Source organism: Lygodium microphyllum, chromosome 17 (assembly GCF_053477565.2).
Source record: "Lygodium microphyllum isolate KBCC chromosome 17, Lygodium_microphyllum_v1.1.10, whole genome shotgun sequence".
NCBI classification, from domain to species: Eukaryota; Viridiplantae; Streptophyta; class Polypodiopsida; order Schizaeales; family Lygodiaceae; genus Lygodium; species Lygodium microphyllum.
The window spans coordinates 25,730,870-25,949,658 of NC_141151.1; the positions used below are offsets into that span (position 1 = coordinate 25,730,870).

Genomic DNA, 218,789 nt, shown 5'->3' on the forward strand with positions numbered 1-218,789 from the left:
TCAAATTTAATCATTGGATGGAAGGATCAAACATGAGAGATACTCACTCAAATGGTCATGATGCATCATATAACATAGCTACACAATTTCCCTTTTGTAGTAACAAGGGCCCTTTGGCACATCATGGCTATGATTGCATAAATATGTGTGATTACTTGAGGGCCCTTTGGCACATCATGGCTATGATTGCATATACATGCGTGTGATTACTTATGAATGACCCTATGCCTAACACTACATGATGTAAGCCATCCTTTTACATTACAAAATTGTAGTTGCAACATCATGATTGTGCTCCTAGAAACATTGTTGTTAGTACATAAAGAATTCATTTGTCTTTATTTTGGCACGGTTCCATATCAATTCATCCAATGTGTATAGTTTTTATGCTTGATACATATAAATTATCATTTTGTTTTGTATGAAGCCTTGGACTTGTGTGTTGCATAGACATTTGATTCTTAATGAAAGAGCTTTTAAGGAGGCTATTGATGCGCTCTTATAAAATCTTGGCATAGGCCATTTCGTGAGTGAAGGAGCTTTTCAGGAGGTTATTGATGCACCCTTAAAAAAGCTAGGCATAGGGGAGAAAAAGTAAAACAAATAGGCAAAATTCATGGAACATCCATGGAATTCTACATAATTATCATTAAAAATGATGAACTCTGCTAGAATAGTTTAAATTGGCAACACCAACTTCTTGATGCACAAATTCATGCTAAGGTGCCATTAGCTATGAAAAGGAAACCAACTACGAAAGCTATCCAAGTTACTAAAACATCATGAGCCAAAAGTAACTTCACACTTGTTCAAACTCCTTTACGATGACTTGTCGCTTGGCCTTTTCAACCTTCTCTATTATGACTTTGCAAACTCAATAAATTGTTAATTTTCCCTAAAACTAACTTACTTCTTAGGCTTTTAGAACTTCTTTATGATGAATGTGCTACCTCAATAAATTGCCCATTTTGCAGCTCCACCAGGTCATGCCTTGAGTTGTCCTAGTCTTGAGTTGTCCTAGTGTAAGTTTACATGTGATTCATACTTTGTTTTCTTGGCAATTTTTTATTGCTCTAATACTCCTACTTTATCTTCCATACTTCTAAACTCCAAAGTCGCTTGACTCTTTTATTTCTTGATGATTTTTCATGGTATTGAAAGGTGAAGCAAGAGTGGAAGTACAAGCATAAGTAAGAGCTATGGAGGTTCAAGTAAGAGAGGGTAAGACAGTATGGGAACTCTAACAATCACAATGTGTGACCTGCCTTTTCGTATTCTATTGTCATACAAAAGAAGAGAGAATAAAGTGACGGTGATAGACACTTGCTAGCTACAATGTATAGGTGTGTGAGTAGTAAGTACAAGTAAATGTAGGTGGCCATGCACAGACGGGGCCTTGAACCCCCAACAACCTCCCACTTAAAGAGGAATGTGTCCAAGTATGGAGAATATAAGAAAAAAGTGACAGTAAAATGTATTTATGTAAGTACAATAGGATGCGGAATACACACTATCTCATCCTACACCCATTATCTTCCTAAAGAAGGCATAGCATTTCACTGGAAAACTATTCATGAAAAGTTTTGCAAGATACTCGTGAGTCAAATGTTCACAAGCTCAATATGCTTGTTTTCAATGATCTCTCCAATGAAGTGACAATAGACCTCAATATGCTTAGTCTTCGCATGAAAGACCAGATTATGCACCGACAGAATGGCACTTATAGAGTCCGAATGCAATGTAGTAGGCATAATCATGTTAAAAGTATAGCATCAGAACCCCATGTAAGCAAGGATGCATGAGGAAAGCTAAATCATGAATAGACTAGAGGCAAAGGGAAACCCTAATACTAGCTTACTTAGCGGCTATATAAACATGGCCCAAGGTCACTCTTAGTAGATGAGAGAGTGTACCAGTTGTACTTTGAGCAACTTAATAAGCAATATATTTTTCTTGTACTTAAGCTCTCTTCTCCCTCTTGTGCATGCTCTTCCATGCTGCAACTTTGATATTCCAACATGGTATTAGAGTCATTTCTGATCCATTAAGCTTTCCCTAATCCTATCTCAATTTAGTGTACACAAGAAAGTTTCATTCTTTAACCTTATCCTCTTAACCTCCATAGATAAATTTGGACCTGTAGTCAATGGAGGATTTGGTGAGGGCAAAGGAGGGCATATTAGTTTCCAGTTTCTTTTAGGGATTCTCCCTCACCTACTCATTATCCTAATTGTCAACATTGCGCACGTAGAAGGGTAGCATTGGTATTTTTTCCAAAACATCGTAGTTTTTAACAACACCACATCTCGTTAGTTCATGCATCCTATAAAAGATGCGATCCCAATAGCCACCATGGAGCATTTGTAGCCCTCCAAGTGGGCTATCCCCATTGAAAGGGGTTTTACAAAATTCTCTCTCTACTGCTCACACTAGCTAAAACCCTAATTGTTTGTTTGGCTAGTAACATAGCCAAAAATCTTCCAGCTCTCTTCTTTCAACCTTAATCATCTTGGTTGATACTAATCGTGATTCTAATCATTGATTAACCTTGTCTGAAGTTCGTTGAAGATCCGGAAGTCTCATCTCAAGACTTCACACACTTGGTGGACATCATTAAGTCCATCAAAAAATCAATATTTCACATCTCAAGTGAGACATAAACAGTGAGATGAGTGCTTGTAAGAACTAATGCTACATTTCTTAGTCATTTCTTGTTAATGTTAAGTAGAAATCTAAACGTTAAATCTAAGATACGAATGCCATTTAGCATTTTAGCATTGTCATTAAGTGCTTATTTCACTAAGTGAAATTGTAAGGCTATGTGTAAAATTATAAACACACAGACCATGTCACTGCTCCTCTCCAAATGTTATCTTGCTTATTTTTTAATCAAATTTTAAATCAATTTCAACATATTACTTATTTTATTTACACATAATTTCATTTTCTTCAACTCTTATTGCTCACTATGTAAACGATTAGACAATGCCATTGCCTTGTGCAATCGGTAAGATCTTCCTATCATGGCCTATGTTGATGCAAAACCTCAAGCACCCGCAAGTTTGATTAGAGAGATTTCCATCCATGGCAGGTATTGGTAAAATATAAAATGATGGAGAGGAGTTACTAGTCCTTCATTAAAGGAACCAAGGCCATTAACCCATACAACCCCATAGATATAGAAGATGATAAAAGAACCCAAGCTATAATAATGTTGGACGTGGTTGAATCCTTAATCCACCACATTGACCAACTTGCAACTGCAAAGGAGAAGTGGGTGCAAGAGGAAAGAACTCCAAAATCTTCCTCAAACTAGACATCTTCAGCTTGGAATACAAGCAAGGAGAGGACTTGGGAAAGTTCATTTTCCACATTAAGGGGCCAACGGCCCAACTAGCTTCAGTTCAAGCTCAAGTTGTTACTGAAGAAGATGCCATTGCAATACCTTTAAAGGTTGTAAGTAAAGTCATTCTGACTCTTATAACTACTTTAACAAATGTACCAAATCCTACACTTGAAGGTATCTTTCAGTCTTGTTTGGATGAGGAGAAAAGAAACCAAAAGGAGGGCAGCACTAGTTCTTCATCTACCTCAACAACTTGTGATCAACTCTTAATTCATACCATTTTCACTAAATGTTTCTTTTGCAATAAAAAGGGACATATTATAAGCAATTACTAGAAAAAATATCCCAAAAAGATAAAGTGCAACAAATGTAAGCAAACAAGGCATATCACCAGTAAATGTCCTAACCCCATTGAAGCATCCAAATAATTGAAGGTCAACTATGTCTCCAAAGCACCTAATGACCGCCTTTTCTAGTATCCTTTATGTCATCTTTTCATAAGCATCCTTGTAGCTAACTTTATAAAGGCATCCCACTGATTGATTGAGGGGGGAAAATATTTCCTTGCTATGTAATCCAATGCCACCTTGCCATTTAGGGAGAGTGTTAGAAGTATAGCATGAGAACCCTATGTAAGCAAGGGTACATGAGGCAAGGTGAGGTGTGAATAAACTAGAGGATAGGGAAAACCCTAACCCTAGCTCACTCTGAGGCTATATAAACATGGCCAAAGGTCACTCTGAGTAGATAAGAGAGTGTACCAGTTGTATTTTGAGCAACTTAATAAGCAAGATCTTTTTCTTATACTTGAGCTATCTTCTCCCTCTTGTGCACACTCTTCCATGTTGCACTTTTGATCTTCCAACAAGTTGTACCAAGGTCAGCAACCAAATGGCCTAACCATAGGACCTCAATGCAAACCTTTTTGGTTGTTGCAATGTACTTGGCCTTGATAGGAAACAAGGTCATGCATTTCTACACCCTAGATATCTAGAAAATAGCATGTCTAGCAAAGTAAAGATGTAGCCAAAGGTGGACTTCCTATTGTTTGCATATCTTGCATAATTAGAGTATGTGTAGCCCATGACTCCATTATCTTGGTCACCATCACAAATGCATATATCCAATGCCCTCAAAGCCACAACTCCCATTGCAAATGCTATAACAGGTTGAGTGGCTATTATAACATACATCAAGCTATCCACTGCCGCAAATATAAATGGGATCTTAGCCATCTCAGCCTTCTCATCATCTGATTGGTGATAATCTATCTGATTGACCTTCACATGAGAAGGTAATGGGTAGCCAATAGACGTAGCACCCATCCAGCATATGGAATCACCCATGCACTTTATGAATCCACTCCTTCAATGATACAAGTAAAGAAGTCCTTTAGAGCAATTACACATAATGCATATACCAAGTATGTATACGAGGCATACTCCATGTCCATCTCAAAGCTCTTCTTGAGTTGAGTCTTAAAAGCATCCAACTTATCATGAGCACTCCCAAAAATCAACATATCACCAACATATAACACCCAAATGATAATGCTACCATTGCGGGTCTTCTTTATGTAAAGACGCGAATCCATATCATTATGGAAGCAAGAGCAGTGCATGGGAATCTATTAATCAAATGAACAACCATAGTAATAACTACCTCAACCCAAAAGTATTGTGGTAATTGTGAATGACTAAGCATACTTCAAACTCTTTCTTGAATAGTCCTATTCATGCGCTCTACAACACCATTTTGGATGGGGTGTATGGATCAGTCAACTCATGCTTAATATTTCTCAAATGCCTTAGAGACATATTCACCCCCATTGTCAAAATCATAGTTATTTTGGCCTATACACAAACTAGTTTTCAAGCATAGCAAGAAAGCACTGAAATGCAGCTAACACCTTTGACTTCTATTGGATAGGCCTAGATGTTATGCATCATCAATGAACATCACAAAGTGCTTAGCACCATCTAATTATTGACACAGCATAGGACCACAAACATTTGAATGCACAAGAGCCAATGGCTCATCCATGCACATAGGATCTTTTATGCGAGTTAGAAGTCCACTTGCCATATGAATAATGATAAGAAGATCAAAATATGAGTAGTCAAGAGGTAGAAAATATTGTAAACGAGTAAGTACAACATATGCCCAAGATGGCGATGCCAAAGAGATACATAAGGAAGACTAATCAAGACCAAAACATGATCAACAATCTAGATACAAGCAAAGGGTATAGACTGCCAAGCTTTGCACCTCTAGCAAAAACAAGACCACCACGAGTAATCTTCCATGCAAAATCACCAAAAGAAACATGGTACCTATTATCATCCAATTATCCAGTGAAGATAAGCCTTTTAGTCAAAGCGAGAATGTGACTTACATCACAAAGCACAAATGGAGCACCAATACCAAACTGCAATCTCACATCACCTATGTAAATAATATCCAATGCAATGTCATCTCCAGTCTAATCAAACCAATGATAGTATGGTACATATAAAACCAATGATGATGTAGGGTAACATGAAATAAAGCTCCTAAATCAAGAAGCCAACACTAAGAGTAAGAAGATAAAGCATTGGTCAATTGAGTAGTATAAAGTGATGAAGTAGAAAGTATATATTCATTTGAGTTATATTCGAAACTATTTATCTCTTTTATCTTAATATTAGACTTAGGAACAATGCTATGATCATCAGAACATTTGGTATTATGTTGCACCTTTCCTTTTCCTTTTTCGTGCTTATCATTATACACCTTAAGGCAATGCAACCTTATGTGACCCTATTGCCCACAATAATGACAAGTAAGAGAGAACTTATGACAATAGGACTTACTATGTAATTGCCCACAAAACTTAGACTTGCCCCTATCAAGTTGTGACCATCTACCATGATTATTAGTTCCATTATCACCTTGTTTGGCTCTCACAGTAAGTGCATGAGAAGTATGGACTATGTCAATATTTTTCCTATTTACTTCCTCTCTAAGAAAAAGCATCCTCTACATCCTTGAGCTAAAAGCCACCTTTAGGAGGGTTTGCACTCATAGCAGTGTAAAATGTATCCCAAGACTTAAGTAGTGTAACAAGAAAAAAAAGAAACTTGACATTCTCCTCAAACTTAAGACCTTGCAAAGTAAGCAGACTAAAAACGTAATGACGCTCATATAAGTGGGAAGACAAACAACTTCTCTATGTTGAAGATAACAATGTCATTGGAAGCATTTGAAGCACCTACTATTATGTCTACCAAACAAAGAGAATACATGCTACTATAAGAATAGCAAATTGGCCTCAAAATAAAGCCAAAAAGCATACAATAGGAGGAAATCTGAGCCAACACACTAATATCCACAAACAGGAAGCACTAGAGTACTAAAGACAAGTGTCTGCTCTCAAAAGAACTACTCAAAATTAATTGTCAGCAACATGGTTGTCCATAACATTGTAGTAAATAAACATGTAACTATAGACTAATATGTAAAAGAATAAGCTCCCATTGCTAGGGGATCCAGGATGTACAATGTGACTAGTAGTGTAAAGACAGAGCATAAACCACCAAGTACCAAAAATACTGTCAAAACATCTAAGGTGCCATGTACATAGACGTATACCATAATGTATACCAAGCATGTATCCACCACTGACAACCCACTAACAAGAAGTGGTATAAGGTGTCTATATCAAAGGAAAATCAGCCCACAGTCATAAACCTTTGCAATAGTAGTATATACATAAACTAATAAAGTATGAGAGATTCTCCCACTTGCGGAGTCCACCTATAAGAAATCATCTATAGAACGTGCATTCAAAGCTATATACTTGATTTTCATGAAAAATGTAAGTGTTGTGTAAAAGAACAAAATATGCAAATTAAAATACTTCAAAAAAGTCTAGATTCTAAAATGAATCAAAGACCAAAAAGGAAAGGGCTCAAAACAAGTTATGAAAGGAGAAGCCAAAGTTGAGCCCTCAAGGGGCTCCAAAAAAACTCAAATATATGAAGTGTAGCTTGCAAAGTAGACAACTCGACTGAGCCCCTCCACCAATTGTAAAAACTCAAAGGAAACCTTATTTTATTTTATCCCATAGATGAGGAACTATTCTCATCACATGCTCATCATATGAGAGTGTTTTAGTTCATTCCACTTCTTGAGAGGTTACTATAGACTATATTTCACCATATGAATGACTATTTTAGATTATTCCACATCATGAGAGACCATTTTCATCCTTATTCCCTTCATGATAGGTCATTCTTCTTCATTAGAAGTCATAGATCTCTTAGGAAAAGCCATATATCATTTACATTGATTGATTATATTCTATCCATTAGGTTTCAAAAAGATAGCATAAGTACAATGTAACTAATTAAGGAAAGGAAGGCAATTGACATCCCCTATGCTTGATAAGTTCTATCTTATCATACAAAAGTGACAATGGTTATATGATACTTGATATATCTAGGGTGAGAACCAAGTAGTGGAAAGCTTAGGATGTCTTATCGAAATCACTCTTGAGAGCTTAGAGGGGGATAAGAGCTAATAAATCAGTCCTATACCCTAGAAGAGAGTATAGATTATGCATATGCCAAACATGGTTAGTTGGATAGAAGACCTATTCTAGGTAGCAATGGGAATAAGAGCATTGGTTCAATTGGTGATCCAATTTATATTTTAAAATTAGGAGAAGTAGGTTGGATTGATGATCGAATTGGGATCTGAGTTATTGTATACTTTTGCTTACTAGGGGGGATGCATTTGCAAAGGAACCTTGTCATAATGACATTTAAAGTTGAAGTATTTTTTTATGTCATATAACCTAGTCGCATAAATTATCTACAAAACTAAGATTTTTGGGTTAATGTGTGAGAAATGGGTGAATAATGATCTAACAGTTTCATTATAAGGATAGGTGGGTTGGATTAGGTGTAGAAATTTCCTGTTTTCAAGTTATGAATCTTAGATAAGGAGACAAAAATAAATTGATAGAATTATAGGTGTGGAAAAATCCATCTTAGAGGACCATGTTAATGGTTGTTACATATTCAATGGGGAAAAGATCTCTTGCATCCTTGAATTAAGGATGATATTTGTCTTATCATGAGTGTAAACCACATTCTCAAAGGGCAAGCTAAAGGTATACAAAGTGCAATGTGCCAGAAGTCATCTCCAAGAACACTAGGGTTTTAATCTTCATTAGAATTAATTTTTGGAACGATTTATTTTTCAAGAGGATATCATGTTGAAACTATATTGCTTTGAGATTTGGACTCACTCCATGCAAATTGTAATATGTTTTTGAGCTAAGAGAAGGTCCAATTAAACATAAGATCTATGCATATATTAAAAGGGACCGATCATCAGGAGCCCAAGAAAGTGACAAGGTACCCAAGTTATAGGGGAAATCTTAAACTCAAACCCTATGTATAAAAGTTAAAAAGTGAATAAAAAGGAGCTCATTCTCGTGTGTGGCTATCCAATTATTGCATCTTGAGAGAGAGAGAGAGAGAGAGAGAGAGAGAGAGAGAGAGAGAGAGTGTGTGTGTGTGTGTGTGTGTGTGTGTGTGTGTGTGCGCGCGTGTGTGGGACCATCAAGAGGATCTCTTCTCCACCTCTCATGCCTTCCTCTTCTTCTTCTTCTTCTCTCCTTCTCCTCTTTCATATGGATTAGTGGATCAAATTGAGAGGCATCACTTGGATTGTGGAGCCATTTCCAAACCCATCTAGCGACCATTCAAAAGGTAAGCATGTGATCTTGCAATGTCTCAAATTCTAATCCTGCTTTTTATGTTTTGGAATAGATAGATGACTGCATGGTTGGAGTAGGAATGTAAGGAAACTAGGTGTGAGATATCATAGCCAACACTATTAAAGCTCTTGATGCAATAAGAGTTTCATCCAAGTCTTGATGTTGAGAAAAAAGCCTAACAATGAGTTCACATAGCTCTTGCAACCACCATCATGGATGACACTCGTAAGCTATGGTATGAGCAATTGGGAAAAAACTCCTCTCTAATTGGTGCCTAACATCCATGTAGAAATGACTACTCAAATTGTGGGAGAATCTTTATATTTTATGTTGCTCATCAACAACTACTATAATAAAAGGATATGGGTGTATTTTCTTCATAATAAAACTGAAATTTCCAATAACTTTAAAGAGTATACAAAGTTGTGGAGGAGAAAGCAATAAGAATCTAAAGAACTTTTGCAATGGTCAAGGAGACGAATTTACTTGTAATGAGTTGGTTGTCTACTTAAAGGAGAATGGTATAAAGTATCAACTCATAAGAACTTATACACATCACTAAAATGATATCATGGGACAAATTTGCATTTCATGGTGATAGTGTGGTATATACTAAAAAAGAAAAAATATTCGAATATATTTTGGGCTAAAGCAATCAAATCAAGTAATGCATATCCTCAATTAGACCTGCACTAAGGTGTAGAAAGTTAAAAACTTGCAAGGCCTGCTCTAGAAGAAACCCTAATTGCTTGAAGAATCCTCAAGCATATATCCACATGACCAAATTTCTAGTTTAAACAATATAAACATGCAAAAATAAAATTGTGACCTCTGGGGGTACACAATGTGTAAACCCTTACTATCACGTCCTTTCATAACGTAATTTAATATACACTTATCCATAGATTTTCCATGAATAAAACACCCTTTTTCAATTAAATCGATGACTATCCCCATTAAATGTACCAATTTATGTATAAAACTACTTTTAAGAGTCTCTTGTGTTCTTACAAGCTTCAACAAGTGTTATTGCATGTTTTTGCTCTAACCACTTTCTTCATATGTTTGTAATAGATTTGATTAGGGTTTTTAAGCCTTGCCTCTTATCAGTTTCAAGCCTTACCTCAATTCGACCTTATTGCCTAGATAGGTTGATCCTTTTAAGCCTCGCCTCTTATTAGACATTGAAGTCAAACACCATATCAATGTTTGGTCCATGACTATTCTAGAATTGCTTGAATGCCTTCTTAGGTCTTTCCTCTTGTTCTTTTGGTGTTGAGGTCTATCAGTACCAAAGCATCCAATTCCTTACTTGGAGCTTTCATTTTTTAGGAAGGGGATTTTAGGAGTCAATGAATCTAGTAGCGTGGACCATAAACTATTGTAATATTCCCAAAGGTTTACAACTTTCAAAAAATGACATCCAGGGGCCCAAAGTTTATTGAAATAGCTCAAATAACTTTCACAAAATATCCAAAGTTTATTGAAGTAGTGGAAACTCCTGTAACAACAGCATTAATGCTTTGTGATTGTTTGGCATATCATCAATGGTCTTCTAACAACATGGTTGGGTTGATCCCTAGGTACTCTAGTGATACAACATAATTCTAACAGTATTTCTCCAAGTAATCACAAGCTTAGTGTTTGCTAACCGATGTGTAAGTATGTGACAAATTCTTTACAATGTTGTCACCTACCACTACTACAATGCCATTGTGTTCCCTCCACATTTTTAGGATTGATAGTCCTTGTGGGAAAAAAATGACTTATTTTGGATGATGAAGAAATTACCGCTTTAATCTAAGTAATCACTCATATCAGCTTGTGTAGGCTAAAATTCTGCACTTTGGAATGCATGATTGTGTATCTGATGCTTACCGTAGGAAATAATGTGTACCATTTAATATAAGCTAATACCATAATGAGTTGTCAGTTTACTAGCCTTGAATAGACCCAACATAACTTGGTGTCTAGGAAAAATCTAATGTTGCATTCTCATCGATAATACTAGTGTTTATTAACTTGTATGATAGTCCAATTGTGGGGTGACAATAAAGGATATGATGCTAGGATAAGGAATGGCTTCCCCCTATTCTTAACATATTGATATGGTACACAAATGAAAGCTTCCCCCTAAATCATGGGAGGCTATGATAAGGAATGGCTTCCCCCTAATCTTAGCATTTTGATATGGTACACAATTGAAAGCTTTGGAATCTCTATCTAGTTTTATCTATGTATAATTGGTTTTAGCATTGGAATCAACTACTTCTAATAAGCATGCTTTGCTAACTATAGATCATGAATAAGATTCGTTTGTATTTTAAACAACTAAGTAAGATCTATAAATTGATAATACAAACTCATACAAGTATGCATTTAATATGTTGGTTCACATGTGAAGATGCGTATGATGTCATGCTTAGTTATCCTAGTATTTTTTTGCATCACATTTTATATTGCTATATATATTTACTTTAATAGACTGATGAATTTCCTAGTACATTCAATCCTATGAACTTGAATTGTTATCTACTATGTCATCAAATACTTGGCAAAATAATCTCTTCTTGGATATCTAATTGGTGCTTAATAGCCCCTCAATTCTAAATGAGTATTAATGTTTTGTAGCTCCCTCTATAATGGCTCTGAATAGTCTCATAATACAAGTTTTTTATGACTTGTAATACTAAAGTTTTGGAATCTGTGACTATTTATATTCTAGATGGATGTACCACCTTGATAGTTAGAATTTCAATACACCACCCTAGAAAATCTTAGCATCGTATATCTATTAGTTTCCCAAACTAAACCAAGCTATACCTATCATCAAGTGCTCTATGCAATGTGGCAAGCTATGCCTATCAGTTTTGGCCAAGATACAAACTTTCAACGAGATGTAGTGAGGCTACAATTACCAATCTAAACTTTGGGTGAAATGAAAACTTTTGGCATAAGTAGTATCCAAATAGGCCTAAAATAGCCTATGCCCACACGGGATACCTTAGGGGCTTGCTACAATCATAGTGACTAGAATACTCTACTACAACTAATTCATTACTAAAACGCTTTCAACCCTAGAGTTGTTTGATTTAGGTTTTGATGAAAGTAATGATATATATTATGTGGGAAATCTAATAATTTGGTTGTTGATTACTATCCTTGTCAGTTGACATATGAAAGACCCTGACAAGAATCTTTTTTTCTTCATGTGCAAGTTGTTGGAGCTTCTTTTCTTGCAATGCCTCCACACAAGAGGTATGATGACTACTAATATTTCACTCTTTCCTTGAAATTTACGAATCGTTTTCAAAGTCACATATGTATGTTGTCCCCATACGCAGGAGGGGCTAGTGAGTAGAGAAAGAGTGGGAGGCCCACTATTGGTACAATAGTCAAAGATGTGGATCAAAAAATTTCTATGGAGGACCTAGTTGATCTCAAGTAAAAGCAAGTTGACTTGGAGCATTGCTAGTTGTCATAAGTGTTCGCTTGTACCCTTGTGTCATCTTCTTCCATATGCCAAGGTCTCAAGCTTAGGGATGATCTATTAGGATTGAAATTTGCATTTGAGAAAGAAGGGGTACCTTCTAGAGAAGGGAGTTTTTATTATCTCTGTTTGTACCCATGCTAGTGAGGAGACACTAGTGACTTTGAGATTATGGGGGGTGGGATCCAAATCAAAGAGAAGTGAACATAGAGTTTGAAGAAGAGCTTCTGAGGCTTTTGCACCTAATGTTCAGTCATAAATTCTGTATATGGGAGGGGAATCATTGCCCTATTGCATGGAGAGGCCATCTTTGAGAGATTTCTTTTGTGATGAGAGAAACATGTGAGTGTGCTATCTAAATTATTAATCCTCAAAGTTAGTGAGATCACCCTCCTTTCATGCTTCTAGTGATTGAATTTGTAAGTGCTTTGTACTTATTAAAAGACATATATTTGATTGAGTAAACTCTATATTATTGATAACATTGCATTGTATATTCATTATGTAGCCTTAATACCATTCAATTGAGAGACCATATCGTAAATACATACATTATATGCACAACTAGCGCAAATGACTACCCAAAAGAGTTCTCCTAAGATGTAGCATTGATTGGAAGGATAAGAAAGAAGAACACCAAAGGTGCTGAGCCATGGCTTCATTTGACAAAGAAATACTTGGCAAGATTGGTTTATAATGTGAGTTTTTTCGCTCTACATCTTAGCATTGTGTTAGGTGTGTCTTGTAGTGAAGGCATATTCTTATTTGGTTCCCTGGGTGCAAATGAGCAGTCATCTCTAGAAAAAGCTTGACCCTTTGTGTTCTACTATGATGCCTATTGAATTTCAAAAATCTAAAGCAAAAGAGATGAAGGAACTGACCCAAAAGTATAATGATAAAATTGCAAAGGTGAGAAGATCCATCCACTTTCTTTAATGAAATATTCTTGATTTCAAGCTTGCATGTGTAATGTTTTGGTGTTCCTTTCATGTTTCTTATAACATTTTACTAGTTTCTCACTAAAGATCTTGAGCATTGATTCGAGACTTGGAGATGGCTGGTCGAGAAAAGCTCTATCATTGAAATGGAATGTTGAGAAGCTATTCACCATTGGAGAAGATGAATCTAATAGATATATGTCCTCAAGTATCTATGGAAACCAATATCATTTGGTTGTAATTGTTGGAGGTAAACAAAGCAAGAAGACAATGCATGGAGTGGAGACCATGAATTTTGCAAGTATTGTGTTGAATACTTGAGGTTGCTTGAAGCCTTCTCTTCCATGTTCTATTGAAATGATTGTCCTTTTTATGCAAAATTTTAGCTATAAAGGAAGGCTGTGATGGAGGAAGTGATTATCAAGGATATTCAAATCCTTGAAGACTTTATTGAGCATGCTCAAAATAGGAAATGGAGAATTTCTCTTGGTGGATAGAAATGAGCAAACGAGAATCTTTGGGGGCATGGGAGAGAGGGAGGGGGGGAGAGAGGCTTGTAGGCTCAATTATGACAAGATGATACTAGAGTGCATGATCAGGAGTGACATTGAGCAGTGGAGGTAATAGTTGTTGCATTGCATTGGATTATTTATTAGTATTTCCTTTGAGTATCAATACTAACATTTGGAAATCCATGCTGATAGTCCTTATGGTGTTATGGTGCATCATATTTCAAGGAATATCAAGATGTAGATCATGCTCTAGTATTGCATCATTCACCTTATGGCTATGTGGAGCTAGTAAGTGCTAGGGTAGAGGTGAGCCGTGCTTTCAAAGCATATGATATTGACAATCTCTAATACGTAGTAATGGATTATTATTTGTCTTATTTCTATGCAATGTTATAATTTCATGCTATTTTGTTCAGAGGTGTAGATGTGAGTCCCCCTTCTATTTGGATGCTAATCATCCTCTGTTTGAGGCAGTTTGACTCAAACCCTGAGACACTATTGTATACCACCACTTGTCTCTTAATGCAAAACACCGAATAGTAGTAGAGATGATTTGAGGGGGGCCATGTAAAGAAGCCACACTTTTGTCTCATGCTACTTAGAGCTTATTCTTTGTGCATTTCATTGGATGATGATGAGACATTAATCTCATCTCATTTTTAACCTCTTCTTCATCAAAAGAAGAGCCAAATTGAGGAGTTACGACTACCAGCAGAAGCAAGTAGGTGGTGATGCAATAGATGTTTTGGTGGGCATCTCTCCATACAATGACTAGTGAGCATCTAGCCTGTTTTACCTTATTTTGTAAACCCTTGGCATTCATAAATTATCATGGTCTGGGATCTTTTTTTAATTTGGTATTTGTACTCGTTTTACCTTATTTTTGTGTTGGTATCATTTTAGAGTTATGGTGCTCAAGTAATTGAATCTAAGTATAACTCTTTGGTATCACCCAAGTCTCATTCACATGGTGATGGAACATCATTTGGCCTTTTTGTATAGTGTTAGGGTCTATTTGAAAGTTGTGAGTCAAAGTTGTTATGAATTAGAATTTTTTAATTGTAGACTATTTGGTTAACATTATATTAGTGTGATGTGAATACCCTTCTTTTGCACTTGTCTATAGTGTTTTGCAAGATTATGAGAAGGCTATAGTGAGGAACATGGCTCATGATCCATGTTGCAACCAAATAATAAAGGAGCTTCATCACAAAATATGCATTTTTTGGGATGATAAAAGCATTGAAAGCAACGATAATATTTTAGGGTTGTGCTATGGATCCCCTTAAGATGAGAGGAGGAAAAAGAGAACTTATGATGTATTTTTGTAAAATTATCATCCTTGACTTTTTCTCCTTTGTAACCTTGTGCATAAAATCATCTTCTTGGGTGCGTTGTACCTCCTTTTTATGTAAGAAGAGACACACAACTCAAAACTCACTATTTCTCTTTTGTGTCACATAAGTCCCATTTAGATAACAATGGAACATTCTTTGGGCTTTCTATCTGCTTGTTGCATATCTTTGAAAGTGCTAGTAGAAGTACTTTTTATTTGCCTTTTATATATCTTTGAAAATTGTGGGATAACTTTGGAACACTCTTTGGACTTTCTATTACTTGTTGAAAGTTGTGACTATAGAAGTACTTTGGCCTTTGCAAGAGTTTTTTGTGTTGTGGAGTTGTAATAGGGTGGGAACACTCTTTGGATTTTCTTCTACTCTTTGAAAGTCATGATGTCACTCATTCTTTTTCTTGCTCATTTCAACTTGCTCATTGTTTGGGATGCCTCAGTAATTCTGAGCTTGAAATGTTTCCCTAATCTTTCACAAATAGGGCAAACATGCACTTAGAAAATAAAGTAAAATCTTCTATGATTTATATGACCAAAGTTGAGGAATTTGAGTCTTCTACTCTTAGTGCCTCACAAAAACATTTCTTGGATGCATATAAACATTTCTTTGCAAATGATAATGTGTCCCAATTACAATCTTTTAAAGGAGACCTAGATCATAAAATAGAATTATTCCTTAGAGTTTTTCCTCCTCATAAGTCATAGCCCACTTCACCAAAAAGAAATCCAGAGATAAGCCACTAAACTTTTGGACAAAGGCTTGATTTGACCCTATTCTTCACACTTTGGATCACCCATACTCTTAGTTGAAAAGAAAAATAAAACTTATCGTATAGACTATAGGGCTCTTAATAGAGTCACAATCAAAAATAGATATACATGTCACAAATGGTTATGAAGAAGGGAATGATGTATGAGGTAGTGTATTTGCATGCAATTAGAGCCATGAAGGCATTACAATCTTTTGATGATGATGATGCTCTAGATTTTGGTCATATATGGAGAAAATTCCAAATACAAACACCATTGCTTTTTATCGTTACAGTTATAACTCACATGGATTTTATAACTCACATACCCACTACATCTACAAATAATGATGTGATTAGGACCATTGTTGATAGATTTAGCAAACCATTGTTGATAGATTGAAAACCATGTCAAAAGACATTATTCACACCTTAGGCTACTAAATTGTTCGTACACACCATCTTTCCTAATTACGTTTTCCCAAGGTTATTCTTTCTAACTAAGATTATTGTTTTTGCAAACATGTCAAAATTGGACTTTACATCTGCTTTTCAACTTGAGAGCAATGGACAAAGTGAAGCAACCAATAGTACCATCCTTGATTTACTAAGGACTTACATTACTAACCATTTTGCAATTTGGAATCACCACCTACCTATCCTACAAATTTCTTACAACAATACACCTCATTCAACTAGTGCTTGCACCTTTTAAAGTCATCTATGGTAAGAAATTACCTACTCCTATGTCGACTATATCTACTTGTTTGTTGATTCTTTAGCGTATAACTTGCAATTTTGGCATAAAGCCATTGATAAGATTAGGCAATCTTAACTAAGGTATACTGCTTAAGAAAGTAAAAGTAAAAATCTATCTCGTTCAAAGAAAATGATTTAGTTTGGATTCAAATTGAGAAAGGAAAATGATTGATGATCTACCATTGATTAACGAGAACCCTAGTGTTTTAATCCCTAAGATCATTATTGACCATCATCAAATGACTCCTCATATTGGTCCCATGAGTACAATCACTACTTGGGCAAATAAAAAAAGTGAAATCACTCTATGGAAGAATCTCAGGGGATTTAGAAAACATCCTTCTCCAAGTTCTCATGGTGTAATCTTTGCATACCACACAAAACCATATTAAAGTCTATATCAAGCATCGATTCACCACATGAGGTAATGTTTGTGATCCACTTTAATAATTATCATGTTATTCATTGCATGAGGCGTCACTCTTATTCATTATTATTGTCATTTATTTATTATGGCTTATTTCTTTATTACTTCTTGATTGACTAGCGTGGATGCATCCCATGAGGCAGCACTAGGCTGTGGTTGATCACCCATGATCTTTATTTATTTTGTCAACTGAGGAAATTTGCTTTTCTATGTTGGGGGAAAAGGCACCTATGCCTATGCTACTCATGTATTCAAAACACTTCACTACACTTAGAGTGCCTACATACATGTACACTACTACAGGTGGTGAGTGCCCATCATTGTCATGTCATTATTTATTCTTTCAGTGACTAATAAATAAGGGAAAGCTAGTCACACGTTATGATTGTTGAAGTTTCCACATCTTGAGTCTCTTTCTCTTTCTCTCTTACTCCATCCTCTATAGATTGCACCTCTCTTGATTTTGATTGCTTGTACTTCCACTTGGGCTTCTCCCTTCAACTAGTATTAAAGTTCAAATCAAGGAGCTTCATCCAATCCAAATTCAAATACATATAGCACCTAATTCAAGACAACCATAGCTCAAGATTCCAAGATAATTATGTTTCTCTTCATGCCAATGAGTGCCTCATCATTGGTAGAATGCTTAGGAAATGTATTGAGATGTTTTGTGGCTTGTATTGAGCTCATTTAGCTCAGATTTTAGAGGTTATTTCACTACTGTAATAAAGAGGGAAGCAATTTGTTTATCAAGGAAACTCTATGTTGATTGCTACATGATGTTATTCAGGTACTCATTGGGATGTATTGATGCTTAGCATTGAGCTGCATGCTTGGATATGCTCTTGAGAGCTTTTGAGTTTTGCTTTTGATATTGGTAGGAGTCATCTTGGCTGTGGTTATATGCTTTGGTTGCTACAGTGATTGTTACATACAAGCTTAAAGATTTCATTGGGTTTAATGCCCCTGGCTTATGTTCATGTATATTGGATATTCAAATGGCATATTCATGATCTATTGACCTTGTCTTGCTCAGTTGGCATTTGATTTTATTCCAATGGGAGTCACTTGACACCTAGATATTTGCACTGAGCTTTAGATTCATGTAGTTGAGCTGAGCTTCTTTCATTGTTGAGAGTATGGGACTCATTGAGCTATGTACATGCTCTCTTAATACTTATTTGCTCTTCAGTGGGTTGATTTGATTACATGTCTTGGACGTCAACACTTATCTCTGCCAACATGATGTCAATGATGTATACATGCTTCCTGGCTATGTATTGAGATTCCTTACCCTTACGGTTGTGCATTTGGTAGTTCTCTTTTCTTAGTCTTGAAACCTACTACATGCATGATGTCTATGCCCATTGGATGTAACTCTCCCTAGCACATTGAGGTTGTGACAGATCTTAGTACTAGTCGTATGCATCTTCACAACTAGCTACTCTTACATATCTTGTTTGTTGCAAGATATACCCTAGTAGTGTGAGCTTGGATTTTCCTGAGCGATTTCCCATAGTTGATCTTAGATTCATTATTGCATTTATTACAAAAGTGTTGTAATTGCATGTTTATGTATTCTTTATAAGAGCAAATGCTTTGATTTGATAGTTCATTACTATGGTAGTTAGTAGACAGCCCTATAGTTTGCTATTTTCTTTCATTTAGATATTCTGTTGGCTATGATTTAGGGCTAATTTGCACAGCATCCTATTTTATTGTAATGTGCTTTCATTTATTGGAGCCCCAAGAGGAACACCAAGGAAAAGGGAATTCTCTTGCAAGAAAATCTATCTTGTAACATCAACAAGCTTTTATTTCATTCTTTTGACAACCAAAACAAAGAAAACAACAATTCTTCACGCAGCATCATAGTAGATATCTCCCACGGATTTGATAGAATCGACCATAATCTTCAACATCTTAAAAGAATCCTTCAATATAACAAAGAACACAAAAGAATACACCATTTTTGAATGAAAATCAATCACATAGTATTCATCTTCAATGTCTTCATAGTTCTCTCTCTCAATCTCTCATATACAGTTACACTGTTTTGATAAAATTGACTCTCTCTCTCTCTCTCTCTCTCTCTCTCTCTCTCTCTCTCTCTCTCTCTCTCTCTCTCTCTCTCTCTCTCTCAATAGTACATCATCTCCTCACTACAACACTCTCATAATAACTCTCAATAATCCTTCTTAGGTCATGGATGCACCTCCCAAGAGGTATGTTTGATATGAAGAGTCACCAGAGCCACTACAGTGTCTCTTCACAGCTCACTATTGTCTCACTGTCACTTCAGTCTTCTCTTCAGTCTTCAGCAGCTACTTCTTCCATTTGTTTTAGCTCTTTTGAACTTAGATTCATCCTTTCCAAAAGGTAGAAAACTTTCCCAAAGTCACACATACATTTTACAGAACACTTACCGAAGTTCTACAGAACAGTTATAGTACAGTACCAGAGCAGCTACAGTACAGTTACAGTACAGAGGCAGAGCAGAGACAGAGGCTCTACAGAAGGTCTACAGAGGATTACAGAAGGTCATCAGAACCTCATAACTCAAACTCAAACCATTCCATACTATCAAAAACTATTCAATAGGCTTCCAGAAGATCTCAATCTTCATCAATCATCAATCCATGCTTCATACAGAAGAAAATCAGAACAAAACAGAAGCTATACTGAAGGTATATAGAACCTATCAAAACATCATAGAGCTTCATATCTCCACTGAAAATCATCATGAACTTCCAAAACATAATCAATATCATCCAAAACACTCTCAAGCACTTCCATTAACAACCATACATCATTGTAAATCCATCAAAAATCAATCATTCAATCCTCAAAAACAACAAAAAAACAGTCAAAAATTTAGTCTTTTTTCACTTCAACATATCCCCACAGTTAGAAAGGAAGCATCCTTGCAACTTAAGAAAAAGAAGAATATATGTTCACTAAAGAGCTCAATTTTGATATTCTGTCGGATCTTAAATAATCTCTTCAAAACACGACCCCAACTTATCACCTGTATCTGATAGAAAAAACTACTAAAGGAAAACTTCGCTATTCATTAACTCATCTGATTAATCATTTAAAAGTCATAACAATTTGTAAAGGATATGAGAGGTTCTCTTCAGCTTTCCACCATAGGCTTTCCATCCACCATCACCATCAATAGTTTGAAAAGAGCTCTCGAACAAATTATTCTCAATCAGCATGAACTCATCACATACAATTATCACAACACACACAAACACTAACACAACCATCTGAATGACATCTCCAAAAAGAGATATATATATCATTAAGAATCATCCAAAATACATTGCAAAGGCATCAATGAAGATGATCCCTTTTGAAGGCTTGGTGGTTTCGAAAACGATCCATGGAGAAGGATTCGTCTATAAATGTCTTTGGAGGATTTTGAAAGAACTGCATGCATCACATCCTTTCTAGCAAAACAAGGTATCTACTAGATAGACATAGGGCATGAAAATATAGGATATCCAACTGGTGGGATTCAATGTTCACATTAACATTCATACAAAGTTTTGGAATGGCCTTTTGATCGTTATGGGAATGCCTATGCATGTGTGCTAGATACCAAGCAAAATGAGCTATGGATCTCACTGAAGGATCTAGAGATTGTGAATATTGGTGAGCAAAATGTAGGTAGTTCTAGTATGCTTGACTCTGGCAGTTGTCCAATCTCCTAGAATTATTGGCCAGTTTATCTGAGGTCCCGTAAGAGAATCAATCGAGCTCCATCCTCTTCTTCTGGGAATCTACTGATCAAACCCTTCATATTCACTAACCAACTGAGGGGGTTGAGAAATAGAAGTGGTAGAAGATGAAAGTGAAATAAGTAACAGAGGATGAAGAGATGGGTAGGCAAAATCATAAAAGGAGGAATAAGATAAAGAAGGAGTGGCTGAAAATTTAAGGGAATCAGTTAGGAAAGTGTTAATTGATAAATAGGAAAAGTAGAAGGTATATGGATAGATGGTGAAGGGCGTGGTGGAGAAGGGGAAAATACTCTATCTTTGATAAAAGAACGATAGGTAAATATGGGAATTTGGGGAAAAGATTGAGGTTGGAAAAGAAGGGGTAAGATTGCTGTTGAATTGGTTTGATAAAGGGAAAGATAGGTATCATAACGATGAGCCATTTGTTGGTAGTACAGTAGGCTAGGAACAGAGGGACCTAAGACATCTCTGGTAGGCATAAAAAAAGGTTGAATCAAATGGATGGTTTTTGGAAAGGTAAGCTAAGAGATCCACCCTCAGTCGGTTAGTGCTCTGTACATAGGTAGAAGCTGTGTTCTGACGTTGATTCAAGACCACAGAATCAATCATTGAGTGCCAGAAATTGTCAGGGCAAGTAGCCACTTTTGAGGAGTAACACTGGAACATGTCATCTATCTACAACTCCAAATAGTTGACATACAAAATAGCTTTCAAAACCACGTCCCCCGCATACCAGGCCATATCTACTTCATCTGGAATCAACAGATCACCTCGTAGATACATGTAAGACATGGTATCCGTTGTCACAGAATCTTCAAACACCATACGCATCACTTTTGTCAGCAACTCAGGAAACCAAGCCCCACTCCAACCATCCTCTGGAAGAGAAAGATCCATCATTGAAAGCTTCATGTAAAATGCAAACTTTTACAATTGATAATGGACAAAGAAAGAATGGTCCGAAGGAACATACTCCTGGAAATGCTCAAATATTGACCATAACAAATCTATCCTGGACTGCAATCTTTCCACTTTATCTTGGAACAATGGACACAAGGTGGCCTGTCTCTAGAGAAGTGTCAAGTCCTGCTTAGAGATAGAAGGAATCAGAGGAACATTCGGGCTTGGAGGAACAGATTGTGACTGCGTCAGCTGGTCTTGCAACTGCTTGATTTGGGAAGCTTGTGTTTCCACTGTGTCATGAGCAGTCTGTAAGGCTGAGAGTTTTGCATCTAAAAGAGTCTGAAACTCTTGAGCTTCTTTGGACATCCTCTCCTTCTCCTCTGAGACTTTAGTGACCTCTAACTGAGCTTCTCTAAATCTTCAAAGAAAATATCTCTTCTCTTTGAGTCTATATCATTTGGGTTTGTTGCTCCATCTGCTTAAACAGATCTACAAGTGTGTCTTTAGTAGAGGCTAACTCTGAGGTTGCCTTATGCAATTGGTCTTTGGACTGCATCAATTCTTCATAAAAGGAAGCATGCAACTGTTGAGCATAGGCTGTCACTGAAAGTTCAATCGAACTCTGGATGTCTTTACAGAGGAATGGAATGGCATCTTCTGACACTAAACTGTTCAGTGAAGGGACTAATATGTCCAAGGAACCCTCTCTATGTGCTCTGAATAAATTGTTACATGTGAGGTAAGCAAGGAGGTCACTACTAGATATAGCAGGAATTGTGACTGAAGGAAGAACTGAAGGAGTTTTATCTGCCACACGCTTCAAGCGCTTTCGTTGAATGACCAGTGGAGGAGAAGAATCAAGATCCTCTATATCAATAGGTTCTGACTCTTCTGAAGGTGGTCGAGGAGGTATTGGATCAGATGGAGGAGGTGGGAGCACACCCTTCTTTAAGTCGGAGTATGTCAAGAAAGCATACAAGTAGGATCCATAGGTGACATTTGTGACATTTCCTCTGGTTACTTTGACAAAATGTTGGTCTATCTTTGTAATCATGTAAGTACTCCAATCAATAGCCACTCCTTTTAATACCATCCTGAAAGCTGTAAAGAGCTCTAGACAAGTAATGAGATGGTGTTTTAGTAGGTATAAACCTGTCTTGGAGGAACTAGCAGACCAACTTCCACAGAGGATTAGTGATCATGAAAAAAGATACTCCTGAAGTGTTGATCACTTTCTTGACATCTAGAATTTCCTTGGTCTGCTTCTGTAACAGCTTGAAAATCTCATCGTTGAAGAATAATTGTCTAGCTGTAACAAAGGGCTCCTTTGTAGAGAAGAGACAAAGCCTTCCCTAACCCTCGGGGTGTCAATATCATGGAAGCACCATGAACTAGGCCAGACTTCTTGCTGTATGATGTAAGGAACTCATCACACATGGATTGATCAACTTGAATCAGTGGAAATGAAGCAGCCACGAAAGTTGCAAGTCCTGCTTTCGCTATAGGTTCAAAAGCCAGTAGAGAAGAATAATCCCTACTGACCAACGGGACATACTGGATAGGAGGAGGAGCGTGAGGCGCCATTCAGATGGAAAACACACACACCACAACACAGACAATCACAAAGAATGCTTGCAAAACAACCGAAGGGCTATCAAAAAGAAATCAATCAAAAAGAATGATACACACATAGACATAATTAACCAATTTACCACCTCAAACAATACACGTCCTAGAAAAAATTTGGCATGACCTCTACACATATGCAACCGAAAACTTCATGCAATGCAACAAACAGGCACCCAAATCCCCGTATCAGGCAAGAAAGAAAGGAAAAACTACAAACCACACCCATAATCGTAACACATAAACAAACCATGATAACATAAAAATGTAAATCAAGACCGGACCATAACCTTAACCGTCAATGTCATCTAAGAGGACTTTACGCGCCCATCCCACGAAGTGTGTTTATTAAAAAAAGATTTAAAAAAAGTACCGTGAGGGTACATTATTTTAATGAAGGGTTCATTTTAAGAAATTATTAACAATGGGTGACATTTTATTAGGTTATAAGCCTTAATAAGAAAACGGCGGTTCCTTCTTAAAATTTTAATTACAATTTATTAGGGTGAAACGGTGCTTTATCGAAACCCGGACTACAATTCCCAAGCTAGGTCTCTAAATGCGAATTCATTAATTAAAAATTAATAATGATGTGGAGCACTTTCTTACCAACGCGTGCTTTTTTTGTGACGGCTGGTTCATTTTTATTAAAAATTAAGATGCCTCTCAAGCGCACGTAGCGCGTGCAAAGTGAACGGCTGGTTGATTTTTATTATTAGAAACTGTGTGTTTAGCACGAATGTGAGTGAAAAAGGTGGGTGAATATAATTCATTTTAGCAATTAATTGTGGTTAAGAGGGAATGAAAATAAATAAAGCTCACAAAATAAATACCTGGTAGGGGTGTGTATGCAATGGACTGAAGGTGCACTGAGCAGTCCCCCAAAAGTAATGAATCCAGTCAAACAAAAATAAACACCACTGACTAGAAAAAATAAAGCACCTTAGTGTTTTCGTTTTATTTGGATTTGATTTTTTTTAATTTAAATGTTATTTGTTAATGGTTTTTTTTTCATTTCATTTTTCAATTGTATTTTAGGTGTGTTTGTTTTGTGTATATTGTTTGGTTTGGTTTATTTGTTTTATTATTTTATTTTTTTCTCGTTATTGTGTGTTTTTTAAATAATAATTAAATCAAAATATATAACACATGAATATGTTATGAAGTGTAAGAGTGAATTTTCAACCATTTAGCAAGTCTCAACAATGTATGTTAATTCATCCATGAATTTCAGCTGATTTTTAGGATTTAAAATGAATTTTTATGAAGTAAAATATTAAAATTAGGGTTTTTCTGGCTTCAAATAATATTTTTACCAATTATAAAAACATTTTTAATTGAGAAATTGGTGGAAAAAGAGGCAAGGGGATTTGTGGAATTTTTTTTATTTTTATTAATTTTTAATTAATTTTACTCACTTTTCACGTAATTTTAAAGGAATTTTTAAATTTTAAATTTTCTATAAAAAATTTTATTTCCACTTTAAAAATATTTCCAAATAATTTCAGCAATATTGGTAAATTTTTGGACATTTTTATGTAATTTTTTTTCGATTTTAAATGAATTTTTAAAATTTTTAATCTGTTTTCTATTTATTTTTATGTATTTTTATATATTTTGCGGGTTGGAAAATAAAAGGTGGTACTCGGGCTGCATGTGAACAGTGAAGGATGACTGCATGTGAACAGCGAACTGCAATACACCACCGCACGGACAAGTCGGAAGCGCGTCCTCGCGCGTGAACACCCACCATCACACCCATACTCAGCAGGAAAACAACGGAAGAGAAAAGGCGGGAATGGGGGCTATCTGAGTAGATTAGGTGAATTAGGTTACCTTAGTCTGAGAAAGTTGATTAAGTTAATTTAGTTGAGTAAATCAATTAAGTTAGGTAGGTTAGTCAGGTTAAGTTAGGTTAGTCTAGTTAACTAGGTGAAGTCTGGTTAGTCAAGTTAAGTCTAACCATGGTTATGTGGACTAACTGAGGGTCAGTTAATCTAACTAGGGTTAGGGGTCAATTAACTAGGGTTAGTTGAGGGTGGGTTAATTGAACTAACTAGGGTTAGTTGAGTTAGGTTAATTAAACTAACTAGGGTTAGTTTAATTAGTAACTAGGGTGAGGTTAGTGACTAACTAGTATTAGGTTAATTATTAACTAGTGTTAGGTTAGTTGCTAACTAATGTTAGGTTAGTCTTTAACTAATGTTAGGTTAGACACTAACCAGAAGTGTGGTTGGAGGAGGAGGAGGAGGAAGAAGAAGCAGGTGGTGGTGGGGGAGGAGGAGGAGGAGGAGGGAGAAGCAGGTGGTGGTGGTGGAGGAGGAGGAGGAGGAAGGAGAAACAAGTGGTGGTTGGGGAGGAGGAGGAGGACAACAAGGCGGTGGAGGCGGCGTCGAGGCAAAGCAGCAACGGCCAGAGTGGGGGCGGCATTGATCAGAGTGGGGGCGGCGTCGATCAGAGTGGCAACAATCAGAGGCGGCAGCAACGATTGGGTGGGGGAGAGAAAAAGGAGGAGAAGGATGGAAGAGAAGGAGGAGGAGAGGAGAAGAAGGAGGAAGGAGGGGACGCGGCTCGCAACAACAAACAGTTAGGTTTTTTTTTTCTCTCGCTTCTTGTTTGTTTCTTTTTCTTTTTCTTTTTTCCTTTGTTTTGGTTTTTGTCTCTTTGTTGTTTTTCTTTCTTACTTTGTTTTCTTTCTATTCTTTTGTGTTATATATATATATATATATATATATATATATATATATATAGGATTTAAGTATTATTAGGATTATGTATTAGGTTGTGTTTTCTTTTTTTCTTTCTTCTTCTTCTTTTTCGAGGTGGGTTTTTTTTTCCCCTTTGCTGTGTTTGTTTGTTTAATGGAAAATGGAGGGGCCAGAAACACACCCCTGGCCCGTGCGCAAGCATGAGCAGGGGCAAAAAAATTTGCAGTGACAGGGTCAAACGGGCAGGGACGGTGATGCGCAAGCCACGAACACCACGGGGCATCCCGAGGATTGTAAAACCAGAAACAGATGCGTTCACGCGCAATACAAGAAACGCGATCACACGAGAAAAATGAAGAACAATTAATAAAATCCAAACCGTTTGTTGAATCGAAAAACCGTAAGAAGGAAAAATGTGCCGGGAGACAAGGGAAAAAGGATGGAAACATGCAACACCGGGTCTGGGGCAAAATCAGGGTGTTCACATGGGAAAAACGCAAAAAATAAACCCGAAGAAACTCAAAAATTTTAATATCAGAAAATTCGCGCATCGGAACAAAGTGCAGAAAGAAGGAAAACTGTACAGAACAATGTGTCCTACAACTCTATCATGATAAACACAGTTTCGATGGAGATAGGACGTGTTCACATGGGAAAAACCCTGAAAATGGGCCTGAAAATGGACTCGAAAATTAACACGGGAAGAACCGTGCTCCAGAATAGAGGATAGTAAAAAGGAACAATGTCCAAAAGAAAGAGATTCACAGGGTTGGCTCATCAAAACTTGGTTTGGGGAAAATTAGGAGGGGTTCACATGAAAAAAACACAAAAATCACACCCGAAAACACTCGAAAAAATAAATAACTAAAAATTCGATAGTCGAAAGAGGGAGGAGGAAAAAGGAAAAAGTGGGGGAAAGTCTCAAGACACGGTTGTCAAGTCAAACTGGAATTCCAATGCAAATAGGGCAAGTTCACATGGAAAAATGTAAAAAATAGGCACGAAAAGGTCCCGAAAACCCACAAAAATTAATAACGGATGAACCGTGCATCGAAATGACACGGAGTAAAAAGGAAAAAATGTGAAGGGGAAGGGTTAGGATAGGGTTGGCATATCAGACCAGGGTTTTGAAGCAATAAAGATGTGTTCACATGGAAAACCATCCCATTTACGAGAATTGCTTCAAAAAGTAATAACTTGAGAACCGTCTGTCGAAACAGGGATCAGTAAAAATGAAAAATAGGCAGTTCAAAGGGACAAATAGGGATATAAGGTTGGATTGGAATTCTGGTATGTAGGGTACGTTCGTATGAAAGAAGCGCAAAACCAAGAATAAGGGCAAACAGTCAAGGAACAACCCCGGGGACAGGGTGAAACAGAACTGAAGAATAGGGAAGGGACCCCATCAGGGTAAAATGAAGTCATGGCATGGATGCATGATCAGATAGGGTTTATGCATGGGGGTATGCAACATAAACGCGCCGGGAAGCATCCCCACACTTAAAACCTTAGTAGGAAGGGTAAATCTAACATCAAGAACCTAATACCTCACCTCACATCAACCACGAACGTCCCCACACTTAAGACATAACCGTCACTAAAAAACAGAAGGTGTAGGGTTAGAAAAACTTGGCCCATATTGCCGAGGAGGAATGTCAACTATCAAGGTTGCGTCTTGTGTCATTGTTGGCTACAAGAGGTAACAAGGTGTCTTCACAGCACACGTCCTTCATCCTTCGTGGCAAGAACCATGCGACAGCACCCAGGGAGGTAGCTGGTTGAAGGAATCACAGAAAATTCGTCGATGGCGAGGAATATTGCACTCAACTCACGAGCACTCAAATGGAATGAAAGAGCAGTCACTCGCCCCATGACTAACATCACTCGAAGAAAATAATGATGAAAACCCAAAGCTCACACCCGGTTTAGGAATCGACAAGGGGATGGTGCAAAGAGAGTATGCCAGGGTGCACAATTGATGGTGCATTAGTGCATCCCGCCCATCTGGCATAGGTGCAAGGAGAAATGCCAGGGAGCCTTGCAATGCAGTGTATAGAACAGAATGACGTGTCTTGTGCCGATGGCAAAAACCCATCCCTTGGATGCATAGGGAAACGAAAACGTATCTGACTCCAATTGTCGCAACGTTCCTCAATCCTCACCTCTCAATAATTGATTGAAGAAACATCAGTCACACTCAACCCACCCTCTATGTCATGCTCTGTTGATAGATACAAAGGGCAGCCCTTTCCTGAAACCCATTGATGTAATCCTCACAATCACTTGTGCAGAGGTTGTATGCCTTGTGCGCAAGTGATGGTGCAACTGTGCATCCCACCCTATGCCGGCATATAGTGCAAGAAGAAAGGCCAGGGAGCCTTATGGTGCAGTGCACAAGAACAGATCATGCATTTTGCATTGAGAGGCCCATCCCGTGCGTGCAACACTCCGTTCACACATCTCACCTCTCATTTGATTTCAAGGGAAAGACTGGTCACTCACCCCACCCTCTGTCTCACGCTCTGATAGATACAGAGAGCAGCCCATACTCACGTCCCCATCCTGTTCGGATGAAAGCTCGCATCACTCAAGGGGTTAGTGATGAAGATCATGTCAGTTGTTGTTGTCATAAGGATCTTGAGAAGAAGGCATACACAGGGAGGCAGCCTACAAATCTCATACGTCAATGATTTGTAAGAAGAGTCGTCTATTAAGAAGGGCAGACGAACTGATATTGTAGAGACAGCGTACCAAGGGAGGTGGCTTCAATTTACTTTCTGAAGAGGTTTTGCTGGTAATGAGTCAGCTATCCTGAACTGTGGGGTGTTACCACCTTCTCCACAGTCAGCTTCCCGCCCAAGGGTGTTTCTACCTTTTCTTGGAACGAGGCATGCTATGACAAGCAATTTCTTCATTTTCTCCCATAACAGTTTGTTTGTTTTGTTTTGTTTTGTTTTTCTTTTCTTTTTCTTTTTCTTTTTCTTTCATTAAAACAGAGAATGCTAGAAATACCATGTGTCAAGACCAACCTCGCCACCGTTGTTGGATCAAACGAGAAGAGAACAAGGTTGGGTTGAGAGGTATCTGTGAGGGGCCAACAGAACGAGACCACCTTATGAGGAGAATCATAAGGGCTATCAGAAGCATGACAAGGACACTGCGACGCCCAAAAGGGAAAGGGTAGATTGATTGTGATTGTCAAGATCCCCAGGGAGGGAAGTACATCTTCAGGCGATAACCATTGATGAGGAAAGGATCATCAAAGGCATCAACGGTCTGCACCTAAATAGAGCCGTTAGGATTGACAATAAGTACCTTGTACGGGCCTATCCACCATTGTTGAAGCTTGCCAGGAGACTTGTTAAATCTCAAATCATAGGGTAGAACAAGATCCCCTTCTTTGAACTCCTTGTGCTTGATGAAACTGTCATGATAGGCCTTGTGTCGCGCTTGAGTAGTTTCCATGTACTGTAGGGCCATCCACCGTATCTCATCCAAGCATTCCAAGTGCAGCAGATGGCGTTGTAGTGACTCATTATCTCCCAAGCGTTCTTTAAATGCCACTCGCAAAGAGGGCAATTCTAGTTCAACAGGAAAGATGGCTTCTATCCCATACACTAGCTGGAAAGGGGTTTGCCCTGTAGCTGCCTTATGGGAGGTTCTGTATGGGAGCCTTTGTAAGTCGATCGTCCCAGTCACGACGATGTGCAGCAATCGTTCTTGTCAGGATCGAGCAAAGGATGAAATTGGTGACTTCAACTTGGCCATTGGCTCTGGGATAATAAGGAGTGGACTTGAGATGGCGGATCTTATACAACAAGGAGATGGCGGATCTTATACAGCTCAGTCAGCTCCTCCATGATTTTGTTAAGGAAATGAGTACCTCTGTCACTTACCAGCTCGAAGGAACTGCCAAAACGAGTGATAATATTCTCGTACATGAACAGGGCTACGCTGTTACCATCATCCTAGTTCAGAGCTTTAGCTTCACACCACTTTGTGACATAATCCGTACATACTAAGATGTATCTGTTCTACTTCCATCTGGTGGGTGGATCAATGGGACCCACAAAATCAATCCCCCATTTCTCGAACGGCTTTAGGGAAAGAATGGGTTGCAATGGCATGGCACTTGTTTTGGTGGGTTTCCCCATTCACTGACAAGCATCACATCTCTTACAGTAATCATATGCATCCTTGTGGAGGGTCGGCCACCAGTATCCTGCTAACAGAGCCTTCCTGGCTGTCGCTTCTCTTGCGAAGTGTCCACCACATGGTTCTTCATGGCATGCTTTCAAAACTGTGCCAATTTCATCCCCTGTAACACATCTTCGCAGTACTTCATCTTTGCCTTTTTTGTACAGTGCACTGCCTAACAAAGTGTAGGGGGTTGATTCTAACATAAGCTTCTTCTTCTCATGGCTTGAGATGCCAAGAGGATACTGTTGAGTTGCCACGAGATTGGCTATGTCTGCATACAAGGGAATAACTATTTCAACTAGAAACAAAGAAGCATCAGGAAGGTCTGGATCATCCTATTCCACTTCTTCTATTTGAGGAATCCGTGATAGATGATCGGCTAGGACATGGGAATGGCCAGACTTAGTGACTACTTCAAAGTCGAACTCTTGGAATATGAGTAACCATCTCATCACTTGTCCTTTAACATCTGCTTTGTTCATCAGGAAGAACATGGCTTCATGATCCACATAGAACTTGAAATGTGTTAACAATAGATAGTGTCAAAACTTCTCTAGTGCAAACACCATTGCCAAGCATTCAAGCTCTGTCATAGTGTAGTTCCGTTCTCTACTATCAGTGACCTTTCGGCTTGCATAATAAATTAGTTGATCTAATTTAGAGGGGCCCTTTTGACATAGGACAGCACCTAGCCCCGATGCATCTATGTGCGCATGGAACTCCTTCGTCCAGTCAGGAGGCTGTAAGATATGTGCTTGGATAAGGCACTGTTTGAGGGCATTAAAGGCTTCTTCACAATCATCAGTCCAAAGGAAAGGCAACCATCATTACTCGTTGGAAGGTGGCAGGAGCATTATAGAGCCTAAATGGCATCACTCTATACGCATAGGTCTCCCATTCTGTGGTGAAGGTTGTTTTAGATTGGTCATCTTCTGCGATTTGGACTTGGTTATATCCACTGAATCCATCCAAGAGGGAATAGAGCTCATGGCATGCCACTGTGTCCAACAGTTGGTCTATAAAAGGGATAGGAAAATGATCATTCTTTGTCTTTGAATTGAGCTTTCGAAAGTCGACACATTTTCGAAGTTTCCCGTTCTTCTTGGGTACTACCACAATGGGCGAAACCCATTCACTGTTAGCCACGGGATAAATGAACTCTGCTTCAAGAAGTTTCAATAATTCAGTCTTCACCAGAGCAGAATAATTAGGATTCATATGCCTTTGTCTTTGCCTTACAGGTTTGGCATCATGCTCTAGGTCAATATGATATTGACATACTATGGAATCAATCCCCTTTAGGTCTTTATATGACCAAGCAAACATGTCTAAGATCTCCTTGAGTAGGTCTCGCAGGACCACTAGTTCTCCTTCTGGAAGATTGAGGCCCACTTTCAAGTGACGTTCAATACTGTCAGTATCCAAGAACGTTACTTGTCTTTCACCTTCCACTTCACGAATAAATATCCCACGGATTGCTTTTGGATAGAGGTTTGACTCTTTTAAGAGAGTAGTATCCTCGTCTGATGTTCCACTAGAACTAGTGTCCTTCTGAACAGATGACTCATTCGTCTGTTGAGGTTGCTGGAAGGGTATCAAAGCTTTTTTTGCTTCTGTGTGAGTGCTATTTTCTTCTGGACTTAGGTATTCATCTTCAGAGGATGCGTCCAGGAATGTCACATAGCACGAACCTTCTAGAGGCTGTGGCTCTGAGGGCTTTGGCTTCTGTTGATAGGGGGCATTATCATCATCTTTTCTCTGGACTAAACAGTTAGGGCAACATGAGCCACTGGTGAACTTAATTTTTATGCTTTTAATCCATTGCTTATACAAATTCTGCATTCTTTTTGTGGTCCATTGGCCAACCCAAATGGAACCATAGTCATTCCATCCAACACCGTGAGATCTTTGGCCTCTGAGGTCTCTGTAGGGACATCAACAAGATCATCCTCTATCAGAGGGAACTCTTCATCTGCACTTTCATAATCTGCTTCGTTTTCTTCCTCATCATTTTCACCCTCTTCCTATGGAGGCTTTGTAGGAGAAGAACAGATCTTCTGCCTCTGCATTTGCTTTTGCTTCTGTCACAGCTTCTGACTCTACTTCTGCCTCTAGCTTTGAATCTGTTATTATCTCTGTGACTGTCTCTGTATCCGCTCTGTCTCTGTACTGCCTCTGCTCTGTAACTGTATTGTCTCTGCGACTTTCATGTAACAGGAAGAATAGTACATCCATGCTTCTATTTCACTGTCAGAGGTGATTTCAAAAGTTAATTCTAGTTTAGGCAGGAGGTATTCACCCATGGACAAGGATTTTACTTCCCTTGACAGTTGGCTTACAGTGCCCATTGTTAGGGACTGTGCCTCTGTTTTCTTAGGAAAGATCTACTGAACAGCCTCTTCATCTCCTAATGTACCATCTGTTACCTCGTTTGAGGAGTCAGTTATGACTTTGATGGATGTGGATCCATTGCCTTTTTGCAATCCATACAGTTTTAACACCGCTTTGATGACAGTTGGCTTACAGTGCCCACTGTTAGGGACTATGCCTCTATTTTCTTAGGAAAGATCTGCTGAACAGCCTCTTCATCTCCTAATGTACCATCTGTTACCTTGTTTAAGGAGTCAGTTATGACTTCAATGGATGTGGATCCATTGCCTTTTTGCAATCCATACAGCTTTAACACCGCTTTGTTGGGTCATCTGCCTAGGGTTAGGGTTCCTTTGAACCAATCCGTCCTGGCTCTTGCTTCAAAAAGCCAGGGTCTTCCCAACAGTAGAGGGTATGAGGTCCCATAAGAATTTGGTTTGACCACCAGATATGTCAGCCAATAATCTCTTCCTGTAAGGGTTGTTTTTACATATGGGAGGATGCCCAATGGTTTAATTCTGCTTTGGTCCGCCAATCTAATAAGCCACTGTGTAGATTAAGTTCCTTGCAACCCTAAGTCCTTCATTGTCACATCCGTCATTATGTTTACTGATGAACCTCCATCAATCAATGCATATGAAATAAAACATCCTTCTATCCACACACTAATCTCTGGGGTTCCAGGATCTAGGAAGGCATTAGCCACATCCACTTCCTTTACAGGCTCCGGGGCCTTATTAGTCTTGGTCGCTATTGAAGGAGCGATCCTTAGTCCATGTCTTCTTGTCAAGATGCTTTTGAATTTCTTTCGGCAGCTGGGAGACAACATCAGTAACTGTCGAAATATTAAGTTTGATTTAAAAGTGTCTAGGTCTTTGACCAAGTCATAATCTTTGATAGAATCCACAGGCTTCTCTAGCTTGCTAGGGAATGGAGCTACACATTTTCATCTTTCCTTTTTCTTCTAATTATTGTAGCATCGGCACTTCCTCTATTTCTAGAAGTGCTTCTGTATCATCTAACTCTTGGGCCTTTGATCCTGTCTCTGGGTCTGTCTCTGCAACTCTTTGTGGTACTACAGTGCTCTGTACTGCACTATTCTGTTCTGTACTGCTCTATCCCTCTGTTGGTAGGTTAAACTTCACAGTCTTGGCAGGAGAGTTATTTTCGTTTTGAACCACTGGTTCCTTCTTCTTGGTGCGCGTAACAACAGCAACTTCCAACTCTACCAAATTGGAGACATGCTCTTGTACCTTTTGCTAGCTATCAGTGGCATTGGCCTTTACAGGGGCTGGACTTGGACAGTCCTTTGCAATGTGGCCTTCTCCTTTGCATCGGCTGCATAAGGGCTTGTAATCTACAGATCGTCTAGGATTTGGACAATTCGGGGAGATATGACCCTTTTCTCCACACCTATAACATTCCACCTCTGATCTCTGACCACCGCCAGACTGTCGGCCTTTGTAACTTTGAGAGGGAAACCTCCTTGGATCAAAATTAGGACCAAATTCCCTAAGCTTTGGTCCAATATCTTGTGTTATCATTTTGGATTCCAACAAGTTGAATCTTGCATTTTCATCCTTCTGTCTTCATTCATGCATCTCTTTCAGATAGCAAATTCCTCTGTATGGTTCTTCCGCAAACAGTAGGAATAGAAGGCCCCACGAATGGTTGATTTTCGGGTACATTCAGTGGCTAAATGTCCCGCTTGATGACACTTTTCACACCATGTATTAGAGCGCATCACATCTCTTCCAACTCCCACACAGGTGGATATATTGGCGGTATTCACCTTCAGCGTCTGTAGCTGCTCTGTAATCACATCCAAAAGCTCTTTCTTGATACTTGCAACTAAGTTGGATAAGTAATCCTTCAGATTTTCACCTCCTAAAGTGATTGTAGTAGGATTTTGGGCTTCTATAATTACTGTATACACTGGTTGGGTCGATCCAAAAGGTCCTCTGTTCTGGCTCTGATTCAGAGCTCCTGCTGAGACTTAGGGTTGTTAATTCCAATTGGTAGGATTCCACTGTTGTTGAGTCGCTATTGGAGGAACTATTTGAGGCCACTGTTGCTGTGGTTGAACCATCACTTGAGGCACTGTCATCTGCAGCAACCATAGTGGATTAGGTGCATTATACTGCGGCATTATTTGCATCTGGGGATAGGGGTAGGGAACTGTTCCTAGGACTGCATTTGGTGGGTATACCATTCTTGGCATGGGAGGAGGTAAGACTCCTCTTCCTGGAGTCATTGACAGCCTTGCTTCAACTTCATCATATAATCTTGCACTTTCCACTGCAGCTTGCAGATTGACTAGTCTTCTCAATTCCACGAACTTGAGAACTTCTGGTTGTAGGCCCTTGAGAAACACTCCTTTCTGGATTCCTTCGTCCAAATGATAGTTAGTTCATCTCTTCAGGGTGGATTCCATTCGTGAGACATAAGCTTCTACTCTTTCTCCAGAGGACTAACTTAGGTTCATGAACACCTCTCGCATCCGCACTTCAAAACCTTCACGTCTGAATTTAGTGAGGAAGGCCAACTTCAGGTCATCCCATGTGCCAAAAGTTCCTGCTGATTGTCTCTCATACCACTGAAACGCCGCACCCTTGAAAGTGGCAAGGAATATTGCTAACCAATGCTCAGGGGTTCTGGCATTGTTAGCCACACATGCTACCATAAATTCTGCTACATGAAGATCAGGGTCTTCATTATACTCTCCCTTAAAAACTAGCAATGGGACTACGTTTGTTGGCATGTCATCAATATTTCCAAGGCGAATCTGACTAGGAAGGGGACCTTGAGTCGCCATGGGGACTTCTGTAAAGAGTGCTTTTAGGGTGTCAAAGGAGGCTTCTGCTGTAAGCTCATTCTCAGCTTTGATTTTTGCCTTCTCTCTTCTCACATAGCTCTGGACTCATTCTAACGCTTGCCTCTTTATTGCGTCATTCATCAGGGGGTTGGCTCCAACCAGTTGGTCTGTACTCAACAGGATAGTATCAGAGAGGGCTTCAATCTCTGAGGGATTCTCTGGCTAACATCTCTTCTACTTCTCTCTTTTCAACATCTTTGAATTCGGCTTTCAAACCACTACAGAGGGGAAGATATTCCGTTCTGAAAGTATCAAAACTCATTCTTCTTAGGATCATTGTTGTGTCATTATAGTAATGCCAGCTTTTGAGGGTTTCAATAGTGTATGTTGTGAAAAACACTCTGTCTACCAACTTCCAGTGGGTTGCAAACAGAAGATTGTCAGTGCACCAAGCATCCCACGTATCTTGCCGTTGAGCATCCCGGAACAAATTCCAACTCTTTTCCTTCTTGTTTTTGTAAACCTCCACAAACCACGACTCCTGAAGCTTCTTCATGATCTCCCACTCGATGATGTCTAGAAACTTCTCAATGAATGAAAAATCTTCCATGGATGGTCATTCTCTTTGTTGCTGCTCTTCAGTTTGTTCCCAACAGTTTGCCACCAAGATGCAAGTCTCTGCTACTTCAACAGAAAGAGAAAACAATCCACCACATAGAGCATGCATCATGATGGTGATGTGTTTCCGCCATTGTGGGATGAACTTCTTGTGGAAAGTGGCTTTGATGATAAGAATTTCCAACTCTTCAATGGAAGAAGAAACTTTGCAAACTTCCATTGAATTCTCCTCTTCTTGACAATGCCATTTCCTTCATTTTCAGCCTCTTCTAATGCTTATTGATGGTAAGTTTTCTTGACTACGAACCAAAAACATGGAGCCCCAAGAGGAACACCAAGGAAAAGGAAATTATCTTGCAAGAATATCTATCTTGTAACATCAATAAGATTTTATTTCATTCTTTTGACAACCAAAACAAAGAAAACAACAATTCTTCACGCATCATCATAGTAGATATCTCCTACGAATTTGATAGAATCAACCATAATCTTCAACATCTTCATAGAATCCTTCAATATAACAAAGAACACAAAATAATACACCATTTTTTAATGGAAATCAATCACATAGTATTCATCTTCAATGTCTTCATAGTTCTCTCTCTCAATCTCTCATATACAGTTACACTGTTTTGATAGAATTGACTATCTTTGACTCTCTCTCTCTCTCTCTCTCTCTCTCTCTCTCTCTCTCTCTCTCTCTCTCTCTCTCTCTCTCTCTCTATCAATATTACATCATCTCCTCACTACAACACTCTCATAATAACTCTCAATAATCCTTCTTAGGTCATGGATACACCTCCCAAGAGGTATGTCTGATATGAAGAGTCACCAGAGCCACTACAGTGTCTCTTCACAGCTCACTACTGTCACTGTCACTTCAGTCTTCTCTTCAGTCTTCAGCAGTTGCTTCTTCCATTTGTTTTAGCTCTTCTGAACTTAGATTCATCCTTTCCAAAAGTTAGAAAACTTTCCCAAAGTCACACATACATTTTACAGAACACTTACAGAAGTTCTACAGAACAATTATAGTACAATACCAAAGCAACTACAGTACAGTTACAGTATACAAAGACAGAGGCTCTATAGAAGGTCTACAGAGGGTTATAGAAGGTCATCAGAACCTCATAACTCATACTCAAACCATTCCATACTATCAAAAACTATTCAATAGACTTCCAAAAGATCTCAATCTTCATCAATTGTCAATCCATGCTTCATACAGAAGAAAATCAGAACAAAACATAAGCTCTACAGAAGGTATACATAACCTATCAGAACATCATAGAGCTTCATATCTCCACTGAGAATCATCATGAACTTCCAAAACATAATCAATATCATCCAAAACACTCTCAAACACTTCCATTAACAACCATACATCATTCTAAATCCATCAAAAATCAATTATTCAATCCTCAAAAACAACAAAAATCAATAAAAATTTCAGTCTTTTTTCACTCTCAACATTTATTGACATGATGGCTAGTGGATCAAATGATAGTACCATTAATATTGACAAGTTGGATGGCATTAATTACTACTACTAGAAGGCACATATATGGCAAGTTTTTGTGCTGCACAAATTGGTGATTAACCTATTGAGACATGGGGGTGTAAAGCCTGAAGCCTTTAATGAGAAGAATCACGCTAAATCGGATGACTTATGTGAATCTACAATCATTTTGTCACACGCTAAGCAGGTATTCTACAATGTTGTCTATGAAGAGTAGAATGCATTGAAGTTATGGGAGAATATCCATAATGTCTATGATAAGTAGAGCCCTACCTCTCAGATGATATATTGGATGAAGCAACTCATGGACCTTCTTATGAAGGAGAAGACTTCCATATCTGCCTAGATAAATGAGTTTTATTCTATTTTCAACCACTTGTCTTCGTAGGGGATTGACTTTAACAAGAATCTTCCACCATCGATCTTATTGGTTACATTGCTTGAATCATAGGACACATTCCATACTACTATGTGTGCAAATATGCCTATTGATGGGCTGAAATTTCACAATGTAGAGGGTGCATTATTGAATGAAGAAGTTAATAAAAAGAATGTTGATGCTTCCCATAGCTCTCATGCTTTGACGATCAGAGGTAATAAGGATGATAAGAGCAATAATGATCGCCCTAGAAGAGACTCTCAAAAGACTCATTCTCAGTCATGTGGATAATCTCATAGTAAGTCCCAATAAGTCGAATGTCAAGATTGAATATCTTAATGTAGTGCGGAGTGATTCAGATGATGATTACATACTTGCAGCTTCCTCTCTTGATATTTCACAGTTGATTGATGCCTCGTCTACCTTATGCTCAATGTTGGCTAATTGATTCAGGGGCTTCATTTCATGCTATTGCTCATTGAGAGTGGTTCCACTCCTATTGCAATATGCCATGGTTTGTTAGATTGGGTAATGACTTGGCATTGGATATTGTTTGTATTGGAGATGTATAGCCCTTGGGGGCACATGTCATTATAGGGAGGAGTGAAATGCTTGCCTGTTTGTAGTATCTTCTCCCCCTTAACTATAAATGTTTGAACTCTTGCACTCATTTGCTTTATGGCTAGTAGATTCACAATTCACATAAGAAGTCTAGCATTATGCACATGGGTGAGCCTTTGGCTCTTGTTGATTTTGATGTTTGTGGACCTATGCCCTATTAGTAGGTGGTGCAAAGTATTTCATTACTTTCTTTGATGATTACTTACATAAAGTCTGGGTACACCCCAAAAAGTAGAAATCAGATGTATTGGCTATGTTTCAGTGTTGGCTTACTCATTTGGGCATACCCCAAAAAGCAGAAATCAGATGTATTGGCTATATTTTAGTATTAGCTTACTCTTATTGAGAACCAACATGGGTATAGGTTGAAATACCTATGACCTAAAAATGGGGGTGAGTATGTTTTAAAAGCCTTTGAGCAGTTTTGTGATGAGAAGGGCATTAAGCGTCAGTTGAGCACCCCATATGCCCCACCCCAGAATGGTATGGGTAATCACATAAACAAGACGATTCATGAGAGAGTCTATAGTATACTTAGCCAAGAAATCTTAGCATAGCAATTTTGGGTTGAGGTCATTACCACTACCATACATTTGATTAATAGATTCCCATGCACTACTATTGGCTATTAGATTGTAGAGGAGGTATGGTTTGGAAACCTCCATCATATACTCATTTGTGTGTCTTTGGTTGTGAGGTTTTTGTCATGTTCCCAAGGACAAGTGCAATAAGTTGGATTCTAAATCAATGAAATATATCTTCCTTGGCTATAGAGATGAAGGATAGATGGGCTATCACCTATGGGATCCATAGGCTCAAAAGTTCATCCATAGTAGTAGTGACCATGATGTTGTTTTCCATGAGGAGAAAATGCATAAATAGCCTAAGTAGTTAAGGTACGTAGGGCGATATTTAAGGACGAGCCTTCGGCCCGCGTACAACTAGCTAGATGGTTTGTAGAGCTTATGCTCCAATGGCCCATGACTATGATGTTAGACATGACATTTAGACCCCAAAGCTTGCTTTGGGATGTTCTACTAGAAATAGACATCCGCTTGACTGGTTTGAGTGCTCCATGGACTATGTTATGGTGGTATATGTTGGTGAGCCTCGCATATAGATGATAGTCAATCTTGGAAAAGGTCCATGCAGTCAAAGCATGATTCATTGTAGAAAAATCATATTTGGAATTTGGTTTCTTTGCCTTGCCATACAAGTGGATGTACGAGTTGAAGAGTGCCCCTGGATGCCCCAAACCAACATATAAGACTAGATTAGTTGCTAAGGGTTTTAAGAAGGAGTATGGTGTTGACTTTGATGAGGTCTTATTACCTATAGTTAAGATGATTACCCTACGCTTGGTATTGGCTTTGGTTGCTTAGTTAGATCTGAATCTTTATTAGATGGATGTAAAGACAACTTTCTTACATGGAGACTTGCATGATGAGATCTATATGCATCAACTTAAGGGCTTTGAGAAAAAAGGCCATTGAGAAAGAGCCTTGATGGCCTTAAGTAGGCACTTAGGGAATGGTACCATAAGTCTAATATTTTCATGCATTCACATAGATATACCCATAGTGATATGGATCTGTGTTTATACACAAAGAAGGCCAATGATGATAGCCTTATGATTTTGATACTCTATGTGGATGATATAATGATATATTGATTGTTGGAAGTGCTCATGATGAGCTAGACGCATTAAAAAGTCAACTCAAGAGAAGAGCTTTGAGATGAAGGATTGTGTCTGTCGCCTTAAAGGGTTTGTTGCATAAGGCTCTTGCTTGAGAAGACACTGGCCTTTGAGAAAAGTGAAAACAAATGTGAGCCTTTGCACTTAATTAAGATTATATTAGTATATTCTCCTAAAGAAAATAAAACCAACTCCATTTTAAAATGTTACATTATGTAGCTAGCTACTAGTTTAGCCTTTGGGATTACATTTTCATGTATAGTCAAATCACACACACACACACACACACACACACAATCTTATTATAAGTCTTCAAATCTATGGGTAAGCCCAATAGATCTCAAATCCCTTAGTGAGAAAAATAGATTGGATAGATTTTCATGTATGAAAACAACCCCTTTGACATGGCTTTGAGATTTGGATATGCATCACATGCAATCACTCTAAGGGGCTCCCTTACTTGTCATAGAAGGAGTATATCTAGAAGGTCCTTGAGTAGTTTTATATGTAGGATATTAAGTCTATTGGTTGGCCTTTAACTTCTCATGTGAAGGTTAGTTAGGCCGATTTGTGGTCCGTAGTCTGTCGATGATTGGTTATACTTTCATGCATTCACATAGATATATGCATAGTAATATGGATCTATTTTTATACATGAATAAGGCATATGATGGCAACCTTATGATTTTGGAGCTCTATGTGGATGACATGTTGATTATTGGGAGCGCTCATGATGAGTTGGATACCTTGAAAAGTTAATTGAGGAAGAGCTTTGAGATAAAGGACATGGGACATGCCTCACATATTCTTGAGATGTACATCACGTGCGATCGCTCTATGGGGATCCTTAACTTATCGCAAAAGGAGTATATCCAAAAGGTCCTTAAGCGGTTTCATATGCAAGATGTTAAGTATATTGGTTATTATTTAGCTTCTCATGTGAAGGTTGCTTGGGCCGATTGTTTCTAGTCTGGTGAACAAAAGGCTGAGATGGCCAAGATCCCTTATGCATCCACAATGGGTAATTTGATACGTGCCATAATAACCACTCATCCTAACACAACATTTGCAATGGGAGTTATGGCACCCTATATAGCCACACTTGGCAGGTGGTATTAGGATGTCATGAAGGGTATCATGAGGTACGTTAAAGGCATTGCAAATATATGCCTACACTTATAGTATCCACATACCCATACGTTATAGGTGGCCAGTGCCCATCATTGTCACTTGATTCTTTATTCTTTTAGTGACTAATGAATAAGGGAAGACTAGTCACACATTGTGACTGTTGGAGCTTCCACATCTCGACTCTCTCTTTCTCTTGCTTTCTTGCTTCATTCTTTGTAGCTTGCACCTCTGTTGCTTCCACTTGCTCATACTTCCACCTAGGCTTATCCCTTCATTCTATCCCTAGGCAATGCTATGACTATTGATTTAGTTTATCAAATAATTGATTTGATTATTATAATTTTATGTGGATTCTTATTTTTTATCATTATTCATTATTCATATGAAAACATGTAACACTTGTTGCATCATACTAGGTGGATATTTGGGGACTTAATATGTTTTGTGTTTTTGGTGGGTAGATGATTGGGTTGGATTAGAGGAAATTGTGATAATATTGGACTACATGGAGCACAACTAATTATTTTGGCATTCTTTGGGGTGCATTATTTATACACTTTGTGTGCAAGACCTTTTGATTTATTGTATATCTCTAGTCCTAAGGTTGGGCATGATTATTTTAGTTGGAAATATGATGTTTATAATTTTACATATTATAGATATTTTAGGAAAAGAGGAGTTGTTTATGAAGTGAAGTGAGGATAAACTATGAATGTAAATATCCTAGTTTGGGTAGAAGATATTGACAACCATTGACATGCTATTATTTAGAGCATATGTTACCTACTAACTACTCACATTCTCTCTATAGCCTGGAAGGGGTCTAAGGTTAAGAATGCCCTCAACAACATTGCCAACAATGTGCAAAAGGCCATTCCTATGCAACGAGCTGATCCAACAAGTGGCAACTATAGTATCACCATGAACTCTTGATGTTTGATGGTGGTTTGTGTCATACATCACATGCACCTCAAATTTCATGGCATGACCATTGTCACATGTACTCCTAACCCTATTGTTGGTGAGAAAGTTTGTGTTGCCAAGTATTGTACTACATAATTGAGATAGAAAATCTATTAGTACGATACTCTTCTTTCTTGTGAAATCATCTTGATCTTTACACTCAGTAATCATTCATAAGCCTTCTTGGTCATTTCATAAGCCTACTTGGCCATGATTTGTGCAAAAGATTAGAGCATTTGTTTACAACTCATTGTAATCTTTTCAATCTAAGTATATTTTGGAGACATCAACATTGGTTGTGTATATTGCATAGTCTCTTTCATTTGAAGAGTTTGAGTTTTATCAAACATAAACCACATACAATCATGTCCTTTATCTCAAAGAAAGCATGAGCAAGCAACTTAAAAGCTAATAATTGCTCTAAATTTAATCAAACATAAACCATGTATGATCATGCCATCTATCTCAAAGCAAGCATGAGGAGTGCCTTAATTATCACTCAATGCATGTTTTAATGGGCATGAATTACCAAAAGCACATTCTTGTTGATTCCATAAGGAGGTTTAAGTAAGTGTGTGTGTGTGTGTGTGTGTGTGTGTGTGTGTGTGTGTGCGTGCGCGTGCGAGTGCGAGTGCGCGTGTGTGTGTATATATATATATATATATATATATATATATATATATATATATATAAGAGAGAGAGAGAGAGAGAGAGAGAGAGAGAGAGAGAGAGAGAGAGAGAGAGAGAGAGAGAGAGAGAGAGAGAGAGAGAGAGGATAAGATATTGTAATCCCCTTGTAGGAGAAAGGATGCTTTAGCAAATGGAATACCTTGAGTCTCGAAATGCTTGACCCCACACACACACACACACACACACACACACACACACACACACACACACACACAGATAGAGAGAGGATAAGATATTGCAATCCCCTGATAGGAGAAAGGATGCTTTAGTAAATGAAATACCTTTAGTCTCGAGATGCTTGACTATAACCATGGTGTGATGGGAAGTTGAAAACTGAATTGTCTTAAAGTTCCTTGAAATTTTTCTAATTTCACTACATATAACACCCATCACATAGAGGAAAACATACATGTTGAGTGTGTTTGGGTTCAACTCCCTACCTTCCTTTTGCAAGTGTGAACTATGCAAATGCAAATCCCTATTGGTGTATTTGCACACAATGTGTTCTAAAATACAAATATTTATATGTTGGAAGGCTATTGAGAATGTCAAGAAGAAGGAGTGTTTATTGAATTGTTAGTACTTTAAGCTTGGAATTTTATAGTTTTAATTTTGAAAGGTTTAGTGTGGTTGGAGAGCTCAAGGGCCACTCACAAATATGTAAGCATATTATGTGGGTTCAAAAAAAGGGATTTTAAAATTACCATTTTACACATTATATACATATTTATAACATCAAACTAGATCCAATATTTATGCTTTAGATTATGGTAAGAGAGATTTTAAATGAAATTTTATTTTAGAAGCCAAAGGAGGTAAATATCACAATTTAGATATTCTATTTTTTATACTTCTAAATCTAAAATGGTATGAATACAAGAGCTTGATTTGGTGAGTTGGGCTCATAAGCATCTTGACTTAGGGCACATGAGCCTATGACCAAACATATTTGCATGGGTTAAACTATATATATTAGTAAAATATTTACAATATTGAAGGGATGTCATAAGATAGTCCACATTCCATATTCACACCACATAAAGGGGTTTGTATGCAATCTTGAAGATCGAGTCGTCTTTTTAAGGGCTTTGAACATACATAGTAAATAAGCTGCACAATACAAAATTGGTGAGTGTATATGCTTTTTACGATGCGATACATACATACATATAGACATGTGTGCTTATGTGGGTCCAACATAGTGTACTATACTTATTCCAATAAGCAATTAAACAAATGTGTGAATAAAGTTAGCAGGGGGTTGTGTGTGTGCATGTTTTTGAGAGAGAGAGAGAGAGAGAGAGAGAGAGAGAGAGAGAGAGAGAGAGAGAGAGAGAGAGAGAGAGAGAGAGAGAGAGAGAGAGAGAGAGAGAGAGAGAGAGAGAGAGAGAGAGAGAGAGAGAGAGGTATACATCATTGCCATACAGGTACCTTAACTTAAAAGCTACTTGTAAACATGTGCCTCTTTGAGTTTAACACCTTCAAAAAGACTAAGATATCTTCTTACAATTCCAAACAATGTTGTCCCATGACATTTTCTTCTCTTGCCTCATTATTACTCTATTTCTATTTGCCCAAATTTACCTAAAAACAATAGCTCTAGCTATGTTCCAAACCCTAAGCATCTCTTCATCAAGTCTGCCATTATCTCCAAAAAGATCCATTTGCATGGACAAGATGTTGTTGAGGCTTGCACGATGTTGGAACCAATCTTTCAAACTTTTCCAAACCAATCGAGCATCCTTGCAATGCCACATCAAGTGGGTTATTGACTCTTTATGAATATCACACATGTTGCATAGAGTGCCAACCCTTCAAAACTTGTTGATTCTTTTGTGGATAACTTCCTTTCTACCATTTTCCATTGTAGTAACTTCAGTCGCCCACTTGACATAGTAGACCACATTCTTAATAGCCTTCCCTTCCAAGTATTGATTGATGTTTGAGGGTACATATCCTTCTAGGTTAGTGCCACCTTGCTCTAAGGGCTTATTAAAGTCTTTCTTGTTTTTCATTTTGACAATAGGCTTACCTTTATAGTCGACCAGACAATGCCATATGCTTTTGGGGCTAACTTTGGAGGCCACATCCTATTCTTTGCTTTCTTGTGCAGCACTTCCTCCACAAATTTTTTCTCTTCTTCCCTTGATATGCGTTTGGCTACAAATTGATTTGACCTCAACACTCCTCTTCCATTCTTATGTATATCTAACCATCTCATTATTCCTTTATCCACTAGTTTAGTTGAGAATCTCCACTTGTGTGTGTGTGTGTGTGGGGGGGTGCCTTGTCTTCTTATGAAAAGGTACAAGACCATATGCATTGTAGTAAGCTCACATCACCTTTTCTATCTTCATCTTGTCTCCATTATATCTCCCTTATTGCACTGCTCTAGCCTTCTACTAGTTTCTTTATTGTCTCATCACCCTTGTTCTTTAGCTTAGCTGTTGCATCAACTATTTTATCTTCCCAATTTGTTTGTGACCACTTGCCTTCTAGGTGATCGATGACATGTGAATACCCATGGTTCACTACAATCTAGCTTGGGCAGGAGTTTGAAAACAAGACTTTTGGCGTCCTCAACTCCTTTCTCTAATCTAAGTCCACCACTTTTCTCAATAGTTGGTCACCACCTCCCAAGCAATAGCATGCAACATCTCTACATTCCCATGCTTATAGGGAAAGAAAGGTCTTCATGTGAGTCCATTTTCTCCCATGGAACCTTAAAAGAAGGGGTCATAGCCGCAACAAACATTGTTGTAGGTGAAAGAATCTAATCCAGAATAACTAGCCTTCCTGCGAAATTGGTTGAAAGCTGAGCAAATCTTGCCATTTTTGCCTCCATTTTATTGAATAGCAATTTGTCATTCTTGGCAATCAAGGATAATTGCTTGCTTGGAACCTTGAATAGATTGGAAGTAGGTATTTACTTAGAAGCCTTGAGTATGTGTTGAGATATTTGCAATCACACCTACTTCAGTCCCTTTGTGAGAAGCAGTGAGGGCTCAGGACCAGAATCCCATATGCACAATAGGAGAAAGTACCACCACTCAATTCCTATAAAGCATTATACTTGCACTCTTTTTCTAATGCAATGATGGTACTCTTTTCTTTCCAGTAAAGTGTCATGTCATTGTCAATACACAAGATTGTGTTTATGAGTCCAAGTCCCAATCTTGGAACCTAATTCACTTGTGTAACAATTTGTCCTAGTCATGGTCAATGTCTACATGAGTTCCTTTTTCCTCTTTCAACCTCCATAGCTTGCATTTTGGATTTATCACATGCTCTTAATCCTAACGATGCTTACTAGGTGAACTTTCCTTTAAGCTTTTTAAAGCTTTTGTAATTTACAAACTTAAAAAACCTAAAAGTTTCCAAACGTTGAAGCTTTTCTTCAATTTTGGGTGCACACTTATATTTTTATTCATTAACCCAAAAAAATAACAAAAAAGATAATTACAAAACGTCACATAGCTGCACCTGCAATGACCCGGGCTAGTGAAAATAACATATTGCACAGAATAGATAGATACATTCTCAGCATTATTAAAAGCGACTACGGTGGAAACGGCAACCATCCATCACAGGCCCGACATTGTGAGGAAAGCCCGCCATCATAGCGAGCTGGCTGGCAAGGTAGGACGAACCAGACCATAGACCGTGAATGGGCGTAGGCTGGATGATCCAGCAGCAATGGTGGATTCTCTCTCCGACTCAAGCTCACGGCTGGACTCGATGCCTTCAAGCGCCTTTCATCCCTGCCACCCTACGACTTCCGCCGCCAGCTCCTCCCTTTTGTTCGTTCTCTCCTGCCTCCCGGCTCTTAGGGTTCCAGCCCCTCCATGTGCAGCCTCATGTACGTTCCCAGCTCCAAGCGCAAACCGAGCAGCAGCGGCAGACAGAGGCCTTCCAGAGCCCTGGTGTCGCATTGGCTCATCCTCCCTCCCCTCCGTTAAGTGGTGCTGTGAAAGAAGCGTCCCTGAGCACCGAGCAACTGCATGCCGTGCAGACTGCGGACTCGTGTGTTCGTGTGGTTGCGGGGCCAGGCTCTGGTAAGACGCGCGTCCTGACTCAACGTGTCGTGCACCTCATCTCTCATCAAGGCGTTTTGCCCTCGAACATCTTGGTAGGATTCTTCAGTTTCATGCAACCACTTTCTTGCATTGTTGGCATTTGGTAAATTTTAAACCAAAAAGCATTGATTATCTTTTTAGTATGCATTCTTCTCTATCCAAGAAATGATTATCAGTGTTGGTGTCTCTTGTGTGCTGTCATCATGTGTTGTGGCTAACATAGCCTACTTGAGTGGTGGACTCTGCGGCAATAGAGCTAAATTCTAAAGTTTCGTTTTGATTGTCCATGTCATTACTGGCTAACATCAGTAAGTACAAGTCAAGTTGTGCTGTTAATGTGACAGTTGCTTTGGTGAGGGTTTCAATCACTTTCTGGCCATTGCAAGCATACATGGAGAGGAACTTAAACTTCAATGGGAAGGGGCTGCTGCAAAAACCCTTGCAAGATCACCTTGTTGGAGGCTTCAAGGAACAAGCTGATGCATTGTGTTTTGAAGATGGATGTTTATCAAGTTGGCTAAATCAATATTTGGGAACTTGCGATTCAGTCAGTATCTACGTAGTCATAGGCACCATCAAGCATAGGTGCCATCAAGAATATACAAGGCAACTCTAAGCCCCCAAGCCCAATGTTGTTTGTGAGAGTTGAGCATTGCCATCCATAGTTGCTAGGAGTGTTAGAAAGAGGGAAATGGAATTTGTTTCAAAGTCACAAAATGGAGTTTCGGCCTTGGTGCAAAATGGCAAAACAGGAACCCGAAAAACATAAATATGAAATGTAGAGAAATATTTATAAATATCAATATATGAAAGAGAAAGAGCGAGAGAGAGAGGAGCGGGGGGGAGGGGGCGAGGAGAAGAAAGAAAGAAAGAAATATTGATGTCTACTGAAGGCCAAATTAGCTTGTCAGACATATCCATGTATAAGAGAGTATCCTCATGGTATCAAGATAGTGAAAACTGAAAAATCCTATCTAATGTGCAATGAGTGCATGCATCATCGTCCAAGTGAGCCATCAACACATACAAGTATGTCCATCTAGGGACATGATATTGTATGCGTGTGAGGCACAACAATGCCATGCAAATTTAACTCCATCTAATGAGGATTAGGGAGCGGGGGGACTCTTGGAATAGGGCCTTGAGTATATCTTGGATACAAGAGCTAGTGTGGTAGGCCAGGTACATCTTATGCAGTTATTGAATTTGGGTGATCTCTTTTTGGTGCGAGTAGGGCTGTCTCCTGCTAAAGTTGCTAGGTCGTCGTGCAACTCTCATCTCCTATGCCCTTTGTAGGGACACACCTCTTGGTCTCATGATCATTGTGTTTGTATGTCCCCAAAAACCAGTGCTACCCCCTGATAAACTTTGTCATGGTTGTCTATTGTATTGTCCCGTGTACCTAATACTAGTAGGGATGCTTTGATTCTTTGGATCTTGTGTATAGCGACCCAAATATCTCTGATTTGGTGTGCTTATCATTGATTGTATGCATAGAAATATGAAATAGGGAACGTGAACGGGGACGCCAAACCTAGGGAACGAGAATGGTATTTAAAAAATTAATATTTCACTCATAATCCATGTGGACTTTGGAGTGTTCAAACTAAGGTATATAATCCACAAGGACAAATCATTTTAAGTTTTAACTTTAAGATATCATGCATCATTCTAAAACTATTCATTAGAAATTGAATTGCAACTTACAAGGCTCATGAGGTAAGCTATTCAATTATAAATAATAAAATGCATAATACATAGATCATAAATGATAAAACAATGAACAATGAACTAAACTTTAAAGTCTAAGCTGAAAGAACATACCTATGGTCCCATTGCCGAAAAACTTAAAAGATTATAAATATGAAGTCTAATCTTTGAAAGAACATGCTTATTGCCCCAAAAAAGACTACAAATATAAAGTCTAAATCTCTAGATTGAAGCAAAGTGCAACATGCAAAAATAGCCCAAAGGGCAATTGCAAGACTCAAGTATAAATATAATATCGGCATGGCACAACTGTCAACAGCCCAAGTGTCACACTGTCATCAATGATCATAATATCATATACAATGTATATGTGTCATGTATCATGAGACTCATGATAAGTAAACAAAATCAAAGATCATTATCATGATCTTAGGCTGCTCTAGCTACTCTTGAAGTGCAAGCCTCATCATCATGTGTACCATGAATTGTTGCAACTCCCTCAACATTAGCATGTGTCTCCTCTTCCTGTTGCATCTCCCACTTTGTGAATGGATCAGACTTTGTTGTCATAGTGTTACATAACATCCTCAAATTAGCACTAACGAATATTAGATCATTTACCCTCTCCACACCAAGACAGTTCCTCTTCTTTGAAGCAATGTGAGCGTATGTACTCCACAATTGCTCCAAACAAGAGGAGCTAACCAACTGACTCAAAATACGGATGGCTAGTTGGTGCAACTTTGGACCATCCGAACCATAGTCCTCCCACCACAAAGCTGCCCCAATCTTACAACGATCCTCTTGTGCATCCCCACAACCAAAAGAACCTCGAAAGGTCCTATAACATGAAAGTTGATCTCTATTTTTTCGTTTAGTACCATGATTAGGCAGTAGACAAGACAATATAAGTTTCCATGCATCCATAACCTCAGTGTCATTCTCCTGACCCTTGCCCTGGACTCAAGATCCATAACAAATGCAGTTGTATGCATGGATGAGCTATAGGAGTTCCACTTGGTTACAACTAAATGGCGTATCTCCTCATACGCCTCATCATTTGGTGCCAACTCCTGCAATTTTTCATTTAGCCTATCCATAGCCTCATATACCTTGCCAATGCAAGGTTGCATAGTATCCATAACCCTCAATAAATGTACAATAGGTGATACCATAGCATCTATCCGCTTTACATCATCCCAAAAAGTGGAGTTATTTGCTTTCTCCAAGCACAAGATACCTGTAGGAGTATCTGCCAATGTTGATGAGGTAAACTCATCACTAAGAAATAACTGCCTCAAGGCACCACTGCATTCTCTTAATCTGCCTAGCATCAAGAAGTTAAAGGCAATGTTGGTATCAGAGTATTTTAAAAGTGTCTTCTTCGACCACAAAGAGAAGTGATGGCGGAGAAACTGGTGATTCAAAACAAAGCTAACCATTCGAGCTCCTTGTTCTATGACAGGTGTAATCCATGATAGGTTACCAATATCCTTTAGTAGGTTGTTTAAGCAATAAGCCATACAATATGAAATTGTGATATGCGGATAATATCCTTGGATAATAGCACTTGCTACCCTATTTGCGGGCTCTCCATCTGCAACAAATCCCACAACATGCTCTAGGTCAATAAGCTCAATACCTGTAACCCACTCTGCTGCAAGTACATTTGTTGACTTTCCTATCCCCGATGCATTATGTGAAGATATGAAATACATTTTCCCACGAGAATAAGCAACCATACCATGAATGGAATGCTTTCGTGTATCACTCCAACCATCAGCAATCAAGGAAACTCCATTTTTAACCCACATGCTCTTTCTAGTCATTGTTGCTTGCTTAACAAGGCGCTTTTCCTTGTTGAGCAAAGTGGTGTGTAAGATTTGTGATGATGGAGGTACATATGAAGGGCCATACTCACCAATCTTCTTGCACATCAATTTAAAATACTCTGACCTGGTTGCACGAAATTGAATGTGGTCATGATAAAAAAAGCGTGCCATTGATGTATCGACCTCTTCCTTCTTCTTGGGATCCCGACTAGCATCAAGTGTGCTCTGTCTATGTGCAACACATGGTGGTGTTGATGCCATGGCCGATGCAATGTCTGCAGTAGGTGTGGAGGTAGCACTTCTTGATACTGACCTTGCTCTAGATACATCTGATGGGGATGGTGTCACAAAAGTTGCAGGGTCAAGTGCAACACGTCGTGGTCTAGATGCAAGATAAGCTTGTTGATCTACTACATGGTCACAAAGCTCCCTTTACTTTTCCAAGGTTACATTCGGACAAAGCTATACCGTTGAATTTGGCTCATGTAGGAGATGAGCTTGGACCTGATTATGCATAAAACGGAATAAGTGGTGATTGGTATTCCATATTCTAATATTTAAGTAACTTTGAAAATTTAAAATCAATAAAAATTCGAAATACAAATGCTCGGCTCAATGGATTGCCTTGTTTGCGTCGCTAGTTCGCTTGTATGGGCAAAGCTTGCAAGTCCATGGTTGATATCCTCCACCACTCAATGGGCAGTCAGCATTTACTTCTTGCCACCATGACCAATCGTCGGACTGCCACGTGGCAGTCCGACTGCCTGCGGCCCAGTCGGCTGCATTTAATGCAGCCGACTTATTCCAGGCTGCGCCCTATTTTCTGGCGCCCCAGTTCATGGCAGTTTTCGATTATTTATAGTCGACGTTTCTAGCAGTCTGGTCACTCTTCTCTGTCGCAGATTACAGACCGGTGTCGTGCAGATTTCTGTCTCTGTTCACAGATTTCAGACAGCAGACAGTGCAGACTGCAGCAGACTTCAAGGTGGACAGCAGGTCGCATCGTCGAGGTGGAGACACGCAGTCCAGCGCACTGCGCCCGTGTATATCTTTGTATTCAGCATTCTATATACAGCAGATCTTCATCGTCCACTGTCTCTTTCTCTCCCTTCTCTCTCTCTCAGTCCTACGCTTCCGCACCGCTGCACTCTGACATGGTATCAGAGCAGTATTTGAGGGCTGACTGAGCGCAGAATCAACCTGAAGAGGAGTTTCCATCGCGACACAAATTTGCGTTTTTTGCGTTTAAGGGCAAACAGGAGGGCTGCGCCTTGGAACAAGGCTGAAACGAGTGTGGGCGCACAGGAAAGGAGTACAGGTGGTGGATTTGCTGCTGTTTACTGCTGTCTGACGCGGAGGAAGTTTGAGTTTTCAACCTAAAAGTGCACGTTTTGCTTTTTCATCGCCTCCGGCGGGTGAAGAAGCTTCGGGACGCGGAAGAGCCTTAGCAGGCTGAGTTTACCCAGTCAGAGGGGGCTGCTTTTGCGTTTGAGAAGGCATTGCAGATGAAGATGTCTACAGAGATGGATCTGGAGTTCCAGGCGATTATGAACCGGAAGGTGCCTGTCTTACCGGCTCTTCCTACAGATCAGAAGCTCGACGGCGACAACTACCGCATTTGGCGCGTTATGATGTTGGCCATCCTTGAGTCCTATGATTTGGCGGAGTTGGTACAGGAGGATATTGACCGGCCTTCGGTAAGAGATGAGTCCAAACTCTCTTCCGATGCTCGTACGGAGTTGGCCAGGGCCCAGTCTCATTGGGACAAACTGAATGCCAGGATTCGATCTTTTCTCTTTCTATCATGCACTACAGCCGTGATCGCTCACATCGAGCACTTGACAGTGGCTTGTGAGATATGGCTGGAGCTTGATCAAATGTACAATCGGATGACCCTGATGAAGAGGGTTTCTTTGGAGGTACAGATGCGGACCTTGTCCGTAAATAAGTCTTCTTCGCTAAGGGAACACATTAACAAGCTAAGGCAGCTACAGATGCAGGTTCAGAATGCGGGGAAGCCGATTTCCTCCGAAGACATGGCGATCACACTATTGTCCCAGTTGCCACCACGATTCGGTACATTTTACTCTGCCCTTATTGCTTCGGGGCGAGAGTCTACTCTTCGCTGGGAAGAGTTGGTTCCTATGGTCTTGGACCAAGAGGAACAGTTAAAGGGATGGAATGCTTCCAAGACGGAGGCGTTGACAGGTCAAGCCTCTCAGAAGAAGGGGAAGGACCAAAAGAAGAAGAAGGGGGATAACAAGCCCAAGAAGGACAAGGAGAAGGACAAGGACAAAGACTCCACATGTCACATTTGTGGAAAGACTGGCCATTGGAAGAAGGATTGCCCTGACAAAGACACGAAGGACACCAAGAAGAAGGATACCAAGGATTCTGGAGCGATGGCTGCACCCTCATCAGCTGCATTTCTACATTTAGTTGTCATTGAGGACGCTTCACCGAATGCTTCTGATGCTGCGATGACGGCTCCCCAAGCTCGAGAGTGGATTGTTGATAGTGGTGCCTCACGGCACATGACTCCTTCATCAGATGGTGTTGCCCAGCTGCAACCTTCGCGTGGGTAGGTGCTCATTGGGGACAGCTCTTCAGTTTCTATTGCAGGTCGAGGTAAGATGCAGCTTATTCCGGATGGACGAGGTGGCACCCATACCTCAGAGGTTTTGCATGTACCAAGATTAGGGTACCATCTCCTTTCAGTTCATAAGATTTGCTCCCTTGGTCTTTTGGTGGAGTTTGACAGTTCTACTGTGCGAGTCCTTGATCGTGAATCGAGGAAGGTTCTATCATCTGGATATGAGGAGAACGGCATTTACAAACTGAAGTCTTCCACTGCCCTCTCTACTCTTCTTCTTACCTCACAGTCATAGTCTGAGTTATGGCATGCTCAGTTTGGTCACCTGAACTATGACTATCTTCGGAGGGCGTCACGTGGACAGCTTGTTCGAGGGTTGCCGGATATAGTGGTGAGCCAGCAGCCATGTGTCTCCTGCATACGGGTGAAGCAGCATAGAGATGCCATTCCCCACACCGCTTCGCGGCGGTCTACTTCACCGATGGAGCTAGTATCTACGGATCTATGTGGCCCTATGAGGAATGAGTCCCTGCGTGGGAGCTTGTACTTCATGTTGATCGTGGATGACTACAGCAGGATGACATGGGCCTACTTTTTGGCACTAAAGTCAGAAGCTTTCTCGCACTTCAAGGATTGGCTTCTCTTTGAGGAGAACCGATCAAGCCGGAAGTTGAAGACCTTGCGATCCGACAAGGGTGGTGAATTTGTGTCTAATGAATTTGCTCGGTTTTGTGCAGATAGAGGAATTCACCAGGAGTTTGCCAATACCAATACTCCTCAAGAAAATGGTATTCTAGAACGGAAGAACTGCAGTGTGATCGAGATGGCGCGCACCATGATGGAGCACCGACAGACCCCTCAGGTTCTGTGGGCCGAGGCTGTGGCTACTGCAGTCCACATTCTTAATCGATCCCCTACTTCGGCCGTGGAAGGGATGACTCCATTTGAGGCTTATTTTGGGACGAAGCCAGATGTTTTTTACTTTCGAGTCTTTGGGTGTGATGCCTATGTTTACATTCCCAAGGCTCACCGTGATAAATTTGAAGCGGCTTCCCGAAAACAGGTATTTGTTGGCTACAGCTCCCAGTCCCAAGGCTACCGACTGTATGATCCTGTCAAGCGGGATGTGTACCCTAGCTGTGATGTGCGGTTTGTGGAGATTCCGGCTTCTTCAACGGGTGAGGAGCACCCCGTTCTTGGAGATCCAGGGGAGAGTTGGGCTCCTTCTACAGTTCCACTGGAGCCCGTGCCTTTTGATTATGATTCTGTTTCTGACACAGAGTCTACTGTTCCACCGGACACCTCTGAGGAGTTACCATCGGTGGATATTCAAGAGTCTTCTGCTGATGGAGAACGACGAGGGGAGGTTCGGCCTCCTCCTCGCTGGGCCCGTGACACACTCCGTGATTCAGGGATCGAAGGGGTTCCTGAGGAGTGGGGATCGTAGGATGGTCCGCGGCGGTCACGGAGGCACTAGGCGCATTCTTCGGAGCTTGTTTGCTCCAATTATTGTTTGATGTCCCGTGTTATGCAGGATCGAGAGCCCATCTCTGTGAAGGAGGCTTTACAGTCCGCCCCATGGAAGAAAGCTATGGAAGCTGAGTTGGAGGCTATTGAGAGGAATGGCACTTGGTCACTTGTGCCACGCCCCCCCGAAGAAGAAGGTGATTGGGGTCAAGTGGGTCTTCAAGACCAAATATCTCAGTGATGGTACTTTGGATAAGCACAAGGCTCGCCTTGTTGCTAAGGGTTTTGCTCAGCGCCCAGGGATTGACTGTCATGACACCTTTGCCCCCACAGCTCGTATGGCAACCATTAGAGCTGTTCTTGCTTTGGCTGGCCATAGGAGATGGCCTGTTTATCAGCTGGATGTGAAGTCGGCCTTCCTGAATGGTGATTTGAAGGAGGAGATCTACGTTGAGCAGCCTCCTGGCTTTGGTTCTTCAGATGGGAAAGTCTACAGGTTGAAGAAGGCCCTGTATGGCCTCAAGCAGGCCCCGCGAGCTTGGAACGAGAAGATTGATTCGTTCCTCCAGTCTCAGTTGGGATATCGGCGGTCCAAGACCGATCCGCAGCTGTATGTTCACACTTCGGCGGATGGTTGTGTGCTGTTTGTATTATATGTTGATGATTTGATTGTCACAGGTGATGATGCACAGCAGGTCCAGGAGACAAAGTCAGCTTTACATCGGACGTTCGAGATGACGGATTTGGGGCTACTCCATTTCTTTTTAGGCCATGAGATTTATCAGTCTCAGAGGGGGATTTTTCTCTCCCAACAGAGATATGTACAGGAGCTCTTGGTGTCTTTTGAGATGGACGATTGTCGGGCCCTCTCTACTCCTATGGATCCGAACTGGAAGGCCACTTCCCATTCAGCTTCTCCTTTGGCGGATGCGTCCCGCTATCGACAGTTGATAGGGTCCTTGATTTGGCTTCTCAACACCAGGGTTGATCTATGTTTTGCTGTTGGGCTCTTGGCAGGGTTCATGAGTGAACCTAAGACGGTGCATTGGCAGGCTGCTCAGAGGATACTTCGGTATATGAGGGGGACGTCTGATTTAGGGATTCATTACCCCGCAGGGATAGATGGGTCAGATCTTGTACTTGCAGGTTGGAGCGACTCGGATTGGGCCGGTGACGTGGACCACAGGCGGTCTACAACAGGTTACTGCTTTACTTTGGGTGCAGGTGTTATTTCATGGAGTAGCAAGAAGCAGCCCACGGTAGCCCTTTCGTCTACTGAGGCGGAGTATCGGGCCGCGTCTTCCACCACATGCGAGGTTGTGTGGCTTCGGAGATTGTTGGAGGAGCTTGGGTGCCCCCAGACTCGTCCTACATTGCTGCGATGTGACAATGAGAGTTGCATTGCCTTGGCAAGGAACCCTGTTTTTCATGCCCGGACGAAGCACATTGAGATTCAGTACCACTTCATCCGAGAAAAGCTTCTGGATGAGACCATCACTGTGGAGTATTGCAAGACGGAGGACAATCTTGCGGATTTGTTTACGAAGGCGCTTCCTCAGGCTCTACTTCGGCAACATTCCAGATTCCTCAAGCTTCTGCCCTGTCCAGGCTCTGAGAGGGGGTGTTAGAGATCATAGCTTGCTTTGGAGGGCAGCTGCACAGAAATGCCGACTTATTCCAGGCTGCGCCCTATTTTCTGGCGCCCCAGTTCATGGCAGTTTTCGACTATTTATAGTCGACGTTTCCAGCAGTCTGGTCACTCTTCTCTGTCGCAGGTTACAGACCGGTGCCGTGCAGATTTCTGTCTCTGTTCACAGATTTCAGACAGTAGACAGTGCAGACTGCAGCAGACTTCGAGGTGGACAGCAGGTCGCATCGTCGAGGTGGAGACACGCAGTCCAGCGCACTGCGCCCGTGTATATCTTTGTATTCAGCATTCTATATACAGCAGATCTTCATCGTCCACTGTCTCTTTCTCTCCCTTCTCTCTCTGCGTTCTCTCTCTCTCAGTCCTACGCTTCCGCACCGCTGCACTCTGACAGGTGATTCCGCGTGCTGGGGGACCGTTCTGGCCGTTTCCTGTCACTATGATTGTATGGTTTGTTGTCCTTGGATGGTTTGTTGTCCTTGGAACAATGTATGATATCTCTTTCTCTTGTTTTGGCATATTCACATTTGCATAAGAAATGCTCTTCTGTCTCTATCTCCTCATGGTATAGTTTGCATATCTTGTCCTCCTCAGGGACTCAATGCTTGTGAGGCTCTACCTATCTCTATCTCTAGTTGGTGTGATGAAACTCTGAGTTGGCCAATGGCAACTTGCATGGCCAGTGGCATGTAGCAATCCATGTACAAGGGTTTGATGATGAATCCATCCTCGGTGAGGTTGTGGTGCATTTACCGGGAGCTGCTAATAGGTGGTACTCTCCGAATCTTGATCGATAAGAGGGACCGGTTCATTAGTGTATGCCAAAAGGTAGCGAAATAGATTCGAAAGACCATCAAGTCGAGCTTCACAAGCAAGAAAGAGCTGAACGGGCTCGACAACGGGCTGAAATTATTAGGAGATATTCTCCGCAAAGAAGTGGTTTGATATTCTTACAAGGGAGGTGTCTTAGTAACCCTAGCCCCACGCATAGTCCGTTAGGAGGAGGAGAAAGTTCTAGCACTTCCCTCTTCTAGTTAGTCAGCCCAATTCGAATGGAGTAATAGTCCTCATCGTTCAAACTCTTTTAGCGAATTCCGTTATCATTATGGTGCAACCCATTGCAATCTCAACAGGAATGCCGGACTTACCAACCTTGGGATTTTCTCTACCCATTTTTAATGGATTAAATCTTTGTAGTCCTGCATCTTTGTGGGAAGAGGGGTTAGGGGTGCAACCTAGGTCATGCATTATGTCTTTGACATAGGTCCTACCTAATGATCATGTTCCTCTTTGTCCATGGAAGCTAGACAAGAGGTGAATCGAGGTCATACTGGGAAGGAGGGAGGCTTGTCATATCGATATCATATCTAGCAAGTAGTTGCTCCACTTGGGAGTACCATGACTCTCACACCCCTCATGGGCCATCTATCGGGAAGTTGCTTGTGCTCTCCATGATAACTTGTTAGGCATCATGCTTTTGCACTCTCGAGTGATGATCTGTAAAAGAGCCTCTACCTCCATGGGTGGCACAAACTTTGCTCTAAGAATCTCATGTGGCATTAAGGGTTTGCTATGTATCATCCATGACAAAATAATTAGGGGCGTCTTTATTTGTGCCTATATTGATGTGGCTAGGCCCGGGGCCCAAACTGTTGGTAGGGTTGGCTAGTTATTTTTTCCAGTGTAGTGTATTTTTTGTTTAGTGGATTTGGATTGTGTTCATACCAGTTGGATATGGCGACCAACATTCCCTATAGGCAACATTTTTATCATCATCTTATCACTGTTTATGCTGGTCGGGCAGCATTTAGTGCACTGTCTCAGCCAATTTCAGAATTTCTTGGCTATTTGTAGCCATTCCACAATGGCTGGTCATCATTCACTCGTTATCTTTTGCAAGTTTTAGCACATTGCAACATAGGTTTCTTCTTTGTCTCTTTGTTGCTTTTCATCATCAGCCCGATGTAGTGCGTTGCATGCATCCTTTGGTCGGGAGAACACGGTGAGACTGTAGAATGCTGATGGTCAAATGGTCGCAGATCCCTAGTTCATTCTTCATATGTGTATGCAATCTTTCTTCAATCATCTTAGTTCAAGGCAGACACCTTCTGATCGGATTGGTTATTCTCTTTTGGTATTTTATCCTTTGGCTAGGTATTAGCTTTCTCTTGATATTCATGTTGCTTTGGATGCTGATAGTAGTGAGGACGAGGTTAAATTGTTGCTGCAATGGATTTCTCAAAAGTTGGAAGCTAAGTTTCTTTATTGGAAATCTCAAGTGTGGCCTTTCCATGTGTGCCTCAAATTGGCATAGACTATAATGTTGCCTATGCTTACCTATTACTTACCTCTTTTGCCTTGGGTCAGGAGTAGTTTGAATGCCATCACCCAAAATATCCATTTTATGGTATGGAAAAAGGATTCCCAATGTGTTGGTATTTCTTGGATTTCATGGAGCCATGTTTGTACTAAAAAAAGCATGGGTGGTGGGGTTGTTTTGGATGTTGAGACTCACATTGTTGCTATCCTTTGGCCATTGTTGAAAGCCATGTGTGATTGTCAACGTCCTTGGGTTTGTGTTATCCATTTTTTTCTTGAAGATCAAGCAGTAGTGCATGGGAACACTAAAACTCAAGGTTCATGGTGGCACTTGCTTAACGGTGACTCCTAGTGCTCAATTCCTTCTTGTGTTTTCTTGACCCATTTGGTATGCCCATGGAAGGTTGTCCTTTAGAAAGTGAATTAACCAACAAAGGATAGATTGTATGCTAATTCCTTGCAGATTAAGTTGCTTGCTGTGTCTCAAGTGCTCTCTTGGGAAGGAAAACAAGGTAATTGGTCCAAGCTCAATCGGATGGCACATGTAGGCTTGGTTTCTATTGCTGATGCAACTTTGTCAGCTTGTAGTGTGCTGTTGATTTTTTGTGTAGTCAATTGGGTTTTTGGACTCCTCACAGGTACCATGATTTGTGGGATATGGTGTCAATGGAATTGCAGGATCGGGAAGCTGTCCCTACTATTGATTCAGGGAATCCTTTGCAATATTGGAGACTTGCAGATTAGTTGCATGTGGAGGGTATTTTTGTTAGCCCAATTTACGATGGCTTGATTAGAGATCCTCATTGGTTGGAGACCAAGGCTAATGCAATTTGGGGGCTTCATAAAAGTTAGGCCCGGTGGAAATTGAGTGTTATATATGAAGGGTGGATCAATAAGGCTCCATTCAAATGCAAAGTCTTCATTTGGAGAATACTGATTAGTGGTTGGTCCCTTGCCTTGGCCCTATTCAAGTGTCATATTTCTGATGGCAACAATTTCCTTTTTCGCAGTACCAGTGTGGAATTTGTTAGCATGCCTATGTTAGTCTTGTCAATCTGTCATCTCTTGGTTGTGAGCTCTTGTGAGTGTTTGATGGAGACATGGGAGCTCTGGCAGTTTAGGTGCATTTTCTTTATTTGTCAGCTTTCTTTGTGCATTCCTAGGCCAGTTTTTGCTTTCCACAATCTACCTACAACTATCGGACATTGTCATTGTTATCTAGGATTGTTCGAGGGTCTTCCCTTTTTTTTTTCTGGCATTTTTATTTAGTGTCCATTATTTATGGCCTATTCAGAATCAGGTTGGCTAGTTTTTTGGTGCTTTTGCTATTTATAGTTGTACTTCTTGTTGAGCTAAAACATAGTTTACAGCTGATTAGCATTTTTAAACAGCCCCAAAACAGGCTTAATTAATGAAAAACACAAATTTGGTGCGTGGTTCAAGAGAGTTTCAATGGTCCCCCCAAACCCTAATTTTTGGGGGCACCCTCCAACATCGATAAATAGATAGGCTGCCCACCATTCAGACTGATCCTTTTGTGCAGGTTTCTCATTCTACTATGCATATTTCAGCCATTAACCACCTACCATCTATTGTCCAGCCATCACTGACTGCAGCCCATTACTTATCCAGCCCTAGGTGGCTTGTTTTCAGCCATCACCTTGTTATTTGGAAGTCTCCATCTGCTATGTCATTATAGCACTTGATTAGCTTGTGTTTTTAGCATCTAATGCCAAGCGACAGGCTGTTGCCATCTCTCCCACCAGGTGACTGCTGCAGTACCTGCGTTTTTGCTGTCCAGTAGGTCGTCTACATCAGCAAAAACCTCTCTTGTTGTTGCCTTAATTCCCTAACACTCCGGTGATCAGCGTTTGGTTTTTCTCTCACTTTGACACTCCGACTAGTGTTCACAATACTTAGGATCCGTCTCCAGTGAACGTCACTTTTTGATTCTGCATTGCTTTGCCCTTGGGCATTCTATACACTCTTACATTCATTTACATCATTCATTCACTTTAGAGTTTCTTCTCTTTGTGTTTGAGTTTTGAGTTTTTGCGTTTAGGGTTTGAGTTTTGCTCGTCTCTCTTGTTGTTGCTTTAGTTCCTTGATACTTTGCTGATCAGCATTTAGTGTTTCCTGCACTTTGACACTCCTATTGGTGGTCACAACACTTGGAATTTGGCTTCGGTGGATGCTACTTTTCGATACTGCATTGCTTTGCCCTTAGGCATTCTGTACACTCCTACGTTCATTTACAACATTCATTCACTTTAGAGTTTATTTTCTTTGTGTTTGAGTTTTGAGTTTTGCATTTAGGGTTTGAGTTTTGCTCGTCTCTATTTGAGTCTTTGTATTTCAATCTTGGTCGTACATGTTGTGTTTCCTCAGTGCAAACCCTAGCATATCTTCACATGGTATTAGAGTTGGTGCTCTTCTAAAGAGTATCTTGCGGTAATTGTGGAGGCTAGTCTTTGTATGAGACTCACATGCGACTCAATGTCTCAGGCACCTTTTTCTTCAAATCCTATGACGCCCTAACAGGCTTCTCAAAATTTGGAGACTTTGAGAAGGCATTATGGTCTCAGGAGAAGGTAGATACACCTTCACCTTTGCCATTTTTTTTTTTCCGTGTTGATCATATTATAGATAAAGAGTTTGAGAATTACTTGCGCATCACGTATAGTTCGGCTTACACTCCTCCAACGAGTGCTACTACTTCGTCTAGACTGATTGGAGAGACTAGCCATCTCTTTGATCTTGGAGGGATCACGACATTCGGCATGTCTGGTGATCCATCTTCTTTATCACAATCAGGCCTTATCTCAGGTTCGTATAACCCTTTTGAGTCATATAAGCCAAAACCCTTGTTTCTTCTTTTGTTGTGTAGGATCCAGATGATTTTCAATATGTTAACTTTAATAGAGGAGGCTCTCGAAGCAGACACCATTCATCAGGTATGTCTCTACCATTTGTTTCATTTGAGCAAGTAAACCACACTTCTCAACTCTCTCCCATCCCACCAGTATCTTCTCCATATTTTGATCTACTCATATCTTCATTCCAAAATCTTGGATTACATTCCCCTTGCGCTTGAAGCACACTAGGGGTTGGATCTTCCATCTCCTCTCCTAACACCTTCTCATTCTCTCACCATCTATCTACCTGTTTGGGCAGTGCCCAATGTTTTAGTCTTTAGTTCTTAGTGTAAACACAACAAATGTTATAAGTTGTGTCACCACTCTTAAGAGTTAAGAGTTAGTTAACTCTAGTTGAGCTAGAGCTAGGTCTATCTTAGACCTTGCTTGTACCCTTCATCCTCATTCTTTTAGTTCAGCAAGTACACTCTACTTTTTTGCTTCAGCACACTCTTATTGTCTCTCTTTTTTGTCCTCCATAGTCAGCTATCATTTTCCAATAGTTGGTATTAGAGCAAGGTTCTACGTGTGGATTCAATTCAGCCGTTGTCATTCGGTGCCACCCCCCAAAGGTCCTCTTGCTGTTAGCCAACTCCCTGCCCGAGGAAGAGAAGGATGAACTGTTGCTGTTTTCAGCCTGGACGCAGCCCTACGCGCAGTCCTGTACGCAGCCCACATGCAGCCCAGCAGCTACTGTTTTGGAGGAGCTGTTGCTGTTTTCAACTCTGCCCTTGATTTTCTCACCTTTGTCCACCATATTCTCAGCCCTACCTGCGATTTTTTGCAAACCCTAAAATATGCAAAAACCCTAATTTTTCAGATTTGGGTTTTTTTTTGAAATTTCTGTACATATTGGTCATCTCTTTCCAAATCTCAGCTTGTGCTGTCTAAAATTTGGGGCTTTTGTCAATTTTTGCTCCCAGAGTTCAAATTGACAACCAATTAGAAGAAATTTCATAATTTCTTTGACATTCCTACCAAAAATTTTGAGGCTTTTGTCAAATTTGCAGTCCCATGTGCGAATCTTCATTGGAAATACTAACATTGCACAATTTCATTGATATTTGTGCAAGAAATTTGGGGGTTGGGGCTTTTTGTCCTAGAGGTTTCGGCATGCATCACAAGGCATATTCTAGTTGTTGTTCGCTGTTGGCACGTATCCTGAGGTGACATTAGTGCAAAAATTCAAGCTGTAAGGTACAAATTTTTTCAATTTCTTTGAAATTTTAGGAAGAAATTTGGGCCTTTAATCCGATATACATTCCAAGGTAGCAAACAAGCGGTACGACATCGTTTAATTGCTGTTACAGTCAAATTGAGCAGAGAATTTTAGGAAAATTTAGTAAGTTTTGGTAAGAATCGGCATTGAGTTGCTGTAACTTGTAGTTTGAGGAGTACAATCTATACTTCAGCAAATAAGTATTTGGCTGTAGATTTTTGTCCATTATTGACGACATGGCACATTAGGACTAATGATCAGAGCAACATCCTTGGTGTCCTCACTTAGGAGGACAAACTTAATGGATCAAACTACCTGTTGTGGAGTTTTATGGTCTCCAACCTTCTTATAGTAAAGGACTTGTGGGACTATGTTACAGGTGACTTGCAATGACCAGGTGGTCTTGCACCTCAAATATCTTAGCGTAATGCTAGAGGATAGGCTGCTGGTTTTGTTGCCCCTCCTTCCCCTCTTACTGAGGATTAGAGGAGATGGGACTTAAAAGATGCACATGCACTTTCCTTGATTGTCTTGTCAGTGGAAAAGATCGAGCATTCCACACATTTGGTCTTTTAAGACCTCAAAATTAGCATGGGATGTACTTGAGCATATGTTTGCAGCACATAACGAGGCCAGAATATCTTATCTTCGTAGAGAGTTGGCCAATGTGAACATGGATGAGGGTGATAGTATGACAAATCACCTTACTCACATACAGGATGGATTTGTGCGAGCAGCTGCTCAATGTGGATGGAATCATTTAGGATGCTGAATTGGTAAACATCACATTGAACTCTCTCTAGAGTCGTATCTTGGTTTCCGTATCTCTTTGATGTTGTCTTCGAGGGGGTGGAGGGGCAGCAGCCCCTTACATTTGTGGAGTTGAAAGGCTTCTTGTTGCAAGAGGAACAGACTTGAAAGAATATTACATTGTGTTTAGGAGATGTGGCTTTGCTTTCCAAGTTCAAAGGCAAAGGAAAAGTCAAGCAAAATGTAAAAATTCAGCAAAAGGGTGATGCTGGACAGCCATCAAATAAGGTTGTCCAAGACATAGAAAAGTCTAAAAATAAGGGAAAATGTCATTATTGTAAGAAGGCAGGTCACTATATTGATGAATGCTGTAAGAGATTAGCCAAAGAGAAGAAAAAGGATTCCGGTTTGGTTGTCTAAGAGACGTCAGCCAACAAATCTATTGATGGTGATACTTTAGTCAACTTTGTGGAGGAGGACTATGCATTCCGACTTGTAGTTATGATTCTTCAATGGTTGACTCAGCATTGAATGCTGCTGAAATGCAGCAAACATGGTATTTTGATAGTGGAGCTTTAAAGCACATCACTTGTAGGAAGTGTGTATTTTTCTCTTTGCATTCAGCCCCTACTGGGAAGTGTGTTACATGTGCGAACAACAGCAGTTATGATGTTTGTGGCATTGGGATAGTCACTATTATTGCTGCAGATGGTTTTGACTTCATGCTTCTAGATGTCTTGTTTGTACCTGGCATTACAAAGAATTTGTTGTCTATCTTTGCTTTTAGCAAGCATGGCTTTTAGGTCATCTTTGAGGATGACAAATGCATTGTCAGAATCAGGGAGGTGGATTATTCACTCAGGCTTCTAGGACCCTCTATAAGGGTTTGTTTTTGTTGAATACCTATGATGCACAATCTCATGATGCTCTCGCAATCACTACTCTATCGCCCGCTGTGCAGGATGCTGAGCTATGGCATGCTCGCTATGGACATATGAGTTTTGGGAGTTTGATGACCCTTCAAAGGTGTCATATGGTAGATGCATTGCGTCCAATGGAGACTCCACCTCCTCATGTATGCGAGGGATGTATTTTGGGCAAGCTGCACAAATTTGCCTTCAAAAAGGATAGTGTAGTGTGTGCTGTCCGGATATTGCAGCTTATTCACTTTTATGTTTGTGGTTTCATGAGGACATGTGGACTTGGAGGTTATCTTAACTTTGTTACATTAATGATTGCTCTCAATATATATGGGTGTATGGGCTGAAAGCAAAATCTGATGTGTTTATGCATTTTAAACATCTTGTTGCTAAGCTTGAGGCTGAAATTGGCTTGAAAGTGAAGGCACTTGGCATGGATAGAGGGGGGGAGTACATGTCTTGTGCTTTTGAGACATATTTACTTGATCATGGCATTACACATCAAGCCACTGTTAGAATGACTCTTTAGTAGAATGGTGTTGAACGGAATAACCGCACTCTTATGGAAATGACTCGTTGTATGCTCAAAAGCAAGGGGCTACCTCATAAATTTTTGTTAGAAGGCCTTCATTGTGCAAATCATGTGTTGAATCGTGTATCCACTAAGGCACTAAAGACGATCACCCCGTTTGAAGCTTGGCATGGCAAGAAACCCAAGGTTGACTACTTTCAGGTGTTTGGTTGGATAGCCTATGCACATTTTCCGAAAGAGCTTCGTGGGAAGCTTGATGATAAGCCTGTAAAATGCATATTTATTGGCTACAGTTTGGAAAGCAAGGGCTATTGCTGGTATGATCTACGCACAAAGAAAGTTTTTGTTAGTAGGGATGTCATATTTGTTGAAAATGCTGCATTTTCACATGATCAGTTTCCAATGCTAGCCATCCATGACATTGGTGATGTCTTTAAGGGTCTCTTGCCACTTTCTTTGGAGTCTGTGCCTGCTATAAATGGCAAAACAGACATAATACAAGCTGCTGCTGCACCATATGTGCTTGAATAGAAGGATATTGATGATGGTTTGCAGTGGAAGATGCAGTACAAACAGTCTCGAGATGGCTGTTACAAACTCTCCAGGAGAGTAAAATGGATGCTTCTTTAGCTCAATGCACTAGAAGGGCTGCTAAATCCTAAACCGGTTGTGAGGGGAGCCCATTTGGCTGATTTTACGGAAATAGATGGTTGTGATGAGCATGTATTTATGAGCTCACTATTGAATGATGATGAGCCTACTTCCTTGGATGAAGCTCAACAAAATGTACATTGGATGTAGGCCATGCAGGATGAGTTAGATTCTATTGCCACTAACTCTACATGGGATCTTGTGGATTTACCACTTGGCAAGAAGGCCATTGGCACAAAATGGGTTTCTAAACTCAAACGCAAGGCTAATGGTGCCATTGACAAGTACAAAGCATGGCTGGTAGCAAAAGGCTATGCACAGAAGAAGGGCATAGACTATGAAGATGTGAGAGTGCGCAACGGAAGAAGAACATGAACACAGAGGAGAGGAGAGAGAAAGCAGGGAATGAAGGAAGAAAGTCTGCACTGACTGAGATGAATGCTGAATACACTGAAATGGACAGAGCAGTCCCTGCACGCAGCCCGGAGCGTCAGTGAGGGCACCAGAACAGACTGAAGGCAATGGCAGCACCAATGCCGGAGTGGGAGATGACGGAGACAGTGCTGAACCTGCAGAATACAATGCTGGGAATGACTGGTGGGCTGCTATATATAGCCCCAGGCCAGAAATCTGGCCGACCTGCTAAATCTGGCCGACCTGGCCAGATTTGGCCGACCTGCCAGATCTGGCCGACTTTGGCCAGATCTGGCCGACCTGCCCAGAAAACTGGGCCGACTGCACAAAAACAGCCCAGTATGGGCTGTGTGACTCCCGAAGGCTGAAGACTGACAAAAATAGCAACTAATAGACTGACAGAGCTCCTCTGTCTCCTGTCAGACTCTGACAGGAGCTCACAACCAGGAGATGACAGACTGAGAATGATAAAAGAGCAGGCTAACAGAAGAGACTTTTGCTCCTATATCCCGTATGAGTACGGTGAGATGTGTAATTGCAATGGCTGCAAATTATGGTAGGAAGGTACATCAGTTGGACATTAAGATAACATTCTTGAATGGGGTTTTGTATGAGGATGTTTATGTATCACAACCTCCAGGGTTTGTGGTTAAGGGAAAAGAGCACATGGTATGCAAGCTAAACAAAGCTCTTTATGGTCTCAAATAGGCTTCTCGTGCATGGTACTTAGAATGAAAGACTAATGAGGAGAAAGAAGACGAGCAGAAGAGAGAGAAACAATGGAGAGAGAAAGAGGAGAGAGGGGGGACTTGGCTGATTATCATTCTCTATGTAGATGACATGCTTGCTTACTGGACCTTCAGAAACAAAAATTGCAGATTTCAAGGCTGAATTAAAATATGCATTTGCTATGTGAGATATGGGCTGTCTACACTATTATTTGGGGATTCAATTCACCCAAAATCAACATGGTATCATCATGTCATAGTGAAAGTATGTGGATAAGTTGTTATATAGGTTTAATATGCAAGATTGCAAACCTATGTGCATTCCTATGGAGCCATGCTTAAAGTTGTCTATGCATGATGGTGAAGAGATATTTGATGTTGCAACTTACAACCGGGCTGTGCTTTGCAACACACACCTTGACATTTAGTATATGCAGTATCTCAGATGAGCAGGCATATGCATAGCCCATGAACTATACATTGGCAAGCTGTTAAGTGGATCTTTAGATACTTGCAAGGTACTCTGTCACATGTATTATTATTTCCTATTGGGAGGGAGGGGGAGACTTGCAATTATAGGCTTAGAGTGCTTCAGATTGGGTTGGTGGTGCAGACACTAGGCAGTCTACTAGTGGACATTGTTTCTTTCTCGACTGTTTATGCATTTCATGGCTAAGTAAGAAACAGCCTAGAGTGGCTACCTCGTCGTGTAAGGCTGAGTATAGGGCAGCCTTCATAGCAACAATGGAATGTGTATGGTTGCCCACATTATTGGTTGATCTATATTTACCATTGGAGGGTCCTCCACCCATTCTTTTTGACAGTTAAGAGTGCTATTGCAATGGCATGAAATCCTATGTTTCATACTCGCACGAAACCTATTCAGGTGCATTACCATTATGTTAGAGAGAGATGCTATGTAGGCATAGTGACAGGAAATGGCTGGAATGGTCCCCCGGCACGCGGAATCACCGTCCCTTGCACAAAGCCGTTGTGGGACGCATTGCGAATTGGTGGAACGTTTCCTGTCCCGTTTTAGACAGGGAATGCAGCCCTGTTTGAAATGGGACAGGGAACGCCACGTGGCACCCACTTATCTTCAGCCAGCCGCTACTCCTGCCTGATCGTCTTCGACTGCGCGTTTTGCTCGCCTCTTGCATGTTGCTCCCGCTGGAGATCGTCTACCTATTTCTGCCCTCGTGACCAGTTCGCACAGAGAGAGATGCTATGTAGGCATAGTGACAGGAAACGGCCGGAATGGTCCCCCGGCACGCGGAATCACCGTCCCCTGCACAAAGCCATTGTGGGACGCATTGCGAATTGGTGGAACGTTTTCTGTCCCGTTTCAGACAGGAAACACAGCCCTGTTTGAAACGGGACATGGAACGCCACGTGGCACCCACTTATCTTCAGCCGGCCGTTGCTCCCACCCGATCGTCTGCGACTGCGCGTTTTGCTCGCCTCTTGCATGTTGCTCCCGCCGGAGATTGTCTACCTATTCCTTCCCCCGTGACCAGTTTGCACAACGCCTCTCGTTCCCTGTTGCCCTGTGCCAGGCCCAGCCGCTAGTTCCCCCCGTCTCCTCCCGCCTCCAACATCTCTTTTTTCTTCTTTCTTTTTTTCCTTATTTTCCTTCTCCCTTCTCTTCTTCCTTCTTCCTTCTTCCTTCTCTTCACTTCTCCCTTCTCTTCCTTCTTCCTTAGACCTTCTCCCTTCTCTTCCTTCTCCTCTTCTCTTGAGTTTTCCTTCTTCTCCAAGTTTCAAGTTCTCCATTCTTCTCCTCTTCTCTTCTTCTTCTCCCTTCTCTCATTTTCCCTTCTCTCTCGACTCTTGAGTGAGTCTTGACTCTTGAGCCTTCTCTCTTCTCCCTTCTCTAGAGACTCGAGTTCTCACTTCTCTTGAGCCATTTTTATTTCAATTTTCAGCTTGAAAAGGCTTCATCTTCCCGCCCCGCTCGTCGGGCTGGTGGTCGAGGAAGAAGGTTTGATGATTGGTCATGGTGGGAAGAAGTAAATGCTGACCGCCCATTGAGTGGTGGAGAATCTCGACCATGGATTTGCAAGCTTTGCCCATACAAGTGAACTAGTGGAGCAAACAAGGTAATCCATTGAGCCGAGCATTTGTATTTCTAATTTTTATTGATTTTAAATTTTCAAAGTTACTTAAATATTAGAGTATGAAATACCAATCGCCACTTGTTCCATTTTATGCATAATCAGGTCTGAGCTCATCTCCTACATGAGCCATATTTAGAGTTACAGTTTTATCCGAATGTGACCTTGTAGAAGCAAAGGGAGCTTCGTGAGCGTGTAGCAGGTCAACAAGCTTATCTTGCATCCAGACCACGACGTGTTGTAGTTGACCCTGCAACTTTTGTGACACCATCCCCATCAGATGTATCTAGAGCAAGGTCAGTATCAAGAAGTGCTACCTCCACACCTACTGCAGGCATTGCATCGGCCATGGGATCAACAGCACCACATGTTGCACGTAGACAGAGCACACTTGATGCTAGTTGGGATCCCAAGAAAAGGAAGAGGTGGATACATCAGTGACATGCTTTTTTTAGCATGACCACATTCAATTTCGTGTAGCCAGGTCAGAGTATTTTAAATTGATGTGCAAGAAGATTGGTGAGTATGGCCCTTCGTATGTAACTCCATCATCAGAAACCTTACGTACCACTTTACTCGAGAAGGAAAAGCGCCTTGTTGAGCAAGCAACAATGACTAGAAAGAGCATGTGGGCTAAAAACGGAGTTTCCTTGATTGCTGATGGTTGGAGTGATACAAGAAGCGATCCATTCATGGTATGGTTGCTTATTCTCGTAGGGAAATGTATTTCATATCTTGACATGATGCATCGGGGATAGGAAAGTTAGCAGATGTACTTGTAGCAGAGTGGGTTATAGGTATTGAGCTTATTGGCCTAGAGCATGTTGTGGGATTTGTTGCAGATAGAGAGCCCGCAAATAGGGCAGCAGGTGCTATTATCTAGGGATATTATCTGCATATCACAGTTTCATATTGTATGTCTTATTGCTTGAACAACCTACTAAAGGATATTGGTAATCTGTCATGGATTGGACCTGTCATAGAACAAGGAGCTCAAATGGTTAGCTTTGTTTTGAATCATTGGTTTCTTCGCCATCACTTCTCTTTGCTGTCAAAGAATACATTTTTAAAATACTCTGATACCGGATTTGCCTTTAACTTCTTGATGCTAGGGAGACTAAGAGAATGCAGTGGTGCCTTGAGGCAGTTATTTCTTAGTGATGAGTTTACCTCATCAACATTGGTAGATACTCCTACAGGTATCTTATGCTTGGAGAAAGCAAATAACTCCACTTTTTGGAATGATGTAAAGCGAATAGATACTATGGTATCACCTATTGTACATTTATTGAGGGTTATGGATGCTATGCAACCTTGCATTGGCAAGGTATATGAGGCTTTGGATAGGTTGAATGAAAAGTTGCAGGAGTTGGTACCAAATGATGAGGCGTATGAGAAGATACTCCATTTAGTTGTGACGAGGTGGAATTCCTATAGCTTACTGATGCATACAGTTGTATTTGTTGTGGATCCTGAGTTCTAGGGCAAGGGTTAGGAAAATGACACTTAGGTTATGGATGCATGGAGACTTATATTGTCTCGTCTAGTGCCTAATCATGGCACTAGACGAAAGATTAGAGATTAGCTTTCATGTTATAGGACCTTTCGGGGTTCTTTTTGTTGTGGGGATGCACAGGAGGATCACTGTAAGATTGGGGTAACTTTGTGGTGGGAGGACTATGATTCGTATGGTCGTGAGTGGCTGCAACTAGCCATCCTTATTTTAAGTTAGTCAGTTAGCTCCTCTTTTTTGGAGCAATTGTGGAGTACATACGCTCACATTGCTTCAAAGAAGAGGAACCGTCTTGGTGTGGAGAGGGCAAAGGATCTAGTATTCGTTAGTGCTAATTTGAGGATGTTATGTAACAGTATGACAACAAAGCCTGATCCATTCACAGAGTGGGAGATGCAGCAAGAAGAGGAGACACATGCTCATGTTGAGGGAGATGCAACAATTCATGGTACACATGATGATGAGACTGACAGTTCAGGAGTAGCTAGAGCAGCCTCAGATTATGACGATGATCTTTGATTTTGTTTACTTATCATGAGTCTCATGATACATGACACATATATATTGTATATGATGCCTCAGATTATGACGATGATCTTTGATTTTGTTTACTTATCATGAGTCTCATGATACATGACACATATATATTGTATATGATATTATGATCATTGATGACAGTGTGACACTTGGGCTGTTGACAGTCGTGCCATGCCGATATTATATTTGTCCTTAAGTCTTGCAGTCTTGCAGTTGCCCTTTGGGCTATTTTCGCATGCTGCATTTTGCTTCAGTCTAGAGATTAGACTTTATATTTGTAGTCTTTTTTGGGGCAATGAGCATGTTCTTTCAAAAATTAGACTTCATATTTGTAATCTTTTAAGTTTTTCGGCAATGGGGCCATAGGCATGTTCTTTCAGCTTAGACTTTAAAGTTTAGTTCATTGTTCATTGTTTTATCATTTATGGCATATGTATTTATGCATTTTATTATTTATAATTGAATAGCTTACCTCATGAGCCTTGTAAGTTGCAATTCAATTTTTAATGAGTAGTTTTAGAATAATGCATGATATCTTAAAGTTAAAACTTAAAACGATTTGTCCTTGTGGATTATATACCTTAGTTTGAACACTCCAAAGTCCACATGGATTATGAGTGAAATATTAATTTTTTAAAATGAATTTTAATAATTTAAATGCAGTTTCCATTCCCTGGGTTTGGCGTCCCCATCATCGTCCCCGTCCCGGTTTCCCGTTCCCGTTCCCTGTTTCATGTTTCTATGTATGTAGGAGAGATTAGCTTGATGTATGTTTCTATACATGAAAATGTTGTAGATATTTTCACCAAGGCATCACCTTGTGAGAAGTTTGAGGCTTTTCGCAAGTCCTTAAACTTGCTATCCTTTGGTGATGGATCATTCCTGTACTTTATCACATTTGTAGTTCAGTGGGGTGTTAGATTTTGCCAATTCTATGGGCAATGCCCAATGTTTTAGTCTTTAGTTTTTTTTTAGATCTTAGTGTGAACACAACTAAAGCTAAAAGTTGTGTCACCACTCTTAGAGTTAGAGTTAGAGTCAGTTAACTCTAGTTGAGTTAGAGCTAGGTCTATCTTACACCTATCTTGTATCTTTCATTCTCTTTCTTTCTGTTTTGCAAGTACACTCTACTCTTTTGCTTCAGTACACTCTTATTGTCTCTTTTTTCTCTTCTCCATAGTTGGCTGTCATTTTCCAACACTACCCTCCATTCACTCCACCTCTTGGTGTATCATTAAGGGAAATGCCACCCTTCAACATTGTACCTTTCACATACCCCCACTTTACCACACCCATCCACTCTAGTACAGTTGTGATGGGAATCCCCCTCACTACCCTAGACACTCACAAACCCTCCACACAACCTTTTAGAAGCAGGGATATCCATCCTTTGCTTATTGATTGTTGTCACACATCCCTTGGGTCACTTCTACGCAGGGATTTCCATCCTTTGCTCCTTGTGTTCTTATCCCTCTACCTCGGGCTCCACAGGCGGTTAGCATGCCCATACCCAATTCTCACATGCTCACATTTGCATCCGCTGTGCACACTTCTCGTATGCATGGTGGGCACTCTGGGATTACTTCCCAAGTGTACTCCACTCCATCTCCCTATCCTCCTTATCCTCCCTACCCCCATTACACACCTTCTTCATCTCTTAGCACTACCACTTTTGTTTGAATGGCCAAGAATGTCTTCATAGATAAGACTTGTTTTAACAGGTTGAATTTCACCACTTGGTTGAACTTCATGTAACAAGTGCTCGAATCTCAGGGACTTTGGGACCTTGTCGTTGGTACCGATGCCGGACCCTTGATTAACTCACCTTGATCACATCTGTCAATAGAGAACCCGCAATGCCACAACCAATGTTGAGTTAATGCAAGGGTTGCTTCTTGAGTTCCACTCTCAATTACAATGCAGCTCAACATCGCGATAGATGTATCAATCTCGATTTTGAGCGTGAGGAGTTTTTCATGAAGGGGACGATTTGAAATTCAAGTTGACTGAATATTGACAATTACTCACCGAATTTGCTACTACTGGCTTCCTAAAGTCAGATGATGATTAGTAGGTCATGTTCTTCTTGAACAGATTGCTCGACAAATACTTCCATTTTATCCAGCATATTATCTCACTACCTAGATTATCGACCTTCTATAAATTTGAGTGCTAAAGTGCTAGCTAACTACCTCCATAGATATCTCCTTGCCATTGTGCACCCTAATCAGCATGTCTTTAAGGGCATAAACATTTTGCATACTGTGCTAAATGTGCAGATGGGAATCGACTATGCTAAGCACTCTAACTAGGAGGTGGTATTAGTGTAGTTGGATTTGGAGAAAGCTTTTGATTATTTGGATTGGTCCTTTCTTGTAGAACTAATGCATACTATGGGTTTCGGGCTGCGTATGTCCCAATTGATCTATACCATTAGTGCTGATGCTTCTTTCTAGATTATGTTAAATGGTGGTGTTACTGACCCCTTCCCCATTATACACTCAGTTCGATAGGGCTGTCCATTGAGCCCTTTGTTTTTTGCCTTGGCAATGCATCCGATACTCATCATATTATCCCATATAGTGAGCATTGGGCAGTTGACAGGTTTATCTCTTCCTTTTGGACAGCATTTTGTTGCATAGTTGCTAGTAGACGACACGTGTCCTTCATGATCTTGCATGTAGAGAAGGACAATCTTTTTGCTAGTAGACGACACGTGTTCCAATTTTGTTGCATAGTTGCTAGTAGACGACACGTGTCCCCATTGATCTATACCATTAGTGCTGATGCTTCTTCCAAAATTATGTTAAATGGTGGTGTTAGAGACCCCTTCCCCATTATACGCTCAGTTCGATAGGGCTGTCCATTGAGCCCTTTGTTTTTTGCCTTGGCAATGCATCCGATACTCATCACATCATCCCATATAGTGAGCATTGGGCAGTTGACAGGTTTATCTCTTCCTTTTGGACAACATTTTGTTGCATAGTTGCTAGTAGACGACACGTGTCCTTCATGATCTTGCATGTAGGTAAATTCCTTTTAGTTGGAATTGTTTGGGGTGTCATGGCTGCTCTCTTGGGGTAGGAAACAAGAGGACATGCCCAAGTTCAATTGTATGGCACGTCTCGGTTTGTCTTCTATTGTGGATGCCACTTTGATGTGTTGTGGGGGGATTGATGTCTTTCCGTATAGTGAGGAGACTTTTCCGAATTCCTCGTGAATACCATGACTTATAGGGCCGGATTGAAAGGTTGATGGAGCCTATGCAGTCTTTTCTTGCACTTGACTTGGATTGCCCTCGGCAAGATTGGGATCTAGCTAGTCGTCTTTGTCTTTAAAAGGCTTTAGCGAACTAGGTGTATCATCTCTTGATTAAGGATAGGCATTGGCTGGTTACTAAAGCCAATTTGATTTGGTCCAAGGCTTGGTGAAAAATGACAGTGATAGAAGGATGGTTCAAATGCAAGGTCTTTTTTTGGAGAGTGATCTCGGTGGGCTTTCCCTTGCTTCGGCCCTTTCTAAGTGCCGAATCTCAAATGGCAAGTGCTTTTTTTGTACAACCAGCGTGGAATCTTTGCATCAGAGATTTATTTCCTGCCCTTTGGCTAGGAAAATTTGGGCTCTTCTGATAGATATTTGGCAAGCGATTGTTGGTCTATTGTTGTGCCCTTTTGATTGGGTTTTTGGGAGGGCCAAATATCCCACCCTGGTGCAAATGCAAGGTCTTTCTTTGGAGAGTAATCTTGATGGGATTCCCCTTGCTTTGGTCCTTTCTAAGTGCCAAATCTCAAGTGGCATGTACAACCAGTGTGGAATCTTTGCATCGGAGATTTATTTCCTGCCCTTTGAGTAGGAAAATTTGGGCTCTTCTGACAGATATTGGGCAAGCGGTTATTGGTCTATTGCTGTGCCCTTTGATTGGGTTTTTAGTAGGGCCAAATATCCCACCCTGGTGTAGCCACATATGAAGGTCTTGTTTCATTTCTTCAGATTTTGGAGCTATTGGTATAATTGGATCACTTGGAAAGCTTTGGTCTTTGACTTTGCCGCAGGTGTCCAAGGACAAGATCTTGTGCAACATACTGATCTTCTCCCTAGGGAGGATTTAGCTCCTTGGCATACACCAATCTTTGCTGCTTCTTTGCCGTGATTTTTGTACTCTTTTAGTTATTTGATCTTTTGTAAAGCAAGTTTATGCACGATGGCCTAGAGCCATCTTGCATCTTGTAGTCATGTAATCTTGCACTTTTTTCATAATTATTACAATTACCTTTTATGAAAAAAAAAGAGATTTGTGTGTGTATGGTTGTACTTATGTGTGCAGAATACAACTAGTACTTTATAAGGATAGGTGGACTTAACTAACATTTTATAAAATAAAACATCACACTATTTAAAGTGTATTAATTTTGAAAATTAATTTAACAATTATTTATGGCTACGAAAAATTATTTGATTGGCCAACAAGTAAACTGGCTAGGCAAATTTATCACCCAAGTGATCTTGAGCACTCATTAGCCTAGAACTGGCATTGATTAATTAATCAATGCCAATTTCCTAGTTTTACCACTAACAGTAATGGCTAATGAAATGTTCTAGGCCAAGTTTTGACATCGCATCCTCCTTGAACCTGTCAAGCATAACTTATTACAACTTTTGCCAATGTCACCCACTAATTATCGTGGTGACTTAGGTTTCATTGTTATTCAATTCACTTGCATTCCACATGTATACCTCTCATGTCCATAACTGAATAATGCCAAAGATAAGGATTAGAAATACACATCATCGGGACATACCTCCCCCTTGAATTCCTTGCAAACAATAGTCCTTGATTGCGATGCTAGGTAACAAAAGCAAACTAATATTGAATTGGAAAAAGCATAGGCATCATAGTCAAAGAACATTGGTTGTTGTAGTTCTAGTACACTAATGCCCATTCCAGCTCTCGTAACTTTTTTGCAACGGAAATGCTCATGCTCATGCTAAAAAAAACTAATTACAACGGAATGCTCATGCTCGACAGACTAGCTGGAGCTGGTGCAAGGTCATAAATACATCATGTGTACAAGCCACTCAAGGCGGTCTGGGGGGGATGGGGGCAAGAAGCCATGGGGGGGGGGGGGGGTTTGTGTATTGCCATCTGGGGCTGCCTACTTGCATCATGAAGAACAGGTCTTGGCCGTCCGAGGTGCGCATGAAGTGAAAATGGAGCTCTTGACGAGCTTGAGACTTACCTTGCACTTGGTCCCAGCGGCTGCGGAGGGAGTGGATGATGGAGGTTTAGAACTCTACCAAAGTCACCTGTACTGAAAGGCTCTCCCCGCCAAAAACCTCCTGGCAGCGCGCCTTCCATATGTGCCATCCAATAGGACTCCCTACAATCTCCCATACCTTAGAGCAGCGGTTTGTTGTGGACTCGAGTACTTGGCAGATGGGTAGAGCCTCCAAGCCGACCATTACCCAGCCTCAATGATGAAGATCGTGTCCTGCATCCTGGCCTTATACAAAAGGTGACGGCCTTGGCTGATTGCTTGCTAGCAGAAAGCTCCCCACGAGATACATCCAAGGTTGGGTGCTAGATGGCGGAGAATGCGGCATGCTCCTCTCCACACGAGTTGTGCCGCCTCACACGACCGAAGGCAGTGCTTTGGAGTTTCTAGAAATGATTGTGTGCAGCGTTTACACCCTCCATCCTTCTGCATTTGGGCTAGCCAATTTCCCATCGTCGCTAGGCCTTTATGTGCCAAAAGCCATAAGAAATACAATACCCTCCTCGGCCTCTAGCTGTCCCATAGGCGGCACCAAAAAGTTCGACGGAAGGCATTCGTGATGCTATGCTCCGCCCAATATCTGCTATGCAAAGGCGCCCATTCCATGTCCTCGTGCATCTGTACATGTTTGCCAATCCTAGTTGTGTATTTCAAGAACCTCGGTGGCTTCTTGGCGACCGCAGTGGCTGGCCATAGCCACTCTCTAGGGTCCCACTCCAGCTCATCAAGTGGCTTGCTCTCCCATTTCCAGAGGCGCCACTCCCGTAACTCCTCCCAGAACACATAAGGGTCCAGACGCCAGGTCTTCCCTTGAAGGCCAACCAAACGAATCCTCCTCCACGGAAGGACAACGATCTCCTCATCTTGCTGCCCTCTGTCAAGGACTAGATGCGCCCCCTTCTGGACGGTGAAGAAAGTCCTGTATGGGGTGCTGCCCACTCTACCTGCCACCTGTAGGGGGATACCTGTTGGTGAAAATCTAGCGGCCCATACCTCGCAGGCTCTACCGGCTCTGGTATCGGGGGGTTAAGCCACTCCTGAGGTATCGTTGTGTCAATCTCCCTTCTCCTCGGCTCAACTCCTCTTTGACAACGTGATGCTTGTAATCTATATTCCATCCTGATCTCTGACCTAGGGGTTCCAGATCATCGCCTAGCGGTCTATCTCCTCTTGGTAACTTGGGGGCTCTGAATTAGGGCCTTACGGGGGCCATGCCACACACGAAGTAGGTTGCGGAGGAAAGAGGATCTGGGGGGTGTGATTTGGGCCGTCATGAAGATCCATATCAAGGACGGCCTCCAGTCACCACCAAGCCTCGATCTACACTCGTGGAGATCCTCTTGCAGTAGGAGCTTCCAGGTCTGCCCTCCTAGTGTGAGACCGCAGACTACTAGCTTGCCCAAAAGGGCCAGGCTCTGATACTCTAGGTCTATGATCCTAAGCCCTCCCTTTGATCGATGCCGGATGATGGTCCCCCATGCCACCTTGGCTCGAGTGTCCTTAGAACCGTCTGACTGGGCCCAGAGACAATTCCGCACTACCAGCAGGGCTGGAGTTTGCTTATGGGACATTGAAATATATTTTGTGCATTAGAGTTTTGGAGCTATTCAATGAGCTGATAAAGGTTTAATGTGTAATGCCTCTTTTTCAGCTTGACAAGGACATGCAGAGGGAACAAAAGTACACATTTTACAATGCTGAAGTTTGGGTCTTAAAAGCAAGTACTATCAAGCTGATAGAAGACACTAGAGGCTTGAGGGTCGAGCCTCAAGAGCCAAGCCTAAGACATTAGTGACTATTCTACTCATCATCTTCATCATTCTTGGAAGCAAAGTCTTCCTCTCCTTCCTCCTCTTTTTGTTCCTCCTCATCCATGTCATGTTCATGAAAGGAATCTCTACCAAAAACATCACTTGTGTTTGCTCCCATGTGTTGACATTGAGGCTACAATGTTCACTTCCTCTTCTTGGACCAGCATGTGCAAACGTTTGGGTTAGAAATGACACTTTAATTTGGTCATTTATAAAAATTTTATCCTCTAAAAATGCCAAGTGTGAAACCCACATATTATACTCCAAATTTGCAAAAGTTTGTGTTCCTCAAAATGAGAAATGGGCTTAATGATTTAATTAAAACAAATTCTAATCTTGGTACCCCTAGTTTTCAGCATGGTGACCAATGCACCAACAGTGAAGGATTTGGCATTGGGGCAATGTAGTGGACAAATGTATAGGCTATGCGGTACAAGGTTAGGGCAAAAGGAACAAGGTGCAATGTGAAACTTTCATGAATTGAAAGTTTGCACTTTAGGTTTGATGATCATTTGAAAGCTTTGCCAAGTATGTAGCTTACTTAAGTTATTAAGTAGGTTGCGAGCTTAAGTTTGGCCGAGTGAGCATGAAGACAATAGTGGTGAGGAGGATGGGCAACATCAGTTGGAATGTTGGTGGCGGAAGCTTGTGACTTTGGTTTTTTTTGGGGGGGGGGGGGGAAGTTGCGGCTCAGGGGTGCTCTAGATATCTCCGTATATGCCCTCCAATCCGATTGTAGCGGCACTCCCTCTACAATCTTCTCTACCTTGGTCTTGGTTCCTCCAAGGCCTTGGATTGTCATCTGATTGGCTGGCATTAGTATCAGTTGGTTCAGCTGATGATGTCTTTATATGCCGTGGACAGATTACAATGGTAAAAGCCTGTTTTTAAATACATTGCTATTGCATATAGGATCATCTTATATTGCCCAAGCAATTGCAAGCTGTATTTTTGAGAATTCTGTTTGCTTTCATGGCTACCTCCTTGTTGGAGACAGCATTTTGGAAGCTTTGGTTGCATGTAGAGAGACAAATTGGCAGTTTTGTCTGATGAATCATGAGATACTTCATAAATGACTTTGCTTGTGGAAAGATACCATGGCTTTCCCAATAAAATAAAAGATCACACCTTTGGATTGTCCTGCCCACAGCCACAACAGGTATATTGTAGAACATACTTTTGATGGAGTGTGGGCAGCCACAATAGGTGCTTTATAGAGCACAGTTTGGATGGACTTGCCTATGCATGTGAGATGTCTCCTTCAAAGACTAGCTGCATCATTTCTGCACATTATTCCTAGACTTGTAACACCGACATCATACTGGGACACATTCATTTCCAGGTCTTTGTGTTCAGAAGAAGCGTTAGTCAATTTATTTGGTACCCCTCACACTATCTGGCATCCATCAAGCATAAAAAACATCAGCTTGATAGGTAATAGATAAAGTGATTAGATTTCTCGACTTGGGAAAGTGATGGGTCAGATGGAGTCAACCTTCATTGTTTGTATCGTATGAAAATCAGCAGATGTAACTTGCATGATTGAATGGAGCTCAGATTTATTAATCAAGTTCTTCCATTTCTGATACACTGAACTAGTAGTGTTTGAGCTTAAAATAAATGTAGAATGACTGCTTTCTGCCCATAAAATCTGCTTTCTCTAACACAGCTCTTTTTTTGGCTCTTAATGTTTTTGCAGTTTATAACTTTCACTAATCAAGCAGCCAATGAACTGCGACAGAGACTGAAGGAGGTGTTTGGTGCTGAAGTGGTAAAAAAACTAATGGTATGTACCGTTGGTAAAATCAGTATGTCAAACCACAAATTGTAAAAAAGAGCACACATAACCTTCTTTCTGTTGTTGTATACTCACACCCTCGTATGATATTGGCATGTCGTGCAGCTAACTCAGCTTGTGTTAGAGCAGGATGTTGTGGTGGAATTGTTCAGTGCAGTCATTGCAAAACTTTCAATCTGTTGTAATGGGATTGATCAGTACAATTTGGGCAATAGAACTACATAACAAATAAACTGGGGATTTGGAAAATGGAAAAGTAGACCATACTTGTTCTAATTCACATTTTTCAGCATACAGGCTTGATCTCTTGGGTTGTGCTCGAACTCCCCTTTCATAGGAGGGAACATGAATATTAGTTAATATTAGTTTTTTTTTGCGCGGGGGGGGGGGGGGAGGCAGCTTCCACCCTCTCGGAGAAGGCTGATTTCACTCTTTGTGATCCATATTACTCCTCTATCATAAGCAATTGTTGTTAGGAATATTGTAATCTTGCACATGTGTTGTTATGTATGAAACAGTAAGAATAAGCAGTAAATGTTTGACATAGGAAAAGAACATGAGAACTAGCTCTAAAGTGGTGGAAAAGGGGAGCCTAGTTAGGTGGGTCTAGGGTTTTGTAGATGGTGGTTTACTTGGTAATTGGCTTGGCTCCCTATACATTTGTATATACTGCCATCTTGTGAATCAACAATTTCCTTTGATCTCTATCATTCTGCCGCAGTCTCATTTTTCTCTATCTTACTTAAGGCATTATTGGATTGAGTGGGCACCTCAAGGGACAAGAAGTGGAGTAGAGAGTGAGAGTGAGAGTGAGAGTAGGCACACAAAGAAGCATGCAAGAGTACCTTCACTAAAGTGAATCTTACACAAGAGCTAACACTCGAACTCATAAAAGGTCAATAGGTGGGTAAAGAGATGACTTGTTGCATTGCAAGTATTTTGAGGGCAACATGTTTAAGAACAATATGACCTGATCGTCATTTGACTTCAGTGAGGCAGTGGTGGCGAACTGGGCAAGTAAGCACCTATACTCGACTATCTTGACTTTCAGATCTTAATGGAGAACTCTTGCAACTCACGATCAAGATTGATGCACTAGGTTTGTTCACTTGCGACATAGTGGTTGATAAAATGAGTTTGATGATTAGATACTAGGGGAAAGTGCTGAAGCTATGAGTGAAATTTAAGAAGGAACCCTTGCGTCAACTCAAGATTCACTATAGCATTGTGAGCCTTCCATTGATGGATGTGTTCAGGGTGGGCTCGTCAAGGGTTTGGTATAGCCTCATGACCAACTAGTAGGTCTCAAAGACTATGAGACTCAAGTACTGTATGAGGTTCGGCAAAGTCGTGAAATTTGACCCACTAAAATGAGTTTTATCACTAAAAGCATCCTTGGCCATAGCAACTAGAGTGGTAGTGCTAAGTGGTGAATATAGAGGCTAGGGTGGGGGAGTGGAGTACATTTGAGAATGTGACTTGAATGCCCACATGCATTAGTGAGGTATGCATACGTATGCATATGTGTTTGGGCTGACTAGGTATAGGCATGGTCATTATATGAGTAGTTGAGGGAAGGGTGGATAGAAACATGACAAGTAGAGGATGGGAATCCCGACATTTGAGTGGCTCATGGAATAAGTGAAATTGCATTAGAAGTAGAGGATGGATATCATTGCGTTTGAGGGGCCATGGGTTGATGTATTTGGGGAGTGAGGGACACTACCCAACATAGCCATCCGAGGATGGGCGTATGTGCTCATTGTAGGTAAGTGAGAGGTATAATGTGCACAGGTGGCATTCATGACAAATGAAAAACTAGGGTGCAAAGTGGCATGCACATTGGGTAAGTAACATGGATATTGAAAATGAAAACGAACTTGGAGTTGAAAGAGAACAGCCTAAGCCTATTGTACTTGACATTGAAGGAATTGAACCTAAGTCCTAATGTGGATGAGGTCCTAATGTGGATGATGCAAGTGTTGAATCTAATCCCGAGCTATTGAAAGCAAAAGAAAGAAATCCTAATTTATTATGAGAAGAGGGATGGATGAGAGTGAGCTACAATTGATTAGCACCAACAATACGCTCAAATGAAGCAAAAGGCAATGTAACAGGTATACTTGATGACATACATCTGTTTCTAGAGCCTCTTCTATGAGCATTAACATATTGGTACCAATCATGGTATCCATGGTAACTTATAACAAGATTTTGCACAACAAAAGGAGCTACAAAGAAGGGTTTTGATTCTTACGACTCAAAAAGACATGAGAACTTGACATTGGGTGTGGTTGTGATGAAGACGAGGGTTTATGAGTCATATTGAACATGCTATGTCCTCCTTGAGTGGAGAGGTGGCCAGTCTCATCGATTGACTTTCATTGATGTGCAACTCCTAGTGGAGTGTAAAATGAAGGTAGAGGAGTGTAGTCGAGCCACCACCTATGCAAGTACTTTGTGAATTCCACGTCCTTAACTTTTGGTAAGGTTGATGAAGATGAGGGGGAGGAGCATTGTTCTCCTCATTGAGAGCATAATGCCACCTTAGGGTCTTCAATGAAGGAGAAGCCTGAGAAGGCATGATCCCTCCCATGAGAAAGGTGTCTCAGCCATTATTATAAATTGGTTACGTGTTGCTTGTGTCACTTGCACAAACCAAGCCTCCATGATAATCACATCTAATCACATAATATACTTGTTGGGTATTTGACTGACGCCTCACTTTCGCCTACGCTCATATGGGAGTGTCGGTGATCAGTAGGACACTGGGGCACTTTTTACTCTCGGTAGGAGAGGTTTTTTCCTCCAGACTTATAGTCTTATTGTCATATGTGTTTATGCGCTTATGTTACACACTTATGGGCACTTAGTGTGTGTCGGGTGTGAACACCCCCTACAACCCTAAGTTTAAGGGTTGTACTTTGTACTTTTTGGACACTCTCTTTCAGTCTATTCTCTTGGGTGTCGTGCTTCACTCTGTCTCTCACTCTCACACTGTCTATTGAATCTCAGCTGCACCTCGATCCTTCCATCTCACATTTGGTATCAGAGCTCAGTTCTGAGCTCACCACCTGTCTGCAGTCTGCAGCCCATGCCAGTTCAGCCAGCCCCCGCCAGTTCTGCCCCAGCCACCAGTTCAGCCCAGGTCGCCAGCTCCAGTCATCAAGTCTGCAGCGCCCAGCTCCAGTCCCCAGCGCCACCTGTCAGCTGAAGGCGCCGCCTGTTCCTGCCCAGTCCTGCCTGCGCCTGTCAGTCCGCCAGCGCGCAGCTCCAGCAGACTCCTCTGCCCAGTGCGCCACCCGCCAGTTGCAGCTGCTGCCTCCACAGGCCCTGCCAGTCCCTGCGCGTGCCGCCAGTCCCTGGGCGCGCCAGCTGTACCTGCGCGTGCTCTGCACCTGCGCGTGCTGATGCTGCTCCTGAACGTGCAGCTGTCCGCCACCAGGTTCGCCAGTCTGTTCCTGTGCGCAGACATTGCCTCGGGATCCATGCCTGTCTCGTCAGTCAGCTGCAATCATTCAGCAGAGGTAAAATTTTGCATTTTTTAATTCAAACACAGGAGTTCGTGCAGAAGCAGAGTCAGTTTTCTGCATTGGGACATGTGCTTGTGTCTGTGACAGACACATTGAATGCACATTCTGGGGTATTTGTGACAGAAATTTTGGCAGAAATTTTGGGGATTTTGATATAACAGTGTTGCTGAGCACTGTTTGCACCTTGGGAAGCGTGCATTAAAAGACAGCTTTTTGACAGAGTACGCCCTTGCACATTAATTGCAGAAGTGTGTTTGCTGCAATTTCTGGAAATTTGCAGATTTCCAGTCCTTTGACATTGCTCATTTGTCTTTGGAAATTTGTCATCATGGCAAATCAGGGAGGTGATGTATTTACGTATGTATCCAAGGAAGACAGATTGGACGGAAACAGTTACTCGCTATGGTCATTCATGATGAAGAATGTATTAGTGGCCAAGAATTTATGGGATTATGTTAGTGGAGAGGAAACTCGACCGGGAGTTGTAGCTCCCGTTACTCCTCCTCCCCATGGCGCACGTGGACAACGGGGACCTCAACCCGCTCCACCTCAGCCACTTCCTCCAAGAACTGCAGCTCAAAAAGCTTGGGATACACGTGATGCACAGGCCTTGTCGCTGATTGCTTTGGCAGTTCAGCGGTCCATCATTCCTCACATTCGTTTGACATCTTCTTCACGAGATGCATGGTTGACTTTGGAGCATATGTTTGCAGGAAAGAATGAGACTCGGATCTCTTTCTTGAAGAAGAGTTGGAAACTTTGAAGATGCATGAGGGTGATTCTATGCAGGATCACTTAAATAAGATTCAGGACTTGAGGGAGCAGCTCATGAATGTAGATGAGTATTTTTCGGATGCACAGTTGATATCAACCACCTTGAATTCCTTACCTCCTTCGTACTTGTCTTTTCATACTGCATTGAACCTCACCATGAGGATTGCTGAGCACCCACTCACTTTTATTCAGCTGGTTAGTTTGCTTCTAGAGGAGGAGCAAACACGGAAAAATAGTGGTGTGGATGCTATAGTCTCTGAGTAGGCTTTTGTGGCAAGACAGAAAGGCAAAAACAGCAAGGTGAAAAATGCTCCATAGAGTTCTGGCACTTCGGGCACATCGCAGAATCAGACACAAGGGGGGACGCAAGCTAAAAAAGGAAAATGTCATTATTGTAAGAAGTCCGGCCACTATATCACTGAGTGCAGGAAGCGCATTGCCAAAGAGAAGAAGAAGGAGTCAGGAATGTTTGTTTCTACTACTCCTTCCACTGCTAGTGAGTCTGTGTCCTTTGTTGTGGACAGGGACTATTGTTTTTACACTTGCAGTTTTGACATCTCTTGGGCCGATAGAGCACTTAGCTCTACGGAGGATGCTGACACTTGGTTCTTTGACAGTGGTGCTTCTAGGCATATTACATCTCGCAGAGATTTGTTTGCTTCAGTTAGTGCACCTCCCGTTGGGAAATCGGTATAGTGTGTCAATAATGCATCATACCCTGTTCGTGGTATTGGGGAGATTTAGCTCACAGCCATTGATGGCTCTATTCTCCGCCTGCAGGATGCTTTGTTTGTGCCTGGAATCAAGAAGAATTTGCTATCTACTTCTTCTTTGGCACGTTGTGGTTTGCAGGTCACATTTGATGATGACCGTTGCATGGTTAGAGATAAAGAACACATGACCTTGGTCTTGACAGGATCTTTGTGTCATGGTTTATATGAGTTGGATGCTCTTTCAGTAGATCAGTCGGCATATTTGACATCCACTCTTACTCCTGCTATGATACAGGCGGAGTTATGGCATGCTCGTTTGGGGCATGTAAACTTTGGCAATTTGATGCTTTTGCAGTGTACTCAGATGTTGGATGGCTTACCTCTCTTGGAGAGACCTCCTGAGCACTTATGCGAGGGATGCATTTTAGGGAAAATGCATCGCTTCTCATTTCCTCGTGATGTTGCTTTCAGAGCAACAACTAGATTGCAGTTGGTGCATTCAGATGTTTGTGGGCCTATGCAAACCATGTCATTGGGCGGTTGTTATTATTTTGTGACATTCATTGGTAACTTTACACGTTTTTGCTGGGTCTACTGTTTGAAAAAGAAGTCAGAAGTGTATGATGTATTTTTGGCTTTCAGTGCACTTGTTGAAAATCAATCTGGATGCAAGATTAAGACTCTCCGTTCGGACCGAGGGGGGGAATACATGTCCTCTATGCTGAATTCCTTTTTGCAGTAGAAAGGCATAGTCCATCAGTATACTACTGCCTATACTCCACAGCAGAATGGGGTAGCAGAGAGCAAGAATCGGTCACTCATGGAGATGGCCAGATGTATGCTGAAGGCAAAAAGCTTGCCTCATAGTTTTTGGATGGAAGCAGTTATGTGTGCTTGCCATATTTTGAACAGATGCCCTACCAAAGCCTTGAAGATCATCACACCTTTTGAGGCTTGGAACAGCCGTAAACCTTCCGTTGGTCACTTTCGTACCTTTGGGTGTCTTGCCTATGCCCATATTCCATAGGTACTTAGAAAAAAGTTGGACAACAAGGCTGTTAAGTGCATTTTTATGGGATATAGCAATGAGAGCAAAGACTATAGACTCTATGATCCCGTTACAAAGAAGGTTTTTATCAGCAGGGATATTGTTTTTGATGAAAAATCAGAATTATCCTTGGCTGGTTTGGACACATATCAGGCTGCCCATGATGTTTTTGAAGGGCTGCTGCCCTTTACTTTTGGTGCTTCAGTTGGAGCTTCAGAAAACGAACCTAATGTTCAGCCAGCTGCTCCTATGGAAAGTGCAGAAATTCAGCCATTGGTTGATTGGAATATTCAGCATCATGCTGAAACTGAAATTCAGCAAGAGCTTGCACACAGTCAGGATGCTAGACAGTTACCTAGATGGTATTTGCAGACTATGCAAGATAGTCCTTTGGATGCACCCATGGTTGGTCATACTAGAAGGCAAACTCGTTTACATGATTTAGCACATACCATGGAGTTTGTTATGGTAGCAAGTACTTTTGATAATGAAGAGCCTGAATGTCATGAGGATGCACAACACAGTGTGCATTGGATGGCAACAATGCAAGCTGAACTAGATTCTATTACTAAGAATCAAACTTAGGATTTGGTGTCCTTGCCATTTGGGAAGAAAGCCATTGGAACGAAATGGGTCTACAAACTGAAAAGGAAAGGAGATGGATCCATTGATAAATACAAGGCACGGCTTGTAGCTAAAGGCTACGCACAGAAAAAGGGCATAGATTATGAGGAGACATTTGCTCCTTCTTCCCGTATGACGACCATCAGGTCTATGATTGCTTTGGCTGCACATTATGGTTCGACAGTGCATCAGCTAGATATCAAGACTGCATTTTTACATGGGGAACTTCAGGAGGAAGTTTATGTACAGCAGCCCATTGGTTTTGCAGTTGAAGGCTCAGAACATTTTGTATGCAAGCTTAAAAAGGCACTATATGGTTTGAAACAAGCTCCTAGAGCTTGATATGCAAAAATAGATGCTTTCTTGCTTGGTCAGGGATTTTTAAACAGCTCATCTGAGTCTTACCTTTACGTATGTAAAGAAGGGGGATCTATGCTGATTATAGCTGAGTCTTACCTTTACGTATGTAAAGAAGGGGGATCTATGCTGATTATATGTCTTTATGTTGATGACCTTTTGCTCACTGGAACACATGCTGATCAGATTTCAGCATTCAAACAAAATTTGCAGCAAACTTTTGACATGTCTGACTTGGGAGTTTTGCATTACTACTTGGGCATCCAGTTCATACATGATGCTCGAGGTATTGGGCTATCACAGTCAAGGTATATTGGGCAGCTTCTTGAGAAGTTTGGCTTACAAGATTGCAAGCCAGTTTGTACTCCCATGGAACCTGGACTGAAACTATCATTACATGATGACAATGATTTGTTTGATATACATACATATGCTCTTGCAGTTGGATGTCTTATCTATCTATGCAACACTAGGCCGGACATACAGTTTGCAGTTTCAGCTTTGAGCAGGTATATGCATCAGCCACGTATGTCACATTGGCAAGCTGTCAAGCGTGTTTTTTGCTACTTGCAGGGTACTCGATCTCTTGGGTTGCTTTATGCCAAGGGGGGACCACTGCAGTTACATGCTTACAGTGATTCTGATTGGGCTGGTGATTATGATACACGTCACTTCACTAGTGGCAATTGTTTCTTTCTTGGCTCTTCTTGCATTTCTTGGCTTAGCAAGAAACAATCCACTGTTGCCACATCGTCATGTGAAGCTGAATACAAGGCAGCTTTCACTACCATAGTTGAATGCGTATGGCTTAGACGCTTGCTAGTTGATTTGGATGTATCTGTTACGGAGCCTACTCCTTTGTTCACTGACAGTCAGAGTGCCATTGCAATGGCACGGAACCCAGTGTTTCATGCCCGCACGAAACACATTGAGATCCATTATCACTTTGTCAGAGAGAGGCTACATGCATGTGATATCAGCCTTGTCTATTGTCCTACCACCAGTAATGTGGCAGACATCTTTACCAAAGCTCTTTCTCGTGACAAATTTGAAGCATTTCGCGATGCTTTAAATTTGATATCCTTTGGTGGCGGATAATCCTTGTACTCTTGATCACTCTTCACTCCAGGGGGGTTTGTTGGGTATTTGACTCACGCCTCACTTACGCCTACGCTCATATGGGAGTGTCGGTGATCAGTAGGACACTGGGGCACTTTTTACTCTCGGTAGGAGAGGTTTTTTCCCCCAGACTTATAGTCTTATTGTCGTATGTGCTTATGTGCTTATGTTACACACTTTGGGTATTTGACTCACGCCTCACTTACGCCTACGCTCATATGGGAGTGTCGGTAATCAGTAGGATACTGGTGCACTTTTTACTCTCGGTAGGGGAGGTTTTTTCCCCCAGACTTATAGTCTTATTGTCGTATGTGCTTATGCGCTTATGTTACACACTTATGGGCACTTAGTGTGTGTCGGATGTGAACATCCCCTACAACCCTAAGTTTAAGGGTTGTACTTTGTACTTTTTGGACACTCTGTTTCAGTCTATTCTCTTGGGTGTCTTGCTTCACTCTGTCTCTCACTCTCACACTGTCTACTGAATCTCAGCTGCACCTCGATCCTTCCATCTCACAATACTTCAGTAGAGCACCAAGCTCTAATACCATGTGAAGATGTACTAGCTTTTTCCTTGAGAAAACACAAAATGTACAAACATGTCTAAAGTATAACTTAGACAGAAATTAAAAACACAGAATAGGAATGAAGTAGAATCTAATGAAAGAATGAATGCTGAATAATGAATGAGTGAAGTAGATGATGCAATATGATGCTCAATATGGGAGATGTTCAACAACCATTGACTCTCATGGAAGCGGGCTGAGGGAGAGTGCTGGAGAGTGCCATCCTTTTTGTATGGATTCCATGTGCAGCAATACCACTAGATGTGATGAAATTGCAGCCAGTTGGTGAAACCAGCCTTCCTTCTCGGATAGGGTTGTATATAACCTGATTAGGCACAGCAAACATAATATTCACATAAACTGAAAATGCACACTTTACCACTTTAATCTTGGACATTAGATACCTAGTTAGCCTCAAAACTGGTGTCCATTGAGGTATTTCTTTATCTTATATTGCAAATGGAAGGAGTACAATTGAGATCCTCTAATCTCCTCCACTAATCCAAGTGCCTCTTGTTGTCAAAATTGACCAGTAAGCCTCCAAACCAATTTGGCCTATGGTTTGCTTGGGGATTGGCCGTCACCTTGCTCCTTGAAAGACAAATTCAACCCCATATTTGATATTGGTTGGCTGGCCTCTTTAATCTCCCCGAAATTCCTCAATTTCAATTGCTAGAATTCAAATCCTAGGCCCTCAATTTTGAGCATGCATCTTGAGGCCACTATCAAAACCCTAATTTTTGTTGTAAATTAGGGTTTAGAGCAAAGATTGATTGAAATATCTTCCTTTGATGGCTCAAACTATTGGAAAATGCTGAGAAAACTTGAGAAATGGTTGGGGGATGAGAGAGAATGTTGTAGAGAGAGAAATTTCAAAGTTTCATTGTGAGAAACATTGAAAAATTGGTGCTGCTCAAACATCCATGGATGCTGTCATCTACAACTTAGGACCATCAAAAAGATTGTTGCCCCATTCTATATGTTGTCATTTGTACCAAAAGGATTTTGGGTTGTTATCATTTGCTTTTGGAGGGCTTTAAACTACTGTCACATGCTATAGGACTGATCCTTAGCAGCTGTGAATCACATCAGCAGCCTCTCCTTGCTCTCACAACTCTTGCCTTTGACACACACTGGATCCTGGGGATCCTTTGCCTGTTACCATGAAATAACTGCTATGTGCATCACATGTTCTAACAACCTTGCACATTTGATGGACTTAATCAAATGTTATCGGAAATATTAAAGGATCTTAAAATTTCACATCTGTGTGAGAGACTTACTCCTTGAAATCCCTACAATTGTCCTCCATTGCACTGTATTGTGCCAAGAGAAAAGCATATTGCATTGGAATTTTCCATAAGACATCATAGTCACAACATTGACCACTATTGTCTAACCATGCCACATACCCCATACCTTGCAGAAAATTTCCAGCCAGCATAAACATGACATAAGTTTGAAAAAAAAATCTAGAAGTGTTGCTAGAAACTCATTGGATACATCCATAATTGATGTTTCTCAATTGTTCTGACTTCACAATCACAGTAAAGCATATTCTCTACATAAAGCATGGCTGAAACTATCAATGGCATTTACTAACATGTTGCTGTCCATGGAACCAGTTGTAAACCATTGAAAATTTAGGATAATCTGATCATTTATTGATATGAAATTTGATCACAAACTGCTGTAAATGTGACCCCAAATTGATCACAAACTCATTGCAAAAACTGACCAATAATCAATGCAAAAATTTATCCCAAAATTGACCATAAATAGCTCTCAAATTGATCAAAGATTGAACTCATAATAAAATTTTTCTCAAAACTAAGGCAAAAACTCGTGCCTAACTGATCATAAACCAATGTAAAAGTATAGTTTCATTGCCTGGGTGAAACTCATGTTCATTTGCATACATCTCACAGTGACTAGTACACTGAGTAGTGACCTCATGGTAGACATATTGTTGGCACAGTATCTTGGATGCATGCTGAATACATCCGAGATCCACTACATGCGAGTCAGGTTCGTCACTTTGATTGTTAGAATATAGAATATTTGTTAAATAATCGTCTGGTAGGTCTATATGACTAGCCAAATAAAGCGTATTATCACTAATACGTGTGGGTGGATTTTTCTTTACTCGCGGAGATTTTCCCCTTTCTAGAGTTTGACTCATTTTCTTCTTTTGCTATCCGGCTATATCAAGAGGCCGCTTAAATTCTACGAGGGCTGTTCACAATTGGTGGAGTGGAAGTGCTACCTTTCCCTTGAGCATTAGGCAATGATGTGAACCCATGCTCTATTGAACTTGATTGCACTTGAACCAAAGTCAGCTCTAACTAAAAGGCATCTAGGTAAAGTTACAACAACTGAGGATGGTCTGCCAAGTCATCCTCTTCCATCCATTTTGCATCTATTGGTGAAACAACGTTAAAGCTTCACCAATAAGCATATGGAAACTTTACCTCTAATTTTACTTGCCTCAAACCTCCACTAGGTTGTAGGTCTTTCTTTTCCTTAAGTATTACGATGCTTTATACTTTCACACTGCTGCGATTTCAACTTAACTAATATGTAACATTATATCGAGTTGACTAGCTCCTCATGTATACTTGACATGCTAGGAGCACTAGATGCATTAGGAAACATTCTTGTTTGCATACTTTGGACCATTGCCATGTGACTGTGCATGGGAATTCGCATACTACTAGCCATACCGAGATATATTTTCCCATACATTGCGTGCATTACTAGCTACATTTGTCCTCATGACCAACACTATACGGAGCATTTGTATGACCGATATTAATATCATGAGTCCCAAATACAATAGGCTGCATATATGCATTGCCAAACTTGCCACTTTGTGCCCCAACATCATGCCAATGTTGTTGTACATGGGTTTAGGTACCTACCAGCCATACCCAAATACATTGGGCCTTGCCACCATGCATTGGTCATTGCATACCATAAGGAGTTGTGCCATACATCCCCATATGTGGTCCCAAGCCCACCATAGCATGGAAACTAGTACTACTACCAAAGTATCATGGTTGCTCCATCATTGCATGCATGCCTTGCCGTTCAAAAAGCATTGGGTTGGCACTTCTAAGTTGGCCTTGCATATGCATCAAGTGCCCCACTCACATCATTTGCTTATGTTCACTATTCACGTTTGGAACATCATGTTGCTATATTGGCTCTTTCTTCGGTGCATCTTGCTGCTCTAAACTTTTTAAAGATGATTTCCTTTTCTTGCCTTTGCTGCCTTTCTTGAAGGGGTTCAAAAAGCGTATGAACTAAGGATTATTTGCCAATCGCATTAACATTTCAGTTGTTTTCCTCAGCTAATCTTTACACTAGTCATCAAATTTCTCTTCCTCTTGCTGGTCATCAGCCTTTGTAGGTCTAAGAGGATCCACATTTTGGTCTAAACCAGCATTATCAGGTTGCTGTCCATGCTGCACGTCTTATCCAAGATCAGGCATTGCATTTTCTTCATTCCCATGTGAATGTTCATACTAAGAGGCATCATCACTACTTGATTGCATCTCACTGTATGAAGACATATTGCTGTAATTTCTCAATTGAGAGTAAAAAAAACACTAGCACAAAGCCTTGGCTTGCAATCACGTACCTTGGGTCCACCAAATCAAGGGATTGAGTGGTGTCACAGCAACGGAACCATGAAACTAGTCTTCCTTCTCGGATAGGGTGGTAGATTACCTATTTAAACACTAATTATAACAAAGATAAAATTCACATAAATTGAAAATGCACACTTTACCACTTTAATCTTGGACATTGGACACCCAGTTGGCCCCAAAAGTGGTATCCCTTGTGGTATTTCTTTATCTTATAGTATATTTGAGATCCTCTGATCTCCTCTGCTAATCCGAGTGCCTCTTGCTATTAAAATTGACCAATAGGCCTCCAAACCAATTTGCCCCTCGGATTGCTTGGGGATTGGCCTTCATCTCGCTCCTTGAAAGACAAACTCAGCCACATATCTGATATTGGGTTGTTGGTCTCTTGAATCACCTAATAAAAATTCACTAATTTTTAATAATTGATTAAAATCAACCCTTCATTAAATTAATTCCCCCCTCACTACACTTAATTCCCATTTTTAATGAACCGTTTCGTGGGATGGGTATGCGCAGTCCTGAGAGTTTTATCACAGATGTAGTATTGATATGTATCGGATATGGTATGGTTTTGGTTTACTATCTTTCTTACGGTTACGGGTACGGTATGCAGTTTTTTTTTCTTTTATTGCTTGATACGGGGTTCAGGGTGTTTGTCTGATGCATCGCATGAAGCTTTCGGTCGCATTTGTCTCAAGGTCATGTCAAATTTTTTCTAGGATGTGGTTTGCTTGGGGTTAGTAGGTCGAGTCACGTTTTATTGGTAATTCTCTTATCCTTGGTTTTTTGTCTATTGCTTTGCAGGCATTCTCCTTGATTGTCTATGTTTGTGGTGTGTGTGTAACCATCTGAATGGCGCCTTCTCATGCTCCTCCCCCTATCCAGTACGTCCCACTAGTTAGTAGGGATTACTCTTCCCTACTTACTTTTGAGCCCCTCACGAAGGCGGGACTTGCTGCCTTTGTGGCTACTCCTTTTCCATTGCTTCCGGAGGATCCGTCGTTATGTGATGAGTTCCTGGCATTATCTGATCTCACAATGGTTGGAATAGACTTCCACCAGTCCCTAAAAACGTTTTTTCTACTTGCATAGGCAAGGTTTGCCAAGTGGCAACCTTTTAATCCTATCTTCTAGCATTATCCATCTTATTAAATTAATTTCAGAATATTATTTTTTAAAAAATAATTTAATAATTACTCAAATGAATAGAACAATTACGCTAGTGCTCTAAAAATTTAATTTCACCAGCCAATAATTCAATTGGCTAGGCCAATTTATCTTCCAAGTATCCTTGAGTAATTATTGACTCTTAGGCCATCATTAATTAATTAATTAATGCCTAGTCTCTAATGTCACCATTGACATTAGTGGTTAATAAATTGGTCTAGGCCAAAATTTAACGTGTACCGACTAGTACTAGTTGTGCATAACTTATTACAACTTTTGCCTTTGGCACCCACTGCATCCTCTGGGTCCTTGGCCTGTTACCATGAAATAATGGCCATGTGCATCACATGTGCTAAACAACCTTGCACATTTGATTAACTTAATAGTTGGGGTAGAATGCGACTGAAAATCTGATGCAGAATGCTGTAAAACTGAAAATCAACCTGCTGCAGATGCAAGATGCAGATTAGCCTGAGGTGTGATGATGAAAATGCAGCTAGCCTTGACCAAAATGCGGGGCTGGAATGGGTCACCTGCTGGCTGCAGACAGGTAGGAGCTGATGAGAATGACTGGAAATGCAGATCTGGAAGCAGATGTTTGGGTGGGGCTGCAGGAAAACAGGTGGCCTCCCTGCAGAAGGGGTAGAATCAGCTGCACCTGATGATGGTCAGTGCTGAGGATGCTGGTAACTAGGTCATGGCAGCTGAATCAGGGTGAAGTTGCTTTCAAACAGCAGCAGAGTGGGAGATGATAGCTTGTTATGTTGGAGGAGTAACAGTTGATGCAAAGTGTGGGCAAAGGATAAAAGGGATAAAGAGTAATTTGCACACTGAGTCACTTTTATAAGAACAGTTGGAGCTAGAAGATGTTTTGTGTATCATACAACTGTTTAGAGTGTTGTACAGTATGGCATAAATTACTTTTGGGGCTATTTTAATGAACCAAAAAATGCTAGAAAAATAAGATAATTTAAAGGCAAGTTTTGGTGGTTTGACAACATCTTGGGAGGATTTCTTGTTCACTATCATAGGTCAAGAGATTTGGGTTATGGTTGAGTTTAGTAGATCTACAAGATCAATAGTGTCTCCTAGGTGAGCAGGGTCGAAGGAACTCAGGTCTGTTCTATGGTTGACAGATTCTATGTGGGCAATTGGGACTCTCACAGGTGGGAGCTGATGGACATTACTTTTTTTACCACTCTAACTGATCATTCACTGGTTCAGATTTTCCTAATGGAGATGCACAGAGGCCACACCTTTGCCACCAAGATTTTGGAGCACCTTTATGATGAATATGGCCTCATAGATATGTGCAAGCAAGACATAGTCCATGATTAGATCTCTGCCTTATAAGAGATCATAATATTTTAAGTGAGGGTGAAGAGTAGGAGGATTGCCTTGTTAGAAAAGGAGAGGATGGATTGATTTTCAGTGAAAAAATATCAAACAGAGGAGGAGAGCAGACCAAGATACAGATTCGTATCTTAGAGAATGCATACAACCAGGCATGAGATTGAGGCCATGGAGGAGGTTTGGTCAAAACATAGATTTTCTGTTTGGACTAGGGGATAGAGTCATCAGAGACTTCTTCTATACTATAAACCCTAGACACTCTGGAGAGGGAGCTTTGAAGGATGTGGGAAATGTAGCTACAGACCGTGCGCAGACCTTCAGGCCTTGAAGCAGCCAAAAGATAGTATGATAAGAGTATAGAACGCTTGCGGTTGAGGACATTAACAAGTATTTGTTCATCACCTTCTCAATAGGAGTGGTGACAAATCAATGCTCTCTCAGTGGAGATTGTTCATCTTGCTAGCAACTGCCTATAAGATCCTAGTGGAGTGATCAGTAGGGGTGCCTCTCCCGTCTCATGAGCATCATCATCCACCTCACTCATACTGGTTTTTTCCAGGAAGGAGTATATTGGATAGCATCACTTTCTAAAAAGGCTTTGCTCAACCCAGGAGGGAGGATCTCATCGTACTTCTCCTTGCCTTTAGAAGCCCTACGATGAGGGGATAGGAGTTCTGAGAAGGCTCTATCCTTTGGATGGGGTGAGTGGGACATCGGAATCTTGGCTACGTATTTGTCAAATCCTCAGTCAGGCCTTGATTGGAAGTGATAAAAGACCACAGTTTGTGGTTAAGCTTGTTAGTGTGCACTCTAACTCTAGTTAGGGTTGAGCTACACTCTTGTATAAATTCTCTATCTTGCACATGAGTGGGACATGGGAATCTTGGCTATGTATTTGTCAAACCCTCAGTCAGGCCTTGATTGGAAGTGACAAAAGACCACAGTTTGTGGTTAAGCTTGTTAGTGTGCACTCTAACACTAGTTAGGGTTGAGTTACACTCTTGTATAAATTCTCTATCTTGCACATGAGTCAGTTTGCCTCCTCCTCCTGAAGCTTGCTTCCTGCTTCCATTTCTTCATAACTCTGTCTCTGATATTCCCAATTTACTTCTTGGTCTTAGCCTCCTCATAAATGTCAAATGGGTAGACATCAGCCTTCATATTTTAATAAACTTGTCACGTGCAACCACTGATAGTTCAATCTATAGAAAAATATAGGAGGAGGGTGATTGTAGCTGATATTAATTGAGAAACTAGGTTGAAACAGCACTTCCAGGTTTTCTGCAGTGAGAGCGATAGTGTGGAGAAGATGGAAACTAGGGTAGATACATCGAAGCAGTGATGCAGGAGTGGGTTGTTCCCAAAGTTGTATAGACTTCTCACAAGTGTTTGCAAAAAGGTTTGTGAGGCATTCCAACCAACTCAGTTGTATCTTAAGGGAAAAAAAGCTTGGTTTGACCTCATGCACTGTCCCTAAGCCATTGCTTTGCTGTCCTGTGGCTAGCCACCCCCTAGTTTTTCTCAATTCACTTTTCTGCTTTAATCTCCCTCCTGTTGTCTCTTCTCCCTTCTTTCTTTCTTTGTTTGTAATGGTTGCAAAAACATTATGCAACCTAGGCCCGTTTTGTGCTTTTGGCAAATTCTTGATGCCTTATCTGTCCCCATTCATCTCACCCCAACATGCATCCTACGCGAGTCTTATATAGATGCTTAGGATTTGCCAATATGCTAATCTTTGATAAGCATTATAGCCAACCATTAATTGCACTCAATCTCAATTTGGACAGCCAACAAGACACACACCTACCTACCAACTTAGCTGGTCACAAAAATATAGGCAAATGGATGATATCATAGACATATGTTAAAATTTAATAGTATTTCATTTCTATTATGTGGATAAGGTTAACCACTTGAATATTATGAGCTTATTAAACTTTCAGTATTGTGGCTAAATGCATCTGAACAATTGATCACAAACAAAGTTGTACTGTGTGAAAAGTTCTGGAAGATGTCTAACATTGGTGTCTGTTTCTTAAAAGGTTGGTACCTTTCATAGCATTTGCGCAAAGATATTGCGATCGCATCCCTCCTTTGGTCTGAACAAGCAGTTTGTTATTTACGATGAGGGTGATTCTGAAAAGCTATTGAGAAATATTTTAACAATGGTAAGGTACAAGTAAACAGCCTTTCCTACTGTAACTATGTTTCACAAAAGTTGTGGGAGGAAAATAGAAGATTTCGTCTTATTATAAGATCTGTTTCCACAGGCTGGAAAGTTTTTGACTGGAGAGAGTACAATGACTGCAGTCAACGTTCTAGAAGGCCACCTTCGAGACTTAGAAACAATGGGTGTATTGACAACAGGAACTCCTGAAAATCTGTTGCTGATGAAATGTATGACTGCAAATGACAACAGGCAATCATTCTCTTCTGCTGTTGTGAGACAACTACTGCATTTTATCAAAGCAGCAAGAATGCACAAACTTGAGTGTTTTTTGGCTGAAAGAAAAAACTTGGAAACCCCACGCCTTGCTATTCGGTTAAATCAAGCACATTTTACATTTGCAACATTGTATGAGGTAAACCACCTCCTTTTCAAAGAATAACTGAGTAGGCACTCTTTTGTTCCAAAATTGAAAAGCACCCTTTGACTGGAATTGGTTATCTTGGAGAGAGAGCTTGGAATGTTGATTGTACTATATGTGAACTGGTTGGTTTTGTAGGTCTTGACTAGCCACAGCTCACAACGTCATTCTAATTGTCTCTCTTATGTCAAACCAGTGTGTGTTTCTTCTACAAAATCATGTGCTCAGTTTGAAATACAGCTTATCTTTTTCATGTCTTTTCCTTACAATCTAGCTCGTGCGGTTTTATCATTTATCTATGTAGTCTGCTGGCTTGCTTTCAAGGGTTGATTGATACCATGGGCTAGTGTCCCCAGAATGGCTTTTCCCTTCTTCCCAGGTTTTATAGTCTTTGGACTCTTGTCTGTATCTGGTTACCCCATAGAATGGCCATGTCAAGTTGGACTAGGTCCTGACTTCCTCTGCCCATTGTATTTCTTACTTTTACCTTTTGGATGCAGCCTTTTTCTGAAAAAGCAAGGAAACGAGAAGAACAATAAAAGTCATCTAGACTTGTTTACACTATCAGGGTCCCTAATTTACTCATTTGTTTTGAAAAGGTATTCTCACAAGAGCATTGCCAAAGTGAAGCGTCTCATAATAAAGAAGTTCAGCTCTTTCCAATGAAGCAATCATGATTAAATAACATCTAGAGAAACCTTTATTATACAAGAGTTTTGAAACCTTCTGAAAAGATCGGCCTGCGTAACTGCAAGAAATTTAAGTGTTGGTGATGATAGTGGGTTTTAAATGTGTCTGGAAGGCACGGCTCTTTCTGAAGAAGCCAGATCTTCAAGGGTGAAGGAAAAGGTCATCTGTCCAAAGATGTGTGTGTATGACTAAGATAAAGGCTGCTAGTGCCATTTCAATTGTGACACTAGTTGCAAAGTTGGCTCTGAGAGCAGAGTGCAATTTGACAATGAAAGATGATAGACAAGGAAGGATCATTATTCTAAGATGGATGAGGCCTGTTTGTTGCAGCGACTTGTTTGTTGTACTTGTAATCGATCACCATTGTTCAGGAAACCTTCAAATTGTGCTCATTAATGTTGATTGAAAGTTAATCCTTACTCATATCAAGTTTGTTGTACTTGTAATTGATCACCATTGTTCAGGAAACCCTCAAATTGTGCTTATTAATGTTGACTGAAAGTATCCTCACTCATATCAAGTATACATTTACAATGATTTAGATGTACATGGTTTAATGTCTAGGAAAATTGAAAGTATTGAGATAGCCACCTAGCTTACGAGCTTGCTGCTAGCTAGCATCTTAGTTCTTGGCATCTAGCTATCTAACTGGTGAGCTGGATTGTTAATAACCAAGTTAGCTCATACAACTACTATTTGAAAAGACTATGTACTCTTCTCTCACTTTCACAGTGAAATGTCCAGACATGACACAAGCCATATCCATGAATATAAGATGAATGGGCATGAGAGCCAAACGGTCTCACCTCGGAGCTAGGGAGGTAACTGGGTCATTACCCTGTCCTAAGAGCTAACGTCCCATACCACTAGCCCACACCATCCCAGTGTATGGACGCATTGGCCTATGGGCCAAGAGTCCAAGAGTGGTGATTGCACAATGATGGGCACAATAGGGCCTTGAGTCCTATAAATACGACTTGATTGCCCTCACCTTGTAAGTGCCCTAAGTGCATTTTCACTAAGTCACTTCATGGCCATTGTGACCAATGCTACTAGTGTCCATTTGAATGTTCAAGGCTGTAACACTTGCCCCCTTTATGAATGATTGTTGCCCTCAATAATATCCTTAGGAACAAAATGGTGAAAACGACTCTTCAATGAATGTATGGACTCCCATGTAGCTTTTGTCTCCAGGTGGTTCTTCCACTTGGCCACATATATGGGATGAACATTACAATGGGATGGTAATTCGAGATTGAGTGGAATATAACCAGTAGTGTCCTTGAGTTGCCTTCCTCAATCAGGACTATCAAGCCACCTTGTTAGATGCCCCAGTTGTTCTTTCAAATGACTCATGTGGAACATCAGGTGAACTCTGACATTTGGAGGTAAATCTAATTCATATATAAGATATGCTACTTATTTGCTTGATGATCTAGAAATGACCGCAATACCTCGAAGATAACTTGAAGCACTTGTTAGTAGTTATTGAATGGTAGTCCTTTAGGACTTTAATGTATACCCATATGCCCTCTTGGAACTCTCGATGAGTACAATTTTGATTAGCATAAAACATAGCACGATGCTGAGTTGTTGTAATGCTTTCCCTCGCAATGGTCAACATCTCTTGCATATCGTGTATAAATTGGACCATGGACTACATTTTCACCCCTTTGAGCTTGATGGCAATGAATGGTTTGCCATACATAAGCATAAATAGGCCATACCGAGGAGTTGAATGCTTGGCATTGCTATAAGCAAACTCAATCCAAGGAAGATAAGGCTTCCAATGAGATTGTCTCCGGGAGACATATGCACATAACATATCCCTTGTAGTATGATTTGTCCTGTTGGACTGTCTATTGGTCTCATAATGCTCCAAGGATGACTTGGAAAATCATCTCTTCAATTTTTGGAAAATGGTTTGCTAGAAATGGTAGTGAACTTAGAATCACGATCATTGACTATTTCCTTGGGCAAAGCGTAAAGTTTATACAAATGTTGACAAAGAGACTAGCCAATTTGTGGCTTTTAATGATTGTCTTTGTCAGAATGAATCGAGCCATTTTTTTCAATGGATCAACCACAACCCAGATTGCATCATGACCTTGATTAGTGTGGGGTGATTATATTACAAAATCTATAGGAAATGCCACTCCACTTCTTATTGGGAATTTATAAAGGATGTAAGATCCTTGCTTGCTTGCGTTGCTCAAAGCTAATAGTGCAGGCACTTGTGCGCATAAGACTCAATTAAAGTCTTCATGTGGGGCCAACAAAAATATTAAACAACCAAGGTCAAAGTCTATGTATGCTAGGGTTTCCCGTGCTCAGCGCGTCATGGCACTAATACAAAAGTCTTTCTGCAGATATCCTCATCCTTGGGCATGCACACTTTGTCTTATTTAAATAGTACTCCATTACAAATGGAATCCTTTTCTACTATCTTTCTCTTAGTAAGCCAGCTTTCGGGTGCCTAGACCACCAAATCTTTATGGGATACTAGGTCCATCTTGGACTAATTTCCAGATCCTAGAAAAGTGAGGTTTATGTTGGCAACGCCCCTTGAGAGAAAGATAAAGATTAGTCGAAATTTTGAAGAAAGACATGGCATTGACTTGAGGGATCCTGAAACCAGCCTTTCTTCTTGGATAGGGTGGTGATTAACCTGATTAACCAGAAATTATATCAAGCAATAAATTTATTAACATCTAAAATAACTACTTTACCACTTGGAGATAGCTAACACGTGTTTGGCCCCAAAATTGGTGCCCCTACGGTTCTTCTATAACTTGTGTTCCACCAAACCTGTGGTGCATGGTTTAAGAACAAATTTGAGAACAATGGGTTGCTACAAATGACCAACAACATCGATCTTGTTTGCTTTGGGATACAAGCAAACCTCTCCCAACTAAAATACATTTTCAAGCTCTTGTTCTGCATCCCTTGTTTTATGAGTTAAGATGGGGGATGTTTGCAGGCCATTGTTTTAGATTTAGACAGTTGGGTCACTTATGTGCTCACGAACCTGAGGGATCACGATATCGTATGGATCCAAAGCTTGAGATGCATACGCAAGAGCATGGGCCTCAAAATTTGTCTTAGGGGCAACATGTATCTCCTCTTGCACCTATTGGGTATACAGGAAATAAGAATTTGTATGATGACAGGGATGTGGATGAGTGCCATCCTTCTTATCATTGTGAACAAGCTTGAAAGGAAGCTCCTTAGGTGGCTTTGGTAAAGCGTCATTCTCGCTAGGAATCTCATTTAGTTCATGTGCTTACATCCCCATCTAACGTTACTCAAACATTTCAGTGAAGGGGTAAAGAATTTGATTCTAGGCCCCAAGCTTGAGATGCATATGCAAGAGCACGAGCCTCAAATTTTGTCTTAGGGGCAACATGTATCTCCTCTTGCACCTATTGGGTAAACAGGAAATAAGAATTTGTGTGATGACAGGGGTGTGGATGAGCCTCATCCTTCTTATCATTGTGAACAAGCTTGAAAGGAAGCTCCTTAGGTGGCTCTGGTAAAGTGTCATTGTCGCTAGGAATCTCATTTAGTTCATGTTCTTACATCCCCACCCAACATTACTCAAACATTTCAGTGAAGGGGTAAAGAATTTGATTCTAGGTCCCAATCGTTTTGTACAGCTGCAATAGGCGTGGTTGATAAAAGTTCCTCTGATTCTACTTTGTGATTTGATTCTTGAGGAAGATTACTTCCATGAAGGGATGCTTTCTGTAATCAGCAGCAGCAGCAGTATCCTTCTCGGGCATGGATTGCTGGTTTGCAGAGGGCTGAGCTTGTGATATCATTTGCAGTGAGATTGACAGTCTCTAGGCTGGTAAAACTGCAGATGCCAAGGGGTACTGCAGCAGTAGTTTTATCTTTCCTGTTTATTATGAGGAGAGCATTATGGAATGTAAGGGTATCTCATTTGGTAGCAAATAGTATAAAATGTGGAAGACTGTTTTTGCTGGAAACTGGGATATTTCATGTGCAGTGGAATAAGTAACCTTCAATGGCTGGTTCCATTTATGTATATTAGGAGTTTACGGTGTTTCTCAATGGTCATGCTCCTTGTAGTTCTAGGGTCATGCTGGCTGTTTGCTCTTCTTTGCAGCCATCTTTGATTCACTATGATGCTCGAGGTAGGTTCATGATTGTAGAGATCGTGTACAAGGGTGAGGCTCTGTGGTTAGTGGGGGTGTATGCACCCAAACACATTTTGGGATTTGTTTATTTTGAATGATGACAAACTTATAAAGGTAACATGAAAAATAGTTAACTTAAAGATAGAGTTTTACTTAGAAAATTGTCCATTGCAAAATAATGGTGAAGTAACACTCTTTTTATTCCAATGTGTATGGTTTTCTAGGGATTGTTACAATATTGAGCATGTTTGGTATGTAAGAGTAAAGCTTTTGAAGTATATAAATACCAATTTTATGCAACAAGATGAGGGAGGCAGGGGGGACATAGAGAGGGGGGAAGTGGACAAGGAAGGTGTCACGAGGATATATATTTTTGAAACCTCACTTAACATGTGGATTAATTTTTAACCACATGGTTAAGTAAATGTTGTACATGTAAGGTGTAATTGGAATTAGAGTAAATTTACAACTCGAGACCTGAGGAGATCACTATTCAGTATAAGGGAAAAGTACTCACACTTGATGTAAAGTTGAAAGGTGAATTTGTCCCTATTGTATGTGCAACTGTCATTTCTAAAGTAATGAAAAATCATCTTTCAACGTACTTGGTTTTTATGAAGGAAAAAGATAATAGTGAGAATGTTGGGAACATGTCTAAGTTAGAGAAGGATCGCATGTCATTTTTGAAAATGTATGCTAATTACTTCTCTCAGTTACTTCCAAGGCAGCTACCGCATGAAAGGCTAGAAGATCATGGCATAGATCTTATCCTTGAAAGTAGCCCACCTAATAAGCCACCCTACTGAGTTTGTGCAGCCCAATAGGAGGAGATTATGAGTCAGATAAATGAGCTGTTGGAAAAAGGCTGATTCAGCCTTGCTCATCTTCTTTTTGTTCTCCAGTGCTTTTGGTGCAGAAAAAGGATGGTTCATGGTATATGTGCATTGATTATCGTGCTCTGAACAAGATCACAGTAAAGAATCACTTTTTGATTCCTCAGATCAATGATCTTATGGATAGATTGCAATTTAGCTGTATAGATTTGAAAAGTGGGTACCATCAGATACGCATTAGACTGGAAGATGTTCCTAAGACATCTTTTGGATTGTTTGAGTTTCTTGTTATGCCTTTTGGACTTATGAATGATCTTGCCACTTTTAATCGGATGATGGATCGTATCTTTAGGCCACATAGAGCATGTGTGGGCACTTTCTTTGATGACATGATTGTCTATTCAAAGAACGAGGCAGAGAATAGAAAACACTTGGACATTGTGTTCAATGAACTACGCGAGTATAGGCTGGTTATCAATGATAAAACAAGTGAATACTTCTTGCGTGAAATCCTCTTTTCGGGGCATATTGTATTGGCTAATGGTATTCGCATGGACCTTGCAAAGGTTGAGGCAATATGATCATGGCCAGCTTTGAGGAATGTATATGAGATTCACAGCTTCTTGGGTTTGTGTTCTTACTACAGGAAGTATGTACGCGGGTTTGCTGAAATTGCATCTCCATTATTGCATGCCTTGCAGAAGAAGGATGTGCCATTTAGATGGACGGTAGTGGAAATTTCAGCATTTGAAAAGTTGAAGAAAAAGATGACTTTAGATCCTGTGCTTGTGTTGCCCGATCTAAGGAAGTCATTTATAGTTCAATGTGATTACATATGGTAACAACATCAGGGCTGTTTTTACGCAAGACAGCCGAGTTGTGGCTTATGAGAGCCGAATTCTCCACGATGCATAATAGGATTTGCAGGTCTATAAGAAAGAGCTCTTGGCTATAATTTATGTATTGTCTAAGTGGAAACATTATTTGTTGGGGGATTGATTTAACAGTGCAGACAGATCATTAAACTTTGAGGTACTTTCTGACGCAGACAAAGTTGTTAGAAAAGTATACGAGATGGGCAAATTTTCTCTCTATGTTTCATTTTCGGATTGTATATATTGATGGTAAAAAGAATGTAATGGCTGATGTACTGTCACGTAAGCGACAAATTTCAGTCGTTAGTATGGTTTATCACACGGAATTGGATGCCACGAAAGAGCAATATGTTTTTGATTCAAACTTTGCTTATGTTTACGATCAACTTTGCAATGGCCAAAGGCATGAACACTTTGTGCTAAGAGACGGATTTTGATGATGCATGGATGACTGTGTGTCACAAAGCCATTAAGGCCTAGAGTTATCATTGAAAGTCATGCTTCTCCGTATACAAGACACAGAGGTATTGATGCCACGGTCAATATAGTGGAGCATTTCTTTTATTGACCAGCTTTGAGGCATGATGTAGAATAGTTTATTAAAACATGCATCTTATGCTAGAAGGTAAAGTATGATAGGCAAATGATGCCAGGTTTGTTGCAGCCTATTCCAGATAGGCCTTGGTAGAGCATTGCAATAGACTTTATTTTTGAGCTTCTTAAGATGCCTACAAGAAATGAGGGGATATGGACTATCATTTGCAGGTTTAGCAAACAAGCCCATTTCATTTTGGTGAGGAAGTGAAGGCTGATCATATGGTACGATTGTTTTTGAAGCACATCTTTAAGTATCATGGTATGCCAGAGTTGATCATTAGTAATCGAGACCCTTGGATGACTAGTTTATTTTGGAAGAGGTTGTTTGAGAATATGGGTACCACACTGAAATTCTCATTATCCATCGATTCGCATATAGATGGTTAGTTTAAGGAAGCAAGTTTCACAATGTTAGATCTTTTGAGATACTATGTTTCAGACCACAAGACACAGTGAAGGCAGTATTTGCCCTTGGTTGAGTTTGCTTACAACAACATGGTGTATAGTTTTATGGGAAAAGCTCCATTTGAGGTGATTGAGGGTGGCAAGAAGGTACCACCTATTTTGCAAACTAAGGATAAGATCTTTGAGGTTGATTGTTATGTGGAAAACTTGGATGTAACCTATGCAAAGATAAACTATGCACTTTAGAGATCTTAAGAAAAGCAAAAGAAAGCAGCTAATCGCCACAGATGTGCTTTGCACTTTGTAGAGAGTGATTATGTATTGCTACGTTTTGAAAAGGCAAGGCTGAAAAAGATGAAAGGAAGAGAACGATTATATTTGACGTTGAGTATGAGATACTATGGGCCCTTCTAGGTATTGGAGAAGATCAACGATGTGGTATATCGGCTAAAATTACTTCCACATTGGTGGATACACAATGTGCTAGAGGATATGTCTGCTGAAATTCAGTGTGAGGTTGAGGAGCTAGATGAGATTTTGGTACGCGAGCAAATTTTGACACATAAGGAAAGAAATGTCAAAGGTAAAGTTTCCAGGAGATACTTGGTGAAATTTCAAAATTATTCACCAATGGATGCCAAATGGATGGAAGAGGATGACTTGGCAGACCATCCTTAGTTGTTGTAGCTTTACTTAGATGCCTCTGAGTTAGAGCTAGTTCGGGCTTTGTCAGGTTCAACAGAGCAAGGGTCCGAAGTATTGCTTGGTGCTCAAGGGGAAGGTAGCACCTCCACTCCTCTAGTTATGGACAGCTCTTGTATATAGGGGATCTCGGATATATTCAACATGCATCCAAGGCACTGTGTTGACAATATGTTTGACATGAGGTCACTACTTAGTGTACTAGTCATTGTGAGATGTATGCAGATGAGTATGAGTTTCATCTGGGAATTGGAACTATACTTTTGCATCAGTGTATGATCAATTTGACATAAATTTTGTCTCAATTTTGAGAAAAATTTTGATAAGTTTCAGCTAAGTTTTTGATCGGCGTGAGAACTGTTTATAGTCACTTTTGGAATCAGTTTTGCATTGATTGTTGGTTAGTTTTTGCAATGAGTTTGTGATCAATTCGGGGTCACATTTGCAGCAGTTTGTAATCAGTTCTTAGATCAGTAAGTGATGAGTTTATGATCATATTATGCTCAGTTTTCAATGGTTTAGATTTGGTTTCATGGACAATAGCATATGTTTTGATGCCATTGATGTTTTAGCCATTTTTTGTTTTTAAGATTCTTTGTGAGTCTAATGTTATGTTATGATTGATTGGTAATTCTCAGCATGTGTTGGGTATATGGAATGATTGAGCAACAATGCTCAATGTTGTGTTAAAAAATGATGCCTTGTGGAAATTTCAATCCACTATTTTACTTTTGATGCATTTGATATTGCAATCGAGGACGTGTAAGAATTTTAAGGGGGAGGGCTATCATGAGGATATGTATTTTTGAAATCTCACTTAACACGTTGATTAATTTTTAATCACATGGTCAAGTAAATGTTGCACTGTGAGGTGTAACTGGGGTTAGAATAAATTTATAAGCTTGGGAATTGAGGAAATCACGGGATGTCAAAGGCAAAAGTTGCTGCAAGTTATTTCGCACATATACTTGGTGGTATTTGGTGCTAGTTGTTGGCTTAGGTCATTCATTTGGTCTTAAGTGTCAGTTGGTGACACTAGAGAAGTGGTGTTTAATGGTACCTTACACCAATTTGATTGCTAAAGATGGTGCAGAGGCACTCGGGAATGGAAGTTGCCTAGTCAATTTAATTATTGGCCAGTCAGATTATTTTTTAGGGCAATGAAATAATTATTAGATTAATTTTTAGTATTTAAAGGCTAAAAATTAATATTTAATTATGGATAATATTGAAAAAACCATTTGGGAAGGTTGCCACTTGTCAAAAATGCTCATGCAAGACTGAAAAACGTCTTTAAAGGCTGGAGAGAGGCATTTGAGTGAATTCAGCTTGCAAGAGAGAGGGAGGAGATGCAATCATCAATAAATGACAGCATCTACAAGTTGTTGAGACAGGGCAGTAGCAGTAAACGATTTATTTTCTTAAGTTCTTTGCATCTACAAGCTGTTGAGATAGTGCAACATCAATAAATGACATATTTTCTTTAGTTCTTCACGAAGAAAGTCTGAAATTTCTCTCTCCTCAGCATTCTCTTTCATCTCCTAGCCTTTCTATAGCCTTGCTCCAAAGATTATAGCATTGAGATCACCAGAGGTTGAGAAATTTCAGATTTCTCTACTATCAACCCTAACCTACAGCAGAAATTAGGGTTTACTAGCAACCTCGAGAAGCGTGCTAGAAATTGGAAGCTCCAAGTCTTGGATTCAACAGTGCTGAAATTGTTTTTAGTTAAGTTCAAGTGGAGGGACCGGTAAATCAATCAATTTGGGGCATTTTTCATCTCCATTAAAGCGAGCGAAGGCCAATTGACTGCTCAAATCAAGTCAAATTAATATCTAAAGGGGCACGGGTTTTGGGGCCAAGATGGTGTCCAATGTCCAAGATTATATGGTAAAATGTGTGCATTTCACTTTTGTGAATTTGTTAATTGTTGTAAATAGTGCTTAATCAGGTTATTTACCAACCTATCTGAGGAGGAAGGTTGGTTTAAAAGGAGTGGTGGTAACAATTGTAGCAAGTGAAGGCGTACCCTCATCACTTAAGGCAACTAAATAGCCAAAGAAAGGCAAAAGGACTCCTAGAAATGATGTCTCTCCTAGGGAGTGTCGGTAGCTTTGGGAGGACTGGTAGTGAGGTGAATTTCACCAATATATCCACTCTTGTAGAAGGTGGGAGAGATGTGATGTGTTCTAATACATGGTGTATGGGGTTCCATCCTTCTGAGTGTGGTTTTACTTTTCATTCTCTTTAGTAGTACGGTACATAGGCTAGATTGGACATCCTTTCAAACCGTTATCCTTTGGAGAAATAGCACGTCCTTTCAAACTGTTATTCTTTGGACCTAGAAATTATTTATCACCTAATGGATGCCTTTGAGGCATTGCGTGCTCGTTTTCCCTTGCGATTTAATGAGTCTTTGTTGTTGCATGATCAGTTCTTAGGGAACATGCAACAATTGATAGCTTTATTTGCTTAACAAGTCCTATTGGAGGGTATGGATGCATGGCCAATCTTTTGGGATAATGCATGTGCTTTGTTTAGAGCATATGGGATTCAACAATCATCTACATTCAGAGTTGAATTACAGCACTTACAATTTTTATTGGAGCATTTTGTGACTTTGCAACAAGGTGGTGACACATTTGATGAATTGATCATGTATTCAAAATGGTTGAAATGTATAGTTTAGGCTTTTCATGATGAACAATAAAAATATAAATTGTTGGCCCGCTTAGATGCTTTGTATGATAGCAATTGCCAAAGTCATTGGTTTTCTGTTCGCCTTCGCCAAAAATACGTGCGCAAGGATATCTTGCGCTTGTTGGATATGCTGGACATTGTGGTTGTGAAGAGATGCTCTAAACACAAAGACAATACCAATCGTATGACAAAGCACAAACTGATAACACAGAACCAAGTTAGGGCTAGGGTAACTTAGAGACAATGAATGCATAAAATAATAAAGTGAATGATTGCTGAATATACAATGCTCATGCAACAAACACACTATACAGTGAGTGAATACTGTACTACGAACTCTTGTGTCTCAAGGATTAGGGCAGGGGTAATGAGCTGGAGAGTGTGTTGTACTCCGAAAGGATCTTGAAACGTAGCAAGGCAGCTTTTGGATGTCGAACACCAGCAAACACAATAGTATAAGTGCTGGATTTGATGCAAATGGCAGAGGAGAGAGAATATGCAGTAAAGGCAGAGTGAGGAGAGAGAAAACAGCAAAACCCAGCATGTGAGGGCTGAGCAACAGCTGGAGGAGAGAGAAAACTGCAAAATGCAGCCAGTAGAGGCTGGTGGTTAGTCTACAGAAGGTGGCGAGAGTCGGGGAGAGAGAAAATCTGATTGGTGACAGCTCTAACAGCAAAACACAGGCAGGATGATGACGTGGTAGGCAAGCGGCAGCAATGAAACACATCAGCTGCAGTCGCTCGGTTGAGATCAGCTCTGAATAGTGTGTAGAAGGCTGGAAATAGGCTAGATTATTGTAGACAGCAATGACCAGCTTGGACTGTGATGTCCTCCGCGTATGGGGTGTGGGTAGCAAGCTGAAAGACTTGAAATTTGCAAAAGCGGGATTGGAAGAGTGGAGGGCAGATTGCCTATTCATTGAAAGTTTGGAAGCCCCCACTTAACTCTCTCGGACTGCGCCCCATTTTAGGGTTTAAGTAAAGTAAGCCTAAAATAGGCATAAAATAAGTCGTTTTGGGGCTGTTTAAGTGGCTAATGACATTTCTCAGCTAAACACCCCCTCTCATGCCCAAAACTGGGCTAGAAAAGTGGGCCAGGCTAAAGTTTTGTTTACCCTAAGGTGTCCCACTCCAAAGTAGCCAGGATTGGTAAATTCCTCTTATTTCTTGCCTTTGCTTCCATGGATGCAAAAATCATTGCAAGAACTAATCAGCCCGTACACTTCATGCTTTGGAAGAAGCAAGGAAATCAGCTAGGTCAAGTGTGGGTATCTAGGCAACATGTGTAGGCCCTACACTTTATGCTTTGGAAGAAGCAAGGAAATTTGCTAGGTCAAGTGTGGGTATTGGGTCAACATGCTACTATGCCAAAATGGTTAGGTGGTGTTTCTTTGTTGGATGTCAAAATTCACATGAAGGCTTTGTAGTTTGTTCTTTAGCCATCCTTATGTGCTTAGCTTCATCCTTAGACATGTATTACCAAGTTTTTTTGAGGATATTGGCATTTCGTATGGATGCACTACTTTGCCTCTTGATGGAATGTTTGGAATTTGACACAACCATTGAAAAAGTCAAAATCTTTTCTTCTTACTCACTTGATTCCATTGTGGCAAGAGATTCCTTCCTTGAATGTTTAATGCCCTCTTGATTTTAGATAGGAAGAAAATTCTTTACAAGTAGAGGTTTTTTGGCCATGTCTAGGTTACTTGATTGGCTTGACAAGCACATGCAAAGAGAGAAATTTAATAGGACGATGAGATTGGGCTTGAAGACTATTCACGATGTTGTTATTCCAGGTTAGTCTAGGGTTTATTCTTTTTGCTATATTCCTTAGTATGTTGAGGTACCTTGAGGTTATAGGTTGATTTAGTTGACCTTGGAAGACCTCTTTGGAGGCACTCTTCCTTGCGTGATTCTCAGCCCTTATTGCCGTGGTTGGATTGAGCTTTTGTGAAACCAACGGACTTTCTCAAATGGTCAAGCAATTAGATGTACTATAAAATGGTTGAGGATAAGAGAATAAGAGATGGGTCGCCAAAAGCAAATAAAGGTTGGTGTGTTTGTGACAGTAGATGTAAGAATTTGCCAATTCTGGGCAATGCCCATGTAATTTGTGCGGTATGGAAACAAAAAAGTCCAAGAAATAGGAAAAATGTCATTATTGCAAAAGGTTGGTCATTATATGAGGAATGCAAGAAACGATTGGCCAAAGAAAAGGACTCCGGTTTTGTTGTCCAAGAGGCATCAGCCAGCAAATCTTCTGATGATGATGCTACAGTCAACTTTGTAGAGGAGGACTATGTATTTCTTACATGCAGTTTTGATTCTTCAATGGTTGATTCAGCATTTGATGGTGCTGAAACACAGAATACGTGGTATTTTGATAGTGGGGTGTCTTGTCATATCACTTCTTGGAAGTGTCTCTTCACATCTTTGCATTCATCCCCTGCAAGAAAGCGTGTTACATGTGCAAACAATAATAATTATGATGTATGTGGCATTGGTTCAATCATGACTACTCTTGCAAATGGTTTCGATTTCATGCTTGTGGATGTTTTATTTGTGTGTGGCATCACAATAAATTTGTTGTATATATTTGCTTTCAATTAGCATGGCTTTCAAGTCATCTTTGAATTAGACAAATGCATTGTCAGAGATAGAGAGATGGATTATGCACTTAGGCTATTCGGCACCCTATATAAGGGTCTCTTCTTGTTGGATATGTATGATAGATAGTTTCATGATGGTCAAGTAGTTAGTACTCTTTCCTTCACAATGCAGAATGCAAAGCTATGGCATGCCCGCTATGGATATATGAGTTTTGGCAGCTTGATGACCCTTCAGCTGTGTCATTTGGTAGATGTATTGCCTCCAATGGAGACCCCACCTCTCTGTGCATGCGAGGGATGTATTTTGGGTAAAATGCATAGTTTTACTTTCAAGAAGGATGATGCAGTTCGTGCTGTTCGGAAAATGTAGCTTATCCACTCCAATGTTTGTGGTACCATGAGGACTCGTGAACTTGGGGGTCATCTTTATTTTGTCACTTTTATTAATGACTACTCTCGGTATACATGGGTGTATGGGCTGAAAGCAAAATCTGATGTGTTTATGCATTTTAAACATCTTGTTTCAAAGCTTGAGATTGAAATTGGCTTGAAAGTGTAGACTCTTCGCATGGATAGAGGGGGGGGGGGGGGGGGGACATGTCTCGTGCTTTTGAGACATTTTTGCTTGAAAATGGCATCATGCATCAAGCCATTGTTGGGATGACACCTTAGCAAATTGGTGTTGCTGAAAGGAAATAGAGCAAAGGGTTTCCGCACAAGTTTGGGCTTGAGAGCCTTCAGTATGTGAATCATGTCTTAAATTGTGTACCTACCAAAACTCTAAAGATGATCACCCTGTTTGAAGCTTGGGATGGCAAGAAACCCAATGTTGATTGCTTTTGGGTGCTTGGATGCATAGCCTATGCACATGTTGCAAAAGAGCTTCGTGGAAAGCTTGATGACAAAGTTGTGAAATGCATTTTTATTGGCTGCAGGTTGGAGAGCAAGGTCTATCATTTGTACGATCCATACACAGAGAATGCATTTATTGGTTGCGATGTTATATTTGCTGAAAATGCTGAATTATCATATGATTTGTTTGAGATGCTAGTCACCCATGACATTGGTGATGACTTTGAGGGTCTTCAACTTTCTTAGGAGTTTGTGCGTGCTATTAATGGCCGAACAGACATATTACAATAAGCTGTTGCTGCACCACATACTCCCGAATGGAAGATGGTGTATAACATGAAAGGGTTGCTTGACAGCATTTTTTAATGGGGATCTACATGGGGATATTTATGTTTCACAACCTCCAGGGTTTGTAATTAAGGCAAAAGAGTACACGGTTTGCAAATTGCATAAGGCTCTTTATGGTCTCAAACACACTGCTCTTGCATGGTACTCCAAAATTGATGCTTATTTGGCTAGCAAAAGGTTCAAAACTAGTCCAATTGCTCCCACTCTATACATTAAGAATGAAGGGGGGGACTTGCTTCTTTATGTGGATAACATGTTGCTCACTAGACTTAAAGATGATAAAAGTGTAGATTTCAAGGCTGAATTGAAACATGCATTTGCTATGTTAGATATGTGGTGTCTATGTACTATTTGGGGATTCAATTCATCCAAAGTCAGTATGGCATCATCATGTCATAGTCACAATATGTGGACAAGCTTTTACATAGGTTTACGTGCAAAATTGCAAGCCTATGTGCAGTCATATGGAGCTAGGCTTAAAGCTGTCTATTCATGGTGGCGAAGAGATGCTTGCTTGACATTGCAATTTACAGCCAGGGCTGTTATCTGTCTTATTTATCTTTGCATTACATACCCTGACATTCAGTATGTAGTATCTTAGGTGACTAGGTATATACACAACCACAAACCATACATTGGCAAGCTATAAAGTAGATCTTCACATATTTGCAAGGTACTCAATCACACGCATTATTATTTTGCTGGGCGGGAGACTTATATCTAGAGGCTTACAATGATTCATAATGAGCTAGTGATTCGAATACTAGGAAGTCTACTTGTGGATACTGTTTCATTCCAAGCAAATCATGGATTTTTTGGCGGAGTAAGAAACAGCCTATGGTAGCTTCTTGGTCTTGTGAGAGTAAGTACAGGGCAGCCTTCACGGTAACAGTGTAATGTGTATGGCTGCATAGATTATTGGTTGATCTACATACACCATTGGAGGGTCCTACACCCATTTCTTTTGATAGTCAGAGTGCTATTGCAATGGGATGTAACCTTGTGTTTCACGCTCACGTGAAAGACATCGAGGTGCATTACCACTATGTTAGAGAGAGATGCTATGCAGGAGAGATCAACTTGATGTATGTACCCACAAAATATACCCACAAAGGAAAATGTTGCAGACATTCTCACCAAAGCATTATCATGTGAGAAGTTTGAGGCTTTTCGAAAGTCGTCAAGCTTATTACTTTTTGGTGATTGATCATCCTTGTACTTCGTCACATTGCATTGCAAGGGGTGTTAGAATTTACCAATTTTGAGGAGTGTCCATGTAATTCGTGTGGTGTGGACACTTATTCAAGTATCAATGTAGTATGTGTGCACCTAGTGTCTTAGAACATTAAATTACTTATACCATGGTCTAGTGTAAGTAAACCTAAGTCTAATTAGTTTGGTGAAAGACTGGTTAGGTCAACCTATGACTTAAATTGGAGTTGTATTTTCACTCTATCTTTCGGTTCAGCAAGTACACTACTCTCTTGCTGCAGCCCACTCACTATCATTGTTTCTCGTTTCTCTCTCCCCCATAGCTGGTGCCATTTCTCACAGTCGAGTTAAGTGGTGTGATTTGGTGCTTCATCGATGGAAGTTTAAGCTTTTGTATCAAGGAAGAGTTTTCATTTGGAGGCTTCTTATTGGGGGTCTTCCCACTGGTGACGTGTTGCATGTTTGCAAGATATTGAAGGACAAATGTATTTTTTGTACTACTTGTGATGAAACCTATGCTCATATTTTCATCTCTTGCCTAGTTCTTGTTCCGCTTTCTTAGATACTAGGGATGCTGGCACAATTGGACCACTCGGAATGCCTTTCTTTTCGATTCGGCCTCTAATGTTCCGGGACACATTGCCAGGCTTAAAGGTCTCTTGCATTGGCAGATAGATCTCATTCGGCACTTTGACTTGCTCCCTTGGGAAGACTTACTTCCTTGGCATATGGCGATTTCCTCTGCGTCTTTGCCATGACTTGTGTAACTCTTTCGTGGTTTTGTACTGACATTTTATACACGTTGGCTTAGAGCTATCGTGGATCTTGTAATCATGTAAACTTGTACATTTTTTCGTAATTAATATAATTACCTTTTAGGGAGAGAGAGAGAGAGAGAGAGAGAGAGAGAGAGAGAGAGAGAGAGAGAGAGAGAGAGAGAGAGAGAGAGAGAGCTATTAAAGTGGTGATACAACATGGCTGGTCTGGACATGGATTTAATTGACCAAACGGTGGCAGCCCTTGGTCCGGATTCTAAAACAGAGGAACGAGAGGATATGGTTCTTTGCACAAAGGAGATGCCACCTGGTCTTGACTTCCAGCCTGCGGGCAAACGCACCAAGCATACTCTGGAAGATACAATGGATCATCAGGATCATTGGGAACGTTCTTATGCTCAGGTTGCTTCTGATTCTGTGGATTCTCAGGTTGTGGACTGGGAGCATTTGGTGGAGTTTGCCAACACTCTGCTTGGTGATTATGTTCAACATAATCTTGCAGCATTTTCAGACTCTAAAACTGAAGATGTTCTGGAAGCCACTGTGGATCCCTAAAATGTTTTGCGCTCATTCTCAGTGTTTTATGAACGTTATGTTATACTCTTCTTCACTGGTAGGATCCTAGTGCTTTCATATATTCGCCAGTGGCTGCAAAGTCTACTACAAGGGGAGTGTGTTGAAGAGATTTTTGTTGGGTCTCGAGGCTTTTATGAGGTGCTGTTGAAATCCGAGATGCATTGTGCCGATTTGCTGACTAAACTGCCATTATTCTTTGATCGCCATTTGGTCCATGTTGTGCCATGGTGCCCAATGGCAGATTTTCAGCGCTTACTTCAACATGAATTCCCGATGTGGGTTGAGGTGGAAAACTGTCCGGTTGTCTTTTGGCCATTGTTAAAGGATGCCATGGCCGTTGTGGGCACTGTTTTGGTCCCCCTGAGCCTAAGGGCCATGAATCGTAACCGTTTGTGTATGTTATGGGACATTGCTCAGAGAAGGCCTCCTTGGTTACGTCTTAACTGCTCTGGCATGCATCCTTCGTACTTTTGTCTGAAATGGGGTAACTTTGTAGGGCATTGTTTTTCGTGTGGAAAATTGGGGCATTTTATGGCCGAATGTCCAGCAAAGCAACCGACTTCCGATGTTGAGCATGTTTTGCCTCCCAGGGAAGATATGGTGCTTGATGCTCCGTCACAGGATGCGACCCAGCGACCTAAAGTTTTGGATAAAGGGAAACAACATGTTTAAGGCTTGGATTCCCGTGAGAATGATTGGGTAGATGTACGTGCCGAAAAAGGTAAAAGGTTTGATGCTGGCATGGCGAATACTGTGCCTAATGCTTCACAAGATTCCTTGCGTATTTATACGCGGAGGTAAGACATGTTGTTGTCAGAGCACCCTTCTCATGCTATGGTTTCTTCTGTTCCTCGCAATCAGCCCACTAGGAAAGTATATACGTATGGTCCGAAGGGCCCACCTGCTAAGTTGGCTTTTGATGCTAGAGGTAATGTGATTACCCCATGGGATCGGTGTTATCCGCGTTCCATCCCCAAGTCAGTGGATACACCGTCTACCTCTAAATTTGCCCGTCGAAACTCTTTTGCCGTGTTGGCTGATTTTTTGGATGAGGGAGTCCTTGACATTCTAGCAGAAAAGGTTAAATCGAGGCAAGCTTTGTCTCATTCCTGATCTTCTTTTTGAATATACATGAAGATAGCCACGTGGAATGTGCGAGGCATTTGTTCTCGCAATAAGCGGCATGCCATGTGGAGTTTATTGCATGAAAATCAGTGGGATGTCTTGTGTGCTGTTGAGCACGAGTCATGGCGAAGCAGGAAAAGTTGTGGATTGCCATGGCTTTCGCTTGTTTTATGTAGGGACACATGCCATGCATTATTCTGGTGTGCTTATGATTGTACATGAGAAATATCAACTTGTTTTTATAAAAAATGATGTACATGTTCGTTTTGTGGTAATTGAAGTTTTATTTGAAGAGGAGATCTTATGGTTACTTGGGCTCTATGCTCCAAATGACCCTTTATCCTGCGGGGATCTTTGGAATACTTTGCAGACCTCCTTGTCACTTGGCTGACGGGGTTTCTTGATGGGGGGATTTTAATATATGTGTTGATCCTTCAGAGTCTACATCATAGCATTCGATGATGGATACTCCGGAAAGCCGTGTGTGGAATGCGTTTGCCCTTGCCGTACTTAAGCAAGATCTCTGGTCATGGCTACACCCTTCTTCTACAGGGTTTACTTTTTATTCTGCGCAGTATACATCTACATGGTCGCGGTTGGGCTGCATTTACATCATGCAGGATGATGCTTTTCTTCTTGAGATGCTGGTAATGAAAGTGTTGCAGCAATATGTCTTGTCGGACCATTTTCCTCTACAGCTTGAGATGCTTGTTCAACCCATTGCACCTTTTAAGCAATTTCTGGATCGACTCCCTTTGCATTTCAACTCGTCTTATTTGAAGCATTCAATCTTTTAGGGTTATATGCAGCAATTGATTGATAGATTTTTATTGGACTTCCCCTTTGAGGGCAATGCTTCTTTTGAACGATTGCTCTCTAATGTGCAGTGGGTTGTTCGGCAGTATGGGATCCATCATGCCTCTCTTTGTTGGCGGTGTCGACATGCAGTGGAGGAATTACTGGTTTTGGTTTGTTCTCTATTGGTGCAGACTCCAGATGATGTATTTTTGCTGCCATTGGCGATGCGTTTGGCTGATCTTCTTAAAGAGTTTCAGTTGAAATCTTATCAACAGGCCAAATTGCAAAATTTGACTGAGAATTTGCAAGATAGTGCTTGTTAGACTCATAAGTTCTTTCTTGCTCTTCATGCATCTCCCGCTCGAGAGAATATGACTGCAGAAGGTCAAATGGTCTCTAATCCTCAGACTATTGTGAATATGTGTAGGAATTATTTTCTAGACCTTCTTGGTTCTACTCCTTCACCGTTTGACCAAACTACTCTTGCTCCCTTAGTTTTCTATGATTTGGTCCGTAATCAGGTTCCACATGACATGCAAACTACTTTGGAGACAGATATTTGTGAGGCGGAGGTTATGGATGTTTTGTTACACTTGCCCAAGGATAAAAGTCCTGGTTGGGATGGTCTCACCAATGAATTCTTTGAGGCTTTTGCTACCAGTTTGGTGAAACTATTGACGGCTATGTTTCAGCAGGTTTGGGAAAGGGGGTTCATGGCTTCCTCATGGAAAGGAGTAAAACTGCTTCCAAAAGTTCCTTCGCCGTCTATGTTGAAACATTGGCGACGAATTTCTTTGATGGGTTCTATGTATAAAATCTTTTCCAAAGTAATGGTGAATCGGCTCTATAAGCATCTTCCTGCCATTGTACATCCTCTTCAATATGGTTTCATTAAGGGCCGAAACATTTTGCATAATGTCTTGAATGTGCAAATGGCTATTGACTATGCAAGGCACTCTAATGAGGAGGTGGTATTTATTCATTTGGACCTGGAAAAGGCTTTTGATTATTTAGACTGGTCCTTCATTGCAGAACTTATGTCTACTATGGGCTTTGGTACTCGGATGGCTCGTTTGATCTACACCATTAGTGTTGTGGCTTCTTCGCGAGTTATGCTGAATGGTGGTGTTACTGAGCCTTTTGTCCTTGTACGCTCTGTGAGACAGGGTTGCCCTTTGAGTCCTCTCTTTTTTGCCCTTGCAACTCATCCGGTTCTTTCAATGTTATCTCATATGGCAGCTTCTACTCAGTTGGCTGGATTGTCTCTTCCTTTTGGACAGCACTTTATTAGTCAATCCTTTGCTGATGACAGCTTTATGATTTTGCGTGCGGACAAGGATAATCTTCGTAAAGCATTAGATGTTTGGACTCTCTTTGGTCATGCTTCTAGTCTTCATATCAATGCTTTGAAATCAGCCATTCTCAGTTGCACGGAGTCAGATTTGCAGCCACTGGATTGGCAGGAAATGGTTGTTCCCCGTGGTTCCATTTTCAGGCATCTTGGGTACCCGTTGGGTGTTGATGTTCGGCTGAAGCAACTACTAGAGTGGATTTCACAGAAACTGATAGCTAAGTTTCTGTATTGGAAGTCGTAGGCTTGGCCCTTCCATGTTCGCCTCAAAGTGGCTCAGACAATTATGTTGCCACTCACATATTTCTTGCCATTGCTGCGTTGGACTACTACTACATTGAATGCTCTTACTCAGTACATTCGTTTCATGTTATGGAAGGACTCCTTGCATGCACGCATTTCATGGATTTCTTGGTTGCATGTGTGTACCCCCAAATGCATGGGTGCTGGGGCTATTTTGGATGCCGAAACTCATATGTTGGCACTTTGTTGGTCTCTTTTTTGTGCCATGTGCTTGGATTATCACCCGTGGGTCTTTATAGCCCGTTATTTTCTTGAGGATCACGGGCTTGTGCATGGTAATACCCAAATTCGGAGCTGCTGGTGGCATGTTCTTAATGCAGACTCTCGGTTTTCTAGTCCTTAATCATCCCTGCTTGCTCACTTGGTATGTTCTTGGAAATTGGTTCTCTAGAAAGCTCAATGGCATCCAGTGGAGGACCGCTTAGCTACTAACTCTTTTCAACGGGAACTGTTGGCAACCTTGCAATTACTTTCTTGGGAAGGCAAACGTGAGCTCAGACCAAAATTTAATCGCATGGCTCGTTTGGGCTTGACTTTAGTTGCAGATGCCACCCTTGCCAGCGGCAATGTGTTTATATCGTTTCGTATAGCCAGGAGGCTTTTCAGGATCCCTCATGGATACCGTGACTTATGGGGTCGGCTTTTGATGGTACTCCAAAGTAGACAACCCTTTCCTGCCCTTGCTTTGGATCGTCCTTGGTAGGACTGGGACCTTGCAGGCCGGCTGAATTTAGAAAAGGCCTCAGCCAACCAAGTGTATCATGTTGTGATTAAAGATCATCAATGGCTACTTATGAAAGCTAATACTGTATGGGGTTTGCGTAAATCTCAGTCATGGTGGATGGTAACTGTGATGGTGGGCTGGTTGAACAAGACACTTTTCAAATGCAAGGTTTTTCTTTGGAAGGTGATGATTGGTGGTCTTCCTCTTGCTTCAGCCCTTTCCAAGCATCGAATCTCTAACGGCAATTGTTTCTTTTGCACCACCAGTGTGGAATCGGCCCGTCATCGATTTATTTCTTGCCCTCTTGCTAAGAAAATCTGGTCACTCTTATCGGCAGTTTGGCGAGCAGTGGTTGGTTTCTCGTTAAGCCCTTTTGACTGGGTTTTTGCGCGGCCCAAATACTCCACACCGGCTCAGTCGCATATGAAGATCTTGTTTCACTTTCTTAGATACTGGGGCTGTTGGCACAATTGGACCATTTGGAATGCTTTTCTTTTTGATTTAGCCTATAATGTTCAGGGACATATTGCTAGGCTTAAAGGCCTTTTGCATTGGCAGATAGATCTCATTCGGCACTTTGACTTACTCTCTCGGGAGGACTTACTTCCGTGGCATATGGCAATTTCCTCTGCGTCTTTGCCATGACTTTTTGTAACTCTTTTGTTGTTTAGTACTTTAGAGAGAGAGAGAGAGAGAGAGAGAGAGATTTTACACACAATGGTTTAGAGCCATCGTGTATCTTGTAATCATGTAAACTTGTACTTGTTTTTTCGTAATTAATACAATTACCTTTTATGAGAGAGAGAGAGAGAGAGAGAGAGAGAGATTAACATCGTCTCTTCGGAGACATCTGATAAAATTGGAACGATACAGAGAAGATTAGCATGGCCCCTGCGCAAGGATGACACGCACAAATCGAGAGAGATTAACATCTGCAAAAGACCAATGTGACCTATGAGACAAAAACCAATACATCTATATCCAATGTCATCTCATCATAGTAAAGCTAAAGTGAAGTAACATGAAATAAATGTATCCTAATATGAGGCTGAGATCTACTAAAATCAAAATGAATCTAAAAATTGAAGACCATATCTATATATTTATATGATATCTAGCTAGAGTGGTCCATCTCTTAGAATATCCATTGTGAAATGGTCTAGGGCTGCTCTACTAATGTGTCGAGGGGTGAGTTTCCTTTGTCTTGCAATAATGGCTTTGATCTGATTATGGTATGGGCCTCTTAGATGTTGGCTAGGTGGTCTGGGTTGTGCTCTGCAAAGTGCAATGTTCGAATCTAATGTGACTCTGTAGCATGATGTATGTATGGTCTGAATAGATGGAGCTGGATTTGCTAAGCGAGTGGTACCTGTGGAATTTGATCTGTGAAAGAAGTCTTTCATTGGCCTCTGCATGGGTCCTTTTGGGTGGGGTGGTCTCCTATCTTGTAACAAGGTTGTGCGTTGCCTTTGGAGCTCCACGAGGAAAAGCCCTAAGCATCTTTGGTCCTCATACTCCATGACATGTTAAAGAGGACCGAATCCATCACAGAAGAGATAGTGTTATCTCCCTTGTATATCATAGTAGATTGTGCATCTACATATGTAGTGTTTCTCCGTCTCTGGCTCTCGACTGCAGATTGACATATACTCTCCTTTGTTGTAATATCCATCCATCTGCCTGTCTCTAACCACAGCTGGGGGGAGGAGATATGTATCTGTCCAATAGCAGCTGACATACCATGGGAGAGCCCGAGAGGTGTAGAAAATGATCCCGGTAATGCTCCATTCTGGATCCTAGAGGGAGAGGTGGCTGGATCCAAGTTCTCCTTGTTTCCACTCTCAAAATGTCAGCTCTAATAACTGAATTCAGCTCATGTCGGGTAAGGGGGAGTTTAGGGCGATCCAACCTATAGTCAAATGGGGGGAGCCAATTGATGTGTAGCCCATGTAGGCTCATCCATGTTGTCATCTGTGAGTGCCAACAATTTTTCCCCCCTTCTTGTGCTAACTTTTTGGAAGAGGTCAATGCCAATCTAGAGTATCCATGATGTGGGAGCTCCCATATCCAATGTATGAATGTCACTGCTCTGAAGAGTGCCTCTACAACCATGGGTGTTGCCCCTAGCTCCACTCTGATGATAGGGTGTGGTGCAGAGGCCTTACTTCCGATATACGTGATATCATCATTATTAGTGGTCACTCTATGCGATCCTAGCCATCGTAGTGTTCTCTCTAGGCATGTGTGATCAGTGAGTGGGGTCAGTCGTCTACGAGAGAGAGAGAGAGAGAGAGAGAGAGAGAGAGAGAGAGAGAGAGAGAGAGAGAGAGAGAGAGAGAAAGTTATATTAACGTCTACAACAGGCCAAGTTGGCCTATGAGACCAAAATGTTGCATACAAATGTCTGGGAGATTTCAAAAGTCCCAGTGAAGCTAACATTTATTCTATGTTGAACTAAATTGAGTAGGTACAAAATGATATCTGGACTAGATACAATCTAGAGGTACTCCCAGTGCGGTGTGGAACTGCTCCTGGGGTGTTCATCCTAAGATGTTCTGCATGGGTCGGTCTAGCGTGGAGAGGCTAAAGCGGCGGGGCAGGGCCCTCCGATGGCGGCGTAGTATCCCTTGTATCTTCGACCAGTGTCTTCTGCAGGGACGGGGGCCGGCGGGGTGTGGGCGCCGGGCTTTACCTCTCGCTGTGGCTATTTCTAAGGTGGCCCCCGGGGGTCGGGAGGCCGGTTGGGCTGGTGGGGGCTCGGTGATGGGGAGGGTAGCTGGTATTTGGTAGAAGTCGTTGAGTGTGCGTTGGTTGGTGGCTCCTTGTCTTTGCTCCGTGGTTCGTAGGAGGTGGTCTTTGTGGCGTCGTATTTCCAGTAGAAAGAGCCCCAGGCATCTTTGGTCTTTGAATTCCATCACCTTGGGGAGAGAGAGAGAGAGAGAGAGAGAGAGAGAGAGAGAGAGAGAATGTGTGTGTGTGTTTGTGTGCATGTCGTGTGTGCCAACTGATTGCTGCCGCCTTGTTATAGTCCGTTCACCACTTGCGTGCACGTCACCTCCTGCTCACCATTCCTGCTTGCACAATAGCTTCCTGCAGGACAATTGCTTGCACGACACTTGTAGTCGCTTGTCCTTGCAAAGAAGGAAGAGCTGAGGAAAGAGCGTGAGCATCTGCAACGGCTGTTGTCTAGCGTGAAGGCACCTCTCTCCTACGTGTCTTGTCAGGCATGTTTGGTGCCTTAGTCTGTACCAACTTTGGGCAGATTGCACTGTGCGTCTGCTTGCTACTGCGCCTTGTGCCCTTGCCCATGGGAGGTCCTGTCACACTTTTTCTATTCAAGGTTAATACCCCTCCATGGATTGTGTTGACCTCCCTCTTGTGGCTGGAGACCCGGCCATGGATGCTGAAGATGACCCAATTGAAGTAGATATGGTCCTTTGCATTGATGAGATGGCTTTGTCACCTCGTGATGATCAGCCTTCCATCAAATGCTGCAAACATGAAGAATGTTCTGTTGTCCTTGAGGCCCTTGATGCGGGTGATTCTCCGCTACGTTCGTATGCACAGGTGGCCTCTCCCTCGTCAGATTTGCAAGAGCCAAATTGGGAGCAGTTGTTAGAGTTTGCTAACTTTCTTTTGGAGGAGTAGGTCGAGCATAATCATAGAGATAATCCTGCCAACAAGAAGGAAGAGATTTTGGATGCATGGTTGAATACTTAGGAGGTTCTTTGCTCCTTTTCTGCCTTTCATGAATGAGGTATTATTCTCTTCTTCACAGGCCAGATTCCTATCCTCACCATGATTCGTTAGTGGTTGGTATCTCTTCTTCAGACTGATGGTGTGGAGGAGATTTTCACTGGTCTGCATGGCTTCTATGAGATTGTGCTTTGCTCTCCCTCGGCACGAGACTTTCTTCTCCATCAGTAGTTCCTCTTTTTTGATAAACAGCTGGTGCATATTGTTCCTTGGCGTGCAATGGCAGATTCTCATTGCTTGCTCAAGCAGGCATGTTCAGTATGCGTGGAAGTGGAGCATTGCTCGGCTGTTTATTGGGCCCTTCTCAAGGATGCGATGGCAGCTGTGGGTCACGTCTTGGTGCCCCCTAGCTTGAAGGCAGCCAACAGAAACATGCTGTGCATGCTTTGGAATATAGCTAGAGAGAGGCCCAACTGGTTGTGCCTCAATTGCCATGGTATGCAACCTCTTTGGTTTTGCCTCAAGTGGGGTACTTTTGCTGTGGACATTGTTTCTCTTGTGGCCAACTACGGCATTTCTTCGCTTGTGTCCAGATAGAAAGACTACTGTGGTGGACCAGCCTATGGATAAAGAGGTAACCATTGCCCCTTGTCTTGCTAAGCAATGGATCAATGCCCCCAGCCAGACTCAACCGAAACCACCAGCTCCTTCCTCAAATGATCGTCCCTGGCAGGACTGGGACCTTGCAGGTTGGCTGATTTTGGAAAAGGCCTCAGCTAACCAGGTGTATCATCTTGTGATTAAAGATCATCAATGGCTGGTTACTGAAGCTAATTCTGTATGAGGATTGCGTAAATCTTAGTCATGGTGGAAGGCAACTGTGATGGAGGGTTGGTTGAACAAGACACCTTCAAATGCAAGGTCTTTCTTTGGGGGTGATGATTGGTGGTCTTCCTCTTGCTTCAGCCCTTTCCAAGGGTCGAATCTCCAAGGGCAATTGTTTCTTTTGCAGCACCAGTGTGGAATCGGCCCGTCATCGATTTATTTCTTGCCCTCTCGCTAAGAAAATCTGGTCACTCTTGCCAGCGGTTTGGCTAGCAGTGGTTGGTTTCTCGCTAAGCCCATTTGATTGGGTTTTTTTACAGCCCAAATACCCCACACCGGCACAGTCGCATATGAAGATCTTGTTTCACTTTCTTAGATACTTGGGCTACTGGCACAATTGGACCATTCGGAATGCTTTTCTTTTTGATTCAGCCTATAATGTTCAGGGACATATTGCGAGGCTTAAAGGTCTCTTGCATTGGCAGATAGATCTCATTCGGCACTCTGACTTACTCCCTCGGGAGGACTTACTTCCCTGGCATATGGCAATTTCCTCTGCGTCTTTGCCATGACTTTTGTAACTCTTTTGTTGTTTAGTACTTTATAAATATAACATCCATTACGAGAAAAAAGGAAAAAGAGAGCAAGCTTTTGGCCTTGTCTCCTGCTGTGTGCCCCGCCTAAGGTTCCCTTCTCAGCCCTGTGTAGCAATTCAGCGTGGTGAATTTGCAGGTACATGACCCTGCACTGACAACCCTACACGCAGAGAGGAGATTTGTTCTTCCCTATCGCGATCTCTAGATGGAGATGGAAAACGGTTGAAAAGACTTCTCAGTTCAAGACTGATGAGATCACCAGCAAACTGACAACCTGCTTCCGAGACAACTTGCTTGACTGAGGAATTGCAGACTCACAACCTGGGCAAAGGGTTTGAAGGCACATCATGAGGTCTGTTGCACAAGTGCAGTCCAGCACAGCCTAGCTGCATAACTGGTGCAGTATACACATAGGGCTTGAAGACAGAGACAGGTTCTGTACAGACTTTGAGACAGGCAGTCAGGATTGAGAACAGATCTTGTAACTAGCACAAAGAGAGAGAGAGAGAGAGAGAGAGAGAGAGAGAGAGAGAGAGAGAGACCAATCCTCACTGGAAAGTCTGAGCTATGGCTGCCTGGAGGCTCTTCATTCACAGACGTCATACAGCACAACAGCTCGCCTTTCTCCTTCAAGAGTGAAGATCCCTCTTCCTCGCGCGCTCGCGTTCCGCTCAGTTGCTGCCCGACGTGACGTCGCTCGCCTGACGGTCCGTTGCTGCTCGCTGGTTACTTGCGCCTCCTCAGTCCCGTCGCCGCCTGCAGTTCCGTTCAGCCTGGACCTTCGTCGTGCTTGCTCCCTGCGCCGTCAACGTCACCCATCGCGCCTGGTTCCTGACGCCCTACGCCTGTCGCCGCCCACGCCTTCTTCGCCTGGCGCCCTGTCCGTAGCCGCCTCTGACGCTCTGCTTCAAACGCCCTATCCATGGCCGCCCTTGCTGCCCTGTCCCTTGACCTGACGGATCCCTGCCCGGCACCTCAGCCTGTCCCGTCCTGCCGTTGCGACCGACAGGCTTTGTTTCGCCCTTCTGCCCCTGCACGGTGACAGGTACAGCTTAGCTGTTATTAGCTGTCTTTGCAGAGTACACCCCGGGACAGCGCCTCTGTACAGACCAGCGGGCGAGAGAGAGAGCGGAAGAGAGACAGGGTCAGTCCTCCTTCAAGATCAAATTGTCACACGATGGCTGGTTTGGATCTGGATTTCATAGACCAAACAGTGGCAGCACTTGGCCCGGATTCTGATGCTGAGGAACCTGAGGACATGGTTCCGTGCAACGAAGAGATGCCCCCTGGTCTTGACATTCAGCCTGCGGGTAAACGTACCAAGCATACTTCGGACGAGATAGGTGTTCCTCAGGATCGTTCCTATGCTCAGGTTGCTTCGGATCCTGTGGACTCCCAGGATGTTGACTGGGAGCATTTGCTGGAATTTGCCAACACGTTGCTTGGCGATTATGTTCAACATAATCAGGAAGCCTTTTCCGACTCAGCACCTGAAGATGTTCTGGACGCCACCGTCGACCCAAAAACTGTCCTACGCTCCTTTTCAGTATTTTATGATCGCGCTGTGATACTCTTCTTCACTGGTCGAATCCCGCTGCTTTCTCGTATTCGCCAGTGGCTGCACAGTCTGCTACAAGGGGAATGTGTTGAAGAGATTTTTGTTGGCTCCCGGGGGTTTTTTGAGGTTCTATTGAAATCAGAGACGCACCGTGCTGCTCTCCTGTCTAAATTGCCTTTATTTTTTGAACGCCGGTTGGTTCATGTGGTTCCATGGCGCCCAATGGCAGATTTTCAGCGTTTGCTGCAACGTGAATGCCCTGTGTGGGTAGAAGTGGAAAATTGCCCGGCTGTTTATTGGCCATTGTTGAAGGATGCTATGGCCGCGGTGGGCACTGTTCTCGTCCCTTCCAGTCTCCGGGCAATGAATCGCAACCGCTTGTGTATGCTATGGGACACTGCAAGAAAAAGGCCTGCTTGGTTGCGCCTCAACTGCTCGGGCATGCATCCGTTGCACTTTCGATTGAAATGGGGAAATTTTGCAGGGCATTGCTTTTCCTATGGACAGTTGGGGCATTTTATGGCTGAATGCCCAAAACAGCAACACACCTCCGATGTTGGCCATGCGCCGCCCACGGAAGATATGGTGTGTGATGCCCCGTCGCTGGATGCTATTCACCAGCACCAAGTTCTGGCCAAAGGTAAACAACAGGTTTCGGGTCTGGATTCCCGCGCCACTGATTGGGTGGAAGTACGTGCAAAAAAAGGCAACAGGGTTGTTGTTGGCATGGAAAATACTGTGCCTACTCCTTCACAAGATTCCACGCGTACATATATGCGCAGGAAGGAAATGTTGTCTTCCGAGCGCGCTGCTCCTGCTATGGTTTCCTCTGCCCCCCGTCATCAGCCCGCTAGAAAAATGTATTCAGATCGTCCAAAGGGTCCCCCTGCTAAGCTGGCATTTGATACCAGAGGTAATGTCATTACCCCGTGGGACCGTCATTACCCCCGATTCAACCCCAAGCCAGCAGATATGCCATCTACTTCCAAATCTGGTCCTCAGAACTCTTTTGCTGTGTTGGCGGATTTCTTGGACGAGGGAGTCCTGGACATTCTTGCTGACAAAGTCAAATCGAGGCAAGCTGTGCCTCGTACCTGATTTGGTTTTAACTACACATGAAAATAGCCACGTGGAATGTGCGAGGAATTTGTTCTCGCCACAAGCAACATGCCATGTGGACGGTATTGCATGAAAATCAGTGGGATGTCCTGTGTGCTGTTGAGCATAAGAGTCACGGTGAAGCCGGAAAAGTAGTGGATTGCAATGGCTTTCGACTGTTCTATGCAGGGACACAGGCCATGCATTATTCGGGAGTGCTCATGATTGTACATGACAAATATCAGCCTATGCTTATTAAAAATGATGTTCATGGCCGCTTTTTGGTGATTGAAATTTTATTCGAAGGGGAAATCTTATGGTTACTTGGTCTCTATACTCCGAATGATTCGTCATCTCGTCGGGAGCTTTGGCAAACTTTGCAGACCTCCTTATCACTTGGCAGACGCGGCTTCTTCATGGGGGATTTTAATATGTGTGTGGATTCTTCCCAGTCCACATCGGAGCATTCGGTAATGGACGCGCCCGAAAGTCGTATGTGGCATGAGTTGGCTCTTGCTGTTCTTAAGCAAGATCTCTGGTCCTGGCTACACCCGTCTTCTACAAGGTTTACTTTTCATTCGGCCCAGTATGCGACAACATGGTCGCGACTGAATCGTATGTATATCATGCAGAATGATGATTTTCTTCCCGAGATGCTCAACATCAAAGTGTTGCAGCAATATGCTTTGTCAGACCATTTCCCGCTGCAGCTTGAGCTGCTTGCACAACCAATTGCACCCTTCAAGCGATTTCTGGACCGACTCCCTTTGCGCTTCAACTCATCTTACCTGAAGCATGCACTCTTTCAGGGCTATATGCAGCAATTGATTGACAGATTCGTCTTGGATTTCTCTTCTCAGGGCACTGCGTCTTTTGAAAGATTGCTCTCTAATGTGCAGCGGGTCGCTCGGCAGTATGGAATTTATCATGCCTCGCTTTGTTGGCAGCGTCGCAAGGCAGCAGAGGATCTGCTGGCTTTGGTTCGTTCTCTGCTGGTGGACACTCCGGATGATGCATTTCTGCTCGCACTGGACATGCGGGTGGCTGATCTTATTAAAGCATTCTAGTTGAAATCATATCAGCAAGCCAAACTGCAACATCTGACGGAAACGTTGCAAGATAGTGCATGTCAGACCCATAAGTTCTTTCGAGCTCTCCATGCCTCTCCTGCTCGAGAAAATATGACCAGACTCGAGGGTGCAGAAGGCCACATTATCCTGGATCCACAGACTATTGTGCATATGTGCAGGAATTATTTCCGTGACCTTCTCGGTTCCATCTCTCCACCTTCGGCCCAAACTACTCAGGCCCGTTCGGCTTTTTATGACCAGGTCCGCAATCAGCTTCCGCAGGACATGCAATCTACTATGGAGTCCGATATTTGTGAGGCAGAGGTTATGGACGTCTTGTTACACTTGCCTAAGGATAAAAGCCCGGGGTGGGATGGTCTCACTAATGAGTTCTTTGAAGCTTTTGCTACCCAACTGGTGAAACCATTGCAGGCTTTGTTCTAGCAGGTGTGGGAAACGGGGATCATGCCCTCCTCGTGGAAAGAAGGCCTTATTAAGCTGCTTCCAAAAGCTCCTTCCCCATCTAAGTTGACACAGTGGCGCCCAATTTCTTTGATGGGTTCAATGTACAAAATCTTTTCCAAAGTAATGGCGAATCGGCTCCATAAGCATCTCCCGGCCATTGTGCACCCTCTACAGTATGGTTTTATTAAGGGCCGAAATATCCTACACAATGTATTGAATGCCCAACTGGCAATTGATTATGCCAGGCATTCCAATCAGGAGGTCATTCTGATTCAACTGGACCTGGAAAAGGCTTTTGACTATCTAGACTGGTCTTTCGTTGCTGAACTTATGTCTGCTATGGGCTTTGGTCCGCGGATGTCTCGTCTCATATACTCTATTAGCGCTGCAGCGTCTTCGCGGGTCATGCTGAACGGAGGTGTTACTGAGCCATTTGTCCTTGCCCGCTCTGTCAGACAAGGGTGCCCGTTGAGCCCTCTATTTTTTGCCCTTGCAACACATCCAGTTCTTTCGATGTTATCTCATATGGCAGCCTCTTCTCAGTTGGCAGGACTGTCGCTTCCTACAGGATAGCACTTCATTAGCCAATCCCTGGCAAATGATACTTTTATGATTTTGCGTGCGGATAGGGATAACCTTCGAAGAGCATTGGATGTCTGAGAGAGAGAGAGAGAGAGAGAGAGAGAGAGAGAGAGAGAGAGAGACCTGAAGAGATCGCGATGGATCGTCGGCTGCCTGAGCCCCCGTCGCCCGAGTCCCCGTCGTCTGCCTGAGCCCCCGTTGCTTGGACCCCCGTCGTCTGTCTGAGCCCCCGTCGTCTGCACCCTCGTCGCCTGAGCCCCCGTCGTCTGCCCGCGTTACGCCAGTCGCCGTCGGCCTCTGCTCGTCTGCGTCCGCAGGTACGCGTCTTCGCCTGGATACCTCTGCGCGTGCCCGTGAGCGAGACAGAGCTCGACAGAGAGGAGTCGAGAGAGCGAGCGAGTACAGCCCCTTCGTCAGTTGTCCCGTCAGCCGTCTGCTCTACGTCTGCTGCCCGCGGGTGCCTGCCCTCTGCATCTTGCTATGCAGCGACAGAGAAAGGGAGCCCTAACCTGGCAGCACGTGACTGCAACCCTGCACAGCTCTGAGATCTGATCTGCTCCTGTAGAGAGAGAGCCCTCCGGGACTTGCACAGAGAGCGAAAGAGAGAGAGCGAGGGAGCGAGTGAAAGTGAGAAGACAGCAGTATGGCTGGCCTGGATATGGATTTTCTCGACCCGATGGTGGCAGCCCTTGGCCCTGATTCCGATACAGAGGAGCCGGAGGATATGGTGCCATGCACGGAGGAGCCGCCTCCGGGTTCTAAACTGCCGCCTGCAGGCAAACGCGCCAAGCATACTTCAGACGAGCCAATGGGTCCTCAGGACCGTTCCTATGCGCAGGTTGCCTCTGAACCTGTGGATTCGCAGGAAATTGACTGGGAACATCTGCTGGACTTTGCCAATACTCTGCTTGGCGATTATGTCCAGTATAATAATGAAACTTTTTCTGCTGCGGCTGCGGATGATGTGCTGGAAGCCACGGTGGACCCAAAATCAGTCTCGCGGTCCTTCTCGGTGTTTTATGACCGTGCAGTTATACTTTTTTTCACCGGCAGGATCCCAGTGCTCTCACATATTCGCCAATGGATGCACCATTTATTGCAAGGGGAGTATGTTGAGGAGATCTTCCTTGGACCTCGCGGCTTTTATGAGGTGCTGTTGAAATCGGAATCGCATCGAGCTGAGCTCCTGTCCAAGTTGCCACTATTCTTTGATCGCCGCCTGGTCCATGTGGTACCATGGCGCCCTATGGCTGACTTCCAGTGTCTGCTTCAACGAGAATGCCCGGTGTGGGTGGAAGTGGAAAATTGTCCAGCGGTATACTGGCCATTGTTGAAGGACGCGATGGTGGTTGTGGGCACAGTGCTGGAGCCTCAGGGCTATGAACCGAAACCGTTTATGCATGCTATGGGATACGGCCAGGAAAAGGCCTGCGTGGCTTCGCCTCAATTGTTCTGGCATGCATCCTTTGCATTTTCGCCTGAAATGTGCAATTTTGCCGGACACTGCTTTTCATGTGGTAAATTAGGGCATTTTGTGGCCGAATGCCCGGAACGGCAACCGTCTTCTGAGGAGGCGCAGGTTGTGCAGCCCAAGGATGACATGGTGCTTGATGCCCCGACACAGGAGACCCTTCAGCCACCTACTGTCATGGATAAAGGCAAACAACAGGTCCGGGGTTTGGATTCTCCTAACCCTGACTGGATTGAGCCACGACAAAAAAAAGGTAAAAAGTTGGACGCAGGCCTGGCAGATCTTGGGCCTAATGCTTCCCCGGATTCCGTGCGCACATACACGCGCAGGAAAGACATGGTCACCTCACAGCAGGCTGCGCGTACTATGGCCCCGTCCGCCCCCCGTCATCCGTCTTCAAGGAAAGTCTATTCAGAGGGCCCCAAGGGCCCACCTGCTAAGCTGGCATTTGATGCAAAAGGTAATGTGATTACACCTTGGGATAGGCGTTATCCCCGCCCTACTCCCAAGGCAGTGGATTTCCCTTCTACCTCTAAAGCAGGTCGCCCGAATTCGTTTGCAGTATTGGCTGATTTTCTGGATGAGGGTGTCCTGGATGCCCTTGCGGAAAAGGTGCAATCGAGGCAACAGGCGCCTCGTTCCTGACTTCCTTTTTTTGAAAATATATGAAGATTGCCACGTGGAATGTGCGAGGCATTTGCTCTCGCCATAAGCAACATACCATGTGGTCTGTCTTGCATGAGAACCAGTGGGATGTATTGTGTGTAGTGGAGCACAAAAGTCACGGTGAGGCAGGAAAAGTTGTGGATTGCCATGGATTCCGTCTGTTTTATGTAGGGACACCTGCTAAGCACTATTCGGGCGTGCTGATGATTGTCCATGAGAAATACCAGCCTGTTCTTGTTAAAAATGATGTGTAGGGCCGCTTTCTGGTAATCGAAGTCTTATTTGAAGGAGAGATTTTATGGTTGCTGGGACTCTATGCTCCGAATGATCCCGCATTCCGACGGGATCTATGGTCGACTTTGCAGGGCTCCATGGCACTTGGCCGCAAGGGGTTTTTGATGGGAGATTTCAATATGTGTGTTGACTCTTCTCAGTCCACCTCAGGGCATTCGGTAATGGATATGCCAGAAAGCCGGGTGTGGAACTCCTTTGCTTTGCACGTACTTAAGCAAGATCTTTGGTCGTGGCTTCACCCTTCTGTTTCAGGTTTTACTTTTCATTCCGCACAATATGCAACCACTTGGTCGCGATTGGACAGAATGTATATCATGCAGGGGGATGATTTTCTTCCCGAGATGTTGGAGATGAAGGTCTTGCAGCAATATGCATTGTCGGATCATTTCCCCCTCCAGCTTGAGATGCGGGCACAATCTATTGCACCTTTTATGCAGTTGCTGAATAAGCTCCCTTTACGCTTCAACTCCTCTTATTTGAAGCATCCAAATTTTCAGGGTTATATGCAACAATTGATTGAGAGGTTCTTATTGGACTTCGCCTCTGAGGGCTTGGCTTCGTTCGCATGCCTGCTCTCTAATGTGCAGCAAGTTGCTCGGCAGTATGGGATTCATAATGCCTCTCTTTGTCGCCGACGTCGACATGCGGCAGAGGACTTATTGGCCTTGGTCCGTTCCTTGCTCCTGGACTCCCCAGATGATGATTTTCTGCTGTCCCTGGAGCGGTGTTTGGCCCATCTTATTCAAGTATTTAGCTTGAAATCTTATCAGCAGGCCAAGTTACAAAACTTGACTGACACATTGCAAGATAGTGCCTGCCAGTCTCATAAGTTCTTTCGCGCCTTGCATGCTTCTCCGGCTCGCGAAAATATGACTCGACTCCAGGATTCGGAAGGTCGCATGGTCACTGATCCGCAGACCATTATCAATATGTGCAGAAATTATTTTATGGATCTTTTTGGTTCTTCTTCCTTGCCATCTAGCCAGGTTACGCATGCCCGCTCGGTCTTCTATCATCTGGTCCACTAGCAGGTTCCATTTGATATGCAAGCCACTTTGGAGGCGGATATTTGCGAAGAGGAGGTTATGGATGTCTTGTTGCACCTGCCTAAGGATAAAAGTCCTGGTTGGGATGGTCTCACTAATGAATTTTTTGAGCACTCGGCCACGCAGTTGGTAAAGCCATTGGTGGTCATGTTTCAGTAGGTCTGGGAAACAGGGGTCATGCCTTCTTCATGGAAAGAAGGCCTTATCAAACTGATTCCCAAGGTCCCTTCGCCGTCAAAGCTGCAACACTGGAGACCAATTTCGTTGATGGGCGCGATGTATAAAATCTTTTCCAAAGTGCTGGCAAATGCTTCACAAGCACCTTCCAGCTATTGTGCACCCTCTCCAATATGGTTTCATTAAGGGCCGCAACATTTTGCATAATATCTTAAATGTGCAAATGGCTATTGACTATGCGGGGCACTCCAATCAGCAAGTGGTCTTGATTCAATTGGACCTGGAAAAGGCGTTTGACTGTGTGGACTGGTCTTTCCTTGCAGATCTTATGTCTGCTATGGGCTTTGGTATCCGGATGTCCCGATTGATCTACACCATTAGTACTGAGGCTTCTTCAAGAGTTATGCTTAATGGTGGGGTTACAGAGCCATTTGTCCTTGCACGCTCGGTCAGACAGGGTTGCCCTTTGAGTCCTCTCTTCTTTGCCCTGGCGACTCACCCGGTCTCCTCCATGGCGGCTTTTGCCCAGCTGGCAGGGTTATCTCTTCCTTTGGGGCAGCACTTCATTAGTCAATCTTTGGCTGATGACTCCTTTATGATTTTGCAGGCGGACAGGGACAACATTCGCAAGGCATTAGATGTTTGGACGCTCTTTGGTCAAGCCTCTGGTCTTCGCATCAATGCCTTTAAGTCAGCCATTCTCAGTTGCACGGAGCCGGATTTACAGTGATTAGGCTGGCAGGGCCAGGTGGTTTCCCGTGGCTCCATTGTCAGGCATCTTGGATACCCATTGGGGGTGGATGTACGGCCAAAGGACCTGCTGGAGTGGATTTCACAAAAACTGGCCGCGAAGTTTATGTATTGGAAGTCGCAAGCCTGGCCGTTCCATGTCCGCCTCAAAGTGGCTCAGACAATTATGCTACCAATGCTGACGTATTTCCTGCCACTACTGCCATGGACGCCCACTACTTTGAAGGCTCTCACTCATCCCATTCGTTTCATGCTATGGAAGAAAGATTCACTGCAGGCAGGCATTTCCTGGATTTCATGGTCACATGCATGTACCCCTAAGCGCATGGGTGGTGGAGCTATTTTGGATGCAGAAACTCATATGCTGGCTCTTCGTTGGTCTCTTTTTCGTGCCATGTGTGTGGATCATCACCTGTGGACCATCATAGCCCGTTACTTTCTTGAGGACAGTGGGCTCCGCCAGGGTAACACACGGCTTCGGGCCTCATGGTGGCATGTCCTTAATGCTGACTCTCGATTTTCCAGTCCCTCTTCCTCTTTGTTACTGCACTTGGTCGGCTCTTGGAAAGCGGTGCTCCAAAAGGCCCGTTGGCATCCTGTAGGGGACCGCTTGCAGACTAATTCTTTTCAGCTGGAATTATTGGCAGTATCCAGATTACTTTCATGGGAAGATAAACATCAGCTTAGACCAAGATTTAACTGCATGGCCCGTTTGGGTGTGACTTCGATTGCGGATGCTACCCTTGCTACTCGCAATGTCCTCGCATCGTTTCGGACTGCTAGGAGACTTTTCAGGATCCCGCGCGGATACCGTGATTTATGGGGGAAGCTTTTGTCGGAACTTCAGGGTAGGCAACCCTTTCCGGCCCTGGCTATGGATCGCCCTTGGCAGGACTGGGACCTTGCAAGCCGGTTGAGTCTGGAAAAGGCCTCTACTAATCAGGTGTATCATCTTCTCATTAAAGATCACCAATGGCTGGGTGTGAAAGCTAATACTGTTTGGGGCCTGTGGAAATCACTGTCATGGTGGCAGGCAACGCTGATGGAGGGATGGCAGAATAGGGCACCTTTCAAATGCAAGGTCTTTTTGTGGCGGGTAATGATTGGTGGTCTTCCTCTTGCCTCGGCCCTTTCCAAGCGTCGAATCTCGAATGGCAATTGTTTCTTCTGCACCACTACGGCGGAATCGGCCCGACATCGTTTTCTTTCTTGCCCGCTCGCCAAGAATATCTGGTCTCTCTTGTCGCAAATCTGACGCGCAGTGGTGGGGTCCTCACTGACTCCTTTCGATTGGGTTTTTGTGCGCCCAAAGTATCCCACACCGCCACCATTAGATATGAAGATCTTATTTCACTTTTTCAGATACTGGGGATGCTGGCACATTTGGACCACCCGAAATGCTTTTCTCTTTGATTCGGCCTCTAATGTACCGCGACATATTGCAAGGCTTAAAGGGCTCTTGCATTGGCAGCTAGATCTCATCAGGCACTCTGACTTGCTCCCTCGGGAGGATTTGCATTCCTGGCATTTGGCAATTGCCTCTGGGTCCTTGCCATGATTGGTGTAACCTTTTTAGTATACTAGTCGGGGGATTTCCCACACGTTGGCCTACGGCCCTCGTGTCTCTTGTACTCGTGTAATCATGTAATCTTGTACTTTTTTTCGTAATTAATACAATTACCTTTTACGAAAAAAAAGAGAGAGAGAGAGAGAGAGAGAGTCATCCATCAGTCAGGATCAGTCACCATAACACCTTGCCCATCCTTTAAGCGCACAATATTTTCCCGGGCATATTTTTGATGCAGATGAGCAAAAAATTGATGAGTTTGACAGTTATTATTGTGTAAAGCTTCGGCTATGGCCAGCAGTTTGTATTTTGCATATTCCTCTTCATGAAGAGATTGAACCTTGCCTTTCAACCATTCAATGCATGTGAGCAAGTCATCATTGGAACCCCCAGACTGACACAAAGACAAGGAATGGGCTAATAATGATTGGGCATGCTGCAATTCAGCTCGAAAAGAGGAAGCATGGTGAATACCATATTGGTGGGATAACGCTCGCGTATTGTCCCTAAAAACCGCCCATGTTTCCATCCCTCTAGATAGTATCCTCGAGCTAAAAGAAGCTATCAGTTGTTGCTGAAAACCTTCCAAAAACTGGTTTTGTTGCAAAAAAGATTGATTAAAACGAAGAGGCAAACATGCAAGGAGAGCCTTAAATGCATGAATAGGTTTGTGGCTCATTTCCAAGACCAAAGGGTAATGATTTGACAAAACATGATGTCTTTCCACCCACATATCAATGACTGTAGGAAGAAAAGAATCACTCTGGCAAATGTAGATCCTATCCAGTCTGGTCGAGGTATTTGGATGTTGAAAAGAACGATAAGTATATCTCGCTTGTGATGGATACATCCAAGACCACATGTCTTGTTTCAAAGACAGCACTGCAAGAGCATCCCAAGCTTGTCGCTTAGGACCATCTATAACCGTATTCGGAGAAGTCGCTTAATCCCCAGATACACATGCATTAAAATCACCCATGACAAAGCCTTGACGGGCCATGTAGGTCATCCCAAAGTTGACAACGTTCCCTTGCAGTAGAAGGAGCATACACGCCTACAAGCCACAAAACCTCTCCCTCATAAATTATTTCCAGGATCACAAAGCAGCCGCGAGGATCTTGAGAAACCAACGATGGTTGCAGGGAGGATTTGACAACCAACATAACTCCCGATTTATGCGGAGCTCGACCACTTAAAGAGACTGCATAATCCTTGTATATATAAGAAGATCCAGCCAAAGTGTGCTGTTTGTGCTCCACAGCACCAAAAACATCCCAATTTCTAGCTAACACAACTTTCCACAACCGATATTGCTTGCTGGCCGAAGAAATACCTTTCACATTCCACAAAACAATTTTTATGATCAACCCCTAATGAGAAAAACTACTAAACCACCGCTTTTCCTTTCCCTTTTACATCAATAGCCTTGGCAGCCAAGAGTCTCTCCATTTCACTTTGGATAGCATCTACAAGATTTGCCCTTTGCAAACTTGCAATTGAAGCACGGTAAGGAAACTGCAATTGTTGGGAACGGAAAACGTCCTGAGGAGGCACAAGCCTTCCACGTGCATCGAAGCGCAAAGCTGAATTAGAAGTCCTTTTATCTTCCACTGTCGGAGCACATGAAGATTGAGGTTTCATATAAAACCCCCTACCTCTGTGTTGAAAGGTTTGAGTGATTGGGGGTGGTGGAGGATGGGCAGGATTCGAGCGAGAATCGTGTTTGGCATTACGATGAACCACACTGACCCAAGAATCCTCCCGAGTAGACAAAATCCGCCTAGCCGTGGGCGAAGCTCGCTCCCCACCAATGTGGGAAACATCCTTCTTGCCTTTCCTCACGACCATGTTGGGAGAGCTACTTTGGATCAGCTAATGGCTGCTGAATCATCTGCTGAGGGTGGTGGTCTTCCATTTCCATGTCTGGATCCATAGGGCACTGCACTACCTCTGTATTTTTGTCGCATTCCAAAATGAAATGGCCGAACTTGCCATATCTGAAACTGTTCTGCAAAAGTACCCCATTTCAAATTATACACCAACGATTGTAGCCCTGGAACCTCAAAGCGAATTTTTGACGGGTGAGGTTTCCCTGTACCCCACAGCATACATGTCCTATTCCTATTGTGAGAAGCCAGCCATGGTTCCACCAAAACCTCCCCAAGGGTTCTCAAAATCGGAGGGAGGAGTCTCCAGAGATGTGCAGGGAAATCAACCACCTCTACCCAAATTGGGCATGCCTATCTCAGCACCTCTTGAAACTCAGCCATAGGCCTCTAAGGGACCACATGAACTAGTTGCCCATCCATAAACAAAGGAATGCGTTGCATAATAAGAGCCCGTACTTCCGCAAAACGAAAAAGAACCTCAAAGAACCTCTTCAGACCGTCATAAATCTCGTCAACTAGTGGGACCTTCATACGCCTTGAAGCATCATCTGAGCATTGTTCAAGACTGACAAGCATGGACTACAGCCAAGCACGAATTCTAGTGATCAAAGGAGTCCTTCTAGTAAAATAAAAGATGGATGCCCTTAGCTTTACCCTCATTAACATGGACATAATTCATCGACATAAGATGATTGGTAGTGGCCAGCATGAATTGAAGAGACCCATCAAGTTGTGTGCAAGAAACATGAACCTTTGACTAGGGCAAATTTGTGCCTACAACCGGTTCTTCAACCAACGTCCTATGACGTTTGTCCATCTCATCACCGTCGCAATGGCCTGAGTTCTTCACGCAACGAATCACCATCTGAGTTTGCCAAGTCTTGTCATTCCCTTGCCCAATCTGCTGATCGAGAAAGGCCATATCAATACCATTAGATTCTTGCAGATTTGCCATCGCAGAACCAGATGCTGATCACAAATGCCTTTTTGAACTCTGACTAGCGAAGTCAGGACTGAGCTGGGACTGCCTCTTTCAGGCACAACGTGGAAATTGTCTGTGTAGGTGTAAAAACAATGGACAGTCTATTGCTGCCTTTCAGTCGGGCGTTGCAGAAAGGTAGAAGGAACTTGCATGAGGTGGAGGTGTATGTCAACAATTGATACTGCAGCCGCAGGAGAAAGGACCCTAGTGTGTAGGCAGGTCAAGCGTGACCCTGCACTAAACTGAAAAGGAAAAAAGAAAACGATAGTAGCACGTGAGCCCCCTCCTTGTCAGACACTGCCTCGCTTGCTCCTGCTCGACCAGAGCCTGCACCGTCACCCTGCATGCTGGGACAGGATGGGAGAATCGAAGACGTTCCTTTTGCACGCAGTGCATGCAGGGCCAAATCCTCTTGCTTTCTCTCTCTCATGCTCTTTCTCTCTCTCTGGAGTTGCCTGAACATGGAGAAGGCATTTGGTCATGTTAGCTGGTCATTTTTGCGGCAATTAATGTCTACAATGGGTTTCGGTCCCCTTATGATTTCTCTGGTTGATACCATTAGTCAGGGTGCTGTGGCTCGTATTGCTCTTAATGGAGGGATTACGGAGGAAATCACCTTATCGCGGTCTCTTCAACAAGGCTGTCCTCTCAGCCCTTTGGTTTTTCTTTTGCTTTGGTTACTCACCCGATGCTTTCATTATTGGATAAGTTGGCAGCTCCAGGTGAGATAGTTGGCTTATCTCTTCCTTGCAGTGACCAGCTTGTGGGTCAATCTTTGGCAGATGATTCTTTTATGTTTCTCAAGGCTGATCACACTAATGTTAATTAGGCAATGGCGGCGTGGAATCTTTTTGCTTTGGCATTGGGTCCCGTGCCTTGTTGGATTGGATGGCCTCCTGGATTCATGAGAGGTTTATGTATTGGGAATCTCAGAGCTGGCATCTACATGCCAGACTAAAAGTTGCTCAATGCATTATGAGCAATATGATTTTGTTCTTTCTGCCATTGCTTCCTTGGACTAAGAAGTCCCTTTTGGAATTGATTCAACCTTTCAGATTCATGTTGTGGAAAAAGAAAGGCAATTGTTTGGGTTAGGTATGGATTTCGTGGCAGCATGTGACCACTCCGAAAAGGATGGGGGGTGCAGCTTTGTTGGATGTTAATTTGCATATGGCCGCTTTGAGACTATCCCTTTTGCAGAGTCTCTGTATTCAGAGTCATCCTTGGTCAAATATTGCTAAATTCATCATAGAAAAGATAGGCATCTCTCATGGTAGCACGGTTATTCATGCTTCCTAGTGGCATGTACTTAATTCCACGAGGCCTATTAAGGCCTTACAATCTTTTCTCCTTTCTCATTTGATTGCATCATGGTAGGAGATGCTACGTTTTGCAGTTTGGCGCCCTCCTGATATTCGTAAGGAGGAAAATTTGCTGCAAGGAGAAGTATTGGCTTCCTCAAGGTTGTTGGATTGGCCGCATAAAGATTTGGAGCAAGACAAGTTTAATCGGATGGCTCGGTTGGGGTTGAAGACAGCCCTGGACGGTGTTATTCCTGGCAGCCCCCTGTTTATTCTTTCAGGTGTATTCGGCAGTACTTTAGGGTGCCTTGAGGATATAGTGACATTTGGTTGTCCATACAGGACAGTCTTCAAAGGTTCTCTCCTTTGCTTGCGTTATAGCCATTGTATCCATGGCGTGATTGGATGTTTGTGCTTCCTGATGATTTTGAGAAAAGGTCAGCTAATCAAATATATCAAATGGTGGACGCCAAGAGATGGGTGTCACTGGGAAAGTTAATAAATTATGGGATCTTCGGGATAGCAAAAGGAAGTGGCGGGAATTGAGCAAAGCTTTGGAGGACTTGGCGTCTAAAAAAGCTACCCTTAGTGACATTCATGAACAGATGATTGAAGCTACTCCTTTGATGGATTCCCAAAAAGCCCAAATCAAGGAGTTAGAAACTAAAGTAGCTACCTTGGAAGCTGAGAGTGTGTCTTTAACTAAAGAAAAGAATGCAGATCTTGAGGATATGATAGAGTTTGCAAGTAAGTTGGGTGCTTGTGAGAATCAGTTGCAGCATTTCCAAGACATTGTTGATTCCTAGAAGAAGCTTATTGAAGAGCTTAACCAGAAAATTGCTACTCTCTCTATTCCTCCTCTGACTTCTGTAGTTTCTTCTATCTTGTCTTCTAAAGAGGAGATGAACCAGTTGCAACAAAATGCTAAGCTATGTCATGGGTTTTCTACTAAGGTAGAACGCCTTCATCAGCGTATGAACTGTGTGCAAAATGACTTTACTCGCTATGTTGAATTGGTGTCACCTCCCCCCTCCTTTTGGATTAAGTATAATTAACAGAGGTTTGCCTTGTACATTTCCTTGAGTAATGTGGATTTGGAACCTCCGAAGCTCCTGCTGCTAGTTGTCTAGATGAGGTTAGTGCCAATCTAGAGTATCTATGGCGTGGAAGTTCCCATAGTCTGTGCTAAAAGGTCACTGCCTTGAAGAGTGCCTTTGTAACTACAGGTTTTGCCCTTAGCTCTGCTCTAACAAAGGGATGTGGGGTGGAGGGCTTACTCCTAATCATGCGTGCTATCATCATGATTAGTGGTTTTTCCATGCTATCCCAACCATCATAATAATCCTATCTACTCCAATTTGATCAGTGAGTGGGCTAAGACGCCAGTGGTACAAGCTGCAACCCCATACCTCTGCTCCATGTAGTAATGTAGGTGTGACTAGGGTGTCAAACAACTAGAGTTTGGTGCGGGGCTCCTAGAACTGTATGTGAGCACATTGACTCTCAAGTGCCCCTAGTGCTGTGTATCCACGTGCCAAACGTGCCTCTGATGCCCCTCTCAACGAAAAACGTGGGCCAGATAAGGTGAATGCCAAGTAGACATATTCCCTCACATGCTCCAATATGTCTCCCCCAGATGTGAACTGATACATAGATCTAGTCACCCATGCTATTGAAGTATTGAAAACCATGGTTTTGGTCTTCCCAAGGTTCACTGTGAGGTCTTTATCTCTACAGAAGATGTGCAAAGCATCTAGATGGCATTGCAATTCCTCTAGTGAATTTGAAATGAGAACAATATCATCTGCATACAGTAATATCGGTATCAGCACCCCTGCCAGGCTGGCTCTAGCTCCTCCTCCTCAGTCTATGTAATCAGACACTTCATCTATGTATAGACCAAACAATGTGGGTGAAAGTGGACATCCTTGTTTCACTCCTATGGTATTGTCAATCCTCTCTGATAGCCCCCAGGTGCTCATACATGACTTGTCATTGCTTCATATAATGCATAGACACCCCATCGTATACCCTCTGGTACTCCAATATCCTACAATCTCTGCATGATGCGTGTACGGGGCATCGTATCAAAAGCTTTGCGTAAGTCTAGAAAGCAACAATAGATCCTCTTGTCTCGGGCTCGACCTTCCTCAATAATGGCTCTAAGTGTGAGAATATGGTCCAGCATGGTATATCCTCATCTCAAACTTGCCTGTCCTTGTGCTCTCTTGCCTTGCATTTCAGTCCACTCACTGAGTTCATGCTCCAATATAGATCCATATATCTTGGCCAAAGTATGACCGATCATGAGAGTCATTTAGTTGCTAGGAATCAGGGGATCACTACTTTTAATTAGCGGAATTATAGTATTGTCGGACCAACTCATAGGGAAACCTTCACATACTACTCTATTGAACATATGTGCTAATATGGGTGCTAATATGTCACAAGCATGTGAGAAGTGTTCTACTACTAGTCCATCTTCATCCTGTGCCCTTCCATTTTGTTATCTATAAATTGCATCCCTAACCATTTTCCATGTAAAAAAACACTACTATGTTGGCCTACAAGCTTGTGGGGGTTGCATAGGTGGCTGTCCTAGCAGGTCATACAGCTGTGTCTCCCATAGTCAAGCCAAGCATCTGGTGATGTAATTTGTATGGGGGGATTGTCTTTCATAAAACATCTTCCATGCACGCTTGCTATCCCGTCCCAAAAATAGTTGATATATCTCTGCTTCTGTTCTTGCTAAGTAGTCTCATTTCTTCTTCTGCACAAGGCGTTTGAAGAACGCCTTTGCTTGACGATGTGTCTGAGTGCTTAGCTCCACTTCTCTCTGTAAGCGAGCTTGGGTGACTCTACACTCATCATCATATTAGCTATTTTGGGGAGCAGTAGATCATGTGGGTCTACATTGGGGCAAAGTGTGTGAATATGCATACATGGCTGATCCATGTATGGCCTCTACTAAATCCCTTGTACATTCTTCCAACGATCTACTCAAGTCCAATGTATGTAAACTGGTCTGCAGAGAACAACTGTAGATGTGTGAAGTATCTTTTGTAAAGTAGTATTTGGGATGTTTAGGGAGGCATGGTGTTTCATGTTTCATATGTACACAAGAGAGCATGAGTGACAAAATAGCATGATCTGTTGCCATGCCAATTGGTCTCTTAGATATCTTAAAGTTTTGGATGTCTGGTATCAATGTTGGTGAGCCTATCAAGTAGTCCGCAGTACTTGCCTCTCCTTTGTGATTTGAACATGTCAAATTGTCAGATCCTGGCCATTGTGGCAGACCATTAAATATGGCTAGTCTATTTGCACTTCCCAAAGTCAATAGGTGTGTCCCATAGGTACTCACTTCTTTATTCTGGGCTTGTTTGCGTAGGCCTATTTCTTCTATGTCGATCTCTTTGAACATGGCATTATCGTGCATATAAAAGTCACTCTGTCTATCTTAAGTGCGTGCATTGAAATCTCCTACTAATAATGTCCCCAATGCTAGCATATCTCATGTTATACTCATAAAGTACATCAAAGGGAGATCCATCTCGTGTGGCATAGGTAGAATTTGCAGGAGGAAAGTAGCATATTGTGATGAATATATCCCGTTGTCTTCGTGCATGTATCCTAATCCATAAATATTGTGCATCATCATCTCTTTTCATTACTTGCACTATCCCTTTGAGGTCTTCCCAATATAGTATGGGCACACCTCTAGAACCCCTAGTGCTTCTTGGTTTTCTAGCTGTTGGACGAAATGCACTTTCCCACCTGTATCTCCGCACGTCTAGTAGTCGGCTACCTTTACATTAGTGTGTTTCTGTATACATTGCTATATCTATGTTTCGGAAGCTATCTTCAAAGTAACCAGCATCCAAGCCTAGGGCTCCATTACAATTCCATATTGACATCCAAAGTGTCTCATAGGCCTCGTACCGTCATGAAGTCCTATTGTGAGTGATGATGACTTGTCCATCCCCTATAAACAGCCCACTTTCCCTCTTTGCAAACCTCCAATACCTTGGGCATGTGTTCTTTGGGATGTGCTATTTGTGTTGGGGAAAGATCCTCATCCAAATAAATCTTCTCACCCTTCAGGGCTCTCCTCTTGGAGAGGAAAGCCATTTTTTTCTCCATGTCTCCAAAGCGAAGAATTAGAGCCCTGGACTTCGAGTTCTCTTTCCCCACGAAAGGTGGCCTGTGAGACCAAAAAGGGGGAGAGAGAGAGAGAGAGAGAGAGAGAGAGAGAGAGAGAGAGAGAGAGAGAGAGAGAGAGAGAGAGAGAGAGAGAGAGAGAGAGAGAGAGAGAGAGAGAGAGAGAGAGAGAGAGAGAGAGAGAGAGAGAGAGAGAGAGAGAGACGTGCAGGCAAGCGTCAGGCGCGACCTGCAGGCGAGGGTGTCAGGCGAGGGCGACGGGCGGGACGTTATATCTCGCAAGCGGCATTGTTGAGGTGTTATCTGCTCCACCATATAGTCTTGTTCAACAGAGGGTGTTCCCACAAAGATGTCCAAATACCTTGAGAAAAGCTGGTAGGAGCTGGAACTTGTCAACCGCGGTTTTGACAGGTGCTTCCAGGCCTTTGCGTTTGGATTTGGGAAGGTCTTTGGCACTGGCCATGTCCGCAACCATGACTGCAAGCGACCTTGAAGAAAGTATTTCTTTGGAGAGTGATGATTGGTGGTCTCCCGCTTGCGTCGGCTCTTTCCAAGCGACGAATCTCCAATGGCAACTGTTTCTTTTGCACCACTGCGGTGGAATCGGCCCGTCACAGATTTATTTCTTGCCCTGTTGCAAAAAAAATCTGGTTCTTTTTGTCGGCTATTTGGCAAGGAGCGGTTGGATTCACCCTGCGCCCATTTGATTGGGTTTTCGGACAGCCCAAATACCCCACTCCTGCACAGCCACATATGAAACTCATGTATCATTTTCTTCGATATTGGGGCTGTTGGCATAACTGGACCATTAGGAATGCTTTTCTTTTTGACTCCGCCTATAATGTTCAGCGACATATTGCGAGGCTTAAGGGCCTTTTGTATTGGCAGTTGGATCTTCTCCGGCATTCTGATTTGCTCTCTAGGGAGGACTTCCGTCCCTGGCTTATGGCAATTTCATCTGCCCCCTTGCCATAACTTTGTAACTTGTAGCACCTAGCCCCTCTTCACATGATGGCCTGGATTGGCGTCATGTATCTTGTAATCAAGTTATCTTGTACTTTTTTTCGTAATTAATACAATTACCTTTTACGAAAAAAAAAAAGAGAGAGAGAGAGAGTTTTTATGAAAAAAAAAGAGAGAGAGAGAGTTATATTAATGTCCACGAAAGGCCAAGGTGGCCTATGAGACCAAAACGTTACATACAAAATGTATTGGAAACTTTCCGGGTCCCAGTAAAGCTACCATCTAATGCTATGATAAACTAATTGAGTAGGTACAAGGTGGTATATAGGGTGGGCACAATTCATATGTGTTCCAAGTATGGTGTGGAACTGCTCATGGAGCTTGGTCATCCTAAAATGTCCCGTATGGGTCTTTTAACATCGAGAGGCTGAATCGGCGAGGCAGGACCCTCCGGTGGCGGTGTAGTATCCCTTGTATCCTCGACATGTGCCTCATGCGCCCGGCTTTGCTTCTTGCTGTGGCTATGGCTAGGGTGGTTCCCCGCGGCCGAGAGGTCAGTTGGGCTGGTGGGGGCTTAGGGGTGGGGATGGTAGTTGGCTCTCAGTAGAATTGTGTGAGCAGGCGTTGGGCGGCTCCCTGTCTCTGCCCCGAGGTCTGGAGGAGGTGGTCTCTGTGGCGCCGTATTTCCAACAGGAAGAGCCCAAGGTATCTCTGGTCCTTGAAATCCATCACTTTGGAGAGAGAGAGAGAGAGAGAGAGAGAGAGAGAGAGAGAGAGAGAGAGAGATTGCTGCAGAGAGAGAGAGAGAAGACATATCGCTAGGTCTGGCGTGTCCTGTGGTCGCGTTCACCTGCGCCGCCGCCGCCTGAAACCCTACCTGTCGGCACCCCGCGTTCGCCTCAGGCTCCTCGTCGTTCCTGTTCGCCAGGCGTTCGCGTGTCGTCGTCACCATCGCGGGCTGCATCGCTGCTTGCCTCGGCCAGTCGCATCTGCGCCCTGCGCTGCCGGCGGCCTCCTTGGTATCGTCCTCCGGCCGTCCTGCTCCTGGAGCCGTCGGGAGCAGTCGCCCTGCTCCTGGAGCCACCAGCGTCTTCTGTTCCGGCCGCCCTGTCCACGCCCAGATGCCCGGTCACTGACGCCCTATTCATGGTAGCATCCTCCTGACGCCCTGTTCCCGGACACTGCTGACGGACCCCTGCCCGGCATCCCAGCCTGTCCCGTCTTGCTGTGGAGACCGCCCGGCCTGTGTTTCGCCTGTCTGCCCCTGTACGGAGACAGGTAAACCTCAGTTTTCATTAGCTCTCCTTGCTGAGTACACCCCTGGACAGCGCCTCTGTACAGAAAAAAGGGAAAGCGACAGAGCCGGCAAAACAGAGGGTCAGTCCTCCTTCGACATCAAATCATCATATACGATGGCTGATTTGGATCTGGACTTCATAGATCAAACAGTGGCAGCACTGGGCCCGGATTCTGATGCGGAGGAACCTGAGGATATGGTTCCGTGTAACGAAGAGATGCCCCCTGGTCCCGACATCCAGCCTGCGGGTAAACGTACCAAGCATGCTTCGGAAGAGATAGGTGTTTCTCAGGATCGGTCCTATGCCCAGGTTGCTTCGGATTCGGTGGACTCTCAGGAAGTGGACTGGGAACACTTGCTGGAATTCGCAAACACTTTGCTTGGCGATTATGTTCAACATAATTAGGAAGCCTTTTCTGACTCTGCACCTGACGATGTGTTGGACGCCACCGTGGACCCAAAAACTGTCCTATGCTCCTTTTCGGTCTTTTATGATCGCGCTGTGATACTTTTCTTCACTGGTCGAATCCCGTTGCTTTCCTGTATTCGCCAGTGGTTGCAACATCTGCTACAAGGAGACTGTGTTGAAGAGATTTTTGTTGGCTCCCGGGGTTTTTTTGAGGTCCTGTTGAAATCAGAGACGCACCGTGCTGCTCTCCTGTCTAAACTGCCTTTGTTTTTTGAACGCCGGTTGGTTCATGTGGTTCCATGGCGTCCAATGGCAGATTTTCAGCGTCTGCTGCAAAGTGAATGCCCGGTATGGGTCGAGGTGGAAAACTGTCCGGCGGTTTATTGGCCGCTATTGAAGGATGCTATGGCCGTTGTGGGCACTGTTCTGGTCCCTCCCAGTCTCCGGGCTGTGAATCGCAACCGCTTGTGTATGCTATGGGACACTGCAAGAAAAAGGCCTGCCTGGTTACGCCTCAATTGCCCTGGCATGCACCCATTACACTTTCGTTTGAAATGGGGCAATTTTGCAGGGCATTGCTTCTCCTGTGGACAGTTGGGGCACTTTATGGCTGAGTGCCCGGAACAGCAACACACTTCCCATGATGGCCATGCTGTGCTGCCCATGGAGGAGATGGTGTGTGATGCCCCATCGCTGGATGCTACCCATCAGCCCTAAAGCTTTGGCCAAAGACAAACAACAAGTTGCGGGTCTGGATTCTAGCGCCACTAATTGGGTGGAAGTACGTGCAAAAAAAGGCAACAGGGTTGTTGCGGCCATGGAGAACAATGTGCCTACTACATCACAAGATTCCATGCGTACATACATGCGAAGGAAGGAAATGCAGTCTTCTGAGCGCTCGGCTCCTGCTATGGTTTCCTCTGCCCCCCGTCATCAGCCCGCCAGGAAAATGTCTTCGGATCGTTCAAAGGGTCCCTCTGCTAAGCTGGCATTTGATACCAGAGGTAATGTTATTACCCGGTGGGACCGTCGTTATCCCCGTTCCATCCCAAAGCCAGCAGATATGCCGTCTACTTCCAAATCTGGTCCGCAGAACTCTTTTGCAGTGTTGGCAGATTTCTTGGACGAGGGAGTCCTGGACATTCTCGCTGACAAAGTCAAATCGAGGCAAGCAGTGCCTCATACCTGATTTTGTTTTGAGTATACATGAAAATCGCCACGTGGAATGTTCGTGGAATTTGTTCTCGACACAAGCAACATGCTATGTGGACTGTGTTGCATGAAAATCAGTGGGATGTCCTGTGCGCTGTTGAGCACAAGAGTCATGATGAAGCCGGAAAAGTGGTAGATTGCCATGGCTTTAGATTATTTTATGCTGGGTCACAGGCCATGCATTATTCGGGTGTGCTCATGATTGTCCATGACAAATATCAGCCTGTTCTGATTAAAAATAATGTTCAGGGCCGTTTTTTGGTGATTGAAATTATATTCGAAGGGGAAATCTTATGGCTACTTGGCCTCTATGCTCCGAATGATTCCTCATCTCGTCGGGCGCTTTGGCAAACTTTGCAGGCCTCCTTGTCACTTGGCAGACGGGGCTTCTTCATGGGGGATTTCAATATGTGTGTGGATTCCTCCCAGTTCACATCGGAGCATTCGGTGATGGATACGCCGGAAAGTCGTATGTGGCAGGCGCTGGCTCTTGACGTTATCAAGCAAGATCTCTGGTCCTGGTTACACCCGTCCTCTACAGGGTTAACTTTCCATTCTGCCCAGTATGCAACAACATGGTCAAGATTGGATCGTATATATATCATGCAGAATGATGATTTTCTTCCTGAGCTGCTCGAAATAAAAGTATTGCAGCAATATGCCCTGTCGGACCATTTCCCTCTGAAGCTTGAGCTGCTTGCACAACCCATTGCCCCGTTCCAGCAATTTCTGGAGAGACTCCCTTTGCGTTTCAATTCGTCTTACTTGAAGCATGCCATCTTTCAGGGCTATATGCAGCAATTGATTGACAGATTTCTCTTCGACTTCTCTTCTCAAGGCGCTGCGTCATTCGAACGATTGCTCTCTAATGTGCAGCGGGTTGCTCGGCAGTATGGGATCCACCATGCCTCTCTTTGTCGGCAGCGTCGCAAGGCAGCCGAGGACATGCTGGCTTTGGTTCGTTCTCTGCTGGTGGACACTCCGGATGATGCATTCCTGCTCGCACTGGCCATGCGAGTGGCGGATCTTATTAAAGAATTCCAATTGAAATCATATCACCAGGCCAAACTGCAACATCTGACAGAGACGTTGCAAGATAATGCATGTCAAACCCATAAGTTTTTTCGGGCTCTTCACGCCTCTCCTGCTAGGGAGAATATGACCAGACTCGAGGATGCAGAAGGTCACCTTGTCATGGATCCGCAGACTATTGTGCAGATGTGTAGGAATTATTTCCGTGACCTTCTCGGCACCACTTCTCCACCTTCAGATCAAATCACTCAGGCCCGTTCGGATTTTTATGACCTGGTCCGCAATCAGCTACTGCAGGACATGCAAGCTATTATGGAGTCCGATATTTGTGAGGCAGAGGTTATGGACGTCTTGTTACATTTGCCCAAGGATAAAAGCCCGGGTTGGGATGGTCTCACCAATGAGTTCTTTGAAGCTTTTGCTACCCAATTGGCGAAACCATTGCAGGCCTTGTTTCAGCAGGTGTGGCAAACCGGGATCATGCCTTCCTCATGGAAAGAAGGCCTTATTAAACTGCTTTCAAAAGTTCCTTCTCCATCTAGGTTGACACAGTGGCGCCCCATTTCCTTGATGGGTTCAATGTACAAAATCTTTTCCAAAATAATGGAGAATCGGCTTCATAAGCATCTCCCGGCCATTGTGCATCCTCTACAGTATGGTTTCATTAAGGGCCGAAATATTCTGCACAATGTATTGAATGCTCAACTAGCTATTGATTATGCAAGGCATTCTAACCAAGAGGTAGTACTGATTCAATTGGACCTGGAAAAGGCTTTTGACTATCTGGATTGGTCTTTCGTCGCTGAACTTATGTCTGCTATGGGCTTTGGTCCCCGGATGTCTCGTCTAATCTACACCATTAGCGCTGCGGCGTCTTCGCGAGTCATGCTGAACGGAGGTGTTACTGAGCCATTTGTACTTGCCCGCTCTGTCAGACAAGGATGCCCTTTGAGCCCGCTATTCTTTGCCCTCGCGACACATCCGGTTCTTTCCATGTTATCCCATATGGTAGCCTCTTCTCAGTTGGCCGGTCTGTCACTTCCTTCAGGACAGCACTTCATTAGCCAATCCCTGGCGGATGATACTTTTATGATTTTGTGGGCGGACAAGGACAACCTCAAGCGCGCATTGGATGTTTGGGGCATCTTTGGTCAAGCCTCCGGCCTTCGCATCAATGCGCTCAAATCAGCCATTCTCATCTGCACGGAGTCGGATTTGCAGTCCTTGGACTGGCAGGGTCTGGTTGTTCCTCGTGGCTTCATTGTCAGGCACCTTGGGTACCCTTTGGGTGTCGACGTTCCACCAAAGCAGCTTCTGCAGTGGATTTCTCAGAAAATGGTGGCCAAGTTTATGTATTGGAAATCTCAAGCCTGGCCCTTCCATGTTCGTCTCAAAGTGGCACAGACAATTATGTTGCCAATGCTGACATATTTTTTGCCATTGTTGCCCTAGACTACTACGACTCTCAATGCTCTTACTCAGTCTATTCGCTTCATGCTATGGAAGGACTCATTGCATGCAGGTATTTCCTGGATTTCTTGGTCGCATGCCTGCACCCCTAAAGGCATGGCTGGCGGAGCTATTTTAGATGCCCAAACTCACATGCAGGCACTCCGTTGGTCTCTCTTCCGCGCCATGTGCTCGGATCATCATCCATGGGTCGATATAGCCCGTTATTTCCTTAAGAACCATGGGCTTCTACATGGCAATACCCAAATCCGGACTTCTTGGTGGCATGTTCTTAATGCTGATTCGAGGTTCTCCAGTTCTTCTTCGTCGCTGCTCAATCATTTGGTATGTTCCTGGAAACGGGTCCTTCTAAAGGCTCAGTGGCATCCACCGGAGGATCGCTTGACTACGAATTCTTTTCAATTGGAATTATTGGCAGTCTTGCGTTTACTTGCATGGGAAGGCAAAAATGAGCTTAGACCACAATTCAACCGGATGGCTCGTTTGGGCTTGTCTTCGGTCGCGGATGCCACCCTTGCTAGTCGCAATGTGCTTATATCTTTTCGTACAGCCAGGAGGCTTTACAGGATTCCGCGGGGATATAGGCCTTTATGGGAACAGCTTTTGCGGATGCTCCAGAGCAGACAACCCTTTCCTGCCCTTGCTTCAGATCATCCCTGGCAGGATTGGGACCTACAAGGCCGGCTGCCTTTAAGCAAAGCTTCTGCTAATCAGGTTTATCATATTCTGATCAAAGATCAACAATGGTTAGTTACCAAAGCCAATGCTTTATGGGGCTTACAAAAATCCAGGTCCTGGTGGAGGGCAACTATGATGGAGGGCTGGTTGAACAAGACCCCCTTCAAATGTAAAGTATTTCTTTGGAGAGTGATGATTGGTGGTCTTCCACTTGCGTCGACTCTTTCCAAGCGACGAATCTCCAATGGCAACTGTTTCTTTTGCACCACTGCGGTGGAATCAGCCCGCCACAGATTTATTTCTTGCCCTATCGCAAAAAAAGTCTGGTTCTTTTTGTCGGCTATTTGGCAAGGAGCGGTTGGATTCACCCTGCACCCCTTTGATTGGGTTTTCGGGCAGCCCAAATACCCCACTCCTGCACAGCCACATATGAAACTCATGTATCATTTTCTTCGATATTGGGGCTGTTGGCATAACTGGACCATTAGGAATGCTTTTCTTTTTGACTCCGCCTATAATGTTCAGCGACATATTGCGAGGCTCAAGGGCCTTTTGTATTGGCAGTTGGATCTTCTCCGGCATTCTGATTTGCTCTCTAGGGAGGACTTCCGTCCCTGGCTTATGGCAATTTCATCTGCCCCCTTGCCATAACTTTGTAACTTGTAGCACTTAGCCCCTCTTCACATGATGGCCTGGATTGGCGTCATGTATCTTGTAATCACGTTATCTTGTACTTTTTTTCGTAATTAATACAATTACCTTTTACGAAAAAAAAAAGAGAGAGAGAGAGAGACAGATTCTGTCTCTCTCTCTCTCTCTCTCTCTCTCTCTCTCTCTCTCTCTCTCTCTCTCTCTCTCCCCACCCCCTAAGCCTAAGGGCTATGAATAGAAACCATTTATGCATGTTATGGGACACAGCCAGGAAAAGGCCTGCGTGGCTTCGCCTCCTGCTTTTCCTGTGGTAAATTGGGGCATTTTATAGCCGAATGCCCAAAGAGGCAACCGTCTTCAGATGATGCGCATGTTGTGCTGTGTAAGGATGACATGGTGCTTGATGCTCCGGCACAGGAGGCCCCCCAGCCACCTAATGTTCGGGATAAAGGTAAACAACAGGTCTTGGGTTTGGATCCCCGTAGCAATGATTGACTCGAGGCACGTCCAAAAAAAGGTAAAAAGTTGGATGTAGGCTTGTTGGCGGATTCTAGGCCTAATGCTTCACAGGATTCCGTACGCACGTATATGCGCAGGAAAGAAATGTTCTCTTCGTAGCAGGCTGCGCGTACTATGGCTCCTTCAGCCCCTCGTATAATCAGTCTACAAGGAAGGTTTATACAGATGGTCCAAAGGGCCCACCTGCTAAGTTGGCGTTTGATACTAGAGGTTATGTGATTACACCCTGGGATCGTCGTTATCCCCGTTCCACTCCCAAGGCAGTGGATATTCCATCTACCTCTAAAGCGGGCCGCCAGAATTCGTTTGCAGTGTTAGCTGATTTTCTGGATGAGGGTGTCCTAGACGCTCTCGCGGAAAAGGTGAAATCGAGGCAACAGGTGCCTTCTTCCTAATTCTCTTCTTTTGAAGATATATGAAGATAGCTACGTGGAATGTGTGAGGCATTTGCTCTCGTCATAAGCAACATGCCATGTGGATTGTCTTGCATGAGAACCAGTGGGATGTCTTGTGTGCGGTTGAGCACAAGAGTCACGGTGAAGCAAGAAAAGTGGTGGATTGCCATGGATTCCGCCTGTTTTATGCAGGGATACATGCTAGGCACTATTCGGGCGTGGTTATGATTGTCCATGAGAAATACCAACTTGTTCTTATTAAAAATAATGTACAGGGCCGCTTTCTGGTAATCAAAGTCTTATTTGAAGGAGAGATTTTATGGTTGTTGGGCCTCTATGCTCCGAATGACCCCGCATCCCGACGAGATCTTTGGACGACTTTGCAGAGCTCCATGTCACTTGGCAGAAGGGGTTTTTTGATGGGAGATTTCAATATGTGTGTTGACTCTTCTCAGTTCACTTCAGGGCATTCGGTAATGGATGCTCCGGAAAGCCGGGTGTGGAATGCCTTCGCTCTTCACGTACTTAAGCAAGATCTCTGGTCTTGGCTCCACCCTTCTTCTTCAGGGTTCACTTTTCATTCCGCACAATATGCAACTACTTGGTCGCGGTTGGACCGAATGTATATCATGCAGGGGGATGATTTTCTTCCTGACATGTTGGAAATGAAAGTCTTGCAGCAATATGCATTGTCAGACCATTTCCCCCTCCAGCTTGAGATCCTTGCACAACCTATTGCACCTTTTATGCAGTTCCTGGATAGACTCCCTTTACGTTTCAACTTGTCTTATTTGAAGCATCCAATCTTTCAAGGCTATATGCAACAATTGATTGAGAGGTTCTTAGTGGACTTCGCCTCTGAGGGCTTGGCTTCCTTTGCACGGCTGCTCTCTAATGTGCAGCGGGTTGCTCGGCAGTATGGGATCCATCATGCCTCTATTTATCGGCGGCGTCGACATGCAGCGGAGGACTTACTGGCTTTGATCCGTTCGCTGCTGGTGGACACCCCAGATGATGAATTTCTCCTGTCACTGGCGATGCGTTTGACTCATCTTAGTCAAGTATTTCAGCTGAAATCTTATCAGCAGGCCAAGTTGCACAACTTGACTGACACATTGCAAGATAGTGCGTGTCAGACTCATAAGTTCTTTCGTGCCTTGGATGCTTCTCCTGCTCGAGAAAATATGACTAGACTCCAGGATTCAGAAGGTCTCATGGTCACTGATCCGCAGACCATTGTCAATATGTGCAGAAATTATTTTGTGGATCTTCTTGGTTCTTCTCCGTCGCCTTCTAGCTAGGTTACGCATGCACGCTCGGTCTTCTATGATCTGGTCCGACAACAGGTTCCACTTGATATGCAAGCTACTTTGGAGGCAGATATTTGCGAGGAGGAGGTTATGGATGTTTTGTTACACCTGCCTAAGGATAAAAGTCCTGGTTGGAATGGTCTCACTAATGAATTCTTTGAGAACTCGGCCACCCAGCTGGTGAAGCCATTAGCGGCTATGTTTCAGCAGGTTTGGGAAACAGGGATCATGCCTTCCTATTGGAAAGCAGGTCTTGTCAAACTGCTTCCAAAGGTTCCTTCGCCGTCAATGCTGCAACACTGGAGACCAATTTCTTTGATGGGTTCGATGTATAAAATCTTCTCCAAAGTGCTGGCAAATCGGCTTCACAAGCATCTCCCAGCTATTGTGCATCCTCTCCAATATGGTTTCGTTAAGGGCTGCAACATTCTGCATAATATCTTATATGTGCAAATGGCTATTGACTATGCGAGGCATTCCAGTCAGGAAGTGGTATTGATTCAACTGGATTTGGAAAAGGCTTTTGACTATTTAGATTGGTCCTTCATTGCAGAACTCATGTCTGCTATGGGTTTTGGTACTCGGATGTCCCGATTGATCTACACCGTTAGTGCTGCGGCTTCTTCACGAGTTATGCTCAATGGTGGGGTTACAGAGCCATTTGTCCTTGCACACTCTGTCAGACAGGGTTGCCCTTTGAGTCCTCTCTTCTTTGCCCTGGCGACTCACCCAGTGCTTTCAATGTTATCTTCAATGGCAGCTTCTGCTCAGCTGGCCGGATTGTCTCTTCCTTTGGGATAGCACTTCATTAGCCAATCTCTGGCTGATGATAGCTTTATGATTTTGCGGGCGGACAAGGACAACATTCGCAAGGCATTAGATGTTTGGACGCTCTTTGGTCATGCTTCTGGTCTTCGCATCAATGCCTTGAAATCAGCCATACTCAGTTGCGCGGAGTCTGATTTACAGTCATTGGGTTGGCAGGGCCAGGTTGTTTCCCGTGGATCCATTGTCAAGCATCTTGGATACCCATTGGGGGTGGATGTGCGGCCAAAGGAGCTACTCGACTGGATTTCACAAAAACTGATAGCGAAGTTGATGTATTGGAAGACGCAAGCGTGGCCATTCCATGTCCGCCTCAAAGTGGCTCAGACAATTATGCTGCCAATGCTCACATATTTCTTGCCATTGCTGCTGTGGACTCCTACTACTTTGAAGGCTCTCACTCGCCCCATTCGTTTTATGTTATGGAAGGACTCATTGCAAGCAGGTATTTCGTGGATTTCATGGTCACATACATGTACCCCTAAAGGCATGGGTGGTGGAGCTATTTTGGATGCTGAAACTCATATGCTGGCTCTTCGTTGGTCTCTTTTTCGCGCCATGTGTGTGGATCATCACCCGTGGACCATTATAGCCCGTTATTTTCTTGAGGACAGCGGGCTACGCCATGGTAATACACGACTTCGGGGCTCCTGGTGGCATGTCCTTAATGCAGACTCTCGAGTTTCCAGTCCCTCTTCCTCTCTGTTACTGCATTTGATCGACTCCTGGAAGGTGGTGCTCCAAAAGGCACGTTGGCATCCAGTGGGGGACCGCTTGCATACTAACTCCTTTCAACTGGAATTGTTGGCAATCTCGAGATTACTTTCATGGGAAAACAAACATGAGCTCAGACCAAGATTTAACCGCATGGTCCGTTTGGGTGCGACTTCAGTTGCGGATGCTACCCTTGCCACTCGCAATGTCTTTGCATCGTTTCGTACTGCCAGGAGACTCTTCAGGATCCCGCGCAGATACCGTGATTTATGGGAACAGCTTTTGTTGGTGCTTCGGGGTAAGCAACCCTTTCCGACCCTGGCTGTGGATCGTCCTTGGCAGGACTAGGACCTTGCAGGCAGATTGAGTCTGGAAAACGCCTCTGCTAATCAGGTGTATCATCTTCTCATTAAAGATCATCGCTGGGTGTAAAAGCTAATACTGTATGGGGATTGCGGAAATCTCAGTCATGGTGGAAGGCAACTGTGATGGAGGGCTGGTTGAATAAGACACCTTTCAAATGCAAGGTCTTTCTTTGGCGGGTAATGATTGATGGTCTTCCTCTTGCCTCGGCCCTTTCCAAGCGTAGAATCTCGAATGGCAATTGTTTCTTCTATACCACTAGTGTGGAATCGGCCCGACATCGGTTTCTTTCTTGCGCGCTCACCAAGAAGATCTGGTCACTCTTCTCTCAAGTTTGGCGCACAGTGGTGGGGTCCTCTCTAACTCCTTTTGACTGGGTTTTTGTGCGCCCAAATTACCCCACACCGCCATAGTTGCATATGAAGATCTTATTTCACTTTTTCAGATACTAGGGATGCTGGCACATTTGGACCACGCGGAATGCCTTTCTTTTTGATTTGGCCTCCAATGTACAGAGACACATTGCCTGGCTTAAAGGTCTTTTGCATTGGCAGATAGATCTCGTTCGGCACGCGGACTTGCTCCCTCGGGAGGACTTGCTTCCCTGGCATATGGCAATTTCCTCTGGGTCTTTGCCATGATTTGTGTAACTTTTTCGTGGCTTAGTACTGGGATTTTATACACGTTGGCCTAGGGCCCTCGTGTATTTTGTAATCATGTAATCATGTAAACTTGTACCTTTTTTTTGTAATTAATACAATTACCTTTTACGAAAAAAAAAAGAGAGAGATTTCTGTTATAGCGAATATGTAGGTGTCAAATGGTATTGATGTGGCTTTTTTGGACCAGCATATAGGACATGGGGATGATAAAGATTTGGCGGAATCAGATGGTGACTCATTGTTTGAGGATTCTGGGTAGTTGATGGATGGGGATGAGATGGGTAAACGTCGTAAGATGTCGGTTGATGAACCGGTTTTTTGTGCTCCGAATTTGCCTCTGCAAGATTTTCATGCTTCATGCTCAGAGACTGATGGGTCTCTTCAGTTTATGCTTGCCACTGCTAACAATCTTATGTCCGATTATCTTCATGCCAATGAGGGTAAAGCGAGCTCTTTACTGGAAGGGAACTAACTTGGTTTTACAGCAAATTGCTACTTTCCATGATAGGGCAGCCATCTTTTACTTTACGGGAAGGACTCTGATTACTAGGATTCATGCTTGGCTGCAGTCCATGCTTGTCACTGTTGAGGTGTGTCAAGATGATTTTTCAGGGCAAGTGCAAGCCCCTCTCGTTGAAGAGATTTATGATGGACCGAGAGGGTTTTTTGAGGTTCTGTTTCTTTCCTCGAAAGTGCATGCTTGCATTATGCAATGTATTGCTTTGTTCATGGATGGCGAGCTCGTATATATGGTCCCATGGAGGTCTATGGTTGAGTTTTAGGAGATACTTAGGTAAGCATGCCCAATTTGGGTGGAGGTGTTTGATGTTCTTGCACATCTTTAGCGACTTCTTCCTTTGGTTTTGAGAATCCTTGGTGAGGTGTTGTTGGAGCCCTAGTTGGCCTCCCACAATAGGAACAGGGCTTGTATGCTTTGGGACATCGGGAAACCTCACCCAACCAAAATTCGTTTTGAGGTTTTTGGGTTGCAAACGTTGGTTTTTGAGCTTAAATGGGGCACATTCGTTGGACATTGTTTTAGATGTGGCCTATTCAGCCATTTTATTTCAGAATGTGAAAGAAGCCCTAAGGTATTGCAGCGTTCTTTGGATCTTGACATGGATATGCAAGAGCATCATCCCCAATAGATGGCTGAGCAACAAAAAGTTGATCCTGTATCTCTTGTCTTGCACGGACATGATGGAAAAAAGGATGTCTCCCAAGCTCGTACCGAGCATGCATCGCTTTTGATTGGTCGGAATTTGCCTCCTCAGGATGATTCTTGGGTCGCTGTGGTTAGACGTAATGCTAGATAGGAATCTCGTTTGACTTTTGCTTACCCATCTCCACACCCTATTACTCAGACTTTTCAACATAGAGGTAAGGGGTTTTATATGAAACCTCAATCTTCACGTATTCCTGTAGTTGGTGTGGATGATAAAAGGGCTTGTGATTTTGCTTTGCGCTTTCACGCGCGTAGGAGGCTTGTGCCTCCTTGGGATGTTTTGTGTTCTCACAGCAATAGTAGTTTCCTTCTCGTACTTTGATTGCTAGTTTGGAGAGAGCGGATCTTATAGATGTGATCTGTAGTGAGATGGAGAGATTTAGGCAGCTTAAGCTATTGATATTAAAGGAAAAGGGAAAGTGGTGATTCAACAGTTTTCTCTTCTCTGGTTTATCATGAGGTTTGCTTTATGGAATGTTAAAGGCATTACTTCGAGCAGTACGCAGTATCGGTTGTGGAAAGTTGTGTTAGTTGGAAATTGTGATGTTTTTTGTGTTGTGGAGCACAAACAACATGCTTTGGCAGGATCTTGTTATGTATGCAAGGATTATACAGATTTTTCTTAATGGTCGGGTTCCACATAAACTTGGAGTTATGTTGGTCGTTAGATCTTCCTTGCAACCATCCTTGGTTTCTTAGGATCCTCATGGCAGATTTTTGATCCTGGGAATCCTATATGAGGGAGAGGTTTTGTGGCTGGTGGGCATGTATGCTCCTTCTATTGCTCGGGAATGCCATCAGCTCTGGGATGACTTGCACTGCCTTGCCATGGCTCGTCAAGGTTTTGTTATGGGTGATTTTGATGCATGTGTATCTGTGGATTAGGCGACTTCACCGCACTCGGTCTTGAGTGCCAGGCTTGGGATGCTCTAGTAGCCGTGTCTTTAGAATAGGCCATGTGGTCCTAGATGCATCCTTCACAGTTTGGATATACTTATCATTCTCTTGAGCATCCAAACACCTGGGTGAGACTTGATAGGATCTATATTTGTCAGAGTGATTCTTTTCTTCCTATAGTCATTGATATGTGGGTGGAGCGACAACATGTCTTGTCAGATCACTATCCTTTGGTGTTGGATTTGACCCACAAATCTGTTCATGCCTTTAAGGCTCTCCTTGCTTGTTTGCCTCTACGGTTCAACCAATCTTTTCTGTTGCAAAATCAGTTTTTGGAATGTATTTTGCAATTGATTGCTTCTTTTACCTCGAGGGTCCTATTTGGAGGGATGGAAGCATGGGCTATTTTTACGGATAATGCACCAGTGTTATTGTAACAGTATGGTGTTCAGCATGCTTCCTCTTTACGAGATGAATTGCAACATGCACAATCTTTGTTGGCCCACTCGTTGTCTCTGATTAGTTAGGGGATACTACTGATGACTTGCTCACATGCATTGAAGGGTTGAAATGTAGAGTTCAATCTCTTCAAGAGGAGGAATATGCTAAATACAAATTGCTGGCCCAAGCGGAAGCTTTGCATGATAATAACTATCAATCTCATCAGTTTTTTGCTCGTTTACGCCAGAAACATGCTTGGGAAAGTATTGTGCGCTTGTTGGATGAGCAAGGTGTTATGGTGACTGATGCTGCTTGCATCATTCAAATGTGTGTTGACTTTTATATAAATCTTTGTTGGGTCCACAGGAGATTCTTTTTTATGCTGTTCACTCTGCTCGTCGATACATTTGCGATTTGGTTAGTAACTAGGTTAAGCCAGAATGGGTTGATTTGATGGAGGCTGATATTTCAGAGGATGAAGTGGAGGATGTGCTGTCGTGTTTGCCACAAAGGAAAAGCCTTGGTTGGGATGGGCTTCCTAATGAGTTGTTTTCAGTCCATGTTGAGCAGCTTAAGGACCCATTAGTTCGCCTGTGTCAGCAAGTGTGGAATTGTGGTAGGATGCCTTCAGATTGGAAGATTGTTGTCATTTGGTTATTGGCTAAGGTTCCCTCTCTGACCTCTTTGAAACAATGGAGACCCATTTCTATTACAGGCTCTTTGTATAAAATCTTCTCTAAAATCATTGCCAACACATTGCAAAAAGTATTTCTGCACTTGGTTCGTCCACGTCAATAGGGTTTCATTAAGGGTCGGAATATAATGTATAACATTTTGAATGTTCAATTGGGGATTGATTACACCAAACCCTTAGACTAGCAGGTTGTTATGCTTGAGCTTGAGCTTGAAAAGGCATTTGATCATGTCAGTTGGTCTTTCTTGCGGTAGCTAATGTCCACCATGGAATTTCGTCCTTGCATGATTTCTCTTGTTGATACCATTAGTTAGGGTGTTGTGGCTCGTATTGCACTTAATGGAGGGATCATAGATGAAATTTCCTTGTCTTGGTCTCTTCGGGAAGGCTGCCCTCTCAGCCCTTTGCTATTTGCTTTGGTCACTCACCCGATGCTCTCATTATTGGATAAGTTGGCTGATCAAGGTGAGATTGTTGGTTTGTCTCTTCCAAGTGGTGCCCAAGTTTTGGGTCAATCTTTGGGTGATGATTCCTTTATGTTTCTTAAGGCTGATTGCACTAATGTTGATTGGACATTGGTTGCGTGGAATCTTTTTTCTTTAGCATCGCGACTTCATATTAGTGCTCAGAAATCTATACAACTTTCTGTACGGAGAATGATTTGTAGGCTTTGGATTGGCATGGTGTTGTGATTTCTAAAGGAGATATAACCTCACACTTGGGTTATCCTATCGGTGTGGATGTAGCTCCCCGTGCCTTGCTTGATTTGATGTCATTCCATATTCATGATTGGTTCATGTACTGGAAATCTCAAGGCTAGCCTCTTCATGTGAGACTTAAAGTTGCTCAATGCATTGTGATCAGTATGATCTTGTTTTTTTATGCCATTACTTCCTTGGACTGAGAAGTCTCTTTTGGAACTGGTTCAACCTATCCGATTCATGTTGTGGAAAAAGGAAGGGAATCGTTTGGTCCAGGTGTGGATTTTGTGGCAGCATGTGACTATTGCTAAAAGGATGGGTGGAGTAGCTTTATTGGATATTAATTTGCATATGGCTGCTTTGAGACTAGCACTTTTGTAGGCACTATGTATAGAGAGTCATCCCTGGTCAGACATTGCAAATTTTTTATAGAAAATATTGACATCTCTTATGGTAGCACGGTTTTTCAAGCTTCTTGGTAGTATGTGCTTAATTCCATGAGTATTAAGGTCTCTCAATCTTTTCTTCTTTCTCATTTGATTGCATCTTGGCAGGAGATATTACGTTTTGCGGTTTGTCGCCCTCCTCTGATTTTTGTAAGGGGGAGAATTCGCTGCAAGGAGAAGTGCTGGCTACCTTGAGGTTGTTGAATTGGCCTGATAAAGATTTGCAGCGAGATAAGTTTAATCGGATGGCTCGCTTGGGGTTGCAAACAGTCCTTGATTGTGTCATTCTTGGGCAGCCCCCTATTCGTCAGCACTTTTGGGTGCCTCGAGGATATCATGACATTTGGTTGTCCATATAGGACATGCTTATGAGGTTCTCTCCTTTGCTTGCTTTACAACCATCGCCTCCCTGGCGAGATTGGATGTTTGTACTTCGTGATGATTTCAGGAAAAGGTCAGCTAATCAGATATATCATCTGATGGTTGAGGTCAAGAGATGGGTCACTCAAAAGGCTAATAAATTATGGCATATTCGGGATAGCAAAAAGAAGTGGTAGGAAAGATTTATCCAACTTTGGAAGTCTAAGGTTCCTTATCAGGGTAAAGTGTTCATGTGGAGGTTGCTTATTGGGGGTCTTCCAATTGGGGACATGTTGCATGCTCGCAAGATCTTTGGTGGTTGCTGTGTATTTTGCATTACATGTGATGTGACATTGCTTCATCTCTTTGTTTCTTGCCCTATTGCTTGATAGATTTGGAGTTTTGTTTCGCGTATGTGGTCCTCGGCGACTCAGCAACGGATATTAGCTCGTTCTTGGATTATGGGAAAGATAACTTCTATGTCTACTTTGCATTTAGACTATTCTTGCCTCTTCCATTTCCTTAGATGGATAGCTCTGTGGCATATTTGGCGTACTTGGAATGGCTTTATTTTTATTCATCCTCGGGTATCCATGGTCATGTGGCCCGTGTTCATGGTTTAGTGTTATGGTAGATCTCCTCTATGGTTTCAGCTGATCTTGTTCTTCCTGACATTGCTACTCCCTGGTTGGACATCATTCGCTCCACACCACTTGTCCTTTTTGTGTGATATTTGTGTGTTAAGAGTCTTGGTAGCCTTTCATTTGTGTTTGTTTTTCTTAGCTGACCTGATGGTGTAATGTAAAGATTGCTACTTAATTCAATTATCTTCACGAAAGAAAAGAGAGAGATTTGGAATTATGGTAGTAAACATAAGGCTTGGAAGGTAGAAGATACAAAATGGTCCAGCTTGCATGGGCAATATATAGTCCATTTTTTGGTAAGAATTGGTATGGGTATGCACGGTACGGTATGGTACAAACTGTACGAAATGGACCAGTCCATATGGTGTACGAATACAAGTGTGGTTTGGGGGATTGTGGGATCCCCCCTTTGGCTTGCTTCTATAGAGTTTGGGCAGGACAAATATCCTATCCAAACTGAAATCATTGGAATGATTGGAAATTTTACTCTTTTTGAAGCTGTTAATGAGATATTGCCCAATAATATGGAAATAATTAGAAAGGTTGTTGGCTTAAGTTTATTAAGAGATTACTGGAAAACTTAGATCATGTACGGAGGAGGAGAGATGACTTCTTTATCTGGGATACATGCACCTTTTTTCAGGGGAGGCCTCCATTGATTGCAGATTGCATCTTTATTCAGTTCATTTTACATGCCTTGCATGTGGCTAGCTTGAGGAAATGTTTCTTTCTTACTGTTGTTTTTCATTGATGATGCATTATTTGTTGTTGTGTTTTAACTGAGATTAATAGAATCTTTTTTCTTGTTAAAGAAATGCTTGAATAGGTAAAACAGTCCTGAGCAAGTATAGTGAGTTGTACAGCTTATTCTCCTGCAGCTGCCCCTAAGGGGGAGGCATATCTAGTTGAGGGGGTCATTGACACTGACGTGGTTGATAATCCACTGATTCCATAGTTATGGGGAACAAGGAAATGGAGATGGGAATGGAAACAGCCAAAAATTTTGGAGTTTCGGGGGCTTTCCGGAAATGGAAATGGGAATGTTGAAAGGGCAAAAAAGTGGAGTTTCGGGGTGTTTCTAGTAATGATGATTGGCTCAGTTGGCCGTGATTTAATGGTTTATAGAGCCATTTTTGTGGGTTGTTTTTGACAGGTTAAGGTGAGGTTTCTTCATTGGTTGTAGTGAGTTCGACTATTGTCATATTGGGTGTCATATTGTTGGCCTAGCATGCTTGAGTGCTATAGACAGGTTTTAAGACTCTTGAACTATATGATAAATAAATAGTTTTCAAGAAAGTTTTGTTGTCAACAATGGTATTTTAGAACATTAGTTCTCAGAAATTATATGGAGTTATCTTAAATTTTCTCTTTGAAGTTTTTATTGGTTTGATTTTTCTTGCAGAATGCTCTTCGTAGAAGCAATGCAGCTGATTTTAATGATCTCATTCATCTTGTAGTGAAGCTCTTACATTCACAACCTGACATCAGAGAGGTAAGAAGTCTAGGTTTCTTTTTTGATCCGGCTGAATGCACTTGTAATCTTTTCAAGCTGGAGCAATTTGAGACACTGTCTGAGATTGTAAACTGTGCATGCTTTTGTACAACCTATGTACAAGGCATCAAAAAAGATTTTGCGCTTCAGTATGAGTTTGTTTCTCAAACTTACCTAAAATAGTCTGTGTGGTCTATGCATGTTCCAAAGTGTATCGGATGCTGTGTTATCCATCAGCATAGTACAATTGCTCTATATATGTTAGATGCGTTATTCTCTACCAACTAGTTTTAGAAAAGCTTGGTTCTTGCCTTTCTGAGGGTCCAATCCTTCAGCCTCAACAACAGGGATCACTTGTATCTGCCATAGAAGGAATCTGATTTTGATGTCCAATGGGTCTATAAATGTATACTCAAATCCCACCTTCCTTCAATTGTAGGGATGGTAAAGCTGTATCCTCTTGAGAGACAATATGTTGCATAAATTTACCATTATCAACAAACAGTAATTTTGTTGGGGTTCTTAAAAGGCTATTGTATGTAGGGACACATTGTTCAATTATCAATATATGTCTCTCATCTGTGGAGGTCTACTAATCCATTACAAATACCAAGATACATGATCCAAGAAGGTAAAGGGGGTTCCTTTCTCATCGACATGTGAGACAACTACACTTCAAATGTGAAGCTAGAGACATTCTCCCATACAACATATGAGTTAAGAGAGCAAACAAGGAGCAAAATATTTCAATGATGTTGAGCATGCCATGTCCCATCTCTACATTCTGATTTCTCTCAAAGATCATTCTTGCCATCTTAATAAGTCTCTTATGCATATGGCTGATTGCGCTCTAGTAGCAAAGGCTAGACATGAACCTTAGCTTTAGGAAATGGTGCTATAATCACCTAGATGGAAATTATTAATGTCCTTTCATTGACACAATCTTCATCATTGAGGCTCGGTCGTGCGCAATGGTCGTCTTGGAGGCCTTACCCATCCGCCAATCGCTGGAGCCCATAGCAGACCGCTCTGAGGTATGGGAGATCGTAGGGAGTCTTAGTGGATGGCACATCTGGAAGGTGCGCTGCTCGGAGGTTTTGGGGGGGAGAGCCTTTCAGTACAAGGGACTTTGGTAGAGCTTTGGACCTCCATCATCCACTCCCTCTGCGGCTGATGGGACTAGGTGCAGAGCAAGTCTTGAGTGTTGGGATATAAAGGCCCGGTAACCTCCATATATAGTACACACACATTGTACATGTGAACGCACCCTTTACGTGCCCTAAGTATAAATACATTTTATTCGTTGTGTACCAACACATTTGTTGATACACTCTAATTGTCTTGTACTTTCACTCTACTCACATTGTCTCCAGCCGTCACATTCTCACGCTCACTCTTGCTCGATCTCCATCTCTCACACCTGTCCCCCTCTAGATCTAACAACGGGTATCAGAGTTTAAGGTTCTGTGCATGCTTCCCAATGTCCTACCAGTCGAACACGACCAACAGGTGGGCGAGTGAGCATTTGTGACTTGGACCAGCAAGCGTCGACTGGTAGCAAACGTGCGACTTCCTGCAAGCGGGCGACAGGCAGGAGCGCTTGCTGCAGCTGGGACCAGGCAATCGAAGTTTTTTTCAGGTGTGCGACTCGGCAGCAAGGGCAACGACACGCACGCGGGGACCAAGTAGGGGTCGACGCCAGTCCGCAGTAGCAACGGGCAGCGACACGTACGCGGGGACCAAGCAGGAGTCAACGCCACGCGACGGGCATGTAGCCTGTCTGACCGCCTAACGACCCACGTCAACATGACGGCCACGTGACCCGCCTGACCGCATGAGGACCCACGTCAACTTTGTTTTTGGGTTAAAAATAAAAAATTTTCAATCACCATTTACTTCTTAGAGGCCGTTCACACACCGGAGGCACAAGTTTATATTTTGTGCAAAATCGAGTCTAAAATTTGGGGCTTTTTCCAGATTTGGCATCATTCATGCCTGTTAGCTACTTTTGAGTCAGAAATTGCAGACATTGCGAGCGGTGGCCTCAATTAAATTGGGGATTTTGCCCATTTTGTCGAAATTTTACATTTTTGAGTAAAATTTCCTGACATTGGATCCCAGAAATTTGGGGCTTTTCATGTATTGTCAAAGTTTTACTCAGGTGGGTCAGATTGATTGACATTAATGCAATTTTGGACTTGAAATTTGGGGATTTGCGCAGAATTTAGTAAATTTCTGCATCTTTTACCAGTTCGTTAATGACTGGTTCATGTACAAACAACAGAAATTTACTTTTGGTTGAGAAAGAATAGCAATGCGTCTTGCTGGTACAACTTATGCTTTTGTAGATTGGTGCATTTACTTGTGTTCGTGATAAAATGGCTGCAACTTCTTCTAGTTCAGACATCAAGAGTTTGATGGAGATCGGTTTGATAGCCATGGATTTGACCTTTGGAAAGGCCGTATGCAGGGCATTTTGTTCCTATATAGATGGGTGTTACCGATGACATTTTGACAGACATTAAGGGTTTAGACACAGGTTATGCAATATGGGAGAAGCCGAAAACTACTTATGAGATCACCACACCTGTTAATTAGTTGCATTTAATGCGCAAGTTGGTGAATATGCGACTGGATGAGTCAAAGGCTGCAGCTGAGCACTTGAGTGCATTTACAGGGATTCTAAATCAGCTCAAAGATGCGAACTTGGACTTTGATGATAAGATGAGAGCGATCTTTTTGATCATGACACTGTGTGACTCTTGGGAGACCTTGGTGGTTTCACTCAGCAATAACCCCAATCTCTCATATGATGGGGTGAGGGGTTCTATCTTGAATCAAGAAATTAGACGTATGTCTAGTGGAGAAAGCAGCAACTCAACTTACAATGTAAGAGGCAGGGCTGAAAAGAAAAATGCAAATGCAGGGCAGAGAAGCAGAAGCAAGAGCAAAGGAAAGGAAAAGAGTGACATTACTTGCTATCACTGTGGTTGGAAGGGCCACGAGAAACCTGATTGCAGGTATTACAAGAAGGAACAAGAGAGAAAGAAGAATGTAAGTGATAAAAAGAAGAAGAAAGAAAAGATAGATGTATCGAAGACAACCAAAGGCAAAGAGAAGGCCAATGTGGCCTCTAGCGTGGTCATAGAAGAGCTTTCAGATACAAATGCTGATGTATTATGTGCAGTTGATTATGTGCCCTTGTATGTCACATGCAGGATATGCAGATTACCAAGGCTGCTGTGATTGATGCACTCTTGTCAATTAAAAAGAGTTTATTATCTATTGGTTAGCTTGATCTGCATGGCTACACCACACAGTTTGGTGGTGGTTTGTGGAAAGTAAAAAAGAGTTCCGTGCTGATTGCAAAAGGAACCAAGAAGGGCACTTTGTATTGCTTGCATTGTAAAGCCTTGAATGGCAAGTTTCATGCAGTTGCTGAAATTTGCATCCACTTGGAGTTATGGCATAAGAGATTAGGCCATATGAGCCAAAAAGGACTTGATGTCCTTACCTCTCTGAAGAGGGTTGATGGAAAAGGCTGTAAACTTGATTTTTGTAATGAGTGTCAGCTTAAAAAGCAAATAAAAAATTCATTTTACTCTGGTGTCTCACGTAAGTCTAATGTCTTGGACTTAGTGCATTCTGATGTATGTAGTATGCCCATGAAATCGTTAGGTGGTGATGCATATTTTGTCTTCTTTATTGATGTCTGTTCCAAGATGATCTGGGTGTATTTGCTAAAAAAGAGAAGTCAAGTGTTTGCTGTTTTTAAAACTTTTCATGCATCTGTGACCACTTAGACAAGTAGAAAGCTAAAATGCTTGAGAACTGATAATGGGGGTGAGTTCACATCGACTAAATTCAAGTCCTTTTGTGACTTGCATGGTGTTAAGAGGGAGCTTACAGCCCCTTACAACCCTTCTTCAAATGGGGTGGCTGAAATATATAATAGGACTTTATGTGAAAGAGTGCAGTGCATGCTGTCCACTGCTAATCTCCCTCATGCATTTTGGGGAGAGGCACTCAAAACCGCGGTTCACATTTGCAACCGCTCTCCAAATAGGTCCTTAAATAATGGCATCCTTGAGGAGGTCTGTTCTGGCAAATCGGCCTCATATGACCATTTACGTATATTTGGCTGTGATGCTTTTGTGCATGTTAGGGATGAGCTGAGGAATAAACTTGACCCAATATCCACCAAAGGCATCTTCATGGGCTATGGTGATGAGGGTGAATTTGGCTATAGAGTGTGGTTACCTCAGTCCAAGAAAATTATTTGCAACCGTAATGTTGTGTTGAATGAGGCAAAATTGCTGAAAGGCACTCTAGCCTCTAATGAAGATCTAAAAAAGGTGAAGTTTCAGAGTTTGCAGCCACCTATAACTGCAGAAAATGAACCTCATGGCGCTGTACCATAGGCTGAAACTGATGACCAGCTGGTTATTTTTGAGCCAGATGATGATGGACAGCCAATAGAAGCACAAAGAGGTCATGGACAGCAAGATAGGCTTGCTGATTACAAAAATGCAGGTGTTGGAAAGGAAAATGAAGGTGCTGTACAGCGTGAACAATATGCTGAAAATGGTTTACAGCAGCCAATAAATGCTGAAAATAATATACCTCTAGATGTAGACGCAATTCCTGAAAATGTTGATCATTGGGTATGCAGGTCTATACGCGTAAGAAGGCAACCACATAGGTTTCACCCCTCCTTGCATTATGTGATACTTACAGATGAGGGTGAGCCTCTTACATACAAAGAGGCCAAGTCATGCGAGTTCAGCAGTAAGTGGGAGCTAGCTATGCAGGAAGAGATTAAATCTCTCTATGCAAATGATACTTGGGATCTTGTGTCATTGCCCAAGGGAAGGAAGCCACTTCCAAACAAATGGGTGTACAAAGTCAAGACAGTTGATGGGAAACCCAAGTACAAGGCAAGGCTAGTTGCCAAAGGGTATGCACAAAAGGAAGGGATTGACTTCGAAGAGGTCTTCTCACCTGTTGTGAAGATGACCACTTTACATGTGATTTTTGCTCTTATTGCTGTTTTGGATTTAGAGCTGTATCAAATGGATGTAAAACCAACTTTTTTGCATGGTGACATTGATGAGGAAATCTACATGAAGCTGCCCGAGGGCTTTGTAGTTCCTGGAAAAGAACAGATGGTATGTAAGCTAAAACGCAGCTTGTATGGGATGAAGCAAGCACCACTGCAGTGGTACAAAAAGTTTGATACTTTTATGCTATCTCATGAGTTTACATGCAGCCATGCAGATCATTGTTTATACATGAAAAAGGAGACAGATGGCAGCCCCATCATACTTGTTTTGTATGTGGATGATATATTACTAGCTGGGAAAAGAAAGACCAGTTTGGATGCTTTAAAAAATCAGCTGAAATCAGCTTTCTCCATGAAAGATTTGGGGAATGCAGAGCATATTTTGGGCATGAGGATTCGTAGAGATAGAATGCAGAAATTGCTCTTTTTATCTCAAGAAAAGTACATTGGAAAGGTACTGGACAGATTTAACATGGCTGAAGCTAAGCCTTTTGGGGTACCCTTACCTCCTTATCTCAAGCTTAACAAAGCCAACAGCTTGAAAGATGACGTGGAAGCAAATGCTATGAAGGGAGTTCCTTATGCATCAGCTTGTGGCTCTCTTATGTATGCTATGGTTGCTACTCGTCCATACATTGCTCATGCAGTGGGAGTTGTTAGCAGGTTTATGTCAAATCCTTGCAAAGCACATTGGGAAGCTGTCAAGTGTATTCTTTGATACCTTAAGGATACACAAAGGAAAAGTATTTGCTATGGGCAGGGTGCACTTAGTTTGCAGGGTTATTGTGATGCAGATATGACAGGTGACTTGGACTCTCATAGGTCCACCAGTGGGTATGTCTTTACAGTTGCTGGTGGGGCTGTTTCTTCGTGTTCGAGGTTGAAAAATATTGTTGCACTGAGTACCACTGAAACTAAATACATATCAGCTACTGAGGCTTCTAAGGAAGCTATATGGTTGAGTAGACTTGCAAATGATCTTGGCATATCTATGGGTACTGCAGTTTTGGGATGTAATAACCGTGTTGTGTTTCTGGCTAAGAATGCCATGTATCATTCATGCACAAAGCATATAGATGTGTGATATCACTTCATCAGACAGATTCTGGAAGATGGTCAAATCACATTGACCAAGATTAAAACACAAGATAACCTCGCAGATGTTCTCACTAAAAGTCTAAGCAAAGCTTAGCACAAGCACTGCATTCGACTAGTGGGAGTTGGCTAGCTAGAGGTTCATATCGGACCTTAAAGTGGGAGGTTGTTGGGATATAAAGGCCCGGTAAGCTCCGTTTATAGTACACGCACATTGTACATGTGAACACACCCTTTACGTGCCCTAAGTATAAATACATTTTATTCTTTGTGTACCAACACATTTGTTGGTACATTCTAATCGTCTTGTACTCACTCTGCTCACACTCTCTCCAGCCGTCACATTCTCATGCTCACTCCTGCTCGACCTCCATCTTTCACAGATGTCCCCCTCCAGATCTAACATTGAGCTCGTTAGGAGCTCCATTTTCACTTCATGCGCACCTGGGGTGGCCAGGACCTATTCTTCATGATGTAGGCAGGCAGTTGCAGATGCCGCCAAGTGGCTTCTTGCCCCTACCCCCTTAGGCTGCCTTGAGAGGCTTGTACACATGATGTATTTATGACTCTGCACCAGCTCTAGCTAGTCTGTCGAGCATGAGCACTCTGTTGTAATAAGTTTTTTTGAGTAATATAATCAGCCACATTTTACTTGCAAAAAATTAATGTCCTTTCACTAGCTTATCCGGCTCAAGTTCCCACTAGACACATTAATTTTTATAAAAAACTCCTAGAGTGTTCCATTAAGGAATTGGATAATCTGAAAGTTAAGTTGGTTAAAAATAAAAATTTACTTGTTGAGTTCGGCACCCCTGCTTATCAAAGCTAGAAATGATTAGTCACTCTAGTTCTAAACAAGTTGCAGTAGAAAGGCTGGTAGTGGAGCTCTGCAAGCTGCTGATGTCAGCTGATAGGAGCAAAACGGAGCAAGCGACAGCTTGGTTCTTACATATTGGCTTGTATTGCAGTTGCAAGAGTAACCTTGTAAAGATCTATCAGTTATGCAAGTGTTGGAGACATGAACTTTTTGGCACTCCCTTGGTGTTTCTATGTTCTCTCTTGTTTGAGCCCTGTTTACCTGACCAACATGGAGCTGGAGTCTGCTTTCTCTCCGGAGGCCAAGTTTCAGACACTTTCTCCATGGGGCTGGAGTTTGCCACCATGGGAGGTCATTTCTCCTTATAGGCTTTCATCTGAGATGCTTCTTTATCCTTCATGAGATCATGGGGTTCAGAGCCTACTTTGGCTCTCATACAACCCCAAAACAAAATTCTAGGTAAATTATTAAGAAGAAGAAACTGGTGTCTTTGGGTAGGACAATTGGCTGAAAAAGTTTAAGGCATCCATACTTTTTCCATTGTGAACTGATCCTGAATCATCCCTTGTACTCATGTCATTGCCCTGCAGCAATCCTAGAGTGTGTGAATGTTGCTAGGGCTGAGTAAAGACAATTTGAGCAGCAGAACTATGCAGGAGTCGGCATCCTCATCAAACAGAATGCTTACACCATTTTTGGGCAGTTCCAGATTGCTTTATTAGCCAGAAAGGAAGTTATCGCCCAATAAATCAAGAGGATGGAAAAGTTGGGTTTGAGGACAGTCCAACATGTTGCCATTCTGTCCTCCACGACCATGTGGTTCCACAGTAATCCAAAGTGCTTTCCTACTGACTAGATTTTCAAATTTCCAGAAGTTATGGATTGATCTGAACTAGATCGGGGTTAAATTCACCAGGAAACTCCATTGCTTGATAATGAGGATTCTCCTCATGGCTGGATTGGAAGGAACTTTTTTGGATCCTCAAAAATTTTCGGTGTACTGCTAAGGGGGTCTATCATAAATTTGTAGGAATATTCATGCTTAGTTGTAAGACAAATTGCTTCAAGTGTGGAAATTAAAGAGTCCTTACAGGTTAAAGGCTTTGCTTGGAGTTTCGTGATTGGTGGCATCTTATTATGAGATCGTAAGATTGCCTACAGCAGATGTGTTTCTTGTACCACTTGTGATAAGACTCTCCCTTATCTTTTCATTTCATGTGGAACTTTTCTTAGACACAGAAGAGTACAGATTACTATGATAGATGGTAACAGCTTCTTTCGCCCATACCCCCCAGACCTCCTTGAGAAGCTTGTATACATGGTTGTTATGCTTTGTTGTAAAATTCTTCTGAGTAATATGATTAGCCACATTTTTACCGCAAAAAGAAAAAAGATGGGAACACACAATAACATCGTTGCCTGGTACATCCGGACAATGAGATGCCATGAGGCCATAGAGCAGCAACATATCTCTACTTTCAAGATCATCACCCACATTTGGCACCCGAAGACTGAGATGGACATGAACCAAAACAATATCTCAACAAAGTGCTATCTGGGTTCTGATTGCAGCATTTCTAAGTACTCAATTAAGTTTATTTCAGTGCATTACACATGTATGTAATGTGATGCATTCGGTCCTTGCCTAGCCGATCTTGAGGTTTGTCTTTTGAATGAATTATATCTCCCAAGAAAAAACCAAAAGCTGTGCATGAATGGCTCACCTCTTCATGTCTTATTTAATTAGTAGATTGATCCATGATCAAAGGAACGTTGAGGATTGATTCTTGAATTCATTTTGCCATCTTAAACAGAATTATGTGTTTGGTCTTTTGGTCTTCCGTCTTACTGAAATTGAAATTTGACTGATAGACATGGGTTGTTTTGGATGTTGAACTTGCCAGCAATACCAGGAGCAGTGGAAATATGTTCTTGTCGATGAATTTCAAGACACAGACAATGTGAGTTCTACAATTTGTTGCAAACATCATAGGCAGCTCTCATATTAATAAAATGGAAATTGTAGTAAAGACAGCTAGCAGTAAATATTGAGGCATTTATGTAAAATGTGAATGGAGTTTGGCGGTAGATGGCTTATTTTCAGGGGTTGCACCTATCAATGTTTGCAGTTAAAACCAGCATATCCAGTGAATTTTCTGTGCAAAGGGGAGTTTGAAAAGTGAGCTGGGGTTGTTGCATGCAGTAGATAGGGAGAATTGTTGTCACATGTGGATACTGGCATCACAATTAATGATAAATAATATCTCATGAATCTTGTGTTGCTGTTTTATGTCTACAGGTTCAATATGAGCTGATTCTGCTTCTCACATCAAAGTATCACAATCTTTTTGTGGTGGGAGATATAGACCAGGTTTGTGGTGGGAGATATAGTGCATCAGATAGGGTTGGAGCATGTCCCCAGTATATGTTTTTTGTTCTCTCTTTAAGCAATACAGAGAGTTTTCCTGCTCATAAACTGAACTAAAGGTTGGAAGACATCCAATGACTGTGGGCTAGAGTTAATGAAACGTTTTGCACTTTGAGAGGGTTCAAAAACACAAAGAATCCTAGGATCAATTGAGTGAGGTGTATGTCATTCAATTGTGCATGGGTGATCCTCAGGGTCCTGCTGGTGTCCATTATTCCACACATATACTTAATGGCTGTTTTACTTGGAAGAGTACTACATGTGGCAGAAACCTTATCTTACCCTTTCAGAGGCGTCAAATTGTGTGTTCTTGGCATATGGATTGCCACTGCCTGATTTTTATTGATAATGGTTTGTACTTCTCTGCACTATTTCTCTAATAGTAAAATTTGTTTCTTTGATGGTAATGCATGTTACGAAGATTGCAGCTTTTGCTTGGAGCATTTGCCATGATTTCTTCAGATCCTCAGAAGGTTCAGAAACATGTGCATGCTACAATGGCAGCCACTCCTGGTCCAAAATGCACTTGGTTGCCCCCATGAAGCCCAAAGAAGAGGAATGGAGAAGGCTTAGTTGGAATGGAAAAGCCAATGTGGATGATCTTAAGGTGAAGGTTGGGCTCATAATCATGAGCTTGTAACTTCAAGTCTTGTCCAGTGTATCACTGACTTGACACATGTTCATATGGGCTCCTGGACATAGTTGACTCTTAGAATGAGGAGGATCCAAATCAAATCAAGATCGGATGTTGAACTGGCTTGTCACTATCCTAACCGTGCATAGGAACAATGCAAGTGTGGCTCTTGCTTGTTGTCTTGGCTAATATTTGGAGGGGAGTTGCTCCTTCATGTGGGTGTTTGAGTGTGTCTTATCTTGGAAAATTAAGGTCGTAGGAGTATCCAGCACCTTTGAGTCACTATGTCGGAAGATGGTTCACTCAGTTTTACAGCTTGGAGGATCCTGAAGTCATAGAGAGGATTTATACTCAAAATGGTTGCTCATGTTGACAGATACTCTCTCTCTCTCTCTCTCTCTCTCGGGGTAATGGACAATTACATTTATCACATGAGAAGTACAAGAGTCATGGCAAGGTAGCAGAAGAAACTGCTGCATGCCAAGAAACTAAATGTTTCCAAGGGAGCAGGTCAGCGTGCACAAATGCTAAACAAAAACTAGCTGCCAGTGGAGAAGACCATTCAGCCTAGTGACCTGACTTTGAGATCCAGAGGCACAATCAAAGATGAAGGCATTCCAGGTGGCCCAATTCTGCCAACAGCCCAGAATCTAAGAAAATGAAACAATATCTTCATATTTGGTAAGACAAAAGAAAAAGTTGCCATTAGAAATATGGTGCTTGGAAGGCTTGAGGTGAGGGCAAAACCACCGATCATCATTCTTGAAGGAAAGACTTTGCATTTGAATGGAGTCTTATTGACCCGCCCTTCCATGATAGTCAATTTCCACCAGGCTGTGCTTTTATGAAGTTCCCAAAGAGCATTGGCCTCGGTCACCAACCAATGATGGGTCTCTAATCAGAAGATGATGAATCTGGCTAATCAAAGCACCTTCCAGATGCAGTTGACCCACAAGTCTCTGATCCTCCCAAGGATGATCTGAATCAAAGGTGGGAAAGGGCTTCTGATCCTGTAATTGTGCTGAGACCATGAGCCTTCTCTTGGGAGCCCCCTACAACACAACAATTACTTGTTAAAGTCACATAGATCATAGGCAATCACATACTATGGTTGTTAGCTAGTTTGTTAGTGATATGCATATACCTCACGTGAATGTGTTCTATCCTCGTTATGATATGCTTGGGATTGCATAGAGAAAACACATGATGTACAACCACAACTAAAACACAATAACTGAGACAGTAACACAATAAATGCAAACCCTAAACACAAAACTCAAAAATGTGAAACACAAAACACAAAACATAAACACAAATAGAGAAGAAAGATAGCTTTGAAGTGAATGAACCAATGCTGTAAATGAATGGAAGAGTGTACAGAATGCTCAAGGGCATATTTGAAGAGTGTCAGAGTATGACGTCCATCGAAAATGGATCCGGAGGGCTGTAACTACGAGTTAGAGCTGAGAGAATTTTGAAAAAATGCAACAGCCAAAGGCAGCTGTCCAAGCTGTCACTAAGTGGTGGGCAATGTATTGCTTGGCTGTAGAATGTGCAAATGCAAGCAGGGAAGATGTTCGAGAAGAGGAAACAATTGGTGATGGCAGCATGGCTGTAAGTACAGCTTTAGGGATACCTCTTGGCAACAGGCAGGAGTAGTAGATTGGGTGCTCGAGAGCACGTGATACCTGGCAGGACCCAGCTTTTCACAGGAGAGAGAGGTCACTGGACTTCTCTTGGGGATATAGGTGGCTAGGTGGAGCTCTCCTAGAACAACTGGACCGGTTTTTTGTGGGAGAGTGGGGGTGCTCTTGAGGAGGCCAGGTAGGGCAGTTGGCTAGCACCACCTTGTTTGATCTACCCTGTTCTCCTCACACTTAATGTTCTAGTTTCAGCCCTTAACATGTGATCTTGTTAGATCCATGACTCGATCTACATGAGGGAGGAGGTGAGGAGGCAGATTGAGCAGCTTTGGACTAGGGAGTGGGACAGGAGGAACTAGATCGCAAAGGAGGTTGCAGAGGTCTTAGCTGAGTTGAGTAGGATCTGCTACTAGAGGTAGTCCTACTGGTGAGGCAGTAGAGCTGGGAGGAGAGAGCACTCTGGCGAGACCTAGCAGCCACGCTGAGACTACTCCAGGAGGCACCAAGGGATCCCACTCTTCACATGTAGGAGGTGTGCGCACGGGCAACCCTCCCCGGTCTCGAGGATAGGTGCTTGGAGTTCTTCTTCCATACCTCAGCAGCCTTTTGGGCATGGAAGGGGGATACGATGTGCATGGAGTTTTTTCAGGTGCATAAGCCTTGCACATTAGGAGATCAGATTCACAATCTCCGCGATTAGTATGGGAGGATTGGCTCTAGCCCAAATGAGGTGATGGAGATTGCCAGTGACTACTACAGACACTTTTTCAGCAGGAGGTAGGCTCAGCCAGAGGACAACAGTGTAGAGAGTAGGTCTAGGACCACATTCCATCCCTCGTCACAGAGCAGATGGGATTCTCCCTCCTAGACCCCTTCATAGAGAAGAAATTAGCGAAGGCTTTCCATGCACAAGACCAGTAGAAATACCTAAGAGAGGATGGTCTTTCTAAGGCCTTCTTCACTACCTACTGGGAGGTGGTGAGGGATCCCCTATTGCTGGCCTTTCAAGAGATTTTGAGCTGAAGAAGGATGCCAGGGAGTCTACCGGCAGGCCTTATCAGTCTCCTCCCCAAAGGGGGAGACCGGTTGGAGCTATCCCAGTGGAGACCGATCACCTTGTTGTCAGTGGCCTAAAAGGCACTGGGCAAGATGATCAGTAGGTGACTCCGCCCCATGCTTCCAGACATCATTCATGACACAGATAGGTTTTGTCCAAGATAGGAGCATCCTAGACAATGTTTTCACCTTCTTCGAGGTGACTGAGTGGGCCCAGCACAGTGGTCAGGGATTGGTTGTACTTCTCCTGGACTTCGAGAAAGCCTATGATAGGGTTGACTGGGACTTCTTAGAGGGCACCACGGTGAGGTTGGGCTTCCCCCAAGCATGGATATGCGGGGTTTGTGCACTTTACAGATCGGACACTAGCAGGGTTCTCATAGATGGAAGTAGGGGGGAGAAATTTCCGTTGGAGAGATTTGTCCGGCAAGGCTGTCATCTTGCCCCGTATCTATTCTTACTCTTTGCAGAAGCGATGTCCTACTTTCTCAGATCATGTGTGAGTGGGCTACGTGGCCTTCGACTTCCGGTGAGGGAGGAGATGGAGCTACTAGATTCAGAGTATGTAGATGATACCGCCCTTTATATTGAGAATGATCAACTGATGTTCGAGAGAGTGAGACTAGCTTTGGAGGTGTTTTGCATTGCAATTGGAGCGAAAATCAACTGGCGAAAGTTGGTTGTTTTTCTTATAGACCCGGACTCTAGCACGAAGTGGGGTGTCCACTTGGGGTTCAGATGGGTATCCAGGGGACAGACCGTCCGATACCTAGGGTTCCAGGTGGGACTCAACATCACTCCTGCCTAGCAGTTTCTTCCAGCTCTCGACTCTATCTGGTGGAAGGTGACCTACTGGAGTACTGTCCCCTTTCCTTAGCGGGCCGAGCATTGGTGGTCAACCAGGTCCTCCTAGCGACGGCTTGGTACATTGCCTTGTGTTGGTGCTTCTCCTCGTCTTGTGTAGTTCAGCTTTGCCGCCTAGTGCGGAATTTTCTCTGAGCCGGCTCAAACGGTTCCAGGGATTCTTTGGCCAAGGTGGCGTGGGTGACCATCATTCAGTATCAGTTTGAGGGAGGGCTTGGGATGATAGACCTAGAGTTTCAGAGCCTGGCCCTTTTGGGCAAGCTAGTAGTCTGTGGGCTTACACCAAGAGGGCAGACCTCGAAGGTCCTTTTGCAACAGGGTCTTCAGGAGTGCACACCGAGGCTTGGTGGTGGTTGGAGGCCATCCTTGAGATGGATCTTCACAACTGCTCAAATCACGCCACCCAGATTTGTGCAGGGCGAGTCTCGAGCTCGTCAGGAGCTCTGTTTTCACTTTTTGTGCACTTGGGGCGGCCAAGAACCTATTCTTCATGATGTAGGCAGACAGCCCCAGATGATGATACACCCCCCCTCCATGGCTTCTTGCATACATCCTCCCAAACCGCCTTGAGAGGCTTGTATACATTATGTATTTGTGATTATTTTAGCTCAAGCTAGTCTGTTGAGCATGAGCACTCTGTTGTAATCAGCCTTCTGAGTAATATATTTAGCCACATTTTACTTGCAAAAAAAAGAAAAAAGATTGGGTGCTCAATGCTAGAATATGTTGAATTTCAATCAACAAGGGTTGGACCATAGATGGTAGGTGGCTAATGGCTGAAATTTGCTCTTAGGAGTGAGAAACCTGCACACAAGGATGGCTAAATGGTGGGTAACTTGTCTATTTATAGATGTAGAAGGATCCTTTCAAATTAGGGTTTTGCTCACGGTACACAAACTCTTTGAGATGGCGCCGTGCTGTTTAGTGAAACTTCTCGTAATTTACATATTTTGGGGCTATTTGAAAGAGCTAATCGGTTTGTAATGCATTTTTAGCTCAACACCGCCTCTCAGGCCCAAAACTAGAACCATAAAGCAATTGTAAGAAAAAAGCTCAAGCCCATTTGTACTCGAAGGCATCTCACCCCAAAGAAACGAGCATATCCAACAAAGGGTACACGCTAGCTACCTAGTAGTCTATCAAGACTATAAAGGTGATGTTATCTTACCAAAGAAGCCCAAGTGATCACTCTAGAGAGATTTTTCACAATCTTCCTTGGGAGGGGAAGCCCTATGATAGAAGAGTAAATCTCCTAGAAAGATGAACCCGTGAAAGGAATTGTATGCATTCCATGTCACCAGCCTTGGAAGAATCAATGCAAACTTGCATATGAACCCTACACTAAAATACAAAACCTTGTTAAAGATATGAGAATCTGCAAATAGAGGTCAGTAGTCAAATGCTTCAAAGAAAAACAAAACAAAAAAGGAAAGCTAAATGAAAAGGTGTGCAATGAGTGTTTGTGTATGAGTGAATGTAGGGGAGGACAAAATAAGAAAAACCCAAGGACAAATTAACCTATGGGCTCGATCCATAAGCCTAAGAAACTAAGAGGTCTAAAGGTTGCTAGCCTAGAGTATCCTAAGGCACCTAGAGAGATGCTAGCCTAAGGATGTGGCCACCATCATGTTCTTTCATCTGCATGTCTCTGCCAATGAAATGCATGATGAGGTGGGGAAGTGGACCTAGATAAAGGTGCAGGGGGAGATCACGGAATATATGCAAAGAGTGCTATGGGAGAGGGGCCAATAGACCAATTAGCAAATACTTCAAGGGTAATGAAAGATATGGGTTGCTAAGGCTATCTGTGTGCCACGTCTTGCAGCAACTGGGCTAGAAGGAGTAGATGGGGCAGTAGTGGGAGGCATAGCCCCACTAGACTCTCCAACATGAATGAAGGTAGTCGCAAGGGTTTGCTAAGGTTTCTTAGGTGGGAGACCTTGTGCCTTGGTATGATACTCCTTGTCCGCATGGCACGATCTTTGATGGTGTGTGCAAAATCTATTCTTTTTAGGGAGTTGCTATTAGATGGGTTTAGCTTCTTTGTTTCCGTGTGAGGAAGGGGTGTCACCCTTGTTTTGAGTTGCCTTCTCATCCTGAGAGTCCTTGCCACCTTTGGTTTTTCCTTATGAAGAAGAGACAACCAAATCTCTCTCTGAATAAGAATGTGTGGAGGACTTCTTGTGGACTTGATCATCCATACTTGCATAACGTAAGAACTAATATTCGAACTCATAGAAGGTTGGCAATTGAGTAAATGTGATAGATGAGGGGAGTGTTTGAGGGAAGCGAGGGGGATATCCATCATCGTTGTCCCAAGATAAAGGATGCGCTCATTTGCAGGAATGTGGAAGGCACATTGGTAAAAGGTTGCATTTCCCCTAACAATGTATGAGGGTGCGAAGTGGCATTTACCTAAGGATAGGTGACATGGGGTGGATGGAAAGAGAAGGAACTATAAGTAGAGATGGGAACCCCATAGATTTCTAGAGGAAAAATACATGCTTGAAAATATGAGAATGATTGTGCTTAATCCACCTTCTTGCTTTGACACCCAACTCCCAGTGTGCTAGATGCAGAAGTGGAGTATTGAATGCATAAGAAAGATTCGGGAGATGAGGGTGTGAGTGGAGGGAAGTGTGATAGAGAAGTGCCAATTCCATGCTCAGATAAAACTGAAGGTATAGTTCTAGGTATACCTATAGATCTATACTTGTGTCTAGATTCTCTTTGATTAAAATTGATGTACTGAAAATTATCAAAATCTTGCACACCAAAAGGAGGAACAAGGGAGGGTTTTGATTCATATGACTCAAAGGGGTTAGACAAAGTTGGCACTGGGCCTGGCTCAGATGAAGAAGATGGTTCGCCGGTCATCCTAAATGCCATATGTCATCCTTGATTGGAGAGGTGGCTAGCCTCACTAACCGGTCTGGATGTATTAGAAGAGTTGGTAGGAGGGATGTAGTTGGCACCATACTTGATGTGCATGAATCCTCCAAACTCCTCATTTGTCTCATTAAACTTGGAAAAGGAGAAGAATGTGAAGGTGAAGGTGAAGTGTGGTCTTCCTCGTTGAGTCCATAATGCCTCCTCAGGGCATGTAGTGATGGAGAAGCGTGAAAGACACAATGGGATCCCATGGAGTCTGAGACATTGTGAAATGGTTACGTGTCGTCCATGTATCTCACAAAAAACCAAGCCTCCACAATACCATAGGATACTCTTTAAAAGAACACCGACTTTGATACCATGTGAAGATATACTAGGGTTTGTGCAAAGAATACACAGGATGTATGATCATGACTAAATAACTCAGACAATAACACAATAAACGCAAAATGCAAAACGCAAAAATACAAACACAAACAGAGAATAAAGAGAACTCTATAAAGTGACGGCTGCACTCTTGCACCGTGCTCTGCTGTGGCTATGTCTAAGGGGTTGGCTGCGGCTCCCCCTGCCGTCTTCCTCTCTGTCGTCTTTGAACCCGTGTAAAGCCATCCGCATCCACCTGTGCGCTTGTCGGCGATGCCACCTTGGCTTCAAAGCGCTTGCATTCTACTGCCTGATGTCCAAAGTCATGGCAATGCAGGCACTGCCTTGGCTGCCCAGTCACAATAACTTGCTATCTGAAAGAGTGACCGCTTGCCTCGATCTCTAGAAACTGTGGTATATTCTTTGTGTCCTTCACTGCCACCCATACCTTTGGGACTTGTGTGGCTTTCACTGTGTGCGCAAAAGAGGCGGGAAGGACAATGCCAAAGAGTCGTCCAAAGTCTTCCACTAACTGGCGACAGTCCAAGGAAGATTAGGGTGACCAGGTGTCTAAGGAACTTGTTGTGGAGTGCAAATGCCTCCACTGTGAAACCACTGTACCAAGGAACCATGTAGATGACCCCCTTCGTGGAAGCATAGGGTGAACTGGCTAGTAGCTCACGGGCTGCGTCTGCCGAGGTGAGTCATACCATGAAGATCCCTTGACCCATTAGGACCTCCTCCACAATCTGCGCTGTGCTGGTGCGCAGGGTGGAATGAAGCCAATCCCGAAGTTGGGCCTTGGAAGGGGAGTGTCCAACTACCTGACTAAATATCGTTGTTTCTTTAAGCTCCAACTCTGTGGCCCGCCGGACGGCTAAGAGCTCTTCCTTAGAGAGGATGACATGCAAGGTGTTTTACTGGGGGGCACTCACAGAATGCGCCAGCGTTTGACCAGAGGTTTCCATTGCACGTCCCTGCTGAGAACCTACCCATCACGCTGCTGCACTACCCGAGGGGGGGCTGCTGCAGAGGGAGGGAGCAACTGGAGGGGTGCGGGGAGTTGTTGTTTTCGATGCAGGTGGTGTGGCTGCTTGACGGGGCGGGGCCTCAAGGCAGAGGAGGCGGGCCAGCGCGTGAGGGAGGTGAGGGCGGGGGTGGATGCCTTCGGACTTCAATTTGCTTTGGTATCATTGAAAGTTTCAATTTTTAAAAACCATAGTTCATTTTAAGGTTATTAAGATTCCTACTTTATGGGAGCAAACAATTTAAATATATCACCTTCTTGGATATTGAAGACATTTATTTAAACTATCAAATCCATGATTCGCTATATAAAGCATGCTTTATCAAAACAATTTAAATATATCACCTTCTTGGATGCTGAAGACATTTATGTAAACTATCAAATCCATGATTCACTATATAAAGCATGCTTTATCAAAACACCAACATCCATAAGGTTTTTGCTAAGGCATAATTTGCCATCTGCTTCTATCATAACTACTACATGCAGTTGCACAATTTGATTCATGAACATCTAATGTTTCTTGTTAATTTCTCAAATAAAAATGGACAGTTGGCTGCCTGAGATGTGTAAGCGAAAGGACATGGAGAAATTAGGACACGTCTGTACCAACTAGTTTGATTTGTAATAAAGTGGCTCCTAGATAGTATCTACATATGAAAGAAGTCCATGATGAATCCATGCCATATTATTAAGTACGAGGCTAGCTCAAGCCCTTGACTTACGCAATATGAGAAGTCCACTTATACGACTCCACCACTTACTGCCTTTTCTTTATGCAGGCAATATATGGTTGGAGAGGAGCTGAATATATTCATATGCAGAAGGCTTTGGAGTTAGATTTTCCATCCATCTCAACTTTTCAGGTGATCTATCACTTTTAACCATCGATTTTCATGTTGTTTATTGTTTCTTTCGACAATCTTTGCCCTTATTGAGGCACAGTCATACTTTATTCATGGATTTGCATGTTCTGTGTTGTTTTGCTAATAAATTTTGGCCTTGTTCAGGTGTGCAAATGATTCATTAGAATATTTGGCATTATTAGGAGTTTCTTATAGCAGACAAAATCACTGTGGAGTGTGCAGTTTGCCCAGGCAGTGCAGATACCATTTTGAGTTATATGAATTATCTTTAACCTACCCATTCCACTGAATTTGAAAATGCCTTCTCGAATGCAAAGTGGAAGTCCATACTGAACCGAATTTGTTTCAGCATTTTCTGGTTAACCAAGAGCTTCCACGGTCTGTAAGAAGTTACAATATAAGCATTAAAGCTCTAGATTTTGAGAAGAGATGTATTGCAAAGGCAAATACAACAGACTTTCTCTTCTCTTTGCTTGAATAAATTTTCTCCACTTTAATTGAGAAAATGACAAAAAATAGAATTCACTACAGAATCCTGTTGGGGAAGATGAACACTTGTATGCCAATCAGCCAACAATAATCATCTGAACGGGCTTGAAGAATTTGAAATGGAAGAGAGGTGTTCATGCTTCCGTAGAGCTACTACTAAGCTAGTAAACCCTACGTGTGGAAACAACTAAGTGCCTTTTTCTTGTTGGGGGTTACTTCTGTAATCTGATTGGAATTCCAGTATCCAAGAAGCAACTTCACAATTGTGGCTCTCAGCCCTGTTCAAAACCTAGTTTGCAGCTTCCCTTTCTCTGACTGGCAAAATAGTGTTCATGTGCATGAACAAACTCGTGAAGGAAAAGAAAATGGTTCAAACTTTTATAGATTCCTTTTCCCTTGCTTCCAACATGAATTCCAGTCAAGATCCACTGAAATTTTAATAGGCTAATGCAACTTGAATTTTGTGCTTGTAGCAGGGGCTCAAGTGTGAGAAATAGCACCAGCTATGGAGGAGAGAGAAACGAGAGATAGTGAGAGTGAGCTGAAGCAAGTGTGTAGAGTGTACTTGCTGAACTGAAAGATAAGAGTGAAAGTACAACTGCTGTTGACCTAACTAGCCTTCCACCAACTAACTAGAGTTAGGTTTATTTACTCTAGATCCTAGTGTCACTACTTTAATGTTCTAAGACACTAGGTGTACACACACTACATTGACACTTTAATAAGTATCCACAACACACGAATTGCATTGGGCATTGCCCAAAATTGGGAAATTTTAACACCCTCTTGTGGTGCCAATGTGATGAAGTACAAGGATGATCAATCACCAAAGGGTAATAAGTTCAAGGAATTTTGAAAAGCCTCAAACTTCTCACATGGTAACACTTTGGTGAGAATGTGTGCAACATTTTCCTTTGTGGGTACATGTTCGAGTAGGTACAATGCAAGCAAAAGGAGTGCTACGAACCCATGTAGGGATCACTTTATCCACTCCCATCTCTTCTTCATCAAAAAGAGAATATCCTCGCTTTTAGGGGTGGTATTTAAGATGTCACCACAATAGATGAAAGAGGATACAGTTTTAGAGGAAGATTTAGAGATGAAATTTAAATAGAAAGAGAGTAAGACAATGTGAATTATCAATTCTAAAACTCAAAAGAAGCATAAATCATTTTTTTTAAAAAGAAAATAAAAAGAATACTATGAAGAAGAGGCCTCCCCATCCAAGATGGTCTATGATTGTATCTCCTTCATCCCATCAGCCATAAGATGATAGAGGAGGCAATAGTTGCATTCGTACTACGCATAGACTAGTTTGTTCCGTACGGTTCGTACCATATTGTACGATACATATCTATACCATTTTGTACCAAAAAACAGGCTATTTTTGGCCTCTGAAGACTAGACCATACAATATCTTCCAACTCCTAAGCCTTATGTTTATTATCATAATTCCAAGTCTCACACACACACACACACTCTCTCTCTCTCTCTCTCTCTCTCAACTTCCAAGATGAGTGCAATTCCAAGAGCATCCCTCCCCCTCTCCTCTCTCTCTCTCTCTCTCTCTCTCTCTCTCTCTCTCTAAACTGCCAAGCCTCTCACACCAATCCAACTAGCCCACATGAGAGAGTGCATCCCAAAAATTAAGGTAGCCAAAGAGGAGGGAAAACTTGCCTTCTGTAGAGGAGGGAGAGTGGTAATTATGGAGAGGCGCCACAAATGACGGCGTGAGACCTATGGGACCAGCCTTGCAATGGTAGTTTGGAACTATAATGGAGCCCTCCGATTGGATGTGGGAGCTTTTGAGGAGACATTCAAAGGGAGAGATATAGTGTTCTACTCAGAGACACATCAGGGGCCACATACTACACTTCCACGGGTGACAGGCTATAGGTGGGAGTCAGCTTGTAGGAAGGAGACACGCACAAACCATAGTAATCGCGGGTCGGGAGGAGTGGCAACGTTAATCAGGGAGGAGCTACAACAGATGATCCAGATAGTCCACAGAGATGAGTAGGCCAGATACATGTGGATGAGAGTGCATGGTGAGGAACGCACTTTGTATATTGCCATATGCTATTTCCCCCCTATGATGTCCCATTACGCCCCACCCAAGGGGCAATCACCCTATGTGGCTTTGGATGAGGATATTTGGGAGTTCTCGAAGGAGGGAGAGGTTATCTTACTAGGAGACTTTAATGCCAAGACAACCTCCCATCAGGTGTCTTTCTTTGATGCATCTAAGGAGATGCTACAAGAGCAGGATGTGTCAGAGCTACAGCTAGAGAGGACATCTCAGGATATGGGGGAAGTCACCAAATATGGGAGATACCTTGTGGAGATGGGCATAGCACACAGGTTGGCCATTCTCAATGGCTTGGCTAGATACCCCCCATCCAGCGCCTTCACATGTTATCCTCATCGACATGGTGCCAGCAGAGTAGACTATGTTATTGCCCCATCGACGCTAATATTTCACATCCAGGACCTCTTAGTATCCCCACACCTTCTCGGAGTTGCAGTGGATCATGCCTACCTATCATTCACCATTGACCTCCAATTCACTGATAGGCAGACCCATCATGCAGCTCACCGACACCCAAGATACCTCTTTTCCAGAGAGACAAAGGATACCTATGAGACGGAGATCCTTAGATTGTTACATGATGCAGACCCCAACGTTCCATTACAGGAGCTGACTCTGCAATTCAGTGAGGCTCTACACATCGCTGCAAGTGTAGCCTTCCCACACTCACGACCCACACAGAGAGCCTCCACCAAGGGGACACCTCAGAACAACTGGTATGATGATGAGTGCCGTGAGACCAGAGCGTGGCTACAGAGAGAGATAGCACTGGGGTCCACTACCCATAGACAAGCACAAATACTATTTAGACGCCTCACATAGTGGAAGAAGAGAACATTCTTGGTCCAGCTGGAGCAAGACCTATATGAGTTATTCTTGAGCCAGGACTCTAGAGAGGGTTGGAGGCTTTTCAGAGAGCATTGCCCGACCACACCTATTACGTCCACTGCTGTATGGGAAGAGTATGCAGCTGGTCTCTACACTGTGGAGGGTCATCCACCTCTTCCTGGCCCACTTGAGCCTTGTCCAAAGACCACCACTTTCTTTACAGAAAGTAGGGTCCGAGAGGCCATTGACAGACTTAGCAGAGGAAAGGCACAAGATAATGATGGACTAGTAGCCGAGTACTTGACCCATGCTAGAGATTTGGTGGCAGGATTCCTAGCTTACATGTTTAACAGAGCCATGTGTGAAGGCCTACCAGAAAGCTGGAGCGTGAACACTATTGTGCATATCCTCAAGTCAGGGGACCCTACTCTACCCAGTAAGAGACTATCATGGTTGGGCATATATTGGCTAAGTTATATGCTTCCATCCTTGAGCATGAGTTAAGCAGGTGGGTAGAGATGTGGAGTCTTAGAGCACAGGGACATGTTGGCTGTAGGAGAGGCTTCTCCACATTGGATCACATCCTCACACTCAAAGCGATCATTGAGGAGGGAAAAGCCTATGGCCGACAGACCTACTGTTGCTTTGTGGACCATGGGAGTACCGAAAGAGCTCAGTTGGGGTATTTTGGCATTGTATGAGAGAGTTGTGGGCAAAGTCCAAACACCTAAGGGCCTTTCGGCACCTATTTACTCCACCTTCGGGGTAAAGTAGGGATGCCCCCTCTCTCCAACATTATTTGGCCTGTACATTGATGGGATTGCTGATTACATTTCACACACATCCCCGCATCCCTCCCCTCTGGACAAGAGTGTCCCACAGAATGGCTGGTACGACGCAGAGTGCAAGGAAACCCGGCTCCATCTTCAATAGGACGAAGCACGAGGAGTACACACGCACAAATAGGCACGCCTGATCCTCCACCGCCTTGTACAAAGAAACGGGCCTACCTATCCAAAGTGGAACGTGAATTCTACCAACTATTCTTGGGACAGGACAGCAAGGAGGCGTGGAAGGCATTCCAGGAGCCCCGTGCTCAGACACCCATTACCTCCTCGGACACATGGTATGCATATGCAGCCTCACTGTACCAAATACTCGAGCAGCCCACATTGCCCCGACTACTAGGGAGCAAACTTGAGTCATCTATATTCTTTAGAACGGAGTGGATTCGGGACGCCATTGACACACTACAGAATGGCCAAGCCCAAGACCATGAAGGCTTAGTAGCAGAGCACTTGACCCATCCCCGGGACATACTTGCACCCCTTCTAGCCCACATGTTCAACAGAGCCTTAGGTGAGGGCTTCCCTGCCAGCTAGTCAGCCAACACCATAATACCTATCCTGAAGGCTGGAGATCCCATGGCCCCCACAAACTATCGAACAATCATGGTTGGCCATGTACTGGCCAAGCTCTATGGATCCATCTTGGACCTTGAGCTAAGCAAGTGGGTGGCACAACACCAACACCGAGCGACTGGACAAGCAGGGTTCAAGAGGGGGTACTCCACTCTTGACCATATCCTCACACTTAGAGCCATTATAGAGGAGGGCAAGGCACACGAGGGGCAGGTATACTCCTACTTCGTGGACTTTCTCAAGGCCTTCGATACGGTACCACGAGCCAGGCTCATGCAAAGACTACAAGAACTAGAGGTCCCGCCCAGAATGTGTTGGGGGATATTGACACTATACAAATCGGTCACGGGCCGAGCCTAAACACCAAGGGGGCTATCAAAGGAGATAACCAACACCTTTGGAATTAAATAGGGATGCCCACTCTCACCTGCTTTATTTGGTCTCTACATTGATGAGATATCAGAGTACATGGATAGATTGGGAGGGGAGGGATCTAGCCTAGGAGGGATATTGATACCCATCTTACTATATGTGGACGACATAGTTCTCATCTCTAGCACGCCCAAAGGGCTACAGCGCCAATTGAAGGCACTACGAGCCTTCTACCAGGATAGAGACCTCATCGTGAACTTGGGGAAGACCAAGGTCATGGTGTTCAACACTTCAACCCAACGGATTCGACAGTCAGTACCCCCCTTCACATACGGCGTGGAAACTGTGGAAGTGGTCCAAAGATACGTCTATCTGGGGATTACATTTTCAGGACTGAGATTCACCTTGAGAAAGATAGCAAAAGATAGATTGACACGAGGCTATGCAGCCCTCAGATCCATGGAAAACCAATGCGCCGGCATACAATTCCAAGAGCCCCGTACAAAGCTCTAGCTATTTGACACTCTAGTCACACGAGCACTCTTGTACGGGGCTCCCATATGGGGATCTAGTCTCTACCACACAAGGAGGGCCACACAGGACCAGCCACTGCCTTAGGAGGAGGCCACTCAGATCCATGGAAAACCAATGCGCCGACATACAATTCCAAGAGCCCCGTACAAAGCTCTGACTATTTGACACTCTAGTCACACCAGCACTCTTGTACGGGGCTCCCATATGGGGATCTAGTCTCTACCACACAAGGAGGGCCACACAGAACCAGCCACTGCCTCAGGAGGAGGCCACCTATGAGGGACGGGAGCAAATGGAGAGACCCTTGGTACTTATGATCTCACGGATGATCCAGAGCAAGCCCTCTATGCCACACAAGATCATGAGAGGAGAGATGGGAGCACCGCCCCTCGTAGCTGAGGCCCTCTTCCAAACAATGGCCTTCTTGCACCAACTATGGGACATGCCCCGGCATCGGTACCCCAGACTCGCGCTGGAGTTGTCCAAACAGCTAGCACTACGAGGGGACACTGAATGCTAGTATGCCCGAACAGAGACCTGGCTACGGCTCACGGCCTACACATGGACCACCTCCCCCCACTACAATACAGCCTAGATTGCCCCCACCTAGAGCTCAGCTAGGAGGAGGTGAACCGTATCATAAAAAATGGACATCATTCAGCTACACACGGCCAAGACATGGGTACTCCTACAGAAGACCTAGGGACAAAGAAGGCTTTCTGCCGAGAGCACTTCTTGCACATATCTCCGGACGGTTGCATTACTCGCCCAAGCTACATGAACACACACTTGTCCCATGGAGTCAGAAGCACCATTGGACAAATCCGTACATCTTCACACCAGCTACGGGTCGAGAGAGGTAGATACGAGACCCACTCCCTCCCCCTAGAAGATCGGATCTGCCAAATCTGCCAGCTCGAGTGGGAGACTGAAGAACACTACATATGCAAGCGCCTAGCATACTACAAGATCCGGGGACGCTTCCACTACCTGTTCATAGAAGGATTTAGGCCACTCTCCAGAGTGATGGATTTCAAGGGCTAGAGATGCCTTGGGTTCTTCCTGCTAGAAATACGGTGCCATAGAGACCACCTCCTTTGGAACTTGGAGCAAAGATAGGGAGCGCCTGCTCAAAGAATTCTACCGAGAACCAACTACCATCCTTACCCCTGAGCCCCCACTAGCCCCAATGACCTCCCGGCCACGGGGGACCACCCTAGCCATAGCCACGGCAAGAAGCAAAGCCCGGCACCTATACCCAACCAGCCCCCTCCCTCGCAAGAGGCACATGTCGAGGATACAAGGGATACTATGCCGCCACCAAAGGGCCCTACCCCGTTGATTTAGCCTCTCAATGTTAGATAGACCCATGCAGGACATTTTAGGATGACCAAGCTCCATGAGCAGTTCCACACCATACTTGGAACACATATGAATTGTATCCAACCTATATACCACCTTGTACCTACTCAATTAGTTTATCATAGCATTAGATGGTAGCTTTACTAAGACCTGGAAAGTTTCCCAAACATTTTGTATGTAACGTTTTGGTCTCATAGGCCACCTTGGTCTTCCGTAGACGTTAATATAACTTTCTTTCTTTCTTTCTCTCTCTCTCTATTGAACACATCATCACATCAACTAATGATTGAGACACGTCGATGGAGTCATGTTGCAGAAAATGAGAGGATATGCCAGCTTTTCAGATGGGAGCCAAAGATGGAGGAACACTACATTTCTAGATGTACTGTACACTATGATATCGGAGGCTGCTACCATTGCCTCTTTAAGGAGGGCTTTGGACCTTTGAGACGTGTGATGGACTGTGAGGACCAGAGATGTCTAGGTCTTTTCTTATTGGAGCTTCAATGGCGTAGAGTAGCATTGTTACGAGATCAGAGCCAATCCCGGCCACGTCCACCCCTCTAGAGAGTAGTTATAGACTTTTTCAGTCCATTACCACCTTAGACACTACATCTCCTACTGACAGGCGCCATCAGGGGGGACATCATTAGGTGGCATCACAGTATACAGCTACAGCATTATGCAGAGCACAATGCCCTAGGTTACCTGCTCGCCAACATAGGCATGCTCATATGTGACACATTCGCACTAGGATTGCTCACTATAGACGAAGATTACCATGCTGACTCAGTCGGAGATAGCTGGCAGAGTTTTGGTGGATTTCATAGACTGAGAGGGAGATACTCTATACTCTTTCCTTATTTTTCATTTCTCATTTCAGTTTATCATGTAGATCTAGACATAATTTTGTTTTTCTTCTCTGATGAGAGATGATGATACCAGTTGTATTGTTAATGGTCTCATAGGCCATCCTGGCCTTCTAGAGACGTTAATAGATCTTTCTTTCTCTCTCTCTCTGGAATTTGAATAGTATCTGAAATGTTTTAACTTTCAAATTCATAACTGAAACAAGTCAGAAAAAACATCAGTATTAGACATTTTAGTTTTTATCTGCAGTATTTTATTGGATGCTTTACTCTTTGTGTCCATGTATATTGCAAAAAATATATATATATGAGTTCGGTGGAACATTAAACTGCTAACAAGCTTGGAATTTAACTATATCATTTCTTGACATTAGTGTAGGTTTGTGCTTCATTTGACTCTGAATGTGATTTTGGCTTATCAGCTTGCACTCTTCTCTTTTCCTCTTGTATTTTGCTCCAGCTGAGGGAAAATTACAGGTCTTCTGAAAGTATTGTTAAAGCTGCTTCAATAATTCTTGAGCACAGTGGCTATGACCGGAAGATTGGGGGACTGGAATCACTCAGGCTTGTTCCCATTAAGGTCCTTAAACAACATTTGAAAATTCATACTAGATAGGGACCTTAAGAATTCTCAAACGAGCTGATTATTTGTGTTGAATGCTTTCAGGATTACATGGCATTCCCTATAGGTATAGCTGGATTCTCAAGGCCAGATAATGAAGCCTACTTCATAGTTTCAACAATTCGAAATCTTGTCCATAAAAGGGAGGCAAGCTGGGGGAGTTTCGCTTTGCTGTATCGGACCCGTGCACAGGTATACCAGATCTTGCAATCCAGAAGAGGTTTACTTCCCTTCTTCTTGATCCCTTATTGTGTGTTAACAGATGCAGCTGTGCTTTCTGCAGCTGCTTGATCTCATCTTCTTTTTCCCTTTGTCCTTGCAGTCTTTTCCATTGGAGGCTGCTCTGCTCAAAGCTGGAATTCCATACAAGTTACGTGGCATTGTACCATTTTATTCATTCCAGGTAAGAGAGTTGGTTCCACTTGATGATTTGGACTTGATAAATAGATTGTTCTTTCTAATTGCTGCTTTTCAAGGCTTCACTGCTACTGAAGAAACAATTGCATAAACTGATGGGAGCTCTATCTGAGTGTTTACTGCAGGAAGTGAGAACATTGATTGCCTATTTGCAAGTGGTTGCAAATCCTCGAAATGATATTGCTCTAGAGTACTGTCTGAATGTGCCAGCACGTGGTAAGCTTCTATTACTGTTATATGCAGGAGTTGAGATTTGCATAGAAGTTCTGTATCCAGTAAACCTTTCGATATGGAGTTTGAGTAGTGCCTTTCTTCTTGCATGTGGTTGCCATGTAAAGTCTAATTTTAGGAATGAGTTTTGTATCTGTTGCATTATGATGGTTTATGGTAGACAACCACCTACATTTTTTGTTGCTTTGAAGACAGGAATCGGAGTCAAAAGTTTGATTCGAGTAAAAACATGGGCAACATCCAACAACCTAAGTTTGTTCAGGGCTTTAGAGGCAAGCATCGCAACTATTATGTAATTACTCCCTAAGAAACTTGGTCAGTATACTATTCCCAATGTTTGTCACATCAACTGTGATCTCATTGCAGTTTTCTGTTGTTTAATATTGTCTGTCAAAGACCTGATGCAGTGACAAGCTTCACTTCACTAGTAAATGGAATCTTCTTGTCAAATACGCGGAAAAACCTTTCTTTGTGTTTAGAAATCTCACCTGGGCTTTCGCCAAGAATATTTGCACTTTGAGATAAAGATGTATTGTTGTCAAACGAATGGAAAAACTATTCTTCAATGTTTAGAAAGCTCACCTGTGCTTTCTTCAGAAACATTCCCACATTGTGACAAATATGCACAATGGGCAAGATAGAAGGCACAGCCATTGAGCCTGGTCAGAGGACCTCAGTTGGAAGGTGCATGTATTATTGAATTATGTAAATGCCATCCATGGCTAAACAGGCAAAGCTAATCCCTGCATCACAGAAAGTGTGACGAGGGCTTTCCCAACCACAGACTGCAAAGTCTAATAGCATGAGGGAAAAGCATCCTGCTCATAGCCTCTGCAATAAAGGAGAATAAGTAAGTGCCAAGGTGTGCAACCAAAAAGAAAAAGGTAAGCACCAAGTACACACCCTAGCCAGACTGAACAGGAACTGATGAATTGGTGCAGAAGCTGATGTATGCATAGAGAGTATCATGGCGGAATCACCTTGATTTAAAAATTTGATTCAAAAAGTGTGTACAATGATCTTGTGGTGTATTGAATGTTAATCTTAAATGGATTGAACATTATTACTCCATTTGTCTTGTGTATGTCTTGTTGTATGTAACAAGTGTGTTGAATTAGGAGCTCAAAGGAAATAGGGGTGTGACTTTACGTCTAGAAGTGCCCAGCTCTCGGACACTGAGAAAATTCATGATTCTCAGTTGCACACTTCTGAACCTCACCAGCAAAGGCAGAACTTGAGCCCTCTTCACAACATTCTGTGTGACTTGGATCACAGATCATAAGTAACAGTGATGGGAATGCAGATTATACAAAATGAAATTCGAGGAATCTGTATAAATGATTGTCACGTATGAATGACATGTTTATAGAGAACAGATTCTGCGTGACACAAACTGACATGGTTTCTGAAACACATGCATCATGCACATGGCACATACACAAGCACCCTGGCTTCTGCAGAATAGGGTGCATATGTGATTGCAGCACCTTTGTTTTAGACAACTGTAATACACTTAATCCCCTTATGCATCTTCTATACATGACATCATTTGTTGACTGTTCATTGCATTTCTTGTTTCTGTTGAATCTGGAGCATGAGAGAGTCATATTGATGAATTGATTATTTTCCTCTTAAGTCTAATAGTAGTCCTTATGCTGCAGAAGATACAGGATGAGGGTTTAGAACCAAAGAAATTGGGATTGCGACCCAAGGCAAGGCAAGTTTTCTCTAGATAGCTTGTGGAACCATCTTTTGGCATTTCCATTTCTGAATACAAATTATGGTTGCAGAAATGGCATACTGGACTTCATAAATCTATTGCACCACTTGCAAAAGAAAAGCACTAGTGCCTCTGCTGAAATGCTCCTTGAAACACTTATTCAAAGGTAACATTACTCTCTCTTTCTGTGTGTGCATGCTCGCGCGTGATTGTATGCGTACCTTTCTGATGTCTCATGCTGTGCAGAGGCTGGCATTGAAAATTGGAATGGTCTGATTGGAAATTACATTCTAAAGGGGGTTCGTTGCACTTTGACAAACCAGATTAAATTTCAAAACTTACTTGAAGGCCAACTCAGAAGATGAATCAGCGTGGGAAAGAAAGCTGGAAACCATCGACCAGTTGCTGGTAAATTTCAAATGTGTCTTAGGCCTCCAAACTAATGTTTTCAGACATTGACTCATTCTATTACCTTGCTATGGATAGGCAAGTGCAAGTAACTACGGAGTTGGAATGGATGGCCTTCAATCATTCCTTGAAGATTTGGCTTTATTGACAGATCGAGAAGAAGATGCCACAAATTCTACCAAGGTAAGGTTTCTTCCTAGGCATCTTTGATTGCCTGATTTCAAAACATAAGGCTATTCCAAGTAAAAGCCTCTCAAAATGTGGCTGGGAACAGAGGGTTGGAGAAAACTTATATGATTTGGAACTGTTTTGTAAGCTAATCTGAGATTACTTTGAGTAGCAGTCTGTTAGAGTGAGAGTTTTGTAACCCTGATCAAGATGTTTATACAAATTCTTATTTTGATCGAAAGCTGTCTTCATTTTCAGCAGGCTGTGCAGGATGAGGTCATCTTATCAACCTTGCATGCCTCCAAAGGCTTGGAGTTTGACTGTGTCTTTGTAGTCGGAGCAAGTGATAGCCTAATACCTTTGCACGACTGTGATTTAAATGAAGAGCGCCGCCTCTTCTATGTTGGAATAACACGGGCATGCAAAAGGCTGTAAGATTCATTTCTATTATGCTTATGCACTTCTTTTTCATTCCATGATCTGATGTTAAGCCCACACCCACATATGCTTTACTTTTTACTGTTTTTTCATCTTCCTGATTGTGGTTGGTATCAATGTTTGTCACCAACATGTGTAAGAAAAAGAAAGGATGATGATTTAATTAATAATGTTTCTATTATTAACGATTTCAGCAGGTCAAAGTGGTCTATGAAACTTGAACAAGTGCACCGCACACTATCCCAGCAGCTTTGGAGTATTGCTTGTTGAGAGAGAGAGAGTGCGGGAATCCTGAGTTTGCAACAAGGCATCTCTTCTCCTCCTCATCTTGTTAGAACCATCCTACAATCTCTCCCATCTTTCACAGACAGTATAGATGATGTTTGTCTAGATCCTCGAGAGAGTCTTTGCAGTGGAGGCGTCTTGGAGGGAGGTCTATAGCATGGCTACGTATTGTAGGCCAAATGTATTAGGAAATAATACTAGTGATCAGCTCCCATTTGTGACAATATTCTGAAGTCTAGTGTGCTTGCGAGTAGTCTGAGGTTGGTATCATGCTTAGATGCTGGCCAATGATGAGAAAGTAGTGACTCCCAAGAAAGTCCTCATATTCAGATGTTGGGCTTCTATATGTGACCCAAGCTACAACCCCTGAAGTTTCAGCCATAGTCTATGTTGTCTTGTGGAAGACAATCTTGAGGGCTCTCATCCACATTTGAGCTTTGGGATAGTCTCATAGATAGTGCCTTTGCATCCCCTTTGGTTCACCATATCTCATAGATGCCATTGAGGACCTGCCATACCTGAGCCATGTGTCAAGTACTAAGCTCATATGAGCTACCAAGCATAAGAAGACAGAAATCTTCACAAGCTTGAGGCTCTCATCCAACCTCCTTCAAAAGTTTTCAAGGGGATGCAATGGTAGTGGAGAAGGAGAAGAGGAATATGCGGGAGAGGAGCACACACAATGTAGGTGCTATCCAACTGAACTATGACAGCCTTATTGCACTATCTCATATTATATATGAATAAGGAATGGGCGGTCACAATGTACACGGGCAAGCCCAGAGGCCTTTTACCCCAATAACCTCCCACTAAAAGGCCAATGTGGCTGGGGAGTGAAAACAAAGAAAAGAAAAAAAAGACAAGGTGAGGAATCATGACATCTCACCCAACACCCAATCGGAAAGCGAGTTGTGCAAGAAGTGTCGGAAACCTCTGCAGAAGAAGAGTCAAGCATCCCCGAGTCCATGACATCCAGGAGATAAGCAATCTCGCAGATCCATACAATGGAGCAATCGAAGAATGCTTCTCATGAAGCAAGCACAACTCATCAGTGCATGGCTATAAAGCATCAGAGTCGCGCATAGCATCGCCATAGCGCATACAAGACAGCGGAGAGCAATCAAACTCTCCAGAGTCAATCACTGAAAGAGAGCCAACATCTCGGACACTCGTCCAACAGGGTCTCAAGATTACATGTGGCCTCAGCGAAGCGGAAGACTGATATATGGCTGGCTGTCCAGCCTACAAAACTACAAGAAAATGACTCTCATGAGCTTGCAAGGGGTCTAGCAACTGATCACTAGCATCCTGACCTTGACTGCTATGCATAGCTATGTCATTTGGGCCAATAAGTGCCTCATTTTCAGCATAAACAGCTTGCTGTAATGGCACTATAGCTGCTGTAAAATTAGCCATAAAGCGTATTGAATGCTCATCAAGAGGCCTGAGAGGTGTCTACATCTCATAGAAGACAGCATGAGAGCTGTGTATGATTTGCTAGGCATCCAAATCCCATAGTCTGTAGGCCTTAAAGTCACCATCTCCATAACCAAGGAGGATACATCTACGTGACATAGGCTCATGTGGCACTACGTACAGATGCCTGGCAGCCAAACATCCTCAAGTAATCATAGGAGGGCTGCATGCCACTCCATGCCTCATGGGGTGTAATACCATCCAAGGTCAACCACGGCATCCTGTTAAGCAAATAGACTGCCGTCATAAGAGCCTTATCCCAAAATCCATAAGACAACCCAGTTGTGGTAAGCATAGAAGCAACCTTTGCCTGTAAGGTCAGGCGCATGCCATGAGCAATCCCATAATACCGTGGGCATAAGAAATCAATGCCATACTGCTGACAAGAGGTCTGAAAGTTGGGAGAGAGAGCATGACTCTCATAATCCATCTGCAAGCACCTAGGCCTGCTACCAACAGAATCCATAAGCCTATCAAGCATAACTGCAACATTCTCAATCTGCACCAAGGAAAAAGCCCAAACACAGTGGGTAGCATGATCAACAAAGGTCGCAAAGTATGACGCTCCACCAAGTGACTGGGAAGGCATAGGTCCATATACTGCACAATGGACAAGATCTAGAGGAGCATGCCTTGTACAATCGCCATAAGCCAAGGGGGCTCTGCAAGGACCAAGAGTACAATCAAGGCAAGCATCAAAATCTGTAAGTGGCATAGGAGGCAACAATGAGTCTAAACGAGACAAGATCTCCATCTCTCTGTGATGCATATGGCCTAGGTGATAATGCCATAACAATGCATGTGGTATCCGGATAACTGCAACTATAGAATCTCCCACATGAGAGACATGCACTAGGTAATGAGAACCAACTCTAGAACCACTGGCCAAAACCAAGCGACCAGGACAGATCTTCCATGACCTATCTTGAAGAGAAATAGTATATCTTGCATTATGCAACTGACTGACAGAAATCAAGCTCTTACTGAGCATGGGAACATGTAAAACATTCGTGAGTATAAGAGAAGTCCCATTAGGCAAAGCTAGGTGTATATCCCCTGTACCAACAATAGCATAAGACTGCTCAAGGCCCAAATCAATACATCCGTCAACCTCCATGTAAGAAGAGAACCATACTCTATGAGGGGTAACATGACAAGATGCCATAGAGTCCAAAAGCCAATCAAATGCATAGGCATGATCACTGAGCAAGTAAGCATTAGGGAAACAAGATAATAGGAGTACATGCTCAACTGCATTATCATGGGTAATTGCATGTACCTCACCACTAGTAAGAGTAGTAACACTTGTTGCATCTGTTGTATCTCTGACTCTCTGCTCATGTCGAGTTCGTCTCTACCTCTCCTGCTCTCTAATCCATCCAAAGCATTTTCTTTGAACATGCCCAAGCTTCCTACAATGGAAGCAAATAACATCTGAAGTAGAAAAACCTGTAGAAGACGACAAGGAATCCAAGTCATCATGAATAGGGCTATCCATAGCATCCACGGAGCTCAAGCAGTCGAGGGCTATCCCAACGGAGGAAATCTGCCCATAAAGGCAATCATTTGCAAGTACATCAGTGGTAGAAGCATGCTGCAAAGGCTCATGAAACCTCAACAGATGGGAGGACATAAAGGCATCAACCAAGGATGCAAAAGCTGCCACAAGAAAAAGAGTCGTAACCAACTGCATAACATAGCCAAACACAGTACGGTAAAGCATAAGACATCTGTCATAAGAGCATATGGTATTCAACCATGAAATCAGCCCATAACCATAATGGCAAACATGACTTTGCAACAATACATCAAACCACATAGTAGCATCCAAGTCAATGCAAGACCGGTAAGTGGCATAAGATCCTGCAATGGTCAAGCTCGAGGAGAAGCCCAAGTATTTGTACAACAACATTCAAATAAGTGGCTCTGTAAAGTACATGACAGTAGACAAAGTGCATAGCCGGGTAAGCATCAAGAGCAATTGCTCTTTGACCTGTATGGGCAAAAGCAACCCAGCTAGCATAGAAGCTAGGTAACACAGAAGCAACAAAGCCATAATTGCTAAACCCAAGCACTGTCAAGAAGTCTAGTGATCAAGGAGTAACCCGCAAAGAACCAAGCATCAATGAGCAATGAAATCTCAATAACCAACTGCCAAGACAATGAAGCAAGCACTGCTCAAAACATGTATCTGCATCCAAGTAAATCCAAGATTCATAATCGGGGCATTAAGGGCCAAATAGCATCCAAGCTACATAAGTGATGAGCCGACCAAATGCATACTGCTCCACAAGATTCTCAAATGCAAGTCGATTCAAGCCCAAACATCTGCCATACTGCAGCTGAACCCAAAAGCATCCACATCAAACATCAGTCCCATAATGGGTAGCACAAGGCATAAACCTTGTCAAGTGAAATGCTAGCTGCAAAGAAAATGACAGTAAACCAAGAATTGAGCTCTACTCTTTGCTCAAGAAGCATCCGGGAGCATAAACATCAAAGTGACATCATCCAAATACATGAGCATATCATCCCAAGTAGTCGAGAACACCCGTAGACCATAGGCATAACCAAACTGGAGGTAAAATAACATATCAACCAAGGTAGTATAGATCCCAACCAACAACGAAGTGTCCACATCCAAATCAAGGCTCAATAGCTCTCAAATAGCATATCCGGGCATAAACCATGATGACCAAGTATCAATACATCAAACAGGACATCGGAATGTCAACAAAGAGCATTATGCATAAGCCGTCCCTGATAAAACATTGCTGCCTAAACAATGTACAACAGTAAATGCCTACATAAATCGAGCTATGGAAGCTCAAATCAAGTCCCAAAGTATCTCAAAACATTGGGCAAACATTCCCAAAGCATTTGGGCATCAAATATCAAGCCTCGGGAGCATCACATAAGCTAAGAGCATAACATTTTCTTGCTGTAAATCAACTCAGATCTGCTATAGAAAATTTTGTGATCAGAATTTGGCAAATTTGGCATCACCATTGCGTTCGGAGCATGCCAAAACCCCAAGTTAGACTCTTACTTTGCCTAAATTGGGTTCTGGATGCCCGAGATATGAGAAAAAATGGGATTTTTGAGCCAGCTTTTGAAACATGTGCAAAAAAACATGAGCTACCACTATTGGGCTTGCTGGTTATGCTGAGGATAAGGGAGCAAATGGGGGCATACAAGGTATCCAATGAAGCCAAGGGACACCTGCAAAGAGCCTATGAGGGCTGGGGAGAGGTGGGAGATGAAATCTTACCTCAGGGGGAAAAAGCTATAGATAGCATTGAAGCTCCAAGCTCTAGGTCTTCAATCCGGGCTGAAGTACGGGCCAAGCTCAACGATCAAGCTCTAATCCAAAGCTTTGATACCAATTGAAGGGGATGCAATGGCAGTGGAGGAGGAGAAGAGAAAGAAGGAAGGGATCCCTTCAAAACTACTCTCTTGGATCCCATTGTAGCCTTTGAAGGAGACTTCTTTGATAAGCTGAATGTCTCTATATGTCTATCAAGCAGGTGGTGAGGTTTGGGTTGATGTACCACTTATCAGGGATGTGAAATATTGAAGCAGGAGTGTGCCGTGTTGTGCGGGGGTGAGGTGAGGAGGGGTGGGTTGAGCGCGGTTTTTTGAAACACGATCATAGAGTCTATAGCCGTTGCTTTCACTGCTATAACCCACAAAAATGCATTTAACAGCCTTGTCATCCAACTTTTTTCTGAGTACCTTTGGAATATGTGCATATGTAAGGCACCCAAAAGTAGAAAGTGTCCAACATAAGATTTCTGGCTGTTCCAAGCCTCAAAAGGTGTAATTTTCTTCAAAGCTTTGGTGGGGCATCTGTTCAAAACATGGCAAGCACACATGATGGCTTCCATCCAAAAATTGTGAGGCAAGCTCTTTGCCTTCACCATACATCTCGCCATCTCCACGAGTGACCGATTCTGCCTCTCTGCAACCCCATTCTGCTGTGGAGTATAAGCAGTAGTGTACTAATGGACAAAAAGAATTCAGCATAGAGAATATGTATTCTCCCCCTCGGTCCGAACGGAGAGTCTTAATTTTACAACCAGAGTGGTTTTCAACAAGTGCAATAAAAGCCAAGAATGCATCATACACTTTTTGACTTTTTGACCAAAGAGTAGACCCAACAAAAGCGAGTAAAGTCATCAATAAAAGTCACAAAATAGTAACATCCTCCCAATGACTTTCTTTGAATAGGCTCACGTACATTTGAATGTACTAACTACAACCTGGTTGTTTCTCTAAAAGCAACATTATGAGGAAACGAAAAACAATGCATTTTTTCTAAAATACATCCTTCGCACAGGTGCTCAGGAGGTCTCTCCAATAGAGGTAATCCATCTAACATCTGCGTACACTGTAAGAGCATCAAGTTGCCAAAGTTTACATGCCCCATCCTAGCATGCCATAACTCTACCTATATCATAGCAGGAGTAAGAGTGGATGCCAAGTACGTTGATTGATCAACTGAAAGAGCATCAAACTCGTATAACCCATGATATAAAGTGCCTGTCAAGACCAAAGTCATGTGTTCTTTGTCTCTCACCATGCATCTGCCATCATCAAATGGTACTTGCAATCCACAGCATGCCAAATAAGAAATAGAGAGCAAATTTTTATTTATGCCTGGCACAAATAAAGCATCCTGTAGGTGGAGAATAGAGCCATCAATGGCTGTGAGCACAATCTCCCCAATACCTCAAACAAGGTATGATGCATTGTTGGCACACTGTACAGACTTGCCAACTAGAGTAGCACTAACAGAAGCAAATAAATCTCTACGAGCTATAATATGCCTAGAAGCACCACTGTCAAAAAACCAAGTGTCTGCATCCTCAGTAGAGCAAAATGCTCGATCAGCCCAAGAAGTGGCATAACTACATGTGTAAAAGCAATAGTCCCAATCTGCAACAAAGGACACGGACTTAGTAGCAATGAAAGGAGCATAAAAAACAAACATTACTGACTCCTCCTTGGTGATTCACTCCCTGCACTCAGTGATGTAGTAGCTTGGCTTCTTACAATAATGGCATTTGCCCTTTTTGGCTTTCATGTCCCCTTGTTTTTTATTTACTTGCGATGTGCAAGAAGTCCCAGAACTCTACGGAGCATTCTAGTTTTTGCCCTTGTGTCTAGCCATAAAAGCGTGCTCAGAGGCTATGGCATCCACGCCACTATTTCTTCTTGTTTACTTCTCCTCTAGAAGCAAACTAACTAACTGAAGAAAAGTGATTGGATGCACAGTAATCCTCATGGTGAGGTTTAAGGCTGTATGAAAAGCCAAGTATGAAGGAGGTAATGAGTTTAAAGCGGTAGATATCATCTGTGCATCCGAATAGTACTCATTAACATTCATGAGTTGCTCTCGCAAGTCCTGAATTTTATTGAAGTAATCTTGAATAGAATCACCTTCATCCACTTTCAATGTCTCTAGCTCTTTCTTTAAGAAAGAGATACGAGTCTCATTCTTGCCTGCAAACATCTACTCCAAAGTTAGCCAAGCTTCTCGTGAAGAAGCTGTTGAACGAATGTGGGGGATGATTGACCGTTAAACTACCAATGCAATCAGCGACAGCCTACAAGAGGTGCTTTATTAACGTCTACAAGAGGCCAAAATGACCTGTGAGACTAACAGTTACCAAACAAACCACCAAAGGTTTTGGTAAAAGATTTATGAATTTTGTTATGGTTTTATTTGGCATTGCTAAGGCTAAAGTAGCTACCGATGGTACATTCACTAATTTGTGTACTCTCAAAAGGTACATTAGGCCAAGCTATCCTCTGGCCTAGTTTTATTAGTAATGTGTACTAATGCTTTGGGTTGGGTGGTGCAAAATGAGCTGTGAACAAAGGTAAAATCAATAGGATTAAGCTACTTGATGATTCTCAAATGGTGCTGAATTTATTTATTGATGACACTAATATATTGTGAAAAATGATGGGATATCAATTAGAAACGTTTGGAACTCCTTGAATACCTTATGTATGGCCTTTGGCTCTAGGATAAATCATAATAAAACATGTATAAGGAGTCTAATCAAGCTACAAAATCACCACCACCACCTCAACAGCAACAGTCAACAACCCAAACCACCACCAACAACAATAACCACGCCCAAAAAAAAGTGCTTGTTTTTTTGTACGAATTCGTACGGTACGGTACGAACCATATAGTATGAACCAGTTCGTACTACGTACAAGTGCAACTATGTGCACAAATTACCTTAATAAATCTCAAACACTGGACACCCTGTTGATCCCAAAATTGACACCCCTTGCGATATTTCTTTAACTTGATTGTTAATGTAAGGGGTATAAGCTTAGATTCATAATCTCCTTTGCTATTCCAAAAAGCCACTTTGCTGTGGCAACAATTAGCAATCGCTTCGAGCCAATTACCCCTTGATCTTTGAACCAAGACATGTACAAACGGAACCATCAATTGGCCAAATGCTACCCTAAATTACAATGAATGGGCTAGCATCTGAATTCCATGACAATTACATAAATTTTCAAGGGCTGAATTCACTATACGATGCCTTCACCAATTGGCATGGATCCCAAGGTGGCTGTCAAACCCTAATTTTTGTAGAAATTTAGGATTCGCAACAAAGATCTCTATGTTGCTCACTAAATTTGACTAAGATCTGCTCAAAATGCCTGAGAAATGCTCAAATATCCTAAGAATAGGTTGGAGAAGGTGAGAGAAAACCAAGATGAGAGATAAATCTAATTTTCTTCGCAAGAAAACCCTAGATTCTACCTGTTGCTTGTTATAGCCTGCATTTAATGTAGTCACCTACTGCCAAGCACCTCCAAAATGCTATCACCTAATCAACAATGCTATTGCTAGCCCTTGGAAGGTGAGTTCCTATTGCCCCCTGGCTATTAAGGCCCCTACAGTCTAGATGGCTATCAAAATGTAGAAAGTTGTTCTTTGATTAAAAAATGGGCCAATTGTAGGGACCAGTTAGGCACAGAGTTCGAGACAGACTGTCACTATGCGCAGTGAGACACAGAGAGAGTGAGAGTGAGCAAAGTTGAGAGTGAGCACATTTGTAGATACAATGACGAGTGTGTATCTTTAGGTTTTTAGATAGATATATATGTGGAAGTACAAGTACTAAGGGTGTGTTCACACCCGAGCACATTTAAAAGGCACGAAGCCTTTAGGGACCGATTAGGCACGGAGTTCGAGACAGACTGTCGCTATGTGCAGTGAGAGACAAAGAGAGTAAGAGAGAGCAGAGTAGAGAGTCAGCACGTTTGTAGGTACAATGACAAGTGTGTACCTTTAGGTTTTTAGATAGATATATATGTATAAGTACAACTGCGAAGGGTGTGTTCATACCCAAGCATATTTAAAAGGCACAAGGCCTTTATTCCCTACAACCTCCCACCTAAAGGCAATGTGCCTTATGAGGAGAAAAGAATCAGCTAAGTCTAGGTATGTACAAAGCTGAAATACATATATCTATCATCTGTCGGCAATGAGTAAACCGCTCTGCTCGAAGACCCTTCGTGAGAAGGTCTGCAGGGTTATCATCTGTATGCACTTTGACAAGCTCAATGCTCTTGCTGTCAAGTACATCTCTAATGAAGTGGTACTTCACCTGTATGTGCTTTGTCTTTGTATGAAAAATAGGATTCCGTGCTAGCATGATAGCACTTTGACTATCACAATGGAGAATAGGTAACTCTGTGATACCAAGCTCTCCCACCAGACGTAAAAGCCATAAAGCTCCTTGCATGCCTCAGTGGCAGCCACATACTTTGCCTCTGTAGCAAACAATGCAACACACTTTTGTAGCTTGGAGATCCAAGAGACTGCTCCTATGAAAGTAAACACATACCCAAAAGTGGACTTCATGCAATCCTCATGACCAGCATAGTCTGCATCCGTAAAGCCAACAACATGTGCCTTTTGCTCTCCAAAGCAGATGTACAACTCCTTTGTGCCTTTGAGGTATCTCATACTACCTTTCACTGCATCCCAATGCTTTATGCCAAGGGTTGCCATGTATATGCTAACCACTCCCATTGCAAAGGCAATGTTAGGACGTGTAGCAACCACAGCATACATCAAACTGCCAACAACTGAAGTATATGGTATCTTGGCCATTTCAGCCTTCTCATAATCAGATGTAGAGTTGTCCTGTGCACTAAGTTTCACATATGGAGGCAATGGAACCCCAATTGTTTTCCCCCCCTCCATATTGAAACGCTGCAAAACTTTGGAAATATACTCCTGCTGAGATAGATAGAGTAAGCCTTTCGATCTATCTGAGTATTCGCATGCCAAGAATGTGATTTGCATCACCAAGATCCTTCATGTCAAAGATGCCATAAAGACTTTGCTTCAATGAATCCAAGGTATGAGTATCCCTGCCAGCAATCAACATGTCATCAACATACAAAACCAAGATAATCAGGTTGCCATCTGCTGCCTTCTTGGTGTACAAGCAATGATCCACTTGACTTCTATGAAAGCCTTGGGATTGCATGAATGTATTAAACTTATGATACCATTCTCTTTGTGCTTGTTTCAGCCCATACAAACTTCTTTTGAGTTTACATACAATTTTTTCCTTCCCTTGTTCAACAAATCCTTCAAGATGCTCCATATATTTGTCTTCATGCAGATAACCAAGTAAAAACACAGTCTTTACATCCATCTGTATGAGCTCCATATCCTCAATTGCAACCAAGCCCAAAATGGTTCTCAATGTAGTCATCTTGACTACATGAGAGAAAATCTCATCAAAATCAATTCCATGCTCTTGCTTGTACCCTTTGCAACCAATCTTGCTTTGTACTTTAGTGAGGAACCAGAAGTGACATTCATCTTGTAAACCCATTTGCATGGAAGGGTTTTCTGCCCTTTAGGCAATTGCACCAAGTCCCAAGTGCCATTTTTGTCAAGAGATTTCATCTCTGACAGCATGGCTTTATACCATGTCTTGCTGTCCTGTTTGTCCATTGCTTCCTTGAAGCAAGACTGTTCACCACAATCTGTCAACATGACATAATCAGATACATTAATTGCACCAAGAACAAACCTGTCAGGTTGTCTAGTAGCTCTAGACGATCTCCTAACCCAATGGTCATTGTTTGTTGGCTGTTCTTGCAGATTTTCATTTTCAGCATGCTGTCCTAGCATTTCAGCTTGCAAATCAGCATTAACAGCTTGTTGTCCTGGCTGTTCTTGCACATGTAATGGCTCATTTTCATGGGCAATAGCTAGCTAATCATTTCTTGCATTTACAGGTTCATTTACAGCACGTATTTGCTGTTGTACAGTGGGCACATTTTGCTATCCAAAAGGTATTTCTTCCCGGAATACAACCCTACGGGCCTTGTCCTGTATGGTACGGACCTTGTCCTGTATGGTCCGGTTCATACGCTCTGCAATTCCGTTTCGGGGCTGATTATGAGGAGCAGTGAGCTCCCTCTTTATTCCTTTGCTGTCACGAAATGCCTGAAAGGCCTTGGACACATATTCCCCACCATTGTCAGAGTGAAGACACTCAAGTGTCTTATCTGTCTGATTTTCAGCCAATGCCAAGAATTTTTTAAACTTGTCAAGCACTTCATCCTTGCTACGAATAGGGTAAACCCATACTTTCCGTTTAGCATCATCGATAAAGGTGACAAAATATTTCTTTTCCCCTAAAGATAATCCTGGCATTTGATATACATCCGAATGTACTAACTCTAGAGGAGAAGATTTCAAAGAAAGAGACTTTTTGTGAGACATCTGTGCATGTTTGCCATAAATGCAAGTGTCTTATCTGTCTGATTTTCAGCCAATACCAAGAATTTTTTAAACTTGTCAAGCACTTCATCCTTGCTACAAATAGGGTAAATCCATACTTTCCGTTTAGCATCATCGATAAAGGTGAAAAAATATTTCTTTTCCCCTAAAGATAATCCTGGCATTTGATATACATCCGAATGTACTAACTCTAGAGGAGAAGATTTCAAAGAAAGAGACTTTTTGTGAGACATCTGTGCATGTTTGCCATAAATGCAATGATCACAATGCTCAAAATCAGCATAACAAAGACAAGACAAGTAACCCAAACGAGAAAGCACTTTCATTTTTGTTTGACTCATGTGTCCCAACTGGCCATGCCACAAAGAAATGCTTGGCTGCTCGGTCACGGCAACAACATGGTTAGGTACACCAGATTTATGTAGTGGATATAAAGTATCACTCTTGCAACCTCTGGCAATAATCCTAGATCCCTTATAGATCTTCCATTTTCCATCACCAAAGGTGGTATGAAAACCATCGTCATCTAGCTGCCATGTGCTAATCAAGCTTTTCTTGAGCTGAGGTACATGCCGTACATACTGAAGTGTAAAGACTGAGCCATGCTGAAACTGTAACTACACACTGCCAATACCTGCAATCTCACATGCATAGTTGTCCCCAAGATTGACAACACCATATCAACCCCCTGTATAGACGGAAAACCACTCGTGATGAGAGGTGACATGAAAGGAAGCACCTGAATCAAGAATCTAGGTATGCATGTGCACCAAATTGTAAAGAGACAAAGAGTACATCACTCCCACTGTCACTGTCATGAGTGACTACATTCACCTCTTCAATTTTTACACTGCTCTTCTTAGGCTGACTGTCCTTCTTCTCTTCCTTGCTATCATCTATCTTCTTGCCTTTTTCTTTCTCTTTCTTCCATTTGTAGCAATCACATTTAAATTACCCTTTTTGCCACAATGATGGCATTCAACATCTTTGCCACATGATTTACTATGTCCCTTGCCATCATATTTGCCCTTTTGTTGTGATTTGCCCCTAGTATGCAAAGCACAGGAAGACTTACTAGATACATTGTTCTACTGATTCATCTCTTCCATAAGTAGAGCACTCTCTACATCAGCATACAGCAGGATCACATTAGAATTGCTCATAGCAGTCTTGAATGTATCCCAACTCTCTGGTAGAGTGCAAAGCAAGAAAGTAGCCTTAAATTCCTCATCAATCATGAACTTCAAGGCAACCAGCTGGCTGAAAATGGAGTTAAACTCAATCAAGTGAGTAGACATTGCTATACTCTCTTTCATACGCAAATCCATAAGCTTTTTCAGCCAATACACTTTACTTGCAGCACTCTTTTGTGCATATAGTTCTTCCAATCTAGTCCATATAGCATATGCAGAATCCAAACCTTCAATGTTGAAGAGCAAGGCATCAGAAATCAATAGCTCTATGGTTGAGCGTGCAAGCTCATTTAACTCATCCCAATCGTCTTGATCCATGTCCGCGAGTTTTGCCCCTTTGGTTTTGATTGGTTTTGCGTGCTTCTTTTGTAATAGGATATTGTAGCATTGCTTTTGCCAAACTGCAAAATTGTGTGCGCCTTCAAGCTTCTTTATGTGCATCATATTACTATTGTCATTGCTGCCAACCATGATTTTCACCCCAAATGTGACCAAAAAAACAGCAAATGCAGGCCCAATTTGTCACCCAAGTGACCAAGGTATAAACAAGTACCAATCAGCAATAAATGACCACAGAAGCACACATTTCAGATCCATAATTAAATTTTCAGAAGCACCCAATTATGTGCTACAGCATTATCCAACTGAGTACAGTTGTTCCAAGGGCATATGCATCACATTACATGAGAAATCCCAAAATTTCAGCTGCAATTTCTGTTGTACATGTACCCACGGGCATAAAATTTGACACGAACGGTCAAAAGCCCCAAAATTTTGTGCTCAAAGCATCAAATACACATCTGCATTTTCTCTGTTATGCATAGGACAAGCCAGTTTTGCCAAAATAGAGCAATTTCAGTAAAACCCCCAAAATTTACCAAGTGTTGATGTCCAAATTGTGCGGAATTCAACCTGCATGTACATAAAATGCCCAAATGCTGCACAGATTTTTTCCAAACTGCAAAAGCCCCAAATTGCACGGGGTCCAATGTGCATCAATGTCGAGAAATTGGGTAAATTTCAGCCCAATTTGCGCATGTTATGAAAAGCCCCAAATGTCGGGGACAAAATATCACAAATTCCTGCAATTTTTGAGATACATATGCTTGCCCTGCATCAAATTCCCCAAATCTGGGAAAAGCCCTAAATTTCTAGGCCAATATTGCACGAAAATTGGAAGTTGTGCCTCCACGCGTGAATGTCTATCAGTGGGCAAAAGAAATTTCAAGAAGAAATTGATTTTGTTAGAAACTAGGCAAGTCGTGTGACTGACGGCCCACTGGTGGCCGTCCCTTGCTTGTCGCCTCACGCATTGCGTCGTCAAATCACTTGCCAGAAAGTCGACGCACGTCAACTGGTCGCCATGCAGTCGCCCGTCGCACAGCACTGCCCCATCATGCAACACCGTTGTCTCCAACCCCATCGCATGATGCGTGTCTCCAGCCCCGTCGCATAGCAGTCTGTTGCGATTGGACGCCTCCAGTCAACGCAGTAGTCGTATAGCAGTTGCCCGTTACACCTCTCGCCTGCTCACGCTTCAGCTGCTGTCCGTTGCGTACCTAGTCCACGTACACTGCTGCGTGGCTTGGAGACTGCTACTCCCACTACCCATACGTCACGTCTATTGGAGTCTTCTGTAGGTTATGACCTATTGCGTGTGACAGAATGCCGTCTAATTTAGGCTATAGCTCCCGTCAGTCGCCTCACGACCTGCTCACCTGTCCTGCTCGAACTTCAAGAGATACGAACATCTCAACCGCAACTCTGATACCAGTTTGTAGGGACCGGTTAGGCACGGAGTTCGAGACAGGCTGTCGCTATGCGCAATGAGAGACAGAGAGTGAGAGAGAGCAGAGTAGAGAGTGAGCACGTTTGTAGGTACAATGACGAGTGTGTACCTTTAGGTTTTTAGATAGATATATGTGTAAGTACAAGTGCTAAGGGTGTGTTCACATCCGAGCACATTTAAAAGGCACGACGAGGCCTTTATTCCCAACACCAACAGCTCTCTCTCCCCCTCTCCCAAGATGTAAACTAACCGAATGGCTGAGATCCAACCCCCAAAAACGTTTTCTCAGTTTGCATGGGCATTTTTGCCAAGTGGCAACCTTCTAGATCCATTTTTCAACATTATCTAGCCATTTAATTAATTTTTAAAATAAAATTACCCTAAAAGTTAATTTCAGCCCTTCTAACCTTGCCCAAAATTAAGTGTGCCTATCCATAATCCAATTGACTAGGCCACTTGCAACCTGGATGGTCTGCAACCTTTGTTGACACTTAGATTGACATTAAATAATTAATTAATGCTAGTCCCTAGTGTCACCACCGACACTTATTGGCCAAACCACTATCCTAGGGTTCAATCTGATACCAATTGACCAACGAAACCCAATCGGCATACATTATCACAACTTTTGCCTTTGACACCCACTGCATCCTCGGGGTCCTTGGCTTGTTACTATGGAATATGTACCATGTGCATCACATATGCTTAAACAACCTTGCAAATGTTATTAGCAAGATTAAAGTATCTCAAAATTTCACATCCTTGTGATAGAGCACCCCCTTGAAATCCATGCAATCATGCTTGATTGCACTGCATTTTGCCAAAGGAAAAGTAAGTTGCACTGAAATTTCCATAAGACATTGCAATCACAACATTGTGTACAATTGTTCAAACATGGTACATGCCCCAAACCTATAGAAAATTTCCAGCCAGCATATACATAACATAAAACATAAAATCTGTCTAAAATTGTTGCTCGCAAACTCATTGGATACATTCATAACTTATGTTTCTTCTTGGTTAAGCAATGAAAGCTTAGGTCAAAAAATAATCCTCAGATTATTGGTAATTTTATTCAGCTCTTGTGCAGTCCCAAAAAGAAATTCAAATTATATTGATTAGAGTGAAAAGTGGATAAGTTTTAGTATGTAAAATATCCTATAAAATTGGATCAAGGGATGAGGCCATTTTCATCCCAAGTAGTTCATTTCTATCTCTAGAATTCTTTCAGCTCGTATCATCATCAGCCTTCAGCAGCATCCTAGGCTGCTACATGCACTAGAGGTTAGTGCTGCTGTCCTGCTGTCTCAGGCAACCCTGTTTGCTGCTCTGGTAAATGCCATGCTCTCCAACATTGCTCCTGCTGCTGCTGCCCCAAACACAGATTTGTGCAGACTGACTGCCACAAGACTGTTGGTAGCTATGTTGCTCTGTTATCAAGGCTGCACTGCTCCCACTGCCAAATGCAGCCTGGCATCATCTTCACAATCAGATACGGCCATGTTTTGTTGCTTCTGCCTGCCACGCAGCTGATGGGAATCCTTCATACTGATTTTTGAGGCATTCTGGCAACTGAGGGCTCGCTGGTTGCTTTGGTCCCAGGATCTGTTGGAGCATGACATGCTCCTGTATCATTGATCCCTCCAGTACCTGACAGCTCTAGACCCTTAGTCGGGAGGGTTGTGTAGTTTCCATCCTTTGCTTCAATCCTCTCTATCTGCTACATCTGCGAATTGGCCCCTTCAACTCCTTCAGAATTCATTGTATTTATTACCTTGCTGTTCCATTTAGTGTATCATTTCATTTCATTCTTTGAGCATATACTTGTTACTCGTGTGTTTGTGCATATCTCTGCACTCTGTTAGCCCAGGTGTTCTCACTTGCGGTGTCAAATGTCAGATCCTCATAGTCTTGACCAATGATACTTAGTGGTTGTTGCCAATCATGCATTAATCTTGTCAATAAGGGACAGCCCTAATCCTTCAAATCTTAAGTTAGCAAATGGTGTATAGACCAACTGCCAAACAATTTAGCCTTCATAATTATCACCATACATCAGCATAATTGTCCAAGGTTTCTTTTGCTGAAAAAAGTCAATAATGTGGCTCTGTGCCCTATCATATGCTGCTAAATATTCAAGATACTGTCCTTCATGCATTTTAGGGGTGTACAAAATCTTGTTTCAAATATCTTAAGCTTTTTTGTCACTGTGTGTCAAATTGATCAGCTAGCATTTTCAGCCACAAATTTGTAAACAACTGGCACTAATGATGCTGGCTACCAATCTCTAATATACAACTGTTTTTTTAGTGTCAATCTGACCAGCCCTTCTTTCCAGCTGCTAGGAGGAACTCATGCTTACAATTATGATTGATCATAGAAAGTATATGGCTTTTTGAGAAATCCAAAAAAGCGATAATAGTGTTGCTATAAGTCTGCCACCCTGAAAATTTTCCTTTGCTCACTGTGTGTAATGTAATTTCGAGTTAAACCATAGGGAAATCAGACTCTGTACTCTGTACTTTCAGCCTGATGTGAGGGTGTGCCTTTGCTCAAGTATGCAAACCCACCCTGGTAAAAAGGTAAGCTAACTCGTAAAGAAGGATCTCAATGAACATGCGTTATCCAACACGTGGTTTTGGTCTTAGTTTCACCTGACATTTTTGCAATTTTCTCGTGAATAATAAGTCTCTGCTTAAAAACTGCCTCTTGATTTCGTTCAATATTTTATCCTGACTGAGTTCTGTTAAATCAAATAACATTTTCTTGGCATAAGTAATCGTCTGTCATCAGCAAACGTCAAGAAACCATTCCCATAATCTCAAAATGAACTTTTGCATGCTAAATGCAAATCTTCTCCAACCGATGTTTGTGCATGACAATGTCGGATATTCTTAGTGTGAGGGCACAAGATCTCTTGTGCTAGATGTATCTTCTTCACCCTCTGTCTATTTTTAGGGCAGGCCTTAGTGATCTTTTTTCACTTTGTGTTCACTTCTTTGTTTATTTGTGCATTGATTTGCAATTTGTCTCACTGTCCGAAATGTGGCTTGGATATTCCTACAAGCAGATATTTGACTTACAGCAGAACACTTCCATGGCAACACCAAAATTCGTTTGACAAGAAATCGAGATTTTTGGACGAGATTCTCAGAGCACTGCCCAAGAAATATTACTGTGTGTACGAGTGAGAAAACCATGTTAAACTCAAGTTGTGCCCTATCTACATTCAACAGTGGTGCAAGAACATCTGGCCCCATTACCGCAGGTTCTCACCACTGCAGTGTATACAAACGTCTGAAGAAGTCAATGGGGGTTAGCAATCCTAAAAAACCTAAAACCAGCCATGGCCCATTGTTAATATTTGAGAGAACATTGAAATGTTTCACCCATCCTTTGTGCTGTACAGTGTTGGAAAAAGCACACTGTGTAACCTAATTAGATCTTGTAATACCTTATAGGTGACTGAGGGGACACCCCTTTTGATCCTTGGTAAGAACCACATTGGATCAAGGAAAATCTTGCAACCCGTGATTGGCTTGTAACAAATGCAACATTGTCAAAAAACGGTCCTTGATAAGAGCCACGTTGGTGCTCCATGGGGATATCCTATGCCCAAGTTCCCATTTTCTTGAAAATAGAACTCGTTTATAGAGATGGTCACCTTCTTCCTTGATAGCTGAGCTTTGTTAATTGTAAATGTTTTCATCCCACATTTGTCAGGCTGGTCTGTAATCTTACTAAAACAAATCGCAATCAGTTGCAAATGATCTCTACCCTAAGAGTTCCCCTTCCATAATAGGTGTATGAAGGATTTTTCATGCCAATGTCTTGTTAGAATTTCTCCTTAGCTACGTAAAAAATGAATGCTCGTGTCTCTTAAGTAACATTGGGTGATGATTAATCAACAAACTAAGCGAAGATGAACCAAAAACTTCCAACTAAAGTAGGTTGAAGAAAAGAAAGTGACATTTGTTTGGAATTCTACATGCTTAAACATTAGGCCTTTCGACCAATCAATATCTTATACTTCAGTTTTTGCTTATAGATAAATTGCACGTTGCACTATGCACATCCCAAGGATATAATCATGTAATGTAGATGTGATGCCAAATATTGCATCAAATTTGCATGCGTACAAGTCAAGCATGAGGTGTGGTTTATTCTCTCACCTCTAAGTAAAAGACCTAGATTGGTTCTAACCTATTTGGCTTGGTGGTGGTTAGTGTTCGTTTTTGCAAACTAAAGTTAGCATTTGCAACAATGAACTTTGGCACTATGATATGGGATTTTTACTAACCATGGCATTAGCTAGTAAGGTGTAACAGGGATATTCTTCCTTCCTCTACTAGAAAGGCCTTATTATGTTATGTTAAGTCAAGTTGGTATACACTCATTAGCTTGAAAATATTCATGAATGCATCTATTCACATTGGACTCAAGGTGGAATATGGTAGATTTAAAGAGGCTCTCCTCCCCTCCCAAAACATGCATGTCATCTTCCAAATCTAGGTACCAAAGCACACTCAACTCTAGCATGAGGATACATATATGGTATATCTTTGTATTTCCAATAGACAAATTCATGACATAAATAAAGTTCTTATTCAAGCATACTAGAGACGTGATGGTTCTTGGGGTTGAGTCCATCAAAGCTTGTGGTCTAGGATGAGACTATTAAATTGCTAACTTAGGATTCAATAAGTTGTGGATTCTCATTGCATAATGTGCCCCAATCATAGATACATGTAGTAAGCTTACAATGAGCCAAATATCTCATGCACACATTTTGGAGTGTAAGTTATTGTGGCATTGCTTCACACATCCTCAAGCAATTAAAACAAGCTTTTCCTTGGTCAATATTTTGAGCTAAGATTAAATATGTGGAGTTCTTAACATAGTGTCAAAAATCTAGGTCAAAATCTACAAGCTTATGTGGTTCACATAATATTTTAATGATGTATTGATTTGGGCCAACTTAGTACAAGGACTTGAAAAAAAACATATAATTTAACCCTTGCAATGGAGGGTGATCTTGTAAGATGGTTGAAATTTATCTTAAAACTTATGTTTCTTGCCAACTTTTACAACTAAATTGCTGAACTTTCAATCATGAAAACTAAGTGCCAATCTAATTATAATCAGGATAATTCATTTGTAGTTGGTGAATTTACTCTACAATTTATGATATATAAGTTTTTTCAACACGTATGTCTTTATCAAATTAGCCATCTTTGCTACAATTTCTTGCAAAATAGGGTTTCTCTAAATAGAATGGTTTTATATTCAAATGAAAAAAACATGGCTACTATTTTATTGGAATCTAGCAATGTGATGCATTACAATAATGAGTTCTTAGAGGCCTAATTATCAAGTGTAGTGGCCTTCAATTTCAAAATTTAAGTAACTAGCCAAAGACTAACATGCGTTAAGTTGCAACAACTATTAAGCATGTCTCGCAACTAGTGAGCCTTCATTTCTCAAGTTGCAAGTGCATCAATAGGTAGACAAAAATCAAACTTCTGATTTCACATTTGGACTATTTGGGTCAAAATTGATATTTAGATCTTTAAACCAAAAAAAGACATACACTTGCAATAGTAAGCAAGGAAATGGCTAGTTTGAGATATTTATTCAATGCTTTTGGTGAATTGAGTTGTTAAATAGGTTCCTATGATCCCTATTAGCTTGATGCACTCCTTACTAGGGAGTTTTTGGTATATAGCCACAAATTTAAGCTTAAGTTGCTCATAAATTTCCAATGATGAACTAAGTGAGATTTAAATGTTTTGACATTTAGCTTTAAGGGAAAGGAATCCATGAGTAAACAAATTTAGGAGACCTAACAAACTTAAAAATGATGCATTAAGTAAGCATCTACAGTAAAGAAGACTTTCAAGAAATTGAGAAGCCAAGAAACGATGGATAGGACCAAATTTTCATCATGTGACTACCTAGTATCCTTGTTCTTTTCTTGAAGGTATATGCTTAAATTTTTGAAATTCAATCTATATAAAAATTTAGAGATGCAAAACACAATTGGTTTGGGCCTAAAAAGTGAAACAACAATGTGTGTGTGTGTGTGTGTGTGGAGAGAGAGTTGTGTGTCCCAAAAAAGCCACAATCAACGTTCCTTAGTGACACCACCCTACTTTCTAAAGTCTTAGCCTTTGATCAATAAAATGTTTTCGAATCTATTTAGAATTAAGAACTTAGGAGGTTCCTTAATTTTCACCGTGGTGAGCAAGATCCAAGCTAGTTCTTTTCATTTGCGCATGTAGGAAAGCTGACAAGCTAAATGGATTGTGAACCTTAATCGCTCTAGACCTCATCCTTAAGAGTTTTAACATGATGTCCACATCTTTTGTGGTCCTTGGGACCTAAGCTCATTATTTTTTTGGTCGACATTGGAATTTACCTTTTTTATGGCCATTAGAACTCAATATTTGGCCTTTTCAAATTTCAAAAAGCATAGAACTATGAAAATTAGGACACTCTCTTAAATATTGATGTTTCTTTTCATTGTCAAAATGAACTTGAAAACAAAAAAGTATACATTTAACCTACTTGTAATTTCCATCTCGTCAAGCTAAGGGAAATCGATGCATAGGGCCCATTTTGCTACCTCCATAGCTCCCTAATGTTATTAAGCACTAATGATCAATCCTACATTGAACTAAGAGAAAAAAGTATATTCCACACTATCACATGTTGGCCATTATGGTGTCTAATTATGCCAAGGTCAATGAGGTTTCCACAAAGCTACTACTTGTACAAATAAAATCTAACGCATACAATTTTAAAATTCTCCCAAGTAGAACCACTTTATGGACAAAGAACAAAGCCTACCAAGATGTTGAATTACACTTGATTTGATGGGTACACATGCCTATCTTCAAAAGCCATTGCAAGCTACCTATGTCATGGGGATAAATTCCTTTTGCATTATCTTCATGTAGCAAAGCGCATTATGGTGTGCCAATAATGCTAAGGGCAATGGTATCTCCATAAATCAAGTGTCACTAAAAATAAAGTTCAACACATTATATTTGATTTCTTCTTATAATATTATTAATAGGAGTCCTTTAGCCACTCCTACTCTACCAATGAAGAACAAAGCCAACCAAGACACTAAGCTATACTTGATTTGATTAAATATAACAAGCCTCACAAATCTTCAAAGCCATATTGGATGCCAAGTGCCTTGGCTTGAAGTACATCTACCAAATATTGTTTCACATATCTATATGTGCTTAATGAAGCTCTTCCATTGTTATGCTAGTAGTTTTCTTCCCCCATGGGTATGTAGGAAAAGATATCCCACCAACTCACCTCTATCATCCAAATAGTGTGTTGTACTTCCTCCTCTCTCACAAGAGCTCACTCATCACAACAACAAGCTTGATGGAGGAGGAATGAGGGGAAGGAACTAGTAGAGTGTTGCTCCACTCCATACCCATGAGGTGAGAAGTGAGGAGTAAGAGAGAAAAAGAGAAAGATAGAACTTAGAGGAGAAAGCATAGTTACTATTGATTCTTACAAAAAGAAAGTCATCACCCTTACAACTTTAACTAAGGATCTCTTGGCACCCTTACTTACCCTTCTCACACAGCTATCAATAACATGGTAGTTGTGTGGCTACCAAAACTTCTACTATTCCGATAGTAGGCTTGCTATAAAACATTTTGTTTCTTCCTTTGAAACTTCTCTATTCATTCTTAATAGTGAGCAAGAATGTTTTGGCGTAGTAAGAGAGAATCCATCTTGATAACAACGTTATACATAAGGGTAGCTTCATTCTTCATGAACTATAATAAAAGGGTATAAAGAATGAAATTTTAAAAATATTCCATACTTTCAATTACAATGATTTCAAGTATAAGTTTTTTTTAAGAATAATTTTTTGCATGGATTTTCTCTCTCTCTCTCTCTCTCTCTCTCTCTCTCTCTCTCTCTCTCTCTCTCTCTCTCTCTCTCTCTCTCTCTCTCTCTCTCTCTCTCTCTCTGTTACTCATGAATATATGTGTGCATCACATGGGTTCAAAATAAGGTATTTTTAAAATACCATATTTATACATTTTTTACATACAAAAGGGTGTAATATGAAGGGGCTATTTAAAAATTAAATAAAAAAAGATTATATTTTATTTTTAAAAAATCACAAATAAGGATATTTATAAATAGGCCTTGAATGCATGTGATGTAGAGGATATACATACAGTAACTTCCTCGAGGTGTGTGTGGCCTAAGGTAAACTAATATAATATTTTTATCTAAAGCTTAGCCATGAATTAACATTATTATCATCGTCGTATTGAAGCCATCTCTTTGAACATCTGAGCATTCCCTTAAGCATCTTGGAGCCATTAGCCATTAGATCATTAGGGTCTAAGACTATTTGATTTACTAAGACAATTATCTTAGTATTGTCAATTATTATAGTTGTGTGTGTTTTTTTTTTAATTTCTAAAGATACTTTTGGACATAAGGATCTCAAACATATGGATGTAAATGGAAAGAATCTCAAACATATGGTTGTTCTGTAATATCTTGTGCTTGTTTCCATTTCTTGTATAATGAAGATGACTTCATGAAAATGCACTTTTAAAATAGTGTACATTCAAGTAAAAATTATACCAATAGTGTTATGGTTGATTAGATCATATAAATGTCTAATCTTCTAGAGTAGATAATGTTCAATAAGTTTTCTCTTATGATATATGTATGACCTCTTGATCGTTTATTCTATGGCAATGTCTGATTTTTTGGATAGGCAAGTTTTATTACCCAAAGCTAAGTCACTTTTGCTTCATGAAGGATGAGTTATACAAAGATCATGGGCTAAGCTCAGAAGGCAAGATTCACCAAAATCTTAGTCCTAAAGACTTGGTTGATTTTGAGTGGCTCGCTATATTTAATTACTCAAGAGAGATATGTTCATGTATTTTCATGCACATGTTATGTCCAAAGTACATGGAAGAATGCAAATTTTTATTCTAGTAGGTCTACCAAATCCCCTTGTCAACAATGAGATTACTTACAAGATTGCAATGCACTTTACATATAAGTGATGTGGAGTTTCCAACAAAGACCCCACTAGTAATAAGGTTGCATGGGTGCTTTTTACAAAGCAAGTTATGGAGCATTGTAAGAGGCTACCAAGGGAAATTAAAAAGAAGTTGAATGCCTAGATTAAAATCAATGATAGTGTAGCCAACACTTTATAGCATGTGGGAAAGGCCGCTGGGAAACATGTCAAGCAAGAACCATATGCCCTATAGCAAAGCCTAGGTAGATTAACACTTGCAATATAATGCACTTGATATGGGTACTTAGGTCTACCTTTTAGACCATGAAACCTTACTGCAAGTCAAATGTGGTAATAATCAATTATCTAGCATATTACTTAACATAGTTATATTAATAATACAAAAATTTAAAGCAATTGACATACATATTTAGGTCTACTTCTCAGACCATGAAACCCTATTGCAACCAATAGGTAATAATTATCTAGCACAATACCTAAGATATGTAAATGAATAAGACATGTAATTGAAAGCACTTGATGTAGTTATATTTCTTAGGTCGTTAAATGTTATTGCAAGTCTTAGGCCATTAAATGTTAGGTACTCAAGTAGTACCTAACATAAGTATTTGTCAAGTATTTTGCTTATAAAATTCATATCTATTTGTTTTTTAGTTCACTCAATGTCCTCCATGTGGATAGTGATAAAACTTGCTTAGTTCACTCAATGTCCTCAATGTGGATAGTGATAAAACTTGCTTAATATTTGAATTATAGAAAAAAGTTTTGCATTGGATAGACACAGTTAGATTAATCATATATGCAAACGAAATTCTAAGAAGAGTAACTAGAGGATCAAACTCCATGGCCTCTAAAAAGAGAAAGTTAAGAGGTACAATTTCAAATTTTGACTTGAGAAGGGTGGAGAAGAAGGTCCAATTTTCAATTTAAATCTTTCTAAATCAGGCCTCAAAAAGGACTCTAGCTCCTCTCTTTCTAGGATACGTTTCAAAAATTAGCCAATAGGTGTCCAACCTCCCTAACTGAAGCCTATTAGAGATCCATAACCCTCTCTTTGCACACTTGACTTCAAAATTAAGACTCCAAGAGCACTTTGGATCCTCTCAATGCAGACTTAATTTGAAAATTGAGGCTTCAAAAGTGTCGATTACGTAAAACATCCTTCTACTTATATCCCTTATTCTTTCTCATGAAAAGTTTCAGTAACATAAAGGATTTAATATCCATGGATGTTGCTCCAGAGGCAAGGATGGAGAAGGGGTCACACATACATATGTAACTCTATCACATGGATTCGACAATAGGGATTTTTTGAAGTCCCTTTTTTAGACCTTTTTAACTTACAAAACAGTATCTTTAATGGGGATGATATGCTAAGTAGGAAAAGGGTATGTTTAATTATGAATTCACAAATACAAGGTTTTTAAATTAGGATTGCTTGCATGTGATAGTAAGGGTTGGTGAATCCCCAAGGGGATGTTGTTCAGACACAAAGTTTGGAAATCTAACAAACCAAAGGCCCACAACAACTTAAATGTATGCTTCTTTCATAATCTATGATCTAAACTTGATTGTCTACTAGCATCATCCACTTTTGTCAATT

General features: G+C 42.3%; 1 protein-coding gene, 1 non-coding gene and 1 pseudogene across 8 annotated transcripts; all 3 read left to right on the forward strand.

Moving 5' to 3' along the window:
* Positions 1-46,428: 46,428 nt before the first annotated feature.
* LOC148021706 (uncharacterized) lies at positions 46,429-211,937 on the forward strand. Of its 7 annotated transcripts, none has more exons than XM_087697216.1 (19): positions 46,429-46,637; positions 80,046-80,132; positions 97,094-97,219; positions 97,322-97,633; positions 162,779-162,868; positions 171,747-171,803; positions 172,142-172,213; positions 181,535-181,618; positions 190,043-190,162; positions 190,250-190,396; positions 190,527-190,607; positions 190,747-190,837; positions 191,048-191,124; positions 192,514-192,569; positions 192,643-192,738; positions 192,896-192,980; positions 193,059-193,163; positions 193,407-193,579; positions 211,208-211,934. In XM_087697216.1, the coding sequence occupies exons 2-19, from the start codon at positions 80,130-80,132 to the stop codon at positions 211,326-211,328; spliced, it is 1,896 nt and encodes a 631-aa protein (XP_087553342.1). In that variant the 5' UTR covers positions 46,429-46,637; positions 80,046-80,129; the 3' UTR covers positions 211,329-211,934. The 7 variants fall into 7 exon arrangements, 6 of the variants coding, with proteins under 6 accessions (XP_087553342.1, XP_087553341.1, XP_087553340.1 ...); XM_087697211.1 differs by lacking the exon at positions 46,429-46,637 and adding an exon at positions 46,784-47,453 and having other exon boundaries at positions 211,208-211,937; XM_087697212.1 differs by lacking the exon at positions 46,429-46,637 and adding an exon at positions 46,815-47,453 and having other exon boundaries at positions 193,410-193,579; positions 211,208-211,936.
* On the forward strand, positions 120,109-120,211 carry LOC148021707 (U6 spliceosomal RNA). The gene has a single exon (XR_015694512.1). It is a non-coding gene; the product is annotated as a U6 spliceosomal RNA (small nuclear RNA).
* On the forward strand, positions 184,122-185,528 carry LOC148021708 (uncharacterized; annotated as a pseudogene).
* Positions 211,938-218,789: the final 6,852 nt, after the last annotated feature.

What these genes read in the sequence shown, in the direction of transcription:
- LOC148021706 (XM_087697211.1), top strand. Translation starts at nt 46,992, where the DNA reads ATGGGCGTAGGCTGGATGATCCAGCAGCAATGGTGGATTCTCTCTCCG. An exon ending in TGGTGGGAGATATAGACCAG is followed by an intron (nt 172,214 to 181,534) that starts GTTTGTGGTGGG and finishes TTCTTTATGCAG; the next exon opens with GCAATATATGGTTGGAGAGG. An exon ending in GGATTGCGACCCAAGGCAAG is followed by an intron (nt 192,570 to 192,642) that starts GCAAGTTTTCTC and finishes TTATGGTTGCAG; the next exon opens with AAATGGCATACTGGACTTCA.